Consider the following 218,422-nt stretch of genomic DNA (forward strand, 5'->3'; position numbering starts at 1 on the left):
AATGGGAGCTACAGGATGTATGGATGGGGTTACCTTGGTCAATTCCTGATAATCAACAGTCATCCACCAGGTACTGTTTGGTTTGTGTTCAGGCCAGAGAGACTGTTAAATGAGCTTGAGCTGGGTGGATAATGTGTTCCACTTACCAGTTCCTCAATAATTGCAGTTATTTCTTTTTCTTTTTCTTTTTTTTTTTTTTTTTTTGAGACAGAGTCTTGCTGTGTCGCTCAGGCTGGAGTGCACTGATGCAATCTCGGCTCACTGCAAGCTCCGCCTCCCGTGTTCACGCCATTCTCCTGCCTCAGCCTCCCGAGTAGCTGGGACTACAGGTGCCCGCCACCATGCCCAGCTAATTTTTTTTGTATTTTTAGTAGAGACAGGGTTTCGCCGTGTTAGCCAGGATGGTTTTGATCTCCTGACCTTGTGATCCACCCACCTCAGCCTCCCAAAGTGCTGGGATTACAGGCATGAGCTACCACGCCCAGCCTAGTTGCACTTATTTCATCATGTCCTCCACAGCCCCCCTGCCCAAAATAATTTTTACTATTTATTTACTTATTTTTGAGATGGAGTCTTGCTCTGTCGCCCAGACTGGAGTGCAGTGGCGTGAAATCGGCTCATTGCAATCTCCGCCTCCTGGGTGTAAGCTATCAGCCTCCTGAGTACCTGGGACTATAGACATGCACCACCACGCCCAGCTAATTTTTGTATTTTTAGTAGAGATGGGGTTTTGCCATGTTGGCCAGGCTGGTCTTGAACTCCTGACTTCAGGTGATCCACCCGCCTCAGCATCCCAAAGTGCTGGGATTACAGGTGTGAGTCACCGAGCCCAGCCTAATAATTTGTGCTCTTTAAATTTGACAACCTGCCTAGGAGCAGAAATCTATTCAGGTTCCCATTTTGCCTCTACCCTGAGAACAGCCTTTACTACAGCACCTTCAGGCTGAATTCTCCCACTCAAGTTTGCAAAGTCTTTCCTAACAGAATATCCATACCTAAAATGTTTTCTAAAATAGGGATAATAAATGCCATATATGGGTTGGGGAGCTTCCCCAATACCTAGATGTATTAAAGTCCTTTTTATCTGGGTCGTTTGTCCTCCATAACCATCAATGGCAGCCCACTGACCAGGATTTGTTTCTGGGTTTCCAGAGATGAAAGTACATTCCACCCTGTAATAGGATTACAGACTATTACTAAGGTAATAGTCTTCTCTTTATTTGGGGGGCAACAGGAAATGGTGAACTTGATATGGGACCTCTGGTTTCCCCCTACTGCTTGAACATGGAGTTGACCTTGCCCCAGTCCTAATCTCTGAGCCATGGTGGAATCCACCCCTGGTAGAGTGGGACAATAAAATGAAAGATTGAGTCATCTTCCTCTTCTTCCATAGGGGCAGAAGGGAAGGGATGAAACTGCAGTTTAGGCTGTAGTTTCCACCATAAGGACACTAATAAAGTCTTAGGTTGTTTGTCTATTTCTTTTCAGGGTGTTTCTGCCCCCAACAAATTATGCCACATTTGCTCATGGGTGACTCCTATTGGTCCCTTTCCCTAGCTCCTCTTTTCTTTCTGTTGATTTTTCTTTTTTTCCCTTTGTTAGCCCTTTTTGGATTACCAAGTTTACCCTGTTCCTGGGTTTCTAAATTTCTCCAAATCTGCAGTGCTTCTCCCACATCATATACATCTTGTCCCACTGTAGGACTCGAGAAAGATAGCAAAGGGCCATGCCATTCCTCTGATGCACCCTGAAGCACTTTTTTTATCTGGGCAGTACAAACTGCTTTACTGGTCCCATGGAATGCCAATGGCTTGCCTCCTTCCTCAACCTCCAAGAAGCCCCAGTGTTACAGAATCACCAGGTTCATATGCACACTGTGCAGTAACAGACCAATGCACGGAGACAGCAAGATTTGCAGCACAGAAAGAGTTTAATGATCACGGGGTGACCCAGCAAGCAGATGGGAAGGGCCCTCAAATCCAACTCCCCAAAAAGTTCTGGGCTGGATTTTTTGTTTATTGGGCTAGTCAGTTGAAGCAGTGGGAGTGGAGAAGAAACAAAGACATCTGTAACTGGTTGTGATCAATTAGTTGTAAGCATCACTGCACTTGGACCCACCCTAGGCTGGGATTTTTAAGGGGACTGTGGCATGCAAGAGGCTGAAAAATTGGGGTTATTGATTGTTTGAGGTACAGGGGATTAAATCATCAGGATGTGAAAACTACCTCCTTTGGTGAGTCAGCTACTACTGGGGTCCTTCAGAGCAACTGAAGTCAGTAGTTTCACTGTTATGCGGGACCTGAAATAATATCTCAAAGGGAAAAATTAACATTTTTTAATGTTCAAGTTTTTATCTATAGAGCGGTTAAGGGGAATTATCATCTAGGGTTTACAGGATTCTAGGACACTAGGCATCAAACAACTATGAATGGGGTAGGCATGGTGGCTCACACCTGTAATCTCAGCACTTTGGGAGTCTGAGGCGAGTGAATTGCTTGATCCCAGGAGTTTGAGACTATTCTGGGTGACATACTGAGACCCCATCTCCATTTTAAAAAATAAAAAACAAGGCCGGGCGCGGTGGCTCAAGCCTGTAATCCCAGCACTTTGGGAGGCCGAGACGGGCGAATCACGAGGTCAGGAGATCGAGACCATCCTGGTTAACACGGTGAAACCTCGTCTCTACTAAAAATACAAAAAACTAGCCGGGCGAGGTGGTGGGCGCCTGTAGTCCCAGCTACTCGGGAGACTGAGGCAGGAGAATGGCGTAAACCTGGGAGGCAGAGCTTGCGGTGAGCTGAGATCTGGCCACTGTACTCCAACCTGGGCGGCAGAGCGAGACTCCGTCTCAAAAAAAATAAATAAATAAAAAATAAAAAAATAAAAAGTAAAAAATAAAAAAAATAAAAAACAAAAGACTTTGAGGAGAGATCAGAGAGCAAGCTCACCTACTCATTAATTCTGAATGTGCAGCACACTTTGTTTGTTTTGATTTTCTCCTTCCCTCCATCATTGATTAATTTGATGAAATTTATCAGGGCCTCTTCCATTGACTGCCAGGAAGTCATCTCTTCTGGTAAATCTTCAGTAGGCCAAGCATCTCTTATGGCTAAAATGATCTAGTCCATAAGGGAATACCATCACACTCTGTGTCCCACAATTTGATGATCCAAGTGGTCAGGGGAATCCCCAGGTAGGCTGGTTTCATTTCTTTTCTTTTCTTTTCTTTGAGGTGGAGTTTCACTCTGTTGTCCAGCTTGGAGTACAATGGTGCGATCTCAGCTCACTGTAACCTCTGCCTCCTGGGTTCAAGTGATTCTTCTGCCTCAGCCTTCTGAGTAGCTGGGATTACAGATACACACCACCATGTCCAGCTAATGTTTTGTATTTTTAGTAGAGATGGGGTTTCACCATGTTGGCCAGGCTAGTCTTGAACTCCTGACCTCAGGTGATTCATCTGCCTCGGCCTCCCAAAGTGCTGGGATTACCGGCATGAGCCACGGCTCCTGGCCTTTTTTTTTTTTTTTTTGAGACGGAGTCTCGCTCTGTTGCCCAGGTGCAATCTCGGCTCACTGCAACCTCCACTTCCCAGGTTCAAGCAGTTCTACTACCTCAGCTTCCCGAGTAGCTGGGACTACAGGCGCCTACCACCACACCTGGCGAATTTTTTGTATTTTTAGTAGAGACGGGGTTTCACCATGTTAGCCAGGATGGTCTCAATCTCCTGACCTCGTGATCCATCCACCTCAGCCTTCCAAAGTGCTGGGATTACAGGCGTGAGCCATGCCCAGCTTGGTTTTATTTTGTGGCCCAGGCTGGAGTACAGTGGCCTGATCATAGCTCTCTGCAGCCTTGGACAACTGGGTTCAAGTGATCCTCCCACTGCAGCCTCTTGAGTAGCTTGGGACTACAGGCACAGGACACCTTACCAGGCTAATTTTGCTCTCTGTCTTTTTTTTTTTTTTTTTTTTTTGAGATGGAGTGAAATGTTGCCCAGGCTGGAGTGAAATGGCACGAACTTGGCTCACAGCAACCTCCGCCTCCCAGATTCAAGTGATTCTCCTCCCTCAGCCTCCCAAGTAGCTGGCATTACAGGCATGTGCCACCATGCCTGGCTAATTTTGTATTTTATTAGAGATAGGGTTTCTCCATGTTTGTCAGGCTGGTCTGGAACTCCCGACCTCAGGTGATCCGCCTGCCTCGGCCTCTCAAAGTGTTGTGATTACAGGCATGAGCCACCGCGCCTGACCTTCTTTTTGTTTGTTGTTTGTTTATTTGTTTGTTTTGTTTTTTTATAGAGACAGGGTCTCGCTCTTTTGCCCAGGTTGGTCTTGCTCTGGTCAGGCTGGTCTCCAACTCCAGCTTCAAATGATCCTCTCCCCTTTCTCTGGTCAGGCTGTCTCCAACTCCCAGCTTCAAGCGATCCGCTCCCCTTGGCCTCCCAAACTTCTGGGATTACATATGTGAGCCATGGCAATGGGCCTTCCAGGTATTTATTGAAGGGTTTTGCAACCTCTAAGAGTTCTGCAGCAGTATATTACCTGACAATGAGAGTCCCCCGCATCCTTTCACCGCATGTTGGAGAAGTAGTTGCGCTTTCTTTCCCCTTTTGTTTGCATAGTAGGACAAGCATGTCAATGATCCTCATCCTCCTCTTCATCAATGACTTCTTTGTCATCAGTCTTCCTCTTCATAAATTGCCAAGGAATCCAAGTTCTCACATCTCAATGGGACTTATTTATGATAGTATCAGCTATCATAAGTCTGCATCAGCTCCCACAGCTCCAGGCTCCATCAAGCCTGCCTCTTTTTTCTTCCCCACAGTCCTGTCCCAGAAGCCCCCAGCTCTGCTCCTCAGGTGCCTTAGGCTGTACGGCTGCACTGCTGCTGGGCCCAGGCAGCTATCTGTCCCTGCAGCCCCTTCCCTAACCCATTCCCAGCCCAGTCCCGCCCCACTGGTATCTCTAGTGTCCCTGGCTGCTAGTGCCTCAGTCACCGCTGCCACCGCGATTTGGAAGTCTTTTAATGCAGTTAAATTATCTTAGTTTTTTTCTCTCCCACTTTATATGTACGTACAGGAGGAAAGCAGGGTTTCTGCTGGTGTCTTATTCACACAGTGGGATTGTAGGTGTTGGTCTCATGGAAGTGATCAATGGGGGAAAGAAGCAGGTGAATAACCTGCAGGGGCAGGAGAGCCCAAGACCAGCCTGGAGCCTGCAAAGGGAGGAAAATGGAGCTCCCTTGGGTGTTCCTGAGCAGCTCCAGGAGTGGATTCTGAGAATCTGCAGAGCCCTGGAACACAGGAGACCCAAGTGCAGATGCATTTGGGGTGGGGGACAGGGGGCAGGTGGGGGGGGTGGAGGTGTTCTGTCATTTCTGAGGTTGGATCTCAGGAGCCTGTGGCCATTTGGAGGGCAGTGTTTTTGGTTTTGGCATGCATAGGGTCACTGGGGTCAGGCTGTAATTTGTACATAGGAAGAAAATCTGTGAAGGTCAGTTTGAGAGAATTGTTTGAAACATCACCTGGAGAAAGGTGGCTTGAGCCACCGCGCCCGGCCCAGTGCCCTTTCTAAAGTTCAGGAAAAAGGCCAGGCGCGGTGGCTCACGTAATCCCAGCACTTTGGGAGTCCGAGGCGGGCGGATCACCTGAGGTCAGGAGCTGGAGACCAACCTGACTAACATGGTGAAATCCTGTCTCTACTAAAAATAACAAAAATTAGCTGGGCGTGGTGGCAGGTGCCTGTAATCCCAGCTACTCAGGAGGCTGAGGCGGGAGAATCGCTTGAACCCGGGAGGCAGAGGTTGCAGTGAGCCGAGGTCACGCCATTACACCTTCAGCCTGGGCGAGAAGAGCGAGACCCCTTTCAGTTAATCAATCAACCAATCAATCATATATATATATAAATGAAGTTCAGGAAAGTTTGGCGGAAATGCAAATATCCAAGGATCAGGGCACAAGGAGGGAGATGGGCCTTAAAAAGGAAGTGAATAGAACCAGTCTGGCGCCGCAGGGCCCCATTATCCCGGGCTTCTGCTGTCACTCAGGGCTCAGAGGGCGAGGCGGGGCGCACGGTCCAATCAGGAGCGCCGGGGCGGGACCCTGACAACCGTTTTTCTTGGGAAGGAGACTCCGGCGCACGCCCCCGGTCTCATTTGTTGTTGTGGTAACGACTGTTGGAACTCTCTTTCCGGCTCTATGAACTCTCGGCTCTGAGAGGCTCCAGGTTTCTCCGCCAGAGCTCCTGTCGCTCTGTCACCTGCGCTGTGTTCCTCTCTAGTCGCAGGAGCCCTGGGGAATACAGTTGGGAGCTCAGGCATGGTGAGTGTGTGGGGCCAGGCATCCTGAGGCGGGGGCGAAGGGCTGGTTAGAACCGGCTGTGGCAGGTCCCGGGCCTCCCCGCGGCGACTCCGGGGTCTGTGGGGCTGGGCCGGCATCCCTGACCCGGGGCATCCTGTCTCGTCCCTGCACAGCGACTGCGGCCCCGGCCCCGGTCCCGGAGCCCCCTTTGGGCAACTCCGAGCCCTCAGCCGCGGGTCTCCTCAGATTGTGCTGGGCCATGGGGAGGATCATGGGGGGAATCCCGTCTCGGGTGTGGGGTTCTTGCGTCAGAAAAGCGGTGGTCTGTGGGGTCCCCAGTCGTCTTTTCTCCTCTTAAAAGTTAAAATGGCAGGGCGCGGTGGCTCACGCCTGTAATCCCAGCACTTTGGGAGGCGAAGGCAGGTGGGTCACCTGAGGTCAGGAGTTCGAGACCAACCTGACTAACATGGAGAAACCCCCGCCTCTACTAAAAATACAAAATTAGCCGGGCGTGGTGGCGTGTGCCTGTAATCCCAGCTACTCGGCAGGCTGAGGCAGAATCGCTTGGACCCGGGAGGTGGAGGTTGCGGTGAGCCGAGATCACACCACTGCACTCCAGCCTGGGCAACAAGAGTGAAACTCCACTTCAAAAAAAAAAAAAAAAGAAAAAGAAAAAAAAGAGGCACTGATAAAAATTCAAGAGTTTGTGCAAATGGGAATTCATGAATGAGAAGCGCGCAGTCATGGTGTGTGGTTTGTTACCAGAAACGTGGAAATATTGCAGTTGAGTTGGATTTCAGTGCCCTCAGGTAGGACTTTAGTGCACTGCGCACACTTCAGTCCGATTACTTAAGGTTTCTCCCGCTGCCCACATGGACTGGTTTCCCCCTCCATTTTCCGAATCTGTGGTCTGCAGGGTCTCACATCTTCCCCGCTATGACCCCAGCCTAACTCTTTAAAGGCCTGCGGTAGCATCTTACATTTTCAGTTCCCTTCTCATATTTCCAAACATTAACTTCCCTTCTCCAATTCACAGTATTATCAACTATTTGTCCTTTTTTTTTTTTTTTAAGATGGAGCCTCAGTCACCCAGGCTGAAGTGCAATGGTGCCATCTCGGTCGCAGCAATCTCTGCCTTCTGGCTTCAAGCGATTCTCTTGCTTCAGCCTCCCAGGGTAGCTGGGATTACAGGCGTCCACCACCATGCCCGGCTAATTTTTGTATTCTTAGTAGAGACAGGGTTTCACCAGGTTGGCCAGGCTGGTCTCGAACTCCTGACCTGAAGTGATCCACCCAGCTCGGCCTCCCAAAGTGCTGGGATTACAGGCGTGAGCCAGCTGTCCGGCCTATCTGTTCTATATTGTACAATATATTCATCCTTTCCTTCAAACAGATGAAGCATTTTAATGGTTTCTTAATTTTTTTTTTAACAGAACCACGGGTGACTTTTAAAAATATTTCTGTTTCTGAACATTTCACATAAGAGGAAAGTAGAAAATAACATCTTGACACTCCAGTGAAAAAAACCCCTTGTTCCTTTCCTCATGTTATCTTTCCTTAGGGCACAAACACCTGCTCCAAATATCTTGCACTTGAGGTTTTGTTACCTAAAAGAAGGTTGTGAGTGTGAGCTGTCCAGGTCCTTGGCATTTTGAACAAATAATTGAACAAAACGCACTAACAAAGTAACTAACGAAACACAGGAAGGAAGCAACGACAGAAAAGCAGAGATTTATTAAAGGGAGAAAGCACTCCAAGATGGGAGTGGGCCCAGCAAGTGGCTCAAGGACTCAGTTACAAAGTTTTCTAGGTTTTAAGTACTCCTTTTGAGGTCCCTTTCGGCTACCCCTTCTCTTGATGTAGGATTTAGTCCTGGATGAAGGATTTGGTCCGTGGCTAATTAAAGGCTGAGGTTAATTGATGCCCTATGCAGATACACTTTTCCTTTCCATCTGAGAAGGTGGAAGGGGAAGGGTTGTAAGGAGAGAGTAGTCTTTGATCCCATGGGTGAGATGGGATTTTTCCTTTTGGTTTAGCTTTTGGAAGTTGGCATTAATTGGCTTTAGGTTCCCTGCCCCCAGACCCAGGTGTTTTCCTTTTGATCCAGCTTTGGGAAGTCAGCATTTATTGGCCTTAGATTCCCTGACCCCAGACTTTGGTGTTTTTCCTTGATTCAGCTTTAGGAACTCGGCACAAATTGGCCTTAAGTTCCCTGCCTCCAGACCCTATTCTCTTGCCTCAGTTCCCCTTTGGAAACTTTGTGGGGTGATGTGTCTTCAGGAGACCCCTCCTATCTTTCCCTGATGTTGGGGTTTAGAACTGCCCGGGGCTACCCCAACATGCCCACACTTGCCATGTCTCTAGGAGGGTTTAGAGAGTATCACCCTTGGGGCCACTCTTCCCACAAGTTAGCGTGTGGTGTGGGGGTGGGGCCTCCAAAGAGAGCCACTGAATTTTCCGGGGTGAAAGGAGATGACTGGTACACTCTTCATCTAGTTAGCCAACTCCTTGCCGTGCTCAGCTTTTCTCCTCCAACTCCAGTTTCTGTTACTTTGAAACGTGGCTAGTCAGCCAATTGGATGGTGCTATTGAAGGAAAAGAGAAATGATTCCTGTCGTCTGGATTCTCTCAGACTAGTGAATGAGGAATATGATTCCACAGGACAATGAAAACCCACCCCAACAGGGTGAAACAAATCAAAATGTACGTGGGGTACACAGTGCGGTGGGGAATGATACAATACAGTGTTGACGAGAAACCGTCATTGAGCACATCAGTGAGCAGGATGGCAGTAGGATTTTGACAACTACAAGTGTCATATACCCACCAGTTTTGTTTGTTTTTGTTTTTTGTTTGTTTGTTTTGAGACAGGATTTCGCTCTTGTTGCCCAGGCTGGTGTGCAGTGGCTCGATCTCGGCCCACTGCCGCCTCTGCCTCCTGGGTTCAAGCAACTCTCCTGCCTCAGCCTGCTAAGTAGCTGGGATTACAGGTGCCGGCTAATATTTGTATTAGTAGAGACAGGGTTTCTCGAACAGGTTGTCTCGAACTCCTGACCTCAGATAATCCACCCGCCTTGGCCTCCCAGAGTGCTGGGATTACATGCATGATCCCAACCTGTAATCCCACACCTGGCCCACCAGTCTTATTTATTTACTGAGATGGAGTCTCACTCTGTTGCCCAGGCTGGAGTGCAATGGTGTGATCTTGGCTCACTGCAATCTCCGTCTCCCGGGTTCAAGTGATTCTCCTGCCCCAGCCTCCCAAGTAGCTGGGATTGCAGGTGCCTGCCACCACACCTGGATAATTTTGTATTTTAGTAGAGATGGGGTTTCACCATGTTGGTCAGGCTGTTCTCGAACTCCTGACCTCAGGTGATCCACCTGCCTTGACCTCCCAAAGTGCTGGGATTACAGGTGCAAGCCACTGTGCTCGGCCTATACCCACCAGTCTTATACAGAAGAGTTTCACTGCCCTAAAAATCCCTTTTGCTTCATGTAGTCATCACACTCCCCTCCCTCTCTTCTACTAACCCCTTAATCCCTTTGCACAACTGATGATTTTATAGCCTCTAGAGTTTTGCCTTGTCCAGAATGTCATGTACTTGGAATCATGTTATAAGTAGCCATTTCGACCTCTTCGTTTCATGTAAAAATACGCATTTAAAGTATCTTTGTGTCTTTGTGGCTTGATAACAGATTTATTATGTCTTTGTTTTACAAAATTTTAAAGAGATGGGGTCTCACTATGTGTTGCCCAGTGTGGTGGGCGGATCATGAAGTCAGGAGATTGAGACCATCCTGGCTAGCATGATGAAACCTCGTCTCTACTAAAAAAAAAAAAAATACAAAAAATTAGCCGGGCGTGATAGTGGGTGCCTGTAGTCCCAGCTACTCAGGAGGCTGAGGCAGGAGAATAGCGTGAACCCGGGAGGCGGAGCTTGCAGTGAGTGGAGATTGCGCCACTGCACTCCAGCCTGGGTGACAGAGCGAGACTCTGTCTCAAAAAAATAAATAAATAAAAATAAAAGTAAATAAATAATAAAACAAAAAATAAAAATTACATTTGGCCAGGCATGGTGACTCATTCCTGTGATCTCAGCACTTTGGGATTTACCCTATACCTATTTGGGCACACAAATCCTATAGCTGGAGGTAACCCCCTTAGGGAGTGAGGAGAATCATGGAAATTAGGAGTGGTAATTTATTACATATGTAGATAATAATAATGTTTTGTGTATATTAGGTTAAATAGTATAAATATTGTAATTGCTAGATTTACATAAATTGATAGGTTTAGGATTGTGAAAGAAGGATTAGATGTTAAAATTGTGATTATTCAATTTGTTGTGAGCAATTGCTGAATAGGCCAAGATATTTCAGAGTTGTTTGGTTAAGGCCCCCTTAACCAATCTCCCATAGTGTTGCAATCTCCCATAGTATGCTTAAGTCTGTTGATGGGTACTCTTGAAATAAAATGGAGATTGGTGCTAGTTTTTGTCATGTAAGGAGAATTACACTTGATATTAGTTAGACCCCTTGCATTACTTCAGAAGTAAAAGGGGGATAGTCCTAATTTTATCAACAGTGCTATGATAATTATAAGGAATACTGTTTGGTTTAGGGCTTTGGTGATTGTTCATTGTCTGGAGTGTATCATACTGTTGTTGATAACTACTAGGATCTCCTTGGATTAGAGATGCTGTTGCTTATGTAAGGAACTACTTTGGTGGTGACTTCTGTGGAACAGGCACTTTTTCAGTTAGAATGGGGATAATGGCTAGCGTATTTCTAACCTCATTCAGATTAGGAGCCAATGTGAGTCCATTATTGTAGTCAGAGTCTCTGTGAAAATAGTATAAAAAGAATAGTGAGGGCCGGGCGCGGTGGCTCAAGCCTGTAATCCCAGCACTTTGGGAGGCCGAGGCGGGCGGATCACGAGGTCAGGAGATCGAGACCACAGTGAAACCCCGTCTCTACTAAAAATACAAAAAATTAGCCGGGCGCGGTGGCGGGCGCCTGTAGTCCCAGCTACTCAGGAGGCTGAGGCAGGAGAATGGCGGGAACCCGGGAGGCGGAGCTTGCAGTGAGCCGAGATCGCGCCACTGCACTCCAGCCTGGGCAACAGCGTGAGACTCCGTCTCAAAAAAAAAAAAAAAAAAAAAGAATAGTGAGGAGATGTAGGGGATGAATTTGAATGGGAAGGATATAAACCAGCATTTTCAAGGTATGGGCTGGGTAGCTTATTTAACTGACCCTACTGTAGGATATGGTGTCCTTGGTACCATGGAGAATCTGGAATTCTCAGGAATGACTTCAGTTCCTACAGTTCTAGTAATAAGAAGGTTTAAACCTCCATAATTTGTTCTATTAAAGTAACCATTTTATCATACATATTTTTTATGTTTGTGGTGGGATACTAGATATTAGGATGGGCATTGAGATATATCATACACACAGGGCTCGTGTCTGGGGTAAACGGTTTTTTCACAGAAGATGCATAAGTTGGGCGTTTGGTCGGTGGGGACCCATGCGGGTTCAACATGTGTATCAAGAAGTGTTATTTCTGTTTGGGGCCCATCTACCCTGGCCATGGCATGATGTTCTTCTGCAACAATTGCAAGGTGTTCAGGTTTTGTAAATCTACATGTCATAAAAACTTTAAAAAGAAGTGCAATCCTCACAAGGTTAGGTGGACGAAAGCATTCCGGAAAGCAACCAGTAAAGAGCTTACAGTGGAAAATTCATTTGAATTTGAGAAACATAGAAATGAACCTATCAAATACCAGCAAGAGCTATGGAATAAAACTGTTGATGCAATGAAGAGAGTTGAAGAGATCAAACAGAAATGGCAAGCTGAATTTATAATAAACTGATTGAAGAAAAATAAAGAGCTACAGAAAGCTCAGGATATCAAAGAAGTCAAGCAAAACATCCATCTTATCCTAGCTCCTTTTGCAGGCAAAGGGAAGCAGTTGGAAGAGAAAATGGTACAGCATTTACAACAGGATGTGGACATGGAATATGCTTCTTAAAAATCTCTGTAACCATTTCTTTATGTACATTTGAAAAAGCCCCTTGGAGAATTAGAACTGCTAAATTCTTAGTTTATTTTTTATATAAGGTCACTTAAATGAAAAGTGATTAAAATATATTTTTCCTACATTGCTGTCTACAAAACATCAGATATTACGGATATTAGATTGCATCTCAGTGTTAAATATTCACGGATAGATGTACTTATGTAAAATCATGAAAATTCTACTTATAACTATAGAAGTGAATTGTGGACATAACATGGTTATACCATTTGGATAATGGCACTTGGCAGCATTTATATAATAACTAATGGCAAAAATTCATGGCTAGTGATGTATAAAATAAAATATTATTTGGAGTAAAATATTTATGTAAAGTTATAGAAGGGAAATACAACAAGGACCTAACAATTTGTATGACAATGTCAAATATTATTTTGATTTTAGTATTTCCTGTTTGGGTTTATTTGCATCTTAGAAGAGCATAATGGCATTGTTTGATGAAGCCTCATGCTGCACTGTTTTGACCTGGTTTAATCGTTCTGATAGGTAGTTGTGGATATTGGGGATGAGAACTGAATAATCTTTGCCTGGAATGGCACTGCACTCTAGAATTTCCACTTTGGAGAATACTCAGTTCTAACTTGTGATTCCTGGTAGAACAAACTTTATTTTTCTAGACTAGCAATGATCTAGAAGCAGAGGAATCTCATTGCCTTTTAAAATCTATTATGTGGTTTTCTTTTAAAAAGTTCTTGTCGCCAGGCATGATGGCTCATGCCTGTAATTCCAGCACTTTGGGAGGCCGAGGAGAGCAGATCACAAGGTCAGGAGTTCGAGACCATCCTGGCTAACACGGTGAAACCTTGTCGCTACTAAAAATACAAAAAATTAGCCAGGCATGGTGGCACGTGCCTGTAGTCCCAGCTACTTGGGAGGCTGAGCCAGGAGAATCGCTTGAACCCAGGAGGTGGAGATTGCAGTGAGCCGAGATGGCACCACTGCACTCCAGCCTGGGCAACAGAGTGAGACTCAGTCTCAAAAAAAAAACAAAGAACAAAAAAACAAACTCTTGTTTTTGAAAAGTAGAATTTAGGGGAAAACATTGTTCATTCTTTGCATGTAAAACCAATTTAAAAGTAAAAAAAAAAAAACAACACATAAGTGATTATACCAAAATCATGGGTATGATACCTGAATTCATAAGAATAAAATTGTTTTTCTTTTTTTTTCTTTTGAGACAGAGTCTTGCTCTGTTGCCCAGGCTGGGCATGCAGTGGCGTGATCTCAGCTCAGTGCAACCTCTGCCTCCCGGGTTCAAGCAGTTCTCATGCCTTGGCCTCTCAAGCAGCTGGAATTACAGGCACGCGCCACGACACCTGGCTAAGTTTTGTATTTTTAGTAGAGACAGGGTTTCACCATGTTGCCCAGGTTGGTCTCGAACTCCTGACCTCAAGTCATCCGCTCACCTCGGCCTCCCAAAGTGCTGGGATTATAGGCATGAGCCACTGCGCCCAGCCTAAAATTGTTAATATAAGTGTTTTAGTAACAAAATTGTGTATATTTCTAGTGTGACTATATCATGTAATGCTCCTAGTAAAATAGTAGTATTTAGGGCGTTTATTATATTAATATTAGTGTATTCTGCAATGAAAAATAGGGATAGTAGACATTGAAGACCAAGATTAGTTCTGATTTGCCTTCTTCTAAGTGGACTGGGGCTCAGTTAGTTTCCACTAGCATTGAAATGAATCCTACTATGGCCAGGGGTTGTGATGATAAAATTATACAAATTCTTGTGTGATAAGAGTTGATAAAGGAAATGACCCACTTATCAAGAAAACTGATAGAAAAGGAATGGCTAAGGCAACTGTTTGTTTTTGTTTTTGTTTTTGTTTTTGTTTTGAGATAAGAGTCTCCCCCAGGCTGGAGTGCAATGGGGTAATCTTGGCTCACTGCAACCTCTGCCTCCTGGGTTCAAGTGATTCTATTGCCTCAGCCCCCTGAGTAGCTGCGATTACAGGTGTGTGCCACCATGCCCAGCTAATTTTTTGTATTTTTAGTAGAGATGGGGTTTCACCATGTTGGTCAGACTGGTCTCGAACTCCTGACCTGGTGATCCGCCCGCCTCGGCCTCCCAAAGTGCTGGGATTACAGGCATGAGCCACCGCGCCCAGCCTAAGGCAACTTATGGGATCGTCTGGGCTACTGTTTGGAGTGTGCCAATTAGTGCGTATTTTGAATTGGATATTCATCCTGATCATAAAATGCAGTAGATGGCTAAACTTGATGGGCTACAATAAATAATACTCCTGTATTTATATTAAGAAATGGGGGTTAGGGAGGGATTCATATGCAAGGGTCAGGGCAAGGTAGGTGTGATGGTATAAAGGAGGATGGATGGATGGCATTAGTGGTTGTAATGGTTCTGTTTTTTGTTGTTGTTGTTGTTTTTGTTTGTTTTTTTTTGAGATGGAGTTTCGCTCTTGTTGCCCAGGCTGGAGTGCAGTGGCGCGATCTGAGCTCACCACAACCTCTGCCTTCCAGGTTCAAGCTGTTTGAGATGCTTGTTTCCCAGTGCTGTAAAGAAATAGCATTTGAACATAAATTAAATTTTTTTAGTAAGGCCATTTTAATACTTTCTGCAGAAAGGGTACATTTGTTAGCAGTTTTGTTACTAGAGTATACTGAACAAAGGAGATAGGGTTATTTATAACCTGATGTGTCCACCTTACTGCTGTGTTTGGTTTCCACTGGCTGGAACGGGACCTCATATTTTGTATTTGTTCTGATTGGCTAATAACTTAGAACTTTTTTTTTTTTTTTTTTTTTTGAGACGGAGTCTCGCTCTGTCGCCCAGGCTGGAGTGCAGTGGCCGGATCTCAGCTCACTGCAAGCTCCGCCTCCCGGGTTCACGCCATTCTCCTGCCTCAGTCTCCCGAGTAGCTGGGACTACAGGCGCCCGCCACCTCGCCCGGCTAGTTTTTTGTATTTTTTAGTAGAGATGGGGTTTCACCGTGTTAGCCAGGATGGTCTCGATCTCCTGACCTCGTGATCCGCCCGTCTCGGCCTCCCAAAGTGCTGGGATTACAGGCTTGAGCCACCGCGCCCGGCCAGAACTTTTTAAGAGAGGCAAAGACAGGGGAGAATAAAGGAAGAAGTAACTTGTGGAATGTTGAGAAAGGTACAAACACCTTTAAGGAAGAGGAACAGGCTATGACTTAATGTTTGCTCGGACCAGTATAAGCATGCCAGGGCAAATATTTAGGCTAAATTGTGGGAGTTAAGAATATAAAGTATATTGATTTTTGCTTATTACGGTGAGTAGATATTTAAGAATGTTAGTATAAGTTTTTGAATAAATTTTGCTTTTAAGATAAGTTATAATTTATTTATTTATTTATTTATTTATTTATTTATTTGAGACGGAGTCTGGCTCTGTCGCCCGGGCTGGAGTGCAGTGGCCGGATCTCAGCTCACTGCAAGCTCCGCCCCCCGGGTTTATGCCATTCTCCTGCCTCAGCCTCCCGAGTAGCTGGGACTACAGGTGCCCGCCGCCTCGCCCGGCTAGTTTTTTTTTTGTATTTTTTAGTAGAGAGGGGTTTCACCGTGTTCGCCAGGATGGTCTCGATCTCCTGACCTAGTGATCCGCCCGTCTCGGCCTCCCAAAGTGCTGGGATTACAGGCTTGAGCCACCGCGCCCGGCATAATTTATTTTTAATTAGATAGGGAGGAAAGTTTTTGAAGAGGAACCTCTACTTTAGTTTTTACAAAACGATTCTCCTGCTCAGTCTCCCCAGTAGCTGGGATTACAGGCATGTGCCACCACGCATGGCTACTTTTGTATTTTTAGTAGAGATGGGGTTTCCCCATGTTGGTCAGGGTGGTCTCGAACTCCTTACTTCAGATGATCTGCCCACCTCGGCCTCCCAAAGTGCTGGGATTACAGACATTAGCCACCATGCCCAGCCTGTAGTGGTTCTTTTTTTTTTTTTTTTTTTTTTTTTTGAGACGGAGTCTCGCTCTGTCGCCCAGGCTGGAGTGCAGTGGCCAGATCTCCGCTCACTGCAAGCTCCGCCTCCCGGGTTCGCGCAATTCTCCTGCCTCAGCCTCCCGAGCAGCTGCGACTACAGGCGCCCGCCACCTCGCCCGGCTAGTTTTTTTGTATTTTTAGTAGAGACGGGGTTTCACCGTGTTAGCCAGGATGGTCTCGATCTCCTGACCTCGTGATCCGCCCGTCTCGGCCTCCCAAAGTGCTGGGATTACAGGCTTGAGCCACCGCGCCCGGCCTTGTAGTGGTTCTTTAATGAGCAGCTTTATTGCTTTGGCAAAGGGTTGGAATAATCCATATGAGCCTATGATGTTAGGTCCCTTGCAGAGTTGTATGTAACCTCAACTATTCATTCAACAAATGTTAAGAATACTATAGTGAGAATGGTGGGAATAAGTAGGAGAAGGTTAATGATAAACTTACTGTTAAGAAGAAGGATTAGTTTACTTTGACTAGTACGTCTTAGTCAAAATCATTTTGAGGTTATATTGCGCTGTGAGGTCACCTCAACTAAAATTTTTAGTTCACTGGATAAAATGTTAATACCTGTTAAGTTAGGCTAATTATTAGATATGTGGACTAATAAATTTAAGTTCCATAGAATCTTCTCATCATATTTAAGTATTCTTCCTCTTCACAGATAGGTCAATTGCACTGATAAAAAGTAAGAGATAGCTAAACCCTCATATGACCAGTCTTACAAGTCTCTGTTTCACGAACAAATGATTATGCTATGCTTGTACAGTCAAGGTAATGGGGCCACTAAACATGTCACTGAGCAGAAAGTGCCAGTTTTTGGTGATGTTTTTGGTAAACAGGCAGGGTTTGGTTTTGCTGAGTTCCTTTTACTTTTTAAAATCTTTCCTTAGTGCTTGCCTGTGTTGGCTTAACAATTTGGAGAAAATAATTAGCTTGTAGGTTTGATTAGTTATATTGAGTTGTTAACTGTCAGTGGATGGTAACTATGCACTTTAATACACATTTTATTTATTTATTTTTGAGACGAAGTTTTCACTCTTGTTGCCCAGGCTGGAGTGCAGTGGTGCCATCGTGGCTCACTGTAACCTCTGCCTCCTGGGTTCAAGCAATTCTCCTGCCTCAGCCTCCCAAGCAGCTGGGATTATAGGCATGCGCCACCATGCCCAGCTAATTTTGTATTTTCACTAGAGACAGGGTTTCACTGGGTGGGTCAGGCTGGTCTCGAACTCTTAACCTCAGGTGATCAGCTTGCCTCGGCCTCCCAAAGTGCCGGGATTACAGGTGTGAGACACTGTGCCCAACCCTTATACATATTTTATAGTAGGTTGTAGAAGTTCCCTTGTATTCCTGATTTCTATTTTGAAGGAGTGTTGAGGTTTGTCACTTTTTTTTTTTTTTGCATGTGTTTGGATTGTGGTTTTTGACATTGATTCTCTAACTATCGTGCATTGTATAAGTTGATTTTTAGAAATGTTAAGCAGTGTTGCTTCCACGAATTAAATCCCACTTTATCATGGGGTACAGATGTTGTCATATATGGGTGGATTCTCTTTGCAAGTGTATTGTTGAGGCTTTGTGTGTTAACATTTAAAGAGATATTAATGTATAGTATTATAGTCTAGCATTATAATATGCATATATATACACATATGTATATACATGCACAAATGAAGTATATATAGTATATAGTTATGACAGATAACTGGTAAATATTATATATAACTTGTAATGTTGTATATAGCTGTTTTATATATAAATGGCATTATGGTAAACAGCTTAATGTAATATGCCATTATAGTATACTAAATTTATATAGTTTTAGTCTCCAATGTATAGTGGGTTTCAATTCTATGTCAGCCTGCAGAATTATTCAAATACCCCATTCTCATCCTCCCATGGGAACAAAGGATAATCTTACCCTCTTGATGCTACAGTGTGCCATTCAAAAATATTCATGATCATGGATTTAGGAAAGATTCTATGATGTGACAACACAAGCACTAGGAACAAAGAAAAAATATGTAATTTAGACTGCATTGAAATTTTAAACTTGTGTTTCAAAGGACACCATACCAGCAAGACATTGAAAAGCATATGGCCATACCAGCCTGAATGCACCTAATCTTTTTTGATCTCAGTTCCTACCAGGATTGGGTCTGGTTATTACTTGTATGAGAGTAATACTGGGAATACCGTGTGCTGTACATTTTAAAAAAAGAAAAGGGGCCAAGTGCATTTGCTTATACTTGTAATCCCAGCACTTTGGGAGGCTGAGGCGGGTGGATTGCTTGAGCTCAGCAATCGTAGTTCAAGACCAGCCTCAAGAACATGGTAAAACCCTATCTCTACCAAAAATACAAACAATTACCTGGGGGTGGTGGTACACACCTTTGGTCCCAGCTACTTATGAGGCTGAGGTAGGAGGATCGTTTGAGCCTGAAAGGTGGAAGTTGCAGTAAGCTGAGATGATGCCACTATACTCCACCCTGGGTGACAGAGTGAGACTCTGTCTCAAAACAAGGAAGATAAACTTTTTCTTTTTTTTTTTTGAGACGCAGTTTTGCTCTTGTTGCCCAGGCTGGAGTGCAATGGTGCAATCTTGGCTCACCGCAACCTCTACTTCCCGTGTTCAAGTGATTCTCCTGCCTCAGCCTCCCGAGTAGCTGGGATTACAGACATGCGCCACCATGCCCAGCTAATTTTGTGTTTTTAGTAGATACTAAATACTATTTTTAGTATCTACTAAAAATACAAAATTATACTGTGTTGGTCAGGCTGGTCTCGAACTCCCAACCTCAGGTGATCTGCCCACCCAGGCCTCCCAAAGTGCTGGGATTACAGGCGTGAGCCACCATGCCCAGTCAAGGAAGAGAAACTTGATGAATTATCATGGGTTGAGGAAATGGAATTTGATTGAGTATCAAGTTTTGGGGGCATTCTCCCTGAACTCCCTTAGAAGGATTTTTGATGTAACTGGGCTCTGCATGAGAAGGACAAAATGGGTCAAGAAGAGGGCCTGAGCAGCCTGACTCACCTTTGGTCAAGGAAGGAAGGAGTCCGTAAGACTCCCGCAGCTGGCTCTTTTTAGGAATGACAATCCCTAAATAAATGGTTCCCTCATTATATTCCAAAATACCTGCTTTCCCTCCCTAAAGGATGTCTTCAATTATGGATCCACCCTGACATATTTGAAAGAGCTGCAGGATTTTAATCGTTTTTTATTTTCCCACAGAGCCATATATGACTGTATTTAAAATTTTATTATGTTGGCTGGGTACATTGGCTCACGTCTGTAATCCCAGCACTTTGGGAGGCCGCAGTGGGTAGATGACGAGGTCAGGAGATCGAGACCATCCTGGCTAACACGGCAAAACCCCATCACTACTAAAATACAAAAAAAAAATTAGTCGGGCGTGGTGATGGGCACCTGTAGTCCCAGGTACTCAGGTGGCTGAGGCAGGAGAATGGGCGTAAACCTGGGAGGCAGAGCTTGCAGTGAGCTGAGATCGTGCCATTGCACTCCAGCCTGGGCAACAAGAGCAAAACTCCATCTCAATAAAACAAAACAAAAAAATCCACAAAAATTAGCCGGGTGTGGTGGTGGGCACCTATAATCCCAGCTACTCAGGAGGCTGAGGTTGCACTGAGCCAATATTGCGCCATTGCACTCCAGCCTGGGTGACAGAGCAAGACTCTGACTCAAAAAAAATAAGTACACCTAATAATTCCTGATGTTAAGCACCTTTTCATGTGTGTTGTGGTCATTTGGATGTATCTTGGAGAAATGTTATTGGAATACATTGGCTATCTTTTTTTTTTTTTTTTTTTGAGATGGAGTCTCACTCTCTTGACCCATCTGGAGTGCAATGGCATGATCTTGGCTCACTGCAACCTCCGCCTCCCAAGGGGCTGGGATTACAGGTGTCTACCACCACCCGCAGCTAATTTTTGTGTTTTTAGTGTAGTCGGGGTTTCAGCATGTTGCCAGACTGGTCTCGAACTACCGACCTCCAGTGATCTGCCCGCCTTGCCCTCCTAAAGACCTGGGATTACAGCTGTGAGCCACTGCACCCAGCCCATTGCCTATGTTTTGGTCAAGTAGTTTTACACTTAGGACAGTAATTTATTTGTTTATTATTTTTTTTTAGACGGAGTCTCGTTCTGTCACCAGGCTAGAGTGCAGTGACCCGATCTCGGCTCATTGCAACCTCCGCCTCCCAGGTTCAAGCAATTCTTTTGCCTCAGCCTCCTGAATAGCTGGGACTACAGGTGTGCGCCACCATGCCCAGCTAATTTTTGTATTTTTAATAGAGACAGGGTTTCACTGTGTTAGCCAGGATGGTCTCGATCTCCTGACCTCGTGAGCCACCTGCCTTGGCCTCCCAAAGTGAATTTATTATTTTTAATTACTATAAAGTAAAATTACATTTTACTAGCTTAAGCAATTTTAAGTGTACAATTAATTTACTTAGACAACTCTGTATAACTTATCTATGATGAATCATACTCTGTTTTTTTTTTTGTGTGTGTGTGTGTGTGTGTGTGTGTGTGTGTGTGTGTGTGTGTGTGTGTGACTGCCATTGTGTAATTTCCATAGCATCGTGAATTTTCATGCATAAAGCATGGGACAGGGTGTTATTTTCTAAGATTAAATCATATTTCATTGTATTTAGATGCCTACCACATTTTTGTATGCATACAACCATCAGTGGACATGTGGATGGATCCAGCTCTTGGCCATTGTCAACAGTGGTTTTCAAATATGTCTCCATGACCTGGTTTTCTATTTTTTTTTTTTTTTTTATTCGGTATAAACAGACCTACAAGTCAGCCACTGGAAGATATGGTAATTTTGTTTGTTTTTGAGACTGAGTCTCACTCTGTCACCCAGGCTGCAGTGCAGTGGCGCAATCTTGGCTCACTGCAGCCTCTGCCTCTCAGATTCCAGCGATTCTCCTGCCTCAGCCTCCCAAGTAGCTGGGATTACAGGTGTGCGCCACGACACCCGGCTAATTTTTGTATTTTTAGTAGAGACAGGATTTTGCCATTTTTGCCAGGCTGGTCCCAAATCCCTGACCTCAGGTGATCTGCCCTGCTCAGCCTCCCAAAGTGCTGGGATTATAGGTATGAGCCACCTTTCCTGGCCGTAATTTTGTTATTTTTAAAGGCACTATCATACTATTTTCCAGAAAGGCTGAACCATTAATAATCCTTGAGACAGAGCACATGTTTGCCTTCTCCCTCTGTGAATGGTGGCCTCTCATAAGCAAAAGTTTGTTTTGTTTTATTTTGTTTTTGTTTTCAGACAGAGTCTCGCTCTGTCTCCATGCTAGAGTACATAGAGTGGCACCATCTCAGCTCATTGAACCTCCACCTCCTGGGTTCAAGTGATTCTCGTGCCTCAGTCTCCCAAGTAGCTGGCATTAGAGGTATGTTCTACCACACCCAGTTAATTTTCTTATTTTTAGTAGAGACGGGTTTCACCATGTTGCCCAGGCTGGTCTCAAACTCCTGGTTTCAAGTGATTTGCCCACCTCAGCCTCCAGTAGTGCTGGGATTATAGGCGTGAGCCACCACACCTGTTCACACAAACATTTTTATGTTTGATAAATATTTGCCTTTTTGTTACGATTGGGCACCCTGGGGTTTTACTTCTCAACCTTGTTGACATTCAGCTATGAGCAATTTGGTTACAATTTAGGCTTTACTACCCAAGCAGAGATCCCCAGAATCGCTTCTTCTCATGCATTCGGTTTTTTTTGTTTTTGTTTTCGTTTTTTTTAGCTATTTATAACTGTCTTATTAGTTAGATTGATGGACCCCTCACAAAATCCAGTTGTTTGTTTCTGTCATTGGTATTTAGAACAAAATCTACTTCCTAGATATCATCAAATTTTAAACTTGGGAACAGACATTTTCAAGGATACACAGCCTCAAGACTCCTTATGTTAACTTTTTTCTGCATGCGAATTCACAGGACTTGGTTACAGCAGGCACTACAGACCCACACTACAAACAGACATTAGGGGCAGCCCAGACAGCACACCTTTTTATGTGGATTCACCGGAAACTCACACATTTTCCTGTTCTGCTGTTGCTTTACCCCGTGGTTAAATTGTAGCATCAGAATTGCTTTATGGAAGAAAGTGAGTATAGGCAGAGAGTAAGAGGTCTGATGTCCAAGTAATGAAATCTTTGGAGTCCACAGCATTGTGAGAACTTCTTAGGAATAGGGTATAGATGTCCAGTGTTATCAGTCTCACCCATCCTTCTCTACACATGTGGGATGTTTCAGGACTCAATGACCTTTGAGGATGTGGCTGTGAACTTCACTCCAGAAGAGTGGGCTTTGCTGGATCCTTCCCAAAAGAATCTCTACCAAGAAGTGATGCAAGAAACCTTAAGGAACCTGGCCTCTATAGGTAAGGGTGACAACATTACACACTCAGTGAATTAGAGAAGTGTTTCTCATTCATCAGTTCTGTTGAGTAATTTGGAATATGGACAGGCAATACTTTGATGAATAAATGAGGAATGGTTGCAGTGTATCATAAACATAGAATCAAATAATTATTTCATAATTTTATACTAATTCAGGCCTGTGTATCTGTGTCTGTATTTTAGGGAAGAAATGGAAAGACCAGAACATTGAAAATGAATACAAAAATCCCAGGAGCAACCAAAGGTAATCTGCACTCACAAGACAAAGCACTGTCTCTAGAAAATTTTAGAATGGGAGGAAATGTTAAAAAGAAGGAAACAAACAAAAAAGCTGAGTTCCATTGTATTTATTCTTAGAATATGTTCTCTAAAAACATGCATTTATTTGTGACATAGGCATAAGCCATGGTGTCCAGCCTATAATCAGCCCTTTGGGAGGGGGAGGTTCAGACCAGAGTATTGCATGAGCCCAGGAGTCAGGCTACACTGAGCCATGATGACATCATTGGACTGTACCCTGGGCAACAGGGCAAGATTCTCACTCAGAAACAAAATTAAAAGACAAAGAGGTTTTGTATTTGTACAGTAGTTTACATGGAAATAGTATTAAGCCCCATATCTATTTTTTGATAATAGATATGGCTGGGCCATCTTGTAGACCATGTGGTCCATTCATGTTCATACAATTCAGACAGAGTAGAAAACCTACACTTTGCTGGATCATGTTAAAAATGCAAGTGTAAGACTTGTGAATGAATATAAAGATCACTGATAAACCCATTAAGTGTGCTTTTCATTTTTCACAGAGGTCTTATGGAAGAGAGACTATTTGAAAGTGAAGGTTATCAGCCTGGAGAAATTTTGACCCAGGTTCTGGATGACATGCTGAAGAAGAAAACTGGAGTAGCATCATGTGAAAGGAATGTGTGTGAGGTCGGCATGGGTCATTTATCCCTTAATAAGCACACCAGAACTGACACTGGACACAAGCCATATGAGTATCAGGAATATGGACAGAAGCTATATAAATGTACATACTGTAAGAAGGCCTTCAGCTACCTCCCCTACTTTCGCAGACATGTAATTGCACACACTGGAGAAAAACTCTATGAATGTAAGGATTCTGGGAAGGCATTTAGTTTTTCCACTTCTTTTCATAGACATAAAAGAGCTCACTCTGGAGGGAATCCCTATGAATGTAAACAATCTGGAAAACCCTTTGGATGCACCTCAGAACTTCAAATGCATGCAAGGACTCACAGTGTAGAGAAACCTTACAAATGTAAGAAACGTGAAAAAGCATTTAATAACGTATCTTCCTTTCAAATACATGAAAGAATGCACAGAGGAGGGAAGCATCATACATGTAAGGGTTCTGGGAAGACATACCGTTTTTTTGGTTTCTATCACAGACGTAGAATGCTTCACGCTGGCGGGAAGTTTTATGGATGTAAGAAATGTGGGAAAGCCTTTATTAGTTTATGTGCCTTTCGATATCATCAAAGGACTCACACTAAAGAGAAATCCAATGCACGTAAACAATGTGGGAAAGCCTATATTTCTTCCATTTCTTTTCGATATCATCAATTGAGTCACACTGGAGTGAAACACTACAAGTGTAAGCAGTGTGGCAAAGGCTTCAGTTTGCCCAATTCCATTCGATGTCATGAAATGACTCACACTGGAGAGAAACCCTATAAATGTAAGCAATGTGGGAAAGCTTTCAGATGTGCCTCAAGCCTCCAGATACATGGAAGGACTCACACTGGGGAGAAACCCTATGAATGTAAACAGTGTGGTAAAGTCTATCGTTATTGGAGTGGCCTTCGAGTACATGAACTAACTCACATTGGAAAAAAGCCTTATGAATGTAAGGAATGTGGGAAATCATTCTATAGTTCCGGTTTCCTTCTAAATCATAAAAGGATCCACACTAGGGAGAAACCTTATGAATGCAAGGAATGTGGGAAAGCATTTGGTAATCCCATATCCTTTCAAAAACATGAAAGGAGTCACAGAAAAGAGAAGCCTTATGAATGTAAGGAATGTGGGAAGGTATTCAGTTTTTCTAGTTCCCTTCAGAGACATGAAAGGACACACACTGAAAAACCCTATGAATGTAAACAACGTGGGAAAGGATCTTTTTGTAGAAGCTGTCCTAGGCACATGAAGATACACACTGGAGAGATACTTCATAAACGTAAGATTCGTGGACAAGTCTTTCATTCTCCCAGTTCATTTCAAACACGTGAAAGATCTCACACTAGAGAAAAATGCTATAAATGCAAGCAATGTGGAAAACCCTTCATTTATTTCAATGCCTTTCAACATCATCAAAGGAGCCACACTGGAGAGAACCCCTATGAGTGTAAGCAATGTGGGAAAGCCTATATTTCTTCCACTGCTTTTCAGTGTCATGAATTGAGTCACACTGGAGCAAAACGCTATAAGTGTAAGCAATGTGGCAAAGGCTTCAATTTGCCCAGTTCCATTCGATATCATGAAATGACTCACACTGGAGAGAAACCCTATGAATGTAAGCAATGTGGGAGAGCTTTCAGATCTGCCTCGCACCTTCGAACACATGGAAGGACTCACAGTGGGGAGAAACCCTATGAATGTAAACAGTGTGGTAAAGTCTGTCGTTACTGGAGTGGCCTTCGAATACATGAATTAACTCATACTGGAAAAAAGCCTTATGAATTTAAGAACTGTGGGAAATCTATAGTTCCAATTTCTTTCAAAATCATAAAAGGGTCCACACTAGAGTGAAGACATATGAATGCAGGGAATGTGGGAAAGCATTTGATAATCCTACATCCTTTCAAAAGCATGAAGGGAGTCACAGAAAAGAGAAGCCTTATGAATGTAAGGAATGTGGGAAGGTATTTGGTTTTTCCAGTTCCCTTCGGAGACATGAAAGGACACACATAGGTAAAAAACGCTATGAACATAAACAACGTGGCAAAGGATTTTCTCATCTTAGAAGCTTTTCTAGACACATGAATACTGGAGAGAGATCCCATAAATCTAAGATATGTGGAAAAGTCTTTCATTCTCCCAGTTCATTTCAAGCACGTGAAAAATCTCACACTAGAGAGAAACGCTATAAATGCAAGCAATGTAGGAAAGCCTTCATTTATTTCAGTGCCTTTCAACGTCATCAAGGGAGTCACACCGGAAAGAAGCCCCATGAATGTAAGCAATGTGGGAAAGCCTATGTTTCTCCCATTTCTTTTCGATATCATCAGTTGAGTCACACTGGAGCGAAACGCTATGAGTGTAAGCAATGTGGCAAAGGCTTTAATTTACCCAGTTCTATTCGATATCATGAAATGACTCACACTGGAGAGAAACCCTATGAGTGTAAGCAATGTGGGAAATCTTTCAGATGTGCCTCAAGCCTCCGAATACATGGAAGGACTCACACTGGGGAGAAACCCTATGAATGTAAACAGTGTGGTAAAGTCTATCGTTATTGGAGTAGCCTTCGAATACATGAACTAACTCATACTGGAAAAAAGCCTTATGAATGTAAGGAATGTGGGAAATCATTCTATAGTTCCGGTTCCTTTCTACATCATAAAAAGAAACTACACTAGGGAGAAGCCTTATGAATGTAAGGAATGTGAGAAGGTATTCAGTTTTTCTTGTTCCCTTTGTAGACATGAAAGGACACACACTGGCGAAAAGCCCTATGAATAAACAACGTGGGAAAGGATTTTTCATATCTTCCATGGAGCTTTGAATGCATGAAAAGATACACTACAGAGAAACGCTAAACGTAAGGGGTGTATACAAGCATTTAGTAATTTCTCTTCCTTACTTATACATGGAAGGATGCACACTGGAGAGAAGCCATATGAATGTAAGAATTGTGGGAAAGCCTTCACATCTGCCAAGAACCTTCAAAATCGTGGAAGGACAGACACCAGAGAGAAACCATGTGAATGCAAGCGATGTGGCAAAGCTTTCATTTGTTCCGGTTCGTGTCAGCGACATGAAGAGATACATTCTGTTAATATGCATTCAATTATCCCCATTCCTTTGAAACATAGAAAAAGAGTAGGGAAAGGACCTGTGAGATAATTTATTTCTGAGTTGAGAAGAGCTACCGGTGAATGGACAATTAAATCTGGATGTATTTAGATATTTAGATGGTTCTGATACAATTCATCTATAGCCAATCTTTTTTTTTTTAATTTTTTCATTTTTTAGATGGAGTCTTGCTCTGTTGCCCATGCTGGAGTGCAGTGGCATGATTTCAGCTCACTGCAACCTCTGCCTCCCGGGTTCAAGCAATTCTGCCTCAGCCTCCCAAGTAGCTGGGATTACAGGCAACCGCCATCACACCTGGCTAATTTTAGAGATGGGGTTTCACCATGTTGGCCAGGCTGGTCTCAAACTCCTGATCTCAAGTGATCCACCCACCTCGGCTTCCCAAAGTGCTGGAATTATAGGTGTGAGCCACTGTACCCTGCCACTTACAGCCAATCTTAATGAGATTTCATAGGCACAGACAGGGAAGGTGTCAGTCACATATTAGAGGCACCACACAGGGAGAGCAGTGTGTGGCCACCTGCTTCAGCCAATTTTTTCTGATTCTCTTGCTTGCAAATTAAGAGTATTCTCCAAATCCTTGACTTTCCTTTTCTCAGAGTCATAGTTCTCCAGAGATGTTGCCAGATGATTCACATTAAAGGTACATTTCCAGTTGGCTTTTTTATTTCAAATATTAGTAAATGATCACCAGAGAACTAATTCAAACTGTCATGGTTGGAAATACTCTGATGGTCAACTCCCTAATCTATAGAGTGAGTTAAGGTCTATACTCTTTTGCAAGCATTGTTCTAGTGGCAGTGACCCTGTTCATAATTCAGCCTGACATTTGCTATGCTTCCCTGAAAACCAACTAGATGGGAGCTTCTCTCCTGCATTGTGTAGTGACTGGTGCCACCCAGGACTTTCATGTGAGAAAAAGCACCTTGCTCTTAATCTGGGAATTTTGAGTGTTTTTTGTAATGCCTCAGTTTATTCTTATTTATGGTTGATTATATGTGATTAAGAACACTTGCTATTTATGTCTGATCCCACAAAATCAGCACTCACTTTATTTGCAAAGCACCAAATTTTATGTAAGAGGTGTAGTAATTGGGAATGTGAACCTAAGTTATAAGTTACATTCTTTCTCTTTATTTACATGTCTCCCTTTCTATAGGCCTCTTCCCCCGCCGCCCCCGCACCTTTTTGAGACAGTCTCTGTCACTAGACAGTCTCTGTGCACCAGACTTATTGCACAGTGGCGCAATCTCAGCTCAGTGCAACCTCCGACTCCCTGGTTCAAGCAATTCTCCTGCCTCAGCCTCCTGAGTAGCTGGGATTACAGGCATGTACCACCACGCCCAGCTAATTTTGGTATATTTAGTAGAGAAAAGGTTTCACCATGTTGGCCAGGAGGGTCTCGATCTCCTGACCTCATGATCTGCCCACCTTGGCCTCCCAAAGTGCTGGGCTTACAGGTGTAAGCCAACGTGCCTGGCCTCTACAGGCCTCTTAAACCTTTTACTCAAATCAGACCCTGGTCAAAGTAATACAAAAAAGTTAAATACAAAAATTGTGGTAACTCCAAAAGGTGGAATGTAACTCATTGAGAACTACTCCAATAAGTAAACTCAGGTATTAAACACGTACAGGAAGGAGACCTGTTGTCACTGGTGAATTGTTCATAGCTTTCACTCTCCTCATGGGTATTCATTTTTAAAGAAAGTCTCCCTCTGTCACCCAGATTGGAGTGCAGTGGTGCAATCATAGCTCACTGTAGCCTTGAACTCTTGGGCTCCTCCAGCCTCAGCCTTCTGAGTAGCTGGGACCACAGGTGCTCACAACCACACTTGGCTAATTTTTGTATTATTGGAAGAGATGAGGTTTTGCCATGTGACCCAGGCTGGTCTTGAACTCCTGTGCTCAAGCAGTCTTCCTGTTGTGGCCTCCCAAAGTGCTGGGATTATAGGTGTGAAGCATTGTGCCTGGCCCTGCCAGCCTCTTCAGTAGTTGGAAGTACAGGTACAGGCCACCTCGGCCAGCTAATTTTTTAAATTATTATTATTATTATTTTTTTTTGAGACGGAGTCTCACGCTATTGCCCAGGCTGGAGTGCAGTGGCGCGATCTCGGCTCACTGCAAGCTCCGCCTCCTGGGTTCAGGCCATTCTCCTGCCTCAGCCTCCTGAGTAGCTAGGACTACAGGCACCCGCCACCGCGCCCGGCTAATTTTTTGTATTTTTAGTAGAGACGGGGTTTCACTGTGGTCTCGATCTCCTGACCTTGTGATCCGCCCGCCTCGGCCTCCCAAAGTGCTGGGATTACAGGCTTGAGCCACCGCGCCCGGCCTTAATTTTTTAAATTATTTAAAAATTTGTCTTTTAATAGCTTTTGTAGACAGTCTTACTCTGTCACACAGGCTGGTGTGCAGTGGCGGGATCATGGCTCCCTGCAGCCTTGACCTCCCTGGGCTCAGGTGATCTTCCTATCTCAGTCTCCCAAGTGGCTAGGACTACAGGCATGTGACACCATACCCAGATAATGTTTGTATTTTTTGTAGAGATGGGGTTTTACCTTGTTCAGGCTGGTCTTGAACTCTGGGTTGTTAGCAATCCTCCCACCTTGGCATCCTGTAGTGCTGGAATTACAGGCTTGAGCCATGGCACTTGGCCTCACAGGTAGTTGTTGAAAGGCCTGGCCTGCCAACGGTTCGAGTGGCCTCTCCCCCCACCCATCCACTGTCCCTCCCTTCGGGTACCACTGTCAATTTGCAGGGGGTAACAGAGGCTAAGGCCAGTATGGAGGCTGCAGAAGGAGGGAAATGGAGCTCCCATGGGTGCTTCCTGGGCAGCCCAACCTATTCTGCAAGTGGCCTCCAGCTGCTCGGAGTAGCTCCAGAAGTGTGGATTCTGAAAAGTGCAGAGCCCTGAAAAGCAGGAGACTCATGTGCAGATGCCCTTGGCAGGGTGCTGTCCCTTCTGTGGTTGGACCCCTGGAGCCTGGGGCCATATTCAGGAACAGTGTTTTGGTTCTGACATGCAGAGGGTCCCTGGGATCAGACGGTTATCTGTATATATGAAGAAAATCTGTGAAGGTCAGGTTCAGAGACAGAATTGTTTGGACCTCACCTGGAGAAACCATTTATGAAGTTGACTGTTTAGCTCAGAAGCTTAAGAGTGTCACCTGGTAAGAGTTTCCTGCTGGTGAATGTGAAGGTCTGGAAGGAGGGAGCGTTTCCACACTGTGAGGAGGGGATGGGGGCTATGAGAGAAAGCCTTGGCCATGTCTCATCCCCAGTTGCCGCCCCCTGAAGAACACTTGCCTCTCCCTCCTGGTCCAATCATGCCTGGCCTGATCTTGGTTCCCCTCGGGCTCTGAGGTGACAAGATTGCTCCGCTGGACACTGAGTCTGGAATTCCCAGTACACACTAGTAACCCCAATGGAGACCAAAGGAGCAGGAACAACCCTTTGAGTAAGGAAAAAGATAGTGCCCTGTCTAAAAATCGGGATCAAATTTCACTAAAATGAAAATATCCAATGACCAAGTTGCAGGGAGGGAGCTGGCCCTTAGATGGTAGCTAGAACCCCTCCTGCTCTGCAGGTCCAGTTACCCAGGGCTTCTACTGTCACTTATGGATGAGGGAATGGGGGCCTGGACCCCTGTCCAATCAGGAGCGCTGGGGCGGGGCCCTGCCAACTGTCAATCCTGGGAAGATGGGGATGCATTCCCGCTCTTACCTTGGTGACCCTGCCACTGAGGTTGGGATCCAGTCTTTCCCGCTGTGAAAGGGAGCAGGTCCCTACGCCACAACTTCTGTCGTTTTGTCGCCTGCATTGTGACCTGCACTAGTCACGGGAGCCCTAGAGAAGAAGCCAGGACACCTGGAAGCCTGGAAATGGTGAGTGTTCGGGGCCAGCTACCCGAGACCTGGCAGGGGCTGGTTGGAAACGGCCGGAACCGGCTGTGACGGGATCCCAGGTCCCCTGCAGGCAACTTGGGGGTTTGGGACCCAAGTTCTGGCACAGCTCGGCCACAAGGTGGGGTTGGTCCAGCAGCCGGGACCCTGGCCGTCCCGTCCCGTCCCTGCCTGGCGACTGCGGCCCCAGAGCCCTCTCGGCAGCTCCGCACCCGCAACCTCGCGTCTTCCCAGATTGTGCGGGGGCCACACTTGACATAAGGAGAGTTCTGCCTTGGGTGTAGGGTTCGTGTGGGAGAAACTGCGGTCCGTGGGGCCCCCAGTACTTTTTTCCTATTAAAAATTAAACTGGGCCGGGCACGGTGGCTCAGGCCTGTAATCCCAGCACTTTGGGAGGCTGAGGCAGGTGAATCACGAGGTCAGGAGATCCAGACCATCCTGGCTAACACGGTGAAACCCCGTCTCTACTAAAAATACAAAAAATTAGCCGGGCGTGGTGGCGGGCGCCTGTAGTCCCAGCTACTGGAAGGCTGAGGCAGGAGAATGGCGTGAACCCGGGAGGCGGAGCTTGCAGTGAGCCGAGATCACACCACTGCACTCCAGCCTGGGCGACACAGCGAGACTCCGTCTCATAAAAAAAAAAAAAAAAAAAAAAAAAAAAAAAAAAAAAAAAAAAAAGGAGCTTCTGGGTTGCTGAATACATCGCAAGGCTGGGATGGTGGTACGCCCAGAGACAGCAGGGAGGCTCTATCCCCCAACTCCACATCTTGCTCTATCATTCTCATCATCTGGCTGTTCATCTATATCCTTTGTAATGTCCTTTATAATATATAGGTAAACAACAACAAAAAAAATTAAATGGAGGCACTGTTAAAAATTAAACAGTTTGAGCATATGGCAATTTATGAATGAGAATCACCCAGTCATGGTTTGTAGTTACCAGAAAAATTTAGAAGAATTGCATTTTAGTTGTATTTCGCTTCCTTAGGTAGAACCTTAGTGCACTTACAAACACTTCGGTCCAATTGCTGCTTTTGATTTCTTTACATTGCCCATGGGGACTGGTTTCTCCCTGCATTTTCCTCATGTATGGGATGCAGGGTCTCAAATCCTCAACCCTGTGACCCTAGCCTAACTCTTGCAGTAATGTTAGGAAAATTTCAATTTCTTTGCCAAATCTCCAAACATTAACTCTTTTTCTCCAATTCACAGTATTATCAACGATTTGTTCTTTATTATGGAGTAGAAACAACAGAGGTATCATAGTCAGACTCACTGCCTTGGAAAGACCTTTATCAAAACCAAAATCTGAAGTTCCTATTCAGCAGTACCCTATGGGGAATTATTGGCTATGGTATACACTGTATTGTATTCAACTTCCTCTCAGAGTTTGTTTCTAATCTTTTTTTTTTTTTTTTTTTTTTGAGACGGAGTTTCACTCTTGTTGCCCAGGCTGGAGTGCAGTGGCATGATCTCGGCTCACCGCAACTTCTGCCTCCCAGGTTCAAGCAATTCTCTTTCCTCAGCCTCCCGAGCAGCTGGGATTACAGGTATGCACCACCACGTACAGCTAATTTTGTATTTTCAGTAGACACGGGGTTTCTCCATGTTGAGGCTGGTCTCGAACTCCTAACCTCAGGTGATCTGCCCGCCTTGGCCTCCCAAAGTGCTGGGATTACAGGCGTGAGCCACCATGCCCGGCTGTTTCTAATCTTTTTTTAAAGTAATTTTTTTGTTAACTAATGTCATAAATAAAAACATTCTAATCACAAATACATTTTTTTGTTATTGTTTTAAGAGAATGGGCTTTGCGGGCCAGGCACGGTGGCTCACGCCTCTAATCCCAGCACTTTTGGAGGCCGAGGCAGGTGGATCGGGAGTTCGAGACCAGGCTGACGAACATGGAGAAACCCCGTTTCTATTAAAAATACAAAATTAGGCCAGGTGCAGTGGCTCACACCTGTAATCCCAGCACTTTGGGAGGCCAAGGTGGGCAGATCATGAGGTCAGGAGATCAAGACCATCCTGGCTAACACGGTGAAACCCTGTCTCTACTAAAAATTACAAAAACTTAGCCAGGAGTGGTGGCGGGCACCTGTAGTCCCAGCTACTCGGGAGGCTGAGGCAGGAGAATGGTGTGAACCCGGGAGGAGAGCCTGCAGTGAGCCGAGATCGTGCCACTGCACTCCAGCCTGGGTGACAGAGCGAGACTCTGTCTCATAAATAAATACATACATACATACGTACATACATACATACATACATACAAAATTAGCTGGTGTGGTGATGCATGCCTGTTATCCCAGCTACTTAGGAGGCTGAGGCAGGAGAATCTCTTGAACCCAGGAGGCGGAGGTTGTGGTGAGCCAAGATTGTGCCATTGCACTCCAGCCTGGGCAACAAGAGCGAAACTCCATCTGGAAAAAAAAAAAAAAGAAGAGAATGGGCTCTGTTGTGGCCCAGGCTGGAGTGCAGTGGTAGTCACTGGTGTCATCATGGTGCACTAAAGCCTGAAACTCCTGGGCTCAAGCCATCCTTCCACCTCAGCCTTCCAGGTAGCTCACACTACAGCTGCCAGCTACCATGCCTGGCTTGGAATTAAAGGAACTATTAATAATTGTAAAATTAGGGCTGGGCACAGTGGCTCATGCCAGTAATCCCAGCACTTTGGGAGGCCAAGATGGGTGGATCATTTGAGGTCAGGAGTTGGAGACCAGCCTGGCCAACATGGTGAAACCCTGCCTCTACTAAAAATACAAAAATTAGCCGGGTGTGGTCGCATGCACCTGTAATCCTAGATACTTGGGAGGCTGAGGCAGGAGAATCACTTGAACCCGGGAGGTGGAGGTTGCAATGAGCCGAGATCATGCCATAGCACTCCAGCCTGGGCAACAGAGCAAGACTCCATTTCCAAAAAACTAAAAAAAAAAAAAAAAAAATTGTAAAATTAGGATAAAAAATTAGTTTCCTTTAAAGACCAACGAATACCTTTTCTTCTATGTAGCCTAAGGTGATTTGTGAAAGTAGCTCACTATGACCCAGAATACCCCACAAAATTATGCAAACCAAGAGGTTTAAATCCTTATGTTCATGTTAAGAACTCCCATGGAAGTGCCCAGGCCATTAAGGATATGCTTATATGAAAAGCCACCAAGTATCTGAAAGATGTCCCCAACAGAAATGATGTATGCCATTCCATTCTTAGAAATGTGGAGTTGGTAGGTGTACCCAGGCCAAACATTGGGGCTGGACTCAGAGTTGGTGTCCCAAAAATAGTACTAAAATTTGCATTAAAATGTGGGGTCATGCTGAACTTAAAGGATGTGGATGTAGATTTTGTGATCATTGAGCACATCCCAGGGAACAAAGCGCCCATGATGGGCCACCTGACTTAACAGAGCCCATGGGCAATGGAACCCATATATGAACTTCCTCTGCCACATCCAGATGATCCTTAATGAAAAGAAACACATTGTACCTAAACTAAAAGAGGAGCAGAAAGAAAACAAACAAGAAAGATATCCCAGAAATAAATTCAGCCAAGAGGAAATGCAAACACAAGTTAAAAAACCAACCACAGGCTAGGCGCGGTGGCTCACGCCTGTAATCCCAGCACTTTGGGAGGCCGACGTAGGCGGATCACGAAGTCAGGAGTTCGAGACCAACCTGGTCAACATAGTGAAACCCCTTCTCTAGTAAAAATACAAAAAATTAGCCAGGCGTGGCAGTGCACGCCTCTCATTACAGCTACTCGGGAGGCTGAGGCAGGAGAATTGCTTGAACCCGGGAGGTGGAGTTTGCAGTGAGCCGAGATCATACCACTACACTCCAGCCTGGGTGACAGTGCGAGACTCTGACTCAAAAAGAAAGAAAAAAAACCAACCCTAAACCTTACAAAAATCAAAATCAAATACTGTATCAAATATCTATGGGCTGGGTGTGGTGGCTGATTACATGCCTGTAATCCTAGCACCTTGGGAGGCCGAGGCACGTAGAACACTTGAGGTCAGGAATTCAAGACCAGCCTGGCCAACATGGTGAAACCCCATCTCTACTAAAAATATGAAAATTAGCCAGGCATAGTGGCAGGCACATGTAATCCCAGCTACTCAGGAGGCTGAGGCATGAGAATTGCTTGAACCTGGGAGGCGGAGGATGCAGTGAGCCAAGATTGTGCCAGTGCACTCCAGCTAGGGCAACAGAGTGAGACTCTGTTAAAAAAAAAATCTTTCTATGATACCTCTTTGATAAAGTTGGCTGTGACAGACAAAATGCAGTTAGATATTGCTGACTGGCAGGTTCTGGGTCCATGTGTTACATGACACTTTTCCCTTTGTTTTACATTTCTTTTTTTTTTTTTGAGATGGAGTCTCGCGCTGTCGCCCGGGCTGGAGTGCAGTGGCCGGATCTCAGCTCACTGCAAGCTCCGCCTCCCGGGTTTACGCCATCCTCCTGCCTCAGCCTCCCGAGTAGCTGGGACTACAGGCGCCTGCCACCTCGCCCGGCTATTTTTTTGTATTTTTTAGTAGAGACGGGGTTTCACTGTGTTAGCCAGGATGGTCTCGATCTCCTGACCTCGTGATCCGCCTGTCTCGGCCTCCCAAAGTGCTGGGATTACAGGCTTGAGCCACTGCGCCCGGCCTGTTTTACATTTCTTATTGCCTGGTGTTTACTTGTTAGTGAGATGGTAATAAAGAGATTCCGTTGGCCGGGCGCGGTGGCTTACGCCTGTAATCCCAGCACTTTGGGAGGCCAAGGCAGGTGGATCACCTGAGGTCAGGAGTTGGAGACCAGCCTGGCTAACATGGTGAATGAAACCCTGTCTCTACTAAAAATACAAAACAATTAGCCAGGCATGGTGGCATGCACCTGTAATCCCAGCTACTTGCGAAGCTAAGAAAGGAGAATCAACTGAACTGGGAGGCGGAGGTTGCAGTGAGCTGAGATCATGCCATTGCACTCCAGCCTGGGCGACAAGAGTGAAACCTCCTCTAAAAAAAACCACAAAACCAAAAACTTATGCTGGGACAAAAGTCACAATCAAGGACTGTCCTTGGGAAACCAAAATATATGGTTAGATAATTTTTTTTCTTTTTTCTTTTTTTTTTGTTTTTGAGACAGAGTCTCGTTCTGTCACCCAGGCTGGAGTGCAGTGGTGTGATCTTGGCTCACTGCTTACCTCTGCCTCCCAGGTTCAAGCAATTCTCCTGCTTCAGCTTCCTGAGTAGCTGGGACTACAGGTGTGTGCCACCACACCTGTTTAATTTTTGTATTTTTAGTAGCGACAGTGTTTCGCAATGTTGGCCAGGCTGCTCTCAAAAGTCCTGACCTCTGGTGATCGCCTACCTTGGCCTCCCAAAGTGCTGGGATTACAGGTGTGAGCCACCGCACCCAGTCCAGTCAGATAATTTCTGAGACAGTTTTGTACTTGTTATGAGGGTAGGTAATGTGGGAAATGCATTACAGCAGCAGTCCCCAACCTTTCTGGCACCAGGGACCAGTTTTGTGGAAGAAAATTTTTTCACAGATGAGGGTGGGGAGATGTTTTTTGGATGAAACTGTTTCACCTCAGATCATCAGGGATTAGATTCTCATAAGGAGCACGCAACCTAGATCTCTCAAATGTGCAGTTCACAATAGGGTTCTCGCCCCTAAGAAACTCTAATACCATTGCTGCTCTGACAGGAGGCAGAGCTTAGGCAGTAACATTCACTCACTTCTGCTTACCTCCTGCTGTGTGGCCTAGTTCCTAACAGGCCATGGACAGGTACCCGTCTGTAGCCCCAGAGTTGGGGACACGTGAATTAGAGGACACTCAACTGGTGTTCAGTGCAGAATGGATGGCTTGTTTGCTGTGTGAGAAAATCCTCCACATATTTGGTCACAGAGGTATTGCATTGTGTGAATGCACAGGAAAAACATTTTGAGTTTTTCCACTCTTAGATCCCTGTTCAATTTTGAGAAATCCAGTCACGGCAGTGTGTGAATGTTAATGCTACCCTCACTACAAGAGGGAGCTTCACTGACGTTGCCTTTCTGGAAAATGGTTCAAAGGACTTTGTTGGAGTACTTTATTTATTTATTTATTTATTTGTTTGTTTATTTTTGAGACAAGGTCTTGCTCTGTTGCCCAGGCTGGAGTGCAGTAGTGCAGTCTCAGCTTACTGCAATCTCCGCCTCCCAGGTTCAAACGATTCTCCTGCCTCAGCCTCCCGAGTAGCTGGCACTACAGGCACCCGCCACCAAGCCCGGCTAATGTTTTTTGTATTTTTAGTAGAGACGGGGTTTCACCATGTTAGCCAGGATGGTCTCGATCTCCTGCCCTCGTGATCCATCCGCCTTGGCCTCCCAAAATGCTGGGATAACAGGCGTGAGCCACCGCACCCGACCTACATGACTTAACTTTTTTACCTTGTTAAACAGAGAGCAATCAACCCTGTGAACCTTATGTTCCAGATTCTGACAAGTGTGTGGAAAAGATTCTATACACTAAATGAAATAGGAGTAATGGGTGAGAGAGTGTGCCCTTGAGTTTCAAGTTGGGGTCGGGGGGGAAAAAGAAGACAGTGTCTTGAGGTGGTGACATTTGTAATGAGATCTGAAATGATGTATTCGTATATGAAGTCCGGGGAGAGGATTCTGGAAAGATGGCAGAATAGGAAGTATCAAGCAGAAACTATAGAAAGCCATTTTTGTGAACTGAGTTCCTCTACTGGGCTCTCAGAAACCAGACCTACCCCAGTGATTAGGAAATTACACCTAGGCAATCGTCTTTGCCTCATACATTACAAAGAATGTTCAGTAAACAATGGCTTGAGAAATGAGCACAGTCCAATCTTTGGGTAACCCAGTGCAGAGATGTAAACAAAAGACTATCCTTGGCAAAGTTCTATGGTCACATGATGTTTGAGGCAGTTCTGCATATCATATGAGGGCCTTGTTGGAGTTCTTATGTATCTCTGCCAAGAGAGTACTGCACATGGCCGGGCGCGGTGGCTCAAGCCTGTAATCCCAGCACTTTGGGAGGCCGAGACGGGCGGATCACGAGGTCAAGAGATCGAGAGCATCCTGGCTAACACGGTGAAACCCCGTCTCTACTAAAAAATACAAAAAACTACCGGGTGAGGTGGCGGGCGCCTGTAGTCCCAGCTACTTGGGAGGCTGAGGCAGGAGAATGGCGTAAACCCAGGAGGCAGAGCTTGCAGTGAGCCGAGATCCGGCCACTGCACTCCAGCCTGGGCAACAGAGCGAGACTCCGTCTCAAAAAAAAAAAAAAGAGGTCATTATTGCAACTTCTGTGCCATTTATTTATTTTGAGACACAGTCTTGTTCTTTCGCCAGGCTGGAGTGCAGTAGCACAATCTCAGCTCACTGCACTCTCTGCCTCCCGGGTTCAAGGGGTTCCTCTGCCTCAGCCTCCTGAGTAGCTGGGATTACAGGCATGTGCCACCACGCCTGGTTACTTTTTTGTATTTTAGTAGAGACGGGGTTTCACCATGTTGTCCAGGATGGTCTCAATCTCCTGACTTCATGATCCGCCCACCTCGGCCTCCCAAAGTGCTGGGATTACAGGCGTGAGCCACCGCACCCAGCCACTTCTGTGCCATTTAATTGTTCACCAGTTGCCACAGGTCTATCTGTGTACACCTGAGTTGCTTGAGTGGTTCTCAACAAATGAATTTAACTTTCATTGTGGTGTTGAATTTTTGTGTATACCTTTTATTAATTATTTTGACCGTGGGCTGACCAATATCATGAGTAAAAGATTTAAAAGGCCTAGAGGAGTCAGGCATGTTGGCTCATGCCTGTAATCCCAGCACTTTGGGAGGCCGAGGCAGACAGACAGATCACTTGAGGCCAGGAGTTTGAGACCAGTCTGGCCAACATGGTGAAACCCCAATTCTACAAAAAACACAAAAATTAACTGGGCATGGTGATGCTCGTCTGTAGTGCCAGCTACCTGGGAGGTTGTGACATGAGACTTACTTGAACCCAGAAGCAGAGGTTGCAGTGAGCTGAGGTCGTGCCACTGCAATTCAGCCTAGGCAACAGAGTGACACTCCATCTCAAAAAAAAAAAAAAAAAAAAAAAAAAAAAAAAGGCCTATAGGTAGGAAGCAAAATGTAAATAATGAGAAAAACATATATCTTAAGTTCACATTTGAAATATGTAATTTTAAGAAAATTTGGTGATGCTGCAAATAAACTGAGGATTGTAATTATAAAATTACAAGTTTTTCCTGAGAAAAAACACATTTTCAACCTAAGTACATTGATCTTAAAAGGATTTTTTCCTTTGCTTTTTGACCTTGCCTTGTGAAAAAGTGCAAAAATAAGACACGAATAGTTAAAATAAGAATTTTTGGGCAGGCATGGTGGCTCACGTCTGTAATCCCAGCACTTTGGGAGGCCAAGGCAGGTGGATCACATGAGGTCAGGAGTTTCAGACCAGCCTGGCCAACACGGTGAAACCCTGTCTCTACTAAAAATACAAAAAATTGGCTGGACGTGGTGGCTCAAGCCTGTAATCCCAGCACTTTGGGAGGCCGAGGCAGGCAGATCACGAGGTCAGGAGATGGAGACTATCCTGGCTAACACAGTGAGACCCCGTCTCTACTAAAAATACAAAAAAAATTAGCCGGGCGTGGTGGTGGGCACCTGTAGTCCCAGCTACTCGGGAGGCTGAGGCAGGAGAATGACGTGAACCTGGGAGGTGGAGCTTGCAGTGAGCCGAGATCGCACCACTGCACTCCAGCCTGGGCAACAGAGCAAGACTCCATCTCAAAAGAAAAAAATTAGCCAGGTGTGGTGGTGGGTGCCTGTGATTCCAGCTACTTGGGAGGCTGAGGCAGGAGAATCACTTGACCCCAGGAGGCAGAGGTTGCGGTGAGCCAAGATCACACCACTGTCCTCCAGCCTGGGTGACAGAGTGAGACTCTGTCTCAAAAAAAAAAAAAAAAAAAAAAAGTCATGTCTCACAAATCAAGGTATTTTCCATATATCATCACACATAGTTAAGGTTTGGTCAGTCAGTGATTGCTTCTATGTCTGCTGGGACCTGGGATTTTTACTTTAGGGAGACTCAAATAAGCTTTTGTGAAGAGAAGCACCCATGACGCCTTAAAGGAAATGATTGGATTGTTCCATGCATGACTTTTCCATGATGTCATTAGCTTCACAGTATTAGCATAAGGGGGTTCCTGACAACTTTGCATCAACAGCATATTACCAGAGAAAGAAAGACTTGATTGGAATAGTGATGCTGACTTCGTTCCTTACTGGACAGGAAATTCAGTTTTCAAAAACATATTGGCACCATAGGACTCAAGGTGATTTTTTTTTTTTTTTTGAGATGAAGTCTCACTCTGTCACCCAGGCTGGACTGCAGTGGCGCGATCTCAGCTCACTGCAAGCTCCACCTCCCGGGTTTACGCCATTCTGCTGCCTCAGCCTCCTGAGTAGCTGGGACTATAGGCGCCCGCCACCACGCCCGGCTAGTTTTTTTGTATTTTTAGTAGAGACGGGGTTTCACTGTGTTAGCCAGGATGGTCTCGATCTCCTGACCTCGTGATCCGCCCACGTCGGCCTCCCAAAGTGCAGGGATTACAGGCATGAGCCACCGCGCCCGGCCAATAAGCTTATTTCTAAAATACATGAACAAAAGTCTTTGTTGCCAGGAAACCACATTAGTGTTTTTAGTCAGGTATACTCATACAAAGTTAAAAATGAAGTGAGACATTACATTCAGTTGTGAATAACAGCAAACGCTTGAAGTTTCCTGATAAGAGCAAGGTGGCTCTTCTCACATAAAAGCCCTTAGTGAGACCAATCACTGCACAATGCAGCAGAGGAACAAGCTCCCATCTAGTTGGTTTAATCAAGAACAAGGTCACTATCCGTAGAAACAGCAATGCTTGCAACACAAAGTAGACCTCTTAAACCAACTCAATGTATAGAGGAGTTGGGCATCAGGGAGTATTTCCAGCCATAACAACATTTATTAGTTCTCTGGTAAACATTTTAACATTTCTTTATTTTTTTTAATTTTTTTAATTTTTTATTTTTATTTTTATTTTTTTTGAGACGGAGTCTCGCTCTGTAGCCCGGGCTGGAGTGCAGTGGCCGGATCTCAGCTCACTGCAAGCTCCGCCTCCCGGGTTTGCGCCATTCTCCTGCCTCAGCCTCCGGAGTAGCTGGGACTACAGGCGCCCGCCACCTTGCCCGGCTAGTTTTTTGTATTTTTAGTAGAGACGGGGTTTCACCGTGTTAGCCAGGATGGTCTCGATCTCCTGACCTCGTGATCCGCCCATCTCGGCCTCCCAAAGTGCTGGGATTACAGGCTTGAGCCACCGCGCCCGGCCCATTTTAACATTTCTGAAGAAATAGCAAAGTGGGCATGTATCTTTAATGTGGAGCACCTGGGGACATCTCTGGAGACCTATAGCTCTGAGGAACAGAGACAAGTGATTTGGGGGATACTCTCGATTAACAAGTGAAAGAATCAGGAAAATGGGCTGGAAGCAGGTAGCCACACACCTCTCTCCCTGTGTGGTGCCTCTAATATGTGACTGATGCCTTCCTTTTCTGTGCCTTTGAAATCTCATGCAAGATTGGCTATAGGTGAATTGTATTACGGAACCATCCAAGTCCTTCTAGATGTTATTGTCCTTTTGCAGGTCTCTCTTCTCAATTCAAAAGGCAGTTATCCAGAGGTCCTTTCACCACTCTCTTTTCTCGTGTTTCAAAGGCAGTGGGACAACAGAAAGCTTCTCCTATTTCTTCCACTAACATGATTTCTCATATATTAATGGTATGAGTTCTTTCATGTTCTCGACATGAACTGGCACGAATAAAGGCTTTGCCACAGTGCTTGCATTGATAGGGTTTCTCTCCAGTGTGAGTCCTTTCATGATATCGAATGTAATTGGAAATAAAGGCCTTACCACAGTGCTTACATTGATAGGGTTTCTCTCCAGTGTGAGTCCTTTCATGATATCGAATGGAACTGGAACAAGTGAAGGCTTTGCCACAGACCTTACACACATATGGCTTATCTCCAGTGTGTGTCCTTTCATGTATATGCAAGGAAGAGAAATACCTGAATGCTTTTCCGCATTGCTTACATTCATGGGGCTTCTCTCCAGTGTGCGTCCTTTCATGTATATGCAAGGAAGAAAAATACTTGAATACTTTTCCACATTCCTTACATTCATGGGGCTTCTCTCCACTGTGCATCCTTTCATGAATTTGAAGTTGTGAAGCACATCTAAAGCCTCTACCGCACTGCTTACATCCATAGGGTTTATCACCAGTGTGTGTCTTTTCATGCCTTTGAAGGTCCGAGGTACATCTGAAGGCTTTACCACATTGCCTACATTCATAGGGTTTCTCTCCAGTGTGAGTCCTTCCATGCTTTTGAAGGTGTGAGCCACATCTAAAGGCTTTCCCACATTGCTTACATTCATAGGGTTTCTCTCCAGTGTGAGTCATCTTATGATACTGAATGGAACTGAAAGAAATGAAGACTTTCCCACATTGCTTACACTCATAGGGTTTTTCTCCAGCGTGAGACCTTTTATGTCTACGAATTTCACTAGGAAAACTGAATGCATTCCCACATTCCTTACATGCATCGGCTTTCACTCCTGTGTGAGTTCTTTCATGTATTGGAAGGGTAGTGGAACGAGTAAAGGCCTTACCACACTGTTTACACTCATATGGTTTCACAGCAGTGTGAATTCGTTCATGGATAAGACATAAACTGAGAAAAAAGAAAGTGTTCCCACAAAACTTACATTTATAAGGTCCATCTTCACGGTGCATCACCTTGTGTCTTTGAATGCATGAATGGGAAATGAAGGTTTCCGCACATTCTTTACCATCATAGGGTTTCTCTTTAGTGCAAGCTTCATCATGTGATTGAAAGGAGTCAAGATAACTGAAGGCTTTCTTACATTCCTTATTTCTATATGGATTCTCTCCATATTCCTGATACTCAGAAGACTTGTGTCCAGTGTCAGCTCTGATGTGCCTATTAAGAGATGAGTGACCCATGCCAACTTCTCCACACACACTGCTTTCACACGGTATTACTTCAGGAAGAGTTTTCTTGTTCAGCATGTCATCTGCAATCTGGTTGAAGCTTTCTCCACAGTGATGACTTTCTTTGCTTTCAAAGAGTTTCTCTCTCATAAGACTTCAGTGAAAAATAAGAAGCATATTATTAACGGTTTGATTAAAAGTGATGTATAGGGCCGGGCACAGTGGCTCACGCCTTTGAGAGGCTGAGGTGGGTGGATCACCTGAGGTCATGAGTTCGAGACCATCCTGGCCAACATGGTGAAACCCCGTCTCTACTAAAAATGCAAAAATTAGCCGGGCACGGTGGCAGGTGCCTGTAATCCCAGTTACTCGGGAGGCTGAGGTGGGAGAATTGCTTGAACCCCAGAGACAGAGGTTGCAGTGAGCTGAGATAGTGCCATTGTGCTCCAGCCTGGGTGACAAGCGCAAAACTCTGTCTCAAAAAAAAAAAAAAAAAAAGCGATCTATATTGGCTGGGTGCAGTGTGTCACACCTGTAATCCCAGCACTATGGGAGGCTGAGGCGGGCAGATGGCTTGAGGCCAGGAGTTTGAGATCATCCTGGCCAACATGGCAAAACCCTGTCTCTACTAAAAATACAAAAATTGGCTGGGTGTGACGGCATGCGCTTGTAATCCCAACTACTTGGGATACTAAGGCACAAGAATGCCTCGAACCCAAGCAGTGGCAGCTGCAGTGAGCTGAAACCACACCACTCCACTCCAGCCTGGGAGACAGAGCGAGACTCTTGTCTCAAAAAAGAAGAAAAAAATCATGATTTATATTCATTAACAAGTATTGCACTTGCATTTTTAACACTGCCCGGCAAAGTGTCAGCTTTCTGCTCTGTCTGAATTGTTTGAATATTAATGAACCATATGCTCTGCAAGATGGTCTGGGTATATATATTTTTTAAAAATTAGTTTTTCTATGGGGCTTCATAATCCTATCTTCAAGTAAACTATTTTACAAATACTAAACATGTGTGTCTTTTTTTTTGAGCTGGGGTCACAACTCACCCTGTTGTCCAAATTGGAGTGCAGTGATACCATCATGGCTCACTGCAGCCTCAACCTCCTGGCCTCCAGCAATCCTTTGGTCTGAACGCCCCAAAGGACTGGGATTTTGGGTATGAGCAACAGTGCCCAGCCCAGCCTATGTTACATTTAAACATATGTTTTTAGGAAAACTTTCTATGAATACATAAATTTGATACTGGGTTTATTTCTTTTGCTTTTTTTTTTTTTTTTTTGAGATGGAGTCTCACTCTATCGCCCAGGCTTGAGTACAGTGGCGTGATCTCGGCTCACTGCAAGCTCCGCCTCCTGGGTTCACGCCATTCTCCTGCCTCAGACTCCCGAGTAGCTGGGACTACAGGCGCCTGCCACCACGCCTGGGTAATTTTTGTATTTTTATTTTTATTTTTTATTTATTTATTTATTTTTGAGACGGAGTTTTGCTCTGTCGCCCAGGCTGGAGTGCAGTGGCTGGATCTCAGCTCACTGCAAGCTCCGCCTCCCAGGTTCACGCCATTCTCCTGCCTCAGCCTCCCGAGTAGCTGGGACTACAGGCGCCCGCCACCTCGCCTGGCTAGTTTTTTGTAGTTTTAGTAGAGACGGGGTTTCGCCGTGTTAGCCAGGTTGGTCTTGATCTTGTGACCTCATGATCCGCTCGTCTCGGCCTCCCAAAGTGCTGGGATTACAGGCTTGAGCCACTGCACCCGGCAATTTTTGTATTTTTAGTAGAAGCGGGGTTTCACCGTGTTAGCCAGGATGGTCTCGATCTCCTGACCTCGTGATCCACCTGCCTTGGCCTCCCAAAGTGCTGGGATTACAGGTGTGAGCCACCACACCCGGCTCTTTTGCTTCTTTTTAATATTTTCTCACATTTTAAGATTTTCTAGAGGCATTGTCTTGTCTTGTGAGACAAAATTACCTTAGATTTCTCCTGGGATTTTTGTACTTATCTTCCATGTTCTGAATTTTCCATGTTTTTCCTAAAACACAGACCCAGAGAAAACACAGATCCAGAATTAGTATGAATTTATTTTAAAATAATTAGATTCTGTATTCATGGTACATGGTAGCCATGTCTGATTTATTCATCAAAGTATTTTCTGTCCATGTTCCAAATCAATGAACAGCATTGATGAGCTAGAAACATTTGTTCTCTAATTCACTGGGAAGTAATATTGTCATTCTTACCTACAGAGGTCAGGTTCTTGAAGGTTTCCTGCATAACATCCCTGTAGAGATTCTTCTGGGAAGGATCCAGCAAAGCCCACTCATCCTGGGTGAAGCTCACAGCCACATCCTCGAAGGCCACAGAATCCTGAAACATCTCACACATGTAAAGGAGGACAGGTAAGACTAACAGCCCTGGAGGCTTATTCTTTATTCCTAGGAAGTTCCCATGATACTGTGGACTCCAAACATTTATCCCATGACTTGGTCATCACAACTCTTACTTTCTGTCTATACTCATGTTCTCCCACAAACCAAGCCTTTTTTTGTTAAGAGAGAGGGTCTTCGGCCAGGCGTGGTGGCTCACGCCTGTAATCCCAGCACTCTGGGAGGCTGAGGCAGGCAGATCACCTGAGGTCAGGAGTTTGAGACCAGCCTGGCCAACATAGAGAAACCCCGTCTCTACTAAAAATATAAAAATCAGCCAGGCATGGTGGTGGGCGCCTGTAGTCCCAGCTACTTGGGAGGCTGAGGTAGGAGAAGGGCTTGAACCCAGGAGGTAGAGGTTGCAGTGGGCCGAGACTGCGTCACCGCACTCCAGCCTAGGCAACAAAGCAAGACTCCATCTCAAAAAATAATAATAATAAAATGAATAGGCCAGGCGCAGTGGCTCACCTGTAATCCCAGCACTTTAGGAGGCCGAGGCGGGTGGATCACCTGAGGTCGGGAGTTCGAGACCAACCTGACCAACACGGAGAAACCCTGTCTCTATTAAAAAAACAAAACAAAACACAGTTAGCTGGGCATGGTGGCACATGCCTGTAATCCCAGCTACTTGGGAGGCTGAGGCAGGAGAATCACTTGAACCCAGGAGGTGGAGGTTGCAGTGAGCTGAGATTGCACCATTGCACTACAGCCTGGGCAACAAGAGCGAAACTCTGTCTTGAAAAAAATAATAATAAAATAAAATAAATAAAATCTATACTAATCAAGAGAAAATGGTATTAACAGATAGAAAGATAGACTAATAGAAAACAGCAGATTCTGAAAACAGTGAAACCATGACAAAGCAGGTATCACCAGCCAATTATGCAAGTGGTCCTCACTTAACAGGGACAAGGACAGATGGTTATCTACAGGAGAACAAACAATCTTTGGCCCATCATCTCCACATGAATTACTTCTAGAGTTGCCTGTTATCGTGAGTTCTTATGTTACCTTACCATGCATTTTCATTATGGGTTTCACTTTCTTATAACGGAAGAAACCTGCACTCAAGTCGGGTGTAGTGGCTCACACCTATAATCCCAGCACTTTGGGAGGCCAAGGCAGGCCGATCACTTCAGGTGAAGAGTCTGGTAAAGAGTCTGGTGCATATGGTGAAACTCCCTCTCTACTAAAAAGTACAAAAATTAGCCGGGTGTGTGCGTGCCTGTAATCCTAGCTACTCGGGAGGCTGAGGCAGGAGAATCGCTTGAACCCGGGAAGCGGCGGTTGCAGTGAGCTGAGAGAGTGCCACTTCACTCCAGCCTGGGCGACAAAGGAAGACTCTGTCTCAGAAAAAAAAAAGAAGAAGAAGAAGAAAAAGAAAGCTGCACTCGACCTCAACAGTTCCCAGTTCTCCACCTCCTCCCAGTTCCTGTATGTGCTTAACCCACATACATATGTGACTTACATGGCTGCCTCCTGGTGACCACCTCACTGTGGAACAGCTTCATACATCAACTTGACTTGCCCCACTTACCCTTACAACCACATGGATGGCATAGACCACTTCTTTTTTTTTTTTTTTTTTGAGACGGAGTCTCGCTCTCTCTCCCGAGCTGGAGTGCAGTGGCCAGATCTCAGCTCACTGCAAGCTCTGCCTCCCAGGTTCACGCCATTCTCCTGCCTCAGCCTCCCGAGTAGCTGGGACTACAGGCACCCGCCACCTTGCCCGGCTAGTTTTTTGTATTTTTTTTTTTAGTAGAGACGGGGTTTCACCATGTTCGCCAGGATGGTCTCGATCTCCTGACCTCGTGATCCGCCCGTCTCGGCCTCCCAAAGTGCTGGGATTACAGGCTTGAGCCACCGCGCCCGGCCGGCATAGACCACTTCTTTTTTTTTTTTTTTTTTTTTTTGAGACAGAGTCTCGCTCTGTCGTCCAGGCTGGAGTGCAGTGGCCGAATCTCAGCTCACTGCAAGCTCCGCCTCCCGGGTTTACGCCATTCTCCTGCCTCAGCCTCCCGAGTAGCTGGGACTACAGGCGCCGCCACCTTGCCCGGCTAGTTTTTTGTAGTTTTAGTAGAGACGGGGTTTCACTGTGTTCGCCAGGATGGTCTCGATCTCCTGGTCTCGATCTCCTGACTTCGTGATCCACCCGTCTCGGCCTCCCAAAGTGCTGGGATTACAGGCTTGAGCCACTGCGCCCGGCCTTAGACCACTTCTTAATCAGAGCCTGACTTCACAGAACTAGCACCTGCTTGCTCTAAATCTACCAGAAACAACTCCCTGAGAGAAACCTCCTTGGACCCCAAGAAAAACTCTGGCCCAAAGGTCCCTGTCTGTCTTTCTCCCCACATGCTGGCTGAATCTGCATCCTGGATGTTCCCCTCACTCTGTGTTGCCCTGCAAGGCATGCTGCCCTCATCTCTCTGGGATTGTGAGGAATGCACTGTTATGTCATGGCTTTGTTGAGATGACTGTGCTGTGACTCACCTAACTTACACCTCTCTCTTAATAGCAACATCCAACTGGCTGACCAGCTATGTGTCTCCAAGTAATGGCAGCTGGGACTGGGGGAGAAAAACTGAGCATCCCAAGGGGTTGGCTATCTAGATGAAGAGTGTACCAGGAGTCTCCTCCCATTTGGGAAATTCAGCTGCTCCTTTGGGAGGCCCCACACCCTCCTCTGGAAGGATTGACCTAGGGGCTGATATTCAATAGGCCAGGAGGGATGGAAGCTGTGGGCATTTTGGCTCAGCCCCAGACGGTTCTGAAACCCAGGACCAGGAAAAGATAGATTGGGACTCCTGAAGACACATCACCCTGTAAAGTTTTCAAAAAGGAAACAGGCCAGGCGTGGTGGCTCACGCCTGTAATCCCAGCACTTTGGAAGGCTGAGTCAAGCAGATCATTTGAGGTCAGGAGTTCAAGACCAGCCTGACCAACATGGTGAAAACCCATCTCTACTAAAAATATAAAAAAATTAGCCGGCTGTGGTGGCGCATACCAGTAAACCCAGCTGCTCAGGAGGCTGAGGGCAGGAGAATCACCTGAACCTGGGGAGCGGAGGTTGCAGTGAGCCAAGACCGCGCCACTTCACTCTAGCCTAGGCGACAGAGCGAGACTCTGTCTCAAAAAAAAAAAAACAAAAAAAAAACAAAAAAGGAAACAACCCAAAGACATTCTGAGATGGTGTCTGTGCCTTACAAGATAAGAGGAGAGGAACAGGGGTTTTTCACTGGAGTATCAAGTTGTTATTCTCTATTTTCCTGTTAATGTGAAATGTTCAGAAACAGAACACAAATATTTTAAAAAGAGTCATCCATGACCTTGTGAAAAGATGACAAACCACTAAAATACTGCATCTATGTGAAAGAAAGGATGAAGAAATATACTATACAATAAAGAAAGTTGATACAGGAGGCTAAGGCAGGAGAATCGCTTGAACCCAGGAGGCGGAGGTTGCAATGAGGCGAGATGGTGCCATTGCATTCCAGCCTGGGCAACAAGAGTGAAACTCTGTCTCAAAAAAATAAAAAAGAAAGTCGATAATACTGTGAATTGGAGAAGGGGAGTTAATTTGTGGAGATGCAGGAAAGTAACTGAACATTTAAGATGTTACTGCAAACCACTGAAGAGTTAAGTGGGGTAGCAGCGTGAAGGATTTGAGACCCTGCATCCCATAGATTAGGAAAATGCAGGAGGAAGCCAGTCCCTATAGGTAGTGTGAACAAATTTAAAGCAGCAGCAATTAGATTGAAGTGTGTTTAGTGCCATAAGTAATTACCTAAGGACACCAAAATCAAACTCAAGTTGAGGCAGGAAAATAGGGTCTGCAGGCAGGGAACATAAGGCCTATTCACACTTCAGCTATGAAAGGAAATACCCACTCCATAGGGCTTAAGCCAAGTAAATGATTTTTTTTTTTTTTTTTTTTTTGAGACGGAGTCTCGCTCTGTTGCCCAGGCTGGAGTGCAGTGGCTGGATCTCAGCTCACTGCAAGCTCCGCCTCCCGGGTTTATACCATTCTCCTGCCTCAGCCTCCGGAGCAGCTGGGACTACAGGCGCCTGCCACCTCGCCTGGCTAGGTTTTTGTATTTTTTAGTAGAGACGGGGTTTCACCGTGTTAGCCAGGATGGTCTCGATCTCCTGACCTCGTGACCTGCCCGTCTCGGCCTCCCAAAGTGCTGGGATTACAGGCTTGAGCCACCGCGCCCGGCCAGTAAATGATTTTATAACTTTACTTCATCCTCTCCTTTGACATAGGGCATACCCCAAGTAACCAATGGAATCCTCCAGGGGGTAAACTCCCCAAAATTCTGTAACGTGGCCTTTGAGCCCCTGTGCTCAGCCCTGCTCGCACACTGTGGAGTGTTAAATCCCTTCATTCCTTCCTTGTTTTATGCGTTTTGTCCAATTCTTTGTTCAAGACGCCAAGAACCTGGACACCCTCTACCGTTAACAAAATGCAATTCTTTTTTTTTTTTTTTTTTTTGAGACGGAGTCTTGCTCTGTCGCCCAGGCTGGAGTGCAGTGGCGCGATCTCGGCTCACTGCAAGCTCCGCCTCCCGGGTTCACGCCATTCTCCTGCCTCAGCCTCCAGAGTAGCTGGGACTACAGGCGCCCGCCACCACGCCCGGCTAATTTCTTTTTGTATTTTTAGTAGAGACGGGGTTTCACCGTGTTAGCCAGGATGGTCTCGATCTCCTGACCTCGTGATCCGCCCGCCTCGGCCTCCCAAAGTGCTGGGATTACAGGCTTGAGCCACCGCGCCCGGCCAATGCAATTCTTCTTAAAGTTTTTCGGTAACAAACCAAAAGTCATGATTGGGTGTTTCTCATTCATGAATCGCTGTTCGCTCAAACTCTTTAATTTTTTTTTTTTTCTTTTTTTTTTTTTTTTGGAGACGGAGTCTCGCTCTGTCGCCCAGGTTGGAGTGCAGTGGCGCGATCTCGGCTCACTGCAACCTCGGTCTCCTGGGTTCCTGTGATTCTCTTGCCTCAGCCTCCCGAGTAGCTGGGACTACAGGCGCCCGCCACCACACCCGGCTAATTTTTTGTATTTTTAGTAGAGACGGGGTTTCACCGTGTTAGCCAGGATGGTCTCGATCTCCTGACCTCGTGATCCGCCCTCCTCGGCCTCCCAAAGTGCCGGGACTACAGGCATGGGCCACCGCGCCCGGCCCAAACTCTTTAACTTTTAACAGAAAAAAACCCCGCGGGATTCCCCCATGACCCTCCCGTGGTTCCCGCAGAATCCCGGGCTGTGGGCGCGGAGCTGCCCAGAGAGGGCTCCGGGGCCGGGACCCACAGTCGCCCGCGCAGGAGCAGGACAGGACGCCCGGGGTCCTGGCTGCCGGCCCAGCCGCACCCTGCGGCCCAGGGGACGGAGGGACAGGCTGAGACAGAGGGATTCGGGTCCCAGATGCAGGAGGCCCCATGAGGAGACCCGGGTCCCGCCACATCCGCTTCAGGCCGGTTTCACCCAGCCCCTCCCCCGTCTGGGGACTCCGGCCCCACACACTCACCATTTCCCGGCTTCCGGGTGTCCCGGGGTCCTCTCTAGGGCTCCCGTGAATAGTGCAGGTCACAGTGCAGGCGGCAGAGAGACAGAAGTGGCGAAGGGACCCGGGCCTCTCCGAGTAGGAAATCTAGTATCCCGACAACAATCTGCATAGCATCAAAAGTGGAAGCCGGAATGGGCCTCCTCCTTCCGGATGGACAGTTGGCCAGGCCCGGCCCCAGCGCTTCTGATTGGGCAAGGTGCAAGGCCCCGCCCCCTCAGAACTGAGTGACGGCACAAGCCCTGGGTAACGGGCCCTGCGGAGCCCGACTGATCAGTTCTAGCCATAGCTTCTCTTTAAGGGACAACTCCCTCCTCGAGCCCTGATCATTGGATATTTTTTCAGCCAAATTTGCTCCTGATTTTTAGACAGGGCACTGTCTTCTTCCTCATTAAATGGGCTGTCAGTGCTTCCTCGTCCTGCACAGAGTCCTAAGTGTGTGCAGGGAATTCCAGACTCAGTGTCCAATGGAGCGATCTGCTGACCTCAGAGCAGGAAGGGGTGCCCAGACTAGGCCAGACACGACTGCACCAGGAAGGAGGGGCAGTTGTCCTTCAGGGGCCCGGAATTAGGGATGAGACATGGCCAAGGCTTTCACATATCTCACCCCACCTCACAGTGTGGAAACGCTCCCTCCTTCCAGACCTTCATCTTCATCGGCAGAAAACTCTCACTTGGTGATTTTAAGCTTCTGACCTAAATAAACTGTCAACTTCATAAGCCCCTTCTCCAGGAGAGGTCCCAAACAGTTCTTTCCCTGAACTTGATCTTCACAGATTTTCTTCAGATATGCAAATTAGTCTGACCCCAGGGACCCTTTGCATGTCAAACCCAAAGCACTGCTCCTGAAAACGGCCCCAGATTCCAGATATACAGCCGCAGAAAGACAAAACCCCTGAAGTGCACCTGCACGTGGGTCTCCTGCTTTCCAGGGCGCTGCAGCGTGTCAGAACCCACACTCTTTCTGGATCTGCTCTGAACAGCTGCAAGCCACCTGCAGGAGGGCGGCTGCCAGGAAGCATCCAGGAGAGATCCACATCCCTCCTTGGCAGGATCCATACTGGCCTCAGCGTCCAGTCCCTGGCGTTGGTCTCTGCTGCCCCCTGCAGGCTATTCACCTGCTTCTCACATCACCAGTTTCCATGAGACAAACATCCTCAACCCCACTGCGAGAATAACACAGGAGCAGAGCCCTCCTCCGGTGTGTATGTATAAAGTCGAGGAGGAAGCGTCTAAGATTATTTAACTGCATGACAGTGAGGCAGTAGTGGCCGGGCGCTGTGGCTCAAGCCTGTAATCCCAGCACTTTGGGAGGCCAAGGTGGGTGGATCACCTGACATCAGGAGTTGGAGACCAGCGTGGCCAACATGGTGAAATCCCATTTCTACTAAAAATACAAAAATTAGCCGGGTGTGGTAGTGCATACCTGTAATCCCAGCCACTTGGGAGGCTGAGGCATTAGAATCGTTTGTATCAAAGAGGCTGAGGTTCCAGTAGAGCCGAGATTGCACCACTGCACTCCAGCCTGGGCAATGGAGTGAGACTCCGTCTCAGAACAAAACAAAAAAACATACAAATGTTTAGTCATGTTACTTATTTCTGGTTTCCAGCCTGACTTTGTAACATTCCTGACTCTGGGACTCTGCACTCTCCAGAAATATGCTTTGAAGAAAAAACAAGATACAGCACAGGGCCCACTTGTCTCTTATAAACTGTAAACTAAAATACTGCATAGCAGCCGTCTGTCAGAACTGCTTCCAGGCTATTGTCCTCAGTCAATCCTAAATCAAACTCACTTTCTTTAACAAATTTAATTTTTTTTCTTCAGTCAACATGAGTAATCTAAAACACATAGACAGAAGAATCTCTTTATTATCATCTTTCTACCAAGTCAACATCAGGCATTAAAAAAATGTAAAACAGTGAAAACCATCCTTCTCTGATTCATCATAGACCCAGAATCTGCCGGTCACCAACACCTATTTTCATTTTCTCTAGTACAGCCAACTTTTATCAGAGAGATATCATAGAGGCATATTTAAGAGAGTATGATATTTTGTGTTTTATGAATTTTAGAGTTGGTTTTTTTGTTTTGAACTTTTATTCGCATTTTCTTTTGGCTGAATTTGTCTCTTATGTTTCTTCTGGGGTATCTTTTTCTTCCATGCGGCCTCCTCTTCTGCTTTTGGAACAATGTGTTTCTTTTCACTAAGCATCATCTGGATGTGGCAGGAGAATTTGTGGATGGGTTCATCTGCCCATGAGTTCTGTTAAGTCAGGTGGTACATTATGGGTGCCTTGTTCCCTGGATGTACTCAACAACCAGGGAATCTACATCTATACCCTTAAGTTCGGCATAACTCTGTACTTGTAAGCAAATTTCAGTACCTTTTTTGGACAACTGGTGAGTTCAACCCGTGTTTGTCTTGGGTACAGCTACCAACTCCATTTTCTAAGACTGAAATGGTATACATAATTTCTGTAAAAGAAAATATTTCAGATACTTGGTGGCTTTTCATATAAGCATACCTGTGATGGCCTGAGCACCTTCACAGTTCTTACAGTGAACATGAGGGTTTCATCCTTCTAACATGCACGAGTTTGTGGGATTTTCTGGGTCATAGTGAATAATGTTCACAGATTAACTTAGGCCACACAAGAGGACAGGTTTTCTTTGGTCTTTAAAAGGAGCTGATTAAAGGAAAAAAAAAAAAAAGTGGAAGCCAGGTACAGCAGCTGGCACCTGTAGTGATAGCTACTTGGCAGGCTGAGGTAGAAGGATTGTTGAGCCCAGGAATATGAAGCTCTAGTGCACTAAGATCACACCTGTGAATACCACTGCACTCCAGCTGGGTGCACACAACAAGACCAAGTCTCTAAAAAAAATTAAATACAATAAAAAAGAGAAAATGTTTGTCATTAGAAAAAAAGGTTTTGATTTACGACATTCATTAAAGAAAAAAGTACTTTGAAAAGAGATTAGGGCCAGGCATGGTGGCTCATGCCTATAATCCCAGCACTTTGGGAGCCTGAGGCGGGCATATCATGAGGTCAAGAGTTCAAGACCATCCTGGCCAACATGGTGAAACCCCATCTCTACTAAAAATACAAAAATTAGCTGGGCATGGTGGCAAATGCCTGTAGTCCTAGCTACTCAGGAGGCTGAGGCAGGAGAATCGCTTGAACCTGGGAGGTGGAGGTTGTAGTGAGCTGAGATTGGGCCACTGCACTCCAGCCTGGCCACAGAGCAAGACTCGGTCTCAAAAAAAGAAAAGAAAAAAAAAAAAGAAAAAGAAAGAGAGAGAGAGAGATTAGGCCTGGTGCAGTAGCTCACACCTATAATCCCAGCACTTTGGGAGGCTGAGGCAGATGGATCACTTGAGGTCAGGAGTTCAAGACCAGCTTGGCCAACATGGAGAAACCCATCTCTACTAAAAAATACAAAAATGGCCAGGCGCAGTGGCTCATGCCTATAATCCCAGCACTTTAGGAGGCCAAGGCAGGTGGATCACCTGAGGTCAGAAGTTCAAAACCAGCCTGGTCAACATGGTGAAACCCTGTCTCTACTAAAAATACAAAAATTAGCCGGGTGTGGTGGCACAAACACCTGTAGTCCCAGCTACTCAGGAGGCTGAGACAGCAGAATCACTTGAAACTGGGAGGTGGGGGCTGCAGTGAGCCGAGAGCACACCACTGCACTTCAGCCTGGAGTGAGACTCTGTCTCAAAAAAAAAAAAAAGATTAAAAGTCGGGAAAAAGATTAAAAGGCCGGATGCAGTGGCTCACACCTGTAATCCCAGCACTTTGGGAGACCCTGATGCGGATCACTTGAGGTCAGGAGTTTAAGACCAACCAGACCAACATGGTGAAATCCTGTCTCTACTAAAAATATAAAAAATTAGCCTGGCATGGTGGTGGGTGCCCGTAATCCCAACTACCTGGGAAGCCAGGAGGTGGAAGTTGCACTGAGCCAAGATCGCACCACCACACTCCAGCCTGGGCAACAGAGTAAGACTCTGTCTTAAAAAAAAAAAAAAAAAAAAAAAAAAAAAAAAGAGAGGTTAGAGGCTGGGCATGGTGGCTCATGCCTGTAAAGTCAGCTACTCGGGAGGCAGAGGTTGCAGTGGTCTGAGAAAGTGCCACTGCACTCCAGTCTGGGTGATAGAACCAGACTCCATCTCAAAAAAAAAAAGAAAGAAAGAAAGAAAGAAAGAAAACTCATGAGAAGGAATGGCATAAAATACATAGTGTACCCAACAGCCAGCCATTTATTATAGGATATTTTTGAATAGGAACTTTAGCCTTTTGTTTTGATAAAGGTCTTTCTGAGGCAGTGAGTCTGACAATGGCACTTCTGTTATCCCTTCAGTGAGTTTCTTAAAATGAGGCCTTACCACTTAAGTATTGTGCTTTCAACAGGAAGGAACAGATTTTTCTGACCTTTCTGTATATATACACCTGCCACTTTGCTGGGCTAACCTTATTATTATTATTTTGAGACGGAATCTCACTGTCACCCAGGCTGGAGTGCAGTGGCACAATCAGCTCACTGCAATCTCTGCCTCCTGTGTTCAAGCGATTTTCCTGCCTCAGCCTCCTGAGTAGCTGGGACTACAGGCGCGTGCCACCACACCTGGCTAATTTTTGTATTTTTTAGTAGAGATGGGGTTTCACCACATTGGCCAGGCTGGTCTCAAACTCCTGACCTCGTGGTCTGCCCGCCTCAGCCTCCTAAAGTGCTGGGATTATAGGCTTGAGCCACTGTGCCAGCCAAACCTTATATTTTTTTTTTTTTTTTTTTTTTTTGAGACGGAGTCTCGCTCTGTCACCCAGGCTGGAGTGCAGTGGCCAGATCTCAGCTCACTGCAAGCTCCGCCTCCCGGGTTTACGCCATTCTCCTGCCTCAGCCTCCCGAGTAGCTGGGACTACAGGCGCCCGCCACCTCGCCCAGCTGGTTTTTTGTACTTTTTTTTTTTTTTTTTTTTTTTTGAGACGGAGTCTCGCTCTGTCGCCCAGGCTGGAGTGCAGTGGCCAGATCTCAGCTCACTGCAAGCTCCGCCTCCCGGGTTCGGGCCATTCTCCTGTCTCAGCCTCCTGAGTAGCTGGGACTACAGGTGCCCGCCACCTCGCCCGGCTAGTTTTTTGTATTTTTTAGTAGAGACGGGGTTTCACCGTGTTAGCCAGGATGGTCTCGATCTCCTGACCTCGTGATCCGCCCGTCTCGGCCTCCCAAAGTGCTGGGATTACAGGCTTGAGCCACCGCGCCTGGCCTCTTATATTTTTTTTATGACAGAACTGTCTTAAGGTCTTACTGGAGGTGTGTCTCTCTTAAGAGTTATTTCCAACTCTGTGTCCTAGGTCTCTGAGTGAGGCCTCAGCTAAACAACCCCAAAAACTTTTTGCTCCCGGGCTACTGGCATTTATTTCTGAATGCTGTCAGATGACAGTGACTGCAGAAGCTTCAGAATAATTTTGCGATACTTCCCATGATTTGAGGGAAACACATTTTTACCATGATTGGATTCAGTAGCTTCAAGGAATCCTATGTGAATTAAGCGATCTTCTCGCCTTGGCCTTTCAAAGTGTTGGAACTGCAGGGTTTTTCTCCAGTGTGAGTCCTTTCATGGATTTTAAGGCTCGAGGCACATCCAAAGGCTTTCCCACATTGTTTACATGCATAGGGTTTCTCTCCAGTGTGAGTCCTTCCATGTGTTCGAAGGTGTGAGGCAGATCTGAAGGCTTTTCCACATTGCTTACATTCATAGGGCTTCTCTCCAGTGTGAGTCCTTTCATGGTATCGAACGGAATTGAAAGAAACAAACGCTTTCCCACACTGTTTACATTCATATGGCTTCTCCCCAGTGTGAGTTATTTTATGTGCATGGAGGCATGTGGAACTGTGGAATGCTTTACCACATTCATTGCATTCATAAGGCTTCTCCCCAGTGTGAGTTCTTTCATGTATTCGAAGGCTACCAGAATGACTAAAGGCTTTCCCACACTGTTTACATTCATATGGTTTCTCTCCAGTGTGAGTTCGTTTATGGATAAGATACAAACTGAGACACATCAAGGCTTTTCCACAAAAGTTACATTTATAGGGTCCATCTCCACTGTGCATTATCCTGTGTCTTCGAATGCTTGAACGGGAAATAAAGCTTTTTCCACATTCCTCACAATCATAAGGTTTCCCTCCAGTGTGAGCCCATTCATGTGTTCGAAAGTAGGGGAGATCACTGAAGGCTTTCTTACAGTATGTACATTTATATGGCTTCTGTCCATATTCCTGATACTCATATGTCTTGTGTCCAGTGTCAGCTCTGTGGTGCCTATTAAGGGATGCATGACCCATGCTGACTTCTCCACGTGATTTTACTCGAGGAGGAGTTTTCTTCTTCAGTATATCATCTGGAACCTGGGTCAAAACTTCTCCATGCTGATGATCTTTTTTACTTTCTAAGAGTCTCTCTCCCATAAGACCTCTGTGAACAATGAGAAGTATATCATAATGGGTTTCTTTATCACTGATTTGATATTCATTAACAAGTCATTGCACTTGCATTTCTAACACTGTCCAGCAATGTGTAGGTTTTCTGCCCTGTCTGAACATGAACAGACCACATGCTCTACAAGACGGCCCAGCTATACCTGTTATCGAGAAAGATAATATTGACATAGGGCTTCTTAACACTTTTTTTTTTTTTTTTTTTTTTTTGAGACAGAGTCTTGCTCTGTCGCCCAGGCTGGAGCACAGTGGCCGGATCTCGGCTCACTGCAAGCTCCGCCTCCCGGGTTTACGCCATTCTCCTGCCTCAGCCTCCTGAGTAGCTGGGACTACAGGCGCCCGCCACCTCGCCCGGCTAGTTTTTTTTTTTGTATTTTTTAGTAGAGACGGGGTTTCACTGTGTTAGCCAGGATGGTCTCGATCTCCTGACCTCGTGATCCGCCCGTCTCGGCCTCCCAAAGTGCTGGGATTACAGGCTTGAGCCACCGCGCCCGGCCAACACTTTTTAAAACAGGGTCTCACTCTGTTATCCAGGCTGGAGTGCGGTTGTGAGATCTCAGCTCACTGCAACCTCCATCTCCCTATCTGAAGCCATCCTGCCACTTCAGCCTCCTGATTAGCTGAGGCTGCAAGTATACACCATCATGCCCGGCTAGTTTTTGAATATTTGCTAGAGATGGGGTTTTGTCACATTTCCCTGACTGGTCTCAAACTCCTAGACTCAAGCAATCCGCCCACCTCAGCCTCTTAAAGTGTTAGGATTACAGGCATGCACCTGGGCCCTGCCAACACTATTTTCAGGTAAACTCTTTTACAAGTACTAATCGTCTTTGTCAATTTTATTGCTTTTGAGTCAGGGTCTTGCCCTTTAACCCAGGCTAGAGTGTAATGGTGCTATCATGGCCGAGTGTAGCCTCAAACTCTTCAGCTCAAGCAATCTCTGACCTGAACCTCCCAAAGGGCTGGCTTGAGCCATGATGTTCAGCCTGTGTCACACTTAAATATGTTTTTAGAGAATTTTTTTTTTTTTGAGATGGAGTCTCGCTCAGTCGCCCCGGATGGAGTGCAGTGGTGCAATCTCGGGTCACTGTAAGCTCCGCCTCCCGGGTTCACGCCATTCTCCTGCCTCAGCCTCCAACTAACTGGGACTACAGGCGCCTGCCACCACGCCCGGCTAATTTTTTTGTATTTTTAGTAGAGACAGGGTTTCACCACATTAGCCAGGATGGTCTCAATCTCCTGACCTCGTGATCCCCCTGCCTCGGCCTCCCAAAGTGCTGGGATTACAGGCATGAGCCACTATGCCCGGTCCTAGAGAAAATTTTATAAGAATAAATACAGTGGAACTTGGCTTCTTTCTTTTTTTTTTTGAGACGGAATTTCACTCTGTCGCCCAGGCTGGAGTGCGTGGCGCGATCTCGGCTCACTGCAAGCTCCGCCTTCCAGGTTCATGCCATTCTCCGGCCTCAGCCTTCCGAGTAGCTGGGACTACAGGCGCCCGCCACCACACCGGGCTAATTTTTTTGTATTTTTAGTAGAGACGGGGTTTCACCGTGTTAGCCAGGATGGTCTTGATCTCCTGACCTCGTGATCCGCCTGTCTCAGCCTCCCAAAGTGCTGGGATTACAGGCGTGAGCCACCGTACCCGGCCTTGGCTTATTTCTTGTTTGCTTCTTTTTAACATTTTCTTCCATTCTATGATTGTCTAGAGAGACACTGCTTTTTCTTGTGAGCGCGAATTACCTTAGGTTTCTCCTGGAATTTTTGTACTCATCTTCAATTTTCTGATCTTTCCATTTTTTTCCTAAAATACAGAACCAGAAAAATAGTCCTGAATTAGTAAAATTATGAAAAAAGTACTAGATTCTAAGTTCATGGTACACTGCAGCCTTGTCACATTTATTCATATTCCTATTCCCTGTCCACACTCCAAATCACTCAACACTACTCACAAGCTAGAAACACTTGTTCTCTAATTCACTGAGGAAAGTAATATTGTTATCCTTACCTACAGAAGCCAGGTTCCTGAAGGTTTCCTGCATCACATCTCTGTAGAGATTCTTCTGGGAAGGATCCAGCAAAGCCCACTCATCCTGGGTGAAGTTCACATCTACATCCTCAAAGGCCACTGAATCCTGAAACATTCCACATGTGTAAAGAAACATGGGTGAGACTGACAGCACTGGGTTCCTATACTCTATTCCTACAGAGTTCCCATGGTGCTATGGACTCTAAACATTTATTCCATGATTTAGTCATCAGACTTTTTACTCTATCAACACTCACTCTCTTCCATAAAGAAAATTTTTTTTTAATTATTATTATTTTTTGGACAGAGTCTCACTCTGTCATCCAGGCTGGAGTGCAGCGGCATGATCTGGCTCATTGCAACCTCCGCCTCGCGGGTTCCAGTGATTCTCACGCTTCAGTCTCCCAAGCAGCTGTGATTACAGGTGCCTGCCACCATGCCCAGCTAATTTTTGTATTTTTAGTAGAGACGGGGTTTCACCATGTTGGACAGACTGGTCTCGAACTCCTGACCACAAGTGATCCGCCAGCCTCGGCCTCCCAAAGTGCTGGGATTATAGATATGAGCCACCCTGCCTGGCAGAGTCCCTACCAATCGGACTGATGAAACTCGTAACTAACTAAAACAAAAATCAAGAGCAGAAACCTTTCTTGGAAACTGTGCTTGGGTAGAAAAGCCTGAATTACAATTGATGAATTGCTGAAGGTTGAACGGGAACAAGACTGAGAGGCAAAAACTCCAGGGTGTCTAGTGTCAACAAAAAGGCAAATATTTATCAAATGTAAAAACTTTTGTGTGAAATGGTGTGAGAGTGTCCGGGCGCAGTGGCTCACGCCTGTAATCCCAGCACTTTGAGAGGCTAAGGCAGGCAGATCACAAGGTCAGGAGTTTGAGATTACCCTGGCCAACATAGTGAAACCCTGTCTCTACTAAAAATACAAAAATTAGCTGGGCATGGTGGTGGACGCCTGTAATCCAGCTACTCAGGAGGCTGAGGCAGGAGAATCACTTGAACTTGGGAGGTGGAGGTTACAGTGAGCCGAGATGGTGCCACTGCATTCCAGCCTGGGTGACAGAACTAGACTCTGTCTCAAAAACAAAATAAATAAATAAATAAAAAGAAATGGTGTGAGAGAACACCATCAAGAGAGAAAATGAACCCCATGTGCTCTGTCCAAAGGATGATAAATGGCTCAGCCCCTATGAAATAGTATGATGGTACCTGAAAAAATAATATAATTACCATATCTATTTTTTTTTTTTTTGAGATAGAGTCTCACTCTGTCACCCAGACTGGAGTGCAGTGGCGCAATCTCGGCTCACTGCAACCTCAGCCTCCCAGGTTCAAGCAATTCTCTGCCTCAGCCTCCTGGGTGGCTGGGATTACAGGTGTCCGCCACCACGCCTGGTTAATTTTTGTATCGTTTTTAGTAGAGACAGGGCTTCACCATCTTGGCCAGGCTAGTTTTGAACTCCTGACCTCGTGATCCACCCGTCTCGGCCTCCCAAAGTGTTGGGATTACAGGCGTGAGCCAATGCACCCGGCCAAAATTAACATATCTTTTAGCAACCCACTTTTGTGTCTACTTATTTTCTTTCTTTCTTTTTTTTTTTTTTTTTTTTTGAGACGGAGTCTCGCTCTGTCGCCCAGGCTGGAGTGCAGTGGCGCGATCTCGGCTCACTGCAAGCTCCGCCTCCCGGGTTCACGCCATTCTCCTGCCTCAGCCTCCCGAGTAGCTGGGACTACAGGCGCCCACAACCGCGCCCGGCTAATTTTTTGTATTTTTAGTAGAGACGGGGTTTCACCGTGGTCTCGATCTCCTGACCTTGTGATCCGCCCGCCTCGGCCTCCCAAAGTGCTGGGATTACAGGCGTGAGCCACCGCGCCCGGCTCTTTTTTTTTTTTTTTTGAAACAGAGTCTCGCTCTGTCACCCAGGCTGGAGTACAGTGGCCGGATCTCAGCTCACTGCAAGCTCCGCCTCCCGGGTTTACGCCATTCTCCTGCCTCAGCCTCCCGAGTAGCTGGGACTACAGGTGCCCGCCACCACGCCCGGCTAATTTTTTTTTTTTTATTTTTAGTAAGACGGGGTTTCACCGTGTTAGCCAGGATGGTCTCGATCTCCTGACCTCGTGATCCACCTGTCTCGGCCTCCCAAAGTGCTGGGATTATAGGCTTGAGCCACCGTGCCCGGCCTACTTATTTTCAATTAAAAAAAAAAAAAGTGAAATCCAGATCTTGAAGACACATTTGAAAACCACTGTTAATAATAGCCAACTTTGGGAGGCCAAGGCGGGTGGATCACAAGGTCAGGAGATCGAGACCATCCTGGCCAACATAGTGAAACCCCTTCTCTTCTAAAAATACAAAAATTAGCTGGTGTGGTGGTGGTGGCATATGCCTGTATTCCCAGCTACTCAAGAGGCTGAGGCAGGAGAAATGCTTGAACAAGTGAGTCGGAGGTTGCAGTGAGCTGAGATCGCACCACTGCACTCCAGGCTAGCGACAAAGCAAAACTTAGTCTCAAAAAAAAAAAAAAAAAAAAAAAGCCAAGAGCTGCATCAATCCACTTGTCCATTCACTGATGGCTGAATGCATAACAAAAATGTGAGATATATATATATATATATATATATATATATATATATATATGCGCAATGGAATATTATTTAACCTTTGAAAATAACAACCTGTCCCTTGTTACAACAAGCATGAAAATTCAGGATGCTATGCTAATAGCCAAGGTAGTCACAAAAAGAAAAGTACAGTATGATTCACTTAGATAAGTTATGTAGAGTTGTCTAACTAAATCAACTGTACAGTTAAAATTGCATAAGCTGGTAAAATTTGTTTTTTACTTTATAATAATTTAAATTAATAAAATACTGTGCCAAGTAAAAACCTAATTGATTAAAAGATGGGCAAAGTATTTCAATGACATTTCTCAAAGATACATACAAGTGACAAGTAAGCACATGAAAAAGGGTTCAATATCAGGAATCATTGGGCATTAGTATTTTCTTTCTTTTTTTTTTTTTTCTCAGATGGAGTTTCACTCTTGTTGCCCAAACTGGAGTGCAATGGCGCACTCTCAGCTCACTGCAACCTCCGCCTCCCGGCTTCAAGCGATTCTCCTGTCTAAGCCTCCCAAGTAGCTGGGATTACAGGCACGCGCCACCACGCCTGGCTAATTTTGTATTTTTAGTAGAGATGGGGTTCAGGTGATCCGCCTGCCTTGGCCTCCCAAAGTGCTGGGATTACAGGCGTGAGCCACCGCACCCTGCCTGGCCTAAGTATTTTACACAACAAAGTTTCAGGTGGTTATTGAGTGCTTTCCTCTCACGAAAAGTGTTCATAAACAAAAGAGAAAAGTTTCCAATGCAATCATTGATGGATCTGTGGAAAAATGAAAAACAAAATACTACAGCTCTTTCAAATGTATCACGGTGGACACACTGATGAAGATGTCGATTAGAGAGGGGAAGTGGGTGCTTTGGAATGCGGGAAAGGAATCAGAAATTTAAGGATTTGTTGTCATCCCCATGAAAAGGTAGCTGTGGGGGTCTCAAGGACTCTCTCTCTGACAAGGCTTTGACCTTGTCCTACAAAGCCCAGTTATAGCAAAGATCCTTCTAAGGGAGTTCAGAGAATCCCCACCCCAGCCCCTCCAAACTGGATACCCACTGAAGTTCTGTTACCCCTATTCATGAAAACTCATCCACTTTCTCTTCTGTAACCCTTGATACCTCACCAAGTTCCATCCTCTCCCTCATTTTACCCTTGAGCTCTAGGTTCAATACTGTTGTTGCTGCATGCAAGGCTGAGGTCAATCTCTCTCCCATATCACAGTTCTCATGACCCACATCACAACTGTCCTGAATAAAGCCTTCTTTGACATTTTTAACTTGATTTCAGTACAGTCTCTTTTTACAAGAGACAGGGACTTAGACCTGAAACCCTGCTTCACAAGTCTGGAATGCATAGGGGATAATATGCTGTCTCCCTGTGGGAAGGAAGGAGGGTGTTCTGAGAGTATCTCCCACTCACAAATCCAAAACTCTGGGTCAGACTTCTCTCCTCATGACCACTCCTTGTTGTCACTCCATAAACTGGGTGAGATGGCAGACTGTGGATACACCATTACCCAGACAGTGTTCCACAGTGGAGCTCACCTCCTGCAGTGATGGGACACAGTGCCTGGGAGTCCTGTCTGCCAATTCAGCCCTAACCTTGTGTCATAAAGGAGACTGGGGTTCCAACTGATACGGATATATGTGAGGACCAGGTGTAGACTTTTCAAGTTTTTCTTCCATTTGGTGAATACTCTTTGCAATTTCTTTTTTCTTCTTCTTCTTCTTTTTTTTTTTTTTTTTTTTTTTTTTTTTTTTTTTTTAAGAAAAGCCTATAGCAAGCAGTATTCTCATGCATTCTACAAACCATGAAGTAACCAGGCCTGAATCTGCTCAGCTGCTAAGATCAGCTAGCTGCCTTCTGAGTGGCAAGACCCTATACTCTTGTATTTCTTTCTTCTTCTTTTTTTTTTTTTAAATTCTCTAAGAGTCTCACTCCATCATCCAGACTGGAGTGCAGTAGTGCAATCACAGCTCACTGCAGACTCAACCTCCAGGGTCAAGCAATCCTCCCACCACAGCCTTCTGAGTACCTGGGCTCACTGGAGCATGCCACCACACCTGGGTTATTTTTTAAATTTTTTGTAGAGACACGGTCTCACTATGTTTCCCAGGTTGGTCTTAAACTCCTGGGCTCAAGAGATCCCCTTACCTCAGCCTTCTAAGTTCTGGGATTCCAAATGTGAGCCACTAACCTTGACCATACTCCTGTATTTCTTCATTGTGTCTTTCAAAACAGAAAAGCTTAAATTTTAATGTAGTCAAAATTACATACTTTTTCTTTGTTCCTAGTGTTTCTCTTGTCATATTATAGAATCTTCTTCCTAAACCTAAGATCATGAATATTTTTGGGTGGCACATTCTGTAGCAACAAGAGGGTGAGGTTCTCCTTTGTTCCCAGATGAGGATGAGACTGGTGTAGTCTGCAGGCTAATAAGGAAATGAAACTCACTATGCTATGGAGGATAAAAGTATGTAAGTTTACACTATAACACTATAATGCTATATAGTCTAATACCATTTACATGTGGCACTTATATACATGTTACATGTAATATTTACCAATTACCTACCATAACTAAACTATATACTATATACAAATGCAGCATATGTAGATGTATATGTGTATATATACACACACGCACTATATCCTGTACTAGATAATGTGAGATTCTATTAAAATACTGTACATGAATATCTCCTTTAAATTTCAACAGAAAACACCTCACCAACATATTGGAAAAGAGAATCCTGTAACACATATCATATCCTGTGACGAAGTGGCATTCAATTCAGGAAAGCAATGCTGCTCTCACCTCTGAAAATCCATTCATGCAATACACCATAATAGTATAGGATCAACAGCAAACAACACAAGAACATCCTAATAGATGCAGAAAAAGCATATGATAAACCTCAACATCTCTTCATGATAAAAACGCTTGGCTGGGTGCAGTGGCTCACGCCTGTAATCCCAACACTTTGGGATGCCGAGGCGGGAGGATCACAAGGTCAAGAGTTCGAGACCAGCCTAGCCAGCATGGTGAAACCCCGTCTCTACTAAAAATACAAAAAATTAGCCGGGTGTGGTAGCATGTGCCTGTAATCCCAGCTACTCGGGAGGCTGCGGTAGGAGAATCACTTGAACCCAGGAGGCGGAGGTTGCAGTGGGCCGAGATCGCATCATTGTAAACCCCAGCCTGGGTGACAGAGCGAGACTCAGTCTTAAAAAAACAAACAAACAAACAAAACTCAATAAACTAATAATACAAAGTAACTTCCTTAACCTACTATAAGGTATATATAAAAAATGCAAAACTACCCTCATTCGTGATGGTGAAGGACTAACTGCTTTCTCCCAAAGATAAGACACAGACAAGGATGTCTGCTCTCATGCCTTCTACTCAGCTTGGGAAAAGAGATGCTACTAGGCCCACCAGGTCAGAAAATAAAAGCCTAGGCCGGATGCAGTGGCTCACGCCTGTAATCCCAGCACTTTGGGAGGCGAGGCAGGTGGGTCACGAGGTCAGGAGTTCAAGACCAGTCTGGCCAAAATGGTGAAACCCCGTCTCTACTAAAAATACAAAAATTAGCCGGGTGCGGTGGCAGGCACCTGTAATCCCAGCTATTCGGAAGGGTGAGGCAGGAGAATCGCTTGAACCTGGCGGGGTGGAAGTTACAGTGAGCCTAGATCGTACCACTGCACTCCAGCCTGGGCAACAGAGTGAGACTCCATCTCAAAAAAAAAAAAGAAAAGAAAAGTCTTCCAGATTTATAGTAAATACACATGCACGGCTGGGTGTGGTAGTTTATGACTGTAATCCCAGCACTTTGGGAAGCCAAGGTGGGTGAATCACCTGAGGTCAGGAGTTCAAGACCAGCCTGGCCAACATGACAAAACCCTGTCTCTACTAAAAATACAAAAATTAGCCTGGCATGGTGGCTCAGGTCTATAATTCCAGCTACTTGGAAGACTGAGGCAGGAGAATCGCTTGAACCCGGGAGGCGGAGGTTGCAGTGAGCTGAGATTGTGCCAGTGCACTCCAGCCTGGGCGACAAAGCGAGTCTCCGTTTCAAAAAAAAAAATACATGCAGTGATTCTGGCAGGCATATAGACTTTGTCACTGCCCATACCAGTGTACAAACTGAGGCAGAAATACAAAAAGGCAAAAGACTTATGTTAGTTTTATATTTCTATAAAGAAATACCTGTGGCTGGATAATACGTAAAGAAAAATTTATTTGGCTCATGGCTCTACAGGCTGTCCAAGAAGCATGACATTAGTGTTTGACTGCCTTTAGGTGAGGGCCTCAGGAAGCTTTTACTCATGGAATGCAAGAGGAGTTAGGGTATCACATGTAAAAGAGGGAACAAAGGGTGGAGCAGATGCCATGGTATTTTTTTTTTTTTTTGAGATGGAGTCTGGCTCTGTCGCCCAGGCTGGAGTGCAGTGGCATGATCTCAGCTCACTGCAACCTCCGCCTCCCAGGTTCAAGCGATTCTCCTGCCTAAGCCTCCCGAGTAGCCGGGATTATAGGTGCCCGCCACCATGCCAGGCTAATTTTTGTATTTTTAGAAGAGAAAGAGTTTTGTCATGTTGGCCAGGCTGGTCTCAAACTGCTGACCTCAGGTGATACGCCTGCTTTGGCCTCCCAAAGTGCTAGGATTACAGGCATGAGCCACCATGCCCAGTCACCATTTTTTAAACAGTCGGCTCTCCTGTAAACTAGCAGAGCAAGAACCCCCTCGTTATTGTGGGATGGGCACCAAGTCATTCATGAGGGTTCCACTCTCATTGCCCAAATACCTCCCACCAGGCCTCACTTCCAGCACTGGGATCAGATTTCAACATGAGGTTTGGAGGGGTCAAATATCCAAAACATATCAAGACCCAAAATGGTCAACACAATACTTATAAACAACACCTGACAAAAAGACTTCATATAAACCTACAGTCATCAGGACAGTGTGGTATTTCGAAAGACTGCATAAATACATCACAGAACACAATAGAGAACTTATAAATAAACTCAACAAAATAAACAAATCTTTCATAAATGAGCCAAGGCAACTCAATAGATATACTACAGTCTTTTCAACAAATGGTACTGAAACACCTGGACTACGATATGCAATGAAATGAATGAGATACAGAATGTACGACTATCATAAAACTGACCCAAAATGCATCATTTACTCAAATGGAAAACGCAAAATCCACAACTTCTAGAACATAATACATGTGAAAATCAAAACAACCTTGGATTAGGCCGGGTGTGGTGGCTCACGCCTATAATCCCAGTACTTTGGGAGGCTGAGGCGGAAGGATCACAAGGTCAGGAGTTCAAGACCAGCCTGGCCAAGATGGTGAAACCCTGTCTATACTAAAAATACAAAAATTAGCCGCGCGCAGCGGCAGGTGCCTGTAATCCCAGCTACTTGGGAGGCTGAGGCAGGAGAATCGCTGAGGCTGCAGTGAGCTGAGATCATGCCACTGTACTCCAGCCTGGGCAATAGAGTGAGCCTCTGTCTCAAAACAAAACAAAACAAAACAAAAAACAAACAAAAAAAAGAAACAACCTTGGATTTGGTAGTAAGTGTTCACATACAACACAAAAGCATGATCTGTGAATGAGAAAATTAATACATTGGTCTTCATTCAAATTAAATCTTTCTGTTTTGGGTCAGGTGCAGTGGCTCACAGCTGTAATCCACCACTTTGGGAGACTGAGGCAGGCAGATCACTTGAGCTCAGGAGTTGGACACCAGCCTGGGCAACGTGGCACAATACCCTCTCAACGAAAAAAAAAAAAAAAATTACCCATGCACAATGGTGCACCCCTGTAGTCCCAGCTACTTGTGGGGCAGAGGCAGGAGGATTGCTGGAGCCTGGGAGGTTGAGGTGGCAATGAGCCAAGACTGTACCACTGCACTCCAGCCTGGGTGACAAAGTGAGATCCTGTCTCAAAAAATAGCAATAATAAATAAAAATAACAATAAAAAAGCTTTCTGTTTGGAAAACCCACTTAACATAATGAAAATACAGGCTGCAGACTGGAGCAAAATATTTGCAAGACACCTATGTGATGAAGGACTGCTACTCAAGGATAGAAAGAACTTGCAAAACTCGGTAAGAAAACAACCAACCAGTCAAAAAATAGCATGCCATTAGAGAAGAGCAAATGAAAACAATGAGGTACCACTGAATTGTTGTTGGGTGGAGTGGCTAAAATCCAAACCCTGACATCACCAAATGCTAGTGAAAATGTAAAACCTATCTTGAGGTTTAAAGCAATGTGATTCTGGGTTGAATCATCTGCCTGGCAGTAGTAGCATAGCCAGCTGGATCCTTCCTGTCCCTGAGTATAGATTGGCCTTCTTTCTTACCTATATTCTTTTGTAAAATATTGAAAATGCCCAAACAGAGCCAGGAAGGGCCTCTTTTCTCTTGATCTTCATTATAGATTATCTTTCCTCTTACCTTTCTCACACAAAGACTTCATGGCCATTACAATGTCTTAAGCTGGAATGTCAGATTTGATAATGGCTCACTGCAGCATCAAACTACTGCTGTCCAGTGATCCTCCTGCCTCAGCCTCCCTTGTAGCAGGAACTACAGGTGGGTGCAACCATGCCCATCTAATTTTTCTATTTTTCTTTTCTAGAGATGGGTCTTGTTGTATTACCAAGGCTGGTCTCCAACTCCTGGTCTCAAGCAATCATCCTGCCTCAGTCTCACAAAGCTGAGATTACAGGTTTGGGACACGACACTAGGTCAAGAGTTTAACTTTTATTTCATTTTATTTATTTATTTATTTAATTATTATTCTTTTTTTGAGACAGAGTCTCTCTCTGTCGCCCAGGCTGGAGTGCAGTGGCGCTATCTTGGCTCACTACAAGCTCCACCTCCCGGATTCAAGTCATTCTCCTGCCCAGCCTCCCGAATAGCTGGTACTACAGGTGCCCACCACCACGCCCGGCTAATTTTTTGTATTTTTAGTAGAGACGGGGTTTCACCGTGTTAGCCGGGATGGTGTGGATCTCCTGACCTCATGATCCGCCCGCCTGGGCCTCCCAAAGTGCTGGGATTACAGGTGCGAGCCACTGCGCCCGGCAAGAGTTTAACTTTTAGCTCTAGGGTTCTAAGCTCATTTCCCTAGAGTCTGTATTTTCTTGAATGGCAATTCTCAGATTTTCGCTTGAATAATCTCCTTATAATAGGAATCTGATCATTTCAATTATTTAAGGGAGAAAAATCCAAATAAGGTGACTACATCACTGTAACCAATAAAGTATTTTTTTGATTTTTATTCTAATGCACCATATAAAAGCCTATCCTTCAACCTGTAAACTAAAAATAAAAACCTAAGCTCCCCATCCCACCCCAATCAAGTCAACTGACTGGGTCTTTACCAAGGGGAGGCCCCCCAAAACCTGAAAGTTCCCAGTTATGTCAGTAAGGGAGATCAGACACTACACACTCCCTTCTGGAGTTTAGATGCAGCAACTGACCCACATTCATGTTAAAATAGACATAAGACCTGCAAAGAGGCCGGGCACAGTGGCTCAGTCCTGTAATCCTAGCACTTCGGGAGGCGGAGGCAGGCAGATTATTTGAGGTCAGGAGTTCGAGACCAGCTTGGCCAACATGGTGAAACCCTGTCTCTACTAAAAACACAGAAATTAGTCGGGCATGGTGGCGTGCACCTGTAATCGCAGGTACTTGGGAGGCTGAGGCAGGAGAATTGCTTGAACCCAGGAGACAGAGGTTGCAGTGAGCCGAGACTGCGCCACTGCACTCCAGGCTGGGCGACAGAGTGAAGCTCTGTTTAAAAACAAAAACAAACAAAAAAAACCTGCAAAGAGACACTTCGTGCTGATAAATACTAAACTGCAAGACCTAAAGCCATAAAGCCATGCAAGGCAAGGGTCAAGTTATGCCTTAGAATTCATAAAATCTAATGAAACAGATCTGTTTTTTGGCAGGGATGGAATCACATGGCAGGTAACAGACTCCCTTCACTTAAACATTCCTTCCTACCCCTTTCAAATTTTAGACACAACTTCACACTCAACCAACTGCCATCTACAGAATCCATCAACCACCTGTGCCTTCTAAGCCCCGCTTCTACCTGTCCTGCCCTTTCCACCTTCCATGCCTTGATTCATGTTTTTCCCTGCAATTCCTGTCTCGCTGAAATGAATAAAACCAAACTGCCATCGAACATCCTGGGGACCACTTACTCGAGGCTACATGGGGTTGTTTCCCTTGGTGGTGGTCTCTCATATTCGGCGTAGAACATAGTTCAAGTTATTTTGCAGAGTTTTGCTCTTTTCGTTATCAAACCACAAGCCATGACTGGGTGTTTCTCATTCATTTTTTCCAAACTCCTATTCTGAGAAACAAAACTCTTTAATTTTTAAGAGGCCTCAGTTTAGTTTGTTGCTGTTGTCGTTGTTTTTGTTTTGTTTTGTTTGAGACAGGGTCTCGCTCTGTTGCCCAGGCTGGAGTGCTGTGGCGCGATCTCGGCTCAATGCAGTCTCAACCTCCTCCCTCAAGCGATCCTCTCACCTCAGCTCCCCAGTAACTGGGACTACAGGTGGGCGGCACCACGCCCAGCTAATTTTTTTAAAATTTATTTTTAATAGAAACTAGGGTCTTGGTATGTTGCCCAGGCAGGTCTCGAATTTCTGGGCTGAAGCAATCCCCCCCACGGCCTCAACCTCCCAGGCGTGAGCCACTGCACCTGGCCTTCAATTTAGTTTTTCAGGGAAAAAGGCGGGACTAGGGACCCCACAGCCGACCGCTTCTCCCACACGAACCCCACACCCGAGGCAGGATTGCCCCCATGTCCCTCCCGTGGTCTCCGCACAATCTGGGGAGACGCGGGGCTACGGGCGCGGAGCCGTAGAGAGGGCTCCGGGGCCAGGGTCGCAGTCGCAGCGCAGGGGCGGGACAGGACGCCCGGGGTCCCGGCTGCCGGCCCAACCCCACCCTGCGGCCGAGGGGACCGAGGGCCGAGCTGCGCCAGGGAGACTCTGCTCTGCAGACCCGAAGTCGCTGCGGGGAGGCCCGCGTCCTGCCAGAGCCGGTTGGGGCCGGTTCCACCCAGCCCCTCCCCCGTCTCGGGACCCCCGGCCCCGTACACTCACCATTTCCCAGCTTCCAGGTGTCCTGGCCTCTTCTCCACGGATGTCTCTTAACAGTCCAGTCACAGCGCAGGCGACGGAGCAACAGAAGCTATGGCGGAGACACCTGATCCCTCTCAGGGATGGAAAACCAAGATCCCGACCTCCCTTTGGCGCAAAATGCCTGGGAGTCTGGAGAGCGGGAATGCGGCCTCCCCTTCCCCGGATGGACAGTTGGCAGGACCCCGCCCCAGCGCCCCTGATTGGATGAGGCTCCAGTCCCCGTCCCATCGGTCCTGAGTGACAGCGGAAGCCCTGGGTAACAGGGCCCTGCAGAAACGATCTGACCTGTTCCAACCACAGATTATCTAAGCGAGCTTCCATCCTGCGTTTTGCCCTTTGGGTATTTGCATTTCAGCCAAATTTGCTACGAATTGCTAGAGGGGGCACCGTTGTCTTCCTCACTCAATGGGCTGTCCCTGCTCCTTTGTCCTGCACAGGAAATTCCAGACTCAGAGTCCAGTGGAGGTGAAGGAAATTAAAATATTTTACGCCAAAATATATTTATTTGACAGATTGTAAAATGACTGTGGCTCGGCCGCAAACAAAAGTGGCCTGGCAAAGCTGCCTTTGGAGGGGAGAAATTTGCATCTGCAGAGAATCTCCATTGATGAAACCATACCCTCTCCCCCTTTATTTATTTCCCTTTATCCAATCTAGAAGAGACTGTGACCTGAACACAGGCAGGGTGCGGTGTTTCACGCCTATAATCCTAGCACTTTGGGAGGCAATGACTGGAGGATCACTTAAAGCAAAGAGTTCAAGACCAACCTGGTCAACACAGGAAGATCCCCGTTTTTATTATATCTTTGTGGCTGGGCGCGGTGGCTCACGCCTGTAATCCCAACATTTTGGGAGGCCGAGATGGGAGGATCATGAGGTCAAGAGATCGAGACCATCCTGGCCAACATGGTGAAACCCCCTCTCTACTAAGAATACAAAAATTAGTTGGGCATAGTGGCGTGCACCCGTAGTTCCAGCTACTCGAGAGGCTGAGGCAGGATAATCGCTTGAACCCAGGAGGCCGAGGTTGCAGTGAGCCGAGATTGTGCCACTGCGCTCCAGCCTGGTGACAGAGAGAGACTCTGTCTCAAAAAAAAAAAAAAAAAAAGAAAGAAAAAAAAAGATCTTTACTTCTATCAATTGTATGTCCCTATATAAAAGTCTTCCAAGGGGAGCCAGGTGCAGTGGCTCATACCTGTAATCCCAGCGCTTTGGGCCAGCAAGGTGGGAGGATCACTTAAGGCCAGGTGTTCCAGACCAGCCTAGGCAATATAGGGAGATTGTCTCTACACAAAATTTAAGTTAGCCGGGGACAGTGGCCTGCATCTGTAGTCCTAGCTATTCTGGAGGCTGAGGCGGTAGGATGGCTTGAGCCCAGAAGGTCGAGGCTGCAGTGAGCCCAGCTGGTGCTACTGAGCTCTAGCCTCCAAGACAGATGAGACAGAGAAGACCCTGTCTCAAAAAAAAAAAAAAAAAAAAAAAAGGAAAAAACAGAAACAAAACTCTTCCGGTTAACTGCTTTGAGACATTTTCCAGAAAAACTCAGTGAAGCTCTCTGGCGGTGAGCCAGCCGTCATTAACATCCACACACCCTCTGTGGGTGTGGGTTTCTCAGAGTTGTGCTAAGAATTCCAGTATTTACAGCAGATTATTATCAGGTTACAACATTCTGTGTTTTCCCTCAATGAGAAGGGAATGGAATAAGGAGAACAGAAGTAACTAAAGTGGATGAGGTACTTACCCAAGATATCACAGTCCTGGAAGATTTATTTATTTATTTATTTATTTTGGGGACAGGGTCTCACTCTATTGCCCAGGCTGGAGTGCAGTGGTGTGATCAGGGTTCACTGCAGCCTCGATTTATTGGGCTCAGGTGATCCTCTCACCTCAGCCTCCCAAGTAGCTGGGACTGCAGGTGTGCCACCATGCCTGGCTAATGGTTTTTTTTTTTTTTTTGACAGTTTCACTCTTGTTGCCCAGGCTGGAGTGCAATGGCGCGATCTCGGCTCACTGCAACCTCCTACTCCTGTGTTCAAGCGATTCTCCTGCCTCAGCCTCCCGAGTAGCTGGGATTACAGCCATGCACCACCACACCTGGCTAATTTTGTATTTTTAGAAGAGACAGGGTTTCTCCATGTTGGTCAGGCTGGTCTCGAATTTCCTACCTCAGGTGATCTGTTAGCCTTGGCCTCCCAAAGTGCTGGGATTACAGGCGTGAGCCACCGCATCCGGCCAATTGCTGCCCCATTTTAATATCTCTCTGGTCCTGATAATTGAAAGAACTCACTTTCCTCAGACAAAAATTCTCTAATTATGCATAGAGTCACTAGAATGAGACTGTAATTTGTAAACACAAAGAAAATCGGCCGGGTGCAGTGGCTCACGCCTGTAATCCCAGCACTTTGGGAGACCGAGACGGGCGGATAACGATGTCAGGAGATAGAGACCATCCTGGCTAACACGGTGAAAACCCGTCTCTACTAAAAAAAAAAAAAAAAAAAAAAAAAATTAGTCGAGCATGGTGGCAGGCACCTGTAGTCCTAGCTACTTGGGAGGCTGAGACAGGAGAATGGCTTGAACTCAGGAGGTGGCGCTTGCAGTGAGCTGAGATTGCGCCACTGCACTCCAGCCTGGGAGACAGAGTGAGACTCTGTCTCAAAAAAAAAAAAAAAAAAAAAAAAAAAAAAAAAAAAAAAAATCTGTAAAGGTCAGACTTAGAGCAAGACCCATTTGGGATGTCTCCTGGAGAAAGGGTTTGTGAATTTAACAGTAACTTTAGCTTAAACTGACTCAAGTAGAGAGCTTCCTGTTGGTGAAAATAAAGGTCTTAAAGGAGAGAATCATTTCTAAACTGAGGAGGGGACAAAAGGGCATTTCGAACTCCCAGATAAATCCTTAATTTTCTCTGCCTCATCATCTGGGACTGATCCGCCCTGGGGGGCTCCATTTCAGCAGTCACAGTTTGGCTTCCAAGCTTGGAAATATCATTTACCTTCTGACAGCGGGTTTTCCTTGTGAACTGTGCATGAAGCAGTCTGCTTATCTGAACTACTTCAAATGTTTGCTTTACTTTTCTTTTGATTCCTTTATAAAATATTGCTGCCAGCCGGGCGCAGTGGCTCACGCCTGTAATCCCAGCACTTTGGGAGGCCAAGGCGGGCAGATCACGAGGTCAGGAGTTCGAGACCAGACTGACCAACATGGTGAAACCCCGTCTCTACTAAAAATACAAAAATTAGCCAGGCATGGTGGCACACGCCTGTAATCCCAGCTACTCAGGAGGCTGAGGCAGGAGAATCGCTTGAACCTGGGAGATGGAGGTTGCAGTGTACTGAAATCAAACTCCAGCTGAGCAACAGAGGGAGACTCGGTCTCAAAAATAAATAAATAAATAAATATATATATATATACACATATAGCTGCCATATAATTCCAGGTTTTCCATGCACTTAGCTTTATTCTGTTGTTGGTGTGTTGTTTTCATGAGTGAAAATGAGTTGACTGAGAGATAAAGTATGAAAAATCCTTGGCCATCCCTCATCCAAATTTATAATCTCTGACATCAGGCCTCTCTCCTCTTCCAGTGTTGGCCTGACCAGACCTTGAGGCAGATGACCTCCCCACCCCAACCCCCCTCCCCCCCACCCACCTTACCTGAAAGAAGAGCACACTGAGTACAAGAAGACACCAGTGTCAGCTCTGGAAAGACCGAAGCATGTTCTCCTGAAATGCCAGTATCCCCAGGGTGGGGGCCAGGTTGCAGCACAGAAAGGAAATCCAGCTGTGGCTAGAACCTATCTTTTTCTTTTTCTTTCTTTTTTTTTTTTTCAGACAGGGTATTACTGTCACCCAGGCTGGAGTGCAGTGCTGTGATCATAGCTCACTGCAGCCTCTACCACCAAGGTTCAAGCAATCCTCTTTCCTCAGCCTCCTAAGTAGCTGGGACTATAGTCACAGGGCCACCAGGATGGGCTGATTTTTTTTTAATTTTTATTTATTTATTATTGTTATTATTTTTTGTGGTGGAGCCTTGCTCTGTCACCCAGGCTGGAGTGCAGTGGCACGATCTCGGCTCACTGCAAGCTCCGCCTCCCGGGTTCACACCATTCTCCTGCCTCAGCCTTCCGAGTAGCTGGAACTACAGGTGCCAGCCTCCACGCCCGGCTAATTTTTGTATTTTTAGTAGAGACAGGGTTTCACCGTGTTAGGATGGTCTCGATCTGCTGACCTCGTGATCCACCAGCCTCAGCCTCCCAAAGTGCTGGGATTACAGGCATGAGCCACGGTGCCCGGCCTTTTTTCTTTTAGAGATGAGGTCTCACTACGTTGCTGAAGCTGGTCTTACTCCTGGCCTCAAGCAGTCCTCCTTTCCAGCTCTCCCTAAGTCCTGGGATTATAAAGGTGTGAGCCACATGTCGGGCCTAGAACCTTTCATTCACGCTCCACTCAGCCGGGTGTTAAATTCTTCTCCTCTCACTCCGCCCCCCAGAAAGCGGGGCCCGTGGCACTATCCAATCAGGAGCGGCGTGGAGTGGGCCGTGCAAATTGTCCAATCAGGCGCGGCTCCGGGAGGAGGGCGCCAAGCTCCACAAAACTGCCAGGCGTTGTCAGGTGTATACTGCTCTGAGAGGCGCCGGAGGTGGCTTTGCTGCAGCTTCTTTCCAGCGGTGACTTGCAATGAACACGGAAGTCGTAAGGAGAACCACAGACACCTCAGAAGCCGGGAAATTGTGAGTGTTGTGGGGGACGTCCTGAGACCGTGGAGCAAGGTGCTGGATGGAACCTACAGGAACCTGCTGTGACGGGACCCGGGCCTGTCTGGGGCGACTCTGGGACTGGTGTACTGGTGTCCCCCTGGCGCAGCCACCGTGCCCGATTTAAGAGAGAATTTTCAATGACTAAACTGCACATGTACGTCTCCTGACACAGAGCACCTGGTGACAACCATCAACTGTGAAGGTCACGGAGCTGCTGAAGCAGAAGAGTTCATAATTCATTAGCCTTTGTTTGGTTGGTTGTTTTTTTTTTTTTTTTTTTTGAGATGGAGTCTCGTTCTGTCGCCCAGGCTGGAGTGCAGTGGCAAGATCTTGGCTCACTGCAACCTCCGCCTCCCGGGTTCAAGCAATTCTCCTGCCTCAGCCTCCCAAGTAGCTGGGACTACAGGCACACGCCACCACGCCCAGCTAATTTTGTATTTTAGTAGAGACGGGGTTTCACTGTGTTGCCCAGGCTGTTCTTGAACTCCTGAACTCAGGCAATCCGCCCGCCTCGGCCTCCCAAAGTGCTAGGATTACAGGCGTGAGCCACCGCGCCCGGCTGTTTTGCTTTGTTTTTGAGGCTAGAGTGCAATGGCGCGATATCGGCTCACTGGAATCTCCACCTTCCGGATTCAAGCGATTCTCCTGCCTCAGTCTCCCAAGTAGCTGAGATTACAGGCATGCGCCACCACGCCCGGCTAATTTTGTATTTTTAGTGGAGACAAGGTTTCTCCATGTTGGTCAGGCTGGTCTCAAACTCCTAACCTCAGGTAATCCGCCCGCCTCGGCCTCCCAAAGTGCTGGGATTACAGGCGTGAGCCACCGCGCCCGGCCTTCATTAGTGGTTGTACATAACAGTTTCTTAATGTTGAAATAATAGTTTGCTGTCTTCATTTTCTCAAAGGAATAATTATTTGCCAGTTTTAAAATCCACTTAAAGTGTCTTGAAATTTTTCTCTTCTACTTTATGGTAAACACAGGAGGAAAGCAGGGACTCTGCTGGATTCTCATTCAAACACTGGGATTGAGGGTGTTTGCCTCATGGAACTGAACATTGTGGGCGAAAAGCAGGTGGAAAACTTTCAGGGGGCAGCATAGCCTGAGTCCGGTGATCCACACTAAGACCAATCTGGAGCCTGCAAAGGGAGGGAAAGGGAGCTCCCCTGAGTGCTTCCTGGGCAGCCTGCCTTCCCCTGTAGGTAGCCTCCAGCTGCTCAGAACAGCTCCAGGAGTGTGGATTCTGAGAAGCTGCAGAGTCCTGGAAAGCAGGAACTTCACAGGCAAATGCACGTGCAGTTTTCTCTCCTTTCTATTTTCCCATGGTAGTTTTCTAGAAAACATTTTGATTTTTCTTTTTTTTCTTTTTCTTTTATTTTCTTTCTTTCTTTCTTTCTTTTTTTTTTTTTTTTGAGACAGAGTCTTGCTCTGTCACTCAGGCTGGAGTACAGTGGCGCGATCTCGGCTCACTGAAACCTCTGCCTCCCGGGTTCAAGCGATTCTTGTGCCTCAGCCTCCCCAGCAGCTGGAATTATAGGCACCCACAACCTCCCCAGCAGCTAGGATTATAGGCGCCCGGCTAATTTTTGTATTTTTAGTAGAGACGGGGTTTCGCCATGTTGGCCAGACTGGTTTCGAACTCCTGATCTCAAGTGATCTGCCCGCCTCGGCCTCCCAAAGTGTTGGGGATTACAGGCGTGAGCCACTGTGCCCGGCCTTGATTTTTCTATGTATAGAGTTGCTGCAGTCTAGCTGTAATTTGTATATATGAACAAAATATGTGAAGGTCATATTTGGAGACTCATTTACGTAGCGTTCCAGAGAAATGGTTTATGAGCTGGAGAGGTCGGAATTGCAAATGGCTTAAATTGACCACAGGTGAGAGTTTTCTGCTGGTGTAAATTACTAAGGTATTGAAGGAGGGAGCATTCCCACATTGTGATGCTGTGACAGGAAGGCATGCTGAGCTCCCAGAGTTAAATCCTTAGGTTTCCCGCTTCATCACCAGGGTCTAGTGTACGCTGTGGCTTCACTTCGGCAGTCACTGACTCTCAAGCTTGGGAATATGTTTTACCTTCTGAATTCGCCTTTTCCTTTTTTTTTTTTTTTGAGACGGAGTCTGGCTCTGTCGCCCAGGCTGGAGTGCAGCGGCCAGATCTCAGCTCACTGCAAGCTCCGCCTCCCGGGTTTACGCCGTTCTCCTGCCTCAGCCTCCCTATAGCTGGGACTACAGGCGCCTGCCACCGTGCCCGGCTAATTTTTTGTATTTTTTAGTAGAGACGGGGTTTCACTGTGTTAGCCAGGATGGTCTCGATCTCCTGACCTCGTGATCCACCTGCCTTGGCCTCCCAAAGTGCTGGGATTACAGGCTTGAGCCACCGCGCCCGGCCGCCTTTTCCTTTTTAAACATTCTGAAGTGCCCTGCTTATCTGAGCTAGTTCAAATTTTTGCTTTACTTCCCTTTTGATTTCTTTACAGAATATTAAGGAAATAGAACTTGTTTTTCCATACATTTAATAATTTTATTCACTTGTTGGCAGTTTTTTATTTTCTTGGGTGAAAATGAGTAGATTGATTTGGGAGGCGAAAGTGGGAGGTTCACTTGAGTTCAAGGAGTTCAAGTCCAGGAGTTCAAGACCAGCCTGGACAACAAACGAAATTCTGTCTCTACAAAAAATTTAAGAATTTGCTGGGCTTGGTGGCATGTACCTGTAGTAGCAACTAGTCAGGGGACCAAAGCGGAAGTTTCGCTTGAACCCAGGAGATGGAGGCTGCAGTGAGTTATGATCATGCCATTGCGCTCTAACCTGGGTGGCAGAGCTAGACCCTGTCTCAAATAAATAGATAAATAAATTAATTAATTGACCGGGCGCGGTGGCTCAAGCCTGTAATCCCAGCCCTTTGGGAGGCCGAGACGGGCGGATCACGAGGTCAGGAGATCGAGACCATCCTGGCTGACACAGTGAAACCCCGTCTCTACTAAAAAATACAAAAAAAAACTAGCTGGGCGAGGTGGCGGGCGCCTGTAGTCCCAGCTGCTCGGGAGGCTGAGGCAGGAGAATGGCGTGAACCCGGGAGGCGGAGCTTGCAGTGAGCCAAGATCACGCCACTGCACTCCAGCCTGGGCGGCAGAGCGAGACTCTGTCTCAAAAAAAAAAAAAAAAAAAAAAAAAAAAAAAAAAAAAAAAAAAAATTAATTAATTAATTAAGTGATAAATAAATAAATAAAGTAAAAAATAGAAGAGAGAGAAAGAAGTATGGTACGAGAAAGCCTTGGGCATACTTCCCATATCCTCAACCCAAATTTCCGATCCCTGGGAATATCACGCCCTTTGTTCTGTTCCAGTCCTGCCTGGAACTCCCTGCGACTCCTCATGCAAGAGGTAGATGAAGAAATGACCCATTGAGTACAGGAAGTACCTTCTTTGGTAAACCTGGATTAAGTTCTGCTAAAATGCAAGTATCTCTCATCTCCCCATCCGCCGCAGACCAAGTAAGGTGAAGGGGACGAGGGGAAGAAGTGCACCCTGCCTTTGAGGGTTGGGGCCAAGACCCCTCATTCCCGCTCCACTCATCTGTGTGTCACATCTCCTGTCATTCACATCTGTCAAGATGCAGGGGGCAGAGTCCGAAGCGGTACCCAATCAGGGGCACCGGGGCGGAGCTTTGCGATCAGTCCAATCAGGCGCGCCGCTGGGGACGCAGCTGCAGACGTTCAACCTTCTCGCGGGATTTTCATTTCTCGCGTCTGCCGTACTTGGTTTCGCTTCACTGGTCCCAGAGGCCCCGAGTGGCTCGGCTGGAGTCTGTGTGGCGCTGTTCCCTGTACCGGCCTTGGGATCTGGAGGGAGGAAGCCGGGACACCCGGGAGTTAGGAAATGGTGAGTGTGTCCAGCCCTGCGTCCCGAGACAGGGAGGAGGGGCTGGTTGGACGACCGGAACTGGCTGTGGCGGGGCCCGGGCCTTCCCGTGGGCGACTCTGGGTCTGCGTACAGAGTCCCTCTGGCGCAGCTCAGCCCTCGGTACCCTCGGCTGCAGGGTGGGGCTGGGCCGGCAGCCGGGACCCCGGGCGTCCTTATCCCGCCCTGTGCCGCGATTGCGGCCCCGGCCCCGGAGCCCCAAGTCTCCAGATTGTGCGGGGGCCACGCGAGTGTCATGGGGTGGGGGAAATCCTGACTTGTGCATGGAAGGAGCTGTGGTCTATGAGGTTTCCCGTTCCTTTTCTCTCCACGGAGGACACCCGTTTTTTCCTGAGTTTTCTAAGTGTATGGGATGCAGCGTCCCAAATCCTCACTCCGTCCCCTAGCCTGCTGTTTTCAGGGCTTCAGTAAATCCCCGAATTTCCGGTTCTCTCCTCGCTTTTCCAAACGCCACCCTCTCCTCTCCCGTTCACGACAACATTAGCAACCGTTTCTCCTATATTCTACATTTCAAACACTTTTTCATTGTTTATTTTTCAACAAAGCAATGAATTACTCTTTCATCAAGATTTGTTTTCTGTTCATAGCCTTGACACTCCGCTGTAAGAAAAAAAAAAAAAAACCTTTGTGCCTCTCTTTTTATCTTCTCTAGGTCCGGACACCTCATCAGAATGACTTTGAGTTGAGGTTCCCCTTTGGAATCTTTACAGGGTGATATGCCTTCAGCGCCCTCTCCTATTTATTTTTTCCTGGTTCTAGGTTTCAAAACTGTCTGGAGCTGACTCAAGCTGCCCACAGCTGCCAAGTCTCTTGGAGGGTTTAGTGAATATTGGGTCTTGGGTGACTCCTCCCAGAGGACAGTTGAAATAGAATGCTGGAGCCGGGCGCAGTGGCTCACGCCTGTATTCCCAGCACTTTGGGAGGCCGAGGCGGGCGGATCAAGAGGTCAGGAGATCGACAGCATCCTGGCGAACACTGTGAAACCCCGTCTCTACTAAAAACACAAAAAACTTAGCGGGCGCCTGTAGTCACAGCTACTCAGGTACGAGCGCCTGTAGTCGCAGCTACTCAGGAGGCTGAGGCAGGAGAATGACATGAACCCAGAGGGCGGAGCTTGCAGTGAGCGGAGATCTCGCCACTTCACTCCAGCCTAGGCAACAGAGCGAGACTCCGTCTCAAAAAAAGAAAAAAAAAAAAAAAAAATAGAAGGCTGGGAGAATGCCCTGGGACTAGGATAAATCTAGCATACCCTGCTTCTAAATAGCCCACTCCTGGGGCACTCAGCTTTTCCCTCCTCAACCCCTATTTCCATCCTTTGGAGACACATTGGTGGTCTGCCAATCAGATGCCTGTATTGAGGATTGAGAAAAGAAAAGATTTTTTTGTGTTTTGAAAGAGTCTTGCTCTGTCGCCTAGGCTGGACTGTAGTGACGTGATCTCGGCTCACTGCAACCTCCATCTCCTGGGTTCAAGCGATTCTCCTGCCTCAGCCTCTGTAGCTGGGACCACAGTTTTGTGCCACCACGCCCAGATAATTTTTTTTTTTTTTTTTTTGAGACGGAGTCTCACTCTGTTGCCCAGGTTGGAGTGCAGTGGCAGGATCTCGGCTTACTGCAACTTCCGCCTCCCAGATTCAAGCGATTCTTCTGCCTCAGCCTCCCCAGGACCTGGGACTACAGGCGCACGCCACCACACCCGGCTAATTTTTTGTATTTTTAGTAGAGATGAAGTTTCACCGTGTTAGCCAGGATGGTCTCGATCTCCTGACCTCGTGATCCGCCTGCCTTGGCCTCCCAAAGTGCCGGGATTACAGGCGTGACCGCACCCGACCTCAAAAAAATAATTTTTGTCTGATAAATGCGGGTCCTTTTAAATGAACGGGCCGTAGAGACATTTAAATGATACAGCAATCGCCTTCTAACTCCCTGAAGCTATGAATTCATCTTTTGAAACTGCTGTTGCCACAAGTAGGTATAATCAACTTACTAATGCAGCACGGGACACTGGAACCCACACCCTATAGCTTAACAGTTCATAGCCACGCACTTATCAATGTTACTTCTGTAAATCAGTGAGAATTCCTGACAAACAACTTTGGATCAGCCCACTTCCTGTCCCCCTTTTTCAGGCACTTTGGGTCATATTTTGTGCTTCAGCCTCTACTTTTTAGGTCGGCAAGGGAAAAGACGGAAATGATTCCTGTCCTTTGGATTCTCTCAGCCTTGTGAAGGGAGAAAAACTATCTCAGCGAGGTGGTGGAAGAACCTGGAAAACAAAATGCACTTCGGGTACACAGTGGGGCATAATGCAGTGTCTATTAGGCAGGTGGTCACTGAGCATTTCAATGAGCACGATGGGGGTAGAGGGATGTCCCAACTGATAAATAGGATGACTTCTGCTAACACTGGAGTCAGATGAATATCTGTATTCCAGTTCAGCATTGCTTCTCCCTGGGATTGTTGCCTTAACAACAAGTTCAGCTTGATTATTTCATTTAGTTGAAAGTGAATTTTATCAGTAGAGCTTCATAGAGAAGATAATGTATTTCCCAAGAGGTGGTAGTTTCTTTCAGGGGGAAAGAAATTAGTCTTACATTCCACATTTTAAAAATTCTTATTTTCAAGGGCTTGTATCTGCATTTCTTCATATTTTGGAGTGATTATCTACATGATACGTGTAGGTACTGTGGCTTTTCACCTAAGAAGCAGAATCTCATTCTAGTACATTTGAGAGTCATGAAGCCAAATTTTTGATGGTCTGTGTCAGACACAGAAAGTCTCCAATGTATGTGTTCACAGTGGTATGGATTTTATGCCTCAAGTCACTTAGAAAAGTGTCTTAGAAAACCTGGACAGTGCCCTTGTGTCTTCACAAGAATTCTTTGTGTATTTATGGAGATGATTCTGTAATCTTTTGGGACATGGACCAATGTGTATCTCTTCATACTCATATTCTGCACCATCTGTATGTAGCACGTCAGACTTAGCAGTGTGACCTTAAACTTTTTTAATAAAACTGAAAGGTCAATAAAATTTAAACTGCTGGCCACACGCAGTGACTCATGCCTATAATTCCAGCACTTTAGGAGGCCGAGGTGGGTGGATCACATGAGGTCAGGAGTTCGAGACCAACCTGGCCAACATGGTGAAACCCTGTCTCTACTAAAAATACAACAATTAGCCAGGTGTGGTTGTGGGCGCCTGTAATCCCAGCTACTCAGGAGGCTGAGGCAGGAGAATCACTTGAACCCAGGAGGTGGAAGTTGCAGTGAGTTGAGATTGTGCCATTGCACTCCAGCCTAGGCGACAGAGCAAGACTCTGTCTCAAAATTTAAACTGCTTAACAACAATAACAACAACAAATTCTTATTTTCTTTTATTCTTTCCCGGAGCATGTGTAGTATATGTGTAGTATGTTTGTCAGATCTGTGTTCTGTTGGGTGACTTGAAATGGAATTCCAGGGCTTAACCTTGAGAATATTATCAGGGGAAAGAAATGGGGGTGGGGAGAACCAACTCTTCTATTGTGGTTTCAGAAAAATGAATATGGTTTCACAAGAAAGTTGGTAGATAAACTGGGGAATTACAAAGATTCACCAATACATCAATTTCTCTTGCAAGGTGGAGAATTTGTGACAGCGAGTAACTGTTCTGTTTCTTGTTGTTGGAACTTGGCAGATTAATTCTAAATCTTAGGGAGCAGGACCTGGCAACAACTAGGAATCCTCTAATAGGATTTTTGTTTACTAAATTATTTTTTTCATGGAAATAGTAATTAAGTAACATCTTTGTCTGAAAAGAATAGATGGTAGATTCTTATGCTTTTTCTGTTCAGCTGTGATGTAAATGTGCTTTAATTTTCTTCCCTCCCATAAACATTGAGATTGATTTTGCTGGATTCATCAAACATGAGTCATCAAACATGGGTATTTTCTTTAAATATCCACATAAGGTGTGTAAAGGGAAGTGGGTAGCCTTGACTGGGCTGCAGAGGCCTGAGGCCAGTGACTCCAAACTGAGGCCAATCCAAAGGAGAACTGCATAATGGAAGGCATCAACCAAATATAAGATCTGCAAAGATCTGAAAATTTAGGCAGAAAAGCATTTTCTTTCATAGGAAGGGGTAAACAAAATTAGAAAGAAGATGAGGAGGAAGAAGGCAGGATGGAGGGTGCAAAATGAGACCTAGATCAGAGCATGTTTTATTCTGAGGTTATTCTCTTCTTAGGAAGCGTTGCCTGTTTGTTCAGGCTGAGAATGGGTCAAAGTTAAGGACCTGGAGGAAATTTACAAGTCAAGGGCTTGTATCTTTATTTCTCCATATTTTGGAGTAATTATCTGTATGATATGTGTAGGTCCTGTGACCTTTCACCTATGAAGCAGAATCTCATTGTAGTACTTTGAGGAGTCATGAAGCCAAATCTTTGATGGTCTGTGTCAGAGACACAAATTTAAGGTATGTTTGGTTAACAAATGTTTTGTTGGCCGGGTGCGGTGGCTCAAGCCTGTAATCCCAGCACTTTGGGAGGCCGAGACGGGCGGATCACGAGGTCAGGAGATCGAGACCATCCTGGCTAACACGGTGAAACCCCGTCTCTACTAAAAAATACAAAAAACTAGCCGGGCGCGGAGGCGGGCGCCTGTAGTCCCAACTACTCGGGAGGCTGAGGCAGGAGAATGGCGTGAACCGGGGAGGCGGAGCTTGCAGTGAGCTGAGATCCAGCCACTGCACTCCAGCCTGGGCGGCAGAGCGAGACTCCGTCTCAAAAAAAAAAAAAAAAAAACAAATGTTTTGTTCCCACTGATCAGTGAACACAAAACTGTTCAGCTAATGTTTTATGAAGCAAAGAATGGGCATTTGTAGGCCCGATGCTGTGTCTCACGCTTGGAATCCCATCACTTTGGGAGGCTGAGGCCAGAGGATAGCTTGAGCTTAGCAGTTTGAGACCAGCCCAGGCAACATTGCCAGACTTTGTCTCAAAGAAAAATAAAAGATAACACTGGGCACGGTGGCTCACGCCTGTAATCCCAGCATTTTGGGAGGCCAAGACCACCCTGACCAATATGGAGAAACCCCGTCTCTACCAAAAAAAATACAGGCGCCTGCCACCACACCCCATCTCTACCTAAACCCTTTCTCCAAGAGGCAAAAGCATCTAAGTCTGCCCCTCAGAGACTTTCCCAATTTGTACAATTTGTTCTACAATTAAACCAATTCTCTGGAAGCAAAGCCAAACTGCTAATAATGTTGAGTTTTACTCGAGCCCTGTAATCCAGTTAAATGGATACGGTCACAGAAATCACTGCCCCGTTAACCACTCAGTCCTTTCTGTTTTGCAGAAGCAGACTGATGCAAAGATACCTTTTCCATTACTTCACAGTGTTTTTTTCTTTAAATAACAAAGCCAGATAGTGACTACAAATGTCCATTCTTTTTTTTTTTTTGAGATGGAGTTTCACTGTTGTTGCCCAAGCTGGAGTGCAATGGCGTGATCTCGGCTCACTGCAACCTCCGCCTCCTGGGTTCAAGCAATTCTCCTGCCTCAGCCTCCTGAGTAGCTGGGATTATAGGCGCATACCACCATGCCCAGCCATGTATTTTTAGTAGAAACAGGGTTTCATCATGTTAGCCAGGCTGGTCTCCAACTCCTGGCCTTAGGTGATCCGCTTACCGTGGCCTCCCAAAGTGCCGGGATTATAGGCATGAGCCACCACGCCCCCTCAAGCCCCATTTTAGACCACAGTAAAGGGGGAGAGGCTGGATACTGGGTTCTGTTAATATGAAAATTCTGGAATGAAGACATTCTGAGAGCTTCCTGGTTGGTGAACACAGTGATGTGCTGGGAGGGTGGAACTCAAGTCCTGTAGGGAAGGGGGTCCTATACTCCCTTCCCTGGAGGGTCTAGTGAATATGGGCCCTTGTGTGACTCCTCCCAGAGGACAGTTGAAGTAGAGGGCTGGGGCCTTCCAGGGGACCCCCACTTCCCTGGTCCTATACATCTTTTCCATTTGGGTGTTCTTGGGTGATTTTTTTTTTTTTTTTGAGATGAAAGTTATACTCTTGTTTCCCAGGCTGGAGTGCAGTGGCATGATCTCAGCTCTCTGTAACCTCCACCTCCTGGGTTCAAGCGATTCTCCTGCCTCAGCCTCCCAAGTAGCTAGGATTACAGGTGCCTGCTACCACGCCTAGCTAATTTTTTTTTTTGTATTTATGGTAAAGATAGGGTTTCACCATGTTGGCCACGCTGATCTTGAACTCCTGACCTCAGGTGATCCACCCACCTTAGCCTCCCAAAGTGCTGAGAGTATAGGGGTCATCCTTTATGACAAACTGGTAAACTTGTGTTTTTCTGAGTTCTGTGAGTAGTACTAGCAAATTATTGAAAGTGAGGAGGGTTTGTGGCCAGGCGCGGTGGCTCACCCCTGTAATCCCAGCACTTTGGGAGGCCGAGGCGGGTGGATCATGAAGTCAGGAGATCAAGACCATCCTGGCTAACACGGTGAAACCCCATCTCTACTAAAAATACAAAAAATTAGCTGGGTGTGGTGGCAGGTGCCTGTAGTCCCAGCTACTCGGGAGGCTGAGGCAGGAGAAGGGCGTGAACCCGGGAGACGGAGCTTACAGTGAGCCGAGATCGCGCCACTGCACTCCAGCCTGGGCCAGAAAGCGAGACTCCATCTCAAAAAAAAAAAAAAAAAGGTCAGGTGCATTTTCCTTTTAGTTCAAGTGGCAATTCATTTGCAATAGGAATCATATGGACTTTGAGTTTTTTTTTTTTTTTTTGAGACATGGTTTTAATCTATCGCCCCGGCTGAATGAAGCACAGTGACTCAATTTTGGCTCACTGCCACCTCTGCCTCCCAGGCTCAAGGGATCCTCCCATCTCAGCCTCCTGAGTAGCTGGGACTAGACCCAGCTAAAATTACCACACCCGCCTTTTTTTTTTTTGGTAGAGACCAGGTTTCGCCATGTTGCCCATACTGGTCTCAAACTCCTGTGGTCAACCAATCTACCTGCCTCAGCCTCCCAAAGTGCTGGGATTACAGGCATGAGCCACGATGTCTGGCGTCTTTTAAATTTCTCAAAAAAAAAAAAAAAAAAAAAAAAAGCGAGGAGGGTTTGTTGGATTTATATGCAGTTGGTTAGAATTAACGGTGCCTCCACCACCCCCCCCGCCCTGCTATACCACCCTGCCAGCACATCAAGGCTGGGACTGGCATCTGCAGTGGGGGCTGTGTCCTGGGGTAAGCCCTGGACTTGTGGGATCTGGGCTAATGCCAGGTGATGACAGAATTGAATTACTGGATCCCCAGCTGGTATTGGAAAGTTAGTTGATATTGAGCAGTCTCCATATATTTGTTGTCAGAAAAAGTGACTTACATCAACTCCGAGTGAGTGGTTGCTGGTGAGAATTAAGACCCTGGAGGAGGGAGCATTTCCACACTGAGGAGGGGACAGTAGAGTAAGTAGTGCTCCGAGGATTATATTTTCTAATTACTCAGATATTCCTCCCTCACTGCCTGGGAGGAGCCACTCTGGGCTGCATCTCCACAGTGAGAGTATAGTAAACTTTTGAATGTAGGTAAAGGTAAACAAATAAGCCTTGGGCATTTCTGGCGTGTCTCCCTGATTTCACCCTCCTTCTGTGTACCCAGAGATGACCACAGTACCGATTCTGTTTTTTTTTTTGAAGTGGATTCTCACTCTGTCACCCAGGCTGGAGTTTATTGGAGGATCTCGGCTCACTGCAAGCTCCGCCTCCCGGGTTCACACCATTCTCCTGCCTCAGCCTCCCGAGTAGCTGGGACTACTGGCGCCCGCCACCACGCCCGGCTATATTTTGTATTTTTAGTTAAGATAGGGTTTCACCGTGTTAGCTAGGATGGTCTCCACCTCCTAACCTCGTGATCCACCCTCCTCGGCCTCCCAAAGTGCTGGGATTACAGGTGTGAGCATTACAGGTGTGAGCCTCCGTGCATGGCCATTTTTTTGTATTTTTAGTAGAGACAGGGTTTCACTGTGTTAGCCAGTATGGTCTCAATCTCCTGACGTCGTGATCTGCCCACCTCGGCCTCCAAAAGTGCTGGGATTACAGGCGTGAGCCACCGCGCCCGGCCTTTTTTTTTTTTTGAGATAGGGTCTGGCTCTGTCACGGAGACTAGAGTGCAGTGGCATGATCTTGGCTCACTGCAGCCTCTTCCTCCTGGGTACAAGCAATTCTCCTGTCTCAGCCTCCCAAGTAGCTGGGGCTACAGGCACACACCAGCACACCCAACTAATTTTTGTATTTTTAGTGAAGACGGGGTTTCACCATATTGGTCAGGCTGGTCTCGAACTCCTGACCTCACATGATCCACCCACCTCGGCCTCCCAAAATGCTAGGATTACATGGGTGAGCTACCACGCCCTGCCCTGATTCTGATTTTGTTTTTGTTATTTATTTATTTATTTTTGAGACAAGGTCTGGCTCTGTTGCCCAGGCTGGAGTGCAGTGGCACAATCTTGGCTCACTGCAGCCTCTACCTTTCTGGCTCAAGCCATCTTCCCACCTCAACCTCCTGAGTAGCTGGGACTACAGACGCGCACCACCTCGCCTGGCTTATTTTTGTATTTTTGTCAGATGGGGTTTTGCCATGTTGCCCAGGCTGGTCTCTTGAGTCCTGAGCCCAAGCAATCTGCCCTCCTCAGCCTCCTAAAGTGCTGGGATTACAGCTGTGAGCCACCGTGCACTGCGTCTTTTATTCTTTATAGCTTTATTGTTGCTTTGTCATAGGGTTTTGCCACTTGTAAGTTTTCAGTAAGTTGATGTTAACAATATGCTGAAAAGGTATTTTTGTGGTTTCTTTACCTAAATCCATTGCACACATGCTGCTGTCTGAGGCTGTGGGTCACCCAGGTTACTAACCATTCCACTGCTTGATTTGAGTTGTTAGTATTTTACCTGTCGCCAATGTAATTGTTATTTTTGTCTCCAAGTGCTAATGCTTCATAAATTTCTTTTTTTCTTTTTTTGGAGGTAGGTCTTCCTCTGTCGCCCAGACTGAAGTGCAGTGACACGATCATGGCTCACTGCAACCTTGGCCTCCCAGGCTCAAGCAATCCTCCCATCTCACCCTCCCAAGTAGCTGGGACTACAGGCGTATGCTACACGCCTGACTAATGGTTGTATTTTTTTACAGAAACGGGGTCTTGCCATGTTGTCCAGGCTAATCTTGAACCCTTGGGCTCAGTACTGGGATTATAGGTGTGAACCACTGTGGCCAGCCATGCTTCATAAATTTTTTTTTTTTTTTTTGAGACGGAGTCTCACTCTGTCGCCAGGCCAGGCTGGAGTGCAGTGGCACGATCTTGGCTCACTGCAACCCCTCCCTCCTAGGTTCAAGCGATTCTTCTGCCTCAGCCTCCCGAGTAGCTGGGATTACAGGCTCATGCCGCCACACCCAGCGTATTTTTTTTTTTTTTTTAATTTTGAGATGGAGTTTCACTCTTGTTGCCCAGGCTGGAGGGCAATGGCACAGTCTCGGCTCACCGCAACCTCTGCCTCCTGGGTTCAAGCGATTCTTCTGCCTCAGCCTCCAGAGTAGCTGGGATTATAGGCATGTACCACCACGCCTGGCTAATTTTGTATTTTTAATACAGACGGGGTTTCTCCATGTTGGTCAGGCTGATCTCGAACTCCCGACATCAGGTGGTCCGCTCACTTCGGCCTCCCAAAGTGTTGGGATTACAGGAATGAGCCACCGCACCTGGCCCCACCCAGCTAATTTTTATATTTTTAGTAGAGATAGGGTTTTACCATGTTGGCCAGGATGGTCTTGATCTGTTGACCTTGTGATCCGCCCACCTCAGCCTCCCAAAGTGCTGGGATTAGAGGTGTGCGCCACCGCATCTGGCCGCTTTGTAAATTTTATACATTAGAAAAAAAAATCCCTGGGATGTAGCTTATAGATAAATTCAGATTGACTTGGGAATGCCAATGGAATATATAGATTAACCCTCTGACCATGTATGCATGTGTATTTACTCCTTATACATAGTTCTCTTTATTTTTCTCTGTGTGATTACATGTTGCTTTTTACACTGGGATTGAGCATTTTTTCCATGTGGACTTTGATCTTCTGTAAAATAATTTTCAGTCATCTCGTCACACTAAAGTCATTTGTATATTTATTGTTTCATTTCTTTCTTCCTTTTTTTCTTTTTTTAACGTACTCTGTAGACTAATTCTTTTTCATCTGTAGGGGTTGCTAATATTTTCTTGCAGGGAGTGATTGACCTTTTCACTCCATTCTACATTTTGATGGACTCTTTTACATTTTTTTGTTTGTTTGCTTTTTTGGCTGCTTTCTGCATGCACCATCATCAAGGGTGGGGAAGGGTACTCTTCTTGTTTTTTGTTTTTTGTTTTTTTGAGACGGAGTCTCGCCCTGTCGCCCGGGCTGGATGCAGTGGCCGGATCTCAGCTCACTGCAAGCTCCACCTCCCGGGTTTACGCCATTCTCCTGCCTCAGCCTCCCGAGTAGCTGGGACTACAGGCGCCCGCCACCTCGCCCGGCTAGTTTTTTGTAGTTTTAGTAGAGACGGGGTTTCACTGTGTTAGCCAGGATGGTCTCTATCTCCTGACCTCGTGATCCGCCCGTCTCGGCCTCCCAAAGTGCTGGGATTACAGGCTTGAGCCACCGCGCCCGGCCTCTCTTCTTGATTTTAATTGAGTTGACTTTGGCTCTTCCTTTGAGGCCTACTTAGTTTTCTTGTAAAAGAACATTCTAGGGAGTATATATTTAAGGCAACTTGAATCTGTGCTCCCAGGTTAAATAAAGAACACTCTCAGCCGGGCGCGGTGGCTCATGCCTGTAATCCCAGCTCTCAGGGAGGCAGAGGCGGGAGGATAGCTTGAGCCCGGGAGTTTGAGACCTGCTTGGGTAATATAGCGAGACCCCGTTCTCCGCAAAAAGGAAAAAAAAAAAAAAAAAAAAAGAACACTCTCCCTACAGTGAAGTTGGAAAAAACTTGTAACTTATGAGAGTTTGCTACTTTAAAAAAAATTTTTTAATTTTTATTTCTTCTCTCTGTCTCAAAAAAAAAAAAAAAAAAAAGTCTCACTCTCACCCAGGCTGGAGTGCAGTGGCATCATGTTGGCTCACTGCAGCCTCCACCTCCCGGGGTCAAGCATTTCCAGTGCTTCAGCCTTCTAAGTAACAGGGATTACAGCAGTGAGCCACCACGCCCAGCTAATTTTTGTATTTTTAGTAGAGACAGGGTTTCTCCCTGTTGGCTAGGCTGATCTCAAATTCCTGACCTCAAATGATCTACTTGCCTAAATGCCATACCCATGACCAGGTGTCCCTCTCAACAGCACACTTGTTTATACTTGCTCTGTACAAGCAGGCACCTTGTAGCTCTTGTCTGACCATTGTCAGTTTAATCCAAGAGTAGCCACTAATCCGGTATCTATTAGTGGCTAGTAAACACTGCTACTCTGTTCCTACCAAGAGAGCCCTGATTATGATAGTAGTTAGGTTCAAATAGTAGTCAGGTGTGTCAATTAGGCAATTAGGTGAGACTCAGAGGAGACAACTCAACAAACACAGGAAATAATAGGAGGAGTTTATTACTTAGAAATCCCAGAGGCCGGGCATGGTGCTCACGCCTGTAACCCTACCACTTTGGGAGACCAAGGCAGGTGGATCACAAGATCAGGAGATTGAGACCATCCTGGCCAACATGGTAAAACTCTGTCTCTAGTAAAAATACAAAAATTAGCTGGGTGTGGTGGGGTGCACCTATAGTTCCAGCTACTCGGGAGGCTGAGGCAGGGGAATCACTTGAACCAGGGAGTCGGAGATTGCAGTGAGCCGAGAAAGTGCCACTACTCTCCAGCCTGGCGACTGAGTGAGACTCCATCCGGAAAAAAAAGAAAAAAAAAGAAATCCTAGAGAAAGGAGGGTAGCATGCCTTGTAGGCCAGCAGGTAGGTGGAGCTACTTGTGACACGTACCCTCAACCTGTCAGTGGGGCACAAGGGAAACAGAGGAAATTGCGGGCCAAATCCTTTATTGGGGTCCAAGGTGTTACCTAACCCAGCTTCTCTTTGGGAGGTTTTGGTGTGTTTAGAGGAAGGAGGCACGAGTTACATGGAGTCACACCGTGACTGTCAGGCGGTCATTGCAGCGTGTCGGTTCAGTCCATAGGAGTGTGGGTGTCAGTGGAAGAGTCAAGTAAATTGTATCTAGGTGTTCCATAGGGAGGCGATCTATAAGGCAGATGAGTGGATCAACCACATGGAGGAACTGGGAGGAAGTAGAGAACTGCAAATGGTACCAAGGGTGATTGAGCCCTGCTTCTGGTATGAGAAAGTTAAGCCTATATTAAAAGGAATGACAAATGCCTGGGCGTGGTGGCTCACATCTGTAATCCCAGCACTTTGGGAGGCCAAGGCAGGTGGATCATTTGGGGTCAGGAGCTCGAGACTACCCTGGCCAACATGGCAAAACCCCATCTCTACTAAAAAACACAAAAATTAGCTGGGTGTGGTGGCGCATGCCTGTAATCCCAGCTATTCAGGAGGCTGAGGCAGGAGAATCTCTTGAACCTGGGAGGTGGAGGTTGCAGTGAGCCGAGATGGCAACAGTGTACTCCAGCCTGGGCAACAGAGCGAGACTCTATCTCAAAAAACAAAACAAAACAAAACAAAAAAAAACAATTACTTTTGCTCCAACCTAATAAATTGGATACTGAAGTAACATAAAATTATATGAATTCAGGATAATAGGCAAGTCTACAATTAACTGATTATTATATAGATTGTGATTTTTATATATAACAGCTATATATATATATATATATATATGCTTTCATCCACAGTCCTTTCATAGCCTTTATTTCTCCCCAAGACAAGCCATAGAGACTAAAAATATACTCTGATCTTCCCCTGCCTTTCTGTCTTGGAGCTGGCCATAAAGAAATTTTCTGACTTATCTTGCCTCTTTGCAGGTCTTAAGACCCCCACTTCAGAAAGGATCCTACCCTATACCCGGGAGGAAAGAATGTACACAGAAACTAAGAAGAGTGAGCAGACAGGCCTTATTGGTTTTCCCACTATTAGTATTAGTCCATACCCTTGTTGTCCAATTGCACTTCTACGGGGTGTTCCATACTTTTATCATTCCTATTGAATGATGTCTGTCCTAAACGCCATGCTTTTATCATTCCTACTGAATGGTGTCTATATAAAAGGCCCAAGAGGATGGAGTATAGGGAGCTTCTAGACAGCTAAACTCAGGGAGACTTGTATTATAGGAAGGTGATCAAGAACTCATCCTCATGCCAGGAGTGAGTCGTACCCTAACTCTACCGGAATGGAAGCTCCTGTGCTTGGGACCCTTGTGGATCTTGCCCTATGTATAAACCTGGCTGTTTATTTGTAGCCTTTAAAATAGACTTTATAATAGACTGGTAAACGTGTTTTCCCGAATTTTGTGAGCTGTGTTAGCAAGTTAATTCAGCCGAAAAAGGGTGTCATAGGAACCTCAATTTGAAGCCTGTTGGTCAGAAGTTCCAGAGGCCTGGTCTTGCCACTGCTGTTGGATATGTGGGGTCAGTCTTTTAAGCCTGAGCCCTCAACCTGTGGCATCTGCTGCTGTTCCCAGGTAGGTAGCTTCATAATCGAATCAGTTTGGCAGATACCCAGCGGCTATATGCTGCACAATTCATTACTTGTCTTTTTTTTTTTTTTTTTCTCAGACAGAGTTTCACTGTTGTTGCCCAGGCTGGAGTGCAATGGCATGATCTTGGCTCACTGCAACCTCCGCCTCCCGGGTTCAAGTGATTTTCCTGCTTCAGCCTCCCCAGTAGCTGGGATTACAGGCATGTACTACCACACCTGGCTACTTTTTTTATTTTTAGTAGAGACGGAGTTTCTCCATGTTGGTCAGGCTGGTCTTTAACTCCCGGCCTCAGGTGATCTGCCCCCCTCGGCCTCCCAAAGTGCTGCGATTACAGGTGTGAGCCACCACATCTGGCCTATTACTTGCTTTTTGATGTGGAGAAACCACCACACAGTTGGTCACAGAAGCCTTTTGTGTTGATTGTTGTGGTGTGAGGGGAATAGCAGGGTGTGTTTTTTTCACTTAATGATATGCAGGGGGTTGAATATTCTCTTGTAGATAACCATTTGTCCCTGCCCCTGTGTTAAAAGTATCTGTCATCTCTATCACTGCCTGACAATGCCTGGTCTGTCACAGGTTCTTGTGCCTTAAATAGATGCCCTTGTTTCAGATTTTGCAATTTTTCATTGGTCTATCTGTCCATCTCTCTGGTAATACCATACTCTCCTGATTAGTATAGATTTCAAATCCTTGATGTATGTTAGAGAAAGAACTTTGCTATCTTAGTCATGTTTGGCTGCTGTAACAAATAACCACAGACTGGATGCCTGAAACAACAAGCATTAATTTCTTTCTTTCTTTTTTTTTTTTTGAGACGGAATCTTGCTCTGTTGCTCAGGCTGGAGTACAATGGTGTGATCTCAGCTCACTGCAACCTCTGCCTCCCGGTTCAAGCGGTTCTCCTGCCTCAGCCTTCCGAGTAGCTGGGACTACAGGCATGCACCACCAGGCCCAGTTAATTTTTTGTATTTTTAATAGAGACAGTGTTTCGCCACGTTGACTAGCTCCAAGATAGAAAGGCAGGGTAGATTAGAGTGTATTTTTGGTTTCTATGGTCTGCCTTGCAGAAAAAAGAGAGCAAGTGAAACGAGGTTAGCCGAAGGGCAGAGAGAGAGATTGTTTTCTTTCAAATTTTTTTTTTTTTTTTTTTTTTTTGAGACAGTCTTGCTTTGTCGCCCAGACTGGAGTGCAGTGATGCCATCTTGGCTCACTGCAACCTCCACCTCCTGGACTGAAGTGATTCTCCTGCCTCAGCCTTCTGAGTAGCTGGGATTACAGGCACGCATCACCACGCTCCCTCAGCCTTCTGAGTAGCTGGGATTACAGGCACGCATCACCACGCTCGGCTAATTTTTGTATTCTTAGTAGAGACAGGGTTTCGCCATGTTGACCAGGCTGGTCTCAAACTCCTGACCTCAGGTGATCTGCCTGCCTCAGCTTCCCAAAGTGCTGGGATTACAGGTGTGAGCCACCGTGCCCGGCCTTATACTTTGCTTTTTAGAGTAGTTTTAGATTCACGGCAAAATTGAGCACATAGTACAGAGTTCCCTTATGCCCCCTGTTCCCACTCAGTTACAACCCCTCCAGCTATCAACATTCTGCACCAAAGTTGTACATTTGTTACAATTGATGAACCTATTTTGAGACATCATTGTCATCCAAAGTCTAGCCTACATTAGAATTTATTCTTGCAGTTGTACATTCTATGAGTTTTGACAACTAACTATGCAGTGACATTTCTACTATGGCGTAATACAGGGTAGTTTCATTGTCCTAAAAACCCTCTCATCCACTTATTTATCCCTCCCTCCCACTGACTTCTGGCAACCACTGATTTTTGTACTGTTTTATGATTCTGTCTTCTGCAGTGTTATGTAGTTTGAATTATACAGTATGTAGTCTTTTCAAAGTTGTTTCTTCCACTTAGTAATAACCATTTGCGGGCATGTGATCATGAAATTTTTTTTAAAAAGTAATACACATTTAAGCTTCTTCCATTACCTTTTAGCTCATTTATTTTTAGTACTTCCATTGTCTGGAGGTAGCTGTTACGTATCCATTTATCTACTGTAAGGCATCTTAGTAGCTTCCAAATTTTGAAAATTATGAGTAATGCTGCTGTAAACATCTGTGTACAAGTGTTTGCCTGGACCTAAATTTTCAGCTCATTTGGATAAACTTACCTTTGGTCTGGAGGTTAAGAGATACTCCTCTGCCACATAGGATGGGTTTTGAAGAATTCACTCTGAAAATCAAGTGAACGTGGGCTTATGATGAGGTTTGTGTAAAACCCCTCTGTGTATATGATCTCCTGATTCAATGAGTACTTTTTTTTTTTGAGACGGAGTTTGTTGCCCAGGTGGGAGTGAAGTGGCGTGATCTCAGCTTACTGCAACCTCCATCTCCCTGGTTCAAGCGATTCTCCTGGTTCAGCCTCCCAAGTAGCTGGGATTACAGGCACTTGCCACCACGCCCAGCTAATTTTTGTATTTTTAGTGGAGATGAGGTTTCACCATGTTGGCCAGGCTGGTCTCAAACTCCTGACCTCAGGTGATCCACTTGCCTCAGCCTCCCAAAGTGCTGGGATTACAGAATTGAGCCACCGCACCCGGCCTTTCCATGAGTATTAATCTCCTTTTTTGTAACAGATCTCCTAGTGGGTGCTGCATTAAACAGAGCTGAACAAGTAACCCTATCTGCCTGAAGCAGGGTGGGAGACAAGAAACAAGATATAAGTAGAATATGCAGTGTGTCAGGTGGTGCTTAGTCCTAAGGAGAGAGAGAGAAAGCTGGGAAGGAGTGGAGGGGCCTGGGCTGTGTTTGTCTCTGCGAGCACCTGTTTATGTCTCTGAAGTGTTATCTCTGAGGATTTGTGTGTCTGCCTGGGTGTGTCCACCTATATGTGCAGTGACAAAATGTGAGTGATTTTGTATGTCTGATGGGGAGACAGAGGCTATGTTTGTATGCCCTTTAAAATCTGGAATGCTTTTATTTCATTTTCTTGCCTGATTGCCCTGGTAGCACCTCTTTTAGCATGTTGAATAGCTGTGTCAAAAACAGACATGCTTGTCTTGTATTTGATCTTAGGGGGAAACATTCAGTGTCACCATCAGTATGATGTTATAGTGAGGTTTTCTTGGATACCTTATTTCAGGTTAAAGAAGTTCGCTTCCATTTCCAGTTTACTGTTTTCATGGTGGAAGAGGTATTGAAATATTGACCTTTGTCAAATGTTTTTGATACTGATTCTGTTAATATCGTGAATTTCAAATGTGAAAACAATTTTGCTTTTCTGGGCTACATCTCACTTGAGTATGGGATTTTTTTTTTTTTTTTTTGAGTCGGAGTCTCGCTCTGTAGCCCAGGCTGAAGTGCAGTGGTGTGATCTTGGCTCACTGCAACCTCCACTTCTTGGGTCCCAGTTCAAGCAATTCTCCTGCCTCAGCCTCCTGAGTAGCTGGGATTACAGGCATGCACCACCATGCCCAGCTAATTTTTGTATTTTTAGTAGAGATGGGGTTTCACCATGTTGGCTAGGCTGGTCTTGAAATCCTGACCTCGTGATCTGCCTGCCTTGGCCTCCCAAAATGCTGGGATTACAGGCATGAGCCACTGCGCCCAGCCTTTTTAAAAATCTTTTTGGTAACAGTCATTCTAGCAGGTGTGAAGTGTTGTCTCATTGAGGTTTTAGTTTGCATTTCCCTAATGATTCAGGATGTTAAACGTTTTTTCATGAATGTCTTTGTCATTTATGTGTGTTCTTTAAGAAATGTCTGTTTAGATCCTTTGCCCACTTAAAAAATTGGAGGCCAGGCCCAGTGGCTCATGCCTGTAATCTCAGCACTTTGGGAGTCTGAGGCAGGTGGATTGCATGCGGTCGGGAGTTTGAGACCAGCCTGTGCAACATGGCAAAACCTCATCTCTATCAAATATACAAAAAAATTAGCTGAGCATGGTGGCCCATACCTGTGGTCCCAGCTACTCCCAGCTGAGGTGGGAGGATGGCTTGAGCCTGGGAGGCAGAGGTTGCAGTGAGCCAAGATTACACCACTGCACTCCAACGCGGGTGTTAGAGTGAGACTCAGTCTCAAAAATAAATAAATGAATAAATAAATAAGTAAAATTTAAAATTGGGTTGTTTTCTTGCTATTGAGCTGTTTGAATTCTTTATATATTTTGGATTTTAACACCTTATCAGATATATCATTTGCAAGTATTTTCTCCCACTCCGTGTGTTGGCTGCCCTTCCACTCTGTTAGTTGTGTCCTTTGCTGTGCTAAAAAGCTTTTTAGTTTGACATCCACATCCACAATGGTGCTGTCAAAAACAGCTACATGGGAACTTGTTTATGTACTCTTTCTGCAGTGTCTGCTTTCACCCAGAACTCTTTTGTGAGATTAAGCACCTTCCTTATATCAGGAAGATTGTGGGCCTTTCCTGTTATTCACAGCTGAATGTAGTCCCTGAGTTAGGTTTCATTGTATGTGATCAAACATAGTATGCCTTATTTCCTCAAGCAACATTTTTGGACGTGTTTCTTAGAAATAGTTTACTAACTGGTTTCGAACAGCATGTATGCTAACAAATGTTAATGTCTTTTTCATTTGCTGCTAAGTTATATCAAAATATTCCATTGCAGGCCAGGCGCGGTGGCTTACGCTTGTAATCCCAGCACTTCGGGAGGCCGAGGCGGGCAGATTACGAGGTCAGGAGATCGAGACCATCCTGGCTAACACGGTGAAACCCCATCTCTACTAAAAATACAAAAAAAAATTAGCTGGGCATGGTAGTGGGCACCTGTAGTCCCAGCTACTCGGGAGGCTGAGGCAGGAGAATGGTGTGAACCCGGGAGGTGGAGCTTGCAGCGAGCCGAGATCATGCCACTGCACCCCAGCCTGGGCGACGAGCGAGACTCTGTCTCAAAAAAAAAAAAAAATTCCATTGCAATCATGGATCAGATCAACTTTATAATAAACTTTATAATTTTGTGGTGTTATTTGTTAAATATCGTGAATCGGGCCGGGTGTAGTGACTCACGCCTGTAATCCCAGTACTTTGGGAGGCCGAGGTGGGTGGATCACAAGGTCAGGAGATCGAGACCATCCTGGCTAACATGGTGAAACCCTGTCTCTACTAAAAATACAAAAATTAGCCGGGCGTGGCGGCAGGCACCTGTAGTCCCAGCTACTCGGAGGCTAAGGCAGGAGAATGGTGTGAACCTAGGAGGCGGAGCTTGCAGTGAGCTGTGATCGTGCCACTGCACTCCAGCCTGGGTGACAGAGTGAGACTCCGTCTCACACACACACAAAAAAATTGTGAATCAATATTCTGTGCATACAATTTTAGGTGTGTTTTTTTCACATAAATTGTCATGCTCATGTAGTCACAGTTTGTATCACAAGAATTACTTCTCATTCACTTACGATACCAAAAGTTAAATCAAGCTTTTAACCTTTTCCCAAAGATCATAAGGACCATACCTCTTGTCAAAGAAGGTATAAAAAAAAGTCATAAATACGATAGCAAACCATATGTGACTGTGTGGTGTATCAGTAGGAGAGAGCTCAAAAGAATTTCTTTTTTTTCTTTTCTTTTTTTTTTTGGAGATGGAGTCTCGCTTGTCACCCAGGCTAGAGTACAGTGGCACAATCTGGGCTCACTGCAACCTCTGCTTCCCAGGTTCAAGCGATTCTCCTGCCTCAGCCTCCGGGGTAGCTGGGACTACAGGCACAGATCACCATGCCTGGGTAATTTTTGTGTTTATATTTTATAGAGACGAGATTTCTCCATGTTGGCCAGGGTGGTCTCGAACTCCTGACCTCAGGTGATCTGCCAGCCTTGGCCTCCCAAATTGCTGGGATTACAGGCATGAGCCACCACACCTGGCCCCAAAGAATTTCTTATAGGACTTCTGCTTGCTTTAGGTGTATCAATTGCTATTCAAAGAAGCAAGAAACTTCTCTGGATTGTATACTATGAAGAAGCAAGGTTATTTTTGGCCTTAGTTATTGTGATAGTTCTTACCTAGAAGTAAAAAAGATGGAGTGGTGCTAAATTTATTACCTAAACACTGAAATATTTCTTATGATGAATTAGACATGGCTTCCCATAACATACCTCAGTTGAAATACATAAATTCTAACTATTGATAATTTTTTTTTTTCTGGAGACGGAGTCTGGCTCTGTCATCCACGCTGGAGTGCAGTGGCGCAATCTCAGCTCACTGCAAGCTCCGCCTCCTGGGTTCACACCATTCTCCTGCCTTAGCTTCCTGAGTAGCTGGGACTACAGGTGCCTGCCACCACGTCCAGCTAATTTTTTGTATTTTTAGTAGAGACGAGGTTTCACCACGTTAGCCAGGATGGTCTTGATCCCCTGACCTTGTGATCCACCTGCCTCGGCCTCTCAAAGTACTGGGATTACAGGCATGAGCCACAGCGCCCGGTCAACTACTCATAATTTTTAAAAGTCTCCATTATTAGTCAAATTAGGCTAATAGCTCTAGGAAAGTTGTGAGAATATAAACCTAGCAAGGGAGAGAGACATGATCACTATTCTAATCAAGCCTCTCTTGCTCAGGTGATACGCTCTTGATGCTAATTTTTCAATATGTCTCATATGCCAGAACTGTAGACTCAAAACGTCTAGAATTAAGCACAAATGATGCAGGCACTCAAGGCTCTGATACAGGAACTCGAAGTGAATAAATTATTGAAATCCTGGTGCTTATATTTTTGTGAGAAAGGAGAGGGGTTGGAAAAAAATGGTAAGACTGGTTTATAAGAAGGAAATAAGCACTTTGAAGGAAAGTAAATGATAGTATGAGATAATACGGAAGCTGAGGGTGTGTGTATATGAGGGTGGCGACATCAGTGAGTGAAGAAATGTCACCATTGGTCATTTATATTTCTACCTCTACTACGTCTTCAGCACTATTCAGGAACTGCTTAAGTGTGGATGTAGATAGTGCATAGCAATATAGACAGTCCTGCCTTTTTGAGGTTAACAATAATGATTCCCCATAAACATATAGGTATGGTTTATCATCATTTTTGCATTGGTTAAAAGTTTTAGTGCAGTATGTGATCTTGACTTTGGACATGGGCATCTGGAACCTGGAGGTAGGTGCACCACTGCATAGGGTGTGTGCTAGAACCATGTCAGATCCCTGTTGAGACATCTTATGTGTTCTGCCCCTCAAGCCACAGGGGGCGGAGCCTGAAGTTATATCCAGTTAGGGACGCCAGGATGGCATCTTACTTATTGACCAATCAGGCGCTTCTCAGAGCCCTGTCTGCCCCCAACCTTACCCCACCCTGTATGATCTTGTGAATTTTCTTTTCTTGCGCCGGCTGCATTACCTTTCTCTTCTGGCTCCTGGCTTCACTGCCTTGGCTCTGTGCTCTGCGCTGGCCGTGGCAGCCGGAGAGAGGACCTAGGAGACCCCGGAAGATGGGAAATGGCGAGTATGGGAAATGGCAAGTGTGCAGGGGCCCAGGGTCCAACATGGCTGGAGGGACCCAGGCCACTTCGCCGTCAGCATCCGATTTTGTTTCATCTGAGTTGCTCAAATGTGTGGGAAGCAGGGTGTGAAATCCACCTCCGAGCTCCCCACCCCCAGCCTAACTCTCCTTGATCTGGCAGCAAACTCCTAAATTGTAGGTATAATTTCCGCAGTCCCCAACACCAACCTCTGTTCTTGAATGCACAGTGTTATCAACTATTTGTCTGGTTTATTATTATTATTATTTTTAGATGGAGTCTCACTCTGTCGCCCAGGCTGCAGTGGCGCAATCTCTGCTCACTGCAACCTCCGCCTCCTGAGTTCAAGTGATTTTCCTGCCTCAGCCTCCCCAATAGCTGGGATTACAGGTGCCTGCCACCACGCCCAGCTAATTTGTTTTGTTTTGTTTTGTTTTTTGGAGAACGGAGTCTCACTGAGTCGCCCAGGCTGGAGTGCAGTGGCGCGATCTCAGCTTACTGCAAGCTCCGCCTCCCGAGTTCTCGCCATTCTCTTGCCTCAGCCTCCAGAGTAGCTGGGACTACAGGCGCCCGCCACTGCGCCTGGCTAATTTTTTTTTTGTATTTTTAGTGGAGACGGGGTTTCACCGTGTTAGCCAGGATGGTCTCGATCTCCTGACCTCGCGATCCGCCTGTCTCGGCCTCCCAAAGTGCTGGGATTACAGGCGTGAGCCACCGATCCCGGCCATTTTTTTGTATTTTTGTAGAGATGGGGTCTCACCGTGTTGGCCAGGCTGGTCTCAAACTCCTGACTTTAAGTGGTCCACCCACCTTGGCCTCCCAAAGTGCTGGAATTACAGGCGTGAACCACCACGCCAAGGTATTTGTCCTTCGTTCTCCATTAGAGACAGGTGTCATATTTTAAGTTTATCATTTTTACAGAAAGCAGTGGATGACTGTTTTATAAAGATTTCTTTTGTGTTTGTGACCTTTTCGCCTGAGAGGTAAGCAGAGAATAACCACCTGAAACTCCATTGTTGAAAACCTTTGTGTCTCTCCTTTATCTTCCCCAAGTGCAAACCCTTATCAGAATGCCTTGGCGTTGAGGTTCCCCTTTGGAAACTTTGCAGGGTTGATTGTCCTCAGCCTGCCCTCTCTTCTCCTGGTCCTGGGGTTCAGAACTGACTGGGGCTGCCCCAAGAAGGCCATAGCTTCCATGTCTCTTGAAGGGTCTAGTGAGTATCAGTTCATGTGGCCCCTCATGAGCTGGATACCCGCTGGATGCGTTGGGCCTGGAAGCAGTGACATGGTTTACCCTTCCTCTGAAAAGCTCACCCATTGGGACACTCAGCTTGTTTTTCTCCAGCCCCAGTTTTCATTCTTTGGAGACACGTTTGTGGTCAGCTAATTGGATGGAGATATTGAGGGGAAAGACAGAAAATGATTCTTGCCCTCTGGATTCTTTCAGAGTACTTGAAGCGAGAAAAATGATCCTAAAAGACAAAGAAAACCCACCTCTGCCAGGTTATGCAAGAACTTGAAAAGCAAAATGCACTTAGGCATGGGGGTGGGGGCACAATCCACTGTCTTTGGGAAGGGTCAGTGAGCAGCACCAGGATGGGGGTTGGGGAGATGTCCCATGTGATAGGATGACCTGACTGGGCAGTTAAGTCAGATTTCTCTGTGTTCCAGGTCAGCAGTGGCTTTCCCTGATTTTGTCACATTAAGAAGATTTGTTTACTTACTTCATCATGTAAAATGTATTTTACCATTAAAGCTTGAAAGTTAGGCTAAAATATTTCCAAAGAGATAAGAGGTGGATCTCAGAAAAATAAATATCTACCCTTATATTTGTTAAAAATTTGTATTTAATTTTTTCCCCCCAGAAAAATATGCAGTAAGTTTCTCAGTCTGTTCTTTTTTGTGATTTTGTTGTTGTTTTTGTTTGTTTATTTGTTTGAGACACAGTCTGGCTCCAGGCTGGAGTTCAGTGGCACAATCATGGCTCACTGCAGCCTCCACCTCCCTGGTTCAAGCAGTCCTCCCACCTCAGCCTCCTGAGTAGCTAGGACCATAGGTGCAGACTACACGACTGGCTAATTTTTTGTAGAGATAGGGTTTCATCATGTTGCCCAGGCTGGTCTCAAACTCCTAAGCTCAAGTGATCCTCCTACCTTGGCCTCCCAAAGTACTGGGATTTTAGGCGTGAGCCACTGCTCCCAGCCCCTTTTTTGTGATTTCAAATAGAATCCTAGAGTTTAGCCTTGAGAAGGCTACAGAGAGAAAAAGCTCAGAGAAATAGGGAGAATCACTCTTCATTATGGCTTTACATAACTGAATCTACCTATGTATCTATGTATGTATGTATCTATCTATTTTGAGACAGGGTCTTCCTCTTTTGCCCAAGTTGGAGTGCAATGGCACCCATCATAGCTTGCTGCATTCTCATACTCCTGGGCTCAAGCAGTCCTCTCACCTCAGCCTCCTGAGTAGCTGGGACTACAGGCGTGCACCAGCACTGCTGGCTGATTTTTAAAATTTTTTTGTAGAGACGAAGGTTCTCACTGCATTGCCCAAACTGATCTTGAATTCCTGGGCTCAAACAGTCCTTCTGCCTCAACCTCCCAACATGATGGAATTACAGGTATAATCCAGTTCACCTGGCCACTGAATATATTTTGATGAGAAAATAGGTAGATAAGTTGGTGAATTCACCAATTTATTTTTACCAATTTAGTGAAGATTCACGAAGCTGGGTGCGGTGGCTCACGCCTGTAATCCCAGCACTTTGGGAGGCCGAGGCTGGCAGATCACTTGAGGTTAGGAGTTTGAGACCAGCCTGGCCAACATGGTGAAACCCCATCTCTATTTAAAAATACAAAAATTAGGCTGGGCGCAGTGGCTCAAGCCTGTAATCCCAGCACTTTGGGAGGCCAAGACGGGCGGATCACGAGGGCAGGAGATCAAGACCATCCTGGCTAACACGCTGAAACCCCGTCTCTACTAAAAATACAAAAAACTAGCCAGGCGAGGTGGCGGGCGCCTGTAGTCCCAGCTACTGGGGAGGCTGAGGCAGGAGAATGGCGGGAACCCGGGAGGCGGAGCTTGCAGTGAGCTGAGATCCGGCCACTGCACTCCAGCCTGGGCGACAGAGCTAGACTCCGTCTCAAAAAAAAAAAAAAAAAAAAATTAGCTGAGTGTGGTGGCACATGCCTGTACTCCCACCTCCTCAGGAGGTTGAGGCGGGATAATTGCTTGAGCCTGGGAGGCAGAGGTTGCAGTGACCCAAGACCCTGCCACTGCACTCCAGCCTGGGCAACCAAGCAAGACTCCATCAAAAAAAAAAAAGCCGGGCACGGGCCTGGTGGCTCACATCTGTAATCCTAACACTGTGGGAGTCCAAGGTGGGCGGATCACGAGGTCAGGAGATCGAGACCATCCTGGCTAACACGAAACTCCGTCTCTACTAAAAAATACAAAAAACTAGCTGGGTGTGGTGGCGGGCACCTGTAGTCCCCGCTACTCGGGAAGCTGAGGCAGGAGAATGGCTTGAACTCGGGAGGCAGAGCTTGCACTGGGCCGAGATTGCACCACTGCACTCCCGCCTGGGCGACTGAGAGCCAGACTCCATCTCAAAAAAAAAAAAAAAGATGGTAAAAAATCCTTCATTTAGTACTTAATTATATTTGATCCGCAGGATAGGTATGAGCTTGTGAGTATTCTCTCTTAGTGTAATAACAGAAGATGGGATTATTTTTCCCAGTGACCAATTGTGAGAACACATGTGAAATGCTTCCTAGAGTGTTTCTGGGGGCTCATCAGGTGGGCAGTATGGGTTACGCGTGTAACAAAATCTCAAACTCTCGGAAGGTGGGAGACCAGAAATTTTCGTATTTTTTCCATAAAAAGTTTAGGCACTAAGCTACTCTTATATAGGTCATTGGGCTCCTTCCCCAAATCCATTTGCCAGATACCAGGAATGGATGTGATGCAGGACAGGTGTGCCCTAAAATTGGGGCTTATCCCAGGATGGTTTCTGGCTTTGCCCAGGGAAGAATTCAGGGGCAGGCCAATGGTGTTAGATAGCAGTCCTTTATTTAACAGTACTGGTCTTTGTGGATCAGTGCTAACTCATAGGCAGTACACCCAGAGTCAGCAACATATGGGCTCTTGGCAACTATGTTTATACCCACTTTCAATTATATGCAAATTAAGGGGTGGGTTATTTAAAACTTTCTAAGGAAGGAGTGATAACTTTCAGGTCATTGCCATGGCATTTGTAAACTGTCATAGCATTGGTGGGAGTGTTTTATGCTAATGAGCAGCGAGAGCCTCTAGAGATCTCCATTCTTGTCATCTGGTTTTGGCCACTTTCTTTACTTTAACCTGCCTGCGCCAGATCCTGTTTTGGTCAGTAGGGTTGTGATCAGAAAACAAGTCCTGTTGGTCTCCTACCTCAGATGAACGTCGTCAGGAGTGAGGAGCCTTTTTTTTTAAGGGTAAGCAGTCTCAGGACGGCTAGTATAAACTCTTTTCCTCGCTAGGTGGTAGGACTTTGTTATGACAGGTTCTCCAGGTCCACTGTACGAGCAGACATTAGATGTGACTCAGGCAGCATGTATTACTCCTTGGAACCACCACCAAGAAAGATTTCAGACACTGCTATTGCTCTACCCAATAGTTCAATACTAGTATGAGAGTTGCTGTGTGGAAGGAAGTGAGTATGCTGACCAAACAGTGGAGTAAATGTTTGGAGACCCCTGAAACGTGAACTTCTTATGAATTGAGTAAAGTTCCCCAGCCCTGTCTGTCTCACCCATTCTCCTCTCCATATGTGTGGGATGTTTCAGGACTCGGTGGCCTTTGAGGATGTAGATGTGAACTTCACCCAGGAGGAGTGGGCTTTGCTGGATCCTTCCCAGAAGAATCTCTACAGAGATGTGATGTGGGAAACCATGAGGAATCTGGCCTCTATAGGTAAGGATTATATACTTCCATCACTTAGTCAATTAGAGAAGAAGTGTTTCTTGTGCAGTGACGCTGTTCCATGGTTTGTATCATGGAGGAAGAATACTTGGGGGGCTAAAACAGGCATAGTCACAGGATAACATGAACCTAGAATCTAATAATTTTTCTATAATTTTGCACTAATTCAGAATTTTTCTGGGTCTCTGTTTTAGGGAAAAAATGGAAGGACAAGAACATTAAAGATCACTACAAACACCGAAGGAGAAATCTAAGGTAATCTGTACTCAGAGAAAGCAAATTCCCTTGAAAGTATCTCAGCATGTCATGAAATTTTAAAAACAGGCAAACATAACTGATAAGCCAAGCTTCAAATTGATTTATTTTTAGAATAGTTTCCCCAAGTACATATTCTTCAGTGTAAACAGATGTTCAGTTTTTATAAAAACGTTCATTTGGCAAGAGAATTAAGAAAGTCTATTTAGGAGTATCACTGTTTGAGTGATAGTTGTGGCCAAGCCCATTGCAGAGCATTGAATCCATTCATACTCAAATCAGACTTGGCATCAAGTCTACGCTTTACCTGATAATATTGAAAATGCAAGTTTAATAGCTATTAATATAAAACGGTTAACAAATCCTTAGTAACATCCTTCTCATTTTTTACAGAAGTCATATGTTAGAAAGATTCTATCAAAGTAAAGATGGTAGTCAGTGTGGAGGAATTTTTAGCCAGTTTGCAAATCAGAATCTGAGCAAGAAAATTCCTGGAGTGAAACTCTGTGAAAGCTTTGTATATGGAGAAGTCAGCATGGGCCACTCATCCCTTAACAGACACATCAGAGATCACAGTGGACATGAACCAAAGGAGTATCAGGAATATGGAGAGAAGCCAGATACACGTAACCAATGTTGGAAACCCTTCAGTTCTCACCACTCCTTTCGAACACATGAGATAATTCACACTGGAGAGAAACTCTATGATTGTAAGGAATGTGGAAAAACCTTCTTTTCTCTCAAAAGAATTAGAAGACACATTATCACACACAGTGGATATACACCATATAAATGTAAGGTGTGTGGGAAAGCATTTGATTATCCCAGTAGATTTCGAACACATGAAAGAAGTCACACTGGAGAGAAACCCTATGAATGTAAGGAATGTGGAAAAGCCTTCACTTGTATCACAAGTGTTCGAAGACACATGATAAAGCACACGGGAGATGGGCCTTATAAATGTCAGGTATGTGGGAAACCCTTTCATTCTCTGAGTTCATTTCAAGTACATGAAAGAATTCACACTGGAGAGAAGCCCTTTAAATGTAAGCAATGTGGTAAAGCCTTCAGTTGTTCCCCAACCTTAAGAATACATGAAAGAACCCATACTGGAGAGAAACCTTATGAATGCAAGCAGTGTGGGAAGGCCTTCAGTTATCTCCCCTCCCTTCGACTACATGAAAGAATTCACACTGGCGAGAAGCCCTTTGTATGTAAACAATGTGGTAAAGCCTTTAGATCCGCCAGTACTTTTCAAATACATGAAAGGACTCACACTGGAGAAAAACCCTATGAATGTAAGGAATGTGGGGAAGCATTCAGCTGCATCCCCAGTATGCGAAGACACATGATAAAGCATACTGGAGAAGGACCTTACAAATGTAAGGTATGTGGGAAACCCTTTCATTCTCTGAGTCCATTTCGAATACATGAAAGAACTCACACTGGAGAGAAACCCTATGTATGTAAACATTGTGGTAAAGCTTTCGTTTCTTCGACATCAATTCGAATACATGAAAGAACTCATACTGGAGAGAAACCCTATGAGTGTAAGCAATGTGGGAAAGCCTTCAGTTATCTCAACTCCTTTCGAACACATGAAATGATTCACACTGGTGAGAAACCCTTTGAATGTAAGCGATGTGGTAAAGCCTTTAGATCTTCTAGTTCCTTTCGACTACATGAAAGGACTCACACTGGACAGAAACCCTATCATTGTAAGGAATGTGGGAAAGCCTATTCTTGCCGTGCCAGCTTTCAGAGACACATGTTAACACACGCTGAAGATGGACCACCTTATAAATGCATGTGGGAAAGCCTTTAATGCTCTGGGTTCATGTCAGATACATTAAAATACTCACTGAAGAGAAGCCCTATGAATGTAAGTAATGTGGGAAAGCATGAAATTCTGTTGGTGCCTTTTTTAATACATGAAAGAAAGAATTCTGGAGAGAAGCCATATAAATGTAAGTAACATGGGAAAGCTTTCAGTCATTTTAGTTCCTTTCAAATACAGGAAATAACTCATCACGGAGAAGACCGAACAAATGCTTTTTGGAAGGGAACCCGTATTTGAGAGAAATCCTGTGTAAAGAGTGTAGGAAAGGTTTTATCATCATACAATCCTGTCACACATTGAATGCATAGTGGAGAGAACCCTGGTAAATGTAAAGAGTGTGGGAGAGCCTTTAGTCATTTTAGTTCCACTTGAAGCCATGAAAGAACACACAGAGGAGAGAAAGCTCTTGAATATAAGCAATGTCCAAACGTTTTTAACCAGCCTACATTTTCACCAACATGTAAGAATGCACTCTGGATCAAAACACTATAAATGTGAAAACCACGAGGAAGGTTTTCCATTATAATATACTTTTAAAGTCATTTGAGGGCTCTGTGGCTTCGTGGATTAAAGTACTTGTCTGGCAAACAGGAGATGCTGGGTTTCAATCCCAGCAGGGCCTCATTAGTTGAGGTATTGAATTTGAACAGGTGTTTCGGCTCTGGCTGGGTGTGGTGGCTCACACCTGTAATCCCAGCACTTTGGGAGGCTGAGGCAGGAGGATCACTTGAGGTCAGGAGTTTGAGATGGAGTTTCAAGTGTGCAAAACATAGCAAGACCTCATCTCAAAAAAAAAAAAAAGTCATTCAAAGACTTATAATATAGCAAAATCCTATAAATGTAAGTACTTCAAAAAGCCTAATGCATAGCAGGTCATGTAGTCTCTAGAAAATACATAATAACCTGATGGAAATGTAGAAGCTATATGTATATTTTGTTAATTAGTGGCTCATATTTAAAATAGTTCTCTATGGATTTCAAATGCTTAATCTCACAAATAAATGTTAAGTTGATATAATCCTGTAAGTAATCTGAAAGCAATAGTGCATGAATTTCATAGGTAGTGTTGTTTTAGGTCAGTAATTAAAATATTTGTCTTTCCATTTTGAAATGTGTTTAATCCAACGATGAATTTAAATGTGTTTCTTATATTCAGGTCTGTTAAATTGTATATGGTTGCTTAATTGTTCTGTGATTGAGGACCACTGAAAAATAAGTCTTAATAAATGTTAGTATGAACCTACTTGCTTCATTTAGCAGATTCTTGATTCCCTTCCCACATTATATATATTCCATCATATTTATTGGAACAACTCCTTTTTTTCCCTTTTTTCTTCTTTTTTCTTTTTGAGACAGGGTCTCGCTCTGTGCTCTGTTGCCCAAGCTGGAGTACAATGGTGTGATCTCGGCTCACTGCAACCTCTGCCTTCTGGGTTCAAGTGATTATCCCACCTCAGCCTCCTAAGAAGCTGGGACTACAGCCATGTGCCACCACACCTGGCTAATTTTTTGTGTTTTTAGTAGAGATGGGGTTTCACCATGTTGGCCAGGCTGGTCTTAAACTCCTGACCTCAAGTGATCCACCTGCCTCAGCCTCCTAAAGTGCTGGGATTACATGTGTGAGCCATCACACTTAGCCCATTTTTTTTTTCTTGGCTCAAAGAATTTTATTTTCGTTCCTATTAAAGAGTTGGCATTCATTCTAAATATGTAAAGTTTGTCATAGACTGTAGTCTCATGAATTATTATTTTAACCTGTTGTTCTTTACTCCTTGTTATTTATTCTGGCTGTTCTTTGTATAATTGATTTTGGGATAAGGAGACAGCTATGATAGGATAATAAAATCTAGAATGGGAGATGCCTTTCATGAATTGTGTCATCTGGGTAATGGGAACTAAACTTTTCAGTCTTTCTTTCTTTCTTTTCTTTCTTTCTTTCTTTCTTTCTTTCTTTCTTTCTTTCTTTCTTTCTTTCTTTCTTTCTTTCTTTCTCTCTCTCTCTCTCTCTCTTTCTTTCTTTCTTTCTTTCTTTCTTTTCTTTCTTTCTTTCTTTTCTTAAATGGGGTCTCACTCTGTCACCCAGGCTGGAGTGCAATGGCACAATTGTGGCTCACTGTAACCTCAAACTCTCGAGCTCAGATAGTCTTCCAACCTCAGCCTCCCAAATGGCTGGAACTATAGGTATGTGCCACCAAGCCCAGCTAATGTTTTTGTTTTTGGTTTTTAATCTTTTTTAAGTAGAGATGGTGTCTTGCTGTGTTGCCCAGACTGGTCTCAAACTCCTGGCCTCAAGTCACCCTCTAGCCTCAGCCTCTTAAAGCACTAGGATTATAGGCATAAGCCACTGTGCCTGGCCCAGAATTTATTTCTTTTATGGTTACATGTAGAGTGCATCAAAGCCTAAATTCCCAGAAGGTTAGATTGCAGAAGTGAAGAAGGCATTAGTCAGATTTTGGAGGCATCATACGGAGAGACAGATTCATATGGGCTGTTTGGACATGGTCATCTAGCCCATTTTCCTGATTCTTTGCCCTGCCAATCAAGAGTATCCTCAGCCGGATGTGGTGGCTCACACCTGTAATTCTAGCACTTTGGGAGGCCAAAGCGGGCGGATCACCTGAGATCAGGAGTTTGAGACTAGCGTGGTCAACATGGTGAAACCCTGTCTCTACTAAAAATACAAAAATTAGCTGGGTGTGGTATCGCATGCTTATAGTCCCAGCTGAGGCAGAAGAATTGCTTGAGCCGGGGAGGTGAAGGTTGCAGTGAGCCAAGATCACGCCACTGCACTCCAACCTGGGTGACAAGAGTACAGAATGAGACCCTGTCTCAAAAAAAAAAAAAAAAAAAAAAAGAGTATTCTCTAATCCACCACCAGCCACTTCACCTCCACGTTCTCAAAGTTACAGATTTCCATAGACGTTCTTACAAGCTTCATATCCAAGATTCAGCTGCCATTTGGATATCCCTGAAAGCCCTAATGTATCTGCCAAGTAATCAGTTTATATTGTCATTGTTGGGAATAGTCTGATGATCTGACTTGGTTCCTGTACGGTCCAGTTTGTACATAAACATTTTTATCCATAGGGATAGTGAGTGTTACTGATGCAGGTTGAGATCTACAATGGCACTATCCAAAAACAAAACCAAAAACCCTACATGAAGCTTGTTCCTCTGCCGCATTATGCAGAGATGGGTCTCACCCCATTCTTTCATGTGAGAATAAGCACCTTATTCATTACAGAAACATTGTGGGTGTGTCCTGTTATAGCTGAATGTAGTCCCTCAGTTTATTTTGAATTATGTTTGATTATATGTGATTACAAACAATACACATGTCTTCCTCAAACAAAAGTTCTCACACATTTCTTAGAAATATTAACAGTGTGCAAACAACTTGCTTACTGTCTACTGAGTTTTGTATTTATTGAGAATATATATTAAAATACCCATTCCAATCATGGATCAGATAAACTTTATAATTAAGCTCTTTGTCCAACATTGTGAGTCAACATTACTGTGAGCTTACAACTTCAGGCCTCTTTTTTCTCATAAATTTTAGTTTTCATGCTTATTCGATTACAACTTTTATGATAGTAGTTTTTCATATGCATAATACCAAAAGTCAAATCATGTTGTGAGTGATTTCTTTCCAACGACTATCAGGAACGTACCTGTTGTCAAACAGGATGTAATAAATTGTGGTAATACTACCACAGGCCGGGCACGGTGGCTCACACCTGTAATACCAGCATTTTGGGTGGCCAATGCAGGCAGATCACTTGAGACCAGGAATTGGAGACCAGCCTGGACAACATAGCAACAACCTGTCTCTACTAAAAATACAAAAATTAGCCTGGTGTGGTGGCGCACATCTGTGATCCCAGCTACTTGGGAGTGGAGGTTGCAGTGAGCCCAGCGCACCACTGTACTCCAGCCTGGGCAACAGAGTGAGACTGTCTCAAAAAAAAAAAAAAATACCACCACATAACAGTAATGACTGTGAGGTGTATCAATAAGAGGGTAGTTAAAAGAATTTATTGCAGGATTTATGCTGCTTTTAGGTTGTTTGACTCCTACTTAAGGAAGCAAAAAATTTCTCTGATGGAGTGAAGAGGTGAACTTAATTCTACCCTGGGTAATTTTTTTTTTTGAGACAGAGTCTCACTCTGTCACCCAGGCTGGAGTGCAGTGGCGCGATCTCGGCTCACTGCAACCTCCACTTCCCCAGTTCAAGTGATTCTCCTGCCGCAGCCTCCAGTGACAGGACAAGACTTTGTCTCAAAAAAACCCCAAAAAACCGCAACAAAAAAACCTTTCAGAATACTTCCTGAAGGATTTGCCAGAGGCTGTTTTACAGCTAACTCTTTTTCTGGAGGTGGAGGGGACATGGTCTTGCTCTGGAGTAGCTTGGATTACAGGTATGTGCCACCACACCTGGCTAATTTTTGTGTTTTGGGTCAAGATGGGTTTTGCCATGTTGGCCAGGCTGGTCTCAAACTCCTAGGGTGAAGTGATCGGCCCACCTCGGCCTTCCAAAGTGCTGGGATTACAGGAGTGAGCCACAGCACCCAGCTGAATATACATTTTTCTAAGGAAGATAAACAACTGAGCAAGGGGACCTGAAAAGATGCTGGACATCATTAAGTAAATGCTAAACAAAAAGGCAATGAAATGCCACTTCAAACCCACTAGGATGGGTAGAGTGAAAAAGACAGATAACACATGTCAAGGATATGGAGAATTTGGAACCCTCATACACTGCTGGTGAGAATGGAAAATAGAGCAGCCACTTTGTTTTTTTGTTTGTGGTTTTTAATGTTTTCTTTTTTAAGAGATGGGGTTTTGCTCTGTAGCCCAGGCCGTCATGGCTCACTGCACTCTCAAATTTCTGGATTCAAGCAGTCCTCCCATCTCAGCCACCCGAGTAGCTGAGAACACAGGTGTGTACCACCATGCCCAATTAATTTTTTTTTTTTTTTCAGAGATGGGGTTTTGCTCTTTTGTCAGGGCTGGTCATGAACTTCTGGGCTCAAGCTATCCTCCTGCCTTGGCCTCCCAAAATGCTGGGATTATAGGCATGAGCCACCGTGCCCTGCCAGGAGTTTCTCTTTTGAGGTAATGAAAATGTTCTAGGCCAGGTACGGTGGCTCATGCCTGTAATCCTAGCACTTTGGGAGACTGAGGCAGGCAACTCACTTGAGGTCAGGAGTTCAAGACCAGCCTGGTCAACATGGTGAAACCCCGTCTCCACTAAAAATAGAAAAATCAACCGGGCATGGTGGTGTGCACCTGTAATCCCAGCTACTCTGGAGGCTGAGGCAGGAGAATCGCTTGAACCCGAGAAGTGGAGGTTGTAGTGACCCGCGATCGCACCATTGCATTCTGCACTCCAGCCTGGGCGACAGAGTAGACTCCATCTCAAAAAAAAAAAAGAAAAAAATCTTCTATAATTGACTGTGGTGACGACTATCTGTTTGCGTCTTTGAATATACTTTACTGAATTGTACGCTTAAAAGGGGTGCATTGTGTCGTGTTTTATTTTTATATAGCTTTTCAAATAAATATGACTTCAGATTTTTGATCTAATCTGTTAAACATACTAAGAGTTTCCAGATATACCCTAATTTACATCACTTTTTATTGTTCATTTTTGTATCGGTGAAAATAGGAATTCAATTACCTTAGGTATATCATAGTTGTTTACATTTCAAAGTTCTCTGGGAACACAATCTGTAACCTATCTAAAATAATTTTTTCTTTAGTGTGAAATGTACACTTTAGAGTTTAATTGAAATATCTCACAGCTGTGGTTAGTCTGATACGCGTCCTTGCATCCATGCTAGGGATGTGGGGTTCAAAGAGATTGTAAATGTGTGGGGATTGGGGAAGAGATGGGTGGAGGTCTCAATGCCGTTAGCCGTCAATATCAGAATGGAGCTAGACTCTTACTACACACGGTGAGGTCATTTTTAAGTGTCTGTGTTTGTGAACGGGGCTCACAGTTCCATGAGTGCCCTCTAGACTCAGGCCAAGTCCCTGGCCCCTGGAGGAGTCAGACCCTCTTGTTCCAATCTGGACTTGCCTGGGTGACCCTCTTGCTGTGGACTTGTTCCTTAAAGGGTCAGTACATCTGGCAACTGAGGCTAGAATTCGCTGCTCAAACTTGTGTCCCCGCGTTCAGAAACAGCTGCGACAGGATGCCAGAGTCCATCGAGAGGCTGGGAACAAGTTCGGCTTCTACGCGACTGCCCCTGCCTGGGAGTGGTTTCCTCCCGGACTGAAGCAGGGTTTCCCTAGCGACATGACCTTTCGCAGCTCTGTCACCCCAGGTGAAGAGGGCGGGGCTTCGTGAACTGCCCAATCAGAAGCGCCACGTGGAAGGTGGGTGGGGCAACGCGTCACAAAACAGGTGGACGTCGTACGCCGTTACGCAGCGAGGTTGCTGGGCGGCTCGACCATCACCTGTCCGTGATAGCTCCTGCTACTAGCGCCGTGGCCAACGCTGGGTAGGATGAGGGAGGACGGCCGGACACCTGGAAGCCGGAAAATGGTGAGTGTGCAGGACTGGTGTCCCGAGACCTGAGGAGGGACAGGTTGGAACCGGCCAGAACCAGCTGTGGCGGCACCCGGGGCTCCCCTCGGCGACTTTGGGGTCTGGGACCCGGGTCCCTCTGGCGCAGCTGGGCCCTCGGTGCCCTCGGCCGCAGAGTGGGGCTGGGCCGGCATCCGGGACCCCTGGTGTCCGTCCCGTTCCTGCGCTACGCCTGCGGCCCCGGCGCCCTCTCTGGGCAGCTCCACCCCCGCGGCCCCGTGTCTCCCCAGATTGCGCGGGAGCCCTGGAAGGGTCATGGGGAGGTTTCCGACTAGTTTGTGGCGTTCCTGCGTGGGACGAGCAGTGGTCCGGGTGGTCCTCAGTCCCTCCTTTCTCCGTAAAGCTCACCCATCTTCCCCTGAGGTTTCCAATGTACGGAAAGCACCATGTCAAATTCATAATCCTAGTTCCAGACTACCTCTTCCTGGGGCTGGCATTAAATTCCTAAGTTTGCGGATCCCTTCCCGCATTCCCAAAGTCTGACGTCCCCTCTCCAATTCACAGCGTCGTTATCAATTATTTGGCCTCTGGTGCATTTCACACGGACGCCGTGTTTCTCATTTTTCCAGAGAACCAGGGATGACTCGTTTTAAAAGATTTATTTTTTGTTTGCGGATATTTTACATGCGAGGAAGGCAAAGAATACCTTGTTGTATAAATCCTTATGACTCTCTTTCCAGTATCTCTCCTGAGCACAGACACCCTACAAGAACTCTTGGGTTGAGGCTCCTCTTTGGAAACTTCCCTGGGTGACATGTCTTTTTAGCAGTTTCAGGTCGGCACTGCCCGTCCTTGCCTTTGTATTCTTGAAAAGATTTGACCCCTTATTTGGGTGTCATTTTCTTCATGTATCTGAAATGTATATAATCAACAGCTATTAAAAGTATTATAATTTTTTATTTCTAATTTTTGTGGGTACATAGTAGGTGTATATATTTATGGAGTACATGAGATGTTTTGATGCAGGTATGCAACGTGAAATAAGCACATCATGAAGAAAGGGATATCCCCTCAAGCATCTGAGTTGCAAACAATCCAGTTACACTCTATAAGTTATTTTAAAATGTAGACTTCTTTTTTTTTTTTTTTTTTTTCCCCACCCATTAACTATCCTCTCCTTTCTTTCAGGCTCCCACTACCTTTCCCAGCTTCTAATAACCACCCTACTCTCTAAGTCCATGAGTTCAATTGTTTGATTTTTATAATAGATCCCACACATAAGTGAGAAGATGTGGTGTTTATCTTTCTGTGCGTGGCTGATTTCACGTAACATAATGATCTCCAATTCCATCCATGTTGCAAATGACTGGATTTCATTCTTTTTTATGGCTGAATAGTACTCCATTGTGTATATGTACCACTTTTTTTTTTGTTTTTTGTTTTTTTTGGCAGAGTCTCACTCTGTTGCCCAGACTGGAGTGCACTGGTGTGATCTCGGCTCACTGCAACCTCCGCCTACAGGGTTCAGGCGATTCTTGTGCCTCAGCCTCCCGAGTCACTGGGATTACAGGCATGTGCCTCCACACGGGACTAATTTTTGTATTTTTAGTAGAGACGGGGTTGTGTCATATTGGCCAGGCTGGTCTCGAACCCCTGATCTCTCAGGTGATCACCTGCCTCGGCCTCCCAAAGTTGTACCACATTTTAAAAATCCATTTATCTGTTGAGGGACACTTCCATTGCTTCCAAATCTTAGCTATTGAAACAGTGCTACTACAGATACTGGAGTGCAGCTATCCCTTTGCTACACTGATTTCCTTTCTTTTGGGTATATTCCCAGCAGTGGGATTGCTGCATGGCATATGGTAGCTCAATTTTTAGTTTTTTGAGGAACCTCCAAACCATTCTCCATAGTGGTTGTACTAATTTACGTTCCCATCAACAGGATACAAAGGTTCCGTTTTCTCCATGTCCTCTCCAGCTTTTGTTATTGCCTGCCTTTTTGACATAAGCCGTTTTAACTGGGGTGAGATTGTATCTCATTGTAGTTTTAATTTGCATTTCTCTGATGATCACTTTTTCATATGAGCACCTTTTCATATGCCTGTTCACCATTCGTATGTCTTGTTTTGAGAACTGTCTATTAAATCTTGTGTACATTTTTTGATTGGATTATTAGATTTTTTTCCTGTAGAGTTTGAGCTTCTTATATATTTGGTTTAATCCCTTGACAGATGGGTAGTTTGCAAATATTTTCTCCCCTTCTGTGGGTTGTGTCCACTTTGTTGATTGTTATCCTTTGCTGTGTGGAAGCTTTTTAACTTGATGTGATCCCATTTACCATTTTTGCTTTGCTTGCCTGTGCTTGTCCGGTATTGCTCAAGAAATTTTTGCCCGGACCAGTGTCCTGGAGATTTTTCCACAGTATTTTCTTGTGGTAGTTTCCTGGTTTGAGGTCTTCGATTTAAGTCTTTAATCCATTTTGATTTGGTTTTTGTATTTGGCAAGAGATAAAGATCTATTTTCATTGTTTTGCATATGGATATCCAGTTCCCAGTACCATGTATTGAAGAAACTGTCTTTTCCCCAGTGTGTATTCTTTGCACCTTTGTCGAAAATGAGTTCACTCTAGGTGTGTGGATTTGTTTCTGGGTTCTCCATTCTGTTCCATTGCTGTATGTGTATGTCTTTATGCCAGTCCATGCTGTTTTGGTTACTATAGCTCTGTAGTATAATTTGAAGTCAGGTAATGTGATTCTTCCAGTTTTGATCTTTTTGCTTAGGACAGCTTTGGCTATTCTGTGTCTTTTGGGGTTCCGTATCAATTTTAGGATTTTTTTTTTCTATTTCTGTGAAGAATATCCTTGGTATTTTGGTAGGGATTGCATTGAATCTCTAGATTGCTTTGGGTAAATGGACATTTTAACAATATTGATTCTTGCAATCCATAAACATGGAATGTTTTTCCATTTTTTTGGTGTCCTCTGCAGTATCTTTCATCAGTGTTTTATAGTTTTCATTATAAAGATCTCTCACTTCTTTGGTTAATTCCTAGGAATTTATGTGTGGCTATTATAAATGGGATTACTTTTTAAATGTATTTTTCACATTGTTCACTGTTGGCATATAGAAATGCTACTGATTTTTGTATGTTGATTTTGTATCCTGCAACTTCACTGAACTCGTTTATTCTTACAGTTTTCCTGTAGAGTTTTTAGATTTTTCCAAATATGAGATCATGTCATCAAAAGAAAAAAAATTTTTAAGAGGCAAGAAAGAGGTGAATTTCATAAAAAATAAAACACTTCAGTATTACATTGAAATCGGACAACACTTTTTTCTTTTTTTCTTCCCCTTAGGTTGCGTAGTAAGTTTCTGAGGTCTGTTCTTTTTTTTGTGGTGATTTCAAATGGAATTTCAGAGCATAGCCATATGACACCTAGAAGTATCCAAATATGATTATGAGAACATTTATTGCTATAGAAATAATAACTGACATTTCTTTCTTTTTTTTTTTTTTTTTTGAGACGGAGTCTTGCTCTGTCAGGCTGGAGTGCAGTGGCGCAGTCTCGGCTCACTACAACCCCTGCCTCCCGGGTTCAAGTGATTCTCCTGCCTCAGCCTCCCTAGTAGCTGGGACTACAGGTGCCACCACCATGCCCTGCTAATTTTTGTATTTTTAGTAGAGATGGGGTTTCACCATGTTGGCCAGGATGGTCTCGATTTCTTGACCTTGTGATCCGCCTGCCTCGGCCTCCCAAAGTGCTGGGATTACAGGCATGAGCCACCGTGCCCAGCCCAATAACTGACATTTCATTTTCTGAAAACAATAGACACTTGTGGATTTCGGGGACTAGGGCTGGTTTGCTAAGGTGCCTTACAATTTTCTTAACACTTTACACATAAATACTTGATTTGAGAGATTTTGCAGAATTCTTCAAACATTGGGTTTGTCTCATTTAAAGTATCTGTTTAGGCTGGCTGTGGTGGCTCATGTCTAATCCCAGAATTTTAGGTGGCTCATGAGGCGGGAGGATTGCTTGAGTCCAAGAGTTCAAAATCAGCTTGGGCAACATGGCAAAATCCTGTCTTTACAACAAAATAAAAATAAAATATCAGTGGTAGTCCAAAGTAACATTACTGCCCAAGCTAAGGCTATCCTTGAGCCTGCCAAGAGCAGTAATTAAAGGCCCTGTTGGTTCTTCTTGGGGAGCATCCCTGTTCATACCACTAAACTCTTTATACCGAGAGAAGCTACAGAGCACTGGAAAGCTGGGGATCCATATGCACATGTTTTGGGTGGAGGGTTTGCTTTCTGAGGTTGTAACTGCAGTTTTCTTGGGCATGTTTTTTAGACATGAGGTTTGTTTTGCATTCACAATGTTGACACATTCAGAGTATAATTCTTACATATTGAGAAAGTGTGTGAAGTTCAGGAGTGCTGTCTCCAGGACACAGGGCTAATGAATTTCGGAGGTTATTTTGGGGTCAGAACCTTAAAGTAAATCCAGCTGAGGGTTTCTTCTGCCCGAGAATTGAAGCCTGGGAGAGGAAGTGTTTTCACACTCCAGGGGCCAATTAGGGTGTGCGGAGCTCCCGGAGTTCATTCCTGTCGCTACTCAAGTGTCTCTTCCCTTCATCACCAGGGACGTTCCACTCTAGAAGTTACATGTCAAAGGGAAAGCCTGGACCTCAAGCATGTTAAGGTGTTTAACCTCTCGAATATGGGTTTTCCTTGTGAATTGTGGGGAAGCAGCCTGCTTATCTGAGCTAATTAGAATATTTATGTTTACTTTGGATTATTTTATCTGTTGAATATTATGGCCCTTCAACTCTGGTTTCCTTTATCATTTTATAATTTTATTGCCAGTGTCAGTGTGTAAGATTTTAGTTTCTTTCACTTTGAAAATGAAGGTTGTTAGATATGGTGGGAGTAAGGCAAGAACTTTCTGGAACTAAAAATGTTTCTTGAGGCCAGAGAACATCAAGATACGAGATGGGTATATTTAAGTTCTCAGGTACTTTTTTCATTTTTAGATCAGTTTTTATATGTGAAGGTCCATAGAGAACTTTGAAATTTGAAAGGGTATACAGTTGCTAAGACAAATGAATTCCTGATTCCATTGGTAAGAGGAAAACACAATTGAATTCCTGTTTTAATTGATGTGAGGAAAACTACTAAAGTTTATATAATCTTTGAAACTCCTGTTATATTTAAGGGATTAGGCCTAAATCCATAATGCGTTTATTTATTGAGATAGAGTCTCCCTCTGTCGCCCAGGCTGGAGTGCAGTGGCACAATCTTGGTTCACTGCAACCTCCCAGGTTCAAGCGATTCTCCTGCCTCAGCCTCCCCTCAGTAGCTGGGATTACAGCCGTGCGCCACCACACCCAGCAAATTTTTGTATTTTTAGTAAAGACAGGGTTTCACCATGTTGGCCAGGCTGGTCTCAAACTCCTAACCTCAAATGATCTTCCCACCTTGGCCTCCCCAAATGCTGGGATTATAGACGTGAGCCACCACACCTGGCCTAGAATCCCTATTTAATGTTTGCTAACAACATAGGACTCACCCTTCCCTTTTTTTCTTGTGACCCACACCTGGACAAGCTGATGAGTCTAAGGGCTACCTTCTCTGTCATAGGCAACAGATTTAAACCACGCAACCACCTGCCCTTATAGTGCCCAACTCTACCCCAACCACAGTAACCAACCAGGCCAGGCTCCTTTCTTTGCTCTCTCAGGCCATTTCAGTTATGCTTGCTGGGTCTGCCCTGCTCTCCCCCAGATCTCAACAATGTGAGCAATAAGCCTTTTAGTACCCCTTTGTGAGTGCCAGACCATCATCAGTTTCATCAGAACTATGTCTCTGAAGGTGACCACAAGGATTGGTGCCGTGAGCATGTTGTCCAGACACTGATCGCCACTTGTTGGTCCTTCATCTCTTTATTTATATATTTATTTTTTTTAAGGAACTGATTAATATTTATTATAATCCTACTATCAGTCTGCCTCCTAACTCTAGCCTCAACAGGCTTTAAATCCAAAGGCTTAAATACATTTGCCAACATGTCAAAAAGAATCTTTATTACTTTTTTTGATTGCCACTTATGCTTTCTTGCTAGATGCCTTTGGAGCAGGTGTTTCTGAGCTTTTTGACCCTTCTGAGCTTTTGGAGCAGGCGCAGCCTTCTGGCCTGTGGCTTTCTGGGCAGGAACCTTCTTACTCGCGTGGTCGTCTTTTTTGCTGGAACTTTAGCAGCAGCTGCAGCAGCAGCAGCAGTACCCTTAGTACCAGGTGCTTTTTTGGGGGAAGCTTTCAGGAGAGCTGCCTTTTGAAGCTTCTTAACTTCATTCTTGATTATTGTGTTCCTCATTTTCTTTGCCTTCATAACTTTAAAACAATCAAAATCTGTCATCTTGGCTTTCCTTTCTCTGGCTTCAATCTGCTTGGCCCATCGTGTGGCTGCCCATTTTGTATTGATGTCTGCCTTCTGCCAGGCTTGTCGGACATACTTCTGGTGGGCACTGTGTGGAAACTTGAGGATGAAATCAGTGAGCTGCATGCACTTGAAAGGCATGGCCTGTCTCCTCACTTGAGTGCAAGGTCCATCGACCAAAGCCCTGTTCTGATCAGTAACATCTACAATCACGACCAATTTTCCTGCATGAGGTCCAGAGGAGACGTAGGCCACCCGGCCAGCCTCCACAAAGCGCCTGAACACCATGTTGGCTGGGTTAAGCAAGAAGGAAGGAGGCCCGCCCAACCGTGTGCATGTGTAGAAGCCATCTCTTTATTTATTTATTTATTTTTTTTTTTATTTTTTTGAGACGGAGTCTCGCTCTGTCGCCCAGGCTGGAGTGCAGTGGCCGGATCTCAGCTCACTGCAAGCTCCGCCTCCCAGGTTTACGCCATTCTCCTGCCTCAGCCTCCCGAGTAGCTGGGACTACAGGTGCCCGCCATCTCGCCTGGCTAGTTTTTTGTATTTTTTAGTAGAGACGGGGTTTCACCGTGCTAGCCAGGATGGTCTCGATCTCCTGACCTCGTGATCCACCCGTCTCGGCCTCCCAAAGTGCTGGGATTACAGGCTTGAGCCACTGCGCCCGGCCTCTTTATTTTTATTATTACTTTTTGAGGCGGAGTCTCGCTCTGTTGCCCAGCTTGGAGTGCAGTGGTGCGATCTTGGCTCACTGCAACCTCTGCCTTCCCGGTTCAAGCAATTCTCCGGACTCAGCTTCCCGAGTAGCTGGGACTACAGGCGTGTGCCACCACGCCCAGCTAATTTTTTGTATTTTTAATAGAGATGGGGTTTCACTATGTTAGCCAGGATGGTCTCAATTTTCTGACCTTGTGATCTGCCTCGGCCTCCCAAAGTGCTGGGATTACAGGTGTGAGCCACTGCACCCAGCCTTTATTTTTCTTATTTTTTGAGACAGAGTCTTGCTCTGTCACTCAGGCTGGAGTGCGGTGGTGTGATCTCAGCTCACTGCAACCTCTGCCTCCCAGGTTCAAGCGGTTCTCCTGCCTCAGCCTCCCAAGTAGCTGGGACTACAGGCACCCACCACCATGCCCAGCTAATTTTTTTGTATTTTTAGTAGAGACGGGGTTTCGCCATCTTGGCCAGGATGGTCTCAGTTTCCTGACCTCATGATCCACCCACCTCGGCCTCCCAAAGTCCTGGGATTACAGGCGTGAGCCACTGTGCCTGACCAGCTAAGTTTTTTGTATTTTTAAGTAGAGACGAGGTTTCACCATGTTGGCCAGGCTGGTCTTGAACTCAACCTCAGGTGATTTGCCTACCCCAGCCTCCCAAAGGTGCTGGGATTACAGGCGTGAGCCACCACACCTGGTCTGTTCACCCCCTTCTTAACTTTTAGTTGTTTCTATTTATATCTTATTGTACTATGCCTTGAAAAATTATGTTTATTATTTTTGAGTGGTTCACCGTTTAAGTCGTTCTACTTAGGATAGGAGTAGTTTACAGGCCGGACGCAGTGGCTCATGCCTGTAATCCCGGCACTTTGGGAGGCCGAGGTGGGTGGATCACGAGATCAGGAGATCGATACTATCCTGGCCAACATGGTGAAACCCCATTTCTACTAAATATACAAAAATTTTCTGGGCATGGTGGTGCGTGCCTGTAACCCCAGCTACTTGGGAGGCTGAGGCAGGAGAATCATTTAAACCAGGGAGTTGGAGGTTGCAGTGAGCCAAGATCATGCCACTGCACTCCATCCTTTCAACAGAGCGAGACTCCATCTTTTAAAAAAAAAAAAAAAAGAGTAGTTTACATAGCACAGTTACAATGTTACAATATTCTGTATTTTCCTGTTTACTATTACTAGTGAGTTTTGAATCTTCAGGTGATTATTTATTGCTCATTAGTGTCCTTTTCTTTCTGATTGAAGTGCTCTCTTTAGCATTTCTTGTAGGACTGGTCTGGTATTGATGAAATTCCTCAGCTTTTGTTTATCTGGGAAAGTCTTTATTTCTCCTTCAGGCTTGAAGGATATTTTCACCAGATATACTATTCTAGGGTAAAAGTTACTTCCTTCAGCACTTTAAATATGTATTGCCACTCTCTCCTGGCCTGTAAAGTTTCCACTGAAAAGTCTGCTGCCAGATGTATTGGAGCTCCATTGTGTGTTATTTCTTTTCTCTTTCTGCTTTTTAGGATCCTTTCTTTATCCTTGAACTGTGGGAGTTTGATTATGAAATGCCTTGAGGTAGTCTTCTTTGGGTTAAATCTGCTTGATGGTCTATAACCTTCTTGTACTTGGATACTGATATTATATATCTCTAGTTTGGGAAGTTCTCTGTTATCACTTGGAATAAACTTTCTACAACCTTTTTTCTACTTCTTCTTCAATTAACTCTTAGATTTGTCCTTTTGAGGTTATCTTCTAGATCCTGTAGGTGTGCTTGTTTCTTTCTCTTTTTTCTTTTGTCTCCTGACTGTATATTTCTAAATAACCTGTCTTCAAGCTAATTCTTTCTTGTTTGATCAATTCTACTATTAAAGGAGTCTGATACAATCTTTAGTAAGCCAGTTGCATTTTTCAGCTCCAGAATTTCTGCTCACTTTTTAATTATTTCAATCTCTATGTTAAATTTATCTGATAGAATTCTGAATTCCTTTTCTGTGCTATCTTGAATTTCTTTAAGTTTCTTCAGCACAGCTATTTTGAATTCTGTCTGAAAAGTCACATATCTGTTTCTCCAGGATTGGTCCGTGGTGCCTCATTTAGTTCATTTGGTGAGGTTATGTTTTCCTGGATGGTGTTAATGTTAGGAGATGTTCTTTGGTGTCTGGGCATTGAAGGGTTAGGTATTTATTGTAGTCTTCACTGTCTGGGCTTATTTGTAGCTGTCCTTCTTAGGGAAGACTTTCCAGATATCTAAGTTATATCTGCTTTAGGGGGCACCCCAAACCCAGTATGCTGTGGTTCTTGCAGGCTCATAGAGGTGCTGCCTTGATGATCTTAGACAAAATCTGGGAGAATTCTCTGGATTACTAGGCAGACTCTTGTTCTCTTTCCTTATGTTCTCCCAAACATAGTTTCTCTCTCTCTGTCTGTTCTGAGCCACCCAAGGTTGAGCGTGGAATGACACTAGCATCCCTGTGGCCACCACCACTGTGACTGCACTGGGTCAGACCTGAAGCCAGTGCTGTGTCTCGCCCAAGGCCTGCTGTAACCACTCCTTGGCTACTGCCTGTGTTCACTCAAGGCCCCTGGGGTCTACAATCAGCAGATGGCAAAACCAGCCAGGCCTGTGTCCTTCCTTTCAGGGTGACGAGGTCCCCCAAGGCCCAGGTGAGTTCAGAAGTGCTGTCCAGTAGTCAGGGATTAGAGTAAAAACACCTTAGAAGTCTACCTTGTGTCCTGTTGTGTTGCAGTTTGGCTGAGCTGGCACTCAAACTATACAAGTTCTTCCCTGGAAAGGCAGAGGAGCCTCACCCCATAGCCACCGCCCCAAGCCACAAGGAGTTCTGTCAGAGTACTGCTACTGCTGATGTTCCTGGAGGGCCAAAGGTCTCTTAAGTTAGCTTGTCATGAATGCTGCCTCTTCAGGGCAGTGGGCTCCCCTCTAGCCCAGGACAGGTCCAGAAATGCTATCGAAGAGTCAAGTTCTAGAATCAGGGGCCCCAAGAGCCTGCTTGGTGCTGTGTCCCTCTGTGGCCATGCTGGTGCCTAAGGTGCAAGACAAGGTCCCCTTACTTTTCCCTCTGCTTTTCTCAAGCGGAAGGAGTTTTCCTCTGTAGCCACCACAGCTGGTTATGTGCTGAGTCTCACCTGACGCCAGCAAGTGTCAGGCTCACCAAAGGCCCTTGATGTAGTACCTGGATATCACTGCTGGTTATTCAGGGTCCAAGGTCTCTTCAATTAACAGGTGATGAATGCTGGCAGGACTGGGCCCTTCCCTTCAAGGCAGCAGGTTCCCTTCTGGCCCAAGGTGTGTCTAGAAATGTCTGGGAGCTAGGCCCTGGAACAGGGGCCTCCTGTTTCTGACCAGTGCCCTGTCCTACTGTGGCTGGACTGGGATCTGAGATGTAAGACACAGTCCCCCCTGATACTGTCTCCTCCCTCAAGTGGAAGGGGGCTCTTTGGGAGCTGAGAGCTGTGCAGCCTGGGGTTAAGGGAGGGATGATGCCATATGTCACCACCCCTCCCTGCCCCCTGTCAGTTCACTGTCTCTGGGCCTAATTCAGCACTAGGACTCACCTAAGAGTTGCAGTCCTTATGGGCTAGACTGCCTTTCAACTTGACTTGGAGAGAGAGAGTGCTGCAGCCCTCAGTGATGAGGTTTGCGGGCACTTAAGTTCAGACCACTGGGATCAACAATTCCTCCCTGGCTAAGGCTGGTTGAAATGTCCCCTCCATGGGCAGGTATCAGCGGAATTGGGTCTGGTTTTCCTTTCTGCTGTAACAGGACAGCACTGAGTTCAGTGCCTCACAATTGCTGTATCTCCCTCCCATAGCACCTAGAGATGCTGTGTGCATGATGCCGCTGCTGCTGGGGTGGGAGAGGGGTCTGTTGGCGATTCAGGACTGTTTTTAAACCGCTTCAGTGCCTCTTTCAGCGATACGAAGTTAAAACCAGGTACTGTAAGTGCTTACCTGATTTGTGGTTCTTATGAAGGTGTTTTTTTCTGTGTGATAGTTGTTAATTTGGTGTCCTTGCAGGGGATGATCAGGGGAGCTTTCTATTCCGCCATCTAGCTCTGCTCCCTCTCTATAGTTTAAAATATTTGAGGTATGTTAGGGAAGGTCTCATCTTGTTTTTCAGAAAGCGAAACTGTTTTTGTTCATTATTCCTATAACATTTACGCACCTCAGAATGGCTAAACTCCAAAATATAGCACCAAATGCTTCCAAAGATACAAAGGAACATTCATTTCTGTGGTAATTCAAATGGCAGAGGTTGCAGTGAGCCGAGATCACGTCACTGCACTCCAGCCTGGGTGACAGAGCAAGATGCTGTCTCAAAAAAAAAAAAAAAAAAAATCACAAAGTGATCTCATTTCACACAAACTAGATACGTAGAAATACATTATTCCACATGACTGGCAGCATTGGAATTATCTAAATACACATGCAAGAATGGTGGGAGGGTCAATTCATATACTCCATTGGGACTTGGTGGCAGTCTTAAAGTTGCTCAGAATCTACAACCCAGCACGTTTTTTTAAATGTATAGAGAATTTACTGTGCACAGGCACATGGGGACTTAAAATATGATTAGAGCAGCATTTTCCATAAGAACAAAACACAAAATTGAAGCATCATGAGTCCTATAGATACTGGAATGGATGAGCAAATTGGGTAGCCCAAGCCTCAGACACCAGCATGTGTGAAACAACTGGGGCAAAAACTAAGGAGACACCTACCCATTATTTCCTTCCATAGAAAGTGCAAAAGAGGCAAACTTAAGCAAAACATTGCTTGGTGATAAAAATAATGGTATAGCCATAAAGCATATCCACAAAATTACGGGCAGTGGTCACCTCTGGGGACAAGAGGGAAACAAAGTCAAGGTGAAGCAGCACTGGGAGATATGACATGCACAGGGTCTGTTCATTCTGAGTGCCCAGTATATAGAATTTTACAGTTATGATTAAACATAAAACATCCTATGCATTCTATAATAAGTATGCTGTATTTCACTACGAAAATATAATTCAGCTGGGTGTGGTGGCTCACGCCTGTAATCCCAGTACTTTGGGAGGCCAAAGCAGGAGGATCATTTGAGGCCAGGAGTTCAAGACCAGTCTGGGCAACATAGTGAGACCCCCATCTCTACCAAAAAAATAAAGTAATTCTTTAAGCATGAAAAACAACTTTCAAATATTTATTTTGCTATGTTTTCTAACTACCTTCCCAGTTCTCATTGTTCACTGCCTTAGTTCAGGACACATTTATAAGTCTTTTAGACTGTACCTATTGCTATTCACCTTGATTTCAGCAAGAAATGACTAGTAAAAGAGTGGGAACATACTCATGTTTAATAGAGAACTGGCTACATAAACTTCCATCTTTTAAAAAAATGTATTTATTTAAAAAATTTTTGTGGGGAGACAGGGTCTCACTCTGTTGCCCACGCTGGAAGTATAGTGGCACACAGTTCACTGCAGCCTTGAAATCCTGGGTTCAAGTGATCCTTCCACCTCAGCCTCCCAGGTCACTGGGACTGCAGGCATGTGAGCCACCACAACTGGCTCAACTTCTATCATCTTGTGAACCTTTATAAAAATTAGGGAAGGCACCAGTGGATATGAAAAAAGCTGCAGGATTTATTTTGAAATGAACAAAAAAGCAAAGTGTGTAAACCATGTTGCCTTTTATAGTGAGGAAAGAAAAATATGTAGTTTAAATTACTTTTTATGTAAATGCTGAACAGACAAAGTAATAAAATTGTTACCTTTGGGAACCTGAGGCCACTAGGCAGGAATGCTAGAGGACATGCTAAGAGTGAGCCTTCAGGTAGACTGCTTCTAAATCTCAGGCTAGGTTTTGGGTGGGTGGGTGTGTGTGTGTTTACACACAGGGTTTTTTGTTTTTGTTTTTTTTTTTCTGTAGAGACAAGGTCTTGCCATGTTTCCCAGGTTGGTCTTGAACTGGCATCAAGTGATCCTTTGGCCTGAGCCTCCCAAACAGATATGAGTCACTGTGCCCAGCCTCAGGCTGAATTTTTGAATCTTAACATTGACTATAAACAATGATTAAGAAAATTTGCATTAACTATATTTTAATAGTTCATAAATCAGATGACTAATTTTTAACAGGAAACCAGTTCTCTGTGTTAGAGTCCTCTAAAGAAGTTTTATGAAATGAGCAGTATGTTTTTGCAAACCATAAGAAATCGTTAGGCACATAAAGATGGGAGCAATGGACACTGGGGACTGCTGGAAGGGGGAGGGATGGTGGAGAGTGAGGGCTGAGGGACTGCCTGTTGGGTGCTGTGCTCACTGCCAGGATGACAGGCTCATCCATAGCCCAAACCTCAGTGTCACAGTGTTCCCATGTGACAGACCTGCACATGTACCCACTGAATCTAAAATAAAAGTTGAAATTATTAAGAAGGTAAATAAATAGAAATGTATATTTTTTGTGATATGATTCCTGATGTTCGTGAGATGTGGGTTTGTGTATTCTATCCCAGGAATCTTTAAAAAATAAACGTTAACAAAAAATTTTTTTATCACTTGAGCTCAGTAGTTCGAGACCAGCCAGGGCAACATAGCAAAACCCCATCTCTACAAAAATTTTAAAAATTAGCCAGGCATGGTGGCATGTGCCTGTAGTCCCAGCTACTTGGGAGGCTGAGATGGGTAGACGGCTTAGAGCCTGTGAGGCAGAGGTTGCAGTGAGCTGAGATCATGCTACTGCACTCCAGCTTGGGCAACAGAGTGAGACATGTCTCAAAAAAAAAAAAAAAAAAAAATGAAAAAAAGAATTTTAAACATGTGGTTCTTAAATAAAATTATAAGTGATATTACAAGTTGTACTGCCATCACATCAAACTGCAGGGCATTTTTTGATATGGACAGAATCTTAAGGCATTAGGATGGCGTAACAGTATGAGGAGCTTCACTAACCCACTCCCCAGAGAAACTTGTGACAGTTACTTTAAAACAACCATTTAAAGCCCCTGGAAGTCATCCTAAAGGCAGACAGCCAGTGAGGAAAACTATTCAAGAGAATCTATGAAAATTCTTTGAGAAATATGAATCTATGGTATTTAAACCCTTACTGTTTTCTGATCCTGCACCCCACATCCTCACCCCAGTGAGGTGAACACTCCACTCTAGACTGTGTAGCCAAGGATACAAGGTTCTCTGTTTCCCCAGTGTAAGAGTTAAAGAGGAAAGAGGCTGGGCGTGGTGGCTCACACCTGTAATCCTAGCACTTTGGGAGGATGAGGCAGGCGGACTGCCTGAGCTCAGGAGATTGAGATCAGCCTGGGCAACACGGTGATACCCCATTTCTACTAAAATACAAAAAATTAGCCAGGCATGGCAGTGTGTGCCTGTAATCCCAGCTACTCAGAAAGCTGAGACAGGAGAATCACTTGAACCCGGGAGGTGGGGTTGCAATGAGCTGAGATCGCACCACTGCACTCCAGCTTGGGCAACAAAGTGAGACTCTGTCTTTAAAAAAATGAAAAAGGGGGCCGGGCGCGGTGGCTCACGCCTGTAATCCCGGCACTTTGGGAGGCCGAGGCGGGCGGATCACGAGGTCAGGAGATTGAGACCATCCTGGCTAACATGGTGAAACCCCGCTTCTACTAAAAATGCAAAAAATTAGCCGGGCGAGGCGGCGGGCGCCTGTAGTCCCAGCTACTCGGGAGGCTGAGGCAGGAGAATGGCGTGAACCCAGGAGGCGGAGCTTGCAGTGAGCCGAGATCGCGCCATTGCACTCCAGCCTGGGCGACTAAGCGAGACTCTGTCTCAAAAAAAAAAAAAAAAAAGAAAAAGGAGGAAAGAAACACCAAACACTGCTTGATAGTCAAAGACAGGTTTATTATAGAAAAGACCTGAGAGAGGCTTCTGGCTGATTTCAGTCAGGAGCACTTTTCCTTGCAGACTAAGAGCATATATTGGTTTTAGGGTGAGGGAGCTTATTACAAGCTTAGAATGTTTCTGTGTGAGGGAGAGGAATGTTTCTGTATGAGGGGGAAGTTTATGGTGGGGTTGGAATGTTCTGGGCAGAGAGGCGGTTATCTTGGGGGTGACATCTTTCTGGCAGGACAGGGGTTATCCCGAGGTTGCATGTCTCTGTGGGAGGTGTCTGGAATGTTTTTGGTTGGAGATGTTATGTGTGGTTTATGGTCATGCTGACCTTAGCCATTAGGCTGATGCCCTTTGGATTTAGGCAGTTTTTGATTAAGGTGAATTTTAAAATGAGGTGCTTATCCACGATGGTGATGCTCCTGCCGTCAATCCAGACCTTATAGTTATAAAAAGGATGAGGGGCGGCATGTTCTTTCTGGCTACTTCCTGCTGATGAGGGGACAGAGAGTTCCCTGGTTTCGGGTTGACTGTAGGAGCAGTGCTGTCTGTAGATGTTTTTGGGTAGTTGTCTGTGAAATGGCCATGATCCTGTCAGTTTAAAAAGTCTTTGAAAAAGGTTAATTAGGCAGGGTAAGAACAGTAGTCCCATAATTAGGAATATTATTATGAGAGGGCCCAGGAATGGGATGACCCATGCTATGATTTTGTTCCCAAACCAAGAATCTATTTGCTTGTTTTGGTACTCCTTAGCTTTTTTAGCTTTTTCTGTAACTTTTTTTTTTAGCGCTTTTTACTAGGTCTGATTGGCTGATATAGAAACAATATTCCTTACCTAATGAGAGCAGAGGTGCTGGTTTGGAAAGCCCATGTGTTATTTTCTGCTAGCAACCATTATTCCTGCTATGAGGATAATAAGCAAAATGCTATAGTAATTGAGATTCTATGTCTGATATTTTACCCTGAGGGTGCTACAGTATATAGTCCTACTGCAAATAGTAGAGTGAGTAAAGCAATTCCCACAAGGGTGGCATAGTAAATAATTTTCATTAAAAAGTTAATATTTGACTTAAAAGCAGAGGTAGGAATGATAAAAGTATTTGATGAGGTAGAGGTGAGACTGAATAGGATGAGTAATTCTCACTTGGTTACTTATTTTTTTATGATTTTTAGCTTAAGATTTCCTATTTATTTCCTCCTATGAGAGTCAGGGGGCTTAGAGGCAGAGCCTGCTGAAACATCAAGTTTTCAGTTTATAGGGCTTTTAGAAAGCACAGCTATTTTGGAAACTTGTAGCCAGAAAAATTAGAATTTAATTTAAACAGAAAATAGCAAGATTTGAAAAACATTGGGCAACACCAGAATTTAACAACAGGTGTGCTATCGTTTTTGAAGCATAATTTTCTCTCTCAAGTTTACCATTTTCATTAAAAGACAAATCATGCTAGTAGGACTGAGTTTCTTTATTATACTTGGCTTAGTTATTTGCATACAGTGGAGCAAGAATAATTATTTGTTACATAGGCCCTTTAAATTGGCTTTGATGGAACTTTGTTTCGTAGAAGGAATCTGAGCTAAGACCTTTTTAAAGGCAAGCCCAGCCATGGATTTGTACCATTGAATACCTATGAGTTGGGTGAATTCCTCTCCTCTTGAGGTTCCAAGATAACTTGGGACTCCTGGCCTGTCAAAATGTGACATTCTTTACTTACCACAGATCAGAAACCCTGTACAGGGACTGTGTACACAAAATCTGAGGCCAGCTTTCCAAGGGCTTTATTGGCTCCATAAGTCAAATTTGATTCCTTGAAGGAAGGCACACCATTCCAGGCAAAGCCTTGGTAAAATAACCAGTTTTTCCAATTGTGTCCTGTTACAAAAGAAAACATTCCTGGTTGCACTTATGCAAATAACTATACTACCATAACTTACGAATACTTACAGATAGTTTCCAAATTCTGGAGAAAATCAGGTAGAGAGAAACAAGTATGCTCCAAATTTTGTTCATGGAAGCATACTAAATTGTTAAAAGCTGTCAATAGCTCAAAAGAAAATATTCTTGGACTTTGAAAAGCAAAACAAAGGATTAGCAATATTTTAAGCAATACGTTAAAAAGATCACTCCAGGCTGGGTGTGGTGGCACATGCCTGTAATCCCTGTACAGGCTCATGCCTGTAAACTCCCAGCACTTTGGGAGACCGAGGTGGGTGGATCACCTGAGGTCAGGAGTTCAAGACCAGCTGGGTAACATGGTGAACCCCCATCTCTACTAGAAATACAAAAATTAGCCAGGCATGGTGGCATGCACCTGTAATCCCAGCTACTTCGGAGGCTGAGACAGGAGAATTGCTTGAACCCAGGAGGAGGCTGCAGTGAGCCGAGATCATGCCACTGTATTCCAGCCTGGGCTACAGAGCAAGACTCTGTCTTAAAAAAAAAAAAATCACTCCAGTCGCCTACAGTTTAGTTCATGCAGTTAATTCCTGTCCTGATTGATATTAACATTTTAGTTTTTTAAGAGTTCTGAACGTTTTCCTCTAGTCTGATACAACAATTTTCAAAGTTATCAGAAACCTGCATTCAAGGGCACATGATAGACCTTTATAGCTGATTATAAAACTAACTTTTTAAAAAGGACCAAAGCAAGACAACAATTGTTTATGGATGACAAAAAGTTTTAGGATAGGCTGGGCGCCATGGCTCATGCCCGTAATCCCAGCACTTTTGGAGGCCAAGGCTGGCGGATCACCTGAGGTCAGGAGTTTCAGACCAGCCTGGCCAACATGGTGAAACTCTGTGTCTCCTAAAAATACAAAAATTAGCCAGGTGTGGTGGTGTGCACCTGTAATCCCAGCTACTCTGGAGGCTGAGGCAGGAGAATCGCCTGAACCCAGGAGGCGGAGGTTGCAGTGAGCCGAGATCATGCCATTGCACTCCAGCCTGGGCGACAAGAGTGAAAATCTGTCTCAGAAAAAAAGTTTTAGAATAGCCATAAAGACGCAATTGACAAGGATATCTGTTACCTCTGTGGCACACAATAATTATAACATAACAATTAGAATTATTACTTACAAGGTACACTAAGATATGTCAGAATTGTAGGAGTTTCCCATAACTTTGGAACACATACCAATAACAGTTATACAAATATAGCCCACAGAAAGCCAAACACCATTTTGTATTTGACAATGCTTCCTGTATTTTATACCAAATACACAAAATTTTACCTTTATATTAGTGCACTATTAATATTAAACTCCATTTTTAATAAAACCTTGTAGATGCATTTACTCAATTTTAATGTTTGACCATAAGATAAGATTTTTATAGACCCTTTTTAACCCTTTATATTTTGTTAAAGAGCAGGTTAGTGCTTTAAGATAAACCCACTGTGCTTTTATTTTAATGCTCAATTTACAGAAAAACTGGATGCTACCCCTTCAACTTTAGCCAATATGTTTATACAGAATTTCCTTTACAATTAACCTTCCAAAACTTGCTTAAACCTTCAAAACAATTCTTTAACTTTTTAATATAGGTAAAAATCCACAATCTCATGCCTTCTTATAATCTTTTTACTAAAAGTATATTTTACTTTCCTTACACACTTTCCACATAATTAACTTTTAGCAAACTTTTGTTGAACACCTTGGTAAGTTTGGGATTTTAATTATGTACTAGGTGTAGAGCCTAGGACCTACACAGAAGTGCAGATAAGGTCTGTGTTAGTCCAGCATTAATTCTGTGTCCTAAGTTTTACCTAGCTGTAAAGCAGGCAAGTTGTACAGGTAAGAGTTATAGGGGCATTTTATAAAGCAGTCAGGAGGCCTAATCACTTTTAAATTGTATATTTCTTGCATAAATTCCATTTATAAAATTTTTCTTGCCTATCACAGACAATCTGACATGTTTCAACTTTCTGACTTGTTGGAAACATCCCTTTCTTTAAACAACCAGTTAATTTACTTTAGGACAAAAATTTACCATATAACATTTTAAAATATAAAATCCTTTAATATCAAAGATAACAGTCCTTTCCCAAAACAAACTTCCTTCACGCCTGCGGACTAGACTGCCTAAGGCCATAAGAGTAGAAGTTAGGATATTAAACAGCTTAGGATGTAGGATTTTAATTAAATGAAAATCTTAGGATGTAGCTATTTTCATTAAACCAATATTAATGTTTCATTTATTAAAAAATTAAAGATTATTTTGTTTGGGTTGAGTCATAGTTTTGTTTTGATACCTTACAGTATTTGGCAGAGATAAAAATGAAATTGCTTGATTAATAAATGCAAACAAAAATGTATGCTGGCAACTCTTAAGACACTTCTAACTTTACTGTACCAGTAAGTTTTAAAGATTAAAGTCACGTGAACTGAAAGATCCCATAGCTTTTACTTTTCCCTTAAATATATTTGATTTAAGCACTTATTTTTTTGCCAATTAGAGTTCTTTTAATAGACATTGCACACATAACACACATATAGCCACAAAGACAACCAGAAGATTTAGTAGTTACAAGATTTTTTTTCTGCTCATTTCCCAATTGACTTATTGGCCTTTGGGTGGGGTCCTTTAAGAAAAGAGCTAGGGGCCGGGCACAGTGGCTCAAGTCTGTAATCCCAGCACTTTGGGAGGCCGAGACGGACGGACGTCACGAGGTCAGGAGATCGAGACCATCCTGGCTAACATGGTGAAACCCCGTCTCTACTAAAAAATACAAAAAACTAGCTGGGCGTGGTGGCAGGCACCTGTAGTCCCAGCTACTCGGGAGGCTGAGGCAGGAGAATGGCGTAAACCCGGGAGGCGGAGCTTGCAGTGAGCTGAGATCTGGCCACTGCACTCCAGCCTGGGCAACAGAGCAAGACTCCGTCTCAAAAAAAAAAAAAAAAAAAAAAGAGAGCTAGGAAAGCAGTTTCCAGGGCCTAATAAACAAGTAGAGCCGGAAGACAAAGACTTTGAGAGGTACTTACCTTTAATTCCAGGGGTTCCATAAGGAAAACAGATTTTCTCCAAAATGGGATTGTGGCGCCTTTTCTGTTTTCCCAAGGAGTCCCAGGCCACTTGAAGCCATTTTAGGGTCTTTTATACATGCACCAAGGGTGGCAAGACAGAGTGGAGAAAAGTAATTCAGTTAACTGGGAAAAAACCTTTTCTAGGAAAGCAAGATTTATGAAGAGAAGCCTTTTGAATGTACTCATAGCTTGGAGGAGGGAGAGACCTAGAGAGGGTTTTCATTAGGAAGAAAGGTTTGTTTGTTTGTTTGTTTTGAGATGGAGTCTCCCTCTGTTGCCCAGGCTGGAGTGCAATGGCACAATCTTGGCTCACTGCAAACTCCACCTCCCGGATTCACACCATTCACCTGCCTCAGCCTCCGAGTAGCTGGGACTACAGGTGCCTGCCACCATGCCTGGCTAATTTTTTGTATTTTTAGTAGAGATGGGGTTTCACCGTGTTAGCCAAGATGGTCTCGATCTCCTGACCTCATGATCCGCCCACCTCGGCCTCCCAAAGTGCTGGGATTACAGATGGGAGCCACCGTGCCCGGCCAGGAAGAAAGATTTTATGAGAGGTGCAAGCTTGACACAGGGAGAGATAGGATTTAAGGTAGAAGCAGAAGAAAGTGTCAATACAGAGAACCTTTTGCCATTTGCTATTCCTGGTTATAAATTTGTTAAGGTTCCTGAGAATTTGGAAGTTAAAGGTGCCATTTTGGGCCATCAGCTGTCATTATCTAATGTGTATTGGGGCCAGGCTATGTTACAATAAAAGACTAAGCCAAGTTTGGTGAGGTTGGGAAGGAGACAGCACAGGGGAGAGGGTGTGGGAACATGGGATTGTTTGGCACCCATGTGGACTGGCAAGAAGCCACCAAGGGTGTCTGTTTTTGTTCTAGGTGTCCCCAGACAAAAGACAGAGACCCTTTCTAAAGAGGATGGTCAAGCTGAGAAGAAACTGGGCATCTCCAAGATTTCCTCTGGGTTAGTCCCACTGGTCCTCTGAGGACCAAGACAGCAGACCTGACTTTTTCTAGGTACCGTGAGAAAGCCAGGGGAGGGCAGCTCTTACCAGTCAGCTGGATTAGTGTCTCATGTTGATGTTCCAGTTGGCCTCTTGGACTGCAGCTGTACAAGGGAGGGAGAGAGAGAAAAGGGAGGATGAGAGAAAAGCGAACAAAGAAAAGACGGAGTGGTGGCCAGAGACCTTCAGGATCCAGGAATTAACTCAGGACGAGCTGCCATTGCCCACTACTTCCTGGATTGCAAGAGAGCCTCTGCCCCCAGCACCCGTCCTGGGTTTCGGCACCAAATGTAAGAGTCAGAGGAAAGAAACACGAAATATAGCTTGACTATCAAAGACAGCTTGACTGTCAAAGACAGGTTTATTTTAGAAAAAACCTGAGGGGCTTCTGGCTGACTTCTGTCAGAAGTGCTTTCTCTTACAGACTGAGTTTATATCGGTTTTAGGGTGAGGGGGCTTATTACAAGCTTGGAATGTTTCCGTGTGGGGGAGAAGTTCATGGCAGGGTTGGAATGTCTCTGGGCAGAGGGGGGTTATCTTGGGGCTAGCATGTCTCTGGTCAGGGAAGAGTTTGGATGTTTCTGGTTGGAGATATTATTTGTGGTTTATGATCATGCTGGCTTAGCCATTAGGCTGATGCCCTTTGGATTTAGGCAGTTTTTTATTAAGGTGACTTTTAAAATGAGATGCTTGTCTATGATGTTGATGCTTCTGCTCAGTCACCCAGCCTCTAGTCAGAAAGCTTTTTTCTAGGAAGGGCAGAACTTCAACTTCTCTCATCTTACCTCCACCTACCCATTACTGAGATTACATCCTGTGTGCGTATGTTTGAAAAGTGGGGACATGGTTTGTGAGCATGGTGCACTCAGATTGCTAGGACACTGACCAACTTTGCCTCAGCTCATAGAGGTGGTGGATCCATACCAGGACACAGGCCAAGAGGACATCAGGCTGCTGTCTCTCCCCACCACTGAACACTCAGTTTCCAAAAAGAGAGGATTATTCAGAAAGCAGCTTGCCAGTGTTCCTACCAAAACTTCAGAGCCCTGTCAGATTTTGCCTTGAGGTGGAAGAGAAGTAAGCTGTGAAACAGAGCTCCTAACCTCTTGCCTAAGAATTAACTTCAATTGCAACAGATCATGAGACATTTAAGCCAAAGGGCACTCTATCCTTGATGCAGTGGAAATGGAGGTGAAAAACAATTCCCAGGAGATTCGTGGATTTAATGAAGATACTGCCTGCACTGTAGGCCAGATAATTTGTGGAGAAAACCATGAAAAAACACTGTTAGGGAGGAGTCTGTGAAGTGTATAAACAAACAACTATTAACTGCTGATCTCAGATAGTATTCTTAGAAAGGAGAGAAAACATACTTGGATTTACAGGGCAAATTTGTCCCTGGACTTTTTTGAGAACAACAGAGCCATCAACCAGCAATTAGTACAGTTTAACATCTGAGGGCTGTCCAAGAGAGGAAGAGATTCCCACCATACCATTGTCATCCCAGGATGACTGCAGGCAGAAACAAAGCTGAGCCACTTCCCCTCCCCTCAAGAGCAATATCAGAGGCTTAAAGTTATGAGGAAGAAATTGACAGAGCAGGAACATCACCATCGTGGGCAAGCACCTCATTTTAAAATTCACCTTTATCGAAAGCTGCCTAAATCCAAAGGGCATCAGCTTAATGGCTAAGGTCAGCATGAACATAAACCACAAATAACATCTCTGACCAAATACATGCACCAAGATAACCCCTCCTCTGGCTGGGAAGATGCCAGCCCTGAGAAACCCCCCTCCGGCCAGAAAGATGTCTGCCCCCAAATAACCTCCCCTCCGCCCAGAGACATTCCAAGCTTGTAATAAGCCCCCTCACCCTAAAACCAATATGTACTCTTAGTCTGTAAGAAAAAGTGCTCCTGACCAAAACTGGCCAGAAGCCCCTCTCAGGTTATTTCTAAAATAAACCTATCTTTAACCATCAAGCTGTGTTTCTTTCTTCTTTAACTATTACAGAAATAGACGTCACCAAAATAGTCCAATCAGTCACTAAACAAAATAAAGCAAGTAACAATAACAAGGCCTGGAGAAACTGAACATACTCTGAGAAGGTTCAGTATGTTATAAAAAATGTCCAATTTGCAACAAGTACAGCCCATACATCAAAAAGAAAAGAAAAGCTGACAATAGAAACTGCCTGTGAGAACAGATAGCAGATTTAATAGAAAAATACTTCAAAGTGTACATTATAAATATGTTCACAGAACCAAAGAAGAGCATGACTTAAACACATTGAGATTTGGAATCTAGCTGAAGGTTTCTCCACAACAACTACCCTACTTTCACAATTTTTCTAATGTAATGACTTCTGTAAAAAATTACAAGCCTGGCCAGGTGCAGTGGCTCACACCTGTAATCCCAGCACTTTGGGAGGCTGAGGCAGGTGGATCATGAGGTCAGGAGTTTGAGACCAGCCTGACCAACATGGTAAAACCCTGTCTCTACTAAAAATACAAAAATTAGCCGGGCATGGTGGTGCGTGCCTCTAATCCCAGCTACTCAGGAGGCTGAGGCAGGAGAATCGCTTGAACCCAGGAGGCAGAGGTTGCAGTGAGCTGAGATGGTGCCACTGCACTCCAGCCTGGGTGACAGAGTGAGACTCGGTCTTAAAAAAAAAAAAAAAAAAAAAAAAGACAAGCCCATTATTAGTGGTTCATTAATTACTTATATTCATTAATAGGTTTGAACATACATTGCTACCAGTATCACAGAAGGTGCAGGTTTTCTGCCATTTATGAATTGTTTGAAAGTAAATGCACTGATTACTCTGTAACAAGGCTCCTCAATAGCTATTATAAAAATAATAATATCCATGTATGAGGTTTCTTAGTTCTGTTTCCAAGTGAAGTATTTTATAAATACTTCAACATCTATGTTACATTAAGTATATATTTTTGTTGAAAATTTTGTTTTAAAAATTGGTAGCATGCAAAGATACCCTCAAGAGACTTTCTTTTCCCCTCTTTTGAGTGCAAATCACCTTAGATTTCTCCCAGAGATTTTCTGTTGATCTTTAATGTTCTGGTTTTCCCATTTGTTTCCTAAAATGTAGACCAAGAAAAATCATCATCATTTAGAAAGTATGGAAGAATTACTGGATTGTAGGTTCATTGTGCACTGCAGCCATGCTTGATCAATTCATCAAAATACCCCCTTTCCACATTCCAAATTTTGGAATAGTACTGATGGCCAAGAAGCACTTCTCTCTAATTGACTAAAGGAAAAAAATATTATCCTCACCTATAGAAGACAGGTGCTGATGGCTTCCCTCATCACATGTCTACAGATTCTTCATGGAAAAATCCAGCAAAGCCCACTCCTCCTGGATGAAGTTCACAGCCACATCTTCAAAGACCACCAAGCCGTGACATATCCCAGATATGTGTAGAGGACAGGTGAGACGGACAGCCCTGGGGATCTAGACTCAGTTCATGAGAGTTCACACTGAAGCGGTGTCATTGTCTCACGGACATGGAAAACTAGGACATGGACACACAAAGAGTGAGGTTCTGAGCAGAAGTTTAATAGGCGAAAGAGATGAGCTCTCTCTGCTGCAGAGAGAAGGGTCTCAGAGAAGTGGGTTGCTGCTTCCACAGTGAAATGCAGACAGTTTTATAGATGAGCTTGAGGAGGCAGTGTCTGATTTACATAGGGCACAAAAGATTGGTTGGGGCCAGGTGTGGTGGCTCACGCCTGTAATCCCAGCACTTTGGGAAGTCAAGGCAGGCAGATCACAAGGTCAGGAGATCAAGACCATCCTGGCTAGCACAGTGAAACCCTGTCTCTACTAAAAATATAAAAAATTAGCTGGGCGTGGTGGCAGGTGCCTGTAGTCCCAGCTGCTCAGGAGGCTGAGGCAGGAGAATGGCGTGAACCCAGGAGGTGGAGCTTGCAGTGAGCCGACATCCTGCCACTGCACTCCAGCCTGGCAACACAGCAAGACTCCATCTCAAAAAATAAAAGTAAAAAATAAAAAAAGTAAGCAGTGAAGGAACAGAGTGATAAATTTAAATAAATTAAAATTAGGAAGGTAAAAGACGAACAACAAAGTAGGAGAAAAATATCTGCAGTACGTGCAATAAAAAAGGATTAATTTGTAGAGTAAAACACAAGATTAAAACATGGGAAAATAAAGAAACTACTTAACTGAAAATGAAAGACCATGTATGAAAAAAAAGAGGAAATAGCCAAATAAAATGTCAACTAGATGACATTTCTCATTGATTAGAAGGACAAAAATTAGTCAATTTGAGAATCCTAAGTGGCAATGACCATAGAAAATAAATAGGTATGCATGAACGAAGGAGTGGGAGTCAATAGATACACTCCATTGCTACTTCATGTAATTTGAACTTTACCATAATCTACATCAGCCCAGTAATTTTTCTCTAGGTAGTTTATTGTGCATTTGTGCTTAAAGACTATTGGAGCAATATTTTTCCCAAGAGCAAACAAAAACCCTGAAGAAGCTCAAGCACCATAACTATTGGAATGGATGAGGGAATTGGATGGCACACAGCCTTAAACACTAGCATGTATGAAATGTACTGAGGCAAGGAAAACAGCAATAAGCCTTTTCATTTTAATGAAATAAGGCCCATCAATCCATCAAGCAATAATCTCTCTAGCTATCAATTTATTATTTATTTTTATTTATTATTCATTTGTTTGGAGATGAGGTCTGGCGATGCTTCTCAGGCTGGTCTAAAACTCCTGGCCTCAAGTGATCCTCGTGCCCCTGCCTTCCAAAGCACCCTGCCACTATTTTGCAATATGCCCAGAGAATTCTATTCTTAACAAGACCTATCTTCAAAAGAAACTGTTTCTCAAAAACCAAATTGAGATTTTACCAGAGGCAAACCTCTTGGGGTAAAGGAAATACCTAATTCCATCCCCCTCTTTTTTGCCTCAACTAAGCAGAAGTGAGGGAGAAATACTTTAAAGCGTCACAACACAGGGACACAGGCTTCCTACAAATGAGGTCAAATCATAGGTCCATGAAATGCTTCCCATAGTCTCACACCTGATCACCACATCAATAGCAGCAGAATATATACCATAATAACAGCAGAACACAACTGAAAAAACTATGCCTCAGACCTTTTACTTGAAGAAGTCTAAGGGTACAGAAATAAGTTGGGTAACACTGATGAAGTGGACAGATGTCTACAAACACAATGTACATAGACTGTCCTGAAGAAACAGAAAATCTGAACAGATCTTCAGTTCTAGGAGACTGTTGTAGTAATAAACAAAACAAAACAAACGAACAGTAAAAACCTAAGACCAAAGAGTTTTACTGCTAAAATCTACCAAACATTTAAAATATTAATACCCATCTTCCCCAAACTTAAAAAAATTAAGAGAACACTTCCAAACTCATTTTATGAGGCCCAAATTACACTAACACCAAAGAAAAGACACTACAAGAATGAAAGCTGCAGGTAAGTGTCCTTTGTGAATATGATACAAAAATTCTCAAATACTAGCAAACCATATTCAGCAGCATATTAAAAGATTACATACCATGACCAAGTGAGATTTATCTCTAAAATGCAAGGATGGTTCAACATATAAAAATAGTGGCCGGGCATGGTGGCTCACACCTGTAATCCCAGCACTTTGGGAGGCTGAGGTGGGTGGATCACAAGGTCAGGAGATCGAGACCATCCTGGCTAACACAGTGAAACCCCGTCTCTACTAAAAATACAAAAAATTAGCCGGGTGTGGTGGTGGGCACCTGTAGTCCCAGCTACTTGGGAGGATGAGGCAGAATAGTATGAACCCGGGAGGTGGAGCTTGCAGTGAGCTGAGATCACGCCACTGCACTCCATCCCAGACGACAGAGCAAGACTCTGTCTCAAAAAAAAAAAAAAAAAAAAAAAAAGTAATACACCACAACCATCTCAATGTAGATGTAGAAAAAAAGCGTTTGACAAAATACAAAACCCATTCATGATAAAAACACAGAACTTGAGCTGGAAAGAAACTACCTCGATATAATACAAGCCATACATTAAAAAGCCATAGAAACATTATAGTCAGTGGTGAAATACAAAAAACTTTTTCACTAAGATCAAGAACAAAACAGGACACCTGCTTTCACCACTTGCCTCAATGCACTATTGGAAGTCCTACACAGAATGATTAAGCAAGAAAAAGAAATGCATCCAAACCAAAAAGGAAAAAATAAAATTATCTCTGTCCACAGATGAAACAATCTTATAGGCAGAAAATCCTAAAGATTGTGCATATGCACACACACATAGAACACCCCAAAATGGCTGGAACTAACAAATTCCTCAAAGTTGCAGGATACCAAATCAACATGAAAAAGTCAGTTTCAACTGGGTGTGGTGGCATGAGCCTGTAGTCCAAGCTGCTTTGCAGACTAAGTCAGGAGGATTGCTTGAGCCCAGGAGTTCAAGGCTGTAGTACACTACAATTGCTCCTGTGAATAGCCACTGCACTCCAGCCTGGACAACATAGTGAGACCCCATCCCTTAAAGAAAAATCATTTATACATACTTCTCATTTATACATACTAACAACATATAATCTGAGAAGGAAATTAGGAAACAATACCATGAACAATAACAAAGGCAGCAAAAGACTTGTACACTGAAAACTATAAAATGTTGCTGAAAGAAATTAAAGATATAAATGAATAGAAAGACATCTCATTCATGGATTTTAAGATTCAATATTAAGATATCAATACTACTGAAGATGGTCTAGAAAGTCAATGCAATTCCTATCCAAATACCAATGACTTTTTTTTTTTTTGGAGACTATAGTCTCACTCCACTCTATCCCCCAGGCTGGAGTGCAGTGGCGTGATCTCAGCTCACTGCAATCTCCACCTCCTGGGTTCAAGCAATTCTCAAGTTTCAGCCTCCCAAGTATCTGGGACTACAGGCGCATGCCACCATGCCTGGCTTTTTTATTTTAGTAGAGACGAGGTTTCACCATATTGGCCAGGCTGGTCTTGAACTCCTGACCTCAGGTGATTCACCTGCCTCGGCCTCCCAAAGTGCTGGGATTACAGGTGTGAGCCACCGCGCCTGGCACCAATGAATTTAAAAAAAAAAAAAAAAACAGAAATGCCCATCCTCAAATTCATAGGGAATCTTTAGGAACCCCAAATAGACAAAACGATTGATGAAGAACAAGCCAGGTGCAGTGGCTCACGCCTGTAATCCCAGCACTTTGGGAGGCCAAGGCAGGCAGATCACTTGAGGTCAGGAGTTTGAGACCAGCCTGGTCAATATGGTGAAACTCTGTCTCTACTAAAAACATTTTTAAAAATTAGCTGAGCCTGGTGCGGTGGCTCATGCCTGTAATCCCAGCACTTTGGGAGGCCGAGGTGGGCAGATCATGAGGTCAAGAGATTGAGACTATCCTGGCCAATATGGTGAAACCTCGTCTCTATTAAAAATACAAAAATAAGCTGGGTGTGGTGACACATGCCTGTACTTTGGAGGCTGAGGCAGGAGATCACTTGAGTCCAGGAGGTGGAAGTTGCAGTGAGCCAAGATCGCGCCACTGCTCTCCAGCCTGGTGACAGAGTGAGACACTATCTAAAAAAAATTAGCCAGGCATGGTGGTGTGTGCCTGTAGTCCCAGGTACTCAGGAGGCCGAGGCAGGAGAATTGCTTGAACCCGGGAGGTGTGGGTTGCAGTGAGCCAGGATTGCACCACTGCACCCCAGCCTGGGTGACAAAGCGAGACTCCATCTCAAAAAAAACAAAAAAGAACTAATTTGGAAGTCTTACTCTTCCTTTTTAAACTTAAATATACAATAGATAAAACACTGTAGTACTGGCACAAGGATAGAAGGTACATCAATGGAATAGAGAACTCAGAAGATATCCTCACATATATGATTAAATGATTTTCAGCAAGGTACCAGGTTCATTCAGTGGGAAAAGGAAGTTATTGCAAAAAGTGGTGCTGGGAAAACAGTCTTGACATGTAGAAGTATGAAGCTGGACCCTTACTTTACACCATATACAAAAATGAAATCAAAATGAGTCACGGACTTAAACTAAACTACTCTTAGAAGAATACATGGAGGGAGGAATTTCATAAAATTGAATTTGGTAATGATTTCTTGGATACAACACATGCCCAGTCACCAAAAGGAAGAATAGACAAGTTTAACTTCAAAGTTAAAAACTTATGTCCCTCAGGGGATACCATGAACACAGTGAAAAGGCAGCCCATGGAATTGCAGAAAATGTTTGCAAATCACATAACTGCCAAGGTGTTAATATGTAGAATATACAAAGAAAATGCACTTGACAAAGTTCAACATCTTCACAATGAAAACACTCAGTAAACTAGGAATAGAAAGGAACTTCCTCAACCTGCTATAAGGCATCTATTAAAAACCCACAGCTGGCCGGGCGCGGTGGCTCAAGCCTGTAATCCCAGCACTTTGGGAGGCCGAGGCGGGTGGATCATGAGGTCAGGAGATCGAGACCATCCTGGCTAACATGGTGAAACCCCGTCTTTACTAAAAATACAAAAAAAACTAGCCGGGCGTGGTGGCGGGCGCCTGTAGTCCCAGCTACTGGGAGGCTGAGGCAGGAGAATGGCGTGAACCTGGGAGGCGGAGCTTGCAGTGAGCCGAGATCGCGCCACTGCACTCCAGCCTGGGTGACACAGCGCGAGACTCCGTCTCAAAAAAAAAAAAAAAAAAAAAAAACCCACAGCTAACATCACAGACCTAAGAACACCTTCATTTTCAGCACTGGCTAATCTCTAGGATCAGTTAGGCAGAAAGTGAAGGCGGAAGCAGAGTTTTAAGCAGCCTTGCTAAGTGTTAAAGGAATGCCACAGGCTAGAACTATCCATAAAAACTGGGAGGTGTGAGGTTTTTTTTTTGAGACAGAGTCTTGGTCTGTTGCCCAGGCTGGAGTACGGTGGTGCGATCACTGCAACCTCCACCTCCTGGGTTCAAGTGATTCTCCTGTCTCAGCTTCCTCAGTAGCTGGGACTACAGGTGCATGCCACCACACCTAGCTAATTTTTTTTTTTTTTTTTGTATTTTTAGTAGAGACGGAGTTTCACGGTGTTAGCCAGGATGGTCTTGATCGCCTGACCTCGTGATCCACCCACCTCGACTTCCCAAAGTACTGGAATTACAGGCGTGAGCCACTGCACCTGGCCACCATGAGGTTTTTGTTTCTGCTTCTTTAGCTCTTGTGATGCAAGGGAATCGCTGTCAAAACACAGGCTAAACATAAGCTAAAGGAACAGGAACTTCAAGGGCTGTGCACAACAAGTAATACAATCTCTGCAAAAATACTTTGGAAAAGTTAACAAACAAAAATAGCAACACTGAAGAGGGAGAAACTGACTTCTAGAGGCATCCCTTATGACATTCAAATGTCCATGTTTCAACAACAAAATTTATGAGGAATACAGAGAAACAGAAAAACATAGCTCATGAATGGAAAAAATCATTTGAGATAAACCATTTCTAAAACCCTAGACATTAGACTTACTAGACAAAGACTTTAAATCAACCTTTTTTTTTTTTTTTTTTTTTTTTTGAGATGGAGTCTTGCTCTGTCACGCAGGCTGGAGTGCAAAGGCGTGCTCATGGCTCACTGCAACCTCCACCTCCTGGGTTCAAGCGATTCTCCTGCCTCAGCCTCCCCAGTAGCTGGGATTACAGGTGCCCTCCACCATGCCCAGCTAATATTTGTATTTTTAGGAGAGACAGGGTTTCACCATGTTGGTCAGGCTGGTCTCAAACTCCTGACCTCAAGTGAGCCACCCACCTTGGCCTCCCAATGTACAGGCGTGAGCCACCGTGCCCAACCAAATCAATTGTCTTAAATCCTTATTAGGTGTGCAACTATAACAGAGTGTCAAAATACATGAGGCAAAAACTTACAGAACTGTGAGGAAAAATAAGGAAATTCTCTTTCATAGTGGGACACACCAACATACCTCTATCAGTAGTTGACAAATCAAGTGGGAAGAAAATCATTAATGGTATAGGTTTGTTTTTTTTTTTTTCAGTACCAAACATAATTTTTTTTTCCTTAAGACAGAGTCTTGCTCTGTTACCCAGGCTGTAGTGCAGTGGCACAATCTCGGCTCACCTCAGCCTCCACCTCCTGGGTTCAAGTGATTGTCCTGCCTCAGCCTCCCAAGTAGCTGAGATCACAGGCGAGCATCACCACACCCAGCTTTTGTTTTTTTGTTTTTTTTGTTTTTTTGTATTTTTAGTAGAGACAGGGTTTCAGTATATTGGCCAGGCTGGTCTCAAAATCCTGACCTCAGGTGATCCACCTCAGGTGATCCACCGGCCTCCCAGAGTGCTGGGATTACAGGCATGAGCCACTACACCCGGCCCCAAAGAGAATTTAATGGCATAGTTTTAACTCAACAGCATCATCAATCAATTGGATTTAAGAGGTATTTATAAGATACAGCAACCAACAAGAGCAAACTACAAATCCTTCCCAAGATTGCATGGAATATTCACCAAGTTAGGCCACATTTTGAGCCATAAAACACCTCTTAACAAATGTAAATACTGAAGTGGGAAGATTGCTTCAGCCCAGGAGGTTGAGGCTTCAGTGAGCTGAGATCATGCAATTGCAGTCCAGCCAGCCAGCCAGAGTGAGACCCTGTCTCAAATAACAAAACAAATAAAACAAAGCAGAGTAAGTCTAAAATCAACAATCTAACCTTCTAGTTTAGGCAACCAGAGAAAGAAGAGCAAGATAAATCTAAATCAAACACAGGAAAATAACAATTACAGAAAACATCAATGAAATTGAAAATTGAAAGTCAGTAATATAGGCTGGGCACGGTGGCTCACGCCTGTAATCCTAATACTTTGGGAGGCTGAGGCAGGAGGATCACGAGGTCAGGAGATTGAGACCATGCTGGCCAACATGGTGAAACACCATCTCTACTAAAAATACAAAAATTAGCTGGGTGTGGTGGCACGTGCCTGTAATCCCAGCTACTGGGGAGGCTGAGGCACAAGAACAGCTTGAACCCAGGAGATGGAGGTTCCCGTGCGCCAAGATGGCGCCACTGAACTCCAGCCTGGCGACAGAGCGAGACTCCATCTTAAAAAAAAAAAAAAAAGAAAACAATATCAAAAGCTGGTTCTATGAAAATATCAATAAAATTTTTATATATATATATACACCCTATAGCCAGGGTAAGAAAAAAAGAGAGAAGACCCAAAAAATTACTGATTATAAATGAAAGCGGTTTCGTCACTATTAATTCCATGGACATTAAAAGAACCATAAAGGATTATTATGAACAATTCCATGCCCACAAGTTTGATAACTTAGATGAAATGGACCAATCCTTTGAAAGAGACAATCTACCAAAACACACACAAGGAGAGATAAGCAATATGAATAGGTATATATGTGTTAAAAGAAAGTGAATCAGCTAATAACGTAATAACAGTCCAAAAAAGGACAGACAAGGACCAAGACGGTCTCACTGGTCATTTCTGCCAAACATTTAAATAACTGACACTAGTTCACTACAATCTTTCTATAACATACAAGAGTAAACAATTCCTAATACATGCTGTGAGGCAACAGAATCCTACTGCCAAAACTAGATGGATACGTTACAAAGGTAGAAAACTATAGACCAGTAACTCTCATCATAGATCCTAAAAGTTCTCAACAAATATTCACAGATTGAATCTGAAAATGTAGAAAAAGAACTATACACCACAGTCAAGTGGGAATCATTACAGGTGTACAAGGCTGGTTCAAAATTCAGAAATTGCTGGGTGCCTTGGCTCATGCCTGTAATCCCAGCACTCTGAGAGGCTGAGAGGATTGCTTGAGCCCAGAAGGCGGAGGTTGTCCTCTGGGAGTGAACCAGGGGCTGCTATTCACTAGATCCTGCAAGACACCTGGCAACTGTGAGCATCCTGGGGCAACCCCAGGAAGTCTGAAACCCAGGAACAGGGACAGATCACCCTGTAAAATTTCCAAAAGTGAACCTCAATCCAAAGACATTCTGGCAAGGTGTCTGTGCCTAGGGAAGATAAAAGGAGGAGAGGCACGAAGATTTTTTGCAGCAGAGTTTCGTGCACTTATTCTGTTTTCCTCATGTGAAATGTTCACAAACAGAAAAATATTTTAAAAAGAGCCATCTATTGCTCTGTGAAAAAATGATAAAGTACTGCATCTGTTTGAAATGTACAATAAAGGACAAATAGTTGGTAATATTTTGAATCGATGAAGCAAAGCTGGCACTTGGGGATGTGGGGAAGGAATTGGAAATTTAGGAATTCATATAAACCCTAGAAGGGTTAAGTTCAGCAAACAGAATTGTAGATTTGAGACCTGTGTCCCACACATTTGGAAAATGCAAGGGCAAACAAATACATGGGAAAATCGGTACCCCTGGGGAGTGTTAAAAGAAATAAGAGGCAATCAGATTGGAGTGGCTGTAGTGCCCTGAGTTCCTACCCAAGGACACCAAAATCGAACACAAATGCAGCCTGTAAATTACCAATTTAGAGGAAAATGAAATTTAACCTCCGACTACAGGACCAGAACATTTCCACCTGGATAGACCTGTCAGAAATAGGAAAAACTGAAAGAAATTTGTTTTTAAAAGTGGCCTAAGATGGCTGCAGGTTGGGACATACAGGTACTAGAAACCAGACCCATGAAATAAAGCTGAACTCTCAGCCTGCAAGTCAAATATTTCCCTGACCTGTACTGATTACAACCTTGCCTATCAGATGAAGCAAAGGTAGGACAGATTCAGTCATCCCTCTCTAAACCCTAAGATGCCTGTGTATTGGTTAACCTTTCATATACTTTAACCACATACTTGCTTTATCTTATGTATAAGGTCACTGCCCACCTCTCCCATTTTCCATGTAACACAAGGTATAAGGCTTCACGTAGCCACTCCAGGACACATTGTTTGTGCTGGGTCTGCCTTCCCAGGCTATTGTCCTTAAACGTGGCTCAGAATAAAACGGCTGTTTTTTTCATCTTTGGTTAACAGACCAAATAAGGCGACTCATAACCAATCAAAAGATTGAATTTGGTCTGCTTCCTCATACACCTTAGAAAAGCCTTTCCTTCAAGCCCCCCTGACGGGACCCCAAAGAGCAAGCCATGGTTGGGTTATTCATGAACTGCCCTTGGCTAAATAATTAAATATTTAACGGTGCTGCATTTTAATTTTTACAGGTGAAAGGCGGGATTGGGAACCCCACAGACCACAGCTCCTCCCAGGAGAACCCCACACATGAGTCTGGATTCTCGCCGTGATCCTCCCGTGGCCCCCACACAATCTGGGGAGACGCGGGGCTGCGGGCACTGCCAGCGCTGTGCTGCCGAGAGGGCTCCGGACCCGGGCTGCTGTTGCCGCGCAGGGATGGGACAGGATGCCCGGGGTCCCAGCTGCTGGCCTAGCCCCACCCGGTAGCCGAGGGGACCCAGGGCCGAGCTGCGCCAGGGAGACTCGGGTTCGCAGACCCCGGAATCACTGCTAAGAGGCCCGGGTCCCACCACAGCAGGTCCCAACCAGCCCCTCCTCCCGCCCAGCCTTGCACACTCACCATTTCCCGGCTCCCAGGTGTCCCGGGTCCTCCCTTGGCTCCGGGGATCAGTGCTGGTCACCACCGGACCGAAGCTGTGGTGGAGCCACCTCAGCCTCTGGAACGCTGATTTCAGTGGGTTAGGGGAACAAGAGCCCCTTAGACTCACGGAGCTTGGCCCCACCCTCCTGGCAGAGCGCCTGATTGGATGATTTACACAACCCCGCCCAGCACCCCTAGGATAGGGATCAAGCCCCACTCCCTAGGCCCGGGTTTCAGGAGAAGCCACGGAAAGCATGGAAGTGTGGAGCTGGACTGACAGGTTCTAGCAGCAGCCCTCCCACCCCCGAGGCCAGGCTTCCTTCTGGAGCTTGGACGTGACCCCACACTGGGGACATTTGCATTTAAGAAAAACTTGCTCCAGGCTTTCCACAGTGGGCACTGGCATCTTCCTGTACTCACTGGGCCCTTTCTCTTTCTTCCTCCTGGACAAGTGTGAGCAGGCAATTCCATACTCCATGTCCAATGGAGCAGTACCTTTACTGGAAGCTACTGGGCTGGAACAGGAGGGAGGGCCCAGATGTCTTCCAGGGATCACGAATTTGGGAAAAGCGGCTGGTGGCATGGCCAAGGCTTCCTCACACGTTATCTCAGTCTACCCATTTTCAGGGAAAAAAAGAAAAACATGGCCAAGAAGGGAACAAAAATTAAGTGAATGGAAAAGAGTTATACTATCACAATATTCTGTAAAGAAATCAAAAGGGGCCGGGCACGATGGCTCACACCTATAATCCCAGCACTTTGGGAGGCCGAGGTAGGTGAATCACCTGAGGTCAGGAGTTTGAGACCATTCTGGCCAACATGGTGAAACCCCATTCTCTACTAAAAATACAAAAAACTAGGCCGGGCACAGCAGCTCACGGCTGTAATTCCAGCACTTTGGGAGGCCAAGGGGGGCAGATCACAAAGTCAAGAGATCGGGACCGTCCTGGCCAACATGGTGAAACCCTACCTCTACTAAAAATACAAAAAAAATTAGCTGGGCATGGTGACGCGTGCCTGTAGTCCCGGCTACTCAGGAGGGTGAGGCAGGAGAATTGCTTGAACCTGGGAGGCTGAGGTTGCAGTGAGCCGAGATCGCGCCACTGCACTCCTGGCGACAGAGACTCCATCTCAAAAAAAAAAAAAAAAAGCTGGCCATGGTGGCACACGCGTGTAATCCCAGCTACTCAGGAGGTCAAGGCAGGATAATCACTTGAACTCGGGAGGCAGGGGTTTCAGTGAGCCAAGATCGTGCCACTGCACTCCAGCCTGGGCAGCAGAGACTTCGTCTCAATGAAAAGGGAGGAACAGCAAACATTTGAACTAGCTCAGATAAGCATCCTCCTTCACAAGGAAAAGCCGCATTCAGAAAATAAGTCACATCGCCAACTTTAAGAGCCAGGTTCTGACTGCTGTAATGCAGCCCCAGAGGGGATCAACCTGTGAGTTCCCGTCCCCTCCTGAGTGTGGAAATGCTGCCTGCCTCAGCATCTGAATTTTCACCAGCAAGAAACACTCACCTGGAATCAGCTTAAGGTTCTGATCTAAATAAACTGTCAAAATCATAAACCCATTCTCCAGAAGACAACAAGTCTTTCTCCAAACCTGAACATCATAGATTTTTTGAGGGAGTCTAGCTCTATTGCCCAGGCTGGAGTGCAGTGGCGTGATCTCGGCTCACTGCAGCCTCTGCCTCCCAGGTTCCAGCAGTTCTCCTGCCTCAGCCTCCCCAAGCAGCTGTGACTACAGGTGCATACCACCATGCCCAGCTAATTTTTGTATTTTTAATAGAGACGGGGATTCACCATGTTGACCAGGTTGGTCTCGAACTCCTTACCTCAGATAATCTGCCTGCCTTGGCCTCCCAAAGTGCTGGGATTACAAGTGTGAGCCACTGTACCTGGCCCTTTTTTTTTTTTTTTTTTTAAACGAGATGGGGTCTCACTATGTTGCCCAGGCTGGTCTCAAAGTCCTGGCCTCAAGTGATCCTCCTGCCTCAACCTCCCAAAATGCTGGGCTTATAGGTGTGAGCCACCAAGCAAGCCCAGCCCAAGTTGCATTTTTGTTTTTTTTTTTTTTGAGATGGAGTCTAACTCATCCAGGCTGGAGTGCAATGGCGTGGTATTGCTCACTGCAACCTCCGCCTCCCTATTCAAGCGATTCTCCTGCCTCAGCCTCCCGAGCAGCTGGGACTACTGGTGTGTGCCACCGCACCCAGCTAAGTTTTGTATTTTTAGGAGACATGGGGTTTCACTATGTTGCCCAAGCTGGTCTTGAACTCCTGACCTTGTGCTCCACCCGCCTTTGCTTCCCAAAGTGCTGGGATTGCAGGCGTGAGCTACCGTGCCCAGCCCCAAGTTGCGTTTTTATATACTAATAACAAACGGTCTGAGAGAAAATTAATGAAACAATTTCATTTACAAAAGCATCGAAAACAGTAAAAATTCAGCCAGGAGGCCTGTATCTTGTACACTGACCACTACAAAAGATTGCTGAAACAAATTAAAAAACACAGGCCGGGCGTGGTGGCTCAAGCCTGTAATCCCAGCACTTTGGGAGGCCGAGACGGGCGAATCACAAGGTCAGGAGATCGAGACCAGCCTGGCTAAATACGGTGAAACCCCGTCTCTACTAAAAAATACAAAAAACTAGCCGGGTGAGGTGGCGGGCGCCTGTAGTCCCAGCTACTTGGGAGGCTGAGGCAGGAGAATGGCATAGACCCGGGAGGCGGAGCTTGCAGTGAGCTGAGATGCGGCCACTGCACTCCAGCCTGGGCGACAGAGCGAGACTCCGTCTCAAAAAAAAAAAAAAAAAAAAAAAAACAAATTAAAAAACAGACAAATGGCAAGTAATCCCATGTTCATGGATTATAAGACTTCCTATTGTTAGGATGATAGTACTACCCAAATTAATCTACAGATACAATGCAACCCCTATCAAAATCCTTATGGCCTTCTTTTTTAGGCTGAGCACCATGGCTCACACCTGTAATCCCAGCACTTTGGGAGGCTGAGGCAGGCAGATCACTTGAAGTCAGAAGTTCAAGACCAGCTTGGCCAACACGGTGAAACCCCGTCTCTACTAAAAATACAAAAAATTAGTTGGGTGTGGTGGCTCGTGCCTGTAATCCCAGCTACTCAGGAGGCTGAGGCAGGAGAATTACTTGAACCCAGGAGATGGAGGGTGCAGCACACTGGTATTGCGCCACTACACTCCAGCCTGGGAGACAGAGTGAGACTCCATCTCAAAAAAAAAAAAAAAAAAAAAAACACAACTAGAAAAAAAATCAACCCTAAAGTTCATTTGGAATCTTCTAATACCAAAACAATCTTCAAGAAAAAAGTTCAAAGACTCACACTTTCTGATTTCAAACTGGCTATAAAACTACCATAATCAAAATCACATGGTACTGCACAGGGACAGACATACAGCCCAGTGGAGCAGAATAGAGAGTCTAGAAAGAAAATGCTTGCATATGTGGTCAGATGAGTTTTGACAACAGTGCCATGATCATTCAATGGAGAAAGGACAGTCTTTCAACATATGTTGTTGGGAAAACTGGATATCTACATTCAAAAGAATAAAGTTGGACCCTTACCTTACATACAAAAATTAACTTTGAGTCAAAGATCTAAACTTAAAAGCTAAAACCGTAGAAGACTTAGAAGAAAATATAGGGGAAATTTTCATGACATTGGATTTAACAATCATTTCTTGGATATGAAATCTAAAGCACAGGCAAACAAAAAATAAACTGGACTACATCAAAATTTAAAGCTTGTGCACCAAAGAACACTCTCAAGACAATGAAAAGACTATACAGAATGGGAGAACGTTTTTGCAAATCACATATCTTGGAAGAGATTAATACCTCAAATACATAAGGAATTCCTACAACTCAACAAACCAATGACCCAATTCAAAAATGAGTGAGGGACTTGAAAACATTTGTACAAAGAAGATATATAAATGGCCAACAATCACATGGAATAATGCTCATTATCACTGGTGATCAGGGAAATGTAAATCAAAACACCAGTGAGATAGTTCACAACTGTTAGAATGGCTGCCATTTAAAACAGAAAGTCGAATATAACCAGGGTGGTGAGCATGCAGAGAAATTGCAGTCCTTGTGTATTGCTGGGGAGAATGTAAAACACAGCTGCTGTGAAAAACAGTATGGCTATACATGAACATAGAAAACCCTGTGCCCCAGCAGTTCCACTCCTAGGTATGTATCTAAAATAATGGAGGCCAGGCATGGTGGCTCATGCCTGTAATCCCAGTACTCTGGGAGGCCAAGGTAGGTGGATCACCTGAGGTCAGGAGTTTGAGACCAGCTTGGCCAACAAGGTGAAACCCTGTCTCTACTAAAAATACAAAAATTAGCTGGGTGTGGTGGCAGACACCTGTAATCTCAGCCACTTGGGAGGCTGAGACAGGAGAATCGCTTGAACCCAGGAGGTGGAGGTTGCAGTGAGCCAAGATCACATCACTGCACTCTGGCCTGGGCGACAGAGCAAGACACTGTTTCAATCAATCAACCAACCATGGAAAGCAGGGATTCAGACACATATACACCAATTTTAGAGCAGTATTATTCACAGTAGTCAAAACAGTTTTGTAGAAACAACCGAAGTGCTCAACATATGGATAGATAAAGTGTGCTGTATCCAATATACCACACTTGGGAATATTCAGGCACAAAAACAATGAATTACTGGTACATGCTAACATACGGATGAACCTTGAAAACATTATGCTAAGTGAAATAAGCCATACACATAACGACAAATACTGTATGCTTCTACTTACATGACGCACCTAGAATCAGCAAATTCATAGAGCAAGAAAGGAAAACAGAGATTACCAAGGGTTGGGGATGGGAGGAATGGGGAATGGTTGTTTAATGGGTACCAATTTTTTTGGAATAATGAAAAAATTCTGGAGCTAGCTAGCTGTGATGGTTCTAAAGCACTGTTAATGTATTTAATGCTACTGAATGGCATACTTAAAATGGTAAATTTTATATTACTATATTTGACCTTAAAAAAAATTAAAAACTGGCCAGGCACCATGGCTCATACCTGTAATCCCAGCACTTTTAGAGGCCAAGGCAGAAAGATCCCTTGAGCCCAGGGAACCAGCCTGGGCAATATAGTAAGACTTTGTCTCTCAAAAAAAAAAAAAGGTTTAAAACATTACCTGGGCATGGTAGTGTGCACTTGTGGTCCCAGCTATTCAGGAGGCTGAGGTGGGAGGATCATTTGCTTGGGAGGCAGCAGTTTCAGTGACCCAAGATAACACCACTGAACTCCAGCCTGGGTGACAGGGAGAGACCCTGTCTGAAAGAAACAAAATTAAAAACTAAAGACACAATTTGAGCTACTAGAAAGGAAAACAACAATGCCTGGTATAAAATATACACTGGATTGAATAACCAGATATTTCAGGAAGAAAAGAAATTAAGACCCAATAATAGAAATGACATAATTTAAAAGATATGCACCTAACAGATTGTCAAAATATGTCATGCAAGAACACACAACTGCAAGGTGAGACAGACAAATTCACAATTAACTGAAGACTTCAACACTTCTCAGTAATTCAAAGATCCAACAGGCATAGATTCAGTAAACATTCCTTTTTTTATTTTAAAATACTTCACAAAGGTTGTATATGTTCATGACGTACAATGTTATGTTTTGATGTATATATACATTCTGTAATGGTTACCAGTCAGATTAACACATTGATGACCACCCATGCTGTACATTAAATCTTCAGAACTTGTTCACCTTACAGCTTGGTTTTTAACCTTTGACCAACATTTCTCCATTTTCCCTACCTTCTGGACTCTAGTAACCACCGTTCCTCCCTCTACCTCTGAGTTTAAGATTCCACAATTAAGTGGGTTCATGAAGTATTTGCCTATGTCTGCCTTATAGTGTCCACCCCGTTTATTCATGTTGTGACAAATGTCAGGATTTCCTTTTTATGGCTGAGTAAGATTCTGTTGTTTAAATATACATCACATTTTCTTTATTCATTCATTGATGGCTGCTAAGTTTGTTTCCATATTTTGACTATTGTGAATAATGCTGTAATGAACATGTGAGTGGCAGATAATCTCTTTGAAATACTGATCACTGCCTTTGGGCATATATGCATATATCCAGGGGTGAGACTGTTGGATCACATGGTTTTTTTTTTTTTTTTTGAGGAACCTCCACATTGTTTTTCACAATGGCTGTACAAATGTACATTTCCACCAACAGTACACAAAGCTTCCTTTTTCTCTATACCCTAACACTAATCTTTTGATAGTACCCATCCTTGCATGTATGAGGTAACATGTAATTGTGGTTTTGATTTGAATTTCTGTAATGATTAGTGATATTAAATCCCTTTTCATATGCTTTCAGACCATTTGTATGTCTTTGTTGGAAAAAATGTCCACTCAAGGTTTTTTATTTTTTCTTATTGTTTTTACCCCTTGCAGAAACCAGTCTATTTTTCTTAATTTTTTAGTGTTTTGAGACGGGAGGGGTCTGATTATGTTGCCCAGGTTGGTGTTGAACTCCTTGATCTTCCTGACTCACACTTCTGAGTACTGGAACTACAACTGGGCACCACTATGCCCAGCTAATAATTTATTTTTTATGTTTTTAGACATGAAGTCTCCCTATGTTGCCCAGGTTGGTCCCAAATTCCTGGCCTCAAGCAGTCCTCCCAAGTACCTGGAATTATAGGCATGAGCCACGGCACCTGGCCTCCTAAACTTACAAGAGTGTTAAGACTTTGAAACATACCCAGCTTTGTTGGTGTCTTCCCAGGCTGATCCTCACATTTGGCTTTGATTAGCCTTTATCAAATTATTTCTGCCTCAACAGACTTAATTTTGGTCAATAATTTAACTGAGGTACTTTATAGATAACAGTGTCCGTCATACCGCAGGAAATACTTCAGTGTTTAGATAATGAGAAAAGCAAAAGCTGTTCCCAATGACAGCTGCTCCCCAACTCAGCTCAAGGCGAAGTCTTACCCTGTTGAAAACTGTCACAAACCTCCATCAGACAAAGCTACCAGGTGACCATAATGGATCAACATGAAATTCTGTAACTATGTCACTGATATAGTTAGAAAGAAAACAGACTCCAAACCCTAAAAATGACCAGAAATCTCCTCTTCTAATATGACTGTGCTTCTTATGAATTAGCTTTAGCACCACTCTATTCTTTCTGCCTCCTAGATAAGATCTATTAGAATTTCCGAGGACGCAATTGAGTTCATCTCACAGCATCCAATACAAACACCTCACTTTGTTGAATAGCAATGAAATCACCCAAAAGAAACACAAATCCTGTAAGAAGTCCTCTTAAGCACCCTCTCATTGATAACCCTCAGTCATTTATGCTTTGTGTTCATCCTTATTACAACTCGTTACACACCACTCTTTGACTACAGGTGTGATTCTAGTGGTCTTTGGCAAGATGGCACAGACAAAAAGCATGCTTTGTTCTTGTGGTATTATAAATGAGAAATTAGTTTCATGAGAAAACTTGTGACCATGTAAGGAATTAAAAAAATTTTTCCTTTACATTTTCTTTTACATTTTTTAAAGAAAAGTACTTGAACTTATATGCAAATGGTAATACTGACTCATTATTTAGAATGTATAATGAATAACCTGACAAAATTACAAAGTTGACCTGAAAATGCGTAATTGCAATGGGATATTTTAATATATAGTCTCAGGTAATGGAAAATATTAATACAGTATTTGTTAGTATACAAGTTGTTTTAAAAGAGCTAATAAAATATTTCTAAGAAATACCTGCATAAGTTGTTTGATAAATATGCATTGTTTTTATCACGTACAAACATAACTGAGAGAGTGCACATGATCACATTCAGCTGTAATTGGAAATTCTTGCAATCTGCCTGACCTAAGACATTTGTTCTCACAGAGACTGCGTCAGAGCAGTTACTGCACAATGCAACAGAGGAACAAGCCCCCATGTTGTTCTGTGTGACTGTATCATTGTAGCTGTCATGGGGAAACCAGGAACACAGTTATTACCAGTATTAACAGAATAAGGCATTTACTATGCAAATTATATCTTATTTGAATATAATCTAGAGATGAGGGTAGTCAGAACGACAGAAAATACCCTCAACCATGACAGTTTTAATTAGTTGCCCGGTGGATTATGTTGATATTAATGTTAACTAAATTTTCTAGAATCTTTTCTCTTTTTGTTTCCATGTTAGAATTCACCAATAGCCTAACGACATGAAAGTTGAGAGGCAGAACTTAAGAAGGCTGCAAGGGGACTGCATGGACACTGGCCTCCTGCCTGTTTTCCTGATACTTTGTCCTGACAATCAAGAGTTTCTTTAAAACACCACCGTCTACTTCTGTTTTCTCAGAGGGGTCGGGTTCCACAGATGTCTCCACAATCTTCACATCAAAGATCCATTTGCAGTTTGGATTTTCCTGTCTGTCTCCATGTAGATGGGTCCAAAACCTGACTAATGCTTTCTTCAGTTCTGCCTTCCAACTTTCATGTCAGTTAGACTACTGCTGAATTCCAACATAAAATCCAAAAGGGAATAGATTCTAGAAAACTTAGTTCACGTTACCCATAATGACATAACACAATCTAAGAGGGACACGTCCAACCTAGATTGTGTTGTCCTATCACAGATGTCACTTCTTAATTCAAAGTCTACCATCCATATCTTGGCCAGAAAGAGTAAAATGTGGAAATAATTTACATAAGACTATATTGTATAACCTTGGCCCACTATTCATTAGCAAGGGAAATAAAATAAGGCTCTCCTAATAAAAAAGAAGAAAGATTTTCTCCTGAGGAAGGTGGAATATATACATAATGGATAAGGGAAAGCCAGTACCTGCCATAGGATGCCAGTAGGAAACTCCCAGTACCAAACTGTCATTTTTCAATGGCCTCTTCCTTACTTACAGAACTATTAAGAGAAAAAATGTTATTAACTGACTTAAGGAAAAAACACTACCAATTATACCTCTGCACTATTTCTTAAAGAGTATTTACAGAATAATCTCACCTCAATGTTCATTTATGAAAATAAGTGGGAACCCACAGTCCAGAGATCCACTTTAAGAATGTGGCACTAAGCCAGGCAAGGCAGCACACACCTGTAGTCCCAGCTGCTCAGGAAGCTGAGGTGGGAGGATCCCATGAGCCTAGAAGTCCAAGGCCAGCCTGGGCAACATGGCAAGACCCATCTCAAAAACAAACAAACAAACAAACAAAACAAAAAAACTGGCCCAGTGTGGTGGCTCATGCCTATAATCCCAGCACTTTGTGGGGCTGAGGTGGGAGGATTATTGAGGTCAGGGGAGTTGGCGATCAGCCTGGGCAAGATAATGTTGCCTGTCTCTACAAATATATACACATATATAAAAATATTTTAAAATAAAAATATATTAAAAACTAGAATCAAAAAGGGACGTGGCACTGATAAATACATTTATAAAATTTTTTCATGGCATGAATTTTCTGGAGCATTACAGCTGAATTAAGTTATATCAGGCTTTCCTGTATTACTTACATTCATGCAACTACTCTCCAGTATGAACTTTCATATCAACTTTGAAAATCATTAAAATTGCAAAACTTTTGATATTTTACATTTATAGTTTCTATTCAGTGTGCACTTTCTTCACATGGTATTGTAAGGATGCACGCCAAATAAAGGCGTTGCCACAATCCTTACATTTATAAGGTTTCTCTCCAGTGTGCATTCTCATGTGTACTCGAAAGCCTGTAAGAAAACTGAAGGGTTTTCCACATTCTTTACATTCATAGGGTTTCTCTCCAGTATGAATTCTTTCATGTATATGAATATAACTGGAACTACTGAAGGCTTTCCCACACTGTTTACATTCGTAAGGTTTCTCTCCGGTGTGGGTTCTTTCATGGATCTGGAAACCTGCAAGAGTAATGTATGTTTTCCCACATTTTTGACATTCATACTGTTTCTTTGCAGTGTGCATCCTTTCATGTCTTCGGGCAGAACTACAACAATAAAAGGCTTTCCCACATTCCCTACATTTGTAGGGTTTCTCTCCAGTATGAGTCCTTTCATGTCTCTGAGCTGAGTAGTAGTATCTAAATGTTTTTCCACATTTTTTACATTCAAAGGGTTTATCTCCAGTGTGAGTACTTTCATGTGCTTGAAAACCTAAAGGAGACAAGTAAGTTTTCCCACACAGTTTACATTCATAGTGTTTCTGTGCAGTGTGATTCCTTTCGTGCTTTTGAGCAGTACAGTGATAACTGAAGGCTTTCCCACATTCCTTACATTTGTAGGGTTTCTCTCCAGTGTGGGTCTTTTCATGTCTTTGAGCAGAGTTGTGATACACGAACACTTTTCCACATTTTTTACATTCATAGGGTTTTTCTCCAGTGTGAGTTCTTTCATGTGCTTGAAAACCTACAGAAGATATGTAGGTTTTTCCACATTGTTTACATTCATAGCGTTTCTGTACAGTGTGATTCCTTTCATGTGCTCGAGCAGAATGGCGGTAAATGAAGGGTTTCCCACATTCCTTACATTTGTAGGGTTTCTCTCCAGTATGAGCCTTTTCATGTCTTTGAGCGGACTGGTGATATCGGAATGCTTTTCCACATTCTTTACATTGATAGGGTTTATCTCCAGTGTGAGTCCTTCCATGTATTTGGAAAGAACGCTGACAACTGAAGGCTTTCCCACAGGCCTTACATGTGTAGACTATCCTTGCACTGTGTGTTCTCTTATGCTTTTTAAAAGACTGCAGATAACTGAAGGGTTTCCCACATTTCTTACATTTATACGGCTTCTCTCCATATTCCCGACACTTATACAGTTTGTGTCTGGTGTAAGATCTGTTGTGTGTGTTAAGGGATGAATGATGGCTCAAGACTTTACCACATACACTGCTTTCCCAAAGCTTTCCTCCAGAAGTTGTTTTCTTGTTCAGACTGAGATTTGGAATCTGGCTGAAACCTTCTTCACCATGACTACCTTCTTCACTTTCACAGAGTCTCTCTACCATATGATTTCTGTAAAAAATGAGCAGCACATTAATAGTCCATTTATTAAAGATGTTCTCTTTATTAACTGATACTAGAATAACTATTTTTTCCACTTTCAGAGAAAGTATAGACTTTTTTGTCCTGTCTAAATTGCTTGTGAGGTGAATGTATTGAATGCTGTGACTCTGCAAGCGAGCTCAAACATAGCTGTTACGAAAACAGTGATATTCATATATGGGTTTCTTTTTTTTTTTTTTGAGACAAATCTCACTCTGTTGCCCAGGCTGGAGTGCAGTGGTGCGATCTTGGCTCACTGCAACCTCTGCCACCCGGGTTCAAGTGATTCTTCTGCCTCAGCCTCCTGAGTAGCAGGGATTACAGGCACCTGCCATTGCGCCTGGCTACTTTTTGTATTTTTAGTAAAGATGGAGTTTTACTAGGTTGCCCAGGCTGGTCTTGAACTCCTGACCTCATGATCCACCCACCTCGGCCTTCCAAAGTGCTGGGATTATAGGCGTGAGCCACCGTGCCCGGACCATATATGGGTTTCTTAATACTGTTTCTAAGTGAACTATTTTTCAAACACTGAACATCTATGTCATATTTAAGAAAGCACTTTGGGTTAATATTTTCTTTCGTTTTTTTTTTTTTTTTTTTTTTTTGAGATGAAGCTTCACTCTTGTTGCCCAAGCTGGAATGCAATGGCGTGACCTTGGCTTACTGCAGCAGCCTCTGCCTCCCGGGTTAAAGTGATTCTCCTGCCTCAGCCTCCCGAGTAGCTGGGATTACAGGCATGTGCCACCATGCCCGGCTAATTTTGTATTTTTAGTAGAGATGGGGTTTCTCCATGTTGGTCAGGCTGGTCTTGAACTCCCGACCTCAGGTGATCTGGCCGCCTCAGCCTCCCAAAGTGCTGGGATTACAGGCGTCAGCCACTGCGCCAGCTGGGTTAATATTTTCTAAGAACAGATACATTTGAGGCTTGGCTTATGTTTCCTTAATTATCAAATTTAATGACATACTAAGATTTTCTCCTAGAATACTGCTGCTTTCTTTTCTGAGTGTGACTCACCTGAGATTTCTCCCCTGGTTTTTGTACTGCTCTTCAGTGTTCCATTCTTTTTGTTTTGTTCCTGAAATGTAGACCCAGAAAATTATCATAAGTTATTAGAAATTACAGAAAAAGTATTAGATTCTAGGTCCATCTGTGACCATGCCTGATTTACAAAAGAATTTTGCCCTTTCACATTCCACATCTTGGAATAGCATTGATATCCAAGAAAAATGTATTCTCTAATTCATTCAAGAACATGATAGAATGATTTCCTTTTTACCTATAGAGGCCAGATTCCTGAAGGTTTCCCACATCACATCTCTGTAGAGTTTTTTCTGTGAAGGATCCAGCAAAGCCCACTCCTCCTGTGTGAAGTTCACAGCCACATCTTCAAAGGTCACTGAGTCCTAAAACATTCCAAATGTGTGTAAAGGAAAATGGGTGAGACTGACAGCACTGGGCAACTGTACTCAAGTCATAAGATGTTCACGATGATTCTGTGATCTCCAGGGATTTATTCTATGAATTTGTTGTCCGAACTCTCTTTGGCCACACTCCCTCAGTAATTTATGAACACATGAAAATTATTTCTACACTTTCACTGTGATCACAATCATACTGCTTTCCAATGGCAGGATCCAGAGCACTTTGGAGAAGTGAGAGAACTGCTGTACAAAAAAATTCCATTTTAAGACCATCGATTCTTTGTGAGAAAAACTCATCTTCTTCTTCTTTTTTTTTTTTTTTTTTGAGACGGAGTCTCGCTCTGTCCCCCAGGCTGGAGTGCAATGGCGCGATCTCGGCTCACTGCAAGCTCCGCCTCCCGGGATCCCGCCATTCTCCTGCCTCAGCCTCCTGAGTAGCTGGGACTACAGGCGCCCGCCATCGCGCCCGGCTAATTTTTTTTTTTTGTATGTTTAGTAGAGACGGGGTTTCACCGTGTTAGCCAGGATGGTCTCGATCTCCTGACCTTGTGATCCGCCCGCCTCGGCCTCCCAAAGTGCTGGGATTACAGGCGTGAGCCACCGCACCCAGCCTCATCTTCTTCTTATACATCACATCACTCAACATTCCATGAGACACAGGGTCAACTATGGATAATGTGTGAATGAATAAAAGCACACTGAAGAACTAGAAGCTTTTTCTACTATTCCCATCACTAAACATGAGAACAAGAAACACGTGGAAATCAAACTTGCAACAATATTTACCTGACCATATTGTCCTGAGGTCCTCCAGGATATTCAAGGTAGTCAGATCCAGCCAGTTCAATCAAAATATTTCTTTTGGAGAAGTTGGCTGGGCACAATGGCTCACACCTGTAATCCTAGCACTTTGGGAGGCCGAGGCAGGCAGACTGAGCTCAGGAGTTTGAGACCAGCCTGGGCAACATGGTGAAACCCCGTCTCGGTGGCTCACACCTGTAATCCCAACACTTTGGGAGGCTGAGGCAGGTGGATCACCTGAGGTTGGGAGTTCAAGACCAGCCTGGCTAAAATGGTGAAACCCCGTCTCTACTAAAAATACAAAATTAGCTGGGTGTGGTGGTGCATGCCTATAATCCCAGCTACTCAGGAGCCTGAGGCAGGAGAATTGCTTGAACCTGGGAGGTGGAGGGTGCAGTGAGCCGACATGGTGCCATTGCACTCCAGCCTGGGTGACAGAGCAAGGCTCTGTCTCAAAAAAAAAAAAAAAAAAAAATTAGCTGGGTGTAGTGGTGCACATCTCTAATCCCAGCTACTTAGGAGGCTGAGGCATGAGAATCGCTTGAGCTTGGGAGGCAGAGGTTGCAGTGAGCTGAGATCACACCACTTCACTGCACCCGAGAGAAGTGTTTATTTTCACTTGTGTTAATATTTATCAGAGACTTATTGTCCCATTTCATGGAGTTATTAAGTTACTGGGAAGTTAAAGCTCAGGCATGCCATCCTGAGATGGCAAAGTGCCAAAAGAGCTCTTTCCAGCAGAACCAAAGTTAACCCAAGAACCCAAGTTAACCTTGGGCCTTGCTGACCCTGAGGAACAGGTTAAGATTTGCAATTTACAGTCTGGGCACGGTGGCTCAAGCCTGTAATCCAAGCACTTTGGGCGGCCCAGGTGGGCAGATCACCTGAGGTCGGGAGTTTGAGACCAGCCTGACCAACATGGAGAAACCCTGTCTCTACTAATAATACAAAATTAGCCGGGCGTGGTGGCGCATGCCTGTAATCCCAGCTACTTGGGAGGCTGAGGCAGAATTGCTTGAACCCGGGAGGCAGAGGTTGCAGTGAGCCTAGATGGCACCACTGCACTCCAGCCTGGGCAGTAAGAATGAAACTCCGTCTCAAAAAAAAAAAGAAAAAGAAAAAAAGACTTGCAATTTACAATAAAGTGCGTTAAAGTCCACAATGAAATGATGAATTTACGCATGATTATAAAATGTATAAAATGTTCTCAGCAGAGGTTTCTTCCAAAAGAACATAAAAATGCCCTTTCTCCATTTTAATAAGGAAGTGATTCCCCAGTCACTCTAGAGAACAGGGATAAGAGTTAAATTGAATTTCTCAGAAACCATACAAGGAGAAAGTAGAGTGAAATATTTAAAGTTCTGAAAGAAAAACATCTGTATCAAGCAAAATTATCCTTCAAGTGAGTCCATAGTACTTTCTGAGACAAAAATTGAGGGAATCTGTCACGAGTACACCCGCTTTGCAAGAAATGTTAAATTCACCAGAAAGAAGGTAAATGACAAAGAAAGGTACTGCAATAGAGAAGGCATAAGTGGAATAAAATATAATCATTTTCTCATTCTCAATTAATGTGACAGATAACAGGTTGTTCAAAGTAACAATAGCTACAACATGTAAGTACAGTTTATGGATAAGTAAAATGAGTAACAGCATTGTTATAAGGGAGGGAAGAATTGGGAATACTCTATTATGAGTTACTTGGGCAACCAGTGAAGTGGCCTAAGATTGCCAGAAAGAGGGCTTAGGATAGTTGTATACTGAAAACTCAAGGGCAACCATTACAATAGTTTAAAAAAAAAAAAAAGCATAATCAATATGTTAAGAGAGGGAAATAAATGAAATCAGGTAAGGTAAATAGTCAAACACAGAAGTCACAAAGAAAATTAAAAAGTATGTTATTTACAAGAAAACTACCTACCTAATTATATGTTGTCTACAAGAAACTTTTTTTTTTTTTTTTTTTTTTTTTTTTTTTTTTTGAGAGACAGAGACTCACTCTGTCTCCCAGGCTGGAATGTGGTGGCACGATCTTGGCTCACTGCAACCTCTGCCTCCTGGGTTGAAGCGATTCTCCTGCCTCAGCTTCCCAAGTAGCTGGGACTATGGGTGTATGCCACCACACCCAGCTAATTTTTTATTTTTTAGTAGAGACAGGGTTTCACTTTACATTGGTCAGCTGGTCTCGAACTCCTGACCTCAGGTGATGTGCCCGCCTCGGCCTCCCAAAGTGCTGGGATTACAGGTGTAAGCTACTGCACTCGGCATTTTTTTTTTTTTTTTTTAAGACGGAATCATGTTGTTGACCAGGCTGGAGTGCAGAGGTATGGTCTCAGCTTACTGCAACCTCTGCCTCTCAAGTTCAAGTGATTCTCCTGCCTCAGCCTCCTGAGTAGCTGGGATTACAGGCACACACCACCATACCTGGCTAATGTTTGTATTTTTAGTAGAGACAGGGTTTTGTCATGTTGGCCAGGCTGGTCTCAAACTCCTGACCTCAGGTGATCCACCCGCCTTGGCCTGCCAAAGTGCTGGGATTACAGGCGTGAGTCACTGCACCCGCCCAAGGGGTTGATTCTCTAAGAGGACACAGAGAATCTATGTGTAATATTTAGCATGTATGTGCATAACAAAAAAATTGCAAAATGCACAAGGCAAAATGTGATACGACTACAAGGAGAAATACATGAATCCATGACTATGGTTGAGATTTCAACACCCTCCTACCAGTAATTAAGAGATCCAGTAGGCAAAAAAAACCCAGGAAGGACAGGCCGAGTACAGTGGCTCACTCCTGCAATCCCAGCACTTTGGCAGGCCAAGGTGGGCGGAGTTCAAGACCAGTCTGGCCAACATGGTGAAACCCTGTCTGTACTGAAAATACAAAAAAATCAGACAGGAATGGTGGTGTGCACCTGTAATCTCAGCTAGTTGGGAGGCTGAGGCAGAGGAATTGCTTGAACCAAGGAAGTGGAGGTTACAGTGAGCCGTGATCGCACCACTGTGCTCCAGCCTGCACTCCAGCCTGGGCAACAGAGAGAGACTCCATCTCAAAAAAAATAATAATAATAAAAAATAAAAAATAAACGAATGAAAATACAGCCTATTAAACTTTGTAGGGGCTGGGCGTGGTGGCTCATGCCTATAATCCCAGCACTTTGGGAGGCTGAGGTGGGTGGATCACTTGAGGTCAGGAGTTCGAGACCAGCCTGGGCAACATGGCAAAACTCCGTCTCTACTAAAAATACAAAAAAATAAGCCAGGCACGCCGGGCGCGGTGGCTCACGCCTGTAATCCCAGCGCTTTGGGAGGCCGAGGCGGGCGGATCACAAGGTCAGGAGATCGAGACCACGGTGAAACCCCGTCTCTACTAAAAATACAAAAAATTAGCCGGGCGCGGTGGCGGGCGCCTGTGGTCCCAGCTACTCGGGAGGCTGAGGCGGGAGAACGGCGTGAACCCGGGAGGCGGAGCTTGCAGTGAGCCGAGATCGCGCCACTGCACTCCAGCCTGGGCGACAGAGCGAGACTCCGTCCCAAAAAAAAAAAAAAAAAAAAAATAAGCCAGGCATGGTGGCGCATGCCTGTAATCCCAGCTACTTGGCAGGCTGAGGCATGAGAATTGCTTGAACCTGGGAGGCAGAGGTTGCAGTGAACCAAGATCGTGCCACTGAACTCCAGCCTGGGTGACAGAGTCAGATTCCATCTCAAAAACACACACACCCCTACACACACACCCACACACCCCTTTGTGGGACACAGCAAAAAAAGGAGTACATAGAGGACAAATGTGCTACTGAACAGATACATTAGAAAGGAAGAAAAATATATAATCAATTATCTAAGCATGTGCTTTAGGAAATTAGAAAAAGCAAATTAAAACCATAGTAAGCAAAAGAAAAGAAATTTTTTCAAATAGTGAAACGGCAAGAAATAAAAAAAAAAAAATCAAAACCAAAGCCCGCTCTTTGAAAAGATGAATAAAATTGATAAAAATCTAGTCAAGCTAACCGAAGAAAACAAAGAGGATAGAAATTACTAATATCACAAATGAAAGGGAGGATAATGAAAATCAGAAAGCATCTGGCAAAGTACAACTTCCATTTATGATAGCAAACTAGGAATAGAGAGAAACTACTATTTCTTAAGAAAGAACATCTACAAGAAACTTACAGCTAACATCATACTTAATAGTGAAAAACAAAATGCTTTCCCAGTAAGATGAAGAACAAGGCAAGGGAGTCCCCTCATGCAGCATTTCTATTCAACATGGTACTGGCACATAGTGTGGGCTTGCATCAAAAGCCTGTGGACAACTTATGACCATCTGGCTACCTACAGGGGCCACAAGAAGGGGTTGCTAAAGCCTACATAGTCTGGCCGGGCGCGGTGGCTCACGCCTGTAATTCCAGCACTTTGGGAGACCAAGGTGGGCAGATCACCTGAGGTCAGGAGTTCGAGACCAGCCTCAACCTGGAGAAACCCTGTCTCTACTAAAAATACAAAATTAGCCAGGTGTGGTGGTGCATACCTGTAATCCCAGCTACTCAGGAGGCTGAGGCAGGAGAATTGCTTGAACCTGGGAGGCGGAGGCTGCAGTGAGCCGAGATCGTGCCATTGCACTCCAGCCTGGGCAACAAGAGCGAAACTCCATCTCAAAAAAAAAAAAAAAAAAAAAAAAAAGGCCTTCATAGTAAAGGAGTCTGAGGGCATTAATTGCACGGCAGTTTGAACAGTCTAGAAGCCTCTGTGGTAGAAATACCCATTCGAGGTGGGCTAACCTGCAAGTCACAGCATTAACTGGATTTAATTAAAATTTGAGCACAAGAATTATGTTGCCTCCAGAACAAAGAACAAAAGACTCTAAAAGATATTGTGATGGTGAAAAAGTCAATAGCTATTTCTTAGCCTGGCCAACATGGTAAAACCTCGCCTCTGCTAAAACTACAAAAAAATTAGCCAGGCGTGGTGGTGCATGCCTGTAATCCCAGCTACTGGGGAGGCTGAGGCATGGGAATCGCTTGAGCCTGGGAGGTGGAGATTGCAGTAAACCGAGATCACACCACTCTACACTCCAGCCTGGGTGACAGAGAGACCCTGTCTATAACAAAACAAAACAAAACAAAACAAAACAAAAAAACACGCTATTTCTTCACTATGTCAGGGAGGATGCGAGTCCTCTGCTTATCACTTAATTTTCTGGAATTTAGCCAAGGTGTCAGTGTGTCTTACATTCTAGATGGGGCAATGGCCCTTCCACTTTTTGTAAGCTCTTTTCTTTCAATATTTGTATGTCCTGAATGAATGTCAAATGACTGTCCCCAGAAACCAATTACTTTTTTTTTTTTTTCTTGAGACGGAGTCTTGCTCTGTCATCCAGGCTGGAGTGCAGTGGCACAATCTTGGCTTACTACAACTTCTGCCTCCCAGGTTCAAGTGATTCTTGTGCCTCAGCCTCCCAAGTAGCTGGGATTACAGGCGCTCACCACCACACCAGGCTAATTTTTGCATTTTTTAAAGTAGAGACAGGTTTTTGCCATGTTGGCCAGGCTGGTCTCAAATTCCTGACCTTGAGTGATCTTCCCACCTCAGCCTCCCACAGGCATGAGCCACTGCGCCTGGCCAGCAATGACTTTAATGTAATGCCATGCCTGTGCTCCTGGAGAAAGGTACATAAAATTTAGATCTTGCTGGCAAAGACTGCAATAGCAAGGCTACTGAGGTTCCATGAAAAGAAACCAGATAAAGGTGGACCAAATCCCTTCAAAGGTGAAGGTAAACTGCAGCTAAGAGTCTCTTGAAATAGAGGCTGAATAGAACCTATACAAATCTGTGACACCAGAATATCTACCACTTGTTCATTGGACGGAGTCAGTAATTTCCATAATGTTGGATATTGGGTGTAGGGGCTCAATAGGTTGGGATCACAGCAGTAAATTGCAGTAATCCACTTTGAGGCACCCAGATTTAAGAACAAGCCAAATTAGGCTGGGTGTGGTGGCTCACACCTATAATCCCAACGCTTTGGGAGGCTGAGGAGGGTGGATCCACCTGAGTCAGAAGTTCGAGACCAGCCTGACCCACACGGTGAAACCCTGTCTTTACTTAAAAAAATACAAAAATTGGCTGGGCATGGGGGCTCATGCCTGTAATCCCAGCACTTTGGGAGGCCAAGGCAGGTGGATCACAAGGTCAGGAGGTCAAGAGCAGCCTGGCGAACATGGTGAAACTCTGACTCTACTAAAAATACAAAACTTAACCAGGCGTGGTGGCGGGTGCCTGTAATCCCAGCTACATGGGAGGCTGAGGCAGGAGAATCATTTGAAACTGGAAGGTGGAGGTTGCAGTGAGCCGAGATCACGCCACTGCACTCCAGCCCCGGCAACAGCAGCAAAACTGTCTCAAAAAAAAAAAAAAAAAAAAAAATTTAGCTGGGTGTTGTGGTGCATGCCTGTCATCCCAGCTACTCGGGAGGCCAAGGCAGAATAATCACTTGAACCCGGCTGGTGGAGGTTGCAGTGAGCCAAGACTGCGCCACTGCACTCCAGCCTGGGCAACAGAGCAAGACTCTATCTCAAAAAAAAAAAAAAAAAAAAAAAGAAAAGAAAAAAAAACCAGGCCAGGCCAAATTAGGCTATTAACTGGAGAAATACCCGGCCAAATGCAGTGGCTCATGTCCATAATCCCAGCACTTTGGGAGGCTGAGGTAGGAGGACTGCTTGAGCCCAGGAGTTCAAGACCAGCCTGGGCAACATTGTGAGATCTCATCTCTCCAAAAAAAAAAAATTAGCTGAGCATGGGGGCACACCTATGGTCCCAGCTTCTCAGGAGGATGCTTGAGTCCAGGTGTTGGAGCTGCAGTGAGCTGTGATTGCATCACTGGATTCCAGCCTAGGCAACAGAGTGAGATCTTGTCAAAAAAAAAAAAAAAAAAAAGAAAGAAAGAAAAAAAAAGGCAACGCTGGGGATAGTTGCCCCTTCACTACAACCATATAACCATTTTGTATTAATGGTTTTGTATAATGGCTGTCAATCCTTCCAGGCCCAGTTCAATTTACATTGAGTCATATTAACTAATTTAATTGGGGAGTAAGTTCCATGGGGTCCCATTTTGTCAATCTAATTTATAACTGCCAAAGACTTAATTTAAATTTATGGCTAGGTGCAGTGGCTCATTCCTGTAATTCTAGCACCCTGGGAGGCCGAGACAGGTGAATCACTTGAGGCCAGGAGTTTGAGACCAGCCTGGCAAACATGGCAAAACCCCGTCTCTACAAAAAACACAAGAATTAGCTGGGTGTGGTGGCGAGTGCCTGTAATCCCAACTACTCAGGAGGCTGAGGCAGGAAAATTGCTTAAACTTGGGAGACGGAGGTTGCAGTGAGCGGAGATCCTGCCACTGCACTCCAGCCTGGGTGACAGAGCAACACTCTGTCTCAATAAATAAATAAATAAATAAATAACTCACTGGTTCAGAGCTTCCTTGGTCACTGTGGGATTTTTAAGGGCTGTTGTCTCACCTTGTCACCCAGGCTGGAGTGCAGTGGCACAGTCACAGCTCACTGCAGCCTCAACCTCCCAGGCTCAAGCTACCCTCCCACCTCAGCCTCCCAAAGCCAGGACTACAGGTGTGCGCCACTACACGCAGCTAATTTTTGTATTTTTACAAATACAGGGTTCCACCATGTTGCCCAGGCTGGTCTTGGACTCCTGGGCTCAAGCAATCCACCCACCTTGGCCTCCCAAAGTGCTGGGATTACGGGCGTGAGTCACCGCACCTGGCCCTATGTGATATTTTAAGACAATTTGTTTTATAATACAACCAAGAATGATTTAGCCAACACAATAGTTACTATGGCTAAGGAGAGGCACAGGGATTTCTGCTCTATTTATTTTATGTTCAGTAACTCCTCTATGAGTATCGGGACACCTTCATTACATTTGATGGGATACCCAGATACAACTATAACATGAGCCCTAGTACTAATCCCATGAAGGTTTATCAGCTCATACAGATGTTAAAATTCAGAACCTACATTATAGAGGACAAAATCCCAAGGAGTGCCCTTTTATGATTTTTGTTATGCAAATCCCTTTAATACATTTCCAATTGGGTCAAACTGTGGACTTCTGTTTCATCAGTGTTTCTTCCTTTTGTTCCTTCCCTTCCCTGTTTTGGTTTTTGGTTACTGGATATACTTTGGGGGAGGGTGTGTCCTCTCTAAACTGGTACTAATACTTTTTTTTCCCCACCAGTGAGCCGGTGTCATCAGGGTGTCATCGGTGTCATCAGGGTGAAGGGCCTCCCCTACGGCAATGGTTGCTCTAGAAGGTTTAAGAACCCCGGGTTTAAGTCAGGTTTGAACTAACTTCTTTGCTACGCCACAGCTATGCCATGGGTGTTATCCCCACTAAACCGAAAGGTCAAGATCTCTGTCATGGTAGAGGCGCATGAAGCAGCAGCAATAGCACTTCAGGGTCTTGGGGAACCTTCTGCTGTTAAAGAGTGTGGACTCAGCCCATTATCTGATGGCTGCTGTTCTCTACCTTCCCTCCCTGTCTTCTTTTTGAAGGACTGCTCCTCCGGGGCAGCCACATAATGACCAACCTCTGACGCAGTGTATATAGTCCCCCCTCCACTCGCACTCTTTACATTTGGGGCAACCCAGGCATGAGTCACAACTTCACTATAAATACACAGGCAGGGCTCTTTCCGTCTCAGGCCGCCACTACGAGAGGAGCCGCCACCATGTCCGCGCATCTGCAATGATGATCGTGCGGAACTGCTCCAGTTTCCTGATCAAGAGGAACAAGCCGCCCTACAGCACCGAGCCCAGTAACTTGAAGGCCCCAACTCCTTCCGCTACAATGCGCTGATTCACGACTAGACTGTGGGCGTGGGGCCGGCAGCCGAGGACAAAGGTGTGGTGGTGGTCAAGAAACGGAGATCCGGCCAGCCGAAGCCTGCCACCTCCTACATGCGGACCACCATCAACAAGAAAGCTCACGCCACGCTCAGCAGCATCAGACACGTGATCTGCATGAACAAGCACCGCCCCGACCTGCGCATGGCCGACCTGCGCATGGCAGCCATCCGCAGGGCCAGCGCAGCCTGTGATGGCGAAGAGGAAGCAGACCCGCCCCACCAAGAGCTCCTGAGCCCCCTAGCCCCAAAGCAATAAAGAGTCAGCTGGCTTTCTCACCACCAGCCCCACACGCCCACCAAAAAAGAAAAAAAAAACAAAACACACAGGATGTAAACCCAGGACCACTTTAAGGACGGCCCTACTCCCATACTCCAGCTCCCAAATTCCAAGGAATTATCAAACTGTCACCTAAGGTCAGCTGAATCTAGAACCAGACTTGGCAGGGCTCAACAATGGAAGAAACACAGAGCAGCACAGCACAAAGCATGTGCTCCCAGTAAGCGGCAGCTGAAACTCTAGATGGGCCACAGAGCAGGTTAGCAATTCAGAACAAGAGAAGATAGACCCACGATGGTGGTCAATGTCTAGACATCTTGTTCACAGCACCAACTGCTAGTCACCTAGAGAGGCGAGGCTGCAATGATGGCACTGATGAGAGTGGGTCTCACATACACTGAGAGGGTATGAAAAGGCTTATTACTCCCATGACTGAGGTTTCCAGGGAGAACAGGGCAGGCCTCTCAAGCAGGTGGGAAATGGCTTAAAAGAGCAAGGAAGGGAACTTGCCCAGGTGTTTACTGTGGTTGGAAGTGGGGCTGGGCACAAGTTCCTCTGCATGGGCAGCTGGTTACGTGGTTTGAATCTCCTGCCTTGACACAGGAAGGATGCCCAGGCCTTCTCAGCTTGTCCAGAAGTGGGGCATTAAGGGAAGAGGATGAAATGGTCAATTGTGAAACATTAAAAATGTGGAGTCCAACCACTAATTACAAGAACAATGGTGAACAGGGCCAGGCATGGTGGCTCTGGTGGCTCACACTTGGGATCCCAATGCTTTGGGAGGCCAAAGTGGAGGATCGCTTGAGCCCAGGAGTTCAAGACCAGCCTGAGCAACATAGCCAGACCCCATCTCTATATAAAAAATAAAGTAGCTGGGTGTGCTGGTATGCGACTGTAGTCGTAGCTACTCAGGAGGCTGAGATGGGAGAATCGCTTGAGCCTAGGAGTTCAAGGTTACAGGGAGCTATGATTGCATTACTGCACTCCAGCCTGGGTGACAGAGCAAGACCCTGTCCTCTAACAACAACAACAAAAAAGACAATGCGTTCACCAATAGTGAATAGAAAAAAATATGCATTTGCAATTGCTTGTTTTTATATAAAGAAACACTAACAGAGGCACAAGTAATGATCAAAACTGGTTATCTGGGGGTGGCTGGAGCAAGAGCACTAGGGTAAACCAGGATATTCTGGCAGTAAGTTTTCTCAACCCACACTTTCTTGTAGATGTTTTTTAAACCTTTGTATTTTAAATGATTGAAAAAATTATATAAACCATACTTTACTATTAGGCATTATTTTTAATTAACTTGTTTCTAAAATTTATTGAATTTTAACTTTTTTTAAACATAGGAAACCATTCTAAGATTTCATCTTTTAAATAATAATAGGTATGAAAGTATAAACTAAGAAAAAAATCTCTAACTAAATGACAAATTGCATCCTGTTTTGTATTTCTACTGTATCCCAGAGGGCAGTGCTTTCAGGAATGAGTAGCCTATTTAATGCATGATAGATTTAAACCTAACTCTCTAAATGTAAAAAAGTCTCAAACATTACATAAGCTTTGAGTAGTTTCCCTTGTATCATTAAAATAGGAACTCACTTGAATTCCATCTTACCAATTAAAATAATTCATTTTTCTTAGGAAGAGTAGAGCCTTTTAAATGTCACATCCTCTAGGGATATGCACATACAAAACTGACTTAAAAATGAAAAATGTACCCGAGAACTTTAATGCACTCATCTTGCATCTTGACATTCTTTTGCACAAAAGGAACACAATTCTGTTTGGTTCCAGAATTATCTTGCCTTACATCATATTTATCAACTTTCATTTTCAAAGCTGAAGAAACAAAAGAAACGAATATCCTACACACTCACACATATAAAATTACAAAATGCTAAGGGAAACTACAGTTGGAGCACCACAATAAACAGATAAAGGAATCCAAAGGAAAGAAACACAGATATTCTTATCAGCTTAGCAGCCTGCTTTCCCACAATTCAGAACTGTAAAACCCATACACAGAAAGTCAAACACCTTAACAAGCTTGGGGGTCAGACTCTCACCATTAAGGCCTAACACCTACAGTAGTTCAGTCCCAGATTCAGTTTAAGGTTCTGACCCAAATGAACTCTCTAATTCATCAATCTCAGATCCAGGAGACAAAAGTCCTAACTTCATAGACTTTCTCAACACGTAAATATTACACTCTGAATGCAGCAACACTGGGGATGCAAAACTGAAGGCCAGGAGTGGCGGCTCATGCCTGTAATCCCAGCACCTGGGAGGCCAAGATGGTATTCCCTGAGGTCACAAGTTTGAGACCAGCTTGGGCAAGGTATCAACACCCTATCTCTACAAAAAACAAACAAACAAACAAACAAACAAACAAAAAACCAAGCATGGTAGCATGTACCTGTAGTCCTAGCTACTTGGGAGGCTGAGGCGGGAGGATCACTTGAGCCCAGGAGTCCAGGCTGCAGTGAGCCAAGACTATGCCACTGCACCTCAGCCTGGGTGACAGATTAAGAACCTGTCTCAAACAAAACAACAGCAACAACTACCCCTCAAATCCACTGTCTAAAAGCAAGCCCAAGGAAACTACAATTACAACCCCAGAAAGTATCATGCTGTTCCCCTCCCCACCACCTACGTGTGGATCCCCAGTTTTCCAATGCTCAGTTTCTGTCAGTACCAAAGGAGTCTTTCCTTGATAGGTGTATGTAGGACACCTGCTTTCCTTGATAACAGTAAGTACATAGGACATCTGTAGGGGAGGGGCTCTAAGAAGAACCACCTGGGTCTTAATTACTTCCCTTGGCAGAGTCAAAGGTGGTCTTACCTTCTAGTCACTGCCTCAGGCCTCCGCTCACCAGTCATGTGGCTTTAGAACACTTTTGATATTTTAAATTAGAGAAACCCAGTGTTTCAAGAATTCAGCAAAATCACTCAAACCAAGTATTTATGTATAAAGCACGGAAGCAAACTGTAAAACATCTAGTTTCAAAGCAAAACCCACAAATATCTATTCCTTTGGAAAATGAAGTTAATCAGAAATGATTATTTAATCATTAGTCAAACTAGTAATCATTAATCATAACAAACTATAATCATTAATTAGTCAAACTAATAATTTAATCAATAGTTAATTATTAGAAATACATACTTTTTTTTTTTTTTTTTTTTTTGAGACGGAGTCTCACGCTGTTGCCCAGGCTGGAGTGCAGTGGCGCGATCTCGGCTCACTGCAAGCTCCGCCTCCCGAGTTCCCGCCATTCTCCTGCCTCAGCCTCCTGAGTAGCTGGGACTACAGGCGCCCGCCACCGCGCCCGGCTAATTTTTTGTATTTTTAGTAGAGACGGGGTTTCACCGTGGTCTCGATCTCCTGACCTTGTGATCCGCCCGCCTCCGCCTCCCAAAGTGCTGGGATTACAGGCTTGAGCCGCCGCGCCCGGCCAGAAATACATACATTTTTAAGATGAGGTCTCACTCTGTCACCCAGGTTGGAGTGCAGTGGCATGATCTCGGTTCACTGCAACCTCCACCTCCCAGGCTCAAGCAATCCTCCCACCTCAGCCTCCAAAGTAGCTGGGACCACAGGCACGTGCCACTATGCCTGACTAATTTTTTGTATCGTTTGTTAGAGACGGGGTTTTGCCATGTTGCCCTGGCTGATCTGGAGCTCCTGAGCTAAAGTTAGCTAAAGTCGCACCCGAGGCGGGAATTCTCCCCATGACCCTCCAGTGGTCCCCGCACAATCCGGGGGAGACGCGGGGCTGCGGGCGCGGAGCTGTCCAGAGAGGGCTCCGGGGCTGGGGGCAAAGTCGCCACGCAGGGACGCGACAGGACGCCCGAGGTCCTGACTGCCGGCCGGCCCAGGGCCACCCTGTGGCCCAGGGACCGAGGGCCGAGCTGCGCCATGGGAACTCGGGTCCCAGACCCTGGAGTCGCCCGCGGGAGGCCCGCGTAAAGCCACAGCCGGTTCCAGTCAGCCCCTCCTCCCGCGTGTCGGGACCCCTGCCCGGCACACTCACCATTTCCTGGACTCCAGGGTGTCCTGGCATCCTCCTTACGGCTATTCTGGCCATAGCTGGGCAAATCGCGACACATCCTGCGCGTCATGACACACCCTCTGCGCGTTCAGAGAAGCCGAGAGCTACTCGACGGCTCGAAGGCGAGGGGAAAAAAAAAAAACCCTAACCCACGGGCTTCGGCGTGTCGCCCCGCCCGCTGTCCTACAGCACGCTTGATTGGACAGCTGGCGCGGCCCCGCCCTCAGAACTCTTGATTGGATAGTGCCCTAGGCCCCTCCCCCGGGGGGGCCACAGTGCAAAGAGGAGAGATAAAGCAAGCGCCTGAGAGGAGCCAGAATGACAGGTTCTTGGCCATTGCCCTTGCCAGTTTGGGCATCTTCCCTGATCCATTTTCCCCTATCAGTAAGTTAAATGAGTCAAAGATCCTCAAACCTACTGTTTAAATAAGATACCAGCAGGACATGCCCTCGCCAGAGGACATTGGAATTTAAGAACTTGCTCCTGGCTTTCCAGAGCTGGCACTGGTGTCTCCCTGTACTAATGGGCCTTTCTTTCTTCTTCCTCTTGGACAAAAGGGAATTGCATTCTCAGTGGCCAAAGGAACGATCCTCGTGCCTCAGAGCAGGAGGGGTACCTAGACCAGGCCACATTGGAACATGGGGGAGGGCTTGATGTCCTGCAGGGGTCAGGAATTTGGAAAGAAAGGCTGTTGGTGGCATGGCGAAGGGTTCCTCACACCTTATCCTTATCCCTCAGTCTACTCATTTTCTTTTCTCTCTCTCTCTCTTTTTTTTTTTTTTTTTTTCCAGAGTCTCACTCTGTCGCCCAGGCTGAAGTGCAGTGGCGTGGCGTCATCTCGGGTCACTGCAACCTCTGCCTCCTGGGTTCAAGCAATTCTCCTGCCTCAGCCTCCCGAGTAGCTGAGATTACAGGCACCCATCACCACACCCGGCTAATTTTTGTATTTTAGTAGAGACGGAGTTTCACCTTGTTGGTCAGGCTGGTCTCAAATTCCTGACCTCAGATAATCCAACTGCCTTGGCCTTGCAAAGTGCAGGGATTACAGGAGTGCGCCACCGTGCCCGGCCTGTCTACTCATTTTCAGCCAAAAAATTAAAACACACCAACAAGGGAATATAGTTATTTAATATACGGGAAAAAGGGGAATTATATGACAGCAATATGCTATAAAGGAACAAAAAGGGAAGAAAAGGAAACCTCTGAACTGGTTCATTTAAGCAGTCTACCGCACTACCATTTACAAGGAAAACGCCAAGTGACAAACATATTCCTAAGCTTGGGAGTCAGACTTTGTTGAAAGGAGCCCAAGAGTCTATCAGTCCCTGGTGATGAGGCAGAGAAACCTAACGATTTAACTCTGGGAGCTCAACATGCCCTCCTGTTCCCACCTCATGTGGGAACAATCTCGCCTTCAAGATCTTTATTTTCAAAAGCAAGAAACTCTCACCTGGAGTCAGTTTAAGGTTCTGCCCTAAATAAATTGTCAACTTTATAAACCCTTCCTCCAGCAAACAACCCAAATGAGACTTTCTCTAAGTCTCACGTTTACAGATTGTCTTTTTTTTTTTTTTTTTTTTTTTTAATTTTTGAGACAGAGTCTTGCTCTGTTGCTGAGGCTGGAGTACAGTGGTGTGATCTCGGTTCACTGCAACCTCTGCCTCCCAGGTTCAAGTGATTCTCCTGTCTCAGCCTCTCAAAAAGTAGGGTTTACAGGCGAGCGCAACCACACCTGGCTAATTTTTGTATTTTTAATAGAGACGGGGTTTTGCCATGTTGGCCAGGCTGGTCTCAAACTCCTGACCTCAGGTGATCCGCCTGCCTTGGCCTCCCAAAGTGCTGGGATTACAGGCGCCTTTGGTGTTCTTAAACACACACACACAGCTCCTTCCCCAACCCAGTCACAAAGATACTCCTACATCTGATGCTAACTTTGTGTTTTTGCTTTTCATCATTTTAATGTGTGTTAACTTTCATATATGATATGAGATAAAGGTGTCAGTTCATCTTTCTGCAGGTTAATATCCAATTGTCCCAGCACCATGTTGAAAACACTTTCCCCATTATCTTGGGGCATTTGTAGAAAATCAACAGACCATAAATGAAGATTATTTCTGGTCTCTCTGTTCTGTTCTATTGGTCTATGTCTAACGTTACACCAGTATATCCGGCTAATGTACTACCTGCCCTGATGATGGATAGCCCCACTTCATTCCACAAGATTTTTTTTTTGTTTTTGTTTTTGTTTTTGTTTTTTGAGACGGAGTCTCGCTCTGTCGCCCAGGCTGGAGTGCAGTGGCGCGATCTCGGCTCACTGCAAGCTCCGCCTCCTGGGTTTACGCCATTCTCCTGCCTCAGCCTCCTGAGTAGCTGGGACTACAGGCGCCCGCCACCGCACCTGGCTAATTTTTTGTATTTTTAGTAGAGACGTGGTTTCACCGTGGTCTCGATCTCCTGACCTTGTGATCCGCCCACCTCGGCCTCCCAAAGTGCTGGGATTACAGGCGTGAGCCACCGCGCCCGGCCCATTCCACAAGATTGCTTTGCAGGTCCAGAAATGGTTTCAGAGCCAGGAGAAAATCTCTTTATTATTATTATTTAATTTATGCCATTGAGACACAGTCTCACTCTGTCACCCAGGCTGGAGTGCAGAGGCATGATCATGGCTCACTACAGCCTCAAACTCCTGGGTTCAAGTTATCCTCTCACCTAGTAACTGGGACTACAAGCACATGTCAGCATGCCTGACTGATTTTTTTTTTTTCTGAGACAGGGTCTCGCTCTGTTGCCCAGGCTGGCATGCAGTGGCACAATCATGGCTCACTCCAATCTCACCCTGCCAAGCTCAAGCAATCCTTCCACCTCAGCTTCCTGAATAGCTGAGACTACAGGTGTGCACCACTACACCCAACTAATTTTTAAAATTGTTTGTAGACACAGGGTCTCCCTATGTTGCTGAGACTAGTCTCAAATTCCTGGACTCAAGTGATCCTCCTGCCTTAGCCTCCCAAAGTGTTGGGATTACAGGCTTGAGCCACCATGCCTGGACCCCTGGCTATGAGAATTTGGGAAGCACTCCAATCACAAGTAGATAGTTTATCCACACCTGGATACTCCAAAATCACTGCACCCTGGATACACTGACTGTCTGCCCAGCAAGGAGGAGAGTGAGCAACCACTGCTGGAAAATACTGCTTTTATGTGCATGACGTGAGAAAAATTGTGTCTAATTTACACATTCTAAAAAAGAAGAGAAGGCTGGGCACGAGAAGGCTGGGCACGGTGGCTCATGCCTGTAATCCCAGCACTTTGGGAGGCCAAAGAGGGTGGATCACAAGGTCAGGAAATTGAGACCATCCTGGCTAACATGGTGAAACCCTGTCTCTACTAAAAATACAAAATTAGCCAGGCGTGGTGGTGGGTGCCTGTAATCCCAGCTACTCGGGAGGCCGAGGCAAGAGAATTGCTTGAACCCAGTAGGCAGAGGTTGCAGTAAGCCAAGATAGCACTATTGCACTCCAGCCTGGGCAACAAGAGCGAAACTCCGTCTCAAAAATTAAAACAAAATAAAATAAAGATGGAGTTTCACTATGTTCCCCAGGCTGGTCTTGAACTCCTGGCCTCAAGCGATCCTCAGTCCCCTCAGGCTGAGCCCCACCTCAGCCTCCCAGAGTGCTGGAATTACAGATGCATGTCACCACACCTGGCCAATAGTTAATATTTCTTTGATGATGCAAATTTTCTGGACACTATACATGAGTTAATTTGGATTGGATTTTCCCAAATTACTTAAATTACAGGATTTCTCCCCAATGAGCACTGGGATGAGGAGACTTCAATCCACCAAAGTGGTATACATATATATATCTCCATGGAGGTGATACTTAGGTCATCTCATCAGAAAACACTCATACTTGTCTACAAATAGATGTTGCATATGGCATTAGTTCCATCCTCAGAAATTTATATATATTTGCAAGAAATATTATTTTAAGTCAATAGTATATGCTATCATGAATACAGGATATGCTTACTCCATAAGCAGCAAACTGACTCCTTCACAGTTTTAACAGATTTCCAGTTGTTTTGTCTTCAGTTTCCTAAGAAGACAATGCTATAATCTCCAACCACATTATTTGCTTCTTCCATCCCATTCTTCATATTGATCATTGTTTTGTGACATTAGTTGACTTCTGTAATGATAAATGACTAGGGTAAAATAGATATATTTGCTTTTTGTTAGGTTCCATTCCTCATTTCAATGGGAAGCCTCTCACACACTCTCATCATGCTCTGCTATAAAACAGCTTAACCAAGAATCATATATCCAGCAAAGCTCATGTACAATACAGAAACAAAAATTAAATTTTTCTGTTATGCTGAAGAAAAAGTGTAAGTGATGTTCTTGCCTTCTAACACTGTATCACTGCCACAGCCACTTGATCAAGGCATCATCAAGCAGATTAAGGTAATTTACACCCACTTCAACTTTTTTTTTTCTTTTTGAGACCGAGTCTCGCTCTGTCACCCGGACTGGAGTGCAGCGATACAATTTTGGCTCACTGCAACCTCTGCCTCCTGGGTTCAAGTGATTCTCCTGCCACAGCCTTCCAAGTAGCTGGAACTACATGTGCATGACACCAAGCCCAGCTAATTTTTGTATTTTTAGTAGAGATGGGGTTTCACCATGTTGACCAGGCTGGTCTCTAGCTTTTGACCTCAAGTGATCCATCTGCCTCAGCCTCCTAAAGTGCTAGCATTATGGGTGTGAGCCAGTGCGCCCAGCTTCACCTCATTTATACAATTTATGTTGCCTTGATTCTAACCCTGACTGTACCACAGTATATTTATGGAAGAGCTTCACAATTGCAGATACAACTGTGCTTACTGCAGAGGCTGTAGACGTCCTAAAGGCCAGGACACCCAAAGCATATTGGAAGCCATTAGAGTGAGGGAGTAAGTGATTTCAGGGGTTTCCCCAAGACTGATACAGCAGTCAGGAATATCTTAAGTGTTGCAAAGAAAGTTGGTGGAAAGGGCTATCTCTGACAGGAATAAAAACAACATTGAGGAACATAAAAGAAGACAGAGAAACCCTTACTAATAAGGAAACTGAAGATTTACTGAAATCCTCTACAAGTGATGATGATGATGATGATGCAAAAGATTAAGGAGGAGCAGTGCCATTGATTTGGACACACGAAAAATTTGCAGCAGATTTGGGGCATCTCTAGCCTCTGCAAGGTGCAAGTGTTAAAGATTATCAACCTCAACTAAGATCCTTTGACGGAAAAAAGCTTCTGTGTCCTATAAGGGAAAATATGCAAATGAACACTATAAGGATTTTTTAGGGATTCAAAGAAAAAGAACTAGCTTCCTAAAACAATGTTTCTAACTAAATAGCTGCAAATATGAAGACATACCCTTCAACACAAAGATCTTCAGCCCTCAAGCTGGACAGATCCCAACGTTAGTATTAGTTAGCCTCCTGCAAAGAGTCAACATCTTCAATCAGAACCTGGGTCTTCCAACATAGATGAAGGTCTTGATGTCCTGTCAAGATTCAAGTTAGCCTGAGGTCTCACTGTTTATCTATGATGCCACACATCTAGTCACCTCTACGTATCACATTAGGCACCATACAGCAATCATCATTGTCATAACCATCATAATACTTGGGTTATCAAGAGAGAAGACCCAGAATTGTGGTTGGTGTTAACACATTCTTTCAGGTCATTAAACAAAAGTAATCCGAGTATTGAAACAAGAAATTGTAACATCATAGGTGATATATTCTATGTGGATAGGCCTGCAATAGTTGAGTCTGTAGTAAACACATACAGATTTTTTTTCTTATGATTCCCTAAACAATACAACTATGTACACAGCTTTTACAATGCATGAGATATTTTAATTAATCTAGACATGATATAGAGTATACAGGAGAATGTGGGTAGGTACATGCAAATATTCCAAAGAGCTGGCATCTGTGGATTTAGGTATACTCAGGGTGTACTGGAACCAATCTTCTTGCATATATCAGGGAGCAACTCTATTCGAAAGAAATAGAAACTTTTTTTTTTGCGATGGAGTCTCGATCTGTCACCCAAGCTGGAGTGCAGTAGCATGATCTCAGCTCACTGCAACCTCCACCTCCTGGGTTCAAGGGATTCTCCTGCCTCAGCCTCCTGAGTAGCTGGGAACTACAGGTGCGAGCCACTATGCCTGGCTAATTCTTTTTTTATTTTTAGTAGAGATGGGGTTTCACCATGTTAGCCAGGCTGGTCTTGATCTCCTGGCCTCGTGATCCACCCGCCTCAGCCTCCCAAAGTGCTAGGATTACAGGCGTGAGCCACTGCACCCAGCCTGGAAACTTCTTAAGGCTTTACCATGTTTACATTTATAGGATTTATTTCTTTCAAGTATTGAAATGTGATAAAGCTAATGAATGCTTTCCCACATTCCGTACACTTATAGAATATCCTTCCAGTGAGTCCTTTTATGTCTGTTAAAGGAACTGAGAGAACTGAAGGCTTTCCCACATTCCTTACATTCATAGGGCTTCTCTCCAGTGTGAGTTCTTTCATGTTCTCGACAGAAACTGGAACGACTGAAGGCTTTACCACAGTGTTTACATTCATAGGGTCTTTCTCCAGTGTGAGTCCTTTCATGTCTTAGAAGGAAAGAGGGCCAAAAGAATGCTTTCCTGCATTGCTTACATTCATATGGCTTCTCTGCTGTGTGAGTCCTTTCATGAGTTTTTAAGTAACTGAAACGACTGAAGGCTTTCCCACAAGTTTGACACTCATAAGATTTTTCTTCACTGTGAGTCCTTTCATGGCGACAAAAGTATTTAAAAGAACTAAATGCTTTCCCACATTCCTTACATTCGTAAGGCTCCTCTTCACTGTGTGTTGTTTCATGACTTTGAAAGGAAAAAAAATCACTAAAAGCTTTTCCACATTTACATTTATAGGGTTGCTCTCCAGTGTGTGTAGTTTCATGTTTTCGAAGGGAACTGGAAATACGGAAGGCTTTCCCACATTGCTTGCATTCATAGGGTTTCTCTCCAGTGTGAGTCCTTTCATGTCTTTGAAATACACTGGGAGAATCAAAGGCTTTCCCACATACCATGCATTTATGAGGGCCATCTCCAGCGTGTGCCATCATGTGTCTTCGAAAGCTTGAGCGATGAGATAACAATTTCCCACATTGCTTACATTCATAGGGTTTCTCTAGAGTGTGAGTTCCCTCATGAATTCGTGCTGAACCAGGAAAATCAAAGCCTTTCCCACATATCTTACATTTGTGAGGTCCATCTCCACTGTGCATTATCATGTGTCTTTGAAAGCTTCCAAGATGACAAAACGCTTTCCCACACTGTTTACATGTATAGGGTTTCTCTCCAGTGTGAATTCTTTCATGTACTCGAAGGGAACCGGAAACACTGAAGGCTTTCCCACATTGTTCACATTTGTAAGGTTTCTCTCCAGTATGAGTTCTTTCATGTCTTAGATATGAACTATAATCAGGGAAGGCTTTGGAACACTGCTTACATTCATACGGTTTCTCTCCAGTGTGTATTTTTTCATGTCTTAGATAGGAACTGTAAACAGGGAAGGCTTTAGAACAGTGCTTACATTCATACGGTTTCTCTCCAGTGTGAGTTCTTTCATGCATACGCAATAAACTGGGCCAAAAAAAGGCTTTCCCACACAATTCACATTTATAAGGCCCATCTCCACCTTGCACTACCATATGTCTTCGAAGGTTTCCAGGAGAACTGAAGGTTTTTCCACATTCCTTACAATCATAGGGTTTCTTTCCAGTGTAAGGCCTTTCACGTGTTCGAAAGGAGTGGCGATAACTTAAGCCTTTCCCACACTGCTTATGTGTATATGGCTTCTCTGCATATTCATGACACTCACGGTGTTTGTGTCCAGTGTCAACTCTGATGTAGCAATTCAGGGATGAATGACCCATTATGACTTCTCCATTCACACTGCTTTCGCATGCATCTACTCTGGCAGGAGTGTTCTTGTTTACAGTACTATTTCGAATCTGGCTTAAGGTTTCTTCACACTGACTACCATCTTTACTTTTACCAAATCTCTCTACCACATCACATCTGTAAAAAACGAAAAGTACATTACTAAAGGTTTATTATTGAATTTATATTTATCAACAGGTATTAGATTTACATTTTTAACGTTATCAGGCAAGCTATAAGCTTCATGCCCTGCTTGAATGTGAATGGACTGAATGTTGTGCAAGATAACTCAATCCCAGCTATTTTCAAGATGATGATATGCACATGGGGATTCTTTTTTTTGAGACGGAGACTCCCTGTCACCAGGCTAGAGTGCAGTTGGCACTATCTTGGCTCACTGCAACCTCCGCCTCCCGGGTTCAAGTGATTCTCCTGCCTCAGCCTCCCAAGTAGCTGGGACTACAGGCATGCGCCACCACACCCAGATAATTTTTGTGTATTTTTAGTAGAGACGGGGTTTCACCATGTTGGCCAGGTTGATCTTGATCTCCTGACCTCATGATCCACCTGCCTCGGCCTCCCAAAGTGCTGGGATTACAGGCATAAGCCACTACTCCCGGCCTTTCGTTTTTTGTTTTTTGTTTTTTTTTTAAGACAGGGTCTTGCTCTGTCACTTACATTAGAGTGCACCAGTGCCATCACAGATCACTGCAGCCTCCAACTCCCAAGCCCAAGTGATCCTCCTGTCTCAGCCTCCCAAAGTGCTGGGATTGCGGGCATGAGTTACCATACCCAGCTTCTTATGGGAAATCTTAATATTGTTTCCATGGGAACTACTTTGCAAACACTGAATAGCTATGTCACATTTAATAATATATTTATGTCACATTTAATAATACATTTTTATAGAGAAATTTTTCTAAGAATAAATTTAAGCTGGGCTTGTTCATAATCTTTGCTTCTTTTAAAAAGTGCTTGTCATTCTCAGAAACATTACAGGGACATCACCTGTCTCTTATAAGTACAAATTACCTTGGATTTCTCCTGAGATTTTGGTACTGATCATCAATGTTCTGGTTTTCCCATTTCATTCCTAAAAGAGAGATCCAGAAAATTCACTATAAATTATTACAAAATGACACAAAAACTGTTAAGATTTTATGTACACTGCAATCATGCATGATTCATTCATTGAACTATAGTTGACTCCTGAACAACACAGGTTTGAACTGCACAAGTCCATTTATATATAAATGTTCTTCAGTCTCTGCTACCGCTGAGAGAGCAAGACAAAACCCTCTTCTTACTTAGCCTACTCAATGTGAAGATGAGGATGAAAACCTTCATGATGATCCACTTCAACTTAATGCAGAGTAAATATAGTTTTATTCTTCCTTGAGATTTTTTTATTAACAATTCTTTCTCTAGGCCAGGAATGGTGGCTCACACCTGTAATCCCAGCACTTTGGGAGGCCAAGATGGGCGGATCATGAGGTCAGGAGATCGAGACCATCCTGGCTAACATGGTGAAACCCCGTCTCTACTAAAAATACAAAAAATTAGCCGGGCGTGGTGACTGGCGCCTATAGTCCCAGCTACTGGGGAGGCTGAGGCAGGAGAATGGCATGAACCGGGGAGGCGGAGCTTGCAGTGAGCCAAGATTGTGCCACTGCACTCCAGTCTAGGTGACAGAGCAAGATGCCATCTCAAAAAACAAAAAAGAAAAAAAAATTTACTTTCTCTAACTTACTTTATTCTGAGAATACAGTATGCAATACATGTGACATATCTGTGCTCGTCACTTGTTTGTATGACTGATAAGGCTGCCAGTCAAAATAGGCTAAGCTGTGGCAGACAAAAGATTATATGAGGACATACAACTGGTTGGGGCCTGGCACTTCTTAACCCTGTGTTGTTCAAGGGTGAACTGTATCCCTTTTCCGTATTTCAAATCACTGAACAGCACTGATGACCGCAAAAAACAAACGTCTCTAATTGACTAAATGAAGACATGATGTCATCCATACCTACACAGTTCAGGTTCCTAATGGTTTCCCGCATCACATCTCTGTAGAGATTCTTCTGTGATGGACCCAGCAAAGCCCACTCCTCATGGGTGAAGTTCACAGCCACATCCTCAAAGGCCACTGAGTCCTGAAACATCCCATATGTCCAGAAAAGGAAGGTTGAAACTCACAGTACTGAGAACCTATACTCACTTCATAAACTTCCCATGATGCTGTGGTTTCCAAGCATTTATTCAATGACATGGTAAATCCACTCTTATTCTGTGTCTACACTCACTGTCTGATGCTGGAATTGTGCTTGCTAAAATAACAGTTGAACAGGAACATGTCTCTTATTGGTGAATTATGCAAATGAATCTTATTGCCTGGATTACTCCTAATGTCTGTTTCTACAGTGGGCCTGTAGTTCTTGTCGTGACAAAGTCCTACAACCTACTGTGCAAAAGAGAGTTACAATTAGCAGTCCTGAGACTGCATATCCTTACAACTGCTTGTTCACAATGTTGAACCTTCCATGGGGTCTAGACAATGTATTTAGGGGAGGGTCCCATGAGCATAACTAACAACAGGGGTGGAGTGTGGCTAAACTATTTGTGTAAAAATTATGGTTCTGCTTAACTCCTAACTTCCCTCTGAGAGTTTGAAATTGTATTACATCCTCAGCAGAGGAAGCGTACCCAATCAGCCACTGCTATGTTTGACTGTTTTCCCCTCCAAAATGCATGCTGAAACTGAATCTCCAATGTGGCAGTACTGAAAGGTAGTGCTTTAAGAGGTAAGTGGGTTTTGAGGGTTTGGAACACATGGATGGATTAATCCACTCACGTATGAATGGCTTAATTAATAAATGGGTTATCACAGATGAGGTTCTGGTGTCCTTACGACAAGAGGAAGATACTTCAGCTAGACACTCAGCCCCCTCACCATGTAATGCCCTGTGCCACCCAGGGACTCTACAGAGTCCCCATCAGCAAGAAGGTTCCCACCAGATGCCCACTTTGACCTTACTTGGTCTTCCCAGCTTCCAGAACTGCAAAACATAAATATCATTTCTTACAGATTACCCCAGTTCTGGTATCCTGTTATAAGTAACAAAAAAAACAGTCTTATAGACTAAGACAGACACAAAGAAACACTCTAGGCACTGGGTCCCTAATGAGCAACTCTGGTAGGTGATATTTCATATGTTTTTTGTTGTTGTTGTTTCATTTTTTTTCTATTTCTTACTTGGGGGATTTAGCCTATCCTATGTGATTACATGGAGAGAATATTTTGGAAGCTGGTGACTAGTTCCCTGTAGATAAAATGTAGTTAAGTATAACAAAAGACTAATAAAAGAGATTTTACCAACTAAACAGAAAAATTTTAAACTTTTTATTGGGTAATGTCAAAGGAGAAAGAAAAGAAGGGGACAGGCTGCAAATGTTCTTAGACAGAGTTCAGTGTCAGCTTTCATGAATATCGATTATATTCCATAAACAGCAGACATTTAATAATAACATTACATAAACCATTTTTATAGAAGTCATAAATGTCTAAAAATACTTTTTAAAAAAACCCTTCTCATCAAGAAAGTAGACAGCTATACAAAAACAGAGGATTTAAAACTATAATTTTCCACATCCCATCCTATTGACAGTGAGAAAAAGATACATAAACGGGAAAGTAAAAAATGATAGGAAAGCTTTGTATTGTTTTTTCCTTTGGCCCCATCTCTGCCCACCTCATTGCCAGTCTTGAAGATAGCAGTCAGAGTTCCCATGGTAGAACTCTAATCACCACAGAGAGTACAGATCATATTTTATTTCCAAATTATTGCCTTTCTATTTTTTATTCAGTCTGGGGACTATCCAAAGGTCTGAAACAAGACTCTCTTTTCTATTTCATCTACAATGCAATCCAATCAGAGTCAAACTGGGCAGGAACTACTTTAAAATGTTGCAAAATACACAAAAAGCATACAACCACCTGGGACAGACTAAGACATACATTAGAAGGCCAGATGTGATGGCTCTCACCTGTAATCCCAGCACTTTCGGAGGCCAAGGTGTTGGGAACAGGCCCCCAAATCTGGACATAAACAGGCCCCCAAAACTGGCCATAAACAAAATCTCTGCAGCACTGTGACATACTCATGATAGCTATGATGCCCATGTTGAAGGTTGTTGGTTTACCAGAATGAGGGCAAGGAGCACCTGGCCCACCCAGGGCAGAAAACCACTTAAGGTGTTCCTGAACCACAAACAATAGCATGAGCAATGTGTGCCTTAAGGACATGTTCCTGCTGCAGATAACTAGCCACAGCCCATCCCTTTGTTTCCCGTAAGGAAGGCTGTTAATCTATAATCTATAGAAACAATGCTTATCACTGGCTTATTGTCAATAAATATGTGGGTAAAACTCTGTTCGTGGCTCTCAGCTCTGAAGGGCTGCCAGGCCCCTGATTTCCCATTCCACACTGTATATTTCTGTGTGTGTGTCTTTAATTCCTCTAGTGCCGCTGGGTTAGAGTCTCCACGACCGAGCTGGTCTCGGCAAGTGATGCCCATACGTGGGGCTTGAACCCAGGTCAAAGGGTCAACAAAGCGATGGTTGGAGAATGTGTAACTAAGCTTGAGGACACCCGAGTACTCTTAAGCAATCCCCATGGTGAGTAAGAAGGGAAGCTCAGAAGCATCAGGGTAACAATGGGACAAGTGTGAGCTCTGGTTTGTTCCACCTTGGAACCTTTCCACACTGATGATGAGGAAGAATGAGAGTATAATGAAGTAACAGAAGAGGTGACAGAGCAAGTTTGTTTGCCAGCTAAAGCTAAAGTGGCAAAGGAAGAAGAGGTTCATTCCTACCCTTCTGCACCCCCTCATTATTTTGAAGAAAAACAGTGGCCTGACCCTCCAGATCTTTCTTTTTTTTTGAGGACACTGGGCGAAAAGTAGTTGCCCCAGTGACTGTTCAGGCAGCACCTTGAGCAACCACTCTCAGTTCTATTCAGGCAGGAATTCAGCAAGCCAGATGAAAGGGTGATATAGAGGCTTGGCAGTTCCCTGTTAAAGCTACTTTGTTGGCACAAGCCACAGAAGGACTGAAAGTGGGTAAAGGAAATACTCCATTTCCTGGAGCTTGTTTTAACTGTGGGAAGAATGATCATACTAAAAAAGAACGTAGAAAAAAATCAGTGAGTCAGGCCGCCAGTTGAGAGAAGAAAGAAAACTGCTGAGCCTGCAATATGTCCAAAATGCAGAAAAGGAAAACACTGGGCTAATCAGTGTCACTCTAAGTTTGATAAAGATGGGAACCCGATTTCGGGAAACTTCATGAGGGGCCCATCCAGGGTCCTGTTCCAAACTGCTCAATTTAACATAGTTGGAGTTGGTAAGCCCCTGAAGTATATCAGAGTAGTTATATTTTGCATTGTGAAGGGCCCTATGGACCACCTGGGACTACTCAACCAATTATAACTTCCGTACCTATAAATTTATGGGGAAGAGATTTATTACAACAATGGGGAGCACAAGTTCTAATTCCAGAGTAACTATACAGCCCTCAAAGTCAACATATGATGCATGAAATGGGGTATGTCCCTGGTATGGGACTAGGAAAAAATTTGCAAGGTTTGAAGGAACTGCTTCAAGGGAAAGACAAAGTTCCCGCCAAGATTTAGGATATCATTTTTGATGGCGGCCATTGTTAAGCCTCCAGAACCTATACCTTTAAAATGGATAACAGATAAGCCAATTGGGATAGAACAATAGCCGCTAAGTAAAGAGAAACCAGAGGCTTTAGAGGACCTAGTTACTGAACAATTAGAAAAAGGACACATAGCTCCAACATTTTCCCCTTGGAATTCTCCAGTTTTCGTAATCAAGAAAAAAATCAGGTAAACGGAGAATGTTAACTGACTTAAGAGCCATTAATTCAGTTATACAACCTATGGGGACATTGCAGCCAGGACTGCCTTCTCCTGATATGATTCCAAAAATTGGACTTTAATAGATAGATTTAAAAGACTGTTTCTTTACTATCCCCTTAGCTGAGCAAGACTGTGAACAGTTTGCATTTACAATTCCTGCAGTAAACAACCTGCAGCCTGCTAAGAATTTTAATTGGAAAGTGTTGCCATAAGGCATGTTAAACAGTCCAACAATTTGCCAGAAGTATGTAGGGTGAGCAATTAAACCTACTTGTAAAAAAATTTCAGTGTTACATTATTCATTACATGGATGATATACTTTGTGCTGCCCCCACATGAGAAATACTACTCCAATGTTATGATCACTTGCAAAATTCGATTTCTCTATGCTGGTTTAATTATAGCTCCTGACAAATTCAGACTACTACTCCTTACTCCTACTTGGGGACCTTAGTAAATGACACTAAAATAGTGCCACAAAAAGTAACCATACGTAGGTATCAATTGAAAAACATTAAATGACTTTCAAAAATTACTAGGGGACCTTAATTGGACATGACCTACTCTAGGCATTCTTACTTAGGCCATGAGTAATCTATTTTCTATCCTAAGAGGAGATATCCTAGTCTCACTAGCCCTTGACAATTAACAAGGGAGGCTGAGGCAGAGTTACAGCTAATTGAGAAGCAAGTGCATAAGACTCAAATAAATAGAATAGATCCAGAGAAGACTCTAGATTTGCTAAGTTTTTCAACTTAGCATTCACCTACTGGTGTTATTGTTGAAGAGCAAGATCTTGTAGAGTGGCTTTTCCTTCCACATACTAATTCGCAGAATCTGACTCCTTATTTGGATCAAATCACTACTATGATAGGAAATGGGAGAACTCAGATTGTTAAATTACATGGATATGATCCTGGAAAAATTATTATCCCTCTCACGAAGGCACAAATACAGCAAGCTTTTCTAAATAGTCTCATTTGGCAAACCCATTTAGCTGACTTTGTGGGTATTCTCGATAATCATTTTCCTAAAACAAAACTGTTTCCGCTTTTAAAATTAACTAATTGAATTCTCCACAAAATAACTAAATTTAAAGCAACTGAAGGTGCTGAGAATGTTTTTACAGATGGGTCTAGTGATGGTAAAGCTTCTTATTCCGGCTCGAAAGGTAGTTTTCAGATGCTGTATACTTCAGCTCAAAAAGCCAAGCTTGTAGCTGTAATTTAGGTATTGACTGCTTTTAATATGCCTATTAATGTGATTTCTGATTTTTCATATGTGGTTCATTCTATACAGTTAGTTGAAAATGCTCAGTTACGATTTTATACAGATGAACAACTGATGACTTCATTTAGCCAACTGCAAACAGCAGTTTGGAGTAGAATGCACCCTTTTTACATTACTCATATTAGGGCTCATATACCTCTTTCAGGGCCTTTAACTGAAGGGAAACAAATGGCTGATCGCCTAGTTGCTACTGCAATATCTAATGCTAGACACTTTCACAATTTAACCCATGTTAATGCCTTTGGTCTCAAACATAGATACAGCATTACCTGGAAAGAAGCTAAAGCTATTATCCAGCGATGCCTAGCTTGCCAAGTGGTGCATTCCTCATCTTTTACAGGAGGAGTTAATCCTTGAGGATTGAAACATAATTCTCTTTGGCAAATGGACATCATACATGTTCCCTTGTTTGGGAGACTAACTCATGTGCATGTATGTGTAGATACCTTTTCTCACTTTGTCTGGGCTACATGCCAATCAGGGAAGTCTTCTGCCTGTGTTAAATGCCACCTTTTGCAGTGTTTTTCAGTGATGGGCATTCCAGCTTCTATTAAAACAGATAATGCCCCAGGCTATACTAACCAAGCTCTAGCTATATTTTTCTCCATATGGAATATTAAACACATTACTGGCATCCCAAATAATTCTCAAGGACGAGCCATAGTGGAAAGAATGAATCTCTCCCTGAAGCAGTTGCAAAAGCAAAAAGGGGGAAACAGGGACTACAGGACACCCCATATGCAATTGAATCTAGCATTATTGACTTTAAATTTTTTTAACCTGCCTAAAGGCCAGATGCTATCAGCAGCTGAACAGCATCTATAGAAACCAGCTGCAAAGACAGAAGCAGAACAACTGGCTTGTTGGAGAGATCTGATAACAAAAAGTTGGGAAATAGATAAAATAATAACTTGCGGTAGAGGTTATGCTTGTATTTCTCCAGGACCGAATCAACAGCCGATTTGGACACCATCAAGACACTTAAAACCTTATCATGAGCCAGATGCTGAAGAAGAGATTCTGGGAGGAACCCAAGAACCCCCCCAGTTGCAGCCATGTCGAGATTGACGCTGAGGAGAACCCCAACTGTCATGAGCAACACCCATCAAACACAGCCACTTACCTGGGGACAGATCAAGAAGCTGTCCACAGATGGCAAAAAACACCTGAGAAAAGCGGGACAACCAGTCACAATGAGTAATTTAATGATAGCTGTGATAGCAGTGATCACCAGTGCCATGAGTATTCCTTGAACAAGGGCTGACAGAACAATTATACTTATTGGGCATATTTATCAATCTTGGATGGCAATAATGCCTGGATGTAATCACTCTATGACACAGTTACACATGCTTTCTGGTCTCAGTATTTACCATAATAAATCTGCTCCTATAATTGAGGCATACCACCCTCAAAAACCTATTTGTAAAAAGAATTGAACCTGGCCAGAAATAATAAACGTACTTGTTTGGGAAGATTGCATTGCAAAACAGGCAAAGGTGCTGCACAACAATTCCTATGGAATCATTATTGATTGATCCCCTAAGGGGATATTTAGCTTGAATTGCACCTCTCAGTCTGCATGCCACAGCCACACTATGTTCAGCTGGTCTGAGCAAAATGGTAGAAATGGTACGAAATATGGCAAGAGTTCCTATTATCTGGAAACATGGTGGTATAGTGGCACCTCAACCTCAAATAACATGGCCCACTGTAGGAGCTAAACATAAGGATTTGTGGAAACTATTAATGGCTCTTAATAAGACCAAAATGTGGGAAAGAATAAAAAAGCATCTAGAAGGACACTCTACAAACTTGTCTTTGGATATTGCAAAATTAAAAAACAACTATTTAAAGCATCCCAGGCACACCTGACCTTAGTGCCAGGAACTGGAGTGCTTGAAGTAGCTGCAGACAGATTAGCAGCTATTAACCCATTAAAATGGATAGAAACACTTGGAGTCTCCATGATTTCAATGATGACTGTGCTTTTAATTTGTGTTGTTTGTCTTTGTATAGTTTGCAGATGCAGGTCCTGACTCCTATGAGAAGTAGCTCACCGTGATAAAGCTGCCTTTGCTTTTATCGTCTTGCAAAAACAAAAAGGGGGAAATGTTGGGAACAGGCCCCCAAATCGGCCTTAAACAGGCCCCCAAAACTGGCCATAAACAAAGTCTCTGCAGCACTGTGACATGCTCGTGATGGCTATGACGCCAACACTGAAGGTTGTTGGTTTACTGGAATAAGGGCAAGGAACACCTGGCCCACCCAGGGCAGAAAATCGCTTAAGGCATTCCTGAACCACAAACAATAGCATGAGCAATGTGTGCCTTAAGGACATGTTCCTGTTGCAGATAACTAGCCAGAGCCTATCCCTTTGTTTCCTGTAAGGAAAGCTTTTAGTTAATCTATAATCTATAGAAACAATGCTTATCAATGGCTTATTGTCAATAAATATGTGGGTAAAAACTCAATTCGTGGCTCTCAGCTCTGAAGGCTGTCAGTCCCCTCATTTCCCACTCCACACTCTGTATTTCTGTGTGTGTGTCTTTAATTCCTCTAGTGCTGCTGGGTTAGGGTCTCCATGACCGAGCTGCTCTTAGCACCAAGCGGGTAGGATTGCTTAAATGCAGGGAGTTTAAGACTAGCCTGGGCAACATAGGGAGACCTCATCTCTGCAAAAAATAAACAAAATTAGCTGGGTATGGTGGCACATGCCTGTAGTCCCAGCTACTCAGGAGGCTAAAGTAGGAGGAATGCTTGAGCCTGGGAGGTTGAGGCTGCAGTGAGCCAAGATTGTGCCACTGTACTCCAGTCTGAGTGAAAGAGTGACACTGTCTCAAGGAAAAAAAAAAATGTATCAGACCATGTAAGTCCCAGGAAAAAAGGCCAGAGTATAATTTTTCTTTACAAATAAACATATTCAAAAGCACCCAGATATACTGGGTAATGGAGAAAGCCCCATGCAGGCACAGGAAACAACATATTTTCATAAAAGACAGGTGGGGATCCTCTTTTTCAGCTCTGGCTAACATCCAGATTTAGTTAAACAGAAACAGAAGGCTAAAGTAGTAAATGCTCTGGCTAAGTGCTCAAAGAATACCCCAGCAGAGAGCTATCCATGAGGACTGGAAGAGGTCAGGTTTTCATTTGTTTCATCTTTTTTACTTTTAGCTTCTAACATTCAGGAAATCTCTGTCAGAACACTGGATGAATAGAAGAAAAAGAACAGAGACTTCAGTGTCTATACCCAGTAGGAAATACACTCTCTGCAAACATTATTTGAAAATGTTACTAAACAAATGAATAGGCCAGGTGCAGTGGCTCAAGCCTGTAATCCCAGAACTTTGGGAGGCTGAGGCAGGAGGATCACTTGAGGCCAGGAGTTTCAGACCAGGCTGGGCAACATAGTGAGACTCTGTCTCCATTTTAAAAAAGAAAAAGAAATGAATAATTTCAGCTTTCAAGCAAGAATACCAAACAATTAAGGGGAAACAATCTGATTTCCAGAGTTACCCAATTATAACATTCAAATGTCTCCTTTTCAATACCAAAAAAAAAAAAAAAAAAGAGAGAAATAAATAAAACAGAGAAACACGAAAATATGGCTTATTAATAGAAACAATTTGAGATAAATCATCTCTGAGAAATCTCAAACACTGGATTTACTGAATAAAAACTGTAAAGCAACTGTCTTAAATACATTCAACTTGGTAAAGACAATGATAAAGAACTAAGAGAAAACCAGAAAATTGATGTAGGGATAAAATAATACCAAAATATATTAAAAATTGAGCCATATAGAATTTCTGCAACTGCAAGATACAACTTAAATGAAAATATCAGATGTGAGCAACCAGTGGGGAAAAAAAAACTAAAATGAAGACAAAACAATTGGAATTACCTGGTCTGAGGAAAAAAAAAAAAAACAAGAAGGGGAATTAAATGGAAGGAATGTGTGACTGGTATACCTGCCTTGCCAGTAATGTTAAAAGAAGTTCATCAGAGAGAAAAAAATGATATGGGTTAGAAATTCAGATTTTGTGTGTGTGTGTGTATGTGTGTGTGTACACACACATATATATGAAGAGTGTTAGGAAATAACTAAATGAAGGCACAAAAAATTATTTACTCTTCTTATACCCATCTGATCTAATAGATATAGGTTTGTTCAAAATAATAATATCAAATTAGCTGGGTGTGGTGGTGCACACCTATAATCCCAGCTACTTGGGAGGCTGAGGCAGGAGAATTGCTTGAACCCAAGAGGTGGAGGTTGCAGTGAGCTGCGATCGCACCATTGCACTCCAGCCTGGGCAACAGAGTGAGACTCCATCTCAAAAGAAAATAATAAATATCAACAATGTATTCAGTGGTTTATAGCTCCCAGTTGAACTAATGAATGACAGTAATGTTAAATGTGATGGGAGGAAGAACAGTCTATCACACTTTGGAACTGTCTATTATACCAGCACTATTCCTGAAGCCAGTATAGTGTTACTTGACATTGAAGGTCCATTAGTTGTGGTCTATTAGTGAATTCCCCACAAACTCTGGGGAATTCACTAATAGAATCTAAGAAAAAGTAGACTATATAGATAAATAATACAGAAAATGAAATCACATAGAATGCTCAGCTAAAAGGAAAAAGGGTAGAAAAAGAGAAGTTAAAAAAAAAGAGAACAACAAATAGAAAACAGTAATATATATGTTTATCTGAATCCAGTTATGTCAACTGCCACTTAAATGTGTATTATCTATATTCACCAGTAAAAAAAAGAGACTGGCAGAGTGAAATAAAAAACAAGGCCCCAAACTGTATTTTTAAAAAGCATTTTAAACAGAAAGACACAGATACATTAAATATACAGGTATGAAGAAATACATGCCATACTAGCCCTGATCAAGAGAAATTAGAAGAGCTATATTACATTCAGACAAATCAGGTTTTAGATTTTTAAAAACTACAAGGGTTAGAGAGATTTCATAATGATAAAGAAGTCAATCCTATACGACATAATAATCCTTAACATCTATGCCCATAAAACAGAGCATCAAAATATATAATGCAAAAACGTATAAAACCGCAAGGCAAAATACACAAACCTAGGATTATAGTTGGGGGAAAACAACTAAAAACAACTCACCTCTATCAATAATTGACAGATCAGCTCTGCAGAAAATCACGAATGATACAGCTGAATTCAACAGCACTATCAATCAACTGGGTTTAATTGAAACATATTTATAGAATCATTCATTCAACAACAGCATACACATTCTTCTCAAGCCTTGGTGAAATATTCACCAAGATGAACAATATTATCAGCCATAAAACACACTTGAATAAATTTTTTTAAAGTATGTGATCAAATCATATTAGAATTAATGTAAAAATTAGTAACAGAAGCATAGTTGAAAAACCTCAACAAAGTGGAGATTGAAGCCACAAACTTCTCAACTACACAAACTTCAAAGAGAATTGTCAAGCAAAATGTAAATATTGCAATGTTGAAAAAGAGTATATCTTAGCAAATCTTTGGAATGGAGTAAAGGCAGTGCTTTGAGGGAAATTTAAAGAATTGAGTGCATTTCCTAGAAAGTAAAGGTTTAAAATCAATACCATAACCTTCCATTTTAGGAAACTAGAGAAAAATGACAAGATTAATGTAAATCAAACAGATGAAAGTAACAATGGGAAGAGATATAATGAAATAGCAATGAAGAAATCCGTAGAAAACACCAACGAACCAACAGATGGTTCTTTGGAAACATCATTAAAATTATAAGCCCATAGCCAAGTTAACTCAGAAAAAAAAAGGAGCCATCACTACTAATCCCATGGACAGTAAAAGGACCATAAAGGACTATTAGGAACAACTAAGTACCCACATATTTGATAAAATTACATGGAGTGGACCTTGAAAGACACTACCAAAACTCACAAAAGGAGACCTAAGTAATATGAATAGGCCTGTATCTATTGAAGATATTAATAAAAAATAAATGTCCCAGAAAAAAACAAGCAAACAGGTCAGAATTTCACTGAATTCTGGCAAGCATTTATGGAAGAAATGATACCAATTCTCTACAATCTCTTCCAGAAAAGAGAAGCAGAGGAAACACTTTCTATTCCATTTTATAAGGGCAATATTGCCCTAATACCAAAACTAGACAGATATTACAGACATAGCTCCACCATGTGAGGACATAAGGGTTAGACTGCCATCTTCAAACCAGGTAGCAGGCCCTTTCCAGAGGCCTCATCTGCTTGATATTGGACTTCCAGCCTCTACATCTTTGAGAAATGAATGTTTGTTGTCTAAGGCATGCAGTTTATGGCAATCTGGTATAGCAGTCCTAAGTGACTAAGAGAGGTAGACTCTTTCTCTACCACACATTAGGCTTTGAAGTCTACAGGAATGAGGTCACTGGTCTCATATACAAGCACTAAGCCCTCTGCCAAGATAAAGAATTGATAACCTATAGGTCACATTTGGCAGGTTTCCAAATCAGCCCACTTGGAGAAGTCGTCTTCTTCTTCTTCTTCTTTTTTTTTTTTTTTTTGAGACGGAGTCTTGCTCTGTCACCCAGGCTGAAGTGCAAAAGCATGATCTCGGCTCACTGCTACTTCCGCCTCCCAGGTTCAAATTATTCTCCTGCCTCAGCCTACCGAGCAGCTGGGATTACAGGCGTCCGCCACCATGCCCGGCTAATTTTTCTATTTTTTAGTAGAGACGGGGTTTCACCATATTGATCAGGCTGGTCTTGAACTTCTGACCTCAGGTGATCCGCCCACCTCGGCCTCCCAAAGCGTTGGGATTACAGGCATGAGACACCGCGCCTGGCGAGAAGTCTTCTAATTAAATGGCTTACATCCTGTCTGTGAGTAAAGGATCTTATCATGAGTCCCTCAAATCTTATTGTGAGTTCTCCAAACTGTTGATATGATTAACATGATCTATTAACATCAAAAAAGACACTGATTTATTTCTGAATCATGTTTTGCTGATTGTCTTCCACTTAGACCATTTTAGCCTGTCAGCTGTCATCTATAGGCAATGATCGTAACGTCAATATTGTACCCTTCAAGGAAAAGGACAATTCTGGTATGAGTAGTCCCCCAGTTTCTCCTAAACTTTCTCATAAAGGCATCCAACTTGTAATCAATTTTGGAACACATCCAAATTTGCTGGTGTGTCTTCTCAAGTTGATCCTCAAATTTGGTTTATAATAAACTTTATCAAATTATATCTGCCTCAATGGCCTTATTTTTGGTAAACAAATGTATCCCATGAAAGGCACAACGTAACCATCCACAACCAAATCCCTGGAGGTACACCAGAGCAGAGATAAACTTTATAGCCAGTTTCAAGAGACAGACCTAAAGATTAAATTAGACGAACATACAACACCTATGAAAGACAAAAACACACTTTTGAAAATTACAGAAATTTTTTTTTCTTTTTTTTTTTTTGAGACAGAGTCTCACACTGTCACCCACCCAGGCTTGAGTGTAGTGGCGTGATCTCGGCTCTCTGCAAGCTCCGCCTCCCAGGTTCATGCCATTCTCCTGCCTCAGCCTCCCGAGTAGCTGGGACTATAGGCACCCACCATCACGCCCGGCTAATTCTTTGGTATTTTTTAGTAGAGACAGGGTTTCACCGTGTTAGCCAGGATGGTCTCGATCTCCTGACCTCGTGATCCATCCTCCTCGGCCTCCCAAAGTGCTGGGATTACAGGCGTGAGCCAACGTGCCTGGCCAGAAAAATGTTTTTCTTATTTAATATGAGTCTTCTTATATAAGAAAATAAAGTAGCTTCCAAAGGAGAAGTCTGGCAAATTAAACTCTAATTACATTAAGAAGAGGCAGGCATAGTGACCCACATCTATAATCCCAGTACTGTGGGAGGCCAAGGCAAGAGGATCTCAAGGCCAGGAATTTGAGACCAGCCAGGCAACATGGCAGACCCTCTCTCTACACAAAATTTAAAAATTAGCCAAGTGTGGTGGCACATGCCTATGGTCTCAGCTACTTGGGAGCCCAGGAGTTTGAGGCTGCAGTGAGCTGATTGTGCCACTGCAATCCAGCCTGGGTGACAGAGCTGGACATTATCTAAAAAAATAAAAAATTTAGGAAGAATTCATCTAAATAAAATAAATATAAAATATAAACCACCATCTGAAAGGAAATATTACCAACCCCTCCACGTAAAAAAGGATTTGTGTATAAAGTATGCCCAAAACAAAGAGAGAAACAAAGCAAACATTTGCATTTACTATGCAAATGAATTAAATGACTGAGAATTATTTCACAGATGAAAGTCCACAACATGAATGCTAATCCAGTAAAAACACAATATATAATCATATGGAGATAATACATAATCACATGGAGATAACATAAAGATAAATATTAAAAGGTATAGCTTCTACTCTGAGAAAAAACCAGATGGCTGATGACGCAGGTGCAGCGCGGGGGCCCAGAGGCCCTGGGGGCCCTGGGATGGGGAACCGTGGTGGCCTCCGCGGAGATTTCAGCAGTGGCATCTGGGGCCGGGGCCACAGAGCTCGCAGAGGCAAGGCCGAGGATAAGGAATGGATGCCCGTTACTAAGCTGGGCCGCCTGGTCAAGGACATGAAGATCTAGTCCCTGGAGGAGATGTATCTCTTCTCCTGGCCCATCAAGGAATGTGAGATCATTGACTTTTTCCTGGGGGCCTCTCTCAAGGATGAGATTTTGATTACACCAGTGCAGAAGGAGACCCATGCCAGCCAGCGCACCAGGTTCAAGGTGTTTGTTGCCATCAGGGACTACAATGGCCATGTCAGTATCAGAGTTAAGTGCTCCAAGGAGGCGACCACTGCCATCCGCGGGGCCATCATCCTGGCCAAGCTCTCCATTGTCCCCATGCGCAGAGGCTACTGGGGGAACAAGATCGGCGAGCCCCACACCGTCCCTTGCAAGGTGACAGGCCACTGTGGCTCTGTGCTGGTGCGCCTCATTCCTGCACCCAGGGGCACTGGCATCGTCTCAGCACCTGTGCCCAAGAAGCTGCTCATGATGGCTGGTATCAGTGACTGCCACATCTCAGCCCGGGGCTGCACTGCCACCCTGGGCAACTTTGCCAAGGCCGCCTTTGATGCCATCTCTAAGACCTACAGCTACCTGACTCCCGACCTCTGAAAGGAGACTGTATTCGCCAAGTCTCCCTATCGGGAATTCACTGACCACCTCATTAAGACCCATACCAGAGTCCCTGTGCAGAAGACCCAGGCTCCAGCTGTGGCTACAACATAGGGTTTTTATACAAGAAAAATAAAGTGAATTAAGCCCGGGGGAAAAAAAAAAAAAAAAAGTATAAACAGACATGCATACATAGTCAGAAAACTTTTTTTTTTGAGACAGATTTTCACTCTTGTTGCTCAGGCTGGAGTGGAATGGCGTGATCTCGGCTCACTGCAAGCTCCGCCTCCGGGGTCCAAGCAATTCTCCTGCCTCAGCCTTCCGAGTAGCTGGGATTACAGGCACCCGCCACCACATCCGGATAATATTTTGTGCTTTTAGTAGAAATGGGGTTTTGCCACGTTGGCCAGGCTAATCTTGAACTCCTGACCTCAGGTGATCCACCCACCAAGGTCTCCCAAAGTGCTGGGATAACAAGCGTGAGCCACAGCACCCGGTCTGGTCAGACAGTTAATCCACACATGCTATTATGATGTCCTAATAAACTGAAGTTTGTCTATAATCCATAACCCAGCAATGTTCCCCCCACATGTTAAAAAACTCATGAACTGTTAGAGTGTAGAGACAAAAACAACATTATCAACAACATCAAAAAATTAACTTAAAAGTCAAGTCCTGGTCGGGCACGGTGGCTCACGCCTGTAATCCCAGCACTTTGGGAGGCTGAGGCAGGCGGATCACCTGAGGTCAGGAGTTCGAGACCAGCCTCACCAACATGGAGAAACCCCATCTCTACTAAAAATACAAAATTAGCCGGGCATGGTGGCACATGCCTGTAATCCCAGGTACTAGGGAGGCTGAGGCAGGAGAATCGCTTGAATCTAGAAGGTGGAGGTTGCGGTGAGCCGAGATCGCACCATTGCACTCCAGCCTGGGCAACAAGAGCAAAACTCTTTCTCAAACAAAAGTCAAGTCCTACGAGCACTGCAATGTGTGAGTAAACTGCATGACTATAGCCTCAGGTAACAGCATGTGTCAAACAGATGGAGGCAAATAAAGAACACAAAAATCTTTTCAGCACAATTTTCCTGTTTTCCCCCCGTCTGTTCATCCTTTCTTGCTGTCTTTGAATCAAATCAGTATTCCCTAGTGTCCCAATTTAGTTACTAATTATATTTACATTTTAGTTATATCTTTTTGCATTATATTTTAACAGGTGGCTCTGATGAACTAGTTTTCATACTTTATGTGCATGAGAATCATCTGAAGAGCTTGTTAAAAAACAGATCACTGGAGGCCGGGCGCAGTGGCTTACGCCTGTAATCCCAGCACTTTGGGAGGCAGGTGGATCACGAAGTCAGGAGTTCGAGACCAGCACGGCCAAGATGGTGAAACCCTGTCTCTACCAAAAATACAAAAATTAGCCAGGTGTTGTGGTAGGCACCTGTAATCCCAACTGCTTGGGAGACTGAGGCAGAGAATTGCTTAAACCCAGGAGGCAGAGGTTGCAGTGAGCCGAGATCATGCCACTGCACTCCAGCCTGGGTGAAAGAGCTCAAAAAATACAAAAGAAAAAAAAAAACCCGACCTGGCAAGACCAGCCTGGCCAACACGGTGAAATCCATCTCTACTAAAAATACAAAAATCAGCCAGGCATGGTGGCGCACACCTGTAGTCCCAGCTACTCAGGAGGCTGAGGCAGAGGTTGCAGTGAGCCAAGATCGCGCCATTGCACTCCAGCCTGGGCAACAGAGTAAGACTGTCTCAAAAAGAAAAAAAAAAAAAAATTCATTGGGCCCAGTTCCAAGAATTACTAATTCAGAAGTTTTGGGTAGTACCCTAAAATGTGCATTCCATATATACACACACACACATATATGCATATGTATATGTATACATACATATATGTATAAATTAGATATATATATTCATGGAGTACAGGTGCAATTTTACTATATTGATATATTGCCTTGTAAAGTCAGGCATTTCAGTGCATCCATCCCTGGAGCAATCTCCATTATCCACCAAATAACCTCCCTCATCCCCATGAGTCTTCACTTGTCCACATATATACACATTCTTTTTTTTTGAGAATGAATCTCACTCTATCGCCTGGGCTGGAGTGCAGTGACATGATCTCGGCTCACTACAGCCTCTGCCTCCTGGGTTCAAGCGATTCTCCTGCCTCAGCCTCCCAAGTAGATGGGACTACAGGTGCCCGCCACCACACCCGGCTACTTTTTTGTATTTTTAGTAGAGACGAGGTTTCACCATGTTAGCAAAGATGGTCTCGATCTCCTGACCTCGTGACCCACCTGCCTTGGCCTCCCAAAGTGGTGGGATTACAAGTGTGAGCCATTGTGCCTGGCCCTACACACATTCTTTAATTACCACTTATAAATGAGAACAGGCAGTATTTGTCTTTCTGTGTCTGAGTTGTTTCACTTAAGATCATGGCCTCCCATTCCATCCATATTGTTGCAAAAGACACAATTTCATTCTTTTTAATGTCTAAATAGTATTCCACTGTGTGAACAATATATCACATTTTCATTATTTAATCTTCTGTTGATGGACACTTAGGCTGATTTTATAAGTTTGCTATTGTGAATAGTCTGCAATAAACATGAGTGCAGGGAACTTTTTGATATAATGATTTCCACTCCTTTGGGTAGATGCCTTGTAGTAGGATTGCCTTTTCAGCATTATATGGATGGCATATTAATGGTAGTATTAACTAACTAGAAACTGAAGAAGCAAAACGATGCTTATGGGTGAATACATACTGAACCTATAATAAATAACAATGACAAATTCAGAGTTATGGTTCTAATCCATGGCGTCTTTTATCTAACATTACTTCTGACAACAAATATGTAGCATTTGCTGAACACGAGCCGATTCTCCAACAAAAACTGGTGTTCAATAATTCAATGCTGACACCATCTAACATTTCCACAGACCCCACAAATTGAGGGCTCAGTTCCACAACAGGGACCCTACTGTAGAGGCCAAATGCAAGCCCTAGGGACCACCCTTTTAACCAAATGTGTATAAAACCAACAACTCTACTATCAGATTTAATAATTTGCTACAAGAAGTTGAAGAACTCAGTTAAACAAGTTGCTTAAGGTTATCAGTTTGTTATAAAGTGTATGTCAAGAATACCTAAATGCAAGAGACTTATGTGAGCCCTCAAAGACATTTTAATGTGTGCAATTTCTACTCTGATTAAAAAAACTCACTGAATATACAACCAAGCAGCTGATAATGTTCAATTTTACATAAGCCCCGTAATCCTGGATAAGCCCTGTAACCCTGGTAATAAGCATGATTTAAGAGGCCAGGCGCAGTGGCTCACACCTATAATCCCGGCACTTTGGGATGCTGAGGTAGGCAGATCATGAGGTCAGAAGTTCGAGACCAGCCTGGCCAACATGATGAAACCCCATCTCTACTAAAAACAGAAAAATTAGCCAGCCATGGTCACATGCACCTGTAATCCCAGCTACTCAGGAGGCTGAGGCAGGAGAATAGCTTGAACATAGGAGGTGGAGGCTGCAGGAAGGCAGAGGTTGCAGTGAGCCAAGATCACGCCATTGTACTCCAGCCTGGGCCAAAGAGTGATATTCCGTCTCAAAAAAAAAAAAAAAAAAAAAAAAAAATATATATATATATATATATATATATGAAATCACCTCAAACTACCTGACCCCCACTACCATGCCCAGTTCTTTCTGTTCTGGACAAGCAGCCCAGTGCAGAGAAACATCCTTCGCTGACATCAGTTCTGGCTCCTACCTTTTTAACCTGTAACAAGGCCCTCCAAATTCCCATTCTTTGTCTTATAAATAAATAGCTGAATAGTTTTTGCCTCTACTGATTACTCTGAACAAAATGCTTCCAAAGGAAACTTGCAACCAGGCCTGATGGCTCACGTCTCTAATTCCAGAACTTTGGGAGGCTGAAGTGGGTGGATCGCTTGAGCCCAGGAGTTCAAGACCAGCCTGGGCAACATGGTGAAACCCTGTCTCTGCAAAAAATACAAAAAAATTAGCTGGGCATGGGGGTGCATACCTGTAGTCTCAGGTACCCAGAAGGCTGAGATGGGACAATCACCTCAGCGTGGGGAGGTCAAGGCTGCAGTGAGCTGTGATGGCACCACTGCACTCCAGTCTGAGCAAGAGTGAAATCGTGTCTCAAAAAAAAAAAAAAAAGAAGAAAAGAAAAGAAAAGAAAGGAAATTACTTAAGTTTCGCTCTTTCTTCTAGGCCACTAATTTTTGACACACCCTCAGTCTGAGCCAAAACACAACCCCTCTTTCATGACTCATCCTATGAACAGGCTTAAGTCAGGGTAAAACACTCTGTGATCTAGAATCTGATTTTCACCCTCCATCCTGCCGTCTCCATCTCATTTCCTTTGTAATGTTGGTTGCTCTTCACCTTGAAAGCAACTTTCCACCCAAGCTTTAAGATGCTTTCAGATCTTATACTTAGTGCTCTTCCCCTTATGTAGTGCTCTTTTAGAATAAACTCATTTCTTAGCTAAATTCAGATTTATCTTACCTGAAGACTGTCTAGTGACAGCCCTACAACAATAACAAATACAACCTCAGACATGGCATCACCCCAATTGCCTCTGCCTGTAGATCCCCAGATTTCCAGTGCTCTGTAGCTTCTCTTAGTATAAAAGCCTCCTTGGCTGGGCACGCTGGCTCACGCCTGTAATCCCAGCACTTTGGGAGGCCAAGGCGGGCAGATCACCTGAGGTCAGGAGTTCGAGACCAGCCTGACCAACATGGAGAAATCCCGTCTCTACTAAAAATACAAAATCAGCTGGCCATGGTGGCACATGCCTGTAATCCCAGCTACTCAGGAGGCTGAGGCAGGAGAATTGCTTGAAATTGGGAGGTGGAGGTTGTGGTGAGCCGAGATCACGCCACTGCACTCCAGCCTGGGCAACAAGAGCGAAACTCCATCTCAAAAAAAAAAAAAAAAAAAGAAGGCTCCTCCCAGGCCAGGCACAGTGGCTCATGCCTGTAATCCCAGCACTTTGGGAGGCCAAGGCCAGCAGATCACAAGAGGTCAGGAGTTTGAGACCAGCCTGACCAACATGGTGAAACCCCGTCTCTACTAAAAATACAAAAATTAGCTGGCCATGGTGGCACACACCAGTAATCCCAGCTACTCAGGAGGTAGGAGAATCACTTGAACCCGGGAGGCGAAGGTTGCAGTGAGCCGAGATCATAGCATTGCACTACAGCCTGGGAGACAGAGCAAGACTCCGTCTCAAAAAAGAAAAAAAAAAAAAAAAAAAAAAAGGCTCCTCCTATTGCTGGAGTGATCAGGCTAGGACACCTGCAGGGGACGCTCCCCAGGAAGAACCAACTAAACTGGGCACACAATGTCTCTTTGCAGGCTGAAAATTGGCCTCCACTTGGAGTCACTGGCCTCAAGCCTCTCTACCCTAGTCAAGGCTATTTGCTTACCCTTCCATGCCTTACATGGATTTAAAAAATAAAACAAACAAAACCCCACATGTGATGAATCTATCAAAATCACTCAAATTCAGTGTTTATATGAGGGAAGGAAATTGTAAGTCACTTCTATTTTAAAGCTCAACAAGAAAAGCGCAAGTATCCATCTCAGATAATAAACATCAGTTACTACTTCCATAATGATGAAGCCTTTAGTAAACAAATGATATTTAAGTTCTTTAGCTATTGCAAAGTCCCACAGAATGTTGCATTAATCTGCCAAGTCCAGATAACAGGAACAGACCAGACTTACCCACTGTCCCAAGTTCTCCAGCCTAAAAAGAAAAGAAACTAAAGTTTTGGTAAAGCTTTATAATTCAATCAGATACCTACCACACATTCTTGTGAAAATATATTCATTTTTTCTGCAGCCAAAATGGAAGAGTTTTTCCCAAATTCTTCCCTTGGTAGTATTTCCACTGCTAGGCCCTGAAATTCCATTTGAAATCATCCAACAAAAGACCTAATAAACCTATTACATGGTCTCTGGGGTAATAAAAGTAAATAAAAGTTTTTAAAAAATGCTCCAGCCTGGGTGACATGGTGAAACCCCGTCTCCACCAAAAACACAAAAATTAGCCAAGTATGGTGGTGCACGCCTGTAGTCCCAGCTACTTGGGAGGCTGAGGTGGGAGGATCACTTGAGCCCTGGTGGCAGAGGTTGCAGTGAGCTGAGATCATACCACGGCACTCCTGGGTAACAGAGCGAGACCTTGTTTCAAAAAAAAAAGAAAAAGACCGGACGCAGTGGCTCACACCTGTAATCCCAGTACTTTTGGAGGCTGAGGCAGGCGGACGACCTGAGGTCAGGAGTTCAAGACCAGCCTGGCCAACATGATGAAACCCCATCTCTACTAAAAACACAAAAATTAGCCAGGCGTGGTGATGCGTTCCTGTAATCCCAGCTATTCGGGAGGCTGAGGAAGAATTGCTTGAACCCACGAGGCAGAGGTTGCAGTGAACCGAGATTGTGCCATTGCACTCCAGCCTGGGCAACATAGTAGAACTCCATCTCAAAAAAAAAAAAAGAAAGAAAGAAAGAAAAGAAAAAAAGTTTTTAAAAAATGGAATAGGGCCTGGGTCCAGTGGCTCATGCCTGTAATCCTAGCACTTTGGGAGGCCAAGGCAGGAGATCACTTGAGCCCAGGACTTCGAGACCAGCCTGGCAACAGGAGGAAACCCCATCACTACAAAAGACACAAAAATTAGTAGGGCATGGTGGCGTACTCCCAGCTACTACAGAGGCTGAGCCCAGGCAGTCTAGGCTGCCTAAGCTGCAGTGATCCATGATGGTACCACCACACTCCAGCCTGGGCGACAGAGGGAGACCCTGTCTCAATAAAAAAAAAAAAAAAAAAAAAAAGGAATAGAAAACTACATATATATAATTTTTTTTCTGAATTTCAACTCTTCCTGGCCTCTTTAGAAATACTTTATCTTCTCTATCAATCTCTAATGATAGGATGCACTTTATAATTAATAAAAAATTAAATTTGAGGCCGGGCGCGGTGGCTCAAGCCTGTAATCCCAGCACTTTGGGAGGCCGAGACGGGCGGATCACGAGGTCAGGAGATCGAGACCATCCTGGCTAACACGATGAAACCCCGTCTCTACTAAATAAAATACAAAAAAAACTAGCTGGGCGAGGTGGCGGGCGCCTGTAGTCCCAGCTACTCGGGAGGCTTGAGGCAGGAGAATGGCGTAAACCTGGGAGGCGGAGCTTGCAGTGAGCTGAGATCTGGCCACTGCACTCCAGCCTGGGCGACAGAGTGAGACTCCGTCTCAAAAAAAAAAAAAAAAATTAAATTTGAAATAATTGAACAAATCTTTTCAGGTTAACTAACCCAGGGTGGGGCAGAACTGACTGGACAAGTCTGACTCAACTGTCAGGTCAGGTCGTTCTATCACCTGGCACATCCCCCAGCCCCAAGGTGCTCACTGAAGTGCTCAGCAACCACACTCCTAGTAGACACTGCCTTATGTCTTTTTCAGGCTCTTGCGAAACCTCATTGGGTGGGTTTTCCAGTTTTTAGATACAGTTTTCTAGTTTGACAGTCGGAGTGAGTCCAAAAGGCAGAAATCATTTGTCTTGTCCCCTGAATAACACTATCCAATTTGCCATGTGTCACCAAGGAATGGAAACAGGCTTGGAGAAAAAAATGTCAATGTCCCAGGGGTTAGTTGTTTTTTTTTTTTTTTTGAGACGGAGTCTCGCTCCGTCGCCCAGGCTGGAGTGCAGTGGCCAGATCTCAGCTCACTGCAAGCTCCACCTCCCGGGTTTACGCCATTCTCCTGCCTCAGCCTCCCGAGTAGCTGGGACCACAGACGCCTGCCATGCCGCGCGGCTAGTTTTTTGTATTTTTTAGTAGAGACGAGGTTTCACCGTGTTAACCAGGATGGTCTCGATCTCCTGACCTCGTGATCCGCCCGTCTCGGCCTCCCAAAGTGCTGGGATTACAGGCTTGAGCCACCGCGCCCGGCCTTTTTTCTTTTTTAAAGACAGAGTTTCACTCTTGTCACCCAGGCTGGAGTGCAAGGGCATGATTTCGGCTCACTGCAACCTCTGCCTCCCGGGTTCAAGTGATTCCCCTGCCTCAGCCTCCCATGTAGCTGGGATTACAGGCACCTGCCACCATGCCCGGCTAATTTTTGTATTTTCAGTAGAGACAGGGTTTCACCATGTTGGCCAGGGTGGTCTTGAACTCCTGACGTCAGGTGATCCTCTCACCTCAGCCTCCCAAAGTGCTGGGATTATAGGCATGAGCCACCGCGCCCAGTCCAGGGGTTAGCTTTTTACAGGAATGATATACCTGAAGATTCATCCCACCCCAGGGCATCCACCTGGTCCTTTGGGAGGCCCCACCCCAACACCTCAGACTGTCCTCTGGGAAGAGTGACCCAAGGGCTGACATCCACTAGGCCCTCCATGAGATTGGCAGCTTCCAGCATTTAGGGTAGCCCCAGAAAGTTTCATAACACAGGGCCTGGAAAGATACAGGGTGGGCTGAGGTCACATCACCCTGTAAAGGACATTCTGATAAGGCATCAGTGCCTAGGGGAGATAAAAGAGGCACAAAGGTTTGTTTTTTTTGTTTGTTTTTTGTTTTTTTTTTTACAGCAGAGTGTCAGGTGGTTATTCTCTTCTTCCTTACATGTTAAATGTTAAGGAACAAAATAAATCCTTTTAAAAAGAGCCACACATTGCTATCTGAAAACAAATGACAACATTCTGTGTCTATTTGAAATATCACCTTGGGACAAAGGGTTCATAATGTTACTGGGAATTGAGGAGTGAAGTTAGCATATAGAAGGCTCTGGAAACCGCATATAGAAGGCTCTGGAAACCAAAAAATTTACTGTTAACCCCAAGAGGAGTTAGGATGAAGGGACAGGTCTCTGAGACCCTGATGCTCATATCTTTGAAAGGCTCGGAGGGGAAATGGTCGCCCTTGGAAAGAAAGAAGGGTCTGAAGACCACAGAGACCACAGCAGGAACTGTGTTTGTGTCTGGTTTGTGCCTAGCGACCCTCCCGTCTTCACCAAGCAGCCTCCTCACCGGGTTCACAGGAACTGTGAGCCAGGCTGGAGGCGAGATTGCAGTTAGATATTAAACAGGTGCCCTCAGCCCCGCTGCCTCACGGGGCCGCCTCCCTGAGAGTCAGGTCATAGCAGACGCTGACCACCGGTTTCCCCACTGTGCCTGGGGATAAGATCTCTGAGAGTTGCTCAAGAGTCGTCTAAGTTCTTTCTCAGATCTTGAATACCAGCGGAAAGGCTGGCGCCGAGCAGGCTGAAAACCCCACAAGGGAGCCCACTCAGCAGGAGAATGCGGTTTCTCCACCTCCAGTTCCAGGACTCACCCCTCACTTCTGCACCAACCAGCGACCCCACATCCCAACCACCCCAGTCCAGACCCCTAAACACCCCATCCCCAAACCTCTCACGGAGGCGGATCTAGGGTGTCCTCTCCTATTAAACTGTTTCTGCTGCAGCCCTCGGCGTCCGGCTGCAATGACACGGGCCGCGAGCCTGTGCCGGTTCCGCCGCACAATAGGGGGAGACGCGGGGCTATGGGCGTGGAGCTGCCCAGAGAGGGGGGCCGGGGCCGCTGTCGCCGCTCAGGGACGGGACAGGACGCCCGGGGTCCCGGCTGCCGGCCCAGCCCCACCCTGCATCCAAAGGAACCGAGGACCGAGGTGCACAGGGGGGCTCGGGTCCCAGACCCCAAAGACGCTGCGGGGAGGCCCGGGTCCCGCCACAGCCGGTTCCGACTGGTTCCGACCAGTCTTTCGCCCTGCCTCAGGACGCCGAGCCCCGCACACTCACCATTTCCCGGCTGTGCGGTGTCCCGGGTCCTCCCAACTCCTCCCGTAGCCAGGGTAGGTCCCAGCGCGACAGAAGCCACCACAGATGTCCCAGGGCGTCTCTCAGTGACAGAACACGGAACAGAGGTCACCAGGGTGAAGAGGCCACTAGCTCCTAGAACGTCACACCCTCCTCTCCGCAGCGGCCCTGATTGACAGTTCTCAGGAACCTGCCCGCGACTCTGATTGGATAGTGCTCCAGGTCCCGCCTCCTGGGCACTGAGTGACAGAGGAAGCCATCTCACAATGCTGAGTGCAGCCGGATGAACAGGTTCCAGACCCAGCCCCTGGCAGGGCGGGCTTCCTCCCTGCGCTATGACCCGACCCGTCCCGGGGAACATTTGCCTTAAAGCGGAATTTCCTATCTGTACTCAGTGGGCCCTTTTTGCTTCTTCCTCCTGAACAATTGTGTGCAAGGAATCCCAGTCTCACTGTCTACTGGAGCCATCCCTTGGCCTCAGAGCAGGAGGGCAGCCGAGGCCACACTGGTCACACTGCAGCAGCGGGGGACGGAGGTGGAGTCGGGGGGCTGATGTTCTCCAGGGACCAGGAATTTGGGATGAGGCTGTCTCCTGCAAGATCAAGCCTTTTTCCCGCTATGAGCGCTGGACGGGTTCTTTCTGCGCTCTACGCAAATAAATACCACGGTATTGCAGTTTAAAAAAAAAAAAAAAAAGTTTAATAAACGCTAGGCCAGCTACGATACGTGGGAGACGGAGTTACTACTCAAATTATTCTCATCCAAGGTCCGTAGGTAGGGGTTTTTCAAGGGCAGTTTGGGGCAAAGGGTGGAGGTGGCTAGACTTACTACTGACTGGTTGGAGTGGGGATGAAATCATTGGGGATGGAATCTGTCCTCTTGGCCGGGCACAGTGGCTCACCCCTGTAATCCCAATACTTTGGGAGGCCGAAGTGGGAGGATCGCTTGAGGCCAGTAGTTCAAGACCAGCCTGGGCATAGAGTGAAACCCCGTCTCTATACTATATTTAAGGGAGGAGACCACCCCTCATATTGTCTTATGCCCAATTTCTGCCTCCAAAGAAAGAAGAAATAAAAACCAAGGCCGGGCGCGGTGGCTCAAGCCTGTAATCCCAGCACTTTGGGAGGCCGAGACGGGCGGATCATGAGGTCAGGAGATCGAGACCATCCTGGCTAACCCGGTGAAACCCCGTCTCTACTAAAAAATACAAAAAACTAGCCGGGCGAGGTGGCGGGCGCCTGTAGTCCCAGCTACTTGGGAGGCTGAGGCAGGAGAATGGCGTGAACCCGGGAGGCGGAGCTTGCAGTGAGCCGAGATCCGGCCACTGCACTCCAGCCTGGGCGACAGTGCCAGACTCTGTCTCAAAAAAAAAAAAAGAAAGAAAAACCAAAAGGCAGAGGCCGGGCGCGGTGGCTCACGCCTGTAATCCCAGCACTTTGGGAGGCCGAGGCGGGTGGATCACAAGGTCAGGAGATCAAGACCATCCTGGGTAACATGGTGAAACCCCGTCTCTACTAAAAATACCAAAAAATTAGCTGGCCGTGGTGGCGGGCGCCTGTAGTCCCAGCATATTCCCATCAGGTGGATCAGCACCTTATGATGAGGGAGAGACACTGAAGGATTTAACTCTGGGAGCTCAACTTGCCCTCCTGTACCCTGTGCACAGCGTAGAAACACTCTTTCCTTCAAGACTTTAAATGTTAATGACTTAAAAGCTCCAATCAGAAGCTGAAACATTAGGGAATGAATTTGAAAACAAGAGGGTTTTCCCATATTTCTATGAAGCAAAAGTAGGAGACCTAAAACCACCATGAACTGGAAGCTGGAACTAATGGCTAAAAAAGAAAGGAGTCGGCCGGGCGCGGTGGCTCAAGCCTGTAATCCCAGTACTTTGGGAGGCCGAGACGGGCGGATCACAAGGTCAGGAGATGGAGACCATCCTGGCTAACACGGTGAAACCCCGTCTCTACTAAAAAATGCAAAAAAACTAGCCGGGCGAGTTGGCGGGCGCCTGTAGTCCCAGCTACTCAGGAGGCTGAGGTAGGAGAATGGCGTAAACCCGGGAGGCGGAGCTTGCAGTGAGCTGAGATCTGGCCACTGCACTCCAGCCTGGGCGACAGAGCAAGACTCCGTCTCAAAACAAAAAAAAAAAAAAAGAAAGGAGTCAAACATCAGGTGTCATTCGATGAAATAAAATCTTTATTCAATTTGTAAAATGGTAGTGTTTCCAGACAGGAAAAATGGGCATGTTTGGAAAATAAGGAAAAGATATCTGATTATAACTAACTAAATGATACTCTTGCCTTCAAAAATCACACACACGGAGAGAGAGAAAGAGAGATATCCTGTCACCTAGCATTTTGGGAGGCCAAGGCAGGCGGATCACAAGGTCAGGAGTTGGAGATCAGCCTGACCAATATGGTGATCTCGGCTCATTGTAGCCTCCGCCTCCTGGGTTCGAGCAGTTCTCTTGCCTCAGCCTCCCGGGTAGCTGGGACTACAGGGACGTGCCACCACGCCTGGCTAATTTTTTGTATTTTTAGTAGCAACGGGGTTTCACTGTGTTAGCAGACCTCCTGATCTGCCTGCTTCGGCCTCCCAAAGAGCTGGGATTACAGGGGTGAGCCACCGCGCCCAGCCTCCTCATCTTATTCAAACTTTCAGTGACCTTTGACATAGCTGACCACTCTCTTATCTTGAAATACCTGTTCCTGGAGGCTTCCAGGAAAGGACATCAACCTCTTTCTCCTCACACCTTACTGACCCGCTCTCCCTCCTCCTGATATTGGGTAGTGCCTTGGAATTGGGTAGTGCTTCCTCTTCTTATGAGCCTTCCTCTTCTGCTTCACTTTGTCCCTCACCCTGAAACCAGGTGATGTCTTCTGTATCTAGGGCTTCACATAACCTTCTTATTCTGACACTTGTCTTTTTTTTTTTTTTTTTTTTTTGACACAGAGTCTCGCTTTGTAACCAGGCTGGAGGGCAGTGGCGCGATTTCGGCTTACTACAACCTCTGCCTCCCGGGTTCAAACGATTCTCCTGCCTCAGCCTCCCAAGTAGTTGGGAATACAGGCATGCACTACCATGCCTAGCTAATTTTTGTATTTTTAGTAGAGACGGGGTTTCACCATGTGGCCAGGATGGTCTCGATCTCTTGACCTCGTGATCCGCCCGCCTCAGCCTCCCAAGGTGCTGGGATTACAGGCGTGAGCCACCACACCCGGCCTGCTTTTCAAAGTTCCATTCAGATCTTTCTTCCAAGCTTTAGACTCCGAGGTCTAATGGCCTACTCAACACCTTCATTCATCTCAAACATATTATGGCCAAACAGAAAACATAACCCTTCACTTCCCCTCCAATCATCTCCCCTGAGCCTTCCTCCTCTGCGTAAGAGGCAGCACCCAGAGGCTATGGACAATAGGACTCACTCTTGACTCTCCTCTCTCCTTCACTCCATCAGCCGCTCTAGAGGAGCTACCTCTGCCTGTGTAGCTCCTAGTCAGGCTTCAGGATTCAATCTGAGCATCAGCCCCACAGAGAAACCTCCCCTATGCTCTCAGACTAGTGTGGGAACCCCCTCTACCATCATACGCTCTTAGACCCACACACTCTACTGCACTGAAGAGTGTTGTAGCTGACCCTTTATTTTTTGTTTTTTGGCTTTTTGGGTTTTTTTTTTTTTTTTTTTTTCTTTTAGATGGAGTTTCACTCTTGTTGCCCAGGCTGGAGTGCAATGGCTCGATCTTGGCTCACCGCAACCTCCACCTCCCGGGTTCAAGCGATTCTCCTGCTTCAGCCTCCCAAGTAGCTAGGATTACAGGCATGTGTCACCACGCCTGGCTCATTTTGTAAATTTTAGTAGAGATGGGGTTTCTTCATGTTGGTTAGGATGGTCTCGAACTCCCAACCTCAGGTTATCCACCCACCTCGACCTCCCAAAGTGCTGGGATTACAGATGTGAGCCACCGTGCCTGGCCTGTAGTTGACCCTTTATGTTTACATCCAGATACCACTAAGTAGTGGGAATGGTGAGGCCTTTCCCTGTCCTCCCTCCCAACTACAAAAATAAAGTTTGTCTAATTAGCTGGGTGTGGTGGCACCTGCCTGTAGTCCCAGCTACTCGGGAGGCTAAGGCAGGATAATTGCTTGAACCTGGAAAGTGAGCCAAGATCGTGCCACTGCACTCCAGCCTGGCGATAGAACAAGAATCTGTCTCCAAAGAAAGAAATAAAGTTTGTCTTCACATCTACACTCTAGATATGCAAACTTCTGTCAACCTCCACCCAAGCCCAGGCCAGCAGAACCTCTCATCCAGCTACTACTATGGCTTTCAAACTGATGTCCCAATGCCACTCTACCATCTATTCTCTGCCTAGGAACCAGAGCAGACTTCTTTTTGTGAAATGGAGTTTTGCTCTTGTCTCCCAGGCTGGAGTGCAATGGCACAATCTCAGCTCACTACAATCTCCGTCTCCTGGGTTCAAGCAATTCTCCTGCCTCAGCCTCCCCAGTAACTGGGGTTACAGGTGCACATCACCATGCCCAGCTCATTTTTTTGTATTTTTATATTTTTTGTATTTTTAGTAGAGATGGGGTTTCACCATGTTGGCCAGGCTTGTCTCGAACTCCTGACCTCAGGTGATCCACCTGCCTTGGCCTCCCAAAGTGCTGGGATTACAGATGTGAGCCAGCCTAAACAGACTTCCTAATGAAAAACCAAACACCACTTCTCTGCTCAAAATCCAATCAAAGTCCTTAACATGGCCCACCAGGCCCCATGGGATCTGTTCCCTGTCTGCATATCTAACCCTATCTATTATTACTTCAGCACTCTTAAGTTTTGTCCACTGACCAGCAGCATGGATGACACCTGGAAGTGAGTTAGAAATGCAGAGGATCAGGTCTTATGCATGAGCTGCTTTAAAATTGTGCAAGTAAGGATCCTTTGAAAGATGACATTTTGGTATTTGTTGTGACTTTCCATTGATGCTATGGCAGGTACTGAATATCCCCGCCAAACTGAACGGTGTGGCCCATCTCTGTCTCACATGGCCTATAATGTCTTTTGGCCCTTTCAAAGGATCCTTACTTGCACAATTTTAAAACCAGGTTGGGATGGTGGCTCATGCCTGTAATCCCAGCACTTTGGAAGGCTGACTTGGGTGGATCACCTGAGGTCAAGAGCTCCAGACCTGCCTGGACAATGCGTTGAAATCCAATCTCTACTAAAAGTACAAAAATTAGCTGGGCCTGGTGGCACATGCCTGTAGTCCCAGCTACTCAGGAGGCTGAGGCAGGAGAATCGCTTGAACCTGGGAGGTGGAGGTTGCAGTGAGCCAAGATCGCACCACTGCACAACAGGCTGGGTGATAAAGAGAGACTCTGTCTCAAAAACAAAACAAAACAAAAAACCCATATGAAAACTAAACCTGGCTGGATACGGTGGCTCATGCCTGTAATACAAGCACTTTGGGAGGCCAAGGCGGGCGGATCATGAGGTCAGGAGATGGAGACCATCCTGGCCAACAGGCCAAAACCCTGTCTCTACTAAAAATACAAAAATTACCTGGGTGTGGTGGTGCACGCCTGTAATGCAGCTACTCAGGAAGCTGAGGCAGGAGAATTGCTTGCACCTGGGAGGTGGAGATTGCAGTGAGCCGAGATTGCATCATTGCACTCCAGGCTGGCGACAGAGCAAGACTCCATCTCAAAAAAAAAAACAAAACGTAGTTGCCGATTAGAAGTACACTTCAATCAGGCTGGGCGTGGTGGCTCACGCCTGTATTCCCAGCACTTTGGGGGGCCAAAGCTGGCAGATCACTTGAGGTCGGCAATTCAAGACCAGCCTAATTAACACGGAGAAACCCTGTCGCTACTAAAAATACAAAAATTAGCCAGGCCTGATGGCATATACCTGTAATCCCAGCACTTGGGAGGGGGTTAGGAGAATCGCTTGAACCCAAGAGGTGGAGGTTGCAGTGAGCAGAGATTGCACCAGCCTGGGCAACAAGAGCAAAACTCCATCTCTCTCTCTCTCTCCATATATATGTATAGATATATACATACATGTATAGATGTGTGTATATATGTATATATAAACATATATATGTAAACATATATATACACACATATATATATAAATAGAAGTATATTTCAATCAATGTAATGAACTAAAAGAATACAAAATAAAAGGAAAACTTTTATTAACTGATTTCACCAAAAAACACTACCTGTTCAACTCATGAACCTTTATGTAAGGAAAATTTAGAGAATTTTCTTACCTCAATGTGCTTTTTTCCTGAAAGTAAGATATATGAATCCATAGTCTAGATCCACTTTAGGCATGGGGCACTAATAAAGACAATAGAGTGATACATTTTATAAACTTTCTTTTCTGATTTAAATTTTCTGGCATATTTTTCATGATTTAATTTGAATCAGATTTTCCTAATTACTCACCTTTATAGCATTTCTAGCCAGTGGGGGTTGAGATGAGAAAGCTTCAATCCATCAAAATTATATACATAGCAATGGAAGAGACACTTAGGTCATTTCATCAGGAAACATTCATGCTTGTATGCAGATAGATGATGTACATGAAATTAGTCCCATTCCTCTGAAATGTTTATATATGTTTTGTGTGTTTGTTTGTTTGTTTTGAGATGGAGTTTCACTCTGTCACCCAGGCTGGAGTGCAGTGGTACAATCTCGGCTCACTGCAAACTCCACCTCCCAGGTTCACGCCATTCTCCTGCCTCAGCCTCCCAAGTAGGTGGGACTACAGGCGCCCGCCACCACGCCTGGCTAATTTTTTGTGTTTTTAGTAGAGACAGGGTTTCACCGTGTTAGCCAGGATGGTCTTGATATTCTGACCTCCGCCCGCCTTGGCCTCCCAAAGTGCTGGGATTACAGGCATGAGCCATCGTGCCCAGCCGAAATGTTTATATATTTGTAAGATGTAATTTTAATTTAGTACTATATGGTATATGTTGGTTGTATATATAGTGTATGTTCATTCACTCCATAAGCAGCAAATTGACTCCTTCCCAAGTTTTAATAGTTTTCTAATAGTTTAAATTTTTTTCCTTTAGTTTCCCAAGTAAACTAAATATCTCCAATCACTGTATTTGTTTCTTCCATCCTATTCTTCATATTATTTACTTATTTGAGACAGCGTCTCGCTGTGTTATCCAAGCTGGAGTGCAGTGGCGCCATCTCAGCTCACTGCAACCTCCGCCTCCCAAGTTCAAGCGATTCTCTTGCTTCAGCCTCCTGAGTAGCTGGGACTACAGACATGTGCCACCACATCCGGGTAATTTTTTGTATTTCTAGCAGAGACAGGGTTTCACCGTGTCAGCTAGGATGGTCTCAATCTCCTGACCTCATGATCCGCCTGCCTCGGCCTCCCAAAGTGCTGGGATTACAGGCATGAGCCATGACACCTGGCCTTTTTTTTTTTTTTTTTTTTTTTTTTTGAGACAGGGTCTTGCTCTGTCACCCAGGCTGGAGTGCATTGGCCCAATCATAGGTCACTACAACCTCCTACTCCTGAGCTCAAGCGATCCTCCTACCTGAGTCTCCCAAATAGCTGGACTATAGGTGCATGCCATCATGCTCAGCTAATTTTCTTCTTTCTCTCTTTTTTTGGTAGGGCTGGTTCTTTCTATGTTGCCCAGGCTATTCTCCAACTACTGGCCTCAAATGATCTTCCCACCTCGACTTTCCAAAATGCTGGAATTACAGACATGAGCCACCACACTGGTTTCTTCACTTTTTTTTTTTTTTTTTTGGCATTAAGTTACACAGACTACCATAATGATAAAATAATTGAAGGGAAATAGATTTTTTATTTTTATTTATCTATTTTTTTTTAGACAGGGCCTTCCTCTATTACCCAGGCTGGAGTGCAGTGGCATGATCAGGGCTCACCGCAACCTCTGCCTCCTGGGCTCAAGTGTTCCTTCCATCTCAGCTTCCCAAGTAGCTGGGACTACAGGTGCATGCTACAATGCCCAGCTAAATTTTGTTTTTATTATTTTTTCTTTTTTTAGAGACACGGTTTTGCCATGTTGCCTAGGCTGGAATACCTGCTTTTACTTAGGTAATTGTCCTCGTTTCAGTAGAAGCCTCTCACGCACCAGTTCCTCATCACACTGCTCTCCAAAACATACTTTAACCAAGAATCCTATATGTAGCAAAGCTCACATTCAAAATGAAAGGCAAAACAAAGGAGTTTCTAGGTTTAGAAATATACATATTGAGGCCGA

The 218,422-nt window shown here is 44.6% G+C and overlaps 5 protein-coding genes, 8 long non-coding RNA genes and 4 pseudogenes across 73 annotated transcripts; 9 read left to right on the forward strand and 8 right to left on the reverse strand.

Moving 5' to 3' along the window:
* Positions 1-6,102: 6,102 nt before the first annotated feature.
* On the forward strand, positions 6,103-28,505 carry LOC717304 (Putative KRAB domain-containing protein ZNF788; annotated as a pseudogene). The gene is made up of 4 exons (XR_013408958.1): positions 6,103-6,319; positions 22,659-22,785; positions 22,988-23,048; positions 23,611-28,505. The product of XR_013408958.1 is annotated as a Putative KRAB domain-containing protein ZNF788 (transcript).
* Positions 11,783-12,363, forward strand: LOC106994641 (putative ribosome biogenesis protein RLP24 pseudogene; annotated as a pseudogene).
* Positions 28,506-38,045: 9,540 nt separating the features above from the next.
* Positions 38,046-52,356, reverse strand: LOC717365 (uncharacterized). Of its 7 annotated transcripts, none has more exons than XR_013408963.1 (5): positions 50,756-50,927; positions 45,046-45,172; positions 44,777-44,837; positions 41,122-42,957; positions 38,046-38,567 (listed from the first exon to the last, which is right to left on the reverse strand). XR_013408963.1 is itself a non-coding variant. In XM_077977754.1 (5 exons), exons 2-5 carry the CDS (start codon positions 50,756-50,758, stop codon positions 41,559-41,561), a joined length of 1,590 nt encoding a protein of 529 aa, XP_077833880.1. In that variant the 5' UTR covers positions 50,759-50,897; positions 52,218-52,356; the 3' UTR covers positions 40,620-41,558. The 7 variants fall into 7 exon arrangements, 6 of the variants coding, with proteins under 6 accessions (XP_077833880.1, XP_077833879.1, XP_077833881.1 ...); XM_077977754.1 differs by lacking the exon at positions 38,046-38,567 and adding an exon at positions 52,218-52,356 and having other exon boundaries at positions 40,620-42,957; positions 50,756-50,897; XM_077977753.1 differs by lacking the exon at positions 38,046-38,567 and adding an exon at positions 45,700-45,792 and having other exon boundaries at positions 40,620-42,957.
* Positions 52,357-52,645: 289 nt separating this feature from the next.
* On the reverse strand, positions 52,646-71,328 carry ZNF625 (zinc finger protein 625). Of its 18 annotated transcripts, none has more exons than XR_013408998.1 (6): positions 71,108-71,328; positions 59,305-59,431; positions 59,040-59,100; positions 56,083-57,273; positions 54,128-54,254; positions 52,646-53,796 (listed from the first exon to the last, which is right to left on the reverse strand). XR_013408998.1 is itself a non-coding variant. In XM_077977895.1 (5 exons), the coding sequence occupies exons 1-5, from the start codon at positions 71,108-71,110 to the stop codon at positions 53,797-53,799; spliced, it is 1,023 nt and encodes a 340-aa protein (XP_077834021.1). In that variant the 5' UTR covers positions 71,111-71,328; the 3' UTR covers positions 52,646-53,796. The 18 variants fall into 18 exon arrangements, 7 of the variants coding, with proteins under 7 accessions (XP_077834021.1, XP_014978476.1, XP_077834020.1 ...); XR_013408999.1 differs by having other exon boundaries at positions 54,128-54,261; XR_013409000.1 differs by lacking the exon at positions 52,646-53,796 and adding an exon at positions 55,257-55,379 and having other exon boundaries at positions 53,987-54,141; positions 56,165-57,273.
* Positions 71,329-79,670: 8,342 nt separating this feature from the next.
* ZNF136 (zinc finger protein 136) lies at positions 79,671-109,271 on the forward strand. 12 transcript variants are annotated; one of them, XM_077977705.1, is made up of 7 exons: positions 92,812-93,468; positions 93,563-93,685; positions 94,301-94,421; positions 98,126-98,223; positions 105,798-105,924; positions 106,128-106,188; positions 106,582-109,271. In XM_077977705.1, the coding sequence occupies exons 5-7, from the start codon at positions 105,891-105,893 to the stop codon at positions 108,011-108,013; spliced, it is 1,527 nt and encodes a 508-aa protein (XP_077833831.1). In that variant the 5' UTR covers positions 92,812-93,468; positions 93,563-93,685; positions 94,301-94,421; positions 98,126-98,223; positions 105,798-105,890; the 3' UTR covers positions 108,014-109,271. The 12 variants fall into 12 exon arrangements, with proteins under 12 accessions (XP_077833832.1, XP_077833828.1, XP_077833825.1 ...); XM_077977706.1 differs by lacking the exons at positions 92,812-93,468; positions 94,301-94,421 and adding an exon at positions 79,671-79,781 and having other exon boundaries at positions 93,563-93,689; positions 98,131-98,223; XM_077977702.1 differs by lacking the exons at positions 92,812-93,468; positions 98,126-98,223 and adding an exon at positions 79,671-79,781.
* On the reverse strand, positions 84,524-86,928 carry LOC144336756 (uncharacterized). The gene is made up of 2 exons (XR_013409080.1): positions 86,834-86,928; positions 84,524-85,956 (listed from the first exon to the last, which is right to left on the reverse strand). It is a non-coding gene; the product is annotated as an uncharacterized LOC144336756 (long non-coding RNA).
* Positions 89,987-90,806, reverse strand: LOC144336713 (uncharacterized). Its single transcript, XR_013409036.1, has 2 exons — positions 90,501-90,806; positions 89,987-90,366 (listed from the first exon to the last, which is right to left on the reverse strand). It is a non-coding gene; the product is annotated as an uncharacterized LOC144336713 (long non-coding RNA).
* Positions 94,617-100,526, reverse strand: LOC144336724 (uncharacterized). The gene is made up of 3 exons (XR_013409048.1): positions 99,879-100,526; positions 94,779-96,044; positions 94,617-94,731 (listed from the first exon to the last, which is right to left on the reverse strand). It is a non-coding gene; the product is annotated as an uncharacterized LOC144336724 (long non-coding RNA).
* Positions 109,272-114,449: 5,178 nt separating the features above from the next.
* Positions 114,450-150,258, forward strand: LOC114674116 (uncharacterized). 3 transcript variants are annotated; one of them, XR_013409006.1, is made up of 4 exons: positions 114,450-114,581; positions 138,942-139,050; positions 148,873-149,875; positions 150,020-150,258. It is a non-coding gene; the product is annotated as an uncharacterized LOC114674116 (long non-coding RNA). The 3 variants fall into 3 exon arrangements; XR_003725103.2 differs by lacking the exon at positions 150,020-150,258 and having other exon boundaries at positions 138,708-139,050; positions 148,873-149,929; XR_013409007.1 differs by lacking the exon at positions 150,020-150,258 and having other exon boundaries at positions 148,873-149,929.
* Positions 120,657-121,316, reverse strand: LOC100429843 (large ribosomal subunit protein eL14-like). The gene is given in 3 exon segments (XM_077977909.1): positions 120,657-120,712; positions 120,715-120,795; positions 120,798-121,316. Coding segments are annotated over 3 exon segments (615 nt in total). The 5' UTR covers positions 121,291-121,316; the 3' UTR covers positions 120,657-120,671.
* Positions 131,321-139,034, reverse strand: LOC114674115 (uncharacterized). Its single transcript, XR_013409040.1, has 4 exons — positions 138,896-139,034; positions 135,647-135,702; positions 134,551-134,659; positions 131,321-131,443 (listed from the first exon to the last, which is right to left on the reverse strand). It is a non-coding gene; the product is annotated as an uncharacterized LOC114674115 (long non-coding RNA).
* An 8,507-nt stretch (positions 150,259-158,765) lies between the features above and the next one.
* ZNF44 (zinc finger protein 44) lies at positions 158,766-210,302 on the reverse strand. 23 transcript variants are annotated; one of them, XM_077977650.1, is made up of 6 exons: positions 210,138-210,302; positions 208,653-208,795; positions 206,056-206,086; positions 185,886-186,012; positions 184,891-184,951; positions 181,758-183,996 (listed from the first exon to the last, which is right to left on the reverse strand). In XM_077977650.1, the coding sequence occupies exons 2-6, from the start codon at positions 208,721-208,723 to the stop codon at positions 182,340-182,342; spliced, it is 1,947 nt and encodes a 648-aa protein (XP_077833776.1). In that variant the 5' UTR covers positions 208,724-208,795; positions 210,138-210,302; the 3' UTR covers positions 181,758-182,339. The 23 variants fall into 23 exon arrangements, 22 of the variants coding, with proteins under 22 accessions (XP_077833786.1, XP_077833785.1, XP_077833777.1 ...); XM_077977659.1 differs by lacking the exons at positions 206,056-206,086; positions 208,653-208,795 and adding an exon at positions 161,665-161,791 and having other exon boundaries at positions 182,420-183,996; positions 185,890-186,012; XM_077977651.1 differs by lacking the exons at positions 206,056-206,086; positions 208,653-208,795 and adding an exon at positions 161,665-161,791 and having other exon boundaries at positions 182,420-183,996.
* On the forward strand, positions 164,555-169,563 carry LOC144336730 (uncharacterized). Its single transcript, XR_013409054.1, has 3 exons — positions 164,555-164,632; positions 166,289-167,122; positions 168,871-169,563. It is a non-coding gene; the product is annotated as an uncharacterized LOC144336730 (long non-coding RNA).
* On the forward strand, positions 171,357-171,766 carry LOC144336685 (large ribosomal subunit protein eL28 pseudogene; annotated as a pseudogene).
* LOC144336754 (uncharacterized) lies at positions 187,067-191,482 on the forward strand. Its single transcript, XR_013409078.1, has 2 exons — positions 187,067-188,665; positions 188,760-191,482. It is a non-coding gene; the product is annotated as an uncharacterized LOC144336754 (long non-coding RNA).
* On the forward strand, positions 199,748-200,272 carry LOC144336684 (small ribosomal subunit protein uS5 pseudogene; annotated as a pseudogene). The gene has a single exon (XR_013409004.1). The product of XR_013409004.1 is annotated as a small ribosomal subunit protein uS5 pseudogene (transcript).
* A 2,674-nt stretch (positions 210,303-212,976) lies between the features above and the next one.
* On the forward strand, positions 212,977-215,566 carry LOC144336735 (uncharacterized). Its single transcript, XR_013409059.1, has 3 exons — positions 212,977-213,361; positions 214,836-215,056; positions 215,265-215,566. It is a non-coding gene; the product is annotated as an uncharacterized LOC144336735 (long non-coding RNA).
* Positions 215,567-218,422: the final 2,856 nt, after the last annotated feature.

Source organism: Macaca mulatta, chromosome 19 (assembly GCF_049350105.2).
Source record: "Macaca mulatta isolate MMU2019108-1 chromosome 19, T2T-MMU8v2.0, whole genome shotgun sequence".
NCBI lineage: Eukaryota > Metazoa > Chordata > Mammalia > Primates > Cercopithecidae > Macaca > Macaca mulatta.

What these genes read in the sequence shown, in the direction of transcription:
- LOC717365 (XM_077977753.1), bottom strand. An exon ending in CTAAAGTGCTGGGATTACAG is followed by an intron (nt 45,173 to 45,699) that starts GTGAGCCACTGC and finishes GAGATGTTTCAG; the next exon opens with GATTCTGTGGCCTTCGAGGA. An exon ending in AATCCCAGGAGAAATCTAAG is followed by an intron (nt 42,958 to 44,776) that starts GTAATTTTGTCT and finishes TTTTCACTGAAG; the next exon opens with TCTTATGAGAGAGAAACTCT.
- ZNF625 (XM_077977891.1), bottom strand. Translation starts at nt 59,440, where the DNA reads ATGTTTCAGGATTCAGTGGCCTTTGAGGATGTAGATGTGAACTTCACC. An exon ending in CAGGAACCTGGCTTCTGTAG is followed by an intron (nt 59,101 to 59,304) that starts GTAAGGATAACA and finishes TCTGTATTTTAG; the next exon opens with GAAAAAAATGGAAAGATCAG. An exon ending in AATTCCAGGAGAAACCTAAG is followed by an intron (nt 57,274 to 59,039) that starts GTAATTCGCGCT and finishes CATTGTTCACAG; the next exon opens with AGGTCTTATGGGAGAGAGAC.
- ZNF136 (XM_077977696.1), top strand. Translation starts at nt 94,250, where the DNA reads ATGCCTGAAACAACAAGCATTAATTTCTTTCTTTCTTTTTTTTTTTTT. An exon ending in CCGAGTAGCTGGGACTACAG is followed by an intron (nt 94,422 to 98,125) that starts GCATGCACCACC and finishes ATTCCATTGCAG; the next exon opens with GCCAGGCGCGGTGGCTTACG. An exon ending in AGACCATCCTGGCTAACACG is followed by an intron (nt 98,224 to 105,797) that starts GTGAAACCCCAT and finishes GGGATGTTTCAG; the next exon opens with GACTCGGTGGCCTTTGAGGA.
- ZNF44 (XM_077977648.1), bottom strand. Translation starts at nt 192,325, where the DNA reads ATGGCACTGGTGATCACTGCTATCACAGCTATCATTAAATTACTCATT. An exon ending in TAGGAACCTGAACTGTGTAG is followed by an intron (nt 184,952 to 185,885) that starts GTATGGATGACA and finishes TCTCTCTTTTAG; the next exon opens with GAATGAAATGGGAAAACCAG. An exon ending in AATCTCAGGAGAAATCCAAG is followed by an intron (nt 183,997 to 184,890) that starts GTAATTTGTACT and finishes CGTTTTTTACAG; the next exon opens with ATGTGATGTGGTAGAGAGAT.